This window comes from Spinacia oleracea, chromosome 5 (genome assembly GCF_020520425.1).
Source record: "Spinacia oleracea cultivar Varoflay chromosome 5, BTI_SOV_V1, whole genome shotgun sequence".
NCBI classification, from domain to species: domain Eukaryota; kingdom Viridiplantae; phylum Streptophyta; class Magnoliopsida; order Caryophyllales; family Amaranthaceae; genus Spinacia; species Spinacia oleracea.
The window spans coordinates 2,626,752-2,889,547 of record NC_079491.1 but is presented as its reverse complement, the minus strand read 5'-3'; the positions used below and the strand labels follow the sequence as shown (position 1 = coordinate 2,889,547).

At 34.9% G+C, this 262,796-nt stretch overlaps 32 protein-coding genes, 2 long non-coding RNA genes and 1 pseudogene across 50 annotated transcripts; 18 read left to right on the top strand and 17 right to left on the bottom strand.

The window, feature by feature from the left end:
• Nucleotides 1-2,280: 2,280 nt before the first annotated feature.
• Nucleotides 2,281-11,927, bottom strand: LOC110783948 (uncharacterized CRM domain-containing protein At3g25440, chloroplastic). Of its 3 annotated transcripts, none has more exons than XM_021988349.2 (9): nucleotides 11,500-11,927; nucleotides 10,776-10,913; nucleotides 9,403-9,712; nucleotides 8,175-8,582; nucleotides 6,652-7,199; nucleotides 6,169-6,298; nucleotides 3,554-3,637; nucleotides 2,693-2,751; nucleotides 2,281-2,622 (listed from the first exon to the last, which is right to left on the bottom strand). In XM_021988349.2, exons 2-5 carry the CDS (start codon nucleotides 10,892-10,894, stop codon nucleotides 6,654-6,656), a joined length of 1,383 nt encoding a protein of 460 aa, XP_021844041.1. In that variant the 5' UTR covers nucleotides 10,895-10,913; nucleotides 11,500-11,927; the 3' UTR covers nucleotides 2,281-2,622; nucleotides 2,693-2,751; nucleotides 3,554-3,637; nucleotides 6,169-6,298; nucleotides 6,652-6,653. The 3 variants fall into 3 exon arrangements, with proteins under 3 accessions (XP_021844041.1, XP_021844051.1, XP_021844058.1); XM_021988359.2 differs by having other exon boundaries at nucleotides 9,403-9,703; XM_021988366.2 differs by having other exon boundaries at nucleotides 9,403-9,635.
• Nucleotides 11,928-18,114: 6,187 nt separating this feature from the next.
• LOC110781843 (uncharacterized) lies at nucleotides 18,115-23,329 on the top strand. The gene is made up of 11 exons (XM_056828774.1): nucleotides 18,115-18,375; nucleotides 18,484-18,660; nucleotides 19,173-19,304; nucleotides 19,476-19,615; nucleotides 20,082-20,168; nucleotides 21,641-21,760; nucleotides 21,911-22,063; nucleotides 22,199-22,296; nucleotides 22,614-22,784; nucleotides 22,902-22,981; nucleotides 23,079-23,329. Exons 1-8 carry the CDS (start codon nucleotides 18,324-18,326, stop codon nucleotides 22,271-22,273), a joined length of 936 nt encoding a protein of 311 aa, XP_056684752.1. The 5' UTR covers nucleotides 18,115-18,323; the 3' UTR covers nucleotides 22,274-22,296; nucleotides 22,614-22,784; nucleotides 22,902-22,981; nucleotides 23,079-23,329.
• A 2,557-nt stretch (nucleotides 23,330-25,886) lies between these two features.
• LOC110781852 (putative CCR4-associated factor 1 homolog 8) lies at nucleotides 25,887-27,014 on the top strand. Its single transcript, XM_021985905.2, has one exon. The coding sequence runs from the start codon at nucleotides 25,887-25,889 to the stop codon at nucleotides 27,012-27,014; it is 1,128 nt and encodes a 375-aa protein (XP_021841597.2).
• Nucleotides 27,015-28,545: 1,531 nt separating this feature from the next.
• LOC110775286 (uncharacterized) lies at nucleotides 28,546-33,462 on the bottom strand. The gene is made up of 12 exons (XM_021979890.2): nucleotides 33,313-33,462; nucleotides 33,158-33,220; nucleotides 32,793-32,966; nucleotides 32,024-32,155; nucleotides 31,708-31,847; nucleotides 31,481-31,567; nucleotides 30,968-31,093; nucleotides 30,718-30,870; nucleotides 30,166-30,267; nucleotides 29,910-30,080; nucleotides 29,203-29,282; nucleotides 28,546-28,903 (listed from the first exon to the last, which is right to left on the bottom strand). The coding sequence occupies exons 1-12, from the start codon at nucleotides 33,329-33,331 to the stop codon at nucleotides 28,783-28,785; spliced, it is 1,368 nt and encodes a 455-aa protein (XP_021835582.2). The 5' UTR covers nucleotides 33,332-33,462; the 3' UTR covers nucleotides 28,546-28,782.
• Nucleotides 33,463-35,012: 1,550 nt separating this feature from the next.
• LOC110781862 (uncharacterized) lies at nucleotides 35,013-39,857 on the bottom strand. 4 transcript variants are annotated; one of them, XM_056828560.1, is made up of 11 exons: nucleotides 39,396-39,857; nucleotides 39,109-39,285; nucleotides 38,541-38,597; nucleotides 38,316-38,461; nucleotides 37,893-37,979; nucleotides 36,719-36,844; nucleotides 36,456-36,608; nucleotides 36,243-36,344; nucleotides 35,879-36,049; nucleotides 35,699-35,778; nucleotides 35,013-35,401 (listed from the first exon to the last, which is right to left on the bottom strand). In XM_056828560.1, exons 1-11 carry the CDS (start codon nucleotides 39,517-39,519, stop codon nucleotides 35,362-35,364), a joined length of 1,263 nt encoding a protein of 420 aa, XP_056684538.1. In that variant the 5' UTR covers nucleotides 39,520-39,857; the 3' UTR covers nucleotides 35,013-35,361. The 4 variants fall into 4 exon arrangements, with proteins under 4 accessions (XP_056684538.1, XP_056684537.1, XP_056684539.1 ...); XM_056828559.1 differs by having other exon boundaries at nucleotides 38,541-38,672; nucleotides 39,178-39,285; XM_056828561.1 differs by having other exon boundaries at nucleotides 39,178-39,285.
• A 903-nt stretch (nucleotides 39,858-40,760) lies between these two features.
• LOC110781881 (uncharacterized) lies at nucleotides 40,761-46,304 on the bottom strand. Its single transcript, XM_056830173.1, has 11 exons — nucleotides 46,056-46,304; nucleotides 45,773-45,949; nucleotides 45,180-45,311; nucleotides 44,850-44,992; nucleotides 44,392-44,478; nucleotides 43,800-43,925; nucleotides 43,531-43,683; nucleotides 42,876-42,977; nucleotides 41,394-41,564; nucleotides 41,212-41,291; nucleotides 40,761-41,123 (listed from the first exon to the last, which is right to left on the bottom strand). The coding sequence occupies exons 1-11, from the start codon at nucleotides 46,105-46,107 to the stop codon at nucleotides 41,060-41,062; spliced, it is 1,287 nt and encodes a 428-aa protein (XP_056686151.1). The 5' UTR covers nucleotides 46,108-46,304; the 3' UTR covers nucleotides 40,761-41,059.
• An 8,174-nt stretch (nucleotides 46,305-54,478) lies between these two features.
• LOC110780394 (uncharacterized) lies at nucleotides 54,479-58,092 on the bottom strand. Its single transcript, XM_021984794.2, has 11 exons — nucleotides 57,879-58,092; nucleotides 57,644-57,787; nucleotides 56,979-57,110; nucleotides 56,721-56,863; nucleotides 56,277-56,363; nucleotides 55,948-56,073; nucleotides 55,666-55,818; nucleotides 55,441-55,542; nucleotides 55,055-55,225; nucleotides 54,896-54,975; nucleotides 54,479-54,779 (listed from the first exon to the last, which is right to left on the bottom strand). The coding sequence occupies exons 1-11, from the start codon at nucleotides 57,928-57,930 to the stop codon at nucleotides 54,743-54,745; spliced, it is 1,227 nt and encodes a 408-aa protein (XP_021840486.2). The 5' UTR covers nucleotides 57,931-58,092; the 3' UTR covers nucleotides 54,479-54,742.
• Nucleotides 58,093-60,377: 2,285 nt separating this feature from the next.
• On the bottom strand, nucleotides 60,378-65,366 carry LOC110781895 (uncharacterized). Of its 5 annotated transcripts, none has more exons than XR_008921891.1 (14): nucleotides 65,119-65,366; nucleotides 64,836-65,012; nucleotides 64,123-64,254; nucleotides 63,872-64,014; nucleotides 63,345-63,431; nucleotides 62,732-62,851; nucleotides 62,471-62,623; nucleotides 62,249-62,350; nucleotides 61,943-62,113; nucleotides 61,747-61,826; nucleotides 61,143-61,191; nucleotides 60,999-61,027; nucleotides 60,757-60,863; nucleotides 60,378-60,641 (listed from the first exon to the last, which is right to left on the bottom strand). XR_008921891.1 is itself a non-coding variant. In XM_056830175.1 (12 exons), exons 1-12 carry the CDS (start codon nucleotides 65,168-65,170, stop codon nucleotides 61,600-61,602), a joined length of 1,242 nt encoding a protein of 413 aa, XP_056686153.1. In that variant the 5' UTR covers nucleotides 65,171-65,366; the 3' UTR covers nucleotides 61,278-61,599. The 5 variants fall into 5 exon arrangements, 3 of the variants coding, with proteins under 3 accessions (XP_056686153.1, XP_056686154.1, XP_056686152.1); XR_008921892.1 differs by having other exon boundaries at nucleotides 61,747-61,821; XM_056830175.1 differs by lacking the exons at nucleotides 60,378-60,641; nucleotides 60,757-60,863; nucleotides 60,999-61,027; nucleotides 61,143-61,191 and adding an exon at nucleotides 61,278-61,660 and having other exon boundaries at nucleotides 62,249-62,267; nucleotides 62,304-62,350.
• A 3,890-nt stretch (nucleotides 65,367-69,256) lies between these two features.
• LOC110781904 (uncharacterized) lies at nucleotides 69,257-73,544 on the top strand. 2 transcript variants are annotated; one of them, XM_021985950.2, is made up of 11 exons: nucleotides 69,257-69,432; nucleotides 69,562-69,741; nucleotides 70,264-70,395; nucleotides 70,518-70,660; nucleotides 71,031-71,117; nucleotides 71,412-71,537; nucleotides 71,660-71,812; nucleotides 72,402-72,503; nucleotides 72,734-72,904; nucleotides 72,995-73,074; nucleotides 73,197-73,544. In XM_021985950.2, the coding sequence occupies exons 1-11, from the start codon at nucleotides 69,381-69,383 to the stop codon at nucleotides 73,258-73,260; spliced, it is 1,290 nt and encodes a 429-aa protein (XP_021841642.2). In that variant the 5' UTR covers nucleotides 69,257-69,380; the 3' UTR covers nucleotides 73,261-73,544. The 2 variants fall into 2 exon arrangements, with proteins under 2 accessions (XP_021841642.2, XP_056684770.1); XM_056828792.1 differs by lacking the exon at nucleotides 72,402-72,503.
• A 1,684-nt stretch (nucleotides 73,545-75,228) lies between these two features.
• On the bottom strand, nucleotides 75,229-76,356 carry LOC110781912 (putative CCR4-associated factor 1 homolog 8). Its single transcript, XM_021985958.2, has one exon. It carries the CDS (start codon nucleotides 76,354-76,356, stop codon nucleotides 75,229-75,231), a length of 1,128 nt encoding a protein of 375 aa, XP_021841650.2.
• A 2,093-nt stretch (nucleotides 76,357-78,449) lies between these two features.
• On the bottom strand, nucleotides 78,450-79,449 carry LOC130460797 (trypsin/subtilisin inhibitor-like). The gene is made up of 2 exons (XM_056828355.1): nucleotides 79,321-79,449; nucleotides 78,450-78,828 (listed from the first exon to the last, which is right to left on the bottom strand). The coding sequence occupies exons 1-2, from the start codon at nucleotides 79,343-79,345 to the stop codon at nucleotides 78,533-78,535; spliced, it is 321 nt and encodes a 106-aa protein (XP_056684333.1). The 5' UTR covers nucleotides 79,346-79,449; the 3' UTR covers nucleotides 78,450-78,532.
• A 351-nt stretch (nucleotides 79,450-79,800) lies between these two features.
• On the bottom strand, nucleotides 79,801-80,820 carry LOC110781921 (putative CCR4-associated factor 1 homolog 8). The gene has a single exon (XM_021985969.2). The coding sequence runs from the start codon at nucleotides 80,818-80,820 to the stop codon at nucleotides 79,801-79,803; it is 1,020 nt and encodes a 339-aa protein (XP_021841661.2).
• A 5,266-nt stretch (nucleotides 80,821-86,086) lies between these two features.
• On the bottom strand, nucleotides 86,087-89,203 carry LOC110783967 (plant UBX domain-containing protein 1). Of its 3 annotated transcripts, none has more exons than XM_021988378.2 (2): nucleotides 89,018-89,203; nucleotides 86,087-87,041 (listed from the first exon to the last, which is right to left on the bottom strand). In XM_021988378.2, exon 2 carries the CDS (start codon nucleotides 87,021-87,023, stop codon nucleotides 86,274-86,276), a length of 750 nt encoding a protein of 249 aa, XP_021844070.1. In that variant the 5' UTR covers nucleotides 87,024-87,041; nucleotides 89,018-89,203; the 3' UTR covers nucleotides 86,087-86,273. The 3 variants fall into 3 exon arrangements, with proteins under 3 accessions (XP_021844070.1, XP_021844079.1, XP_056685022.1); XM_021988387.2 differs by having other exon boundaries at nucleotides 86,087-86,988; XM_056829044.1 differs by having other exon boundaries at nucleotides 86,087-86,985.
• A 10,941-nt stretch (nucleotides 89,204-100,144) lies between these two features.
• On the top strand, nucleotides 100,145-104,214 carry LOC110783980 (probable WRKY transcription factor 21). Its single transcript, XM_021988397.2, has 3 exons — nucleotides 100,145-101,676; nucleotides 102,239-102,364; nucleotides 103,765-104,214. The coding sequence occupies exons 1-3, from the start codon at nucleotides 100,802-100,804 to the stop codon at nucleotides 103,907-103,909; spliced, it is 1,146 nt and encodes a 381-aa protein (XP_021844089.2). The 5' UTR covers nucleotides 100,145-100,801; the 3' UTR covers nucleotides 103,910-104,214.
• Nucleotides 104,215-107,324: 3,110 nt separating this feature from the next.
• On the bottom strand, nucleotides 107,325-108,530 carry LOC110781929 (cysteine-rich repeat secretory protein 38-like; annotated as a pseudogene).
• A 1,275-nt stretch (nucleotides 108,531-109,805) lies between these two features.
• On the bottom strand, nucleotides 109,806-111,857 carry LOC110783990 (40S ribosomal protein S15). Its single transcript, XM_021988406.2, has 4 exons — nucleotides 111,705-111,857; nucleotides 111,470-111,627; nucleotides 111,314-111,371; nucleotides 109,806-110,192 (listed from the first exon to the last, which is right to left on the bottom strand). Exons 1-4 carry the CDS (start codon nucleotides 111,705-111,707, stop codon nucleotides 109,944-109,946), a joined length of 468 nt encoding a protein of 155 aa, XP_021844098.1. The 5' UTR covers nucleotides 111,708-111,857; the 3' UTR covers nucleotides 109,806-109,943.
• A 23,324-nt stretch (nucleotides 111,858-135,181) lies between these two features.
• LOC110784008 (histone H1) lies at nucleotides 135,182-136,626 on the top strand. The gene is made up of 2 exons (XM_021988422.2): nucleotides 135,182-135,521; nucleotides 135,646-136,626. Exons 1-2 carry the CDS (start codon nucleotides 135,312-135,314, stop codon nucleotides 136,354-136,356), a joined length of 921 nt encoding a protein of 306 aa, XP_021844114.2. The 5' UTR covers nucleotides 135,182-135,311; the 3' UTR covers nucleotides 136,357-136,626.
• A 3,026-nt stretch (nucleotides 136,627-139,652) lies between these two features.
• Nucleotides 139,653-146,247, bottom strand: LOC110784000 (calmodulin calcium-dependent NAD kinase). 2 transcript variants are annotated; one of them, XM_056829255.1, is made up of 8 exons: nucleotides 146,126-146,247; nucleotides 144,971-145,194; nucleotides 144,711-144,775; nucleotides 144,061-144,294; nucleotides 142,304-142,430; nucleotides 141,307-141,626; nucleotides 140,734-140,878; nucleotides 139,653-140,248 (listed from the first exon to the last, which is right to left on the bottom strand). In XM_056829255.1, the coding sequence occupies exons 1-8, from the start codon at nucleotides 146,172-146,174 to the stop codon at nucleotides 139,976-139,978; spliced, it is 1,437 nt and encodes a 478-aa protein (XP_056685233.1). In that variant the 5' UTR covers nucleotides 146,175-146,247; the 3' UTR covers nucleotides 139,653-139,975. The 2 variants fall into 2 exon arrangements, with proteins under 2 accessions (XP_056685233.1, XP_021844105.1); XM_021988413.2 differs by having other exon boundaries at nucleotides 145,732-146,170.
• On the top strand, nucleotides 139,885-151,220 carry LOC110784024 (uncharacterized). Its single transcript, XR_002532229.2, has 8 exons — nucleotides 139,885-140,009; nucleotides 142,259-142,455; nucleotides 142,798-143,015; nucleotides 144,025-144,240; nucleotides 144,980-145,100; nucleotides 145,692-145,975; nucleotides 146,111-146,264; nucleotides 150,396-151,220. It is a non-coding gene; the product is annotated as an uncharacterized lncRNA (long non-coding RNA).
• A 5,605-nt stretch (nucleotides 151,221-156,825) lies between these two features.
• Nucleotides 156,826-160,241, bottom strand: LOC110784031 (uncharacterized). Of its 2 annotated transcripts, none has more exons than XM_021988435.2 (3): nucleotides 160,072-160,241; nucleotides 159,794-159,906; nucleotides 156,826-159,498 (listed from the first exon to the last, which is right to left on the bottom strand). In XM_021988435.2, the coding sequence occupies exon 3, from the start codon at nucleotides 159,348-159,350 to the stop codon at nucleotides 157,035-157,037; it is 2,316 nt and encodes a 771-aa protein (XP_021844127.1). In that variant the 5' UTR covers nucleotides 159,351-159,498; nucleotides 159,794-159,906; nucleotides 160,072-160,241; the 3' UTR covers nucleotides 156,826-157,034. The 2 variants fall into 2 exon arrangements, with proteins under 2 accessions (XP_021844127.1, XP_021844135.1); XM_021988443.2 differs by having other exon boundaries at nucleotides 156,826-159,552; nucleotides 160,072-160,222.
• Nucleotides 160,242-162,064: 1,823 nt separating this feature from the next.
• LOC110784046 (fructokinase-1) lies at nucleotides 162,065-167,671 on the bottom strand. Its single transcript, XM_021988450.2, has 5 exons — nucleotides 167,130-167,671; nucleotides 165,735-165,985; nucleotides 165,266-165,557; nucleotides 164,858-165,010; nucleotides 162,065-162,869 (listed from the first exon to the last, which is right to left on the bottom strand). Exons 1-5 carry the CDS (start codon nucleotides 167,499-167,501, stop codon nucleotides 162,471-162,473), a joined length of 1,467 nt encoding a protein of 488 aa, XP_021844142.1. The 5' UTR covers nucleotides 167,502-167,671; the 3' UTR covers nucleotides 162,065-162,470.
• Nucleotides 167,672-168,755: 1,084 nt separating this feature from the next.
• On the bottom strand, nucleotides 168,756-174,173 carry LOC110782272 (iron-sulfur protein required for NADH dehydrogenase, mitochondrial). Its single transcript, XM_021986393.2, has 9 exons — nucleotides 174,016-174,173; nucleotides 173,807-173,869; nucleotides 173,562-173,688; nucleotides 172,585-172,707; nucleotides 172,248-172,345; nucleotides 172,029-172,155; nucleotides 171,591-171,676; nucleotides 170,857-170,982; nucleotides 168,756-169,084 (listed from the first exon to the last, which is right to left on the bottom strand). The coding sequence occupies exons 2-9, from the start codon at nucleotides 173,846-173,848 to the stop codon at nucleotides 168,917-168,919; spliced, it is 897 nt and encodes a 298-aa protein (XP_021842085.1). The 5' UTR covers nucleotides 173,849-173,869; nucleotides 174,016-174,173; the 3' UTR covers nucleotides 168,756-168,916.
• A 1,795-nt stretch (nucleotides 174,174-175,968) lies between these two features.
• On the top strand, nucleotides 175,969-189,174 carry LOC110784049 (disease resistance protein RGA2). 2 transcript variants are annotated; one of them, XM_021988457.2, is made up of 4 exons: nucleotides 175,969-176,190; nucleotides 177,952-178,627; nucleotides 179,764-182,135; nucleotides 187,631-189,174. In XM_021988457.2, the coding sequence occupies exons 2-4, from the start codon at nucleotides 177,985-177,987 to the stop codon at nucleotides 187,667-187,669; spliced, it is 3,054 nt and encodes a 1,017-aa protein (XP_021844149.1). In that variant the 5' UTR covers nucleotides 175,969-176,190; nucleotides 177,952-177,984; the 3' UTR covers nucleotides 187,670-189,174. The 2 variants fall into 2 exon arrangements, with proteins under 2 accessions (XP_021844149.1, XP_021844146.1); XM_021988454.2 differs by having other exon boundaries at nucleotides 175,970-176,190; nucleotides 179,653-182,135.
• Nucleotides 189,175-189,570: 396 nt separating this feature from the next.
• Nucleotides 189,571-194,054, bottom strand: LOC110784061 (putative disease resistance protein RGA3). The gene is made up of 3 exons (XM_021988462.2): nucleotides 193,237-194,054; nucleotides 189,965-192,401; nucleotides 189,571-189,789 (listed from the first exon to the last, which is right to left on the bottom strand). The coding sequence occupies exons 1-3, from the start codon at nucleotides 193,865-193,867 to the stop codon at nucleotides 189,690-189,692; spliced, it is 3,168 nt and encodes a 1,055-aa protein (XP_021844154.2). The 5' UTR covers nucleotides 193,868-194,054; the 3' UTR covers nucleotides 189,571-189,689.
• A 6,187-nt stretch (nucleotides 194,055-200,241) lies between these two features.
• On the top strand, nucleotides 200,242-205,871 carry LOC110784069 (probable myosin-binding protein 4). 2 transcript variants are annotated; one of them, XM_021988480.2, is made up of 4 exons: nucleotides 200,242-200,397; nucleotides 200,883-202,224; nucleotides 202,367-204,386; nucleotides 205,406-205,871. In XM_021988480.2, exons 2-3 carry the CDS (start codon nucleotides 201,018-201,020, stop codon nucleotides 204,322-204,324), a joined length of 3,165 nt encoding a protein of 1,054 aa, XP_021844172.2. In that variant the 5' UTR covers nucleotides 200,242-200,397; nucleotides 200,883-201,017; the 3' UTR covers nucleotides 204,325-204,386; nucleotides 205,406-205,871. The 2 variants fall into 2 exon arrangements, with proteins under 2 accessions (XP_021844172.2, XP_021844166.2); XM_021988474.2 differs by having other exon boundaries at nucleotides 200,246-200,397; nucleotides 200,822-202,224.
• A 3,277-nt stretch (nucleotides 205,872-209,148) lies between these two features.
• LOC110784087 (cytochrome P450 94A1) lies at nucleotides 209,149-211,012 on the top strand. Its single transcript, XM_021988492.2, has one exon. It carries the CDS (start codon nucleotides 209,271-209,273, stop codon nucleotides 210,831-210,833), a length of 1,563 nt encoding a protein of 520 aa, XP_021844184.1. The 5' UTR covers nucleotides 209,149-209,270; the 3' UTR covers nucleotides 210,834-211,012.
• A 9,433-nt stretch (nucleotides 211,013-220,445) lies between these two features.
• Nucleotides 220,446-224,191, top strand: LOC110784095 (cytochrome P450 94A2-like). The gene has a single exon (XM_021988503.2). It carries the CDS (start codon nucleotides 222,482-222,484, stop codon nucleotides 224,060-224,062), a length of 1,581 nt encoding a protein of 526 aa, XP_021844195.1. The 5' UTR covers nucleotides 220,446-222,481; the 3' UTR covers nucleotides 224,063-224,191.
• Nucleotides 224,192-225,072: 881 nt separating this feature from the next.
• On the top strand, nucleotides 225,073-225,722 carry LOC110782283 (chymotrypsin inhibitor I, A, B and C subunits-like). Its single transcript, XM_021986404.2, has 2 exons — nucleotides 225,073-225,231; nucleotides 225,342-225,722. The coding sequence occupies exons 1-2, from the start codon at nucleotides 225,195-225,197 to the stop codon at nucleotides 225,536-225,538; spliced, it is 234 nt and encodes a 77-aa protein (XP_021842096.2). The 5' UTR covers nucleotides 225,073-225,194; the 3' UTR covers nucleotides 225,539-225,722.
• Nucleotides 225,723-227,297: 1,575 nt separating this feature from the next.
• LOC110782294 (chymotrypsin inhibitor I, A, B and C subunits) lies at nucleotides 227,298-228,561 on the top strand. The gene is made up of 2 exons (XM_021986416.2): nucleotides 227,298-227,455; nucleotides 228,177-228,561. Exons 1-2 carry the CDS (start codon nucleotides 227,419-227,421, stop codon nucleotides 228,371-228,373), a joined length of 234 nt encoding a protein of 77 aa, XP_021842108.1. The 5' UTR covers nucleotides 227,298-227,418; the 3' UTR covers nucleotides 228,374-228,561.
• A 4,169-nt stretch (nucleotides 228,562-232,730) lies between these two features.
• LOC110782302 (inhibitor of trypsin and hageman factor) lies at nucleotides 232,731-233,385 on the top strand. Its single transcript, XM_021986427.2, has 2 exons — nucleotides 232,731-232,889; nucleotides 233,014-233,385. Exons 1-2 carry the CDS (start codon nucleotides 232,853-232,855, stop codon nucleotides 233,208-233,210), a joined length of 234 nt encoding a protein of 77 aa, XP_021842119.1. The 5' UTR covers nucleotides 232,731-232,852; the 3' UTR covers nucleotides 233,211-233,385.
• A 2,253-nt stretch (nucleotides 233,386-235,638) lies between these two features.
• On the top strand, nucleotides 235,639-236,334 carry LOC110782314 (chymotrypsin inhibitor I, A, B and C subunits). Its single transcript, XM_021986437.2, has 2 exons — nucleotides 235,639-235,797; nucleotides 235,960-236,334. The coding sequence occupies exons 1-2, from the start codon at nucleotides 235,761-235,763 to the stop codon at nucleotides 236,154-236,156; spliced, it is 234 nt and encodes a 77-aa protein (XP_021842129.1). The 5' UTR covers nucleotides 235,639-235,760; the 3' UTR covers nucleotides 236,157-236,334.
• Nucleotides 236,335-239,072: 2,738 nt separating this feature from the next.
• LOC110784102 (chymotrypsin inhibitor I, A, B and C subunits-like) lies at nucleotides 239,073-239,717 on the top strand. Its single transcript, XM_021988515.2, has 2 exons — nucleotides 239,073-239,232; nucleotides 239,357-239,717. Exons 1-2 carry the CDS (start codon nucleotides 239,196-239,198, stop codon nucleotides 239,551-239,553), a joined length of 234 nt encoding a protein of 77 aa, XP_021844207.1. The 5' UTR covers nucleotides 239,073-239,195; the 3' UTR covers nucleotides 239,554-239,717.
• A 3,483-nt stretch (nucleotides 239,718-243,200) lies between these two features.
• LOC110784113 (glu S.griseus protease inhibitor-like) lies at nucleotides 243,201-243,860 on the top strand. Its single transcript, XM_056830140.1, has 2 exons — nucleotides 243,201-243,359; nucleotides 243,473-243,860. The coding sequence occupies exons 1-2, from the start codon at nucleotides 243,326-243,328 to the stop codon at nucleotides 243,667-243,669; spliced, it is 231 nt and encodes a 76-aa protein (XP_056686118.1). The 5' UTR covers nucleotides 243,201-243,325; the 3' UTR covers nucleotides 243,670-243,860.
• Nucleotides 243,861-250,239: 6,379 nt separating this feature from the next.
• LOC110782320 (uncharacterized) lies at nucleotides 250,240-251,157 on the top strand. Its single transcript, XR_008921392.1, has 3 exons — nucleotides 250,240-250,396; nucleotides 250,520-250,808; nucleotides 251,065-251,157. It is a non-coding gene; the product is annotated as an uncharacterized lncRNA (long non-coding RNA).
• Nucleotides 251,158-256,201: 5,044 nt separating this feature from the next.
• LOC110782325 (protease inhibitor HPI-like) lies at nucleotides 256,202-258,007 on the top strand. The gene is made up of 2 exons (XM_021986458.2): nucleotides 256,202-256,359; nucleotides 257,629-258,007. The coding sequence occupies exons 1-2, from the start codon at nucleotides 256,320-256,322 to the stop codon at nucleotides 257,823-257,825; spliced, it is 237 nt and encodes a 78-aa protein (XP_021842150.1). The 5' UTR covers nucleotides 256,202-256,319; the 3' UTR covers nucleotides 257,826-258,007.
• Nucleotides 258,008-262,796: the final 4,789 nt, after the last annotated feature.

The following is a 262,796-nucleotide window of genomic DNA, read 5'->3' as shown; positions in this document are numbered from 1 at the left end:
GCGATCTTACGAAACTCGTACAAGACGTGGAAAAAATCCTCCACGATAAAACCACTGACTCGAAAACGAGACAAGCCGTCGAAAAAATGAACGATTATATTACAAATGTTCTAAGTCATAAAGGTGAGTGGATACTACGACAAGTTATTTTTGGCGATTTTTCGGGTGCTAGCAAAACTATTGATGAAGTTGTTACAAAAGATTTAATAACTTGTAGTTCAACTTTTTCTGCATCTGGAATTACTATACCTCCTTCTGTATTTTCAGGACTTCTAAGTATCGAAACTGATTATAAGCTGACTAAACAGTTGATTAATACGAGGTAAATCAGTTAAGTCTAGCCAAAACGATTTATAGCTTTGCCCGTTGACTTGAACGGACCACATGTTCGATCTCTAGATCTATAAACTTTATAATTTCTAAGGAAAATTTGTCAAATACAATCTAATAAAGTTCTCTATTTGCCAATTACAACATCAAATTTTATTTTTTCCAATTACAACTTTAAACTTATACATCCATTTTAAATTACAACCCGAAATTATTTTCCGGAAAAAATCATCGGAAGATGATGTAATAATGTTATTAAAAAAATAGTTACATATTTTCTATAAAAAATTTAAATCAGTAAATAAGAATTAAAATAAAATAATTGAATTTTTTTTTTTTTTACAGATATTAAGTACTTTATAATTTTTTTTAATAACGTTATGACATTATTTCCCGGTGATTTTTGCCGGAAAATGGTTTAGGGTTGTAATTTAAAATAGGTGTACAAGTTTAAGGTTGTAATTGGCAAAATTTAAAATTTGAGGTTGTAATTGACAAATAGAAAACTTTATTAGGTTGTATTTGACAAATTTGCCTGATTCTAAAAATAAAACTTTTTGATTAGGAAATATAATCTCGGTCTATAAAAAAACAGATTGAGATCACACATTCATAGTTCAATACTTCAAAATTGGATGTAACTATTATGTGACAATAGTCAATATCTTCCTATTTGCGGAACATTACTATTTGTACCATTAGTGTATATTATCAATAATAATTTATCATAGCTTTTATTCATTGCCATGTTTCAAGTTGACATAAACTATTTTGCAAATGTTCTAGATGTTTTTACGTTTCTTTGAATTGGACCTTGTTCTTTTCACCTGATCTGGTCTGATTTCTTTAGCTTATGGTCTGGTCTAATCTACTATGATCTTAATGTTTTATGTGAGTGTTTTTGCTTTCTGACATGATCTGATATGCAATAAGAATAAGGTGAAGGAAACAAAGCTTTGATGTATTAATATTAATCTTAACATGGAATTATATATTAATAATAACATTAACATCAAATATTGAATTAATATTCTGATCTAGATATGATCTGAGCAGATTGGTTATGATCTGGACAGATAGTGGACATACTCCCTCCGTCACTTAATACTTGACCTGTTTTCCTTATCGGGCTGTCCCTTTGACCTGTTTCTAAAAATGGAAATATTTAACAATATTATATTATTTCCAACTCCTCCCTTATTAACCCACCTACACCCTACTCCATACAAAAAATAATAAAATATTCAACTCATACTCTACCCCTTTACACATTTCCCACTAACTACATTAAAATAATACCCCACTATCTATTAAACTAATAAGTCAATTCAAGTCCCTTAAACTCTGTACCGATCAAACCGGGTCGAGTGTTAAGGGACGGAGGAAGTATTGTTTATGATCTATACATAATCCGAACATAGCGTATCTCAATTGGAAAAATCGGTTTTGGCCTGGGGCAAATTTTATCTAAATATACGACAGATCAAACTGATTTCAAGTGTTAATAAAGCAGAAAAAGTGAATATCAGCAACTACAACTTATATATTAACAATTGAACACTACTATAAGAAGAGCATTTAACGATGGAATTTTTCGTCGTTAAATGTCCAAAAGTTCATCGTCGTTAAAACTTTTAACAGCGAAAATTTATCGTCGTTATTGGTTTTAACGACAATGATAGTCGTTATTGGTTTTACTGTCGATAATCGTCATTGAATAATAACGACAAAAAATCTTGTCACTGTTAACAATTAACGACGTATTACTGTTTCGTCGTTTTGTTACTAACGAAGAATTAATTTTTTGGCATTAATAACTAACGACAACACAATATTTCGTCACCAATAGATACTTTAACAACAAACAATTACATAATTACGACCAAATAATCCATCGTAAAATAACATTAATATTTAATTTTGAAGCAATTGTATTTTGTTCAAATGACATAACAATAAAAAGAAATAGAAACTTCATTGCTCAAATTTTTCTTTTGACATCATTTATAAACTTCCAATTCAGGAGAAACCAACAATCACACCCACATCATCTCGTCTTTATGTTCTAATTAAACTTAAAAGATAGTACTCGTAATAAAACACCGACAAATTAAACTAAAATAAAATCTACAACAAATATCATAGAGGTCGAGGTCGAGGTCTTGACCGTCCTGATCTTCTTGTTTCGTGTCCATACGATTGGTAAGTTTGTTTTCTTCATTGAACTTAGATTGAAGTTCTTCTGATATTTCTCAAGTGTTATGAGACATGACTTAAAAACCATTTGTGCTCCTATATAAAGAAGAAAACAAGTTAAATATAAAGTTAAATAAAAGCTTTAAGGATATGGAAGAAAAGTTACCTCAATATGGACATGGGAAATATTATTGGCTGTTCTTCAATTATTTATTGAAATCCATCCTACAACATATATAACCATGGCAAAATTAAAATCATAAATGTAAACCAACGTTAAAGTTTAATCTCCTAATTTAGTTTCATGAAAATAAGCTTAAAAAACAACAGAGGAAGTTCATGACAGATTCCGTATTAGTTAAGTAGTGTTCTAAATTATTCGTATCATGAATTGACAGAAGTTATCATCAGTCACGTACATCATTTTGATTTAAAAACTTGTTGAACCAATATACAAGACAGAAATAAATTCACATTAATAACATGAAAAGTATATTTGTGTGAAGCAAGAAATTATGCAGAGTATTCTATCAATCCAAGAACATACCAAAAAATAGGGCTTTCTGACATTGAGTCTATTGACAAAATGACAAGTGCTACATTTCTGGTTGTTTCAGAGACTCAAATTTAGTTATTCTTTGAGTGTGTGTTGAAAGAGATGGAAGAAGTGTTGCAAAAATTTTGGTTTACAGTTCAGTCTGCTGATCTGGCCCGAAAATAAGTGGGTTTGGGCTGAATATTTAGGCCCGGTTCTGGGCCCGACCTGAATAAAAAATTTGGCGGGGTTTTGGGCAACGTAAAACCACACTTTTAGTTATAAATTTTGTCTGCTCCGAATGGCCCGAAAAGGCGGGTTTTGGGCACACAAAAGCGGCCCAAAGCTTGGCCTGGCCCGACATAATGGGCAGATTTTTAAGGCCTCAGCCCGCCTTTTGATCAGGTCTAAGTTCAGACATGGATTTGGCAAATCTGAAAAAAAAAAATCCCAAAAATAAATTGTGAGAAGAAAATTTCAGAAACAGAATACCTAGTTCAAGAACTTGACACTGCAAATAAGGCAAGAAGCTATACTCTTCTGAAGTTGTATCACATTGAGGTGCCAAATCCGAATCTGCAATCACATTTTTGATAGAAGCATTTTTAAATAAGCAGTTACAAGGCTCGGGATGAACTTTACTGCAAAATTGCTCTTCAACTGTTCAAGAGTTGGGAAACTCTGAACAAGGAAAGGAGCAGATACAAATTCTGATTAACATTGACAGAATACGCATATATTTTGTAATATATTCAGTCAATATTGTATAATTAGTTTCCTGAGATTATGCTAGCGTATAATTAGCTTCCTGATTTCCGGGATAGTCTAAGCGTTCGCGAACCTCCCGCTTCGACTGTGGGGGTGTGATAGAATACGCATATATTTTGTAATAGTATATTACAAAATATATGCGTATTCTATCAAACATAAAGAAGCTATATATGACATCACGTGTCCTTTAATGTCCCTTAACCTATAGGTAAGTTAAAGATCCTAAGGGGTTGTTTGGTTGACATTAAAAAATGGGGGAAGTGGAAATTCATGGGAAATGCATGTCTAATCAAAGCCTTTAAACATAGTTTGAAGCGGACCGTTTAAGAACCTGCATCAATGAACCAACAAAAAATCATGACTTTTTTTGTTGACCAGTTAAAACCAGGCAACCTGGTGTGAACAAATGGCCAATTTCTCTCATAATTTTATTCATAAATAAATATAAGGACAATTTTTTTTTACCACCTAAAATGAGGTTCCTTTAAAGCTAAAGTTTTCACAGGCAAAAACATTTACTGTTTCTCAAAGGCATCGAATATTCAGGGATGCTAAGAAAGACATTATCCATACCAAGAAAAGGATCAACCTTCAATCAAAAGCTAACCAACAGTTCAACATATTCAAACATATCACTGGTCAAATCAAAGTCTATAAGCTAATTATCCTAATCCCTATTATGAAAAAGCTTACAACTACATAAGTCATGGATAAACTTACAACTCTAGCTATAAAGGTTCTTATATAGAAAAACCAATCAATGGATTACTGCATAATGACATTAAGATTTGACTATAAGATAAAAGAGATTGCAACAAGAAATCCAAAATGCAAAGAGGATATATTTAATTTTGACCAACTTACCATTCTACTTTCTACTCAAAGAGAATACCTAAAGTGGTATGCACAGAACACACAGAAACCTCAGTGATAAGTGAAAGAATCGAGCAAGGAGTGCCAAGTAGCCATTATTGAAAGATTTTGAAGCAAAACTGAAGCTTGCTAGCTTTTGTGTCTTACTCAATCTTACAAGCATGTGCAAGTAAACTACTCCCTCCGTCCCAAAATAATAGTCTTGTTTGACAAAAAACACGGGTTTTAAGGAGTGGAATATAGTGTATGGAAAGTGGAAAAGTAGAATATAGTGTATGAGAAAGTGTAAAAAGAGGAATATATTGTATGGAAAGTGAAAAAGAGGAATATAGTGTATGAAAAGTGGGAAAAGTAATGTCCAAATAAGGAAAGAGGACCATAAATCTGGGACCCCCGAAATAGAAAACAGGAATATAATTTGGGACAGAGGGAGTAAATACAAAAGGCTAATTATATACATCACTTGCAGCCTACTCATAGTCAGTAACAAGTGAATGATTATAACAGCTCCAATATGTTAATCAATGATCAGTTTCAAAGGGCTTAAGTAAGCATATGTTCAGTTTTCTATCAAAAATCTGTAATAATAGGCAATCCAGAGTAAAAATTCAAGATATTGTGTAGCTAAACAAAAGTTGGACAAACAAACCTGAAACACAACCATATAGATACAAAATCACTCCGAGGTCTCCAATGGAATTCGATAATATGTAAACCAAGTTTTAGGCATAGAATCTATTACAACCCGATATTTAAATGTTTAAATAGTAACTAGGGGATGGTAAATCAACTCCAAATTGGCTGCTCCATCAATATGAATAAGCAAGAGGAATCAATGTATGTCTAAACCATGTCACTAATTACAAAACTAAAGAACAAAAGGTAAGTCCATAATTAAGATCATAGGAAATTCTGTCCATATAACCAAAGTAACAGAGTTGCTATACACATGTAGTAAGTTCATTAACACTTTTAGTGTTCTTTTTCAATCAATATTGCTGCCTATAGTTGGTGGATGCCAATTGGCATGGATGTTAGCTAGGAGCTCTGACATTAGGAACCAACACTTATATTTTCATATTCCTTCTAGAACTAGTAATTTTTGGGTTAGCAACAATAGTCTTGTGAAAGATCAATTAACTGAAATCCACTGGATTTGAGAAACCATAGTGTTCTATTATCTCTATGTTCGTCTTGCAATTGACCAGAATAAAAATATATAATGGATAAATTGCAAACTGATTTCTATGAGAATGGACTTCAATTGTAAATTTCAATTCATGTAAACAACAATTAGCCATACCGAAATTATTAAAACTAATTGAACTCTGCAAAAGAATAATGGATTAATTGACTAATAATTAACCAATTACACAAAGTACATTCAACAAAAAAAATCTCTATGAACTATTAAGATTGTAACTTGAATAAAGCGAGATTCAAGCAGAAATCGTCTTACTAACCTATTTTCCCCGCCATATAAAGCTACCACCACCGTCGCTCCCATCACCTTCTTCGATGCCGCCACCTTTCCAGATGTAACCCCTAACCAGAAACGACCCCCGCCACCTGGACCTCCGCCTTTAACAAATCCTGAATGGAAAGGTAATTCCATCAGCAAATCTATGATAAGAGAGCCCTCGCTAGTCGCCGCCATGGAACTTAAGAACAGAGAACTAGAGAACCAAAAATTACAAAGAAAATACAAAGGGTTTTTTCATTTAGGTTTTGGAGAGTTTGGTGGAATTTTATTAGCGGCTTTAAACATGCATTAACAACGAAACAAAAGTACAAAAAATCCGTTCTATCTTATTTGTTTAAAAGTTCTGGATAACCCGCGTTACTTTTCTCAACTTTTTGTACTTTCTCGGTTTTAACAACTAGTTTTTTACTTCAGTCGTTAAAGATTCGTCGTTAAAAGAGCCATTTCTAGTTGTGCAACATACCTTCATCGTCTCTTATTCTTCAAAAGTTCAGCTGCTCGCAAAAAGATTTGGTCAACCTCGTCAAAGTCAGCAAGGTCAACACCTTCACTCGACAGCTCGGCCTCCTTTGAGTCTAATGACATCTGACGTAGATCTTCCGCAAAACTTTCTGGGTTTGTATTCTTCGCAGGAAATTTATCAAACTCATGCAAATATAGAGGCTGTTCTACATTTTCCACACTATCTGAATCTGTCTCAAAAATGTCAGATAAATCTTCTGAATCTGAATTCGTGCTGGCATCTGTAAATGAATCATCCTCCACAGTTTTATCATATTGATCCATCAATTTTCTTAGCTTATCCGAAGGGGGTGACTCCAAGCTTGGTAAGGGAGCAGAAGAAATGTTGTGAGTATCAGGTGATACCGTGGCAGCATTTTCAGTTATCTCGGAAGAATTATCCTCTTTGTTTTTAAATTGCGCTATGAGCAACTCAAGTTCCTGTTCAAGCCTCGGAATGTATCTTCTGACAGCCCGCAAGGAATCTCTGTATTGAGATTTGTCCAATGCCTACAACGAAATAAATATCATCTATTGGTGAGCTACGACTACGAGGCATGCTCCTGATCTATTCATGAAATTATGCCCAAAATATACTTCAAATTCTATCAAATTTCCTCAATGTAGGTATAGAGTGATTCTATGTTCAAGAATTGAACAACTAAAATTCCCTTGTGGTATAAAGATACAAAAAGATAATACTTCCAAGTCATTGCTACACAATAGTGCATTAAAATGCCCTTTTGCATTATACACAAAAGAGCAACATGGTATTGGCGCTTTACAAAATACCAAGAGTTTCAAGAAAGCATACAACACGTATTACATCAAACTTTCAGTGGAAAGGAATAAAAGTTATATACACATGTACGGACTACGGAGTATATATGAGAAATTGAGAATAGTTAAAAGATGCTAAACAGTGTTGTGTAAAACTTTGGATGCATTTAACGATGAGGCAAACACTAAAAAAAACAAAGTTCTTAGCAAAATGAAAACTATATAGCAAGTCCAAGCCATTTCTTTATTCCCCTGACCACTTGTAGGGGTGGACTTCACAAAAGATTAACCCAAATACTACATGATTGAAATTAAATTTTCACTTGTATCCCGAGCTTTGGTTAAATCTTTACTACGCATCCTCACCTTTGAATTTTATACTTTAATATACATAAAAATTAGAATAATTACACTAGGTCCTTTGAATTTTTTATACAACCACCAACAATTAAAATCCATGATATGAGGTAAAATTCCCCCCTACGTATAACTGCAAAATAAGATGATTGTTCAAGCAAATAAGTAGAAGATAGACCCCTTAAGAGTACAATTCTCCTATTCATTGAGAAATGATGAATTTACAAGTGACAAGCCCCTTATTAATTTTCAGTTTTTTATGCCCACTCTCCTTCATGATATGTAATGAAAACATGAAAATATAACAATAACATATATCGCCATCGAATAAAGAAAAGCAAATATTACCTTCTTCCTAGGAAGGGTGACACGTGGTGACATAATTTCTGCCGGAGGTTGTGAATAGTTCTTTCCCCTGTACATGATTATCGTATTCTCGTCATGAATATCGAGTACAATGCCACCGGTCAATTTTGCTAATTCAGTAGCTATCTCTTTCACTTCTTGAGGAGTAAATGTCTTAACAATTACTTGTAGTGTTTGGTGTTTCTTCCAATGTAAATGCATGTTGAGGATTACACCTTGGTATATCCCTCTTCTACCAACAGGAACATAATTCTTGCACTTGATGCCCATTTTCAAAAAATAAAAATGCTCTTCCGGCGTCAATACCTCAGGATCATGAGTTGCCTCCGACCACTCTTTCGGCTCTAACTTCTTCAGTGCCTCAATAAGTCTTTCTTCTTTCTTCCGAGCCTGCATGGAAGCTAACTCAGAAACAGCTATTTTCCTAGTTTTTGGTGGGGGGAGGGTACAGGGAGGACAAACATATAAAGATGGATGTGGGCCAGGCCACGCCCACTCTCCATCATGAAGGGCCGGGTCGGACTGAAAAGTTCAAAACAGGGTCCAGGGCCTCCAGGCCCACGGTCTTTCGTGCCGGGCCGTCGTGCCTAAGCTTAATTTTTACTAATTTAGCGTGACTTGTCGTGCTTTTTCCAAACATATATTGTAATGGTTGAGCTAGAATATGAGTAATAAATATTCCTTCAAAAGATTTGACAACGGATGTGTACCAACTAGATGAAAACATAATGTTTGAAGAAAAGTCTGCACATAAGGAAATCAAGCGGCAGCTTCTTTCTCTAAGAAAGACTGAACCCTATCCTCCCCGACTCCCTCCCTCCTTAAGGCCTTGCTCATGATAAGAGGAATGACCAACTGAATGATAGGGCAATTATGTGACAAGTCATACTTAGAAGTCATTACACACACACATTACTAAGCTGCAGCATATTACAATGCTCAGAAAAACAGTATAAAACGGAGTAATTAGGTATTTAGGTAATCGGATGCAAAAGTTGTCAGATGTGACTCTTAAAATAGAGGCACATTTCAGCATCCCATATTTTCCAATCAGATAAACTACGCTCTAAACCTAAGTGAAGCAAGTTGTGACATGATGCAAGAACATTCTTCTAGTTAAACCAGTTTTAATACTTCCTTCGCAAAACATCCTAAGTGGTGACTATGAAAATGTTCAGATGGAGAGGAGTGAGAGAATGCAGCAGCTGACCTTATTCAGCTTGTATAAGATCTTCTCTTCAGCAGTCATCCTTTGATGCTCCTTCTTTTTTTTCCACCTGAAGTGCTTTACCCACCTTACAACTGCTCTCTTTCCCTTTAGTTTTTTCCTCTTTACCTTAGTAGACGTATCCTCCGGAGTAAAGCTCCTCTCAGATTTCTTTAAGGTATCTCCGTCAATATTAGCTCTGTCCAAAAACAGGCTACTGTGGAAGCCCCGATGGCCTGAAATGGAGGAAACTCGAAGGAGTGGCCGAAAATGAGAACCTTGGACGAAATCCTTGGGCAGACCACTAGAGAAACTTGTACAAAATGAAAACATCAGCATAATTACTATAAAATATACAAATAAGAAAGCCACGAAAGCATCCTACAACAAGTTAAAACATATCCCAAACCCACAAAAAGAAAACCTATGGACATAGCAACATAGGGTGCACTATAAGTTAAACAGGTATTTTATAAAACAGCGCCCAACATTTCTGCCCAAGCATAGGGTGATGATATAAACAGCAACAATAGGTGACACCCTAAATCATTCTCCAGAGTCCAGACATATACAATAATGATTCATGACCCTCTAGTATCACATGTCCTCCACCCATGAGTTAAGGTTCGTAATTGTTTCACTATAACACCAATTTTAGTAGTTGGTGAGAACTCGAACTCTGTTTTCATCACTTAATTTAGGCAAAAGTGTATTGGAACAAGCCCAATTGCAAATCATTAGCACTATAGAAAAGGTGACAACTTTTACGAAACGTCTTAAGAAGGTATACATGACTGCGGACCGCATTTTAGGACTGAGGGTATCGGTAACTACACGGGCATCAGAAGAACTCATGTGTCAATAATCCAATAAAAACTCCGCCTTAATAAACATCTCAATCAATTTTCATCCAAAAAATAATTTACCCATTTACAAGACAAGATGATCCAATTTAGCCAATACAATCACCCACCAAAGAAGTTTCATAGTGGAGTAGTATACACACTATACACTATAGTATACACTATAGTACTAGACAGTATAATTTATCTATTTACAAGACAATATGATCTAATTTAGCCAATACAATCACCCACCAATTAAGTTTCATAGTGTAGTAGTATATACTATAGTATATATCAATTTCAAAGATACACAAGCAAATTAGTTTCTGCAAGTCAAGTTATTGGAGTAACTACTTGCATAACATAATTAGAGCCCAAAAAGTCACTGAAACAGCGAAAATTTTGATTAATTTGGGTAATCAAATGCTAATGAAACTTCATAAAAATCAATTAAGAAAAACTGCACCAAACAATAAGAGATTTCATACACAAATACAAGTATACACGAAGAGAGGAAGAGAGAGAGGGTACCAGGGTGTATGAAGAAAGGGAGAGTTGGGGCGAAAAGGGAGAAGACCATTTTGAAAAGAAGTGCTTCGGATGAGGAAGCAGATTGACGATGAAGCGGAGGAAAGCGCCGCCCTCCGCATTTCTCTTGTGGTAGACTTGCTGGCAATGGCGTATCCAGGAATAATCAATATAAAAACACACAATACATATATAAAAGTAAGTAAAAATAAAATTCGTCCCAAAAGTACATATACAAATCAAATATCTACAACATTATTACAATTGTTGTGTACGAGTTTTTATGTTTTGATATCGATCTATAACATCATCCATGGGAAACATCTTTTATTAACTAATGTATACCGGACATTTTTTATCACCAAATTAATCAAACAAAAACCCTTTAGTATTGAATGATAAACCAAATAGTTTCAGTCTAAAACTTATGAGCGGAATATTAAGAGGCATATTCTTCTAAAAATTATGAGCTGAATATTAACAAGATCATGTATAGAATATATGATTCAATGATTGAAAAACTTTTGATTCTGTAATTTTACTCAGCTTGAACCTCTACTCAAAACCTAACAAAGAACTCCAACACACCAGTCATCATTCATTAATGTGTTAGCAACAGATTCAATAATACTAGTCCCACCGAATTAAAACAGGTAAACTAGTCTAACCAAACAATTAATCATGAATTAGAAATTAAAATTCAATTTTAAAACCAATAAAAATGTACCTGGATCGCTGAACCTCTCCTTCTCCTTGTAGAGTAAGACGGCGGCGGAGTTGGTGAGTGGCGGTCCGGCGGATCTTCAGCAGTTCAGCTTATCGTTGACTACGTCATAGTGGACGCGCGGTGAGGTGATCCCCGGAGCTGGTGACGGTGGTGAACCTGTAATCCGGTGACGGTGGTGAACCTGTAATCCGGTGACGGTGGTGGACCTATAAGCCGGTGACGGCGGTGGACCTGTAATCCGGTTACGGTGGTGGACCTGTAATCCGGTTACGGTGGTGGACCTGAGGGCCGGTGACGGTGAACCAGTGACGGCAGATGGCTGGGCAAGTGGCAGCCTGGGCGGCGCTATGGGGAGCAAGAGAGGAGAGGAGTAAGGTGTTACGCGAAATTGGTTTGAATGACGTTTTCACTCTTTCGGGTCTGTACATTGTACATTTTGGGCGATTTTTTTTAAAAAAAAGGTTTAATTACTTCCCCTTTTTTTTTTATTCGTTGGGTCATGTGACCCACCGGACTCTCTATAGTTCCACCATAGGCCCATAGGCCACAGCTTGATTGAGTGTATCTAGAGTTAGACCTGTCAAACGGGCCAGTCGGGTCGAGTTGTAAGAAAAATACTTCGTATTAATTTGGGGTTTGGGTTAATTCGGGTTGGCCTGGTTATAAAAAAAATTAATTTCGGGTTTATAAATGTTTGTTCAAGACTCGAAACTTTCGAGTTCAGGTCGACCCAACGGGGTGAGAGATATCAAGACGAGTATTATATTTTCATTATAGGTAATAATATACAAAATATGGACACAATTAACAAATTTTCTCACACGAGTTTATATTTAGTCAAATTCAACTCTAAAATGGCGTATAATTCAAATTAAAATTATATTACACCCAACAATAGTTATAACAACACGTTTACTATACTTAAAACTCCTCATAATCTCATCTATTACTATAGATACAATTATTTTTAATCGGTCGGGTCAAAAACGGGTTCGATTGAATTTTGACCTATTACTTGAGTTCAAATAAAATCGGGTTACTAGTCACAAAATCAAGATAGAGAAAATAAAAGTACTCAAATCTTGGATCAAACTAACTGAACGACTAGATTACAGTACAACCTATTAGTAATACTATTTGAAGACCTCTATTTCAAGTCATACCAATAATGTTAGCAATTACTCTGTATCTTAATACTACCTCTGTTTTATAATACTTAGATATCTATATCACACTTAGGGAGCAAATGGTCGAGCTGTTAGCTAGGTTCGTGAACTTATCGTGAATAAGTTTGGTCAAAGCTCATATGATAGATTAATAAACAAGTTTGAACAAAAACATCTAAGCTCGTTAAGTAAACGAGTCAAGATCGAACAACTTTATGTTCAACTCGTTAATGTTCATGAACAACTCGCTTAAGTTATTTTGTAAGAATAATATGTTCAAGAATCATTAAAACTCGTTCAAGCTCAATAAGCAAAAAATTCATTTGTTCCTTACATATTGCACCATAGTTAACTTTACGGTCTCTATTCTCTAATACATGAATTTTGAATCTTGATATCTCGAAATATGACATTTAAAGCTATTTTAATTTCTTTCTATATCTTTTAAATGATATCAAAAAATTCGTTACATGTAAAAGTTGGGTTTTAAGGCTCATTTATTTTATCAAGCTCGATTTAAACTCGTCCAAGCTCGAGGAATCGAGGTCAAAATCGAAATGCAAACAAGCGTGTTCGTGGGCAAACCTCAAACAAACCAAATCCTTAATGAGTCAAGCCCGAACAATATTTTTTCAAAGCTGAACACTAACAATTCTTATTAAACTCAGCTAGTACTCGACTCGACTCGTTTACAACCGTAATCACACTAAAACTTGCTTTGCAAAATTGATACGATAAAAAACATATCATTGTTCTTTCAAGATAGAGAAAATAAAAGTGCTCAAATCTTGGATCAAACTAAGTAGACTATATTACAGTACTAACCTAAGGCTACAACTACGTACAAGAGGCACATATTGACTATCAAAAGATCGAGTTTTCTAAATTTGACCCTCCATTTCCCTTAACATCTAAAAGGATGAGTTAGGTTGATCCTCCCTAATGGTTTAACCTGTTTGCAAATGCTAATTTTGGAAGTAAATTTTAATTTAATTACTATTAGGGTTTATTGTTTGATTTTCATGCTTGTTGATCTTCTATGGAAATAATTCTAGGGTTTCGGCTTTTTAGTGTTAGTACTATGGATCAAAATTTGAGAATTGATTGTTCGATTTGTCTAGTTCGATGTAGTGTTTGATTAGGGTTTTATAATGATACATTTCTGGGAAGAAATTCATGTTTAATGGTTTACACAAGATGTTTGCTATGTTATCCTGGATTCAGATACCCATATTATGTGGTACGTGTTCAATTGTTACACAGTTATTTTGTGAAAGTTGCACGATTATGGCCCAAAATGAAGTGTCCAAGTGTGCATACCCATATCAGAGTGTCGAAAATCTGATACGAGTATTTGAGGTAAAATGAAGATCCGTGTAACATAGTATGTTTGTGTGAAATGTATCATCAATATCGATTTGTGAGTAAGATGTCGATTTATCATGAGATACACCATTGCATATTTCTACTTTGGAGGAAGACTCTAATATAGGAGTCAAGACTTGCCAAAGTATGATGATGTAACTGTTTCTGGTCCCTTTCTTCGGGAAGATGTGATGTCTTTAAAGGCCCGGCCCACAATTTTAATTATTTGGTTGGGTTTTGGGCAACTCAAAAGCCCAACATTAGCTATAAATTTGGGCCGGTTCGAAAATCCGTTGTTTTTGGCCCAAAATAGCGGATTCCAGGCAGAATTTTTTGGCCGAAGTTTGGCCAGGTCCGACCTAGTGGGATTTTTTAAAAAAATCCTAAACTTGGCCCGGTTTGGCCCGCTATTTGATAAGGTCAAGATATTTTGATTACAACTCTAAACACTGAGTCGTTGGAGTCCTTCATATTTATGCTTGAGATAGTAAGAATCCCTTGTAACTTAGGCATATGTTATCAATGATTTTAGCTCATCCTTTGAGCCAAGATTGGATTATGGTGGAGATTCATCATACCCCAAGATACATTGGTGGTACTAGGGTACATGATCGGTCCTGACATTTTCGGGGGCCGAGAAAAACCGTCGGTGAAGGGCCCCTTATGCATAATGAAAACTCTTAAAATTTAGTTGGAACTTGCCCTGCGAAAAGGTCTTTCAGGGCTTTGAAGTTTGGTGGGTCCTAACAAAATATTAATACCGTAATTTTATTGTTCAAATAATAGTTTTGTGCACCATTGGAGGTTAGCATGAGTGGTTAAGAGTCTCTTGTTCTTTAATCAAGGTCTCGATTTCGAGCTTTGATTATGGGAAAAACCTCGAATGAGAAGGATGCAACCCATCGAGGTACCCATACAAGCTCACGCGCGATGTTAGTCCACTTGCCGAAAGCAGTGAGAACTCCTCGTAGTAGAACAAAAACTAAGGGTTTTGTTTAGCTTGTATCTAGAAAAAATGATCTATTTTCCTGTTTTCAGGTAGTAAAAACAAGTTTTAATTTTTTTTATACGTGGTAAAAAACAGGTTTTAATTTTTTTATACGTGGTAAAATACAAGTTTTAATTTTTACAAAATTATAAAATACAAATTTTCGATTTTTAAGTGATAAAAAATAATTTATTCCAAATAAAAATAAAAATAGGCAAATGTTTTTTTTAACGGGTTCATGGTATGATCTAGGCCATTTAATTAGTTACTACCCAACGCCACGGTCCAACCATGAATAGAGCCCTTCCATCCACTAGAGGGAAGTTAATTAAAATCGTCACACTTAACCTGCCTTGAAGTGTTACTAATGTGCTAACTAGTTTACGATTGAGCAACGGTTAATAATTACGAATTAGTATTTGGGCTCAGGCGATAACCCGTATTAATTCATGGATAACAGTTTCAAATAAATTCAGAACGCCGTAGTTATTTTTCTCTGTGTATCACCCGGTTCATCCTTAAGGCTAATCCGGATTCGGGTCGAGTTCTGAGTGGATAGGTTTCAGTCCCCTCCCAATTGTTATTGCGGGGGATCGAACACGGGGTCCTTCCTACCAAGTTCAGCCTCAATCACCAATAAACCAACAGGCAATTGGTATACGCCGTAGTTATTAAATGGTCATTTATTATATTTTGTTATGAAAATATGACATGCAATTTGATTCAAATTAGTGGTAAAATAATTGGTTTACAAATTTGAGGTCACGGGTTGAAACTTGTACCACACATATTTATCATTTTTAAATAAATATGTATGACGTGGAACATTGAAGTGAAATTAGTGTAAGTGCCCTTGACACATAGACTTGGAAATTACCGTGTTGAGTGGCAAGAGATATTCACCAATCAAATTAAGTAATACTCCATAGTGAAGATTTAAAAAAGAGATTGTCCAGCTACACAAACTGTGTTCTTAAGTCGATGTGCCAAAATCACTTCTCATAAACAATCATACAACAAATAAATATATTAGGACAAACACGACAGTCCAACGGTTTATAAACAAGTGACGACAATTCTCTTATGCCTCCTCTTGTCTTGCCCTTTGAACCGTCTCCACACTTAAGAGCATGATCGATCAACCCCAAGTTTTAAGATTTGAGTTTTGCTTATGTGCCATATGACTTTTCAGTTTTAAGATCAAACATAGTGAACTGTAGCATTGAAGTGAACGATCTTAACAAAATCTTAAATTGAGTCTTGGAAAACTAAGACTTAACTTAAGACTTAGAGCAAGATCAAGGAGGTCTTGTCTTAAGATTTTCTTTATTTGCCATGTCAGCATTTCATTAATATTAAATAATTAAATTATTGTTAAGACTCCTTAAGATTCAATTAAATTTAGCTCTTCACCCATTAAATCATTTAAGACTTGTAAATTTATGTAAAATATCATTTTTATTATTTTATTTAACTCACATACAAAGTCTTAAGTTGAGTCTTAATTTTTCAAGACTCACTTTAAGACTTTGATAAGACTTGTCTACTTCAATGCTATAATTTCTATATGTCTAATCTTAAGATTGATGAATCATATGCCATGTCAGCACAATTCATGTCTTAAGACTTAGGGCTGATCATGCTCTTAGTGTGTGAGTTGAATAAAATAATAAAATAATATTATACATAAAGTTACAAAGTCTTAAATGAATTTGATGGATGAAGAGCTAAATTTTGATTGAAACTTAAGGAGTCTTAACAACAAATTAATTATTAAATATTGATGGAATGCTTACATGATAATTGAAAAAGTTTTAAAACAAGACCCCCTTGATTTTACTCCAGCAAATATTTTAAACATGCCGAGACTTAGTATAGATTTGTACGTCAAATCACGCACCTATAGACACATATACATAATTTTTCGGAAAATTCAAAACTATCTTATAAAATCGCATTTTTGGAGAAAATTACCTCATACATACATTATTTTTAAAAAATAAATAGGAGTCGTATCTTATAAAAATGTATGGAGTAACTCCTACATTTGGCCGAAATATTAACATTAACTTTATCATATATACTTCTTGCGTGCCATTTAGCTAATCATTTCCCATAAAATATCAGTCATGTCACGTGGGATTCACCCCAATTTAACTTCATTTAAAAAGATTTTAAGGCGACATTTAACTACGGAGTACTCCGTATATTCTTAGGTTACATTTTTATTTTAACTCTAGAAAATTTGCTATAATCTGAGAATATTTTTATTTTATTATTATTATTTATACTAATATATTAAAAGGCGTTTATAAAAATGAGTATGTATCACGTATACTCCTCCTTATTATGCCACAACACCACCAATAAGCATCATGGTATGTTATTGACAACAAAAAAAGCATGCAGCAAGGACCGAACAATAGACTGCATGGATTAAAGTCTCATTTCCTACCATCTTAGCTAGCTATGAGCCCATGACACATGTTATCTTTTACAATTAAAATATAAAATGCAATCTTTTAAAATGGGCACATCTATCTATTACTATATACTAAAAGAGACACCAGGAATGACACATGTCACTTCCTGGTGAAAATTTTTCCCGACAAAAACTCTTTCCTAAAAAGACACATATATATATATATATATATATTTTTAATATTTTCTCTCCTTTTGTATAAATATTTATATATGGAAAAAAATATAGGATTATGGAATATGCCATTATTAGAAAATTTTGGTAATATTTTAGTCAAACCGTCATTCAATAATAGAAAATATTCTTACTCAATATTTTGGTCAAATTAGCATATTAAATATATCAAATATTTTAGTCAGATCATCGTATAAACATACAAAATATATTACGTGTATATTATATGATAAATGAGCACATTCGAGATTACTAATTACGCAATAGATTTAAGATATTAAGGGATAAATAATTCAATTAAATTTTTTATAAAAAATGGTTAAAAAATAGTTTTTCAAATATCCATGCGTGCATGGGACCTAATCTAATTATTATAAAAAGTAAACCTCGACCCATTAAAATCAAAACCCGAAACAACGCTTGGACTACCGACTAGTTACTATTTTAAAGGGAGGCCGTATTGTATTTCCATAAATTACATGGAATTCCCTCTAACCGCCAATTAACAAATAAAACAGACAACGAAAAAAAGGCGCACAAATCAAACCTCTTCGATACATTTATTCGTTTTCGTCTTCTTCCTTTTACGGTTATCAAATCTTTTGTTTGAGTTCTTTGTTTTTGGCGTAGATTTTCTTCAATTTCCACCATGAGTGACATCTTCACAGCAGCTTCTAATGGAGACCTTAAACGCATCAAAGGTAACAGTATTATTATTATTATTACATTTTTGCTTTTTTTTTTATTAAAACTAATACTCGTAATTAATTCATAATGGAATTGAGTTCTTGCCAACTTTTTGTTTGCAGAAATCGTGAAAAATTTGAATGATAAGTTTGGAGAACAGACTGCGAAAGAAATCTTGGGAGCAAAAGATTCGAGCGGGCATACAATTCTTCACGTTGCTGCTTCCGAGGGTCGAACTTTATTCTGCAAATACCTAGTCGACACTATCAAATTTGATATTGATTGCAAAGATCGAATGGGTAAATGATTCTTTCTAGAATTATACATATTGTTTTTGATCGAATTGTGATTTGTGGAATTGTGGGTGGTTTGCATGATAATCGAATTGTGCACTTTTAGGGTTTTTAGTGTTAATGTGTGTTGTTTTAACTTCTAAGCTTTTAATCATATGAATCATGTGAATTATTGGATTAGATTAGGTGATATAAATTGCGATTACTGATCGAATTGTGCCATTATTGGGGTTTTTTAGTGTTATTGTTTGTAGTGATGTTTTTAAATTCCAATGTTAATTCTCGCGTTCTTGAATTTATTTACAATTACTTGATTGTTCTTATATTGTTTCTTTATAAGTAATTGATATCATCCATGCCTAGCATTGTAAAAGATATTTTGTTTATTTTTGTTGTCTTGCTATGAATTGTGATCTTGAAACTTGAATAATACTAGTATTTTGATGTTTCGTGGGTACTATATGCATAAGAATAAGCTTTCTTGGGTTTATTTTGAGTTTATATGGGCTATTTTACAGGTTACACCCCTCTGCATTATGCGGTTTTCGAAGGAAATTTCATGACTTCTTCTTTTCTACTGGATCATGGTGCAGATCCTAATATGACATGCAATGCGGGATTAACTGCATTGCACTATGCTGCTAAAAAAGGTTTCTAAAACTTATTGAGTTACGTTGTTGTATGTATGAGTCTTGTCACATTACTAGTTTAAATTACACGTCTTATGATCCTTGTGGCTAAAAAGGTTCACGGTTCATTTGGGTGAAGCTATAGTTGAAATAAGAATGTTCTGCCCTTTAAACTTGGCTTTACTGTTGCAGGAAGGAAGGACCAGGTGAAACTTTTAATAACAAAAGGTGACGTAGTTAATGCGCCATCGGCTTCTAGAGGCACGCCATTGCGATTTGCTGCCCATGGCAAGAGAGATGCTCTTAAGATTTTGCTTGAACATAAAGCTAATGTATGTGACGACACTTAATTTTCTTAATTATGTATTTGACTGAAATGATATGTTTTGATTATTGTCTTTGTTGTTGATGTATGTGCTTTATGTTACTTGGCCTTGGGTAGTGCTGTAGTGGTATGTTGCCTAGTGTCCACTTCCATGTTTTTGGTCGAAAGTTAAGTGTCAAGTGTCAAATTTCCATACCCAAGTCAGAGCTTAATTTGCGCGCATGTTGATTCCTTGTTGTTGGAATTCAATCATCAATTGACTTGATGTTGGAAATGAATGCTCTTCCTTCTCTACTGTCATGACTCATGAGCTTTGACACGTTACATATTCCTTTTAGTGATATCTTACAATTGATGATTTAATTTATAAAAATGTATATCAAATACATAAGATGAAAAAGATCTTGTAAATTCTGTATGAACGTGATGGTACCTTCTCTGTTTGCAATGAACCTTCTTCTTTCATGGTGCAGCCAAATTATACTAGTCATCCCTTATTGAACCCGTTGATGGTTGCCATCCTAGACAAATCTCTTGATTGCATAAGGCTACTGCTGAAGGTACTGTTATATGCCTTTGTCTCTTTAACCCTCTTTTTTTTTACATTTGTTGTTAGTTTTGGTGGTTGTATTTCTTTACAGAAGAAACCATATTATTGCGAGGGATCTTTGAAACAGATTTACCTCTCTGTTTATTTTTCTTGAGAACAGTTGTGAACCATTGTATATTTATGTTTGATCACTTGCCATTTCGGGTGGACGTACTCCATACTTAATAAATCCGGACTAAAATAATAGTTGTGTATAGATATAAAATAATCTGTGTTATGAACATCAATACCCTGCAAACAATTAGCTGAAGAGCCTAAAAGCTCTTTAAAACCAATCACTTCTTGGATTCCTGGAGCGTCAGAAATCCTATTGCCATGTTTTTCGTGCAAGACGTCTATGCTAGTTGAAACTGACAATCATTCTCCATTTTTTGTAACCTGATGTCACCAGCCTCTCACACAACTGACTTTGAACCAAAATCAAGCTCACTTCTACTTTTTCCTATCCTATCGGAAGCTCCTGCAAACTCCTTTTTATTCAAGTTTTTAAGAGCAGCTTTAGAATCTGTGACTTCTGCCACAACTAATTCATTGCAGTCCCTTGATAATTAGCTGACCACCGCTCAGCTTCTTTATCAACAAAGTTCTCACGATCAACAATATAATTTGATAATCTGATAGGCCTTCCTCCGCTGTTATGCTGAAGATTGCAGCTTAAGGAACAACATTTGAAATAGGACTTTGAACAAAGGTAACCTTTCACAGTGTGTTTGTTCATTGGGATAAGAAAGACCTTATCAAATGCAGCAATAATGTTGTATTACCATCACAGCTTGGCTTTGCTTTCCTGTTGAAGGGACTCCATTATTTCCGCCATTTTCACCTCCAATTTGAGCTTCAATTGCAGCACTCAGAGCTAACTTCATTGCACTCCCTGTCCCCATTAACACATCCGGGAACGATTTAATTGCAGTATGAACTTCTTGGCTTACTGGTCCAGCGCTGGGGTGTGGAGAATTAACATCCCTAGGAATGGATACTGTTGTTTCATTTTCCGCGGCACTGGGTTTCTGAATGATGAGATGATTCTCCTGTTTCGACCTGATAGAAAACTGTATGCTGCTGCTAAGAAAACTGTATGCTGCTTTGAGTAAACGACGGTGCTTTGCTTTTGTTTAACCTTATGTTGCATAACACAAATTATTTTATATCTATACACATATGGTTATAGTCTTAATAGTATTCTGGTAATTATTTGATTTTTTTGTAGTACAAATGTTACATGATTGAAGTTCATATATGTCCTCATTTCAAAGTTCAATCAACTTATGATGACTTTAGGGAGTAGAGTTAGGAATGCAACTAACTCTGTATCATAAAAGCATCTCATATCTTTAATTAGGGTGGCAGAAATATTAAGTATTCTTCTTTTAGCACCTGCTGATTGCTGATAGTCATGTACTCATGTTATACTTGGTGCAGAATGATGCTGACCCGAATCTTGGTTTAGAAAAACCTTTGGTTGTTGCTGTATTTGGAGGCAATAAGGAGATTATCAAATGCTTGCTTCAAGCTGGAGCTGATCCTAATGCTACTAATTTTGTGAGTGAAAGATAACATTTACACGCTTTTAAGAGTTTTGGCCTTAAACTCGTACTCCTGCTCAGAAGATTAACTTGCTTTTATCCTTCATTCTTTTCTACTTTTTTCTGAGTGTATATGCTTGACTTATTACCGTGTCTTCTATTTCAGCGTGATCTTACACCAATTGAAATTGCGGCTATGGAAGGTCATCTTACAGTTGTAGACACCCTCTTTGATATTACTGCTCGTATTCCTCATATTCCGACCTGGAGCTGTTTTGGAATACACGAGTATATCAACTCTCAGGAAGCAAAACATCAGGTTATTTTCCTAGTTCATTATGCAACCTATATTGTACCCTTTTTATAATCTCAAAACCAAAAACAAAAAACTACGTTTGTTAGTTCTTGTAGTTGCATTTGATCCTTGATTGTTCCCACATTCCATAACTTGCAGCGGGAACTCAAAGCTAAAGCAAAATTCTTAGAAGCAAATGAAAATGGAGCACAAGCCATCAGAGCAATTACATGACTGCAGTTTACTGGTATACAGAGGTAAAAGAATTAAAACTGAACTATAACTTGGCTTTAAATTATGCTGCAATCTGAGTATTGTTACTATGCTGCATTCTTTTGATGCTGCAATCTGAGCATTATGCTGCAATTTATTGATGCTGCAATCTGAGTATTGTTAGTATACTGTTAACTTTTGATGCTGCAATATGAGTATTACAGAGGGTAGTATGCTGCAATCTTTTGATGCTGCAATCTGAGTATTACATGCAATTTGCTGGTATACAGAGATAGTATGCTGCAATCTTTTGATGCTGCAGTCTGAATATTGTTGTTCTTTTCATTCTTTAACTGGATAGGCTTTAAGGATGAAGGCAACAGATACGACATCGTTATCCAACAGGAGCCTGTGCTGGTCCTGCATGAACGAGGCCGATCTTGCACTCTCGGATGCATATTACTGCACTAAACTGAGACCAGATTGGTTTGAGGGATATTACCGTACAGGAGTAGCCCAGATGACGCTGAAGGTCGTCTATCTATGTCTATATGATCATGTTTTAATCTTTACTTTTTGGAGTAAGTTCTGATTTTTTCCTACATTGTCTGTCGTCTAAACGGATTGTGATAACTTTGAATTGGTGCAGGACTATAGAAATGCAGTAGCAGCATTTAGCAATGCGTGTAAGTATGATCCTCTCAATAAGGAGCTTCAAGATGCTTACAGGTAATTTTGAATAATGAATGTAAAATACGCGTGAAAAATACTTGGATATATAATTTCTATGAGTGTTATTGATCTATTGTTCGTAAATATTTGGCAGTGAGGCGTTGGCGTTACAAGCACCACTGACGGATGATTTCAGCCAGCTCTCTGTTGATTAGTGTTCATTGCAATCTGTAGTTTTGTGACTGGAATAGAAGAGAAGTGGTGTATATTTTCTGACTAGACTAGAAAAGAACTTGGCACAACATTTGTCTTGGTGATTGATGTAGAAAATGTATATCTTAGAATACGATACAATATGTCTGAGGAATTACAAAACAGTATGGCCGGAGTACTTGTGTATAGACCTGGTTATCGGGCGGGGCGGGTCAGGGTCGGTGCGGGTCAAAAGAGGGTCGGGTATTGAAAGGGTCATTTTTAGCGGGTCGATAATGGGCGGGTCAAAAGCGGGTTGCGGGTCATTAGTGGGCGGGTCAATAAACGAGCAATAAAAAATGAAAAACAAAAGAGCCATGTGCAAGTACAAGTAAATACGAAGCTATACACGTAATTTTTTGTATCATTACTATTTTAATTTTCAAAATAATTGTAGTATAAATTTGACCCTATAATGACCCTGTCCAATAAAGGCCCTGTCCAATAAGAGCCCTGCCCAATAAAAGCCCTATTAACTTGACCCTAATCCTATATTCATTGGACTACCCTGTCCAATAACCAGGTCTACTTGTGTAGTTGTGTGCGACAATTATCATGTTTTCCAAACACGGATTTTGGAATTGAATTCATTCGGGTAAGATAACAAGTTTGGTGTGGAATTGAATTCAACCATGGAAATGGATTCCATGTATGTGTAGTTGCGTACATGAATACATGTGTGAACTCGGTTTCTCTGCTTGTGTCAAAGGTCCATAAGACTTGAATGTCACAAAAAAAAAAAAGGTCCAAAAGACTTTTTATGTTTGGGAACGTACCTTATTAATTTGTTAATCAAGTTATCATTTGGGATATTTTTTTAATGACATTGTGGGAGTTATTTGTATACATTCATTCACTAAGAAATCGTCAAATGAGTGCCTTTGGATTACACTGAATAACTCGGTTTTTCGTCATCAAACGAGAAACCCTGGTATGGTTTTTTTTTTTTCCATATTCAAGTAGCAATTCAACAGTTGCATGTTTATATAGTTAATATTGGTAGAACGGATGATGGGCAAATTGATTACTATTTAAAGGTTGATGGGGGCTTGGAATAGGAATTGTCTTAGAGAAGGTACGGGTTGGGCACTAGCTTGTCCACTTTGGGTCAGGATATTTTTAATACAGGAAGCGCTGCTGTCGGATTGACGATGTCTGCCTCGCATGCTGAGGCACTTGCTTGTTCATATGGAATGGGTTGGCCATGGCTCTCTCGCGTTCAATTTCCTTCATCTCCATACTTACAAATTCTACAGTTTTGGTTAATTTGCAGCAAGGTGGTCACTCGGATGTTGGTCAAGCATGGACGCTCTCCAATATTTTGAGTCAGGGAAAACTTTTTCACAAATGTATCATCAAGAGGAAATATCTCAAGTGCACCAAGCTCATCTGTGTCTAAGTCTGCGATTGTGAAAGACATTGTTTTATTCGGCATTCGCTGGAACCATATTAGATTGCCTCTTTTTTCTTCTGTTTTAGGTTTAGTTCTTGCTTTTATTTATGTTCTTTTAAACTATGTTTTTTTTTTAAAAGAATAAAAAATTAATAAAAAGACCTACATCAAATTAACTTTCTCTACTCCCAAAAAAAAGGCGATTAAATTTATGTAGAAATAAAAGGTTACGTTGAACAAATTAATATATTCTTAGTAACTCATACGTAGTAGTGTAGTACTACATATCTAAACACCCTTAACCAAAATTCCTATATGAACGATTAATTAGAACATCGATTAAAAGAGAAAAAAAAAATATTCGGAACATCGATTACTAACTTAGTGTCCCAAATAGAGATGAGGGGAAAGAAGGGGGAAAAAAAGGTAGTATAATCTTCATCCAAACCATTAAACAATAATAGAAACATAGGCCTTATATACACATTACAATAACTATAACTAGGGTAGCATAATTTCATTACTAACTTGGTTGTCTAAATGCACAAAAACAAACCTATTAACACTATTATATTCATGACTAATCATGTCCCTATAAATCTATAATCAAGGACCACTGACACACTAATTAATTTTAAGCATTACTTTCAACTAGGGAAGGCAGCGGGTCCAGGATCCCACCCGGTTCCCGCACCCTATCTTAGGATTAGAGTATGGGTCTTACTTTTTTAAACCCTATATACATTGGGGCTCTTGAAATGGCTTTTCAAGTAAGGCCAAGGGGCTACTCCCCTTATTGCCATATGGTTTTAAGGTGAAACCTCCTACGGTCTTAAGTGAACTTTCTCTCTTGATGACGGGTGCGGTCCAGACCCGTATTTAAATTAACAGGATTGGAGCTACTATCGTATATAGAGAAATTGAATGTTGTCCCTAGTAAATTAAAAAAAAAAAACGACAAAAGGAACAAACAAAAAGATACGGATAAAGTAATTTACTAGATTTGGATAATCTTGTACTCCAAGTTATTGGGCGTAATTGAAGAGTAAATAGAATTTGAGAGACTTAACCTATAAACTGTAAAACCTAAATTATATACTTCCTAGTCCGTGTAGAATTAGTAATATCTAACCTTGCTATTTCCTATTCCTTATAAGAATAAGAATATCAATATTTATTTTTTCTACTTCCTAAACCTTATAGAATTAGATATATCTATTTTACGTATAAGAATAGGAATATCAATACACAATTTTTCATTCTTATCAAAAACTTTCCTTTTCGATCATTTACCACGTACGAACTCCATTAACCACCATGAAGAACCAGCTTGAAGTAGTTCAAGTATCAACCTCCAATCTCAAAGAGCAAATCGATCATCTTAGTAACAAATTGGAGAATTACCCAAATATATCCATCGATACCGAATTCGGATGGTTCAAACGGGATATAAACATTAATGGTAATGATCTTGAAATCTACGAAGATCTCAAGTACAATCTCATTCATTCCAATTTACGTGAAATCGGAATCACGGTGTCCGATAATGGCGGTGAAGTAGGCAGAACTTGGCGGTTTGATTTTTTTCCATCTAAGAAGGCTGGTATTACGCTACGTGAATGTATTCCTACGAAGAAGTTCATCACAAGATTCAAGAAATTGATGCAAGATTTTCATGGAAAGGTGAAATGGTTTACTTTTGCTGGTTATTTTGATGTTGCACACCTTGTTTCTTTACTTGAAAGAAAACCATTACCGGAGTTGATAAAATCATCACCGGCGACGGCGACAACAACGGCGACGACATACAACATAGACGGTGAAGAAGGGTTTGTGGAAGTAGTACAGAGGTACTTCGGAAAAGTGTATGATCTTAAAGTAATTGCTAAACATTATGAAAATTTATTTGGGAAAAATAAGTATTTAGGGTTACAAAGATTAGCTAATCAGATTGGTGTTAAACGAGTTGGAAGAGAACATGATGGTGCTTCTGATAGTTTGTTAACTGCGAGTATTTTTGCAAAATTTACCGAATTCGGGTGGATTTCGGATTCGGATCAAGGGTTTCTTTCTTTACTTCCTCACCAAGTTTGCTATGATTCTACTAAGATGATGATACAGACGAAGAATGAAGAAGATACGTCAATAACGACTTCAACCAACATGGAACCCGCCCATCAGCCCTATCCTCAGCCCGTTAATGGACCGGTAACCGGGTACCCTATGGGTCATTATCCGGTACCACCATATGATCCAAGATTTCAGCATGGGCCGGTGTACGGGTATGGGCCAAGACCAATGATTGGGCCCGTTCGATTTGGACCGGTTATGAGCCCGGGTCCAGGGATATTACGTACAACTCCATATGGAACTTTGTTCTACCCGGCAGTGAGGGTATTCCATCACCAACCTCCACATATGATATCATTAGTTCCCGGTTATTAGATTTTTCAAGAATTCATTTTGTAAATTGTAATACATTAACTTAGTTCGTTCTCTTCAAATACATAAATGGAGATGAATGTATATTTGTTTTGTTTGTGCAATAATATATCAAGTTTATTTGTTCAACATAAACGTGCAATTGATTATTACTCCCTCCGTCCCGGAATACTCGACCCGGTTTGACCGGCACAGAGTTTAAGGGACTTGAATTGACTTGAAAATTTTCGATTTGTCCTTTAAAATAAAACAATTATCCGTAAAAGACCACTTGACATTTATTTAACTGTCAATATTACATGTTAAGTCAGTGATATCACCAATACCATCTTTAATTAGAGTTGTTAGTATGTTATTATACTCCGTACGTATTTACATAGTATATACTTTCATATAAAAGTTTCCCAAAAGAAATGCAAAAAATTCAAAAGAAAAACAAATCAAATTGTTGGTAGACAAGGCCCAAAAGAACCGAACCCAAGAGCCACAAAGACAAACTTCTTACGTGATGGGCCTCTTAATGGGCTTAATGGGCTAAAAGGTCTAAAAAGTTTGGTAGCCTGAATTTGAGTTTTTGACACAACTAGTTGTTGGATCGTGCGCGCACGATCCCAAGGTATAAAAAATTATGGTAATATAATCTATACATAATCCGGACATATCGGATCTGATCTAGATAGATCCGTTCTGGCCTGGACCGATTTCGATCTGTATTTTATAATTATAAGCAAGCATTCTGTGCATAGAAAACAAGTCATATATGCACGTGTTGCGTGTGTCAATTAAATAATAAATTAATAAGAGAATTCACAATTTTTGGTTGCGTGCGTTAATTAAATAATAAATTAATAGGTGAATTCACAATTTTTGAAGAGTTCCTTGTAAACAATTTTTTTTATAGATAATCAAATATACGGAACATTTTTTTTAATAAAGTCAATTAGTATCAATTTATTGTTTGCAAAATAGAAGGTAGATTTTTAAATTTAAAAGAAAAATTTAAATGAATGACGTAATGGGTAATTCATATTTTTGACGTCTCCTCAAACGTTCCTTGAGATTTGAGGGATTTGTGTGTACGTAACGAGGGAAAGACTTGACTTTGACTCTTAATATCTCGAATTATGACATTTTAAAATTATTTTAATTTCTTTCTATATCTTTAGATGAAATAATTTTTTTTTATTACATATAGAAATTGGGTTTTAAGGCTCATTTGTTTTATCTACCTCAACTTCAGCTCGTCCAAGCTCGAGGTCAAACTCGAAATGCAAACAAGCTTGTTCGTGAACAAACCTCGAACAAACCAAATCCTTAAAGAGTCAAGCTCGTACAAGAAATTTTCAAAGCTCATTCAAGCTCGAGTTAGCTCGAACACTAATATTTCTTATCAAGCTTAGATCGAACTTGACTCGGCTCGTTTGCAGCCCTAATCACGCTAAAACTTGAACTTTTCAAAATCGATACGACGAAAACATATCATTGTTCCTTTTTTCAAGATAGAGAACAAAAGTGCACAAACCTTAGATCAAACTTACAACTACAAGAGGCACATATTCACTACCAAAAGATCGAGTTTTTTAAAATTTTACACCCACATCGATTGCTAAAGTTCGTTTTCATTACATGAAAACACATTTTTTTACCAAAACTAATTAAACCTACAACTACAAGAGACTATCAAAAGATCAAGTTTTCTAAAATTTTACACCCACATCGATTGCTAAAGTTCGTTTTCATTACATGAAAACTTTTCTTTTACCAAAACTAATTAAAGGATGGAGTTAATATATTCTTCATAAAGTTCGTCCTGTGGATCCTCGTCATACCGAGATGGGAGCTCTTGTTTCTTCTTGTACATTTCTACCGCGTGGACATCCAATACGGCCTCCCTGAAATTACAGTTTTACGGAGTAACTTTTAAGTGAAATTTTAGCTTATAAGGAGCGCGTGATTGATGGTAAAAAAAGAAGCATAAACTTGTATTACACTATTACATGAATGTTGTGTTACTTGTATAGATTTGGAAATTTTATTTTAGCTCATCTTTGTTTTAATATAACTCAAAGCATTGGTTGTTTCCCTAAATTTAACATCTATGAACTTTAAAAAAAATGTACAAAGCATTAACATGGAAATTTTCGCATCCTAATAACGCCTCAAGAACTAAAAATCGGGTTGATTGGCTTACCTATATGAATCAAGGAGATCCGTGTTCTCGGGATCTAGCTTGAGAGCAATCTCAAATTCCTTTTTTGCACTTTCATAATCCTGCATTAGCCCAAGCACAATGTTATAAGCTTATAACAAATACTCAACAAAGATGATAATAAATAAATAACAGTGAAAGCATTATTTTGAAATACATAACAAATAGAGTATATTTTTCTAAGGATATTTTGCCATTTAACAATTAACACCTTACAAAAACCAACTTTTTAAATTTAACACCTTACTTAAGTTTTATTATATTTAAATACCTTAAAAAAACAAAACAAAACAAAAAACGACTTCACTTAACGATTTTCGTTAGAAAAAACGTTTGTTTTAACTATGTTGTAGTTCCAAGGCATGAAAACTCCTTCTACCATCAAATAATGACTTGCGAACTTTAGCATAGTTAAAAACCAACGTTTTTCCTAATGAAAATCGTTAAGTGATGTCAATTTCCAATTTATTTTGTTTTTTGAGGTGTTGAAATATAATAACAATAAAGTAAGGTGTTAAATACAAAAAACATGTTTTTTTAAGGTGTTAAATGACAAAAATTCCTTTTTCTAATCATGGGGTTTCAATGTAAATTAGAAGTTCGGCATGGAAAATGAAAACAAAGCTACTCTATAGTCTACTAGTCTGTAACAGGGCTAAAAGATAAGTACTACGACGTTTGATCCATACCCGCAAAAGACCCCAGGCCACCCCAGCCCGGTAATGTGCCTTGGGCCAATCATTCCTCAGCTCGATGCAGGCCAAAGCATCATGAAGGGACCGATCCCCTTCCTTCAAACGGGCCCAGCAAAAACTCCTGTTCGATAACACTGCTGCATCTGTTGGCCTCAAACTTATTGCCTACAAATTTAACAGCAATAATCAGTAATTTACATAATCAGTAAATTACAAGTTTCACAGAAACTAGAAGATTGCATTGTTCTACCTCGCTATACCAGTACGCTGCATCCAGAAAATGTTCCCTTTTAACAGCTTCTGCTCCCTTCGCTTTGGCTTCTAGAAACTTCTTTTCATGTTTGAGTTTTCCCTACAAGTTAAACTAATTCTATTAAACAAGAACCAGAAAGAAAACTCCAAATTTACAACTCCCTCTGTCCCTTTTCGTTCTTTACGTTTGTTATTATGCACGCTATTTAACGAATAGTAAATGTGCATTGAGATTCCTCTATTTTTTTATTTAAACAAGGAAAATTACGTTTATTTATAATGTTTTCACTTTTATAAAAATCTGACATTGGGAAAATGGGAAATATTTAATGCTCCAATGGAAAAGTGTAAGAGATTAAACGCCCATATGAATTTAATTGGTTAAAATAATCTTTTGGCACGAATTTTGTTAGAATATTAGGTGTTTATGTGATAATATAAAAGGAAAGATTCCACAATGTAAAGAACATTTTGGTACACCCAAAAAGGAACACGTAAAGAACATTTAGGGACGGAGGGAGTAGTTTTAAAAATTGAAGACTCCTTGTACCTCTTTTTTGGCTTCAGCAGAATTGACGTACTCGATTATGCCACGCACGCTCCAGTCGGGAATACTCGGGATGGGTGTAGTCACAGGTAAGAGAGCCATAACATCAGCATGATTGCGGAGTTGTGCAGCAATTTGTATTGGTGTAAGATCATACTGAAAGAATAGAATAATACAAGTTATATTTTCAATTAGAAACAATTTTATGGAAGCAACAAAAAAAGGCGTCTGAGTAAGTTACAACAATACTCACAAAGTTGGGAATATCCGGGTCAGCCCCTAGAAGAAGTAAGCATTTGATTATGTCAGTTTGTCCTTCGGAGGCAGCCACGATCAAGGGAGTCAATCCACGCGAAATGACATTTGGATCAGCTCCCCACTACACACACAAACTTTGATGATTAGGTAACTATGGAAAAAGATGAAGAAACAACAATATCGACAACCTATGTTACCCTGACTCGGATAGTCGGATATCCATATCAGACACGGGCCCGACACGTCTATTTTGTAAAATAATTGCATGATTTTTGTCCAAAACGAAGAGTCAGGGTATCAGAGGCAGCAACATAAAAGAACTCAAGTGGAATAACATCAAAAAGGGAAACGAATCAAGCTATTTCCTTTTTGAAATAACATCATTGTAATTTGATCCATCAATGACATTGAATAACATGGGATGATAGCGGAGCATAATAACATCATTGTAATTTGAAGTTCATATGCTAGACATTGAATAACATAGGGTGATAACGGAGCATAATACCTCAATCAATGACTTTACGCAAAGTTTGGACTTTGCGTAAATGGCAGACATCAGTGGTGGTAACGTATTAGGACAAACCAGATTAGGCTGCATATGTATAAGAAAACAGAGGAAATAGTGAGAAACAGGACACAATTTTGAGAAACAGGACACAATTTTAAGACAAATGGACCTAATTGTTGGACTTAAAGCCTCAAATTAGTAACAGAAATAGGACATCTATTTACATTAGCATTGTTATCAAGCAAAAACATGACAGCATCGGTCATGCCATGAACAGCAGCAGCCTGCAGTGGTGTTCCTAAAGGAGATTGTGCATCCACTTTTGCACCTTTTGAGATCAACAAACGCAACAGATTTGCTCGTCCTGCAAAGACAAAACGGTGTATAAATGTCTAAATTTGTGCATATATAGTCGAAAAAAGGCCTGTAAAAAATTCAAGATATTGTTATGTAACTAATAAATACTCTTATTACCAAACATAGGCAACAAATTTTGAAACAAGAACATGAATGAACGACTGCTATTGTTTATCGACTAACCTTTTTGTGCAGCGTAATGTAATGGGGTGAATCCCTTATCCATAGCTATATTAGAGTCTGCTCCATGATCAAGGAGATAAGCAGAAGTTTCATAATCCTCCTCCAAAGTAGAAATATGTAATGGTGTATCTCCTGTTAAATCGACATATTACTCACAAACCGATAGTGATAATACATTTCACACAAAAATACTATGTTACCCGGATCTTCATCTTACCTCAAATACCCGTGCCGGATTTTCGACACTGTGACATGGGTATGGACACTTAGACACTTACATTTTGGACCAAAATCATGCAACTTTCACAAAATAGCTGTGTCAAGACACTTTGGACACGTATCCAAAATCATGCAACTTTCACAAAATAGCCGTATCAGACACTTGGAGACTTATCCAAAATCATGCAACTTTCACAAAATAGCCGTATCAGACACTTGGACACGTCTCCGTGTCGGATATGGGTATCCGAGTCCGGGTAACAACATAGCAAATAAGTACTTTGCTTGTGTAAACCATTAAACATGAAGTTCTTCCCAAAAATATATCATTCTTTCACACAATTCTAAAACCCTAATCAATCACTACATCGAACGAGACAAAATCGAACAATCAATTCTCAATTTCGATCCATATTATAATTGCAATGAACTAATACTAACACTAAAACACAGAAACCCTATAAATTATTTCCATAGAAGATCAACAAGCATGAAAATCAAGCAATAAACCCTAATAAGTAACAAAATTAAAATTTACTTCCAAAATTACCATTTGCATCTTGTTTATTGACATCGAATTGAAGTTCTTCAACAAGATACTTGCACACATCAAGCTTTCCCCTCGACGCCGCGGCATGAAGGGCATTTCTACCAAAAGAGTCATCACAAATTTCCTCCAAATCTTTTCCAATTCCAGTTCCATCATCAAGTTTCTTTCTCAAAACTGTTTTTTCCACCACACAAAAAAAAAAAAAGTAATTTTTTCAGCATTTTTCATGAAATAATCCTAAGGAAAAGAACCCAATTGAGATGGGGTTGAAAAATATAAACCCTTTTGATCATTTAACAAAACTGTTTTGATATTCTTTAACGATTTAATTAGAAAGAAAAGGAATAATGATAAAAAGGAATTACTCTTGAGGTATCGGAGATTTCCTGCAAATGCAGCAGCGGTGAAGCATTGCTTTGTCTCATCAACTGTACGAAAAATTAAAGTAAAATTCAGTAATAATTGACCAAAAATAAAAAGGAAAAAATGAAGACGAAGAAGAAAGATGAAAAGAAGTTACCAGAAAAATGAGAAGCCATTGTTTTGTTTCTGTAGTTGATGAGACTTGACTTGAGAAAATAGTAGTGGGAGGAAAACCCGGAAAATAATACGGAGTATGAATTTATGTCCTTTTTGTCAAATATTTTGCATATTTGTACTTTTTTTGTACAGATTTTGTCCAAAGCTACATATATTTTCTTTACCTTAAAAATAAGTTTTTAGATCTGACTCGAAAAGGTCTCGTCTAACTAATGAGGTATTGGTCTAGTAATTAAGTAGGTAAAGATGGATGTGGGCCGAATTCTGAATTTTAGTTATAAATTAACTTAGTCTAAAATCGCTCAAAAAACCTACTCCCTCCGTCCCGGAATACTTGACCCGGTTTGACCGGCACAGAGTTTAAGGGGCTTGAATTGACTTATTTAATTTAATAGGTAGTAGTTGATAGTGGGGTATTATTTTAATGTAGTTAGTGGGAAATGTGTAAAGGGGTGGGGTTGGGGAGAGTAGGGGTTGAATTTTTAATTATTTTTTGTATGGAGTAGGGGGTAGGTGGGTTAGTAGGGGTGGAGTGAGAAATGATATAATATTGTTAGAATATTTCCATTTTTAGAAACAGGTCAAGTATTAAGGGACGGCCCGATAAGGAAAACAGGTCAAGTATTCCGGGACGGAGGGAGTACATTTTTTACCCTAAATAGCAAATTTTGGCTTGAATTGTTTCGACCCAAAGCCTTGCCTCAAAACAAGCCATTTTTTGGCCATGACCTGCTCGACCCATGTGTATGTAAAGATGGTTGTGGGCCGGGCCGCCCAGAAGCCCGATCTCGAGCCGACACGAAAAGCCCGGTCCGGCCCGAACAAGAAAAAAGCCCCGCACGTGCACGATGTCATGGGCCGTGGGGCGGGCCTGAGCCTTAATTTTTTGGAAAAAGCACGACAAGGCACGACAAGAGTCAGCCCGACACGACAAAACACGCCAAATTTAGTAAATTTAGCCTTAGGCACGACAGGTCGGCCCCGGCCCGGCACGAAAGGCCGTGGGCTCGAGCCTGGGCCTTGTTTTGAACTTTTTGGGCCAACACGACCTAACACGATACAAGGTGGGCCTGCTGTGGCACGACCCAGTTAGGCCCACGGCCTTTGGGCTCGGCCCAAAGCCCGTCCCGGGCCACGGCCATCTTTATGTGTATGTATGCTTAGTAGCACCAATAATTATTTTTCATTTATAGTTTATTACCCCATACTCATCAACACTTATGTAAAATCTATCTTTAATTCTATATTAAAATAGACAGACAGAATGAGACGTGTCATTTCATAGTACGATATTTTTCGGCCAAAAGCTTTCCACTTTTTTGTACCTTTTTAGATCATAGTACCTTCTTTAGATTCCTTAACTTAACTTAGATTCCTTGTAGATCATACCTTTTTAGATCATAGTATGATCTAACAATCGAGTGGTAGAGTTGTAATCAAAATATCTAGACCTGATCAAATTTGCGGGTCGGCCGGGTTCAAGTCGGGACAGCCGGACAGGACTTGAAAATTCTATCCGGGCCTGGCCAAACTTCGGGCCACAAGGGACCAAACATTATGGGCCAAAAATAACGGATTTTCAAACCGGACCAAACTTATAACTAAAGCTGGACTTTTGAGTTGCTCAAAACCCACCCAAATAATAAAAAATTTAAATTTGCTGAGAAACATAAACTGCAATTAACAATAACACCACCTGCAGTCCTGTACTACAGGAAGACTGATGCATAGCAAATTAGCAGTAGACATTTAAAACAGTAGCTACAATCAAACAACAAGCTTAAACATGGAATTCATTTCAATTCCAGACCGAATTTGAAATCTTAAAAGAAGGAATTCAATTCCAAAATCCGCGTTTGGAAACAAAATATACAACTACACAACTACTCCCGCCATACTATTTGTAATTCCTTATACATTTCTACATCAATCACCAAGATAAAAATGTTGTGCCAAGTTCTTTTCAATTCCTGTCACCAAAACTACATATTGCAATGAACACAATCAGTCAACAAAGAGCCAGCTGAAATCATCTGTTCCGTGGTGCTTTTAACTCCGCCAACGCCTCACTGCCAAATATTTATATACAATGGATCAATAACGCTCATAGAAATTATATACTAGACCCTGATCAAATTGCAGGCCAGGCAGCGCCAAACTAATAGTTTAGAAAATCCCATTATGCCGGGTCGGGTCAACCTTTGGGTCGGAAATTTCTGGCCAAAACCCGATATTTTGAGCCAAACATAACGGGCTTTTTAGGCCGGGTCAAATTTATAACTAAGAATGCAATTTTGAGTTGTCCAAATTCCAAAACCCACCCAAAAAAAATCACGCTTAATTTTTCATTCTTTCTTCAAACTTACATGTAAGCATCTCGGAGCTCCGTATTGAGAGGTTCATACGTACACGCATACCCAAATGCTGCTACTGCATTTTGATAGTCCTGCACCAATACGGCAATACAAAGTTATCACAATTCGGAAAAAAAAATCAAAACTTATTCCAGAAAGTAGAAATTAAAACATGATCATATAGACATAGACCTGCAGCATCATATAGGCTGCTCCGGCCCGGTAATATCCCTTAGCCCAATTTTGTCTCAGTCTAATACAAATTTTTGCATCAGAGAGTGCAAGATTGCCCTGGTTCAAGCGGATAAAGCAAAAGCTCCTGTTCGAGAACATTATCCCATCTGTTGGCTTTATCCTGACAGCCTATCCAATTAAAGAATGAAAAGAACAACAATATTCAGATTGCAGCATCAAAAGATTGCAGCATACTAACAATACTCAGATTGCAGCATAAAAAGATTGCAGTATACTACCTCTATACCAGTAAATTGCATGTAATACTCAGATTGCAGCATAATTGAAGGCCAAGTTATAGTTCAGTTTTAATTGTTTTTACCTCTGTATACCAGTAAACTGCAGTCATGTAATCATTTTCTCTGACGGATTGTGCTGCATTTTCATTTGCTTCTAAGAATCTTGTTTCAGCTTTGAGTTCGCGCTGCAAGTTATGAAATGTGGTAACAATAAACCATCAAATGCAACCCCAAGAACTAACATAAGTAGTTTTTTGTTTTTGGTTTTGAGAATATAAAAGGGTTGCATAATGAACCTGATTTTTTACTTCCCGAGAGTTGATATACTCGTGTATTCCAGGAATGCTCCAAGTCGGAATATGAGGAATAGGAGCAGTAAAATCAAAGAGGATGTTTACAATTTCAAGATTACCTTCCACAGCCGCAATTTCAATTGGTGTAAGATCACACTGAAATAGAAGACACGGTAATAAGAATGAAAGCAAGTTAATCTTCTGAGCAGGAGTACGAGGTTAAGGCCAAAACTCTTAAAAGCGTGTGAATGTTATCTTTCACTCACAAAATTAGTAGCATTAGGATTAGCTCCAGCTTTAAGCAAGCATTTCATAATCTCTATAAGGCCTTCTTGTACAGCAGCAATCAAAGGTCTTTCTCCATGAAAACCAAGATTCGGGTCAGCACCATGCTGCACCAAGTATAACAAAATAATCAGCAGATGAAAGACATAGCTTCTAATAACTGATTAATCACAGATGCCAAAAGTCATCATAAGTTGATTGTTACATGATTGAAGTTGAAATAATAATAATACATGTGCACCTAAATGTAATTAAAAACTAGCATTGATTAGGTTGAAAGGTAACTAAGGAATAAACAAGATTGAATCCTACACGTATCCCTTCCTGTTGCACATTCCCAATTATAGACATTGATGCAGTTGTTGGTGCAAATGCCAAGCAAAATGTCCCTTCTGTGTCGACCGGAATGACATAATTTTTTTCCGGCAAGCCCAAACTCTTACCACCAGCAAAGTGAAATTCTACTGCCGGAACCTCCACACTTTCTTGCCCTCTAAGGTCATAACATGTATCAAATATCGCCACCTCATCTGCCATTGGTAGATGACTCGTTCCCTTTCGAAACTCATCTCTCAAGAGCTCATACACCCGTGACTCTAATCGAGTCACTGCCGTCCTTGTCTATTACAAAAGATGTTGTACCTCCTACACTTAGGCCCGTTAGCCCGAGATAGTAGAATGTTTCTGTTGTTGGGTTACTTAGTAATGGGGCTGTGATTAAGGTAGGGTCAGCAGGAAGTATTGATGTGTTTGTGTCGAAGTTTAGGGAGGATGTGTTTCACCTATTAATGGTTGGAACCATACTTTGGCTTATATTATATCTTTACTTGAAGATCCTGGAAAACAATACAGAAAATACTTGGAAAAAGGGCGTGTTCTCAATGACGAAGACTATTCAAGTGATGATAATAGTGAAGATAATACTAGCTCTGTTGAACTTTGGCTTTGGTTGTTTAATGATTGGTTGGAAACCTTGTGAGGAAGCGACAAGAACGTAACAAAGATCAAAAGGATGAATCTTCTGAGATAATACTGACATTGAACTTCAATCATGTAACATTTGTACTACAAAAAAATCAAATAAATACCAGGACATCCTTTACTAGTGTGTTGTAAAAAAAAGAGGGTTAAAGAGACAAAGCCATAAAATAGTACCTTCAGCAGTAGCCTTACGCAATCAACGGATTTCTCTAGGACGGCAACCATCAACGGGTTCAATACGGGATGAGTAGCATAATTTGGCTGCACCATGAAAGAAGAAGGTTCATTGCAAACAGAGAAGGTTACTTGACACTTAACTTTGGACCAAAAAGATGGAAGTGGACACTAGCAAAGCATTCATTTCAAACAAAAAGGAATCAACATGCGCGCAAATTGAGCTCTAACTTGGGTATGGAAATTTGAGGCTTGACACTTAACTTTAGACCAAAAACATGGAAGTGTGAGAATGCAACATACCACTACAGCACTACCCAAGGCCAAGTAACATAAAGTACATACATCAACATCAAAGACAATAATCAAAGCATATCATCTCAGTCAAATACATAATTAAGAAAACTAAGTGTTGTCACATACATTAGCTTTATGCTCAAGCAAAATCTTAACAGCCTCTTTCATGCTATATGCAGTGGCAAATCGCAATGGCGTGCCTTTAGCAGACGATGATGGCGCATCAACTTCAGCACCTTTTGTTATTAACAATTTCACCAAGTCTTTTTTTCCTGCAACAGTAAAGCCAAGTTTAAACTAGTAACGTGACAAGACTCATACATACAACGTAGCTCAATAAGTTTTAGGGACCTATTTTAGCAGCATAGTGCAATGGAGTTAATCCCGCGTTGCTCGTCACATTAGGATCTGCACCATGATCCAGTAGAAAAGAAGAAGTCATGAAATGCCCTTCCACAACCGCATGATGCAGAGGAGTGTAACCTATAAAATAGACCATATAAACTCAAAATAAACCCAAGAAAAGCTCATTCTTTTGCATATAATAATCAATAAAGAAACAATATAAGAACAAACAAGTAATTGCAATAAATTCGACACTTAGTTAGCCGAAAGATGGCAATAAATTCGAGGACGCGAGATTAACATTGGAATTTAACAACATCGATCACTACAAACATTAGTACTAAAAACCCCCCAAAATGGCACAATTAGATCTGTAATCACAATGTATAACACCTAACCTAACCAAATAATTTACATGATTCACATGATTAAAGGCTTAGAAGTTAAAAACAACACACATTAACACTAAAAACCCTAAAAGTGCACAATTCGATTATCACGCAAATCACCCACAATTCCACAAATCACAATTCGATCAAGATTAGTAAGTATAATACTTGAAAGAATCATTTACCCATTAAATCTGTTCTATTAACATCAAATTTGATAGTACCAACTAGGTATTTGCAGATTAGAGTTCGACCCTCGGAAGCAGCAATGTGTAGAATTGTACGCCCCTTCGAGTCTTTTGCTCCCAAGATTTCTTTCGCCTTCTGTTCTCCAAACTTATTATTAAATTTTGTTGCCATTTCTGCAAACAAAAAAGTTGGCAAGAACTCAATTCCAGTATGAATTAATTACAAAAATTACGAGTATTATTTGTAATAAAAAGCAAAAATATAATAATTATAATAATGTTACCTTTGATGAGTTTAAGGTCTCCAGTGAAAACTGCTGTGAAGATGTCACTCATGGTGGAAATTTGAAGAAAATCTACGCAAAAAACAAAGAATTTAAACAAAAGATTTGATAACCAATTAACCATAAAAGGAGGAAGACGAAGACTGAGTGATTTTATTTGTGCGCCTTTTTTGCTGTTTGTTTTATTTGTCAAAGGGAGTCAAATTGGCGGTTAGAGGGAAATAGTGCCATGTAAGTTTTCTACAGTACTTTTTTTTCTCCTTTTTTTTTTCTTTTTTTTTTTTGGTTTTAGGAACTTGATATTTCTCGACCCGGAGACCGGACTAATTGCCTTCGGTCCGATCCGGTCTGGGTCGATAGGTCTAGACCGGTCCATTTTTCCAATCCGGACCAATTTTTGCTCACCCCTACTCTTGGATTTACACGGTTATTTCCTTGTTTTGGCTTAATGCTTGGTTACTTGCTTGATTTATATGTAACTATTAACCATTGCTCAATCACAAACTAGCTAGCACATCTCGTTTTCCCATCATAATCTTGTATTCCTGTCAACAAGTATTAATTTCGGGCACCTTCACTAGCGAACCAAATTCTATACACCACTATTAAGTAAACACCAATTAGTAACACTTTGAAATAGGAATTTCAATGGAAAGTTTGTGATATTAACAGTAAAAAAAAAGTGTGTTGTAAGAAATTCACCGAAAACTTGTGATATTAAGGCTCTGTTCTATTGAATTTATTTTGACTGAATTTATATTAACTGAACTTAACTGAACTTATCTGAACTTGTCTGAACTTGACTAAACTTATCTGGAAAAAAAAACTTATTGTTGAACTTACATGATTTGTACTTATCTTAGCTTAACTGAACTTATCTGAACTTATTTTATCTGGAATAAGTCAAAATAAGTTGAAAAGAACAAAGCCTAAAAGGAAAAAAATACAAATGTGTTATAATCATCTAGCACACAATTAAACGTGTTCGTTTTCACCAAAAAGGAAAAAAACAATTGATTAGTTACCTGAAATTGTTTAAGATTAAATAATGAAGTTTTGAACTTAGAAACTATAATAAAGAAAACCTTAAGGTTAGTCAGCGACAAAAGCTAATGATAAAACTTATACGAAGTATGTCACTCCACAAATTATTAAGGTAAGTTACCAAAATAAAAGTCTTTTGGGCCTTTGACACAAGCAGAGAAACCGAGTTCACACACATGTACATAACAACACACATGGAATTCATTTCAATGGATGAATTCAATTCCAGACCAAACTTTAAATCTTAAAAGAAGGAATTCAATTCCAAAATCCGTGTTTGGGAAACAAAATATACAACTACACAAGTACGTACTCCAGCCATACTATTTTGTAATTCCTAGTTTAGACGTAATTCTAATTCCTAGTTTAGACGTAATTCAATTCCAAAATCCTTGTTTGGGAAACATGATAATTGTCACACAGTGACACAACTACACAACTACTCCAGCCATACTATTGTAATTCCTTAGACATATTGTATCGTATTCTAAGATATACATTTTCTAGATCAATCACCAACACAAAATGTTGTTCCAAGTTCTTTTCTAATCTAATCACAAAATTATACATCACTTTTCTTCTATTCCAGTCACCAAAACTACATATTGCAATGAACACAATCAGTCAACAGAGAGCCGGCTGAAATCATCAGTGGGTGGTGCTTGTATGTACGCCAACGCCATACTGCCAAATATTTACGTACAATTGATCAATAACGCTCATAAAAATTATTAAAAAATCACGTGTAATTTTCATTCTTGTTTGAAATTACCTGTAAGCATCTTTGAGGTCCTGATTGAGAGGAGCACACTTACACGCAGTCCTAAATGCTGCTTCTGCATTTTTATAGTCCTGCACCAATTCAAAGTTATCACAGACAATGTAGGAAAAAATCAGATCTAATTCCAAAAAGTAAAGATTAGAAAACATGATCATATAGACATAGATATAGACCTTGAACATCATATAGGCTACTCCTGCACGGTAATGTCCCATAAACCAATCTGGTCTCAGTCTAATACAGAGATCTGCATCAGAGAGTGCAAGAGTGCGCTTGTGCAAGCGCGACCAGCAAAGGCTCCTGTTGGAGAACGATGTCGCATCTGTTGGCTTCACCCTCATACCCTATCCAGTTAAAGAATGAAAAGAACAACAATACTCAGATTGCAGCATCAAAAGTTTACAGTATACTAACAATACTCAGATTGCAGCATCAAAAGTTTACAGTATACTAACAATACTCAGATTGCAGCATCAAAAAATTGCAGCATAATACTCAGATTGCAGAATCAAAAGAATGCAGCATCAAAAGATTGCAGCATAGTAACAATACTCAGATTGCAGCATAATTGAAGGCCAAGTTATAGTTCAGCCTGTCATTTTCTATACTGGTGCAGATGATCAAAATTTCCAGTCACAGAATCTAGCATTCCCCAAGGACTCCTCTGATCCTTACCTGAAATTGATCCTGTAATTGCTGCAACAGATGGTGATATTGATCCTAGCAACTTAAGAGATCCAACAACTGCTTGGCAAGCGCCTGATGGCACGTGGCAAGTTCTTATTGGTGGAAAGATAGATGGCAGAGGAATGACGTTTCTGTACCACAGTAAAGATTTTGTTAAGTGGACTAGGAGTAAGAACACTCTTCACTCTTCAGCAAGAACTGGAATGTGGGAGTGTCCTGATTTCTATCCTGTGAGCATTGATAGTGAAGATGGAGTTGAGAACTATCTTAAGAGGGAAGATACAAAGTTCGTTCTCAAGGCGAGCTTTCTTGATCATGATCACTATGTACTAGGCTTTTATAAGGCTGAAACGTATGAATTCGAAGTAGACATAACTGACTTTATGGAAGATAATACTGATTGGAGATATGATTATGGAAGTAAGTTTTATGCTTCAAAGACATTTTTTGATGGTGAGAAAAAAAGACGAATATTATGGGCGTGGGTATTGGAGGCTAATGGTGGAGCAAATGACAAGAAAAAGGGATGGTCAGGGCTTCAGGTATACTACTACTGGTTCTCGGTTTAACTCGAAGTTTTCGCTTTGTATTCTTAATTTGCAGTCTTTACCTCGAGAAGTATGGCTTAGTACTAGTGGGAACCAATTAATGCAGTGGCCTATCCAAGAGATTGAAAGTCTTTGCAAAGGTAAAGTAGCAATGCATGGATCGTTTTTGAGGTTGGTGGCATCACAGCAGCTCAGGTTAGTCATATTGCAAATCACCATCTTTTTAGAAATCTTTCTAACAACTATGTAGTTTTACTTTTTCAGTGGAAGGCTGATGTGGAGGTGTCATTCGAATTGACAAACTTAGAAGATGCAGAGGAGATGTAACCTAGTTGGACTGATCCTCAGCTGATATGTACTCAGCATCAAAAGATTGCAGCATAATTGAAGGCCAAGTTATAGTTCAGTTTAATTTTTTACCTCTGTAAACCAGCAAACTGCAGTCATGTAATCATCTGTTCTGATGGCTTGTGCTCCATTTGCTTTTGCTTCTAAGAATTTAATTTCAGATTTGAGTTTCCGCTGCAAGTTATGAAATGTGGTAAAAATAAACCATCAAATTTTTTATAATTACAACATAAACTCCACATAACTAACTCCTTGACTGACTTTTTCCAGATTGCCAACCTTCAATGTGCATTTTAAAACAATTCATATCAGATTGCACCTTTAACTAAAATAGCTCAGTCATGATACATGCCCAGATGCTAGGGAAAGCTTTCAGTGAAATTGTTGTCAACATTCTTACAACCCCATACTTCACCACCAATCAAATATGAGCTACAATAACCGAGTTCACTTCGCTCAAAGTCACACTAGAAGATGAAAGGAAATTTATAATTACAAAAAATGAGGTGGTGTTCCCAGGAATGATAAGGAGTTCTTATGATATTATGGAAAACAAATATCTGAGTTCATGGATGAGCATGAAAATGATTCATCTAGAAAGATGTTCTAAGTAAGCAGGACCTAATAGAAGGGGAAAGGATCTACCCAGATGGAGCTACAGAGGTCCATTAAGCTCATGTAATAGCTAACAGATGTAGGAAGTTGCATAATGAACTAGGAAAATAACCTGATCTTTTGCTCCGTTAGAGTTGACATACTCGTGTATTCCAAGAATGCTCCAAGTCGGAATATGAGGAATACGAGCAGTAACATCAAAGAGGGCGTTTACAATTGCAAGATTACCTTCCACAGCCGCAATTTCAATTGGTGTAAGATCACACTGAAATAGAAGACACAGTAACAAGTTAATCATATACACTCAGAATGAAAGCAAGTTAATCTTCTGAGCTCAACGCCACAACTCTTAAAAGCGTGTGAATGTTGTCTTTCACTCACAAAATTAGTAACATTAGGATCAGCTCCAGCTCTAAGCAAGCATTTCATAATATCTATATGGCCTTCATTTACAGAAACAATCAAAGGTTTTTCTCCAAGAAAACCAAGATTCGGGTCAGCACCATGCTGCACCAAGTATAACAGAATAGTCAGCTTCTAATAACTGAATAATCACAGGTTAATATTTCTGCCATCCTAATTAAAGATATGAGATGCTTTTATGATACAGAGTTAGTTGCATTCCTAACTCTACTCCCTAAAGTCATCATAAGTTGATTGAAGTTTGAAATGAGGACATATATGAACTCCAATCATGTAACATTTGTGCTATAAAAAAATCAAATAATTACCAGGACATCCTTTATTAGTGCGTTGTACTTTGTACATGTAACTATTAAGTATTGGTTTATGAAGTATGGAGTACGTCCATCCGAAATGGCAAGGTATCAAACACAAAATATACAATGGTTCGTAACTGTTCTCAAGAAACATAAACAGAGAGGTAAATCTGTTTGAAAGATCCCTCGCAATAATATGGTGTCTTCTGTAAAAAAAAAAAGAGGGTTAAAGAGACAAAGGTATATAATAGTACCTTCAGCAGTAGCCTTACGCAATCAATAGAATTCTCTAGGATGGCAACTATCAACGGGTTCAATATGGGATGATTAGTATAATTTGGCTGCACCATGAAAGAAGAAGGTTCATTGCAAACAGAGAAGGTAACATCACGTACATACAAAATTTACAAGATCTTTTTCATCTTATGTATTTGATATACACTTTTATAAATTAAATCATCATTTGTATAAATATCACTAATAGGAAAAGCATCTAGCAACGCGTTCATTCCCAACATCAACTTGGTTATGGAAATTTGAGACTTGACACTTAACTTTGGCCCAAAAACATGGAAGTGTGACACTAGGAGACATACCACAGCAGCACTACCCAAGGCCGAGTAACATAAAGTACATCAACATCAAAAACAATAATCAAAACATATCATCTCAGTCAAATACATAATTAAGAAAACTAAGGGTTGTCACATACATTAGCTTTATGCTCAAGCAAAATCTTAACAGCATCTTTCATGCTATATGCAGCGGCAAATCTCAATGGCGTGCCTTTAGAAGACGATGGCACATCAACTTCAGCACCTTTTGTTAATAACAATTTCACCTGCTCTTTTTTTCCTGCCATAGTAAAAGTCAAGTTTAAAGGGCAGAACATTCTTATTTCATCTATAGCATGACAAACCAAATGAACAGGGAACCTTTTTAGCCATAAGCATCAACTACGTACATAAGACATGTAATTTAAACTAGTAATGTGACAAGACTCATACATACAACAACGTAACTCAGAGGCTTTTTTAGATACCATTTTTAGCAGCATAGTGCAATGGAGCTAATCCCGCATTGCATGTCATATTAGGATCTGCACCATGATCCAGTAGAAAAGAAGAAGTCATGAAATGCCCTCCCAAAATCGCATGATGCAGAGGGGTGAAACCTGTAAAATAGCCCATATAAACTCAAAATAAACCCAAGAAAGCTTATTCTTATGCATATAGTACCCAAGAAACATCAAAATACTAGTATTATTCAAGTTTCAAGATCACAATTCATAGCAAGACAACAAAAATAAACAAAATATCTTTACAATGCTAGGCATGGATGATATCAAATACTTATAAAGAAACAATATAAGAACAACCAAGTAATTGCAATGGTTCAAATATAATGGTTCGCCGAAAGATGGACACGAGATTAACATTGGAATTTAAAACCCCTAACCCAATCATTTACACGATTCACATGATTAAAAGCTTAGAAGTTAAATCAACACTATAACATTAACATTAAAAACCCTAAAAGTGCACAATTCGATTATCATGCAAACCACCCACAATTTCACAAATTACAACTCGATCAAGATTAATAAGTACTGTAATTCTTGAAAGAGTCATTTACCCCTTGAATCTTTGATATTAATATCAATTTTGACAGTCTCGACTAGGTATCTGCAGATTGGAGTTCGACCCCCGGAAGCAGCAATGTGTAGAATTGTACGCCCAGTCAAACCCTCTGCTCTCAAGAGTTCTTTCGCCCTCTGTTCTCCAAACTGATCAATAAACTGTTTCACGATTTCTGCAAACAAAATGTTGGCAAGAACTCAATTCCAGTATGAATTAATTACAAAAAGTACGAGTATTAGTTTTAATAAAAAGCAAAAATGTAATAATAATAATGTTACCTTTGATGCGTTTAAGGTCTCCAATAGAAGCTGCTGTAAAGATTTCAGCCATGGTGGAAATTTGAAGAAAATCCACGCAAAAGATTTTAGGGATTCAAATTGACGAAGACGAAGACGAAGACGAAGACGAAGAAGTATGTGTTTGAGTGATTTGATGTGTGCGCCTTTTTTTCGTTTTCTGTTTTATTTGTCAAATTGGCGGTTAGAGGGAAGAGTTATAAAGAGTTTCTGTTGCCCTAAAAAGGAAATGTAATCTAAGAAATGCTTGGAATATAAAGGGTTCGTTAAATCTTTTAAAATATAGTTAAATTGGATTTTTGCGAAAAACCATTTGATTATAGAGTAAAAAAATAGTATTTAAATTGTAATACTCCGTATGAAATACTATTTTTTTTGGAAATTTTATCAGAAATGACATTTTAAAATCTAAAAATTGTGAAAAGTGACATTTAAAAAAAAAAATTGTGGGATAGGACACAATTTTTTTTTGTTGTCATTAAGAACCAAAGCCCAAATTCCGGTGGTCAGAGCAGTTTTCCGGCGTTGACTGTCCATTTTTAACCTACAATTTCTTAAGCGTTTCTGACTCCCGATTCAGCAACCAAATCGCCGATTTTAATTAGCAGGCCGTGGTGGACGAATCCGTCGTCAAACGTTTGCAGTCCGAGACGGTTGTCGAGGAGAAGCTTGTAATCAGACTCTTTGATGAGGTTTAGACCGCGAATTTCGAGTACGATATCATATCGCGGTTGTGGTGGTCGGCTTAGATAATGTATGGCGGAGCATGACCTTGGGTTTCCTCGTTGGTGATGGCTTGATGAGCCAATAAGGGTTGAGACGGTAGCCGTCGGGTGGGGCGAATTGGGGATGAAATACTATTTTTGATCAAAAAGGAAACGGAAATTTGAGTTTGACATTACTAGGTGAATCTCACGTGACATCTCATGGAAATTGGTTATAAAGTCAACATTTATATTTCGGCCAAATATAGGAGTTATCCCATCTATAATAACTATACTAAAAGTGAGGCCCCTAAAAACCTAAAACTTAATATGACACATGTGCGCTCTCACAATAAAAGTTTTCCTGCTCTTTTTACTTCCCCTAAATAAAAGGATTGAATTAATTATCCTTTTTATTTATGAAAACAATATCTTCTTATTATTTTATTTACATTCACATAAGATATTAACTAAACTTCAATATTGTGTGAAAAATCCTACAGAGAACATGCCAGATTCAATCATTATAGATAATAATTTATTTATTTTATTATTTTCACTTAAATGATTAATAGCTAATTGAAAGTTAGTTGGTAGTATAGAACTAAATTAAACCGTGCAAGTGCAATTGAATTATTTGAATAGTAAAATATATATTCATGTTGAATGAAAGATACTTCGTATTTATTTTGGTAGAAATTATATATTGTACTATCTTTGTTCATTAAAGTTCTTTATACTTACTATCTGTACGAATTCTAATGCATTTAGCCACTAATATATCCCATTTGTATGTGAAAAATTATAAAAAGTTAATATTCTAAAAATACATATCGAGATTAATCTAACAAAATCTTACATGACAACGTTTTAATGTACGGAGTATATAATAGTTAGAATTTACGGTAAAAAATTTCATACTTTGGACACATATTCCAAATTTTGCTAAACTTTCGAGGATGGCGGTAGTATATACTCCGTACCTCTTAGGAAATACACTATCCTATTTCTACATGTAATTCCTGTTGTATTAATACTTTTACCTTTTTTTCAAAATTAATTTTGTAAGTTTCATCCACTTAAGAAATACGCTACATACATACTATATGTTTTTTTTTTCCAGTAAATAGCAAATCGATATTATTAACCAAAATGAGATAGTTAATACAAACATTGCAAGAGACGAACCAAAGCCAAAAGGCAGGCAACGGAACAAACAAAGGTTCGCAACAAATTAACAAACAACAGCCTAAACAACAAAGAAAATATAAACTAAGGCACCAGCATTGCAAGCATGTCTACGTACATACTATATTCTCATTTTCTTTCCTAAATTGATAAAGATATAGGGAAAACTACCAATTAATTAATAAACTAAGCTTGAGAGCTATATTTTTTTCATATAAAAATAAAATGTGATCGTACTTAATATAAAGAAATATGGAGTATTAAAGTCTATGATTAGTAAATTTAGGTTTAAGATGAGTTAACAATTTGATATAGAATTATAATTTTTTAAGCTCATTTTTGTGATACTCCGTATGAAAGTGTTACATGTACGTGAGTATTACGGAATAATTATAACACAGAGTTCAGTCTAAATGGGTAATTATTATTTTTTAAATCATAAAATCATATATCATATAAAGGTTAAAAATCACAATGATAAAAGTCATTTCAAGTGCCGCCTTTGTAACTTTGCTATTGTGCGTGCGCGCGTGCACTATATTCACTACTCATATGGTAAATGGAGTTGTATTGAAGTGTTGCATGTTTTAGAGAAATCGTTTGAAAGTTTATACAAATGTATAGTTTTTCTTCTTCTTTATGTATGGTTTAGAGAAATTGTTTGAAAGTTTTTACAAATGTATGGTGTTTTTACAAATGTACAGTTCACCGGCTTAAGTGATTGTTTTCATTGCTAAACTAATCATTTTCATTTCTTAACTAATTGGTTTCACAAATGTCTACAATGGACAGAGGAACTAAATAGCAATATGAAAATGAGACTTGAGTCTTTTGATGTATGTTTGACTTCATTGCCAAAAAACTAAATAGCAATATACGTGGATTAATTATTAATCTCTATATTTAAATGGCAGCATAATTTTAGAGCACATTACATGTAAGAGGGTGCACCTTCGGGTGCAAGGTGCACCTTCGGGTGCAAGGTGCACCCTCTTACATTTTCTCCTTACATGTGAGGAGAAAATGTGGTAGGAACCACCATTGAGCATAAAAATATCCTTGGGTACGGGTGCGCCTAACAATATTCAGCATAATTTATGAATATTAGAGCTTAATTTTAAATTTTTAACTTTATTATTAATAATTTTTTATGATATGTAAATTATGATTTTTTATTGAAAACTTTTTAGATCGTTTAGATATTCAAAATAATACAAATTTAATATTTGAGCTTTTCAAACCATGCAATTACATACACGAGTACTATACTAGTACATTTTATAAGATACTACTCCTATTTATTTCCAATAAAAATTATACGGAATATAAGGTAATTTTCTTCAACAACGCGATTTTATAAGATAGTTTTGAATTTTTTTAACCAAGAGTAATTTCGGGGTTTGGGTGGTAATCATATGAATTACTTGCTTGTTAACAGGGTAATGTGACAATTTCACTTTTTTTTTTGACATACATTAAATGTACAAAACTAAATACATGAAACAAAACGAATCAGGTTCTAGTGAAAAGATGGTGTACGAAATACCTCCGTTGATAGCTTTTTGTGCCAACGCATGTGCATGCATTACTGACTTGTTCTCGATCAACCTTTCGAATGTCACAGTGACAATTTCAGTTTACTAACTTAATTTTCAATCCAAAATGATTTTTTACAGAGGGATGCTTATCTTTGGCTTCATGCATGAGTCTCAACTTGTTTAAAAGTATATGAAGTTATTTTTTTCGACTCTGCATGGTTAAAAGAGCACATTATTGATCCGTATGTTAGTAGTTTGGGTATAGTAGGTGTTTCGGGTGTTTATGGTTACCTCAATGGTGACGTGAGAATCCCGACCTTGTTATGAGTCTGGGCTCTGGATCGTGTACAGTTCTGCAAGATAAACTTCGGGCCCTCGGGGTTTAACCCGAGGAGGAGCCTCCGACGATCAAGTTAGTGTATAAACAATGTGTATTTGAGAATATTTTAGGGAAGAGAGTATGTAGGAAGAATGAGTCTTTTGTGAGAGTTTTGACCTCTCTTTCTCTTACCTCCAAGTAGGGATGGACATGGGCCGGATCGGGGTCGGGTCTGGTGAGACCCAGACCCATATTTTTTAGGCGGACCCAGACCCGCCCCAGATCCATTGGGTCTGAAAATTTCAGACCCATACCCATATACAATAGGTCTAATGGGTCTCGGGTCTAAAATGGGTCTAGTGTTATTTTTTTATTTTTAACTTTTTTGTCTTAGAAAATTTTCCCGCGCCATTAATTTAAGGAAAATTTGTCAGAAAAGACCTTTTAAAACACAAAAATTGTGAGAAAGGACCTTTTAAAAAAAAAGTTGTGAAATGGGGCTCAATTTAAGTTTTTTGTTGTGAATAAGGACCAAATGTGATTTTCCGGTGGTCAACGACTGCTTTCCGGCGTTGACCTGCACTTGTGTCATTTTTTAACCAAAAAATATTATTTTTTAAAGTTCCCTCCAATGTTTTCTGCCACCCCTTTTACTACCCCATCTAACATTTTCAGGTTTAAAAAAAAAAATTCCGACTCTCTCTCCTCGAGCCTCTGCCATTTTCTTCCCCCTTAAGACCACGAATTTCTTCTCTTCAGTTGAAATTAACCAAATTCGCGCAACCCATTTGCTTGTCAAGCATTTTCGTACAAGGTAGCACTAAAAGCCCCCAAAATTTTGCTCAAATTTCTCCAACTTTTTGAATCTTTAAATTAGAAAAATTAAGCTCAAGAACCCTAATTTAAAGATTCCAAAAATTGGAGAAATTTGAGCAAAAAAATTGGGGCTTTTAATGTAACCTCGTACGAAAATTCCCAACAAGAGAATTGGTTGCGCAAATTTGATTGATTTCAACTGAAGAGAATAAATTTGTGGTCTTAAGGAGGAAGAAAATGGTAGAGGCTAGAGGAGAGAGAGCCACATTTTTAAAAAAAAATAAAACCTGGAAAAGTTAGTTGGGGTAGTAAAGGGGTGGGGGAAAATATTGGAGGGAACTTTAAAAATAATAATTTTCTGTTAAAAAATGACACACGTGCGTGTCACGTGCCAGTCAACGCCGGAAAGCATTCGTTGACCATCGGAAAATCACATTTGGTCCTTATTAACAACAAAAAAAAATTGAATTGGGCCTCATTTCACAACTTTTTTTTTAAAAGGTCCTTTCTCACAATTTTTGTGTTTTAAAAGGTCTTTTCTAACAAATTTTCCTTAATTTAACCGTCATTTACCATCACATATTCACATTCGATACCTAAAATATCACAATTCGCAAATTAGTGCCAAAATACTAATGCATGCATATATCTAATTAGACTATTTCTAATTTCTAATAATTGACCGAGTCCATGGGTCGGATCTGGACCGGGTCTGGATCTGAGAATATTGGACCCAAATCCAGACTCGTTTTTAAATACATGGATCCAAATCCGCCCCAGATCCATCGGGTCTCAAATAATTAGACCCAGACCCTTAAAAATGGGCCGGGTCCTGGACCCATGCCCATCCCTACCTCCAAGGAAGGTATATATAGTAGTAGTATGTGGGCCCATAGTGTAAGTGGGCTTGTTTGTGCATATGAGGCTATTTTATGGTCCTATCATTATATTGGACTTATTTGGGATGTGGTTACTTTGGGCCAAAATGAGTAGGTCTATTTTGGCACCCAACAACTTGTCCCCCAGACCCAATTCTATTTGAAAAATGGGTTGGGTTTGATTTGACTTTCAGGTAAGTAGAACTTCCACATAGATAGGTCTGCTTCTCGGGTCAGACTTGGGTTTGTTTGTCGGATTTGGACATGTATTTGCAACTATATTAGCAAACTTGAGTGGGTATGCGAGTTTAGGAAGTATATCAATTTATTTCCCAAATTGTTTTCTTCAGTTTGTATGATGCTTGAGATTACCAAATCCAATTGTTGTAGACTTTTGCCTTTTGATGTCACTTTAAGCTCTTTGATATCTGTCTCGGCTTCAACTTTATGGCCTTTCTGATATGCCGTCATCTTTTCATGTACTTGAGATTCTCTATCACAAAAGAGAATTTGACATTAATTTTAGTTCATTTTGCTATTAAGAAAATTGGCTTGTTACTTTAATGGTGCAGACATCATAAACGTAATGAAATAGGACAGAGCTCCAACCAGTCAATCCCCTTGATCGGCAAGTAAACATATCAAGGGGTATTTTCGTAAATAAATTATCAAAATATACAATCTACATATTTAAGTGTACAATATCTTTTTATATTAAAATTATTTTCTTTTATTTTTAATTTTTTTAAATATCAAATATGTTGTACATTGCAATATCTAGATTGTATATTTGCTTACCTCTAATTACGAAAATGCCACTTGATATGTCAATCAAGGGGATTATTTTGAAATTTCTCCGTTAATTTCAGCTTATAAATAATAAAATCTATTTTTTATTTGCATAAGAAATACTATTCTTTCATACTTTATATTCTCATTACCCCCCACTCATGAGTTAAGTTTAGGTCGGCTCGTTAAGGCGGAAAAAAAGGAATCAGTAACAGACACATAAGTACTCACAACAAAATAAGGATGCCCCAAAAAAGCAGTTGAAACTGATGAAGTATTTTCGGATATCAGATATGTGCTTGCAAATGCATATCATAGCAAAAGACAAAATAGAAAAAAGGACAAAAAAGAAATTAAATGGTACATTTTTAAACAAAAATGGTACATTTTTAAACAAAAATAGGTAAAGGAAGGATGTTTGCTTGGGATTTTCTCCGCATATAAATAACATCAAATTAAATGTATCATGAATTTTTTCATTAATGCTCTGTATTCCCTAATAGCCCAAACTAGTTCTAGTAACAAAGTTGAACTCAAAATCAGACTTGAAAACTCAATGTCCCTCAAGTACAAGCCAAAAAATTACAAGAAAAAAGACACATTTTCAATATGAGCATTTCTCCAGCCAAGTAACTGGCATATTTAACATGCTTGATTGGACAACCTTTTTGCCGGAATTATCGACGAAGAAGACACGATAATCAAGGGTTTCAGGTTGTCCTTGATCTTTAGCAACAACATCTTGAGTAGTATAATGGAAGATGAGAAAATCAAACTACAATGGAAGTAGTAGGGTGACATTGACAGACACACCAAGAAACAAGAAAACCAGTAAAAACATACTTAGACTTGACAAATGAGAAAACTGACTTCAAAGTTGAGAGACTGATTGTCTCAGCCTCTTTCAGTGTTCTTACAGTAACAGAGGAATCTTCAGGCCGGTTTTGGCAGGGGCAGGGCACACTTCTTGTCAGTTTTCTTCAAATTTACAAGGCATTTGGCAGATTTTCTTTCTCGAAACCTCATATGCATGGATTCCTACGGAGAGCTGATTTGATATCTAGAATAGACTCTTTCATTTGAGCTACAGCCTACAGACATCCAACAATCTGACAGTTTTTTTGATCTCCATCAAGACAAGTATCATTTGCCATAACATGATCGAAGAAAATGCTATCTGTTTTTCATGTCTGCAACCCACAACCATATATAGAGACTAACTTCTATATTCCCAATTTGCAGGTTGGGTGACTCAATTTGCATTTTGGTAGGACTATGTATTTCGTGGCTCTTGAGCTCACGATCTCCGACTTTTACATGGTATTTCCAAGACTTATATGTCACTTGGGGTCTGCACCATTCTGAGCCTGCACTCTTTGGCGTATTTGTGTCTGCGCCAATTGGGTCTGCATTACCTCAGGTCTGCACACCTCGGGTCTGCACCATCTCAGACCTCTCAGATCAGACTTGCATCATCTCATACCTCTCAGATCAGACTTGCATCATATCTGATGATTGGAACACATCTGATTTTGGGTTTGCATTGCATTGGTGGTTGCTGGGAAACTTACTGAAAGACAAACATGCATTATGTGAGGCCACAAGTGTACTCCATGAATCCAAGTCTCTCCGATGAAAGAACTCTACCCCATCGACAATATTCATAATGGCTTCACTGAGGACCAAAAGCAGAAAAATCGAATGATTCTTCGTGTACATGTTCATGTTCATGTTCATGTTCTGTTGTTCATGTTCATGTTCTTCCCACAAGTGTACACAATACCACTATCAATAGTAGCAGCAAGCATGTGAATCATAACAGATATCCTAACTCCTACTTGGAATAACTATCAAGTAAAGACAACCCTGGCATTTTCTGAGGCCTTTGGCAAACTTAACAACTCCATGGATTCATCACTCTCCACTGACTCAAGTTGCAGACAATTACCAGTTTGTCCAAGACAACAAACCCCGATAACAGAGAGTTAGAAAAAAATATAATAATACCGTGAAACACTACACAACAAACCCCGATAACAGAGAGTTAGAAACCACAACCATGTCTGAGGAACTATATATCAATCTGAGGACACAACACAATAATGGGGGAAACGTACACTACAACATTAGAGAATAGAGAGTTGTTGCTGTCCTTGTTTTATTTCATTCTAAATGCTTGTCAACAAATGAATTCAATTCCAAAATCCGTGTTTGGGAAACATGATAATTGTCACACAACTACTCTAGCCATACTATTTTCTAATTCCTAAGACATATTTGTATCCTACTCTAAGATATACATTTTCTACATCAATCACCATGACAAAATGTTGTTTTCTAATCTAATTCCAAAATATACATCACTTTTCTTCTATTCCAGTCACCAAAACTACATTATTGCAATCAACACTAATCAGTAGAGAGCTGGCTGAAATCATCAGTTCGGTGGTGCTTGTGAGTACGACAACGCCTCACTGCCAAATATTTACGTACAATTGATCAATAACACTCATAGAAACTATATATCCAAGTGCAAGGGTAGACACGGAAAAAAAATCACGCATACTTTTCATTCTTTCTTCAAAATTACCTGTAAGCATCTTGGAGCTCCTGATTGGGAGGATGACGATTCAAGGCGCTCAAAAATGCTTCTGCTGCATTTTTAAAGTCCTGCACCAGACCTTCAGCATTAGGTATTTAAACGACAATGTAGTTAATTCAAAAATTAGATATTTAAACATGATCAGACCTTCAGCATCATATAGGCTATTCCTGCACGGTAATATCCCATAAACCAATCTGGACTCAGGTTAATACACAACTGTGCATCAAAGAGTGCAGGATCGCCCTCGTTCAAGCAGGAAAAGCAAAGGCTCCTGTTGCAGAACACTGTTGCATCTGTTGCCTTCATCCTTATAGCCTATCCAGTTAAAGAATGAAAAGAAACATAGTATTCAGATTGCAGCATCAAAAGATTGCAGCATACTACCTCTCTATACCAGTAAATTGCATGCAATACTCAGATTGCAGCATACTACCTCTGTATACCAGTAAATTGCATGTAATACTCAGATTGCAGCATACTAAAAATACTCAGATTTGCGTAGTTATAGTTCAGTTTTAATTTTTTTTTACCTCTGTATACCAGTAAACTGCAGTCATGTAATCATTTGATCTGATGGATTGTGTTGCATTTATATTTGCATCTGAGAATTTTATTTCAGCTTTGAGTTCCCGCTGCAAGTTATGAAATGTGGTAACAATAAACCATCAAATGCAACCCCAAGAACTAAGATACGTAGTTTTTTGTTTTTGGTTTTCAGATTAATAAAAGGTTGCATAATGAACTAGGAAAATAACCTGATTTTTTGCTTCCTGAGAGTTGATATACTCGTATATTCCATGACAGCTCCAAATCGGAATATGAGGAATGCGAGAAGTATAATCAAAGAGGATGTTTAAAACTTCAAGATTACCTTCCACAGCCGCAATTTCAATTGGTGTAAGATCACACTGAAATAGAAGACACAGTAATAACTCAGAAAAGGGTATATAAGAATGAAAGCAAGTTAATCTTCTGAGCAGAAGTACGAGTTTAAGGCCAAAACTCTTAAAAGTGTGTGAATGTTATCTTTCACTCACAAAATTAGTAGCATTAGTATAAGCTCCAGCTGTAAGCAAGCATTTGATAATATCTATACGGCCTTTTAGTACAGCAAAAATCAAAGGTTTTTCTCCATAATAACCAAGATTCGGGTCAGCACCATGCTGCACCAAGTATAACAGAATAATCAGCGGATGAATAATAAGTTGAATAATCATAAGTTGATTGAACTTTGAAATGAGGACATATATGAACTTCAATCATGTAACATTTGTACTACAAAAAAATCAAAATAATAACAGGACATCCTTTATTAGGGTGTTGTAAAAAAAGAGGGTTAAAGAGACAAAGGCATATATAATAGTACCTTCAGCAGTAGCCTTACGCAATCAACGGATTTCGTTTGGATGGCAACCATCAACGGGTTCAATACGGGATGACTAGCATAATTTGGCTGCACCATGAAAGAAGAAGGTTCATTGCAAACAGAGAAGGTACCATGACGTTCATACATAATTTACAAGATCATTTTCATCTTATGTATTTGATATACATTTTTATAAATTAAATCATCATTTGTATAAATATCACTAAAAGGAAAATGTAACTGTGACATGTCATAGCTCATGAGTCATGAAGGTAGAGAAGGAAGAGACTTGACACTTAACTTTGGACCAAAAACATGGAAAGGTGACACTAGGCAACATACCACAACAGCACTACCCAAGGCAAGTAACATAAAGTACATCAACATCAAAACATATCATCTCAGTCAAATACGCAATTAAGAAAACTAAGTGTTGTCACATACATTAGCATTATGCTCAAGCAAAATCTTAACAGCATCTTTCATGCTATATGCAGCGGCAAGTAGCAATGGCGTGCCTTTAGTAAACGATAGAGCATCAACTGCAGCACCTTCTGTTATTAACAAATTCACCAGATCTTTTCTTCCTGCCATAGTGAAAGCCAAGTTTAAAGGGCAGAACATTCTTATTTCATCTATAGCTTGACAAACCAAATGAACAGGGAACCTAGTAATGTGACAAGACTCATAAGTTTTAGAAACCTGTTTTAGCAGCATAATGCAATGGAGTTAATCCCGCATTGCATGTCATATTAGGATTTGCACCCTGATCCAGTAGAAAAATAGAAGACATGAAATACCCTCCCAAAACCGCATGATGCAGAGGGGTGTAACCTGTAAAATAAGCCCATATAAACTCAAAATAAACCCAAGAAAGCTCATTCTTATGCATATAATACCCAATAAACATCAAAATACTAGTATTATTTAAGTTTCTAGATCAAAATTGATAGCAAGACAACAAAAATAAAACAAAATATATTTACAATGCTAGGCATGGATGATATCAAATACTTATAAAGAAACAATATATATTGCAATGGTTGGTTCAAATGGTTAGCCGAATGATGGTAATAAATTCAAGGACACGAGATTAACATGATTCACATGATTAAAAGCTAATACTACAAACATTAATACTAAAACCCCCAAAATGGCACAATTCGATCAGTAATCACAATGTATAATACCTAACCTAACCCAATCATTTACATGATTCACATGATTAAAAGCTTAGAAGTTAAAACAACAAACATTAAAAACCCTAAAAGTGCACAATTCGATTATCATGCAAACCACACACAATTTCACAAATCACAACTCGATCAAGATTAATAAGTAGTATAATTCTTGAGATAATCATTTACCATTAAAATCTTTGCTATTAACATCAAAATTGAGAGTAACAAGTAGGTATCTGCAGATTACAGTTCGACCCTTGGAAGCGGCAATGTGTAGAATTGTACGCCCGGTCGAATCTATTGTTCTCGAGATTCCTTTCGCCCTATGTTCTGCAAACAAAAAGTTGGCGAGAATTCAATTCCAGTATGAATTAATTACAAAAATTATAAAAAGCAAAGAAAATATAATAATAAATGTTACCATTGATGAGTTGAAGGTCTCCATAATAAGCTTCTGTGAAGTTGTCACTCATGGTGGAAATTTGAAGAAAATCTACGCAAAAGATTTTAGGGATTCAAATTGGCGAAGACGAAGACGAAGACGAAGAAGTATGTGTTTGAGTGATTTGATGTATGCGCCTTTTTTTTCGTTTTCTGTTTTATTTGTCAAATTGGCGGTTAGAGGGAAGAGTTAAAAAGGAAATGTTGGAAAGAGTTTGTTAAATGTTGTCCTAAAGTCAACGTTAAAGTCAACGCTTATATTTTAGCAAAATGTAGGAGTAACCCCAATATATTTTTATAAGATACAACTCCTATTTATTTCCAGAAAAAATTATACGAAGAATTATGTATATGTGTGTGATTTCACATACAACTCTAAACTAAGTCCCGACATGTATAAAATCTTTGTGAGCAAGATTAAGGAGGTCTCGTCTTAAAAAAAAAAAAAAATCAATTGTCATGACAGTTTTCCATTTATATTTAATAAATAAAAAATTATTGCAAGGAGAGTGAGGAAGTAAAAAATCTTGACGGTTATGTATAAAAATGATATGGAAAATGAAAATAATGGTACGGAGTATAAAATAAGAAATAGTATAAGAAAAAGAACAATGGTATATAAATTATGAACAATTGCGTAGTTATGTGATGCGAAATTACAAGCGTACCCTTGTAATGTGTTTATAAAAACATCAATTGTGTCTCGCCTCTCCATCCTCGAGGAGAGTTGTGGAGTGGTGGCTACACACACATGCGAAGGGTAGGGATATCAGTGGGGCGGGTTTTGTGGGAGACTCGCCCCGCATCTGACCCAAGTAGGCGGGGATGGGGGTAGGTTTGGTAGGTGATGGGGGGGAGATGTGTATAATAATCGTACCCGCCATAGGTGATGGGGCGGGTGTGGATTTTGTGTTGAACCCGCCCATCCCCACTCGCCCTGCTTCATACCCACCCTGGGTGATGGGGCAGATATGGATTTATTTGTTTGTAGGTGATAATATGAATTTAGGTGAGACTTTTATGTTTTTTGGTATGGATTTTTTTTTCTTATGACGGGTAATTTTTTCCAATTATATTGTATATGATGCTTTTAGTCATAAGATGTTTTTCCAAAAGTTAATTTTTAGTTACTCCATATATATGGTAAATGTTTGCTAAACAAGAAATAAATAGGCCGGTATTTGCGCGGGTATGAGGGCGGGAGAGACGGGGATGGATACCTAGATAGGTGGTGGGGCGGTGATGGATTTTAGTTTGTACCTGTTGGGGCGGAGATGGGGATTAAAATTTCAGGCGGAGATGGGGATGGAGGGACCTACATCCGGCCCGCCCCATTGACATCCCTAACGAAGGGCCAACTACCTAAGGAGAATTCCCACAGGTGTGCTTAGGTGCTCCCGTAAATTTTCGTCAGTCATCACTTATTTATGACTGTTGGATTTGTCGTGTTTGTCCTAATATATGTACTTGTTGTATGCTTGTTTATGGGAAGCGATTTTGGCACGTCGACTATGAGAGCACAATTTAGCTCTATTTAGGGACATGTTTATTTTAAGAGCCAGAAAAACCTCATTGATCGAGTAAGCTCATGTACTTAAACTGGTTAAAGTAAGAGAGAGTTTTAAGGTGAATCTTGTAAAGATGGACAATCTCTTTTTTAAATCTTCATTGTGGAGTATTACTTAATTTGATTGGTGGATTATCTCTTGCCACTAGACCTGTTAAAAATCGATTTGATCCGAACCCGACCCAAAAGTAATGGGTCTTGATCAAAATTTTGTGATCCGTAACCCGATTTTATCCAAACTCGAGCAACCCGAAAACTAATTGGTCAAAACCCAACCGAACCCGTTTTGGACCCGACCGATTGAAAATCATTGTAATTATAGTAATAAATGAGATTATGAGAAAAAATTTAGGCATAATAAACACGTTGTTTTTACTATTGTTGTGTGTAATATGATTTTAATTTGAATTATACATTATTTTATGGTTGAATTTGACTAAATATGAACTTGTGTAGGAAAAATTTATTAATTTGTGCCCATATTTTGTATATTTTTCACCTAAATTAATGAAAATATAATACGCGTTTTCAAATCTCTCAATCCGTTGGGTCAACCCGAACCCGAAAGTTCTGAACCTTGAACAAACATTTGTGAACCTGAACCGAAAGTTACCGACCCGATTCAACCCGAACCCGAAAATAATTTTTTACAACCCGAACCCGAAAATAATTTTTTACAACCTGACCAAACCAGGTCTACTTGCCGCTCAACACGGTAATTTCCTTGTTTTGCTTTATGTTGGCTACTTGCTTAATTTATTCGTAATTATTAGCACAAAAGACACCAAATACTATGATAATTAAAATTTGGACCGGGCCAGGCCGGTCCAGAAAAACGAGCCTACAAAATTCTGCCCAAAACCCGCTATTTTTTGTGCCGGGCTCGTGATTGATCAAGTATAAATATTAAAATTTGCTGAGAAACATCTGTAGATAGTTAAATCAGATCAATGACAATCATAAACCCATATCTTACAAAAGGACACCAAAATATTAGTAGTTCCTTAATTGTAATCAACTACAGAAACCAAACAAAAAAGCACAAAGGTATAGATTTTGAGTTTTCATGGAAGAGGAGGCTTTACACCTTCGATAATGAGACAGTTTTATCAGATTCTAGCTTCTTTCTATCAATGATCTTTATTGCTCCATTAGGAAGCATCTCTCCAATATCACCTGCAATATCAAAGGAAAGAAATCAAGGTTTGCTGAAAAAGTTGTCTATAACAGTCATCTGTTCAAGATACATAAAATAGCTAATATTCCAATAACAGCAGTATTAAAATGTTACCTTGTCTTCAAATTGGTCCATAAAAACGTTCATTCCACTTATAAACATCACCATGTTTTCATGTGTTAGAAGTTAGGACAACACCTTTCTGATGGATTTTCCTTGCCCTATTACAACATGAGCAGATGAAAACACATTAAAAACAGCTAACAAGTTATAACACAGGTGAGAAAAACAAGGTTCAATTGTAATCGCTGCAATGTCATATTAAAATCCAACATGTTAGAAGAATGCATCCTCACCTTTCAGATGAACAATCAGGGTTGAGTAACTGTACAGATAAACACAGGCACACACAACAGTTAATCAGGCAACATATGAAACTAGACCTCTAAACAAAAAACAAACACATACCAGTATACTATATAGGAAGAAGATGCACTTACTTCTTTAGAGCTTCAGATATGTCACCTATCACATCTTCAACCACTTTGGCTTCAAGTGAGAAACAAATTAATAAGGTAAGTTACCAAAAGAAAAGTCTTTTGGGCAGAGAAACCGAGTTCACACATAATATCGAATTATACACAACTATACATACACGGAATTCATTTCCATGGATGAATTCAATTCCAGACCGAATTTGAAATCTTAAAACAAATGAATTCAATTCCAAAATCCGTGTTTGGAAAACATGATAATTGTCACACACAACTACACAAGTACTCTAGCCATACTATTTTGTAATTCCTAAGACATATTGTATCGTCTCTAAGATATACATTTTCTACATCAATCACCATGACAAAATGTTGTGCCAAGTTCTTTTCTAATCTAATCACAAAATATACATCACTTTTCTTCTATTCCAGTCACCAAAACTACATATTGCAATGAACACAATCACTCAACAGAGAGCCGGCTGAAATCATCCGTGGGTGGTGCTAGTAACGCCAACGCCTTACTGCCAAATATTTACGTACAATTGATCAATAACACTCATAGAAATTATATATCCAAGTGTATTTTTCATTCTTTCTTCAAACTTACTTGTAAGTATCTCGGAGCTCCTTATTGCGAGGATCACACTTACACGCGTTCCCAAATGCTGCTACTGCATTTTGACTGTCCTGCACCAATACAAAGTTATCATCACAATCAGTTTAGACAACAATGTAGGAAAAAAAATTCAAAACTTATTTCAAAAAGTAGATAATAAAACATGATCATATAAACATGATCAGACCTTCAGCAACATCCGGGCTATTCCTGCACAGTAATGTCCCGTAGCCAATTGTGGATTCAGTCTAATAGAGGAATCTGCATCAGAGAGTGCAAGATCGGCCTCGTTCAAGCCGGACCAGCAAAAGCTCCTGTTGGAGAACATTGTCGCATCTGTTGGCTTCATCGTCGAACACTATCCAGTTAAAGAATGAAAAGAACAACATTACTCAGATTGCTGCATCAAAAGTTTACTGTATACTACCTCTAAAAATACTCAGATTGCAGCATAATTGAAGGCCAAGTTATAGTTCAGTTTTAAATTTTTTACCTCTGTATACCAGTAAGCTGCAGTCAAGTAATCATTTGTTCTCATGGCTTGTGCTCCAATTAGTTTTGCTAAAAAGAATTTTGTTACAGCTTTGAGTTGCCGCTGCAAGTTATGGAATGCAATCCATCAAATGCAATCCCAAGAACTAAACATAAGTATTTATTTGGTTTTGAGATTATAAAAAGGTACAATATAGGTTGCATAATTAACTAGGAAAAGAACCTGATTTTTTGCTTCTTGAGAGTTCATATACTCGCATATTCCATGACAGCTCCAAATCGGAATATGAGGAATAGGAGTAGTAGCATCAAAGAGGGTTTCTACAACTGCAAGATGACCTTCCATAGCCGCAATTTCAATTGGTGTAAGATCAAACTGAAAAGCAATAAGAATGAAGGTCAAAACACATAGCACCGCAGTGAAAAGCAAATATAATGAAAACAAGTTAATCTTCTGAGCGTGTGAATGTTATCTTTCACTCACAAAATTAGTAACATTAGGATCAGCTCCAGCTCGAAGCAAGCATTTGATAATCTCTATATTGCCTCCAAATACAGCAACAACCAAAGGTTTATCTAAACAGAGATTTGGGTCAGCATGACTCTGCACCAAGTATAACATGAGTATATGACTATCAGCAATCAGCAGGTGCTAAAAGAAGAATATACTTAATATTTCTGCCATCCTAATTAAAGATACAGAGTTAGTTGCATTCCTAACTCTACTCCCTAAAGTCATCATAAGTTGATTGAACTTTGAAATGAGGACATATATGAACTTCAATCATGTAACATTTGTACTATAAAAAAATTAAATAATTACCAGGATATCCTTTATTAGTGTGTTGTACGTTGTTCATGTAACTATTAAGTCTGGGTTTATTAAGTATGGAGTATGTCCATCCTAAATGGCAAGTGATCAAACATAAATATACAATGGTTCACAACTGTCCTCAAGAAAAATAAACAGAGAGGTAAATCGGTTTCAAAGATCCCTCGCAATAATATGGTTTCTTCTGTAAAGAAATACAACCACCAAAATTAACAACAAATGTAAAAAAAAAGAGGGTTAAAGAGACAAAGGCATATAATAGTACCTTCAGCAGTAGCCTTACGCAATCAATAGATTGATCTAGGACGGCAACTACCAACGGGTTCAATGCGGGATGACTAGTATAATTTGGCTGCACCATGAAAGAAGAAGGTTCATTGCAAACAGAGAAGGTACCATCACGTACATACAGAATTTACAAGATCTCTTTCATCTTACGTATTTGATATACATTTTATAAATTAAAGCATCATTTGTATAAATATCACTAAAAGGAAAATGTAACGTGTCATAGCTCATGAGTCATGAAGGTAGAGAAGGACGAACATTCATTTCCAACATCAAGCCAATTGATGATTGAATTTCAACAAGGAATCAACATAGGCGCAAATAAAGCTCTGACTTGGGTATGGAAATTTGAGACTTGACATAGAAGTGGACACTAGGAGACATACCACTACAGCACTACCAAGGCCAAGTAACATAAAGGACATACATCAACAACAAAGACAATAATCAAAACATATAATCTCAGTCAATACATAATTAAGAGAACAAAGTGTTGTCACATACATTAGCTTTATGACCAAGCAAAATCTTAACAACATCTTTCATGCCATATGCAGCGGCATTTCGCAATGGTGTGCCTCTAGAAGCCGATAGCGCATCAACTTCAGCACCTTTTGATATTAACAGTTTCACATGGTCTTTTCTTCCTGCCATAGTAAAGCCAAGTTTAAAGGGCAGAACATGAATATTTCATTTCTAGTAATGTGACAAGACTCATACATACAACAACGTAACTCAGAGGCTTTTTTAGATACCATTTTTAGCAGCATAGTGCAATGGAGTTAATCCATTAGGGCTTGTCGCATTAGGATCTGCACCATGATCCAGTAGAAAAGAAGAAGTCATGAAATGCCCTTCCAAAACCGCATGATGCAGAGGAGTGGAACCTGTAAAATAGACTCAAAATAAACCCGAGAAAGCTTACTCTTATGCATATAATACCCAATAAACATCAAAATACTTATAAAGAAACAATATAAAGTTAAAATGAATATCCACCAGGGTGTGAGGTAAATGGGGTTACAGGGAGCCTTCTAGTTTGGATCTTTATCCTTTCTTATTATCAGCCTTCTAGTTTGGATCTTTATCCTTTCTTATTATCATCCAGACTTGCCTGTTAAAATAATGAACTCTGCTTTTTCCTTCTGTGTGTTGTCATTGAAAGGGAGTTTCTGTTATTGCTGAATCTTTTTGCAGGAAACATTCAAAAGCATAATGGAAAGTAAGATTAACACTAAAACCCCCAAAATGGCACAATTCGATCAGTAATCACAATGTATAACACCTAACCTAACCCAATAATTTACATGATTCTCATGATTAAAGGCTTAGAAGTTAAAACAACACACATTAACACTAAAAACCCTAAAAGTGCAGAATTCGATTATCATGCAAACCACATACAATTTCACAAATCACAACTCGATCAAGATTAATAAGTACTGTAATTGTTGAAAGAGTCATTTACCCATTCGATCTTTGCTATTAATATCAAACTTGATAGTGTCGACTAGGTATTTGCAGATTAAAGTTCGACCCTCGGAAGCAGCAATGTGTAGAATTGTACGCCCCTTCGAGTCTTTTCCTCCCAAGATTTCTTTCGCCTTCTGTTCTCCATACTTATCATTCAAACGTTTCACGATTTCTGCAAACAAAAAGTTGGCAAGAACTCAATTCCAGTATGAATTAATTACAAAAATTACGAGTATTAGTTTTAATAAAAAGCAAAAATGTAATAATAATAATGTTACCTTTGATGCGTTTAAGGTCTCCATTAGAAGCTGCTGTGAAGATGTTACTCATGGTGGAAATTTGAAGAAAATCTACGCAAAAGATTTTAGGGATTCAAATTGACGAAGACGAAGACGAAGACGAAGACGAAGAAGTTTGATGATTTGATGTGTGATTCAAAAGTTTTATTTGTCAAATTGGCGGTTAGAGGGAAGAGTTAAAAAGGAAATACAGTACTATTGGACTTGGAAATACTTGGAACATAAAGAGTTCGGTAAGGCTCTATGCTATTGGATTTATTTTGACTGAATTTATATTATCTAAATTTAATTATAATTATCGAAATTTATCTGAACTTATTTCATCTGAAAAGAACTTATTTTATATCAAACGGACTAAATTATTTGTATGTGAAAATGTCTAGAAAAAAAACTTTTTTTTGTGGAACTTATATTAACTAAACTTATCTGAACTTAACTGAACTTATCTAAACTTAACTGAACTTATCTGAGATTATCTGAACTTAACTGAACTTATCTGAAATTATTTTGTCTGAAATTGGATTTTTGCGAAAAACTATTTTTATTATAGAGTAAAAAAAAATTATAATACTCTGTACGAAATACTATTCTTTTTTGGAAATTTTATCGGAAAGGACATTTTAAAGTCTAAAAATTGTGAAAAATGACATTTTAAAAAAAAAAAGTTGTGAGATAGGACCCAATTTCTATTTTTTGTTGTGAATAAGGACCAAAGCCCAAATTCGGGTGGTCAGAGCAGTTTTCCGGCGTTGACCGTCCATTTTCAACCCACAAATTCTTAAGCGCCTCTGACTCCCGTTTCAGCAACCAAATCGTCGATTTTAGCAGGCCATGGTGGACGAATCCGTCGTCGAACATTTGCATTCCGAGGCGGTTGTCGAGGAGAAGCTTGTAATCGGACTCTTTGATGAGGTTTAGACCGCAATTTCGAGTAAGATCTCGCGGTTGTGGTGGTCGGCGTAGATAATGTATGGTGGAGCATGACCTTGGGTTTCCTCGTTGGTGACGCGCTTGATGAGCCAATAAGGGTTGAGACGGTAGCTGCCGGGTGGGGTGAATTGGGGGTTGCGGATATCAGGTTCGTAGACGGCGAGGATGACACAACAGATGCGAGGAACGGGTTTGAATTCTTCTAGGGTCGTGGATGACCATGTGGTGTTGTCGTTTGAGCCGACTTAGGTGCAACGCTTCCATAACCACCGGGAGAAGCCTATGAAGACGATGCACTCGACGCCGCAATAGCAGACTGACATGGTGGCGGGATTCGCTAGTGAAAGCAGTAAGGGAAATTTTGGAGGGAATTCTTTTTTAAAAAAATGTTAAAAACGAGTCATGGTCAACGCCGGATAATTGCTTTGACCACCGGAATTTGGGTTGTGGTCCCTATTCACAACAAAGAACATAAATTGGGTCCTATCTTACTACTTTTTTTTAAAAAGGTCATTTTTCACAATTTTTGGACTTTAAAAGGTCCTTTTTGACAAAATTTCCTTTTTTTTTATCGGGTGAAATACTATTTTTGATCGGAAAGGAAATGAAATTCCGAGTTTGACATTACTAGGTGAATCTCACGTACGTGATATCTCATGGGAAATGGTTATAAAGTCAACGTTTATATTTCGGCCAAATGTAGGAGTTACCCCCATACATTTTTATAAGATATTACTCCTATTTATTTCCATAAAAAATTATACGTGTATAAGGTAATTTTCTTCAAAAACGCAATTTTATAAGATAGTTTTGAATTTTTCAAAAAATGATGTATATGTGTCTGTGGGTGCGTGATTTCACATACAACTCTAAACTAAGTCCCGCATGTATAAAATCTTTGTTAAGACTTCTTAATTAAGATTCAATCAAAATTTAGTTCTTCACCCATCAAATTTATTTAAGACTTTGTAAATTTATGTATAAATATTATTTTATTATTTAATTCAACTCACACACCAAGTCTTAAATTGAATCTTAGTTTTTCAAAAAAAAATAAAAATAATAAGGCTCGTCCACTACAATGCTACAATTCATTGTGTCTTGTCTTAAGACTGATTAGTCAAATGCCACATCAGTAAAACTCAAGTCTTAAGATTTGGGGTTGATCATTAAGTGTGAAGACGGGTTCAAAGGGAAAGACAAGAGGAGGCATAAGAGGTGCGACATCCATAAGCATGATGTCAAGGGAAAAGAGAGTGAGGAAGTAAAAACCCTTGACGGGTATGTATAAAAAATGAAATAATGGGAGTATAAAATAAGAATCTATTACTTTATTACATTATACTAAAACACACACCCAAAAAGACACGTGTCACTTCCTTGTGAAAAAATTACACGATAATTTTTTCTTTTTTTTTATTCATTTATTTTTTTCAATAAATTTTATGAGTTTTCCCCAATTAACCAATTTCCATTAACCCTAAAAGATATATTTGAAAATTGGAATTAATAAAATCAGTGTATAAAAAAGAAAAACTTTAGGATCCATATAAGTTGGCGATTAAACATATGGAATAGAAAACAAATCACACAACAAATTTGAAGAAACAATTTGTACATGATTTCCTTGGGCCGTTATCAATATTGATGTAAAATTCATTCGATACAACAGAATTTGGAAGGAGATAGATAATGAGAAAAAAAAGAGGTTAATTGATTTTTGATTTTGTTACTAGTTTGGGGTGAGTGGAAGAGCAAGATTAGCGATAGTCTGAGCAATAGTATGAGCAATAGTATTATTACAAACTTTTATATAAGGCGGTCTTACACAAAAGACCACATTGATATCATATAAGTTAAGTAATGAAATCATTTAGTTAAACACTTGAACTAATTAGTTAAGCACTGGAACCAATTAGTTAAACAATTAAAATAATTAGTTAAGCACTAGAACTAATTAGTTAACCAATATAACCAATTAGTTAAATAATCAAAGTGGTCTTTCTAGTAAGGCGGTCTTACACAAAAGTTGCCGTAGTCTTATTGAGTATTAACTTAAGTCCTCCCATTTAAGTGGAAGAGTATGACAAAAGTTTGAGCAAGAGTCTTGAAATTCCAAGACTCTACTTAAAACGTTTAAACAGTACATTTAATCTTAATTATTATTATTTAATCTCATATTTTTGTCATACTCTTTCACTTAAATGGGATGTCTTCCGTTAATACTCAATAAGACTATTGCTCAGACTATTGTTCAGATTTGCTCGAAGGGGGAGTCTGACGGTGAACCGACATGAAGGAAAAAAATTGAAAAATAAATACTTCCTCCATTTCGAAAATATCGCACCATGGTTGACTTTTACTCTTCTAATCATTACTTTGACTCTTAATACCTCAAATCATGTGCAATTAAAAATTTCAAAAAATTAATATATTTAGAAAATATATATCGATAAAAATCTAGCATTACCCCACATTACTAAAATTTCCTTGCGTTGACCAAAGTCGTAGTGTGAATAGTGTAAAAAAGCAAATGGTGCGATATTTCCGGAACGGCGAAAATATATAACTTTTAACAAAATGAAAACCAGTTAAGTGCTACATAGCGTTCTGTATTTTCTTTAAATTTCCTTATTAATACCTCTTTCTTTGAAAGGTAAATGAATGCTTATCCTGTGTCGCAATTATCAGGGGCGCGCTCTACCACTGAGCTAATAGGTAAAAAAAAAAGCATCGGTTGAAAGAGGGGCGTACTAGTAAAGGAGCAATAACCGATTTCTATAACATATTAATTTCCTTATTAATAAAATTTTAATTAATTAGTAGAATATAATATATTATTTAATAAAATAATTTCTCGTAAAAAGGAGTAGTTTAACTTTATTGGGTAAAAGTTATCTTGGTGTACAATAAATTTATTGTACACCTAGTGCGCACAAATTCTTATTTACAATGGGTGTACAATAAATATTGTACACTAAAGTAAAAGTTAACTCAAAATGCTTAAAAGTTAAGCTTATATATGTAAAAGTTATGTATTTTTTAGTGATAAATTTTTTAATTTTAGTAAAACTTATTTCTTTAAAATGACAAATAATGTATAAAATTAATCATTTAACCCTTTAAAATGTTTATCTATCAACTTTTTTATTACTAATATAAAAGTTAATCAAAACTAGGTTAAAGTTACAAAAATTGGGTAAAAGTTATCTTGGTGTAAAATCACTCAAATAACTTCTTCGTCTTCGTCTTCGTCTTCGCCAATTTGAATCCCTAAAATCATTTGCGTAGATTTTCTTCGAATTTCCACCATGAGTCAAATCTTCACAGCAGCTTCTCTTGGAGACCTTAAATTCATGAAAGGTAACATTATTATCATTATTATTATTATTATTATTATTATATTTTTGCTTTTTATTAAAATTTAATACTCGTAATTTTTGTGATTAATTCATACTGGAATTCTGTTCTTGCCAACTTTTTTGTTTGCAGAAATCGTGAAACAGGTTACTGATAAGTTTGGAAAACAGATGACGAAGTACGAAATCTTGGGAGAAAAAGACTCGAAGGAGCGTACAATTCTACACGTTGCTGCTTCCGGGGGTCGAACTCCAATCTGCAAATACCTAGTTAATACTATCAAATTTGATGTTAATAGCCAAGATTTAATGGGTAAATGATTCTTTCAAGATTTATACTTATTATTCTTGATCGAATTGTGATTTGTGAAATTTGTGGGTGCTTTGCATGATAATCGATTTGTGCACTTTTAGGGTTTTTAGTGTTAATGTGTGTTGTTTTAACTTCTAAGCCTTTAATCATGTGAATCATGTAAATTGCTGGGTTAGTTTAGGTGTTATACATTGTGATTACTGATCGAATTGTGCCACTTTGGGGGGTTTTTAGTGTTAATCTCGCGTTATTGAATTTATTACCACGTCATTTGGTCGTATTAGCTTCCTGCAATTACTTGGCTAACCATTTGAACCATTGCAATATATATTGTTTCTTTATAAGTATTTGATATCATCCATGCCTAGCATTGTAAAGATATTTTGTTTATTTTTGTTGTCTTGCTATGAATTTTGATCTAGAAACCTAAATAATACTGGTATTTTGATGTTTATTGGGTATTATATGCATAAGAATAAGCTTTCTTGGGTTTATTTTGAGTTTATATGGGCTATTTTACAGGTTACACCCCTCTGCATTTTGCGATTTTGGAAGGGCATTACATGACTTCTTCTTTTCTACTGGGTCATGGTGCAAATCCTAATTTGTCAAGCCTTAATGGATTAACTCCATTGCACCATGCTGCTAAAAATGGTATCTAAAAGAGCCTCTGAGTCACATTACTAGTTTAAATTACACGTCTTATTCATTTGGGTTGTCAAGCTATAGATGAAATAAGAATGTTCTGTCCTTTAAACTTGGCTTTACTGTTGCAGGAAGAAAAGACCTTGTGAAACTGTTAATAAAAAAAGGTGCTGAAGTTGATGCGCCATCGGCTTCTAGAGGCACGCCATTGCGACAGGCCGCTGGATATGGCATGAAAGATGTTGTTAAGATTTTGCTTAGTCATAAAGCTAATGTATGTGACAACACTTTGATTAATGTCTTTGTTGTTGATGTATGTACTTTGTGACTTGATGTTACTTTGCCTTGGGTAGTGCTGTAGTGGTATGTCTCAAACTTCCATGTTTTTGGTCCAAAGTTAAGTGTGATAGCTTTATTTGCGCACATGTTGATTGACTTGCTTTGCTAGAAACTCCTCCTTCTCTACCGTCATGACTCATGAGCTATGACACGTTACATTTTCCTTTTAGTGATATCTTACAAATGATGCTTTAATTTATAAAAATGTACATCAAATACATAAGATGAAAAAGATCTTGTAAATTTTGTATGTATGTGATGTTACCTTCTCTGTTTGCAATGAACCTTCTTCTTTCATGCTGCAGCCAAATTATTCTTGTCATCCCTCATTGAACCCGTTGATAGTTACCATCCTAGAGAACTCTCTTGATTGCGTAAGGATATTGCTGAAGGTACTATTATATGCCTTTCTCTCTGTTTATTTTTCTTGAGGACAGTTGTGAACTTCAATGTATATTTGTGTTTGAGGACAGTTCGGATGGACGTACAAATGTTACATGATTGAAGTTCATATATGTCCTCATTTCAAAGTTCAATCAACTTATGATGACTTTAGGGAGTAGAGTTAGGAATGCAACTAACTCCGTATCACAAAAGCATCTCATATCTTTAATTAGGATGGCAGAAATATTAACCTGTGATTATTCAGTTATTAGAGGCTGATTATTCTGTTATACTTGGTGCAGCATGGTGCTGACCCGAATCTTGGTTTACAAGGAGAAGCACCTTTGATTGTGGCTTTATCTGCTGGCAATATACAGATTATCAAATGCTTGCTTAAAGCTGGAGCTGATCCTAATACTACTAATTTTGTGAGTGAAAGATAACACTCACACACTTTTAAAAGTTTTGGCCTTAAACTCGTATTCTTATCTACCTTTCTGGCTTTCTCTGAGTGTATATGCTTGACTTATTACTGTGTCTTCTATTTCAGTATGATTATACACCTATTGAAATTGCGGTTGGTGAAGGTAATCTTGCAGTTGCAGACACCCTCTTTGATGCTACTGCTCGTATTCCTCATATTCTGACCTGGAGCATTCATGGAATTCACGAGTATCTCAACTCTGAGGAAGAAAAAACTCAGGTTATTTTCCAACATCTGTTAGCTATTACATGAGCTTAATGTACTGATAGTCCATCAGTAGATGTAATCTCTATACTATCACCTCTGTAGCTCCATTTGGGTAGATCCTTTCCCCTTCTATTAGGTCCTGCTTATTTAGAACATCTTTGTAGATGAATCCTTTTCATGCTCTTCCATGAACTCAGATATTTGCTTTCCATAATATCATAAGAACACCACCTCATTTTTTGTAATTATAAATTTCCTTTCATCTTCTAGTGTGACTTTGAGCAAAGGCGCTGGGATGGTTTCTGAAGTGAACTCGGTTATTGTGTCTCATATATGTAGCTCATATTTGATTGGTGGTGAAGTATGGGGTTGTAATTAAGAATGTTGACAACAATTTCACTGAAAGCTTTCCCTAGCATCTGGGCATGTATCATGACTGAGCTATTTTAGTTAAAGGTGCAATCATATATGAATTGTTTTAAAATGCACATTGAAGGTTGGCAATCTGGAAAAAGTCACTCAAGGAGTTAGTTATGTGGAGTTTAATGTTGTAATTATAAAAATTTGATGGTTTATTGTTACCACATTTCATAACTTGCAGCGGCAACTCAAAATGCCAGCAAAATTCTTAGAAGCAAAAGAAAATGCAGCACAAGCCATGATAACAAATGAGTACATGAATGCAGTTTACTGGTATACAGAGGTAAAAAAAAAAAAAAAAAAAAAAAAAAAAAACTGAACTATAATCTGAGTATTGTTTGTATGCTGCAATCTTTTGATGCTGCAATCTGAGTTTTTACATGCAATTTACTGGTATACAGAGGTAGATGCTGCAATTATTTGATGCTGCAATCTGAGTATTGTTAGTATGCTGTAATCTTTTGATGCTGCAATCTGAGTATTGTTGTTTTTTTCATTCTTTAACTGGAATAGGCTACCAGGTTGAACCCAACAGATGAGATAGTGTTATCCAACAGGAGCTTTTGCTGGTCCCGCGTGAACGAGGGCGATCTTGCACTCACGGATGCAGAATGCTGTATTAGACTGAAACCAGAATGGGCTAAGGGATATTACGTTGCAGGAGTAGCCTATATGATGCTGAAGGTCTATCTATGTCCATATATGATCATGTTTTAATATCTGCTTTTTGGAATAAGTTCTGATTTTGTTTGTGATAACTTTGTATTGGTGCAGGACTATAAAAATGCAGTAGTAGAATTTGAGAACGCGTGTAAGTATGATCCTCTCGATATGGAGCTCCGAAATGCTCACAGGTAGTAATTTTGAAGAAAGAATGAAAAATACGCGTGTTTTTTTTTTTTCTGGTCTACCCTTGCACTTGGATATATAATTTCTATGAGTGTTGTTGATCAATTGTATGTAAAATATTTGGCAGTGAGGCGTTGGCGAAGTTACAAGCACCACCGACGGATGATTTCAGCCGGCCCTCTGTTGACTGATTGTGTTGATTGCAATATGTAGTTTTGGTGACAGGAATAGAAGAAAAGTGAGGTATATTTTGTGATTAGATTAGAAAAGAGCTTAACACAGCATTTTTGTCTTGGTGATTGATGTAGAAAATGTATATTCTTAGAAAATATGATACAAAATGTCTAAGGAATTACAATAGTGTGGCTGGAGTAGTTGTGTCACTGTGTGTGACAATTATCATGTTTCCCAAACAGGATTTTGGAATTGAATTACTTGTTTTAAGATTTGAAATTCGATCTGGAATTGAATTCAACCATTGAAATGTGTAACAAAAAGCCTTTGAATTGAGCTGGGTTTAAGTGTTCCTAGAACATGTTATGTTTAAGTGGAGAATGTGTGTCGTATGTATTTAAGTTGAATGGAGATGTTGTTGGTGGTTTAGCTACACCGTCTCGGGGGTTACGGCAGGGTGACCCGATATCACCGTATCTATTTATACTTTGTGCAGAACCTTTCTCATCCCTGTTAAGACGTGCAGCAATTCATAAAGAAATTCATGTGGCGAGAGTAGACCTGGTTATCGGGCGGGGCGGGTCAGGGTCGGTGCGGGTCAAAAGAGGGTCGGGTATTGAAAGGGTCATTTTTAGCGGGTCAATAATGGGCGGGTCAAAAGCGGGTCGCGGGTCAATAGCGGGTCATTAGTGGGCGGGTCAATAAACGAGCAATGAAAAATGAAAAACAAAAGAGCCATGTGCAAGTACAAGTAAATACGAAGCTATACACGTAAGTTTTTGTATCATTACTATTTTAATTTTCAAAATAATTGTAGTATAAGTTTGACCCTATAATGACCCTGTCCAATAAATGCCCTGTCCAATAAGAGCCCTGCCCAATAAATGCCCTATTAACTTGACCCTAACCCTATATCCATTTGACTACCCTGTCCAATAACCAGGTCTAGGCGAGAGTATGTAAGGGGGCTCCTAGAGTTTCTCATCTATTGTTTGCTCAATCCATTCCTACGTATATGATGAGTATCTTCAGGCGACCGGATGGACTCTTGGATGAGATCAACTCCTTGCTGCCCCGTTTCTGGTGGGGTGCGGATGGAGACTTGTTTGCGATACAAAGGCACTGGTCCTTCAAGTCTTTAAAGCGAGATATTTCAAGAATGGAGAATTTTTGGTCATGATCCAAGCTATGTATGGCAGTCTATATGGGGGGGGGCTAGTGTTAAAACAGGGATCTGAATCTGAATCTGATTTCTGTATCGAGAGTGCACTAATTAATGGACATGTACTCTAAATGTGGAAGCATGGGAGATGCCTTGCAGATTTTTAACTCGATGAGGTTTCCATGAACAACCGGATCACACAACCAACAAGGCCTCTCCAACCGTTTCTAATCCCAATCATTTGATCCAACCATAAACCTATACCCAATTCCATATCTGACTTAGGCATCGGAGGGGATCCTCGAATCACCCCCGAGGCTAGTTTACCTGTGCAAGAACCAATTAGAACAACCGGATCACATAACCAATGAACAAGGCCTTTACAACCGTTCCTAATCCATACCGGAACAGAAATCATAGAGATTAGAGTCGTCTAAGCAGTAGATAAACACGATTACTGGTAACAAATCAAGTGTTAGAAATTCAGAAAACAAATCATTAGCATCTCAGTATCTTTGGCATCTCATAGAACAAATTAATCGATAAGTTGCATAGCCAACATTACACAATTTAATTAACAATCTCAGTAACTTAGACATCAGCTCATCGAAACTGCTTATTACTAAAAGTGATAAAATGCAGGAATTGCAATAACCAAATTGTAAAGTAGGGAGTAATAATCAATTGCACGTTTATGTTGAACAAATAAACTTGATATATTATTGCACAAACAAAACAAATATACATTCATCTCCATTTATGTATTTGAAGAGAACGAACTAAGTTAATGTATTACAATTTACAAAAGTAATTCTTGGAAAATCTAATAACCGGGAACTAATGATATCATATGTGGAGGTTGGTGATGGAATACCCTCACTGCCGGGTAGAACAAAGTTCCATATGGAGTTGTACGTAATATCCCTGGACCCGGGCTCATAACCGGTCCAAATCGAACGGGCCCAATCATTGGTCTTGGCCCATACCCGTACACCGGCCCATGCTGAAATCTTGGATCATATTGTGGTACCGGATAATGACCCATAGGGTACCCGGTTACCGGTCCATTAACGGGCCGAGGATAGGGTTGATGGGCGGGTTCCATGTTGGTTGAAGTCGTTATTGACGTATCTTCTTCATTCTTCGTCTGTATCATCATCTTAGTAGAATCATAGCAAACTTGGTGAGGAAGTAAAGAAAGAAACCCTTGATCCGAATCCGAAATCCACCCGAATTCGGTAAATTTTGCAAAAATACTCGCAGTTAACAAACTATCAGAAGCACCATCATGTTCTCTTCCAACTCGTTTAACACCAATCTGATTAGCTAATCTTTGTAACCCTAAATACTTATTTTTCCCAAATAAATTTTCATAATGTTTAGCAATTACTTTAAGATCATACACTTTTCCAAAGTACCTCTGTACTACTTCCACAAACCCTTCTTCACCGTCTACGTTGTATGTCGTCGCCGTTGTCGTCGCCGTCGCCGGTGATGATTTTATCAACTCCGGTAATGGTTTTCTTTCAAGTAAAGAAACAAGGTGTGCAACATCAAAATAACCAGCAAAAGTAAACCATTTCACCTTTCCATGAAAATCTTGCATCAATTTCTTGAATCTTGTGATGAACTTCTTCGTAGGAATACAATCACGTAGCGTAATACCAGCCTTCTTAGATGGAAAAAAATCAAACCGCCAAGTTCCGCCTACTTCACCGCCATTATCGGACACCGTGATTCCGATTTCACGTAGATTGGAATGAATGAGATTGTACTTGAGATCTTCGTATATCTCAAGATCAGTACCGTTAATGTTTATGTCTCGTTTGAACCATCCGAATTCGGTATCGATGGATATATTTGGGTAATGATCTAATTTGTGACTAAGATTATCGATTTGCTCATCGAGATTGGACGTTGATACTTGAACAACTTCAAGCTGGTTCTTCATGGTTAATTTAGTTCGTGGTAAGTGGAAAGAAAAGTTTTTGATTGGAATGAAAAAATGTGTATTGTAAATGTTATTATATAGGGAGTTACGTAAAATAGATGTCACTAATTCTATAGGGTTTAGGAAATTGGGAAAATAGATATTGATATTCCGATTCTTATAAGGAATAGGAAATAGGAAGGTTAGATGTTACTAATCCTACACGGACTAAGAAGTATTTTAGAGTTTACAGAATTTATTGATTATCCAAATCTAGTAAATTACTTTATCCGTCTCTTTTTGTTTGTTCCTTTTGTCGTTTTCTTCCATTCCGGTCTAAAAAATTGTCTGATCTATTACTAAAAATGAACATGAGACCACAACTTTACTTTCACATGAAATGATAAAGAAAAATTTGGTAATATTAATCCAACTTTTGGCTCCCACCTGCGACACATATTTTTATAATAATCTCACATTTACTATCCAACGACTTTTATTGGGCTTAAGTGACCGGTAATTTTTTAATATAACAATTTGTGCCACGTACTCCTTTTCAGTGTTCCGTGTTATCCCTTTTAACTTGTTTTTATCTTTTAATTATCACTTAATTAACTAATTAAGTGATTTAGAGTTTACAAAATTTATTTGTTAGCCCCTCAAATTCACTTTACTCTTTTCTACTACTTAGGCTAAACAATGAACCAAATATAATCGACAACCTCCATATAATCTCACAACTTCAATCCTCATTCTAATTTCATTCATGAATTGAGTAATGTATCCCTCCCAATAGGTACAGGCCCATTTAGAGACAAGTTTGTGGGACAGAAAATTTCGACCCCCTTGATATGAGAATCAAATAATTTGTTAGAATTATACTTGGTATATTTTTTTTTTTGTAAGGTAAGATGAATAGCCCTACCGGGTCGGAAACCTGCACGGGTCAACCCGCCCGATTAGCAGGCTAGACACTTTGAGAGTGGGGGGAGTGAAAAGGGAACCCTCTCTCAAAGTGCCCCTAGTCGTGATTGAACCCCCAACCTTTTGGTTGGAAGGTGAAATCATTTCCACTAGGCCAAGACACACTTGGTTAACTTCGTATATTTATAATGGCTGAATTTATTGCTTTGTCAGGGGTTGTTTATTCGACGTCCTAAATCGCTAAAAACGCTCTAGTATTTGAGGTGAAATGACAATTTTTTACCCTTTTAAAAAAATTACCCCCCATCTCCCTTCGCCCTTCCTTTTCACATTTTTTAAACTTAAACGAAATTAATATATAAACTAATAAAAAATTAAAACTACAATTTTTAAACAAAAATTTCTAACAATTTTATTTGTTTAATTATGAAATTCAGTAATTATTCAATTTTTTTTTGAAACACTTTTTAAATTATTCGAAATTAAAAACGAAATAATAAACTAAAATTTTATTATTATTATTATTGTATTCGTTTTTACATGACGGGAAAAAAATCATTTTTTTAATACACAAGGTGGCGCCCTGAACCGAATAATTACTGAATTTCATAATTAAAATAATTACGGAGTAATATAATTGAAAAAAATAAATTGTAAGAATTTTTTGTTTAAAAAAATTATTTGTTTATATATTATTTTCGATTCAAAAAAAAGTTTAAATATGTGAAGGGGAAGGGTGAAGGGTGAAGGGGGAGGGGGTAATTTTCTTTAAAAGGGTAAAATCGTCCTTTCACTATAAATACGATAGCGTTTTTAGCGATTGTGGACGTCGAATAGCGATACACTTTGCCAAAGCCTATTTATACAAAAGTACAACTTTAAACCATAGGTTAATGACGGATCTTGAACCGTTTTACGAGGGGGCTCAGTAAAAGAATTAAGCAATATACGTAGTATTATGTAATGTATACAATTATATTAATGGTCGAAACTCGGAACTACAAATACACTACGACATTTTTTTACCTGGAGGGGCCGGGCCCATTGGGTCATCAAGAAGATCCGCACCTGCCTTACGTTATACATACCCTAGACCATGTAAATACATGCATTTTCATAATACTTAGACATAATAATATTGGTAATCAAATCATGTAAGACAATTAGGGTACTTCGTACGCACAATCGAGTTCAACATATATAGAGCAAAAACATAAATGTTATTACTCTTTTTATTTTAAATTAAACATTACATAATCGCACTAGCTAGTCACTACATTATGCGAATAGCTAGGCTTAACACATACTGGTACACATATTTATCCATTACTCCGTACTTCAATTTTATGTGTACGCATTTATTACTTGGCTTGCTTAACCGGCCATTGGAGGACGAATGACGATTCCATGCATCAGAATCAACAATGACAAAGACACGGTAGCAGTCGTAGTTGAGTGGGATCCAAGGTTTATCCCAAACAATGGGATTAACACGAGGGTTTTCTTCCTTAATGATTTTTGCTGCTTCTTCTCCCTTCATCCCGTTCAGCTCTGGCCAGCTAAGTTTTCCTGTAAAATTCATTATACGGAGGGGGAGTATAAGTCATCATTGCGTATAACATACTTATAAATTAAAATACTCCGATATTTTAACAATTTAAAAGTACATTTTTACAGTTTATAAGAACATGTATTTTTCAGACCACAATACCCAAGAGGAAAGCAACCAACTACAATTTCCTTCGCGCTCAAAGTTGGGAACTAGAGGTTATTCAAGTAATTATAAGCTTAAAATTCCATAATTACACCCCTTTTGATAATAATTATGTAGCGCATGTACTTTTAAATCGTACGTAAAAATGTGTTTTAAAACTATAAAAATGTGCTTTTAAGATTGTTAAAAATATAAAACGGTGTTGTTTTGACCCAGTTGCATGTAATTATATATGCAATATAGACAACCGGATGTAGAATCTAATTTTCGTCATATTGACAGAAACAATGTGAAAAACTTGAATAAAATTAATGAAAGTGAAGCACTTAAGCCCAGTAAAAACTCACCAGATGGGCATAAATCTGATTCCATCTCTTGGTTTCTCTTTGAATTTAGTGTAACTCAAAGTTGCAAGATTATTTGTAAGTTTTGGTGGTTGGTTATGTTGATGCAACAAAAATTGTGTTCATTTTATAAAAGAATGACTCACTAATACGTCGATGAAATAGCTACCAATCACTGCTTTCAATGACAAAATTGTTTTGGCCCAAAAACGTGGGATAATAATCAATTGCACGTTTATGTTGAACAAATAAACTTGATATATTATTTATTGCACAAACAAAACAAATATACATTCATCTCCATTTATGTATTTGAAGAGAACGAACTAAGTTAATGTATTACAATTTACAAAATGAATTCTTGAAAAATCTAATAACCGGGAACTAATGATATCATATGTGGAGGTTGGTGATGGAATACCCTCACTGCCGGGTAGAACAAAGTTCCATATGGAGTTGTACGTAATATCCCTGGACCCGGGCTCATAACCGAACGGGTCCAAATCGAACGGGCCCAATCATTGGTCTTGGCCCATACCCGTACACCGGCCCATGCTGAAATCTTGGATCATATTGTGGTACCGGATAATGACCCATAGGGTACCCGGTTACCGGTCCATTAACGGGCCGAGGATAGGGTTGATGGGCGGGTTCCATGTTGGTTGAAGTCGTTATTGACGTATCTTCTTCATTCTTCGTCTGTATCATCATCTTAGTAGAATCATAGCAAACTTGGTGAGGAAGTAAAGAAAGAAACCCTTGATCCGAATCCGAAATCCACCCGAATTCGGTAAATTTTGCAAAAATACTCGCAGTTAACAAACTATCAGAAGCACCATCATGTTCTCTTCCAACTCGTTTAACACCAATCTGATTAGCTAATCTTTGTAACCCTAAATACTTATTTTTCCCAAATAAATTTTCATAATGTTTAGCAATTACTTTAAGATCATACACTTTTCCAAAGTACCTCTGTACTACTTCCACAAACCCTTCTTCACCGTCTACGTTGTATGTCGTCGCCGTTGTCGTCGCCGTCGCCGGTGATGATTTTATCAACTCCGGTAATGGTTTTCTTTCAAGTAAAGAAACAAGGTGTGCAACATCAAAATAACCAGCAAAAGTAAACCATTTCACCTTTCCATGAAAATCTTGCATCAATTTCTTGAATCTTGTGATGAACTTCTTCGTAGGAATACAATCACGTAGCGTAATACCAGCCTTCTTAGATGGAAAAAAATCAAACCGCCAAGTTCCGCCTACTTCACCGCCGTTATCGGACACCGTCATTCCGATTTCACGTAGATTGGAATGAGTGAGATTGTACTTGAGATCTTCGTATATCTCAAGATCAGTACCGTTAATGTTTATGTCTCGTTTGAACCATCCGAATTCGGTATCGATGGATATATTTGGGTAATGATCTAATTTGTGACTAAGATTATCGATTTGCTCATCGATATTGGACGTTGATACTTGAACAACTTCAAGCTGGTTCTTCATGGTGGTTAATGGAGTTCGTACGTGGTAAATGATCGAAAAGGAAAGTTTTTGATAAGAATGAAAAATTGTGTGTTGATATTCCTATTCTTATACGTAAAATAGATATATCTAATTCTATAAGGTTTAGGAAGTAGAAAAAATAAATATTGATATTCTTATTCTTATAAGGAATAGGAAATAGCAAGGTTAGATATTACTAATTCTACACGGACTAGGAACTAATTTAGGTTTTACAAGATTATCCATATCTAGTACTTGGAGTAAATTACTTTTTCCGTCTCTTTTTGTTTGTTCTATTTATCGTTTTGGTCCGTTCTGGTCTAAAAAATAATTCCATTACTAATAATGAAATTTGACCCACAACTTTTGTTTTTCTTAATTACACTCGGAACACAATTTTTAATAAAGCAGTTTTAAAACATGGGACAAACGATAAGGGACAAAATATCAGAGGGAGTAGATATTAATTAAATGAAGACAAGAGTATGTAATCCTAGTCTTACAGACTTGAACGGGAGGGCGACACTATGGGTGCGTTGATTACTTGATTTTCACTTATTTTTCCTGAACTTATCTGAACTTATCAAAAAAATTAGTTATAAATTATACTTGGTCAACCATTATTTTTCCTGAACGTATCTTATCTGAACTTAACTAAACTTATTTTTCCTGAAATAAGTGAAAATAAGGTGAACAGAACAGGCCAACAGGGCTTTAACAGATGATTAGGTAGCATACTCGTTGACTCAAATGCAGTATTAGTTAGTAATTCAGTTAGCATGCATGGTAAACCAAGAACTTGATATGAAAAACTATGTGCAGCTATTGGAAAATCGGAGAGTATAACTCGGTACTTCGGTAGGGATGTAGGATCAAAACAAAAGTAACAGGTTTAATTGGATAAAATCTCGTTCCACGATCCGCCCCAGTTTAAGGCTTACCAAATAAGAAAAATTACTCGGTTTTTTTAAGCGGGTTAGCGGGTCGGAGTTTTTTAACACCTACTACATGCGGTAAGAATAAAACCAATCAGAGAATGTAAATAATCAAGTATTATAATTGGTTGTTTATAATAGGGAAAGTAAACTATTGCGTTCTTGTAAAATAATAATTTGACTAACTTACTCCTTTTTAATTTATAATCGAACAAGATAATTAGTAACGTCTTATAGGCCACACATAAATTTTAAATATTGAATTAAATTTTATATTTAATTAGTAATTTTTTTTTTTTGTGCTAATGAGCCACAAGGGTGGGGATGAGAATCGATCCCATGATCACCTGGAATCGGGATGGAAGCTCTAACCAACTGAGCTATCCATCACTCTCATATTTAATTAGTAATGACTATCTATTATTATATACTAAAACAGACACCAGAAATGACACATGTCACTTACTGGTGTAAAATTTTCCAGCCTAAAACATTTTCTAAAATATATATCTTATTTTATTTTATTTTATTCTCTACTCTTTTTATAAACTATCTATGTATTGAAAAAATATTAGTTTATAATTTATGGCAATAATAGATACCACGTAATAATAGTTTTGCTAAATACTTTTTTATAATATTTTAGTCAAATCGGCACATTAATAATGGAAATTATATTCACTCAATATGTCGGTCAAAGTAGCATATTACACATATATAATATGCATATTAGACGAATAAATATAAATGAGTATGTTTAATTTTTTTTATAATTATGCAGTAGTTTGGGGATATTTAGTTAAATATTTTGTAAAAAAAAATTATCATCATCCGTGCGTGCACGGGATCTAATCCAGTACGTTGATATAATTTTCTTCCCTTTCTTCAAATAGCTTTCATCTATATATAATCTATATTCTATAATCTATAATGATATTTTAAAACAAGAATTATTCAATGTCATGATGCCACATGTCCCTTTTGTAATTTTTTAAAACGGAGTAATACATACATAATTAAAATATAAATTTTTTATATTAAATAAAATATCATCGATTTATCATGTACTAGTATTTTCCAGCCTTTTCCCTTGATTTCCACTTGTTTTAAAATCATCGGTTGCTTTTTCCTTTTTTTTTTTTGGGTCGATCCATGCCTTTTCCATATTGCAACTTGTGATTTCTTCTACATTGTAGTAGTTTGTAGAGTTTGTGAAAGAATTTGTTAAAAATATTGATACTGTTGACAGATCGGACAAAGGAACGTACAGCAGCGTGTACAAGGCTCGTGACCTTGGAAAAAAGTGATATCTGTGTATATGGGTGTTGTGGACTTGTGGTCATGTCTGTAGGTCCGAGAATACCGTTGCTCATCTAGCGGCTAGATTACTTCCTTCTAATGGGGTGTAACATAAACTCCGTATTTGTGAATATTTTCCTGCAAGGTATCATAGCCTTGACGGACCTTGACTTGATTATCTAATAAAAGCCAACCTTTAGATTTTGGCGGACATTGACTTAATTATCTAATAAAAGCCACCCTCTTGATCTTTCCCTCAAAAAAAAAAACATCATGCAAAGGAGAGAAATTAGTAGTACTCATGATGTTTTGCTTGTAATAAAAAGCCATTGAATTGAAATTTTTTGTGTGTTTTTGTATTTTATGAAAATGTATGCTTTGTTTTGATTAGTCAAGGTATATATATACTCGTACAAGACTTGTTCCTAAATAGATATGGTATTATTCACCATCCACTATGACCTCCAAATTAATCTATCTATCTATTTATCTATTACTATCTCCGTTTTAAAAAGTTCTTTACGCTTTGGAAAATGTGTCCAAAGTATAAAAACTTTAACTGTAAATTCTCACCATTATATACATCAAAACGTTACATGTAAGATCTTGTTAGATTGGTCTCGGGATGTATTTTCAGAATATCAAATTTTTATAATTTTTTCACATACGAAATTGGATATATTAGTAGTTAAATATTGGAGTGGAGTTCGTGCAAATAGTAACTGTAAAAATCTTTTTGAAACGGAGGTAGTACTATATACTAAAAGACACACTAGAAATGGCACGTGTCACGTCCTTGTGAGTCCTTAGTATTTCTTTTCTTTTTAAAAAAATATATTTTAATTGAAGAATCTTTCAAAGTATCTAATTTCCCAATTTTTGACGAAATAAATAAATTACTCCGAAATGTGTTATTATACGACCATACCCAAAAACAATTTTTTTTTTTTAAATGTAAAACAAGTGTTAAAGAGTGGGTTCAACAAAATTACTTATAAACCCGAAAGCCAGTTATATACCCGGTCAAAAACAAAAACAAAAACTATTTATTTTTTATTTTATGTAAAACAAGTGTTAAAAAGTGGGTTCAACAAAATTACTTATAAATCCGAAAGCCAGTTATATACCCGGCCCGGTCTAGAAAATAGGGTATTAATTATTGATATGGTTATCAAATCAATACCATATCCAAAAACTTGGATAGATCGAGGATACGGGTATGTTTACGGTTACAGATATTATTCAATTTCAGAAGAAAAGGATACCTAATAACTGTCTGATAAGTATTTTTCTTATGTTTTCCCAACTTAAGTATTTTTTTTTATCTAAGGTATTATGTATTTAACTAAAATTATGTTATTTTTTTTATTGTTTTTTATTTAATACAGTTCAAAATCTTAGTCTCGCCCAGACAAGGTACGGACGTAAAAGATGGTTGACAAGGAAATCATCAACAATTTTGTATGAACTCAAAACAATAATCGGAAAAGAGCCGGTTCTATATTGTGTTAAACACGAGAATAATCACGTGAAGACTTGGTTGTTGTACGAGGTTCAATTGCACTGGGACACGACTACAATTTAGCTGTTGGACACCAACCAACCTTGGAATAAAGGCGGGTTCAAACCGGACGATCATATTCTTTTCAGTGTCAAGACAGAGTGACTAAATGGAGTTCCAAGATGAATACATTGATGAAATGGGAGTATATGAAGCTTGTTTTCTTTTATAGCAAACTTGTCAAACTTTACTCGTCTATATTTTCATTGCTGTAGATCACAGTTGACTTGTACCTAAATAGTAAATAGATAATATCTAAACATACACAGGTTGATTAGTATTACAAGTTGCTTTTGTGTTGATATTTGTGCATAGCTAGACTGATTAACCTGTGCTAGGTGTTGGTTCAGTAGCGTCCATTCTTCTTACCTATTAAAAAAGAAATTGTTTTGTGTTGATTATGCATGAGGCATTTTAGTTGTCTACTTGGTTTGCGCTCTTATATTGTTTTGTTTGTGAAGCTGTCAATGTTGTTCCAAACACGGTCTAAAGACAGCATATATCATGCAATCAGGCCATCGATCAACAACTATATTTTTGGTGTTCTTGACACCTAATATTAGAAAAACTTACTCAAACGTAATCAACTGACTAGAAAGCTTATAATTAGATTCAATGTTAAAAAGACCAAAAAACACAGGAGGAGGTATATTAATACTATACGCAGAAAAGGTTTTACTAGAATACTTCAAATCTCCTTATTTTTAGATGTAACTGGTATATCCGTGCGATGCACGATTTATAATCTAAATATAAATTTACATGAAATCTGGTATACAATTATCATCAAAATAGAGTTTATACTCCTTCCATCCCCAAAATATAGTGCCTGATTTCCTAACATGGTGTCCCTAAATGATGTGTCTATTTCTATTACCTTACAAATCGAAATGTAAGGGACAATTTTTTCAATGGCCATTCTTATTTTTTGGTCTATGGTTTTCTTCAGGAAGATGTCATCGCATAAGCACCAAGGGATTCTTACTGGTTGTTTCAAGACATAAATTTCAAGGACTCCAACAACTCAGTGTTCAGAGTATCTTGACCTGATCAAATTACGGGTCGGGTCGCCCTTGACTTAAAATTCTGCCCACTAGGTCGGGCCTAGCCAAAGTTTGGACCGGAAATTCTGTCCAAAACCCGCTATTTCGGGCCAAAGTAGCAGATGTTCGGGTTGGACCAAATTTATAGCTAAAATTGGAATTTTGAGTTGCCCAAAACCCACCCAAATAATTACAAAATTGGGCATGGCCAAGCCCGAAAAACGGGCCTTAAAATTCAGCCAATAACCCGCTATTTTTGGGCCGAGCTCATGATGATCATTGATCAGGTCTAAATATTTAAATTTGCTGAGAAACATTTGTAAATAGTTATATCAGATCAATGACAATCATAAGCTGCGGAAATTAGCAGTAGACAGTTAAAATGATATGAAACAGTAGCTAAAATCAAACAACAACAGCTTATAACATGAGCAACAAAGCCAATTGAATTTAAAATGTTCACTGATTGAAGCTTATAGTTAAAAAAAAAAGTTTAAAAAAAAAGAAAAAAAAAAAGAAAAAAACTTTATATCTTAAATGTTCATTGATTGAAGATCTTGTACCTTCCCAAATTGACCATCTAAGGATTATTTAAACCTTCAGATAAATCACCTATCACATCTTCAACCACTTTGGCTTAATAGCCTTTTTATCAGCCGGTTTACGCTCAGGAACAACGGGAGGATCACTTACAGTTACATCTTCAGAAGTTGATTCGGAACCTTCTTTGACCGGTTCAGCAGGTACAAGGTCCAACCCCTTTAAAGACATCACATCTTCCTGAAGAAAAGGACCAGAAACAGTTTCATCATCATCCTTTGGCAAGTCATAAGAGAAATGCACAATAGCACCTGGAATAAAACCAGCAGCAAAAAAGTCTTGATTCTTGTCCTTGATTTGCTTCTTTGGTGGGGTTGTATATAAGTAATGGGGAAGTTCTGGTTTTGCAAGAACTTTCTTCAAAAGATCGAAAATGGTCTGTAATGGTTCTGATGGATGAAATGTAGCCTCTACTGTATGATTATCAGGAAACCGTATCCTAATTACCGCTTTTGTGATTCTTGACCTACGTGCTGCTGTTTCCGCTTCTCGGATTTTTTTGGTCTTCAAGTATTTGTCTTCTTTCTTGGTTGACAAGAGGAGATGGTAATCTGCTGCAGTAAATTCGAAAAAATCATCTGTTTCCTCGGGATTTGATGCTTCGGGTGGTGAATGAGATGATGCTGTTGAAGTCTCAAAGACGTGAATCTCCCTTCCGTATTTTTCTTTTGCCGCTTCTAGCTTAGCTCTTGCTGCCTCGGCGTCCATGGGGTCAATGTTGGTTAGTCTTCTGCGTTTCCAAGTTAGGGGTGAATCAAAATTCATTTAGCGTATGAGCAAAACCTAGAATTGCAAAATTCAAGAACTTAGCTATACATATTGAAAAAAAACTAAAGATTCCTAGAGCACAAAAATAAAAGTAGGATATATACAACTCCTTAAACTTTCATTGTGAAAAATAATTTGGTGATTACTCACAGGCACAATCACATTACATACCATGTCTAAACATATAAGAAGGCATCCAATCACCTATCTTTAACGTTCATTTCTTTAATCATAATCAAGTTACCATGTATTATGTCCCCACTACTTTTAAGCCACTCATATGAAGACTTTCCAGCCGTCCGTGTGTAGCAAATTCAGTTATTATTGTCCGGGTACAGAGCAGTTGATCTGCCAATTGAGTTTCGCTTGTTTCTTTGAAAAGTTGAACACATTTTTAACCTTGATTTCTCTAATCATAATTAGGTTATCAGCTTATCATGTATACTCTGTCCCTCCCCTTTTAAGCCATCCATAATGAAGACTTTTCAACCTCTAAAGTCTAGCAAATGTAACTACGGTCTGGGTAAGGAGCAGTAGATCTGCCAATTTGAGTTTCCCTTGTTTCTGTGAAGTAGCAGTTATCAGTCTTGTCACGCTTTCCATAGAGTTCAATCAAAGAAGGAGCACTAAGCTAATCAACAATGCCCTTAGTCTTTAGGAATTAGAAAGCTTATTAGAACAAGTGAAGATGAGAATCTGATATCTACCCATAGAGTTCAATATAAGAACGAGTACTAAGCTAACCAACAATGCCCTTAGTCTTTTGGAATTAGAACATTCACTAAACAAATGAAGATTAGAATCTGATATCTACCCATTGAGTTCAGCATGTTCGGTATAACACTTTTCAAGTGTTGGAAATGGAATCAATTAACTAACTCATTACCTATTGTTTGGTATGAGAGATGAGTAACACACTCCAATACTCCATTTCCAAAGGGTAACTGTTAGACTACCGTACATATTAGGAATAAGTCTTATGTACGGTAGTCTAACAGTAACCATTACCAATTTACCACCAATTTGTTACTTTTCCTAAAGTGTTATCCTCCTCAATCCCTAATTTGATACAAGGGATTGCTTTCCTTAGGTATACCAAACAACAAATAATGATAACACTTAACATTACCATTTCTCCTTCTTAAATGTTTCCAATCCATTTCCTTTCCTAGATTCATACCAAACATGCACTAAGAAGGAGCACTAAGCTAACCAACTATGCCCTTAGTCTTTAGAAGTTAGAACGCTCGTTAAAACAAGTGAACATGAGAATCTGATATCCACCCATTCAAGCAAGAAAATCTGAACGAGATATTTCTTTAGGAGTCATTGAAAAGCAACTGGGACGGATGTCAGGTCGATCGGTGCAAGAATGTCAATCAAACAAGACACATTTTGAGCAAATGACAACTTCCTGAATCCTAACACATGCGAACAAGGGATAATGAGCCTAAATGAACTACTCGACGTCAGCTGAGTCAAAGCTCGGTCTTTCTAAGACCTTGATGAATTAAGGTCAACAGGGTTTTAATTAGAGAATTGTGAGAAATTTGATACAGGTGTTACACAGAACTTTAACTCGAGATTAGCTCAAGATTGAGCTCGAGTTCAAGTTGTTTAAAGATTTTCAATGTCCAGTAGCGAAAGCGCATCAATTTTTCAAACCCTCTTCCTCAACCCAGCACCAGAAACATGTAATAATATTAACAGATGGTAATATCTAGCTTTATACATGCCTTCCTCCCTAATTGATCGCCAATTATACAATTATGCATTCAATTACAGAACTAAATCAACAATTCAACAAAAATGTACAAAAACCCTAAAATTTTCAATTCGGCTACCAAATAGAACCCTAAATTCAAATCAACACGACAAATCAAAATCAAATAGTATTATTCACAAATCGAACAGTAACTAACTACATTAATAACTCAAGAAAAGTATCAATAATCAAAACTAACAAAATCAAAAAAAATTAAAGAACTAACCTTTATATTAAGGGAGATCTGAAACGAGCACGGAATCGACAGGGAAAGAGATTGATAGGTGAGACAAAGAATAATCAGAGAATCGAGAGTTGAAGAAAGTTCAAATAATCATCAAAGATTTATGAACACTCTTTCTCTGTCATCGGTTTCCTTAGATAACTCAGAATTTCTTTGGTTGAACGAAATCTTCATCAAATTTCCTTTTTTAACAGGAAATTGGGCCAAAAGGCCTACTCAATTTGGGCCACTCTAGTCAACCCATGTTTGAGTAGACTTATGTTATGAAAGTGGGTGATAATTCGGGTCAATGGGTCGGGTTTGGTTTCGGATCAATTTGGGTTGTGTCAAAAATATCACATATAATGTAAAACTTGATATTAATACATAATGTGATAAATGGGTCGAATTTTCAAGTCTTTTGCATTCGGTTCAGGTCCGGATCGGGCTTCTCTCAATAACTTCAAGTTGGGGTTTGAGTCAGGTTATTGGGCCGGGTCAAACATTGTCAACTCTAGTCTTATTCTACCTTACTTCCATCAAACGATTTCACAATAAATTACCGTAAAATTAAAGCAGGTCTTCAACTTTAAAGATGAATGTTTAGCGGTTTCAGGGATAAGTTAATATGAGACGGTTTCATCAAAGGCTTGCTCAATTGATCCTTCAGCTTAATACTTGATTCTAATTGAAAGTCAATGTGTGAAGTTTGTAAAGAGGTGACCTTTTTTAGTTTTTAGATTATACAAATATTATTTTTGATCTTGTTTGAAGAAAAAAGGATTATGTAAGGAGTATAATATCACAATGACCTCATGTAGCATTGACTTCATGAGGTCATTGTGATATTGAACATTTGAACCTGGTAATGTATGGAGTATTGCTTAATCTGGAAACTGGACTTTGTGGCCCAAAGTCTAACTGTGGGCCTGTAATATTCTGAAAGATTATTGGTGAATAATCCAGAACTCTACAAGGCTTAAGATATTGCCAAATTAAAATACGGAGTATGAAGTAGTTGCTTAGGCTTTGTTTGGTTGAACTGAATTCGACTGAATTAATTATCTTAACTTGTCCGAATTTAGAACTTAACTAAACTTATTTTTTGGTGTAAATTTCCTAGAAAACTAGTTTTTTTTTTTTTTTTGTAAAACTGAACTTATCTTAACTTATTGTATACTTATCTAAACTTATTTTTAATGAGATACGTCAAAATAAGTTGAAACAAACAAAGCCTTAATATTTCTTGCAGATCAAACTTGATGTCCTTGGTATAACAAAAGTGATCAAAGTAACATCGAAAATGAATCAAAATTCATCTTACTAAGGTGATTCCCCTATATCTAGCAAATCCTACCAAACTTTACTCCATATTTAAAAACTCGACCATTATGGAGTTATAGTATAGTTTTTTTAAAAGCCAGTCGCACTTAACTCTTAAAGATCACAAAAGAACATTCTTTTATTCTTTTAACAAAGAAACGAATTATGAAATCTATATACTTATTGCAGACATAAAACTTTTATATAATATGGTGGTATTATTCAACCAAGTATCACATACACAATACACGCAACATTTCACTTGTCTAAAGGTTATCTAAAAGATCTTTAAAAATATCGCTAAAATAACCTTAATAAATACCGATATTGTAACTTATTAATACTCGACCCGCATTGACTTTTTGCACTATTCACATGATTAATTTTGACCCTATTTTATTTCTATTATATATGAAAGCAAATGTTACGGAGTAGTATATAATATATTGTTGGTTTCATCTTAATATATTTTCAAAATATTAATATTTTTATAAGTTTTTATAATACGTGTTAAAGAAATTGGTGGTCAAATTTGTGCATTGGCAAGCGTGTCCGGTCAAAACAGGTCGAGCATTAAGGGACGGAGGAAGTAATATATTCATTTCAAAATTATCTTTACATTTTTCCGTTTTAGTTCATTTAATAATATTATTTACAATTTACTTTGTTCAATTTTTTGACATGCAAATTTACTACTTTACCCTTCTTATCCCACAATATTTACAATTTTCCACTCATTTTATCTTACTTTATCCAATTTTATTATATTCAACCGACTTTTCTACTTTTTTAAAATATTTGTGCAAATAGTAACCGTAAAGATCTTTATTAAACGGAATGTAGTATGCACCTATAATTCCACCAATGAAATATTGACCTACTGTTCAAAACTAGGGATCTGTGTATGTGGGTCTCAGATTTGAATCTCCCACCTCTATATGTAATTTATATTGCTCATTATGGCTCATTTACATTAAAAAAAAAATCTATAATTCCACGGCCATGACATCCTCTTCCAATAATCCAAACCAACTTCAACATAATGCAATAGAATACGTCACTATTGTTTTCTTTTTGTTTTTGCATATACATAAAGTAAAGAGTTTTACACGACTACACACTAGAATACTCCCTCCGTCCTTTAGTACTCGATCTTTTTTTATTTTTTCCACTATTCACATAATTCATTTTGACTCTATTTTATTTCTAGTATATGAAAACAAATGTTAGTATATAATATATTGTTGGCTTCATCTTAATATATATTGTCAAAATATTAATATTTTTATAAGTTTTTATAATATGTAGTTAAAGAATTTAACGATCAAAATTGTGCATTGGCAAGCGTGTCCAGTCAAAACAAGTCGAGTATTAAATGACGGAGGGAGTACGTATATAGATATGATTGTACTACTCCGTACTACTACCTCTGTTTCAAAAAGATCTTTACAGTTACTATTTGCACGTACTCCAATGCAATATTTAACTACTAAAATCTCCAATTTCGTATGTGAAAAAATTGTAAAAATTTGATATTTTGAAAATACATACCGAGACCAATCTAACAAGATCTTACATGTAACGTTTTGATGTATATAATAGTGAGAATTTACAGCCAAAGTTTTTATACTTTAAACACATTTTTCAAAGCGTAAAGAACTTTAAAAAACGGAGGTAGTAATTAGTAGTCTTTAATTAATTGATAATTAAAGATGAATATGATTCCAAAATGGGTCCAATATTAGGGTAATTTCATCTCACTTTCTCTTAAAAAGACAAGAACTCTCCCACTAGGTTAAAAAAAAAAAACGTTGGTGAGTTATTGTTCCTTTTGTGTCTCCCCAGTACGTCCCCAGATCCCTAGGTAGCAAGCACATCATATCCCTCTTTTCTTTTTTGCTTTAATGTGTATTTTTCATAGCCCCATTATATTGAAATAAAGCTAAATAAAGTGATTGTTGCTACTGTTATCATTTGCATGTGCCTCAAAAGCATGCATAAATTCCTCACTTTTCCCTATTTTCAAACACAATTTCAATCGATCACTTTGATATATAGTTTGATCCAACATACTATAAACATACCAGTAAATCCAGCAATAAAACAAGTGTTTAGAGCATTGCAATTGTGTTTTTGTTGATCATTTGGGAAATGTTTGCCTATATATGTGTGCTTAATTAGCTTCTCCAAGTACTCGAGATCTAGGTAATACACTATACTTAGTATAAGTACTAATTAACATCACTAGCTTACGTGCATGTTCCAAGAAGTGAAACTTATTTAATTTAACCAAGTACTCCGTACTCAAGATCTAGGTTATACACTATTCGAAGTATAAGTAGTTAAAATCACTTGCGTGCATGCATGTTTCAAGAAGCGAAACTTTCTGAATGTTGTGACTAGTGAGTTTTTTAAAAAGAGTAATTTTATGTATGTTCAATCAAATAAATATTTGCTCGAATTTTAAAATGATAACCATCTAAAATATAAGCATACAGAAGGAGAGACAGAGGGGTAAGGTTAACTTCTCGTACGAGTATTTTATTTTCGGGTGCATGTTCCAAGAGGGGGAACTTATTTAATTTAATCAAGTACTCAAGATCTAGGTTTTACACTATTCGAAGTATAAGTAGTTAAAATCACTAGCGTGCATGTTTCAAGAAGCGAAATTTTCTGAAGAGTTGTGACTAGTGAGTTTTTAACAAAGGGTAATTTTATGTATGTTCAATCAAACAAATATTTGCTCGAATTTTAAAATGATAACCATCTCGAATATAAGCATACAAAAGGAGAGGGGTAAGGTTAACTTCTCGTATAAGTATTTTATTTTCGGATTATTAAAACTTTTTCTTTTAAACTTGAATTGAACTGAATTAAGATGCATCTGAACTGGACTTATTGCATCTGATGTGCATTATCATTTTGTATACTTGTTAATAGGGATGGAAATATCCAGTGGATGATCCATTAACCCGGTCACCCGCTATAATTAAATGGGTGAAAATCCGAATTAAATGGATGAAAAGCGGGTGATGGGTGAAGCGGGTGATGGATGCGGGTCGGATGCGGGTGATTTGTTTTATCCATCACCCGATCCATCACCCGTTTATCACCCGATCTGTCACCCATTTATTTTAAATTTATTATTTATATTAATATTTAAACATAAAATGTGTATAAATCCATTATGTATTAAAGTTAGTGCTTATTTAATTTTCTTTTTTGGTTATAAGTTATGCGTAATAAGAACTAATTATATGTTTTGGAAATAAGTGAAGGTATGTAACCTTTTTCTTTTCGTTAATTATTATGCATATTAGATGGTGATTTTTTAATAGTTAATAATTTTCACCCGAATATCACCCGATCCACACGGTTCACCCGCGGGTGATGGATGGACGGAATGCGGGTGATGAGTAAAGCGGGTGACGGATAGACCGGGTGGAGCGGATGGAAGCGGGCGATGGATGCGGGTGATGCTCCACCCGACCCAAATCCCACCCATTTCCATCCCTACTTGTTAAATTGAATTGAATTGAGATGAATCTGAACTGGACTTATTGCATCTGATGTGCATTATCTTATCGGACTTTAAATTGAAATGGATTGGACTATACTGAATTTATTTGACCTAAACTAGTAAACTTAAGTGCAAAAGAACAAGGAATTGAAGGTTTTGTTCTAGTGGTTAAAATCAATGGTCGGTTTAGAATACCTCAGTTGTCTTGTAAGTTATTTGTTCTTGTAACTCAATCGCATAAAGTAAAATAAAGAAAATAAAAAAAATGAAAAAAATGCCGGTTGTTATTCTAAAATAGAGATTCGATACACACCCATCATCAAGTGCCTATATAGCAAAAAATCATAGGGCATATCTCATATATTCTCCTATAGTACAACAATCATGATAGTGATAAAGTAATTGCCATAATTACTACTACTACACAATTTCAAAAGGTAGCTGCTAAAACGATCCATCAATTGTAGCTTAATCTTATGTCCCATCTCAATCCCCAACCCTTTTTATTATAAAAATCCTCATCATTATCCTTAATTAAATAATGAATTTACTCCCTTTTTTTTAATTAATTAAATTATTACTCCTTTTGTTTCTTTATAAATCTTCTTGTTTTAACTGTGTAAACTAGTATATTCATTTTGACGAATCAAATAAAAATTATAATCATATACTCCGTATATTGGACATAAACTAGTATATTCATTTTGACGAATCAAATAAAATAACACATATGACTATGTTTTTTTTATTCTCCGTATATTAGACATAAACTAGTATATTCATTCAAATTCTTAATCCCTTTTGAAATATTTTCATATTTGTCAAATATTATCCCTATTATACCCTCATAAATATCCAAATAATTCATTTGTTTACTCTCAAGTAAGCACTTATCCCCATTAAAGTATTAAACCCTTTAATTATTTTTCTCTATCCTTTTTACGTGGGTTATTAGACAAATTTACTTATATTGAATTGTGTAAAATTTTACTCCCTCTGAATCTAAATGTTTTTCCCATTTCACTTTGGCACATTTGCCAATGCGTATTTTACATCGTTAATATCTCTAACCAAGTGTTATTAAAAATTATAAAATTTTCGTATTGTCAAAGTACTTTTTGAAACGAATAAAAAAAGACCTTGTATGACTATATTTTTTTCTTATATATGGGTAATAATTCAAGAGATTCTCTTCCATGGTGAATAGTGTCAAAATTACAAATGGGAAAAACATTTAGATTCAGAGGGAGTAAAAGAAACTAACATTCAAGAATAGAGGAGTATTTCCTCCGTATTTTAAAAAGATATACATTTTGACCGACACGTAGTTTTGGAAGAGTGAACTGAACTAATTAAAATAAAATAAAAGTAGGATAGTGAGTGAATTATTTATTATAGTAAAATGATGATGTGAATAAGTGTAGATACCACAAGAAATAGAGAAATTCGAATAATTGGAAGTGAATACCGAACCATATCAAAAAAAGAAAAGTTTGTCTCTTTTTATAATACGTCCGTTTAAAAAAAGTGCATATCTTTTTAAATTACGGAAAAATTAATAATTATACCGTTACGCTATATAAAATTTCAAATATGAAGAATATTAAGTAGACCTGATCAAGACGAGCCCGGCCCAGTCGAATTTTTTTCGGTTTTGGCAGAAATTTCTGGACCCGGCCCGAAGATTTAATTTTTTTGAACAGGTTTGGAAAACACAAAAATACACTTTTTAGTTATAAATTTGACCCGGGTCGAAAAGCCCGGCATTTTAGGCCCGACTATAACAGGTTTGGGCACAATTTTTTAGCCCAAAAATTGACCCGACGCACCGGGCTGTTTTTTTATACACGGGCCTGGTCCGAACCCAGGCCGACCCGCCGTTTGATGAGGTCTAATATTAAAAACTTCGAGTTTATTTACTCCGTACTTGAGATTAGCGCATGCACGTAATGTGAAACATGACACACTAAACACTAATCCACTCCACTTCACTCCCCCCACCAAGCTGATTTATTACACCCAAAAAGTCAACGGATTTTCTTGACATTGGGACCCACATGTGCAGTCACCGACTTTAAAACTGTGTCACCACCACTCACCCACAGCGTACGTTAGCAACCTGTTCCCACAATACAACAAGATAACCCAGTCAACAAACATAGGGTTACGTGTCATGCTTTTACCCCCCACTTAGTTTTTCCACGCTGTCAATTTCTGATTGGCTGCTTTACCTCCACAACGGCTAAATTAATGTGGGGCCCTCATGTTTACCGGTTATATTTCATTTTTTGGGAGAAAAGTGGGAGGAAAGTAGGGAGAGGTGAGAAAATTGTGTGAACAAAAAAAAAATTCTTTGGATTCAAAAGAAAATTCACGAGACTTTCAAAAGTTGGTTTTGTATTCACAAGTAACACAAGTTTAGCAATGATTTTTTTGGCATATGAAACTTTATAGTCTTGACTAGGTTGTTCTTTTTTCAACAAGGTTAAAACAGTGACGGATCTTGAACAGTTTTACGAGGGGGCCGATAGAAAAAAAAAAATTAAAGGGGGCCGTAATTTATAAAATTTCCCCGCTGGAGGGTCAGGCCCACCCCAACACCAAATCCTTGTTCGCTTCCACCGTCTGGATTGACTAGGTGGTTTTATTTTGAAAAGAATGTCTAATTTACAGTACATATTTGATTATTACGTAGTACTCCATACTCAATTGGAGAGGTGGGGGGGGGGGGTACGGAGTAGCAAAAAGTATATAAGGAGTACTTTGTACGGAGTAATTAAAAATTGTTTGGTTGATTGTATACGGTGAATTATCGTTAATTAAGATATACCTAGTAATTCCTCAATTTTTAAACTACTGCAACATTTGTAGTTTTGCTATGTCAATGTACGAAGAAGGATTTAAATCATTAATATTTATGGTTACTCCCTGGTAAAAAGTATAAAAAAGTAAATAGTTTGAAAATACGGAGTACGGAGTATGTAATTTTGAAAGTATAAAGAAAGGGCGAATGTGGAGCGATTTCTGGCTAAATGCTAGAAGACGTTGAAATTCCTGATGTACACCATTTTCATAAAATTCTCATAATCACGTGGATGGTAAATTGTGAACTTAACAGTGAATTAGTGTATTTCGAAAATTTTGACATATTTTAACATTTTAACAGGAAGTTCGAGGAATGTGTGAATACTACATAAATGTAAATGCCGTGATTATATAACGAAAAAAAGGAAATAGTCTTCATGTTTGCCACAAGTTTTTTTTTTTGTGTGCGTGTGCGCGCGCGTGCGTGCGTGTGTGTGAGATGGTTAAAGAAGGGAATGCACCACATAAGTAACATGTAATGGATGAGTGAATAAAGGGCATTTTCTCAACTCTCAAGTGCACATGACAATGCAAAGAAATCTAAAGTTTTACGTTTATATACTTGTTAGGGTAAATAATCTATAGTGTTACATCTATGTACTTGTGTAGAGTAAATAATATCGATCCAACCAATTGATTGGTTGTTCAGTGGTGAATGATGATTGGGCTGAACTTGGTAGAGAGAACCCCGTGTTCAATCCCCCGCAACAATAATTGGAAGGTGACTGAAACATATCCACCCAGAATTCGTCCTGAATCCGAATTTGCCCTAAGGGTGAACCGGGTACTAACACCCAAAAAAAAAAATTCGATCCAATCAATATAATTAAATACTCTTATATATATATATATATATATATATATATATATATATATATATATATATATATATATATATATATATAAACATTCACTCTTTCATGTGTACAACATACACGAAAATTAGTTGTTTCGCCATCAACAAAGAAACAACACGCCGGCGTAAGAAAAGAATGTCGATCAACTACGGTGATCCACCTTTAGCTAAACAGGACGGATTGGTTCAACCAAAAGTGGATGGTCCACCTTTGCATATAATGGGGATTAAGGAATAAACCAGGGGCCTATAAGTAATTTGGACAAAATTAAAGAATTTGGATTATAGTATAAGCACAATTAAATAATTGTCACAATTAGAATTTGGATGCAACTAGTTTAGTTGGCAAAATCATAAAGGGTAGTAGCCAAGACCTGAAATCAAATCTCGTCTATATCATTTGTTGCCTTGCCGTTTGTGACTCTCTCTATACAAAAAAAAAAACAATTAGATGCAAGGGTGAGAGTATGAGAGGGGTGATGAATCATGTGTCGTATACTTAAATACAAATTATATTACTCAAAGTCTCAAATACGCCGGTCTTTCTATAAATTATCTTATTTTAGGGTACATTTATAAAGACGATTTTTGTTATCTGGTTAGTGTAATTCGTTCTAAAAAACACTATTGAGTATACCAATAACAAACTTAACGTTGTGAGTATATTTTAGAGCAAGATAGAGGCTATAATAAAGATATTTAATTATATACGGAGTTATCTAATTTAATTGCATATCATATTGACAATTGATCAATTTAAAGTGGATCTCTCTTGCTTGTAAAACCTTCTAATATATAGTTTCCATTTATGGATCTTTTTGGGGTTAAAATTAATTGACTTATCACTTGGAAAAGTCATGACAATATCCCGTGTCTATTTTTATTTGTTTTTGACATATGCTTAATTTGAATACTCCATATTTCGATATGGAGAGAAGTGTTCAAGAAAAGTATATCACGACTAATTATAGAAGTAGTAATCAATTATATTTATCCATGATGATTGACGAGTGATGACAACTGTTTAAGAAAAGTCCTATAAAATTTGGTAAAGGCGGGATAATATATATTTTGCAAATCTCATAAATTAGGGATGAAGAATGGAATATAAAGTTAACATTATACTTCAATAGGTCAACTTATCACCACCGTAAATATACGAAATATTTTAATATCTATATTAATTGTCTTAATTATGGTAAATATAGTCGTTAATGCGGATTAGAGTATATTTGATGCTTCACCCGTATCAAAATAATTATCGCTTTAACATTTTCATAGTGATTTATAATTCGGCAATTTTGTGTAAAACCCCTTACCGAAAAGACCACTTTGGTTGTTTAACTAATTAGTTCCATTGCTTAACTAATTGGTTACATTGATTAACTAATTATTTATAATGCTTAACTAATTAGTTCCATTGCTTAACTAATTAGTTCCATTGGTTAACTAATTAGTTATAGTGGTTATCTAATTGGTTACACTGTTTAACTTATATGATACCAATGTGGTGTTTTGGGTAAGACCGACATATATAAAAGTTTGTATTTATAATTTAGGGGGTGGGATGTTTATTTTGTCTTAAATAAAATAATACTCCGAATATTATTATTTACAATCATGGATCCCAAATTCCCAATGCAATATAATTGCTGAAGTGTTGAACTTCATCCGAATGGGTGCTCTAAGTTGTTCGTCTGATTTTCTTTCTCAGTCGAATAAAATAATTGTCGAAAAGTGCTTCTGGAAGTGTTGTTTCTCATAAATTTATTTTGGAAATACTCTAACTTCACTTTTCTCGGTGCAAAATTTTGTAATTCCTACACAATTTCATAATAATGAATAATATAAAAGTCAGGAGTATATCGATAATCCAAAGGATACAGTTTTTTTTAAAAAATAATGGAGGAAGTTAGTTAAATCGACAATTTAAAAACGAACAAAAACAATACTCAACTTGTCAAAAGTCAAGACTATAAGAATATACTACGTACGAAGTATGAACTGCGAATCATATTACTTTACTACCAAGAATAGTTCTCTTGAATGTGAATCGTGTAGTAAAAGCCCGGACCTCTAACGTTAATACAGAACATACATGAAAAGCCCGAACCTTTAACGTTTTATGAAGTAAAATTTATTTTTTATTATTTTTTATTTACCAACCCGTATTTATTGAGGTCACGCTTTTCATTCACAAAAACGGTTCTAGTTCTAGCCTTAATTACAGACAACCTACAAAACAAGTGATTTAATAAAAATAAAAAATAAAATAAAAATAAAGTAATAATTGTAGCTAATAATTCCAAGTGATAAGTCAATCAATTTTAAGCCGTTTTGTTTCAACTATACTAGGGAAACTTAATTATTACACCTACACCTACACCTACACCTACTAATGAGTTTAGGTATACTCCTACAATTTTTTACGTTTTTATTTTTAAAAAAGGAAAAAAATAAAAATAAAAAAGTGGAAAACAAAGGTCTTCACTTGGGACCCACCTGAAAATCTGCAACCAGACTCTGCAGTTTCATTGCCCCTTTTCTTCAACAGCTTCAAAGCTTATTTAAATCACACCCTTTGTTACTTTCTCTCTCTTCTTTCTCCTATTTCCCCTCTTTCTCTCTCTACTCTGTTTTTTCTCTTGATTTATTTTGGGGGTCAAATTAGCTCAAAATGAGTGATTAAAAAATGAAATGGGAAAACCAATTTGTTTTTAATTTTTGGTAGTGTGAACTGTTGTTGTTTATTGTTGAGGAAAGTTGAATTCTTTCCATTTCACACACTCTTCTTCTACAAATCTTGAAGAAGAAATTTCCATGGATTGACAAATCTAGGGTTTGAATTTTCACCAAAGGTCTGTCTTTTTTCTTGACTTTTATTTATTTATTTGCTTGATCTTTGATTTTTTACCATTTCCTACTTAAATCAACTTTTTTTCTTTTCTGGGTCTTAATTTTATTTGAAGAATTAGTCAATTTTCAAGTCTAACTTGTTGAATTCCTACAGAAAAATTGAATTTTGTTCTTGAAAATTGAATCTTTACCCTTAATTCTCAAGCTTAATGGGTACTTAAAGATTCTATCTTTTTGCTGATTTAACGAATAATTTGTGGTAATTATGGTTGAATTTTTTCTGGGTTTTTGGGGGTGGGAGTTTATTAGGGTTTAGAAATTTCAATTTCATTTTCTTTTTGCCCCAATTATTTTTCCTTCATACAAAATGGAGGGAATTGAGGAAGCTAACAAAGCAGCAGTTGAAAGTTGTCATAGAGTTCTAAACATATTATCTCAAACTCAAGATCAAACCCAATTTAGGAATTTAGGTTCTGAAACTCAACAAGCTGTCACAAAGTTCAAGAGAGTTGTTTCTCTTCTTAGCAATGGTTTAGGTCATGGAAGGGCTAGAATAGTTAAGCATAATAGAAAAAACCCTTTTACTCAATCCCTTTTTCTAGAATCTTCTTCTAATGTTGCTGCCAAGTTTGAACAACAACAACAACAACAACAACAACACCAACACCAACAACACCAACAACAAGCTGTTAAGCCTACATTTCAATTGCTGAAACCCAATTTGAATGAGACCTTAATTCAAGAAAATGGATCCACAACTGGGAAGAGTTGTCTGTCAATGGGTGGGAATTTGTCACTTGAGATGAGTTCAGGTGGGAAATCAACCCCAAACTCAACCCCATACCCAAACCCAAACCCGAACCCAAGCCCAAACCCGATTCAGGTTGTTCATCCAAGTTCAACTGCACATTACCAGTTGTTTCAGCAACAACAGAAGCAGCTTCAACAGCAGCAGCTTCTACAGAAGCAGCAGATGTTGTATCGAAGGAGTAATAGTGGGATTAATCTGAATTTTGATAATTCTAGTTGTACACCAACAATGTCATCAACTAGGTCGTTTATTTCTTCATTGAGTGTTGATGGAAGTGTGGCTAAAATGGATGGAAACGGGTTTAATTTGATCGGTGCGAGTCACTCTTCCGACCAGTTACTGAATCAGCATAGGAAGAGGTGTTCTGGCAAAGGGGAAGATGGGAGTTTGAAATGTGGGAGTAGTGGAAGATGCCATTGTTCTAAAAAGAGGTTTGAATCTCACTACATTCTTACTTGCTTATTTTTGCATTTAGGGCTTGTTTGGTTGATCGTGGGAAGTAGAATTTACTAGGAAGAAATGTTGTTTTCCATGTATAAGCATTTCCTAGTAAGGAGGGGATATTGTTTGGTTAACAACTTCAGCATGTTTTTGTCAACCAAACAATCCTACCATCTTACACTTACTAGGAAGTCATACTTTTCCCATGGTTTTTTTCATGTTTTTTTTATGTCAACCAAACATCACCTTAAATTCTTACTGGCTTACTTTTGCATTTAGGGCTCGTTTGGTTAATCATGGGAAGTAGAACTTTACTAGGAAGAAATGTTTCCCATGTATAAGCATTCCTTTCCTAGGGAGTAGTTGATATTGTTTGGTTAAACATGTTAAGCAACTTCAGCATGTTTTTGTTAACCAAACAATCCTACAATCTTTCATGTAGGAAGTCATACTTCCCATGGTTTTTTTTTCATGTCAACCAAACATTACCTTATTCGTAGTTTTATATTTGTGAACTTTGTTGATGATATTTACTTTTATGTGTTGATATAGGAAGAATAGAGTGAAGAGATCAATCAAAGTTCCTGCTATAAGTAACAAGCTGGCTGATATCCCTCCGGACGAGTACTCTTGGAGAAAATACGGGCAGAAACCAATTAAAGGCTCTCCGCATCCTAGGTATACTAATGTTCATGTTCTATTGTTCTGTTTTATGCTCTACATTATGATGTTCATCAAGTAATTTTAGTTTTTTTTTCTTTCCCTAAAATTTGATTGAATAATATGAAATTGCCTATTGTCAAAATGTAAATTAAGGGATGATTTGGTCTAGTTTGGCCTGGTGTTGTCTGTTCTGTTATGTTCTGATTTTTCTGGTCTGATCTAATCAACAATAAGAATAAGGTGAAGAGAACAAAGCCTAAGCATAATTTGATGAATTTTTCATGTGAAATTACTTTAAGAGCTAAACTCTTGAGTGTTCTTGCTATTTTTAGATGAAATTTTTGGTGCTTAAAGTTAAAAAGCATGTTTATTCTGGAATTCAGGTTCAATTTAGGCTGATACTTTATTAAAGGTGGTTAAACCAGTTTCTAGATTGTGCTTCTTACCACATTAACTAACTACACTTGGTAGCTTTATAGAATTAATAGATTGAGCTCCTTTACTTTATCTTTAGAAAAGGTGTCCTGTAGTCTAACTTCCTTCCTGGATGATATCAATCAGAAAAAGGAAAAAAATCGCATAATCATGATTCTAAAACAATGTATACAACATATAACAAGTATGGAGTACTACATGTGCATGCTTCTATGAGTTAAGATGCTTTTGGGCTGAATACATTGTTATGAATGATTGTGACATTTGTTCTATGTAACTAAGCCATTTACTTTATCCGAGTTTGTCATTGCTTGGATTGTCGATAGATCAGTTAATGGCTCCTGTACACAATTTTTAGTCTAGTGTGGTACCTGTAAGAATAAAAAGAGTAGAAAGCAAGGCCTTATTTTTGCCCATTTTCTCTCGGCGAAACAATTCGGCTCCGTTTGGTAGGGTGTAAAACATTTTCATGGAAAACGTTTTTCCCTTTTCATTCATTTTACGTCCTTTGGTTTGGCAAAGGATGAAAAACAAATTTCCTTAACTCCCTAAAAGGTGGAAAAACCTTTTCCATTTGAAAGGGATGTAAACCACTTTTCCACTTTACTTCCCTCTCTCTTCTTCCCTCAATTTTCACCATCTTTTCTCATTTTCTTTTAAAGAACCAAACAAAGGAAAATTAGTGTGGAATTGTGTTTTCCCTTGGAAAATCATTTTGCACTGAATATGTTTTACACCAAACCAAACATAGCCTTTATGGTAACCGGCCTTCCCGTAGAGAAGTATATATGCTCATCAGGATTGAAAATGCGTTGTTGAAATGTCATGAAATTTGCTTATAGAAGCTCACAAGTAGCACAATTTTCTTTTCAAGTAGTGTAGATTACTTGTTCCTTGGATTTGATCATAATATCATGTGCTCAAACATTATCAAGTTATACCAAAGAAAAGTTGTAATTCTTAAAGGATGAATTTTACAGGGGTTACTACAAGTGTAGCAGCATGAGAGGTTGCCCTGCAAGGAAACATGTCGAGAGGTGTTTAGAAGATCCGTCAATGCTTATTGTTACTTATGAAGCCGAGCACAATCACCCTCGCATACCATCACAATCGGCAAACACATGATTCAACGGGTTGCAACGATGAAAGCCTCCTCAAACTTTTGTGGAAAATGATGATAGATTGATCTGAATTGCTCCTGTACATAAGTTCCTTTGACTCAGGCAAGTGCAAAAGTTAGGATTTTAGCCTTTTAAGTAGTATTTTGGGAGCATTTTTTGTGGGGTTTTTTCGAGATATCATTTCCAAGCTTTGTAATGGCATTATAATGAGGGGTTTCAACTTTCAAGGGTTCATTCAAAGTGTAAAAATCTCTTCCATTTGACATTCTAAGTTTATTACAGTTGAGGAGGTGTCTATATGGTTTAGAACATTGTAGCATGTCAAACCCTTTTCAAGTTTTCTATCTCAATCCTCCCTCCACCCCCCTTGACTTATTGTTTAGTGCAATATCAACCGATTTAGTCGTGGGGCCTGTTTGGTAACTTGCTTTTTGCTTGTTTTTCATTATCTTTTGGCTTTTTTATGTGGTCAAACAACCTATAATACATGTTTGGTAAATGACTTTTTCCTTGTCTAAAAATGTGGTTTTTCTACCAAAACTCAAAAGCTAGTAAGATTAGCTTTTTACACCGTTTGTTGGCTTTTCGTTTTGGTAATCACATTTTGTATGGAACCACTAGTAGCTAGCACCCAGTTTGCTGAACACAGTTTTAGAAAATTTATAGAACATTCAAATCGCTGGTCAAACAACCCGTTGTTGCCAAACATGCCCATGAAATCTGTAGTCAAACAGCCAAGACAAACAACGGGTAACAAGCCAAGTGAAATAGCCAACAAACCAGTTGTTATCAAACAGGCCCATGAAATCTACAGTCAAACAGCCAAGACGAACAACCGATCAAACAGATCAAATGAAACAGCCAACAACCAATTGTCGCCAAACAAGCCAAGTGAAATAGCAACAAACCAGTTGTTGTCAAACAAGCCCATGAAATCTACAGTCAAACAGCCAAGACAAACAACCGGTCAAACAAGTCAAGTGAAACAGCCAACAATCAATTGTTGTCAAACAGGCCCAAGTACTATTACCATTTCATAATAGACGACAACGTTTTCTAAATATCTTTAAATAGTATATGTGATTGTTACTAATTCCGAACAGAGGAAGTAGTTTAGTTCCGGATTTTACTTCTCCGAGAAACTTCCAGGTTTTTTCATCGGCGGGTGCGTTCGGTTTGGCCTCTTTTGGCATTATTTTTGGAATATAGGAAGACTTGAAGGGTGGTAGAGGGATGATTGAACATGTATGGAAAATTGGAAGGGTGATATTGTTCAGATTTGCAAAGAGGGGAAGGGGGGGTTGGACTTTTAGTGTTGATAATTCATAATTGATTGATGGGTATTGTTAAACAATTCTGGTATCTTATCTGTTTTTTGACTTTTTTTGTGGATGAGCTGTCTGTTCTTATATTATTCAACTTTGCTTCCAAGATTTAGAGAAAAACTGGGCCATCTTTGAAGCAATCATATATTCATATTGTATATCTTACTATCTTAGTCTTTACTTTGATTCTTTCTCTCTCTTTCTCTTTCATCCTCTAGTTTAGGCCTTTATTCTGTATCAAATTATCAATATATATACTCCTTACTTCTTACACAAGTACTCCTCCGTTTTTTAATGGTTACACTTTGTTTTCGCGGTATCTAATACACATGTTTGACCATCAGTATATCCAATTACAACTCTCTTCCGTTCGACTTATTTTGATTTATTTCAGATAAGTTTAGTTAAGTTATGAAGTTCAGATAATATAAATTTAGAAAAAATAAGTTTTTCACACATTTTCAAACACAAATAAGTTTATTTAGGAAAAAATTAAAAAAAATCATATAAAATAAGGTTATACTCCCTCCGTCCCGGAATACTTGACCCGTTTTCCTTATCGTGCCGTCCTTTAATACTTGACCTGTTTCTAAAAATGGAAATAACCTAACAATATTATATTATTTCTCACTCCACCCCTATTAACCCACCTAGCCCCTACTCCATACAAAAAATAATTAAAAATTCAACCCCTACTCTCCCCCAACCCCACCTCTTAACCCACCTCCCACTAACTACATTAAAATAATACCCCACTATCAACTACTACCTATTAAATTAAATAAGTCAATTTAAGTCCCTTAAACTCTGTGCCGGTCAAACCGGGTCGAGTATTCCGGGACGGAGGGAGTATAAGTTTAGATTTGTGTGTGTGTGTGAATAGAGCTACAAAGACAATATAAATTACAAATGGAAAAGGGGTTCGAACCCGATATTATACACTTATACGAAATTAGTCTTAACTACTTGACCAAATGACCACCTATGATTCTATGAATATATGATACTAAGATTTCCATAATCCTAATTAAGGGATTTGGACATCATGGCATGTGGTATGCCGTGAGTGTGTGACTTGAGTCAATCAAAATCTTTTTGAGTTGTTGCTTGAGGATATCACATGTTGACTTGGGCTTTTTTTTTGGATTTGGCCCATTCTTTTTATGTATCCAACAGACAACAGTACATGAGTACACCAATTTTTATTTCATTAGTACTCTATGGGCACTTTGGTTGTCAATGAACAACCTCGTATTCAGAAATGAAATCACCACCATTAACTCGGTTTTTGTTTTGATAAAGGAAGGGTTGGACAAGCATGGTGCTTTTAGTAGGAAACTCGGTAATCCGCTGCAGTTTCTTCATCCCCCGGAAACTAAGCCACATATATTCCACCAGGTTTTTTTAGGGCGATAAATAGTCATACCTACGTTGAGGGATCAACTGCGATGATTCAAGTGGATGGATCTTAGCACAACGCAACAGCAATGCAGGTATGAACTGGGTGTTGAAAAATCACCAAAGGAGAGATGTAATGGTAATGGTGGGTTTTCTTCAGTAACTACGAAGAGCGCCTTACAAGCTCAAGCAATAACTTGCCTCTTCAGTGTAAAATGAGCGCGACAAGCAAGGATGAAAAATGTTACTTTTCTTGTTGATTCTTAGCAACTAGTGCAATTGCTTTTAAACAAAAAAATTCTGAAAAATGTTACTTTTCTTGTTGATTCTTAGCAAGGATGAAGCTTCACAAGATTTAATTTATTTTTCTACTTTTCCATAATGTTGTTTAGTTAGCTTCACAACATACTTGTTTATTGTTTTTGTTCTTCTTTAATGATCCAACTTTTCTTTGTTATTGGGTTGGCACTTGGACAAACACTATATATTTGGGGTGGCACAGGGACAAAGCACACTGCATAGTATTGAGTAGGAAAGAATGCCTTCTTATTACCAAAACCAACACAAATTTAAGCATAAATTACATAATCAATGAGTTAAAAAATATCATTAATCTCTCTCAAAACAAACCCACAACAATCACAACATCATTATCCAAGTACAATATAAAGTATAACTAGTATTTGGGCCCGGGCGATGCCTCGGATTATTATGTGAAAAACAATAATTATTATATTCTTTAATGAAACTATGTTTGAATTTATTCCACAAAATAATCATTCTATATTATATCAATATTAATTTTGCAAAGATAACATGTAAAAGGTTATAGCTCAATTGGCTAATATTCAAGTGTTTGAAATAGGAAGTTGCAGGTTCGAATCTTATGCTAACCATATTTCTTATTGTTTTAAATGAAAGTTTATTAATAGTATAGATTTATGTATTGAGGGAGAGCTCCACGTGGCGTGTAGATGTTTGTAAAAACGTCTTTTAATATATAATATAGATTTATTGTATGTAAAGATATCAAACCTAAAATTCTAGTATTTTTATTCTAAAAAAAAAAAAAAAAACATATGTATAAATAATTATAACAACATATCTTCAAATTTGCATGATAATCTTCCTTAAACCCTTTTCAGACCTTAATTCAGAAAAGGGTAAACCTCATACCTAACATTACAACTCCCACCAAGAACTCTCCCCCCAATCTTCCCCTCACAACAATACATTAAACCACCCCTAATTTGATCATCAACACATTTCTTACAATCATCTCTTGAAAGATCCCTTGTACATTGAGCTAACCCGTAAATCGTACTATTACGTACGTGCCCGATTTCACCTCTTGCATAACGCTTTAAACTAACAGAAGCGTCTTCTGATAATTTACTCCATAACTCACTCTTTCTGAAGTTAAAAGCATTCAGATTGTTTGTTACATTATTGACATTCAATAGGGAAAACGACGTAGTTTCGTCGATCTGACCGAAGAAGTTCCGGTCAAGGTACTTAACCATGCAATGGTCATACCATATTATGGCCCCTTTGTTACCTGGGCAGAGTTTTCGGGCCGAGATACCCGCTTCGGAAATGCAGGTCAGACAGTCGAAGGATGAGACATCGCCTCGACAGAGGCCAAGCCCACGGAAGCCTGAGCGTAGCCTGAGGGTTGGGTTAAGTACCCGAGAAGGCCCGTGACTTTGTTGAGGTTGTGCTCATAGGGATGTGTTGAAGGTTTGCTGGTTGATGCAAGAATGGCTTAGTGGACTAGCTGCAACTGTGAATGATGTTTGGAGGAAGAAAGTAAAGGTGAAGAAAGAAAGAACACAAATAATAAATTTAGAGGAAGAAGGCATATTGGTAGATTGGTTTTATGAGTTGTGTAATTGATTTTTGGTTGAGAGTGGTAAAAGATTGTTTACAGTTTGATGTATATATAATTGCAGAAGTACGAAAATTAATAGACTGTTTCCTTGTAGAAGAGGTGATTAGTCAAACAAGTACTTGAGCATACATTTGTTAATTGTTAAGAGAAGAGGTAAAAATAATTAAATGCTAGCTTCTAAAGACTTGTTCTACATAAACCAAGTCTTGTTACTTTCAGTAGAAAGTTGGTTCAGATGGTTAATACCAAATCAATAACAATGGAAGTTACAAGCAAAAACAGATGAGATGGTTAATCTTACTAATCCTTTAAAAAATACTCATTTGCTTCTCACTATTATTAAGGAGGCAAATGCATATTGATGAAATGGGAGGCAACATTAACAACGATAAAGATACATGACCAATATATCTACAAATACATGACAATCAACAAAACGACAAAATAAGGAAAAAACGAAGTATGATTCCTGTTAAAAGAAGCACCATTCTGTTCAAAAAAAAAGTACTCCCTTAAATTGGACACAAGGGAGTATCATTCAATTTTTTTGTGTTTTGTTGATTGTCATTTGCTATGATATGCATTTGCAACCATATACAGAGAGATAATTCCTTCCCTTAACTTGGCCACAAGGGTTCAAGTAGCCATTTGTTCGCAACTTCCAATAACTAAGGCATCCATTAACAAACTACCATCGGCAAATCCATAATATCCTCATTATTAGACTTGATCAACACTACCGGAAAAATGCAGGTGGGCATATCCCGAAATAATTTCTTTTAGACCAAAGCACAAAACCAGCACAAAAAGGCATGTTTCAGCCCAAATAAGCCCACGCCAAATTTATAGATTTGGACATGACTTTTTACGTAAAAGACCGGCCACCTCAAAATTTAGATCACGTCTACTCTTTATCCACAGCATGAAGCCAGTCTACGATATTGAACATTAAGCATATTAAAATCCGTGCGTGCACGGGATCTAATCTAGTTTTAACTAAGACATGCTAATACTATCATTCATGTGATTAAAGGACTTTGAAATTTTATCAGGTACAAATGGCACCCTCTACACATTCCCTTGTTGGTAACAAGATCAAAGAGCATTTTAAAATCAATAGCATGGATAAACAAGGAATCCACAAGCTTAAAACCTAGTAGTTTAAGCCAAGAATATATATAGTACACCAAAATAAACAGCTTTGGTAGTAAAACGAAGAAAAGATTGTGCATAATGTGGAGATTCTGCTCGATTAGAAACTGGTACCATAATGTGCAACAACCGAATGCAACAAAACTCAATTCATAGGCATAATCAAAGTATATTCGAACACATTAAAACCCTTGCAAAAATAATAGTACTTAAAAGTCTAACAAGACATAATGGCAAACAAAAAACCTGAGTTCTAGATAAGGATTTCTTCTTCACTTAAGAGGAATAAACCGTGAAGAGTGAGTAGCACCAATACCGGGTCTACCGTGCTTCACGGGCTTGTATGAGATGGAGAACTCAGCCAAGTAGTGGGCAATCATTTCAGGCTTGATTTCGACCTGGTTGAAGGTCTTTCCGTTGTAGACACCGATGATGCTACCGATCATCTCAGGAACGATGATCATGTTACGTAGGTGAGTCCTTACTGGCTCGGGCTTCTCGCCGGGTGGGGCCTCACGTTTCTGTGGAAAACAATTACAGTGGGTTAAGTTTACAAAATTTCTAATATTGCTTACAGGACGAAGAGAAAACTCAATTTAAGAAATGTGAGATCTTGCCAAGAGAGGATCACAATCATCATATTGAATTACAACCATAAACAAACATAAAAGAAAGAGACATGCTTACAGAAGTTTCCCAGATTTAAACTAAGTAGGAATTATAGGGATAAAAAATGCTGTTGAGAAGAAATATTCAAGAACAAACAATAAGAGTCCCCACAAATACAAATTTCAATGCAATCTGCATAAGATCAAACACACTAGGCCAGCAATGCATCACTTGCTAAAAGTGATGTATAAAAAGGAGTCTTGGAAGCTAATATTGTGAATACATGAGAGATTGAACAATTGGCATGAAAAAATAAGCATCACACAATGCATTTGAAGCTTTTTAACAGAGGCAGGTAATAAATCTACAACCAGCACAAGTAATTTATACCAGAATTGAAGGTCACAGTTTCCAGACACCAACAGAGAATTGATGACACAACATCATATACCATACAGGAATCTTATTGTAAGACATTATCGGCACATCAGGATCACTAACAAACTTATAATACAATCACTGAACATGCACCAGTGTAGTTCTGATCAGAACTTTCAATATCTACCTACTAACAGAAATTGCATATGTTGTGTAGCTCCCAAAAAAATAGCATTAATCCACAAATAGGTTTATTGCTAAAGGAATTACTTTGCCACTTTCCTAACAATTGTCATTCTATTGTGTTGAAGTGTCCATCATTCACACATAAATCCATAGTTCAACGCAAAAACTCAGTTTGCAATTACATAGTTAATCAATAGATCCAATTCCAGAAATCAATCATTCAAGCTAATAGAGAAATAATCATCCAAACTCCTAAAACTGACAAAAAAATCATAATAATTCTATTTGTATCCGAATCACTATATCCTAATTTAAAGCATACACATTCAATCCAACAAAATAACCTGTTAGGCATAATCAAGCCCCTTCAATTTATAAAAATTTACACCTCAAATTAATAAATAAGAATATGCTAAAAATTATCACACCAACCGCATAAATCAGAAATTAAAAAGAGAAAAAGGTATACCGCTTTCCTGAGCTTCTTGATGAGAGCCATGGGCTTGCGCTTCAAACCTCTCTCGAGTCTGAAAATCAATTCAATTTCAACACAATCAAAACCCTAATTTTCGAAAAACGATATTAATTAAATCGGAAAACCAAAACAATAAAAAATCAATTTCACCTTCTGCGAATACGAGCAGGGAAATGCTTGACAAGCTCATCAGTAGAGAGGTCAAGAAGAGCATCAAGGTCGATTCCACGGTAGCTAAACTTCCTGAACGTCCTCTTCTTTGGCGCGGCGGCTCCGGCAGCGGCTGCGACATCTCCTTCAACATCCGCCTGTTAACAAAAAATTCGTAAATTTACAGAAGATTTAAATGCGAGAGGAGAGAGAAAGGGAGATGATGATGAATTACCATGGTTGGTTGATGATGCGGTTTCTACAAAGCGAGAGAGCGCGATGGAGTTGAGAGAGAGATAGTGTGCGCTGAAGAGGAATTTCTAGGGTTTCGAATGGGAGTCTGGGGTTTAAATTGGGGGTAGAAATTTGTAGGGTTGAGAGTGGGATGGGTTTGCCATTGGGCTTGCATTATGTGGGTTAGTGGCCCATGGATTATAGTGTTGGTTTGATTTGTTGGGTTGGACTTGTATATACTTACAATGGGTCGAGTGGTGTGGTTCGAATTGAATGGGTCGAGTGTTGGTCCGAATTGAATGGGTCGACTGTTTTTGACATGGGAAAATATTTCAGACCATTAATATTTTGACGCGCATTCGCTTCAAATAGGTGGGGATGGTATAGATGGACATGGGTCTAAAACTCGGTCCAGACTCAGTTGGACCTGACCCATTTTTAAGGGTATGGATCTAATTATTTGAGACTCAATTGATCTGAGGCGGATCTGGATCCATGTGTTTAAAAAGAAGTCTAGGTCTTATATTCTCAGACCCAGAACCGGTCCAGATCCGGCCCATGGACCGGTCAATTATTAAAAATTAGAAATAGTCTAATTAGATACATGTCTGGATTAGTATTTTGGCACTAATTTGCTAATTGTGATATTTTATGTGTCGAATGTGAATATGTGATGGTAAATGACAGTTAAATTAATGGCGCGGGAAAATTTTCTAAGACAAAAAAAAAATAAAATAAAATAAAAAAAATAAAATAAAATAAAAAACTAGATCCATTTTTTACCCAGACCCATTAGACCCATTGGATCTGGATATGGGTCTGAAGTTTTTAGACCCAATGGATGTGAGGCGAGTCTGGGTCTGCCTAAAAAATATAGGTCGGGTCTGTGTCTCACCAGATCCGGCTCATGCCCATCCATAGGGATGGTAATAAAAATTGTACCCGTTATGGGTGGGCATGTGCGGAATTTGTGTTGGACCCGCCCCATCCCCGCCCGCCACCCACCCAGCCACACCACATTCCCAACTCATCCATGCTCGCCCCACACATGTTCGTCAATTTGATCTGAGTACCTTTTGTACGTGAATTAAAAACTTTTAAAGAAGATCTAAAATTGAACAATTTTTTTAAGGTGTTTGGATTTATTTTTTGTTGTGATTTTTTTGAAAAAAATATTTTTTCATTATATATATGGTCAGGTGTTTGCTAAATAAGAAAAATTAATCGTGTATTGGCGCGGATATAGGTGGGGATGAGAAGGGGATGGATACTCAGACGGGTGATGCGGCGGAGATGAATTTTAGTTTGTACCCACTAGGGCAGGGATGATGATGAATTTTGTAACCGTCATGGATGATGGGGTGGGATGGGGATAGGAATTTAAGGTGGGATATGGGGATGAAGGGACGTGACCTACTTTTGTATCTGCGCCGCCCCATTGGCATCCCTAATATCGTGAACTCATCATATAGCTCAAATAATCTAACAAATCAAATGATCGACATATAGTCAATTATGACGGTCCCTTTTATGACCAGCTTGTGACGGACAATCATGTCATAATTGTTCTTTCACGTTGGAAAATCCAGTCGTTAATAATGATTTTCTAATATTTAATATGGGTAAGATGTGTACAAGTTTTAGGTTGGATTAGGGTCAAACCCAGGTTCATTTTCATCAATCTTTTTGTTTTCCTAACTTTTTATATTACGAAGTAAATGATTATTCTTGTTTACATTTATAACTACTTTGTATTATTATAAAGAAAAAATCGTCTTCATTATGAGCCATATACAAGTTTATGAATAACTTTAATCAATATTTTTGTTTTTCTATTTCTTCGTAGTTAATGAGTATAATACGACAATCAAGAAAATTTGTTTCAACAAAATGTTAAAAGTTAGATTAGACAAATGTTTTCATCACCATAACGTCGAGCAGATCTTGCAACGTGGTGCCTCTCTCACACATATCGTTGTAATACACTTTTTTCGGAGAGACAATCTAATGTTTTTTTGTTGTGGTTGTGATGATGATTTTTATCTGAGCGCATTCAAAAAAGTTGATACATGTTGCTATCCAATATAAATTTTACCAACAAACCAATTTCACGGGAATCATTCAGATTGGTGATCTTAGACATTAAAAAACAAAATAAAAAGTCTTTTGCAAGGAGAGAAGAAGAATCGTTGTCTTTCAAGAGAAACTTTCCTCGCACACAAAAATAAACACAAACTTTAAATTTGGGGTTTTTCACCGATATAAGTTGATGCAAGCCCCACAAATTTAATTGATGGGGGGACAGGGTACGTTAGAGAGAGGAGGGGGGGGAGGAGGAGGAGGAGGAGGAGGAGACAAATACATGAATTAATGCTTTCCCTAAATATGAGTTGAAGTTGATGGTTCATGATTCAGTTTGGAAAAGGCTCTAGTTGAACATAAAAAGCTCGACTCATGAGCGAGAAAATAACTTAACAATGTGTTTAATATTGTATATTTGTTGCATGTTATCTTCACCTTACAACTAATTTACAGGTCCAATAAGTTTACATCATGTCTAAATGTATAATAATATAAGTTTCGATCAATCTGTTAGGAAATTATGCAACTTTCCTAATGAAACAGATTAGTAGGAATAGCAATTATAATTAAAATAACACACACACAAAAAAATGACTATCCGACAAGTGTTATAATCTCCAAATACGCTGCAAAAAATTTACTAAAAAAATCTCTTAAAGCTTCTTTCTCTCTCTGCTTTTGTGTTTTCTTTTTATCTGGGATGATTATTACAAACAATCTCCCACTTGAAGACCGATTTTAATCTGTCTTCACACCTTACTCCATGGAGTACAACTTTCTCGTATGTTACTCATACATGCCAACTAAAGTGGAACACAACTTTAGTTTGTCAATAGTCACCGTCTTTGTTAACATATTTGTCACATTCTTAGTTCCTTAAACTTTTTCCAATTTTAGCACTTCATCCTCTATTAAAGATCGAATAAAAATATTCTTTGTTCGAGAATGGAATACTGAATTCTTTGCCAAGTGTATCGCACTTTGACTATCACTATATGGAATATTATTCTCCTACTAGAACCCCAACTCAGTTAACAAACCTTGAAGCCATATCATCACTTTATTGGCTTCAGTTACTGTTATATATTCAGCCTTTGTAGTGGATAAAGCAACAATCTGATGTAACTGGGACATCCAACTAACCGTTGTATTTCCAACTATGAATATATAGCTGGTGGCGCTCTTTCTATGGTCGACTTCACCTCCAAAGTTTGCATCTACATAACCTTGTACTTTTAATTCAACTTTACCAAAGTACAAACACTTCTTTGTGGTACCTCGTAGACACCTCAAAATCCATTACACTACTTCCCAATGAAATTTTCCTGGATTTGACATAAACCTGCTAACAACTCCCACTACATGTCCAATATCTAGCCTTATACAAACCATTGAGTACATCAAACTGCCAATGACTGAGTCATAAGGAACCTTAGACATATAATCTTTACCTTCCTCCGTTTGAGGGCACTAATCCTTGGATAATCGAAAGTGACTTGCCAAGGGTGTACTAAATGGCTTGGAGTCACTCATATTGAATATATGTACAACACGTTTGATGTACTCTGATTGAGATAATTGAAAAGTACCTTTATGCTTATCATTTGTAATTTGCATTCCAAGAATCTTCTTTGTTGGACCTAAGTCCTTCATGTCAAACTCCTTTGACAATTGCTGCTTCAACCTTTTAATATCATCCATATTGGGACCTGTTACTAACATATCATCGACATAAAGTAGCAAGATGATATAACTGGACTGCTATCTTTTAATGTAGCAAAAGTGGTCAGCGTTACACTTCTGGAAATATTCCTTGTGCATAAAGCTATCAAACTTTTTATACCACTGTTTCGGGGATTGTTTTAGGCCATACCAACTTTTCTTAAGTTTGCACACCATATTTTCTTTCCTACACTCTAAGAAATATACTAGTTGATGCATATATATCTTTTCGTCCAGATCTCCATGAAGAAATGCAGTTTTCACATCTAATTGCTCAAAATAAAGATCTTCAATGGCAACAATACTCATCATTGTTCTGATGGTATTGAGTTTAACAACAGATGCGAAAATCTCATTATAGTCAACTCCTTCATGTTGGAATCCTTTGACTACTAATCGAGCTTTGTATCTCTGGAACCATCATGCTCCTTTTTCACTCGATATACCCATTTATAGTGAAAGGATTTCTTACATATTGGTAACTCAACTAGTTTCCATGTCTGATTTGAGATTAAGATTGTGTCTCATCTTTCATTGCAAGCTCCCACTGGCTAGCATTAATGGTCTCACATATTTTGTGCAAATAAAGATAATGGTCGGCCCATATTTTGGAGGCCCAAAAATATGGGTTGATGCAGTAAATTTTTTTTGTGGTGCACCAAAAGATTTCAGAATGCTCCGGAGGAGTCTTGGACATTCTAGCTTGGTTTTGTATAGAAGGTTCTAGCATGAGAAGCATCTGGAAGGCTAAAACGTATCCTTTATACATATTTTAAGAAAAATTTAGAAGTATCCTTGTACTTAGAGGTCCCTTCTAGAGAGGAGAATGCATAGAGCTTTCCTAGTTAAAGTAGGTTATAGAATATTATAGGGATTAAAGAGCTTATAAATAGACATCTCAATTTGTTTGTACAAACTAGCCTAGCTAACACATTGTTATTTCTCTCAAATATTATATATAAATAATATTTTTAAACAATTTTACTTAATTAGATACTTTTATAACACACTCCTCTTGCAGATTAATGGGTAGTTTGGACTAGTGATCTAACTGAATTATAACGTTAGTAGGCACTGTCCATAGTTTTTCATAAACATATACAATCTCCTAAAAATAACCCCACAACAGTTCACACTTAAAAATAAGACTAGTTGAATTAATGATTTTATATACCCCTAAGTTTCTTTATTTAATTTTAAAAAAAGTTTCAGAATTAGAATTTGAAAACAGTCATATGGTCGGTTAAGACCTAACATGTCTGCTCATGTTTTTTTGCCAGTTAATTAACCCTTTACCTAAACCATCAAACAAAATGTTTTATATGGTGAGGTTAAACCATTTAAGTAGAATATGAGTAATTATCTGAACAATTCATCTTAACAAAAATGAGAATAAAAAACTAGATTTGGTAAAAGTAAATCACTAATAATAGCTCTTATTGTTTTAAATCTTTAGAGTAAGACTCAAAAAGATTACAGTACTTCGTACAAGAATCAATTGTTTTATGTCGGTGTATGATTACTGTAGTATTCCTGTTGTTCTTCCTTTCATTGCATACCTTTCATTACTTATCATCCTACAAAACAATTACCGACCATATGGTTGCTAATGAGGTTTATGCGAAGCGATAGAAAGGGTGATGGAGTTGAGAGAGAGAGTGTGCGCTCAAAGAGGGTAATTTCTAAGGTTTGGAAGTGAGGCTGGGGTTTAAATTGGTGTATAAGGTTGAGAGTGGAGATGGGTTTGCCAGTGGGCTTAATTTATGTTAGTTAGTGGCCCATGAAAATATATAGTGGTGGTGTTATTTGTTTGGTTGGACTTGGACGTGGACATACTCATGGTGGGTTGAGTGGTGGTTCGAATTAAATTGGTCGAATTGTTTTGGGTCGGGGAAATATTTTAGACCATTTATTACAGGCTCAAATTCCGTCGCTTTTATTACAAAAATACAACTATGAAATGGCATTTGGAGCGTCATATAGCTCAAAGAATCAAACAAATCAAACAAATCAAACGATCGACATAATATGTGATACGGGATAGTTAATTATGACGGGCCCCTTTCACGATGGGACTATGACGGGCAATCTCGTCGTAATTGTTATTTACGTTGGATAATTCAGTCGTTTACAATGTTTTTTTCCAGTATTCTACAAGGGTGAGATGTCTACGGGTTTGAATCAAGAAATGTTTTCTTCATCACATCTATGATCGTCGAGCATATCTTGCAACGTGGTGCATCACTCACACATATCCTTTACTACACAATTTTTGGAAAGACAATCTAACGATTTGTTGTTGTAGTTGTGAGAACGATTTTCATCTGATTCAAAAAAACGATACACATTGCTGTCATGTATACATTTTTCCCAACGAACCAATTTTACGATAGTCTTTTAGATCGGAGATCTTGGACATTGACAAACAAAAAGAAAAGACTCTTGCAATGAGAGGAGGGAATCATTGTCTTTCGAGTGAGAAACTTTTCTCGCACGAAAAATAAACACGAACTTATATTTTGGGGATTTCCACCTATATTAATTGATGGAAGTCCCTCAAATTTAATTGTTGGAGGGATAGAGTTTGAGAGAGGAGGATAAAAGGAAAGGGGAAGACACGAATGGTCAGTTTGGTATGGTGTAAAATATTTTTATGGAAAACGATTTTCCCCGATTTTGTCATTTTCAATCATTTTACATTGTTTGGTTTGACAGGTATTAATTTTTCATAACTCCGTCAAATGTGAAAAAATATTTTCTATAAAGGAAGGGAAACCTCTTTTCCGTATTTCCTCCTTACCTCCATCTTCCTTCTTTCCATCAATCTTTACCCATTTTTCCTTTCTTATTATTTTTCTCGCAAAGAAACAAACAAAGGAAAAATAGTTTGAATTTGTGTTTTTCCTTGAAAAAAATTTCAATTAAAATTATTTTTCATTGAAAACGTTTCACGCCAAACCACATACATGAATTAATGCATTCCCTAAATATCAGTTGAAGTTGATGGTTCATGATTCGTTTTGGAAAAAGCTCTAGTTGAACATAAAAAGGTTGGTTTCTAGGCATGAGTGAGAAAAGAACTTTAACAACGTGATTTAATATCGTATATTTACTGCATGTTATCTTCACCTTATAACTAATTTACAATAATATCATATCCAATAATATAATTTTTTCAATTATCATATCCAATAATATAATTTTTTCAATTATCAGTTCTAGTAAGTTTCAATTATATCCAATTGAATCCAATAAAATTATTCTCATAAGTTTACTCTCTTCCAACCGGATCAAAGTAATTGTACAAGTTAAACATTTTTTTTACTAATAGTTGGTCTCTTGATACTCTGTATTACATAATTCCCCTCAAAAATAACGCATATTGTCTTTGTTACATAATTTCGCAATATATTACGAAAGAGTGCAATTTGTCTAAGTTACATAATTTCGCAATTTAATTGACTCTCAAATACATTATGGTTCACAAAGTCACAAGATGACAAGACCAAACTTGACAAACTCATTACATACTCTTAATTTACCATTTATCAAAAGGATAGTAATGCTTTGATGACTAAAATAATGCTAATGAAAAATTATTCGCAAATTTATCAATGACATGGATGATCAATATTTAGCTCATTAGGGGGGAATTACCTACCCATATAGGAGGTTTTACATTTTAAGTTTTTTATATTACTAAAGAAAATTTATTAACAGACAATTTGAGGCATAATTAATGGCCTCCTAAAATTATTTTTAGCCTTAGTTATTTATAGTTGTATCTAAAAGATACTTTTTTAGTTGTCTCTAAAAGTATCTTATAGCATTACTGGAATTATGATTGCGTTTTTGGAAAAAGAAAAAAATAATTTTCCTTAGTGAAATTTAAGTTGCATGGTTGCTAAGGCTTTGCTAGGAGAGAGGAAGAATGAGCGGTCGCGTACACAGGAAAAAGTGTAGAAATGAGGGACTTTTAGGGTTTGAGATGGAGGAGGGTTTTATATAAAGGGCAAATAAGGTTTGAGAATAAATGAGTTGTCACTTGTTGAACTGAAAGTGTTTAGTGGCCATGAAACATGGAGAATTTGAGATACATCGAAACTAACTTCATTTATATGCAATGAGTGCTCAAAATTTTAAAATACATTACTCGAATTTTTAATACATGCACTCACTTCAATTTAAAAAGACATTAGAAGAAGTAAATAGTTTTGCATTACCCTTCACAAAAAAAATCTTACGTTATACTTCATGCATTCCTCTTCAGTTGGCACGTTGATGTTTTTTCTCTTTAATTGTTATTTTTAGTTGGACACACTTTGTTCTTCTTTTCCCTTGAAGTTGACAAGTATGTAATAAGAATTATGAATAAATAGAATAATTATATAATTGTTTATGTATTTGAGTGATATAGTTAGTCCTCTAAAACCATGTACACTCGTGTAATTTAACTAAGTCAAGCATGAAGACAATTGTTCCACCATGAGAAATACTTAGAGGATGATTAATTATAGTCTCTCAAACACACATAAGAGTGGAGTGTACGACAAAAGTGATGTTAGCAAAGTTTTGTTTAACTTAAGGGAACACCAAAATGTTGTTGACCTTGATTTTTGAAAATCTTGTGTATATATGTGTTTGACATTATGGCTTGGTTGTTGCTATTTTATTTTGCATATTGGTTGTGGTTGGAGAGTTATTTTGAAAAGTGGTGACCTTATTTATTAGAAGTGTTTCTCCTCTATCTTGATGCATAATGATATTGCTCCATACCTTGATTGTTAGTCTATCCTACCAATTAAAGGGGACCTTGGACATGAAGTTGATGGTTAATCTCTATGGAAACCCTCACAAGAGGCAACTCGTCCACTAGAGAGATCTAGGGGTTTAAAGTGTTTGTTGCACATACTAAGTGCAATCGCGATTCCTAAGACACTGAGTTAGGTTTTATTGCTTTCTTATGTTTGTAGTTTTGTTTTGTTTACTCGAGCACAAGTAGAGGTTTAGCTTGGGGAGTTTGATGAGTGGTTTTTTACACCTATTTTAGTCCCCCAATTTCCTTCCACCTTACTTAATTTTCATCTTCATTTTGCATGTTACTCCGTATATCTAAGTTTTTTCCTAGTTTCTCTTATTTGTAATGTTTGTATTTCTTTTGTGTGTTTTTGTTTCTTTTGTTATATTTTTAGGACTTTGGTACTTCTCCTACTTCTAGTTTTGTAAGTATATCCTAAGAGGTCTTGAAACCCATGGATAAGTATCTTAAATAGTTAAAGTCGTTGAGGAAAGATTCGGGAGAGTACTTGCATAAGGGTCAACTTTAACTTCTCATAACTTACGATATACTCTCCTTTTTAAGGTGATTCAAGTTGGAGGGGATATCTTATCTCAATAGATTTTCAACGAGTGGTCACAAACCCTTTTTAATGAGTATAAATTGAGTTATGACGTTTTTAAAAGAAGTAGTACAACGCAGGCCGCAGCACGAACCGTGCAGCTTTACCAGGGGTCGTACAGGCAGTAGCAAATGAGAAAATCTCAGCAGGGGTCGTGCAACTTCTGCTCGGATAATACAACTTCCAGGCCCAATTCCAACGATTATTTTTACTTTTTTTTAGCTTTTATTTAACTTGTAATCACTATAGTATATATACTATCAAATGTCAAATTATTCATTAACTTTTCCCACCATGTAGCCTCCATGGGAGGATCTTAGAGAGATAAAAGGGAGTTATAGTGAAAGGGGGAGTTATAATTTAAAGAGGGAAAGTCAGAGTTTCTTGTTTTTGCTTGGATTTTGATGGTGAAACTCAACACTTGAAACTTTCATGTCAATCTAAATTAGTTTTTTTTTCTTACTGTCTCCTCAATATATCTTTACTTGTTGCTTTATTTATTGTCATCTTTAATTTCTTTCTTTATTTTCATGTCTTGCTTATTTTTCTTGCTTATTTATGTTGTTTGTTCTTGATTAATTTCATGATGGGTGATCCCTAGTAGAATTATGGAATGAAAAATCCTTATCCCTTTACTTGTATGTAATTTTGGTGTCTGTTGGGCTTTGCTAGTTGTTGTGGTATTATGTCATTGCTTGAGATAGGTATATGACCATGTTATATGACATGTGTTGGTCTTGCTTGTTTGTTGCCTTGTTCCAATCCCTAAGGAAATGTGCGATTCATGCGCTATAGTTGTTCTCCTAGATAACCATTGAGCACAAAGCCGCTAACACCATAAACACTCTCTTTGACACGGAAAACACTCATTATTCGTGTTGACCCTAGGAGCATGATTATAGTGGGTGTTGAGCCTCATTTATATTAATCTAGTTGTCACCGTGACCATCGGGAACCTGGGTAGGAAATTAGAAACTTAATGTTAGACTCTTGAACCACACTGTGACCATAGGGTGAACATGGTTTGTAGTAGTGCGCAATGCTCCCTATACTAACTTGTAATTTACCTTATATTTATGTATGAGTGGAGTAGGAGAGACTTTCATATTGTCATGATAATGTTAGGTACTGACATTTGTTGTAACACTGCATAAACCTTTATCAATATATCAATTTTTCTTGTGAAATTAAAAATATATCCATAAGTTCTCACAATGAGAGAGAGAAAGCCCAATAAATAGGTAAATAAACTCTTCAATAGACAGAGAATGGTGTTTTGATTATGAACACAAAATCAAAAGGCAGAAGGAAAAAAAATATAGACTTACCATCAACCTAATGGTGGTGGTAGCCCTTACAGAATTACGATTTTGAAGGAAGAAGGGAGAGAAGAAGTTACGCACTATTATGTGTAGTCAAAGTTTGAAACCTCGACCTCAAACAGATGTAAGAGCAACATCAAGGGGGTCTTATCTTAAGACTTTCTTCATATGCCATGTCATCTTTCCACTAATATTTAATTAATTAAATTTTGTTAAGACTTCTTAAGACTCATTCAAATTTAGTTCTTCACCCCTCAAACTCATTTCAAGCATATCAAATAATATAGTATTTTAATTAATTTATTTTATTTAACTCACATATTGAGTCTTAAGTTGAGTCTTAGTTTTTCAAAACTCGATTTAAGACTTTATTAAGACTAACCCACTTCAATGCTTCAAATTGATATGTCTGATCTTAAGACTACGTGAGTCATATGTCATGTCAGGAAAATTCAAATCTTAAAACTTAGCGCTGATGTTGCTCTAAAAATAAAAGTAAACCAATATGGGGAGTATTTCCTTGTAAAGTTTGTTATGACTAATTTTGAATATACCAATGTTTATTAAAACCATAACTATTTTTGGCCAGTGCAACATCTGGGGTTTAACTAATAAAGAACTAGTATATGTGCATGAGATGTGTCATGCGTGCATAATATTTTATATAAAACTTTCTATATGTTCTTGATGTTTTGATGATTAATATCTCTTTTTAATGATTGAGAATTTTTATGACGAGTTCTTAATTTCTTATATAAAAGATTTTAATTTTTAAGGTTTGAAATGTTTTTTTCTTAAAATAAAACTTAACTTACTGGCACGGTAGGAATTTCTAAAGGAGGACACAGAATAGTCAAGAGTTTCTTTATAGAATCGAGATACTAGTTTTGAACAGCGACTACTTTTTAAGATTTGCAAGATCACTAACTTTTGGGTGTTGCAAATAAGAACCTCGAAGTGAAAATCCAATTTATGTTTCTTGCTAATAAGATCATTATTGTCTTGAACTCTTGCGTAATCTTATTTCAAAATATGAACATTGTAGGATATGGAACTTATAAACATTGAGAGATATGGTGTATTATTAATTATAATTTCAAATAAGGTAAAAACTTTTAACAATGACGACAACATATGTTTTTGGCATTCCATTTGTATTTAGATATGACATACTATTAATTTTAATTTTAAGTGAAGGTAACTTTTTTTAACAATGACGTCAAGTTATGTTTATGGCATTCCATTTGCACTAATTGATAAATATTATGAGTACAAACTAAATAGCCATTGGGTAATTAATTATACAACAAATTAAATTGGCAATCTCAAACAAAATAAGAAACTTAATAAACTTAAAACTTGTGTCAACCCATGAGTAAATAGAATTGTACATATAAACCGCAAAAAAACTACTTCGGATTAGAGTAAAACTAGTATAGCACCCGTGTGATGCACGATTTACATCTACTACACAAAATACTCCCTATTAAATTGACATGAAATCTAAACTATATCCATAGACAATTAACCAAAATAAAGCTTGTAGATATTCTTCTAAATTAAAATGAATCGTGGATAGTTTTTACTTTCATTCTCATTCATTACCCGTGTCAAACATAAAGTAATTCTCATATACCCTTTATTTCTATAGAGCTTGTAGAACTAATACACAAAATATACTCACATAATACTCGCCCCGCATTTATCTCATTACCCGATCACTTATCACTTAGACACATCATGTACATTATTCCGCTAGAGATAACTTTTAGTCAAGGAAAGGCGGGCGCGGAGGATTGTCCCTCCGCACCCGTACTCACATTAAAATATCATCCTTATCCCCGCCACCGACGATATATATGTACGTTACCGACCTACAAAATAAAATTCATTCCCGCTCCATCACCCACCCATTTATCAAAATTCATCTCAAACCAACCATATACCCTTTTTTTGGTAGTTTTCAATTTAATTTAAAACCCTATTTAGAGTATTTTCCAATTTGGTTGTCTTATTAGAGTAATTGAATAAATAAATAAAATGTTGTAATATGTAGGTTAGTTGTTAAAAATGTTATTCATAATCAATTAGATGAAGGGTATGTGAGGTGAGAGGGTTAAATCTAAAATTCAACATTGCCTTGTCACTCGAGGCAGATACATTTTCTATCCGCATCACCCACCAAATTAAAGTTTTCCACCAACCCTTCCAACTTGGGGCGTTGCATAAGGATCTCCTCAAAACCCGCCCCACTTGACAATTTGACATTCCTATATTTGGTTAATAATTCATGTTACCTTCAGTTAACTTTCTAATAAACTTACTCCGACCCTTTTGATTGCGCCATGGCCAAAAATCAGTTTATTAAGAATTGAGTATAAAATGTGAACATGAGTTGATAAAGTAGTCACATGAGAGAAGAGATAGAGAGAGAGCAAGTGGGAAAAATTTTCGTTTAATGTATGGATTAATCTCAAACGGACACACCAAAGATGAATATGAGGAAAATAAAGGGACATAAGAACTATTGAATAAAATATTTGTGAAAGAGTAAAGAAGTGATATTTTTGATATAACTTCCTCCGTTTCTATATAGTTGGAACATACACATTATCACACTTTAAGAAAAAAGAATCAAAATTCTTTAATATAAGGTTATAAGTGAAAATGAGTTATGTTATTTTATTTGGTGTTTGAGAGGTTATAGTTAATAAAGAGAGTAAAGTGAGGTAGAAATGTCAAATTATACAAAATAGTTTTGCATTTATGGTGTGTTGCAACTTTTCTGTTTTAGAAAAGTGTTGCAATTTTTTCGTTTAGGGAAGTGTTGTAAATAAAAAAAAATAGAGAAAATACTATTTAATACATTTACTAAAATAATTGTTGAGACTCTTATAATAGTATAAGTACTATGTTGTAAGAGTACGTACAATTTTGTAATAGTCATATTTTAAATACTACGAAGTCGGAGTACATATGATTGAATAATAGTCATATCGTAATTTCACCAATATTATATTACGCAGTGTATATAGAATGCATGCATATATACCCATTTGGATAAAACATACATTTTAGTACATTTATATATATGTTAATAATAAAAACATACATTTTGGTCATAACTTTATGTTAAGAAAAAATAAAAAATATACTTCCTCCGTTCTTAAATACTCGCAAAGTTTGTCACTTTCACGATGCCAATGCATAATTTAGATCGTCAATATCTTTAATTCTATTCAAGAAAAAATTATAAAAATTTGATGTTTTAAAAATACGTATTGAGACAAATCTAACAAAATCCCACATGGCTATGTTTTATTTGACATATAAATCACCAATAATAGTCAAAGTGGAATATGTGAATAGTGTAAAAATATCAAACGTTGCGAGTATTTATGAACATAGAAAATATAGTTTTTGAGCAACCTAATAAACATACATTCTAGTACGGAGTATATATATTTCAATTTGATCAAAGTTTTTGTTTAATATCTTTTTAGTTAACGTATAAAAAATGTTAAATAATGATTATATTGTTTTGGTATTGTTCATATACTTTGTCTCTAATATTTTCCATAATATCTTTGTGATAGACAATAGAAGTCAATAACATCTTTAAATTAAATAGTTTTTTGAATTTAGTATATAGATATTATTTTATACCGTATATTCAATAATATAGATTGTATTATCTATATACTTCGAAGTAATGTAAATGATATGCTTTTAAGCAATAAAAAGTAAAAGTAAAATTAAAAATGACATGTGTCAACACCACATTGAGATACCCTCTCTTTTAGTATAGTATATAAATAGATAGAAACATCATAGTGTCTTGTACTCTGTAGAATATACCAATTTTTAGATTAATAATAAAAAAATTACATGATATGTGTCAGCTTAAGGTAGTGTCTGACAACTTACGTAGTACTCGTATATTTATGCTATATATATTTCGCAGAATATTCATTATAAATGGTAATTTACTTAGTGCACCATATTTACCTAACGTTTACATAAGCCGATTGGGAATAGAATAATATGCATATTTACATCTTCTATTTTTATTTAGTATTAAAAATAATCAAAAAATTTATTTCCATAAGTAAATAAGTATTTCATAGTGTAATTGATTTATTACCAAAGCAATTAGAAGGTTTAAGTAAAAACATATACGAAGTTTATTATCACATTTATTGCCATATTAAATATTTGAAGTAGATTATTGTTTATTAAAGAGATTATACTTGCAGTAAATGATATGGGTATTACATTTGTATTATGTAAGTATTTAGACAAATCCAACAAAATGATACGGAGTACATGACTATATTCATCATCTATATTAATAGTCACCAAATAACATTAAAATTACATAGATGTGTGAATATAATAGTTAGTGTAAAAATAAAAGAGTTGCGTCTAAAAAAATGAGGAGTTACATAATAGAGTAGTACATAGATTAGGTTACGCAAGCTTTTCTCGTGTTTAAGGAAGTTACATACTCCGTACTTTATTTTTTAAAGTAATAGTAAAATATTACTTATAATTATCGAATTTAGTTGTAAAATTATTGTACAATATTATAGTAACCTTTTTTATACTATATTAATACTTCGTTGATTTTCTAATTTATTTGTATTCTAATTATGTAAGTACAAACTCGGTAGATTACATTAATTATTTTTTGTAAATATCCTACTACATAATCAGTATAATGGATATTTTTTAAAATAAAAATATAATCATATATTGTTATATTTGTTCCCAAAATATAAAAACAGATTTTATAAAGTATTCCTCATATATAGAATCACATCTTTTTTTTAGGAAAATAGAATCAAATACTTTATTAGTTTATTGGGTAAAAAGGTAACAAAATAATTTACAATCAAGTATTTTATTTTTTATTTTTTTATATCTAAAAGAGAGGCCAATCAATTAGTGACATTTGTCATCACCACATTGATTTCTATAAGTAAATAAGTAATTCATAGTGTAATTGATTTATTACCAAAGCAATTAGAAGGTTTAAGTAAAAACATATACGAAGTTTATTATCACATTTATTGCCATATTAAATATTTGAAGTAGATTATTGTTTATTAAAGAGATTATACTTGCAGTAAATGATATGTGTATTACATTTGTATTATGTAAGTATTTAGACAAATCCAACAAAATGATACGGAGTACATGACTATATTCATCATCTATATTAATAGTCACCAAATAACATTAAAATTACATAGATGTGTGAATATAATAGTTAGTGTAAAAATAAAAGAGTTGCGTCTAAAAAAATGAGGAGTTACATAATAGAGTAGTACATAGATTAGGTTACGCAAGCTTTTCTCGTGTTTAAGGAAGTTACATACTCCGTACTTTATTTTTTAAAGTAATAGTAAAATATTACTTATAATTATCGAATTTAGTTGTAAAATTATTATACAATATTATAGTAACCTTTTTTATACTATATTAATACTTCGTTGATTTTCTAATTTATTTGTATTCTAATTATTTAAGTACAACTCGGTAGATTACATTAATTATTTTTTGTAAATATCCTATTACATAATCAGTATAATGGATATTTTTTAAAATAAAAATATAATCATATATTGTTATATTTGTTCCCAAAATATAAAAACAGATTTTATAAAGTATTCCTCATATATAGAATCACATCTTTTTTTTAGGAAAATAGAATCAAATACTTTATTAGTTTATTGGGTAAAAAGGTAACAAAATAATTTACAATCAAGTATTTTATTTTTTATTTTTTTATATCTAAAAGAGAGGCCAATCAATTAGTGACATTTGTCATCACCACTTTGATTTCCTCTCTTTTAGTATAATATATAGATTGTTGAGAAGTTGAAAGGTGATGATAAGTTCACTTCCACTTTTATTTGGTTATATTGGTTTTCAATTGATAACTCGTAAATTTTTAATTTAAAATGTTACCTTTTTAAGTTGACACATTTGCTTGTACCATGGACACATGATAGTGAAAATGTACAACTACAAAGTCTAAACTTATCTACCACCAATTTTCCATTCTACCTTTGAGTTGATGTTGTACTTTTCAACGACCAACTTTAATTTTTATTCTACCTTTGAGTTAAACTCTTGCTGATTCAATTACTATGAGTGTTTTTTATTCTATATCCATTAAAATGTTCATGAAAAATTCAAAGTACATACTATGTTTAGAAATGTGTGATTTCTTTGAAATTTTCATGAATATAGAATAAAAAAAAAAAATTATAGTAATTGAATAAGCAAGAGTTTAACTCAAAGGTAGTGAAAATTCTATATACATTATGTGAAAATTAGAATAAAATGTGTCAAAATTTTCAAAGAAATCACACATTGATTTCATCTGTAAATTTAAATCGTATAACATGTTTTCTTATAGAGTTTAGCATTTTACTCTAATATTTATAATATTTTTTCTTTTAGAGTTTATCATTTTACTATAATATGTATAATATGTTTTATTTTAGAGTTTAGCATTTTACTCTAATATTTATAAGATTCTTGCCTTTTTTCTTTCCAATTCAGTTATGAAATTTGAAAATACTAGTGATAATAGAATATTTATGAGGAAATAATTGATATTATTTCATCCGTAAATTTAAATCGACAATTACAAAAATACGGATTTTCTAAGGTGAATGTTAATGTGGAATGATATTGAACTAAAAAAATAAACTAAAAACCTGTTTTAAAAGAAATATGTTTAATGGCTTCAATTTTGATTGTTATGAAGATGAAAATGGAGGTTGGAAAATGATATTCTATAGATTAATGTGGAACTATATTGAACTAACAAAAAGGCTAATAACCTATTTTAAAAAGAAATGTGTTTAATGGCTTCAATTTTGGATGTTATGAAGATGAAAAATGTTGGAAATTGATATTATAAAAGATAATTTATACTTAAACAATCATATGGTGAGTCAAATATAGTTATTCACTTGATCTTAAGTTCAACTCTCAATATCGTTCTTTAGCACTATGGGTAAAATGATGTCAAGTCACAACGTTATAACTCACGTGGCTTTCATGGCTTAGTGGCATGCCTTACCTTTAATTTTTTTTAATAGAAGTAGAGATGACAAATGTGTTAGATGTGTAACATTGATTGAAATAAATATGTAGAAATTTAAGCTCTTTAAGAAGCTATAGAAGTATATTGTTAAATTACATTACTAGAAAATTAAATGGATCTTTCAAATATACTTCGTATATAATTGGTTAGTAATAGCATTTTCATGATAAACATATTTATTAAATGGTTTTTTCATGAAATGCACCCGAGGTTTGCAAAAACGCACCAAATACCCTCGCGTCTTTTGAATCACATAATATACCCCTATTTTTCCGTACTGTTCATGAGATGCACCTTCCATTAACGGACGTTAGTCTGCCGTTAGTGGCGTTTTACTATTTTGCCCTTAATACATGTTTTCGACATAAATTCCAAAAAAAGAAAAAATTATCTTTCTCTCTCCTCTCAGATGTTCTTGCTCCTGCTCTCTGATCGCCGGCGGCGTCCGATCTCCGCTCTCTGGTCGTCGACGGAGGCCGATCTCTGGTCGGCGACAGTGATCCGGTGTTACGCACTTCCCTCTTCTCCCGATTCGACTCGGTCACCAAGCTCGCCCTTCGGTGTGACCGTCGATCTGTCAGCATAGGCGACAACGCCCTCGTTCTCATTTCCCTCCGGTGCCGTAACCTCATGCGCCTCAAACTCCGGGGATTCCGTGAACTCACCGACCTAGGAATCGCCGCCTTCGCTCAGAGCTGTAAGTCCCTCAAAAAACTGAGTTTTTGGTGCCAAGGGCCTCAATGTTGTCATTGAACACTGAGTTTTGCTCAAAGAAATGTCAATTAAGCGCCTCCGTGGTATTAACAACGACGGCGATTCAGAGGCTGCAGCTGAGTCCCAGAAATCGACTTAATTGTCGGCGCCGGCGATTTACAATATTTTCAATTTGGGTTTTGCGTGCTTCTAAATTTCAAGAATTCCTTTATGGGTTTTGTTCTTCTGTTAAATTCCTCATATGGGTTTATCTTAATTTACGTAAACATTGTTTATTTCACTTGAATCAATACAAGCAAAAAAGTGCAAAAAATGGGAGATGATTATATGACTTTTGTGCCACCACCAGCAATGAATGAAGCACGGAAGGTGGCACCTGCTCAACAAGTCTACTACTGTTGTTTGTTTTAGCCTCCTAATTATCTCAGTAATGCCCTTTGTTTCGAATTTGCAAGTCTAGTGATTGGTGTTATTAATTTGTTTAATAGCTAAGATTGTGATTTTACTTGGTTTAAAATGCCAATTGGTACCGTTTTCCACCTTTTGGGCGGAAGAATTTGGAAAATGATGGAATGAAATTTGAATAACCGCAGCCAACCATCTCCGACCAGGCCTGAAAAAGCATCCCCCACTGTAAAATTTGAATTTGAGGAACAAATTGCGATTAACCAATCCCCTCAATTTGTTTCTGATCCATCCTTAGACGGCTATGCAGTACACAAACTCTTCCCTTCATAGGTGGAAAGGTGGGCTGTTTTGTCAACCTCAAGCTCTTCCTTGGCAGCCTCAAGCAGTTTAAAAGCAGTTTCAGTATTTGGTGCAACTTAGTTTCAAAATAGGTGTATATTGTGCAATAAGTTTATAAATAGGGGTATTCTGTGAATTATAAACACGACTTAACGGAGGACTAACGGAAGGTCGGTTTAGGGGTATTTGGTGCAAACTTGGGAAAAAATAGGGGTAAATTATGTAATTCAAAAGACGCGAGGGTATTTGGTGCGTTTTTGCAAACCTCAGGGGTATTTCATGAAAAACCCGTTTATTAAACATTTAAACTAATTGTTTGTTGATTCAGTGGTGATTGGGGTTGAATTTGGTAGGAAGACCGTGTGTTCGATCCCTACAACAACAATTATAAGGGGACCGAAACCTATTTACCCAGACCTCGCCCCGAATTCGGATTAACCTAAGGGTGAACAGGATAGTAACAACAACAAAAATTGATAAACATAACTATTTTTAGGGAAGAAGTGTATCTTCTTACGTCTAAACGAGTAACAAGTGTCAAAATAAGACGAATAAACTAGGAAGGTCTCCATTTATGCAAGAGTTGTGGAATATAATTATAATTTTGGAAATATTGACCAAATGTTCATTTTAAGATATGAATAAGTGTGTCAGAAATTAATGATTGATTTTTTATATATAAGTTAAGAAGAATAGTACATTAGGAACTTTTTTACGCGAGGGTTACTTATACGTAATCACTGTTTACAACGGAAAGTAAATGAGGACTATTACAAGATTTGATACTCATGGTGTTGCTAATTAAATAACCAACATTTACAATTCGGTTAGCTTCTCGATATATGTGCTTGATATCCCAATCGTCAAATAAGGTGAGAATATCCTTGATGAAATGGATGTTTCATGTGGTTTTCCAAGTTCCTTTTACTGCGTTGATAATCATCAAATTGTCTTCATCAATACTTAAATGCTTGATGTAGAGACGTTTTGCTTCATGGAGTCCTTTGTTTAAAACACAGGCTTCTGCTATGAAAGATTGTATAATGACCAGATTGCAGGTGTGGGCACTGATAGAGGTGCTATTACTGATGTGAATAATAAACCCAACTATTGTTGAAGAAATTTTGCATGAACCATCAAAATTGAGCTTGAACGCACCCAGTGGAGGGGGGGTGATTGTAGTGTGTGTTTGTGTGAAGTGAAAGGGAACACTTAAGTTTATGCAAGTCAAAATTATTTCGAAGCTGTCAATCTTTATGGGCTAAACTAGCCTTAAAGAATACTCGGAACGCATTAAAATTAACATTGTTAAAATGCAGTCACTTCTCTCTTTCTATATGGCCTGAACAGTAAATAGAAATTTACAAAGGGTTGTTTGAAAGTCTTTTAGATACCAAATGGTATAAAAAAAAGTCATGGTGAGGGTTGGAGAAATATAACAAAGTTTTAGTATGGTCAAGTGTCCAAACTTGTTTTGTAGTCGGACACTGAATAAAAAAGTTGATTAATGATTTTAATGTAAGTGCCACAAAGAGGAAAAACATCAAAAGGAAAAATATTTCTTTTAAAGAGAATGTCCAGAGTAGGGATACTTTTGTGGTAAATTTTCCAGACAAAATATGGATCTTTTATGGGAGATCTAGCTTCCAAGTCCACTGATATTCCCATCAGGGTTGGTGATTCGGGATCTCGTGGGATAGTCATGTTGCTGATTTTACATAGAAATCACCTGCAGTTGTGGGGGCCCATATGGGACTATGGGAGTGTCGTTTATGTCAAGTCGAGGGATAGGTATTCATTTAATCTTTGGTACCATACTTAGAGGGATGACATTAAGGAGTTTGGGGACGTCCCATTCCTTTGATTGGAGAATAAAATCAACTATTACGAGATTTGTGTTTTCGTTATTGATGTTTCTGTTGAGAAAAGTCAGGAGAATAGTTTGAATATCCCAATTACTATGCATTTGTTTCTCCATACCTTTTAGGAGATGGTGTGAAAATTATATTATATTTTGTTGTCAAAAGCAGTTGGAGATATAACCATACCAATAGTAACTCACAAAACAAAACAAAAATTAGTTACTTTAGCATACTCCTATCAAATGTGTTTCACCAATAAAACCAATAAAATGTGTGGGATTGTCAAATCCTCATGTGGTTTACTCATGTATCATTCAATTTGTAGTCCTAATTTTGCATTTAGAATGTCACACGTGTCAAAAAACCAATATTGATGTTATTGACTTTGTTTGAACACTATTTCTTATCATGTGTTACTTATTTATGTGCATTCTTAAATTTTCGTGGTTGGGAAATATATTGTAATAGTATGATGTGTCCATGATAATATAAGTTAGATGACACTATACATTGAAATGTAACATAATTTTTTAAAAATACCATGTTTACTTGAATTTTTCATTTAAATGTATATAATGAGATTTTAGGTTCAAAAGTTATTGAATTGATTGATCAAATTACATCCCAGTATAAAATACTTTGTCAATTCAATATTTCCTACACTATATATCTTAGGTATATTGATGACTTAACAGGATGATAATACAAACATAACAACTTCGGTCATAACAACTTTCTCATTCCTTTTATTGAAGAACAAAATCAGCTACTACGAGATTTGTGTCTTTGTTATTGATTTTTTTGTTGAGAAACGTCGGGAGATTAGTTTGAATATCTCAATTATCATGCAATTGTTTCTATATTCCTTTTAGGAGATGGTGTAAAAAAAAATACTTTGTATTGTATTTTGTTTTCAACAGCAGTTGGAGATATAATCATGCACCAATAGTAACTAATTTTTTTTTTTTTTACTTTAGCATACTCCTTTAGGTATTTCAACAATAAAACCAAGTAAATGTGTTAATTGTCAAATCCTCATGTGGTTTACTCTTGTACCATTCAACTTGTAGTCCTAATTTTGCATTTAGAATGTCAAACATGTCAAACAACCAATATATATTCAGGTTCTTGACTTTGTTTGAACACTATTTCTTATCATGTGTCACTTTTTATGTGCATTCTTGAATTTTTGTGGTTGTGAAATATATTGTAATAGTATGATGTGTTCATGAAAATCTAAGTTAGATGACACTATACATTGAAATGAAACACATTTTTTTGTACAATACCATGTAAACTTGATTTTTTCATTTAAATGAAACTTTAGGTTCAAAAGTTATTGAATTGATTGATCAAATAACATCAAAGTATAAAAGACTTTGCCAATTCAATATTTTGTGCACTATATATCTCTGGTATATGAATGACCTGACAAGATGATAATAGAAACACAACAACATCGGTCATATAATATCAACATGCCAATTTGGTACTACATATCTTGCAAAACATGTTCTAAATCTAAGCTTGTGCATATCATGTATAGTATGTACACGATTTTTCGAATTTCAAAAGTGTATTAATATTGATAATCATATTATAAATGAAATCAATTTTCAATGTTTTACGTTACTCCAATAAATGAAATGAGTGATAACACAGTATATTTGTGTTAAACGTGTCAATCGGAGAATCCAATATAACTAGTCCACGTGAAAATGTATTATTTACTAAACCGTTGTAGCATACATGATACTTTGTATAGAAGTTCAATTAAAAGTCCGTGCTTACAGAATAACGAGTACTTTTAAAGTTGAACATTAAATTTTCATTAATACATTCGATCACTTTTAATAACAAAATGATAATCACACTTGTAACGCTCAATCCAACACTTCTATTACGCGTGTTCATCTTCATCGGTCTTCCAACAGACATTTCACCCCCCAAAACACATCCATTTTCCCCGATTCTCGATCTGTTACGCTCCCCAGTTATCCTACAACACATCCAAGCAAAAAAAACCATGTTTGCTTCCAAACATTTCTGTAAAATCCATCAGAAGTGCGACAAACTCTATCAAAACCTCAATCATGACCACCGTTGATTCCGACACAGATATCTCCATAACCGCTCCACATCAAGACGCGAGTAGCCACTCATATGAAAGCTGAGATAATTCCCTACCCAAAAAACCAAACATCACAAGAATTCATCAATAATAACTCAAGATACACCCACATAATTCAGAGTAAGAAACACACTCTTGAAACCCTCATTTGGTAAGCAACCCATCAAAAATTCCCACTAGCTTCCCCCCCTCAATCCTTCACAATACACCGCTGATAGTTATAAACCGTTGATAAAATACCATCCAACGATTAATAATTAAAATTAAAAAAAGAGACAGCGATCCGTGTGAGGGTCCTCTCGACCAATCAGAGCTCACCTTTTGGGATTTTGTTCACGTACATTTCTGACTATTTAAATGCCCTGAGATTAACGTTCATCTTCGCTCATAACCAACACCACCCTCCTCCTAGATCTTAACCGTCGACCCTTCAATTCCGACAGATAGTTTTCTCTCTCTTTCCTTGATTTTCGAACCCTAGATTTCAGCTTCGATTTGTTGTAGTAATGGCGGCGACTGAGGAACCAATTGTTGCAGCACCGGTGGAGCAAGAGGTTGCTTCTGTTCCGGCAGTGGAGGAAGCTCCGGTGGAGACGACTCCCGCCGCTGAAGAGGTCGCCGGAAAGGCGAAGAAAGTGAAGGAGACTAAGCCGAAGAAAGCTGTGACTGGTCCTAAGAAGGCGAGGAAAGCTTCTACTCATCCTACTTACTACGAGGTACGATAATCTGAGAAATGCTGCTGAAATGCTGAATGTTTGAATTCTACACTGATAATTTTTAGATTTTTTAGGTTTTTCGATTGGTTGATTGATTGAATTGAATTTTCTATTTGGAATTCAGATGATGAGTGAGGCGATTTCCACGTTGAAGGAGAGGAACGGTTCAAGTCAGAAGGCGATTCAGAAATTCATTGAGGAGAAACATAAGAATCTTCCACCGACGTTCAGGAAGCTTCTTCTTGTTAACTTGAGGAAATTCGTTGCTTCTGGTCGTTTTGTTAAGGTCAAGGGATCCTACAAGCTTCCTCCTACTCGTTCTGCAGCTCCCAAAGCTGAGGCTGCTCCAGCCAAGAAGTCAAAGACCGCTGCTGTTAAGTCAAAGGCCCCTGCTGCGAAGAAGAAAGCCCCTGCTGCTGCGAAGAAGAAAGCCCCTGCTGCTAAGCCGAAAGCTGTAGCTGCCAAGCCGAAAGCTAAGGCAAAAGCTGTTGTTGCTAAGCCTAAAGCAGCTGAAGCCAAGCCGAAGCCTAAGGCCAAAGCTAAGCCAGCTGCCAAAGCCAAGGCAGTGGTGGCTGCTGCTCCTTCTAGATCAAGAGCTGGTTCTAAGAGGAAAGCTGTGGCTGCTGTGAAGCCGAAGGAGAAGCCGGCTAAGGTTGCGAAGACAGCAGCGAAATCAACTCCATCTAAGAAGGCGGCTCCTGCTCCTGCTAAGAAGGCTACTCCTGCAAAGAAGGCCGCTGCTCCGGCTAAGAAGGCTGCCGCAGTGAAGAGTGTTAAGCCGAAGAGTGTGAAGTCTCCGGCGAAGAGAACAATGCCCAAGAGAGGGAAGAAATGATGATTTTTGATTGTGTTTTTAGATAGTTTTGGGATGTGGTGGGTTGTCTGTAGGGTTTGATTGGGATGAATAGTTTCTGTATATGTTCCGATGTTTTAGTGGGTGTAATGTTGAGACGAGTTATTAGCGCCCATATATACATGGAAGTTGGAGTTCCTCTTTCTTTAATTTTACCTTTTTAGATGTTTTTATTTAAATCTGAGAATGTTATTTAGCTGTAGTGTTTAAGATAATCATTTATGAAATATGAGATGAAAATTTTAGATTCAATTCCGTGTTTATCTCTAATGGTTGTCGCTGATATCTCTTTGTTGGTGAATTGCGCAATTGATTGATCGAAAATCTGTAGTTCCAAGCTCAATGGTATGTTAATTGTCTTCTGTTTTGGTTAATTTATGAACTGTAATGTTTATAATTGATTTGGAAGTTGTTCAATTTAATTCAATTGTAGTATCTGAGTTGAATTTGTTCTCTATGATTTTCAGAGATGAGCTGTCTTCAAGGGGGAGTTTGATAAGCTTGAAGCACACACATGTTCATTTGAAATATGCAGTAAGTCATTATGCAGTTCTGTATATTTAGTTCAATTTTGTTGGAATTGCAATTGAATGCAGTAAGTGATTATGCAGTTCTGTATATATAGTTCAATTTTGTTGGAGCAATTGAAATTGGGTTTCTTGTGATGTTGAATCCTTTTTGCAATTGTCATTGGAAGAACATGGATTAGATTAAGTGACCATTTGAATTGTGTTTAGCCTTTGTGTTTAGTTGTTTGTCATCAGAGTATATGAAAACAATGATGCTGTGAATCTGTGTGTTGTGCAATGTGCATTGTATTCTCTTACTCATTGTTATAGCCGAGAACAACTGAACATTGTGCGATTATTTGTTGGCGCGATATGTGAGGTGATCTCAATCAAGATCATCAATGATGCTGTGAAATTTTATAAGGATCTAACAAAAAGTAGTATAACGGGTGGTGAGGGTTTGAAGTTCCTGAGATATTGGAGAAATTATATTTCAGGATGGTCAATTAGTAATGGTAACTTGGTGAGCTATCTGGTATTCTGGTTACATGAGTTCCTCTTACTTGAGTTGTATTTCTATGTGCCTTTGGGTCAAGTACCATAGCTTACAGAGTTGCAGAGAAGAGTGTAGACTGTAGAATAGATTCTGCTTGTAGGGAGAGTGCTCATCATGTTCCTCTAGTTTCTTCCTGTTCCAGTGAACTTTTATGAACTGATCCATCTATGTTATTGTATGGTGAATACTGAAGAAGATACTTTTCTTTTTCTTTTTATAACCCTTTTCTTTTGCTTCTTATAACCTGTCTTTTCGCTCGACTTTGAAAACTCCGTGCTCAACTAAATTCTTCATCTTTTGTTTGTTACTCTATACCAATCATCTGCATTAATACTGTTTCTGTTGGTTCCATGTCTCTGATCTGTACGTTAAGGGGTGTTAACTGGGTGATATGACATTACCGTTCGTCTGTTCTACTTCAGTTATGGAAGTGAAGCAAATAAACTTATAATCATCACAGTTTTTTGTTTGTATTTTCTGATTAAGTGAGTGTGACCTAAAGTTTTCATGCTTGTTCTCGAACTGTCCGTGCATAATGGCTGGTTATGTTTTCGAACTTATAATGTGCATATTCTTCTCTTACTCATTGTTATATGCTGAGAACAACTCAACAATGTGGGATTATTTGTTGGCGCGATATGTGAGGTGATCTCAATCAAGATCATTCAATGATGCTGTAAAACTTATAAGGATCGAACAAAAAAAATTTGTATAACGGGTGCTGAGGGTTTGAAGTTCCTGAGGTATTTGAGAAATTATATTTCAGGATGGTCAATTGGTAACGGTGACTTGGTGAGCTATCTGGTTGTATGAGTTGAGCTTCCTTGACTTGTGTTTTTATGTGCCTTTGGATCAAGAACCATAGGCCATAGCTTACAGAGAAGAGTGTAGTGGAATAGATTCTGCTTGTATGGAGAGTGCTCATCATGTTCCTCTGGTTTCTTCCTGTTTCAGTGATGAACTGATCTGTCTATGTTGATTGCATGGTGAATACTGAAGAAGATTCTTTTCTTTTGCTTCTTATAACCTGTCTTTTCTCTCGACTTTGAAAACTTCGAGCTAACCAAAAATTTTCACCTTTTGTTCATGCTTGTTCTCTACGGTAGAACTGTCCATGCATAACCCCCTGTTCTTCAACTGATTTGAACTGCTTCTATTCTCCTCCCTTGAAATAATGGCTGGTTATGTTTGGTATTACCCGACATTAGGTAGGTATTAGGACGAATGGAGCCGGTTAGCTTTGTTATTACCCAACATTAGGTTGGTTTAAAGATGAATTGAACTGGTCACTGCAAGTAGAGATGTCTGATTCTGATGAACAATTATGAGAGAAATAGGAATCTATAAGAACAATTATGAGAGTTATTCTGGTTCGGAAGCATACTATGGTTGTGTAATGTGTATGCATTGATGCAGATGCCAAGTCTCATATTGGACTTTTGTTGGACTACATAGCTTTGTTAGTGAACTTGTAAAAAGATGATAAACAATAAAAAAGAAGCTTTCTTTGTGTTGATAGTATCCATCTCATCAACACGCTTTTATAGCCTCAAGCCCTCAACTGCTCTTCTTTAAAAGGATTGAATAACACTAAAGTAGGGATGGCTTTTACTCTTGCCTTCCTCGTGTCATGTAAAACTTCCTATTTTCAATGTATATTATGATGTTGCATATGCTAATTTAGGGGATACTCAGTTAATGAAGAATGAAATCATGGAATATTGTCTGCTCGTCTGAGAGATGCCTGCAGTTGGTGTACCTGCATTCAGTTCTCGTGTGGATGATGGATTTGGAATTTGGAAGTTTTTTAGGCTGTTCCTTGATTAGAATTTTGGTCCTGACTGTTACTGGACTTCGTTGCTGCCCTCATTCTCATTGATTACTCTTCTCTTTCTGCCTCTTGGTCATATGTGCACAGTACATTTGTTTTGCGTTGGAGCTGTTATTAAATATTAGGTGTGCTATTCTTGTTTCTCTAACCAGGAAATAGACTCCTTTTATGCCTAGTATTCGACAATTGTTACAAAATGACTTCTCAAAATTATTCTATTATCAGAAGACATTCTTCAGGACACATGCTAGATGTAAACAAAGAATGCAACAAAGCTAAGATGTTTAATTTGAAATTATCAAAAGCTAGAAGAAAATGTTGTTTTATGAGATAAGCTATGTGAATATTGTGTTGTACCGGTGAATTTGCTGATATTCATGAATGAGAACTGAAGACCAAAAGGTTGTTTTAGGGTTGGCATTAGGACTTGAATATGTCATGGTGGTTGTTTGGTTGTCAGCGTGATACAACTTAATGGAATCACATTGTGGAAAGCACACTGCTACTTGTGCTTTATTGATCCCAAAATGATGCTGCAGCTGTAAAATCTAAATTGATATTTGCAAGTTAGATGTGCTTGGACCTACTATGAACCTTTAACTTTGTTTTAGCAGAACTTCTATGGAATTCAGGATTGCTGAACGAGAAGCTGGAGATGGTGGCAGATTTCAGCTTGCAGCCTTTTGGAATTCCGGCATATAGCTCTTATGGATTCTGGAAGCTTGTCTTGTTATTTTTGGTATCTATCAACCCTTCAACTCTTTGAATTGAGTACTTTAGTTCCTGTTGCACATTTAACCTTGAAGGTGATGATACTATGTCTTTCCAAATAGAACCGTCTTGACATGCTGGGTTTGGGTCCTTGTAAAGCTCATAAATGTTGTCTGCTTTCTCATTCAACTCTGCAATTATCTTCAGACACTTAAATTCCTCTGGATCAACTAGTAGGGTCTTGTCTCTGTCCTTCCATCCTATCAACTGTATACAATAATGTTCTATAGTGTGTTAGTTTTATAAATGGCCCTAAAGTATTCTGGCTGGCTGTGTGCAGGCTTCATGTGGGTGATAATGCTTTGTGCATAGTGTATTTGTGATATTACCCTCAAACATGCACACAAATTAATATAACGAGTAGTGGCTGTAGAAAATCATTTTTTTTAGATGGATGAATGCTCTTATGCCTAGCTTAACCATGGCTGTGAAGCTTGTTCTATTTCTGCATATATAATTTGCAAGTAGTGCATATGCACACACAGTCAGATAAGCACAAAAACATAACATGAAGAAGATGCTGATATTTTTGTGTGGCAAATCCTGATTTGTGTTGCCTGTTATCGCAATGTTGAGGGTGATGGGATTTGTTTAGGCAATCATTGTTAGTGATGCTATTCTTTGGTTAGTTTAGTTGGTTACAATGGTAATCTGAAACCATAGAAAGTGAACTAGAAGGTAAGAAAGAGTACCTTTGGTGGGCCTTCCAAAGCATTTGTACTAAATAATCTGGCCTGGTCTACTAGTTGGCAATATGCTGGAAATGCATTTGCAAATCTTTTGTGAGACTTCAGCTGCGAACTCACCCTTACACCTCTTCCGCACAAGATAGCCCTCCTGTATAACAGGAAATTGTTTCATTATACTTTTACTTGACTAAGACCCTGCGTACATATGGACCCTTTATTTCTGTGGAGAGAAGTTTTGTAGGGTGAACGTGAAAGGCAGATCAGAAGTCATTCGGAATGCTGATTTTCAGTTCCGTAAGTTTTTCAGTACAATCGATTTTGTAGGGTTAATATAGGCTCATGTTTGACCGAGAAATAGAATGCAGGTTTTTATGACCTGAACCCCTTTCTCACGTTCATTTCCAGTGGTTTGTATTTGGACTAATTCAAACCACTTGAAATGACATCTCTCATGGTCATGCATAAGTAACTCACTTTAGCAGAATACATATTAGATGAGCAGAGCTGATAGGAGCTCCATACGTGAGTTTATGACTGATGGTTGTTGTTTTAAAGAGCATTGTGGTACATGTTTACCTTATGCCTCTAATCACTGCTAAATAGGCATCACATACGACACCAACCAACTCTATCCGGTATGGCCTTTTTTTAGTGGTTGTTTGTTCTTCCTCTTCATCGTCTAATTGTTCCCAGTAGTTTTCTGTCACAGTTCCATCTTTAGCCACATGATATCCCGGTCCCATACGGTATCGTTTACGGTGGACATTTCTGGCCATAGTTATTGTCTGCACCACAAAGGGCAGCCAAGATAGGGTGCCATCCATGATAACATCCCGACCCTCATTCAGTGCTGTCACAAGTACTGAAGCTGCTGCGTCTGCAGATGATTGGTGAACCTGTTTGAGATAAAAAACCGTATGACCCAAATTATCATGATAATGTAACATACTGTAACACAAGAATCAGGAAAGAGTGAAGTTGATTGGTGCTGGCCTAGGAACTTAGAATCTTTCAATGTTTACCCTGTGAGATTTGGACATGCTATGTCAAATCTCAAGCTGTGATTCAATCACTTTAGAACATTCAGGAAATGGAGTGTTGTCTTTGTGATGAAGAGACAAAGGTTCGAGAAGATTAATAATTTGGAGTTTCACAATGTGCTGAAATTAGGAGCAATTTCAGTTCACCTTTGTCTTAACACACTTCTTACCTTTGGTATTGGATGAACAGCAAGCTCCCTGGATGTGAATTTCTCTCTCATTTTTTATTTTATAATTATATTACTGCATGCATTTTCTGATCATTGTTTAGTGTCAGAAATTTTATGTCAAAGTTCATTTCTGACAACATATGAGGAATTATGTATCAAATCATACAATCATCTCTGGTTACTTCTGTTCCAAAAAAAGGTATGGGTTGAATTTTTTCACCCTTACTCCTGCAGTATAAAAAGGTTTTTCTAAATAAAGCAACTTAACTTTTAGTATGATGATGATTATTGGTGTTAATCGATCTACATGCAATTCAGGCCTAGATCATTTACTCAGAGGAGAGGAGAAGAGAAGACAATCACCAGTTCTGCTGTGTGGACTGCATCGTGATGACCTCGTGAGCTAAGGGCCCTGTAATATAGATCTGTTTCTTTGAAAGCATCTGCTTCTATGACTACCGCTTGCCCTGATGCTTCTTGCCAAAATGGTCTGCATGGATGATTGAGATCACAAGGTTAGTTTCTAGAGGTTTCAGTACTTTTTTGGGCTTAAGTAATTGTAGCATTGTCTCTGTATCTAAGCATGAGCAAATTGCATAAAGAATCCTAAATAATATTGTTGTAATTGGAGCATCATCGTGGACAGAGATATCATATAGAGTCAGTTGCTAAAGCAGTAATGCTCAGTTTTAAACTTAATAATCATTGTCTAGCATCAAAATGAAGGAAGAACATCATTATGGTGATTTTTCTAGGGAAAACCACTTATTTTTATGCCAATGACCTATTTAAGAATTTGAATGAATGTTCTGGAATTAATTGCTTATTGTTTTCTCCTATCTATGTTTGCTCTCTAGTCTCTTCAGTCTGCATCTGTATCATACAGCCCTATCAGAACAGTACATTGAATCAGCGACTCAGCTAGGCACTGAAATGCGCAATGCAAGAAAGCTCCCTCATGCCCCTTGGCCCATTAATGTAAACAAATGATGCAATTAGTGGAAATAACGAGCCTAGTTAATCCTACAAGCTTGGCTCGATTAAGCTTGCTACTTGATTCACTCCAAGTTATAAGGTGCGTAGAGTCTGTCAAATACTACTTCAAGTTACAATATTCACACTATGTTTTACCTAATATAGTCCCTCCGTCCCTAAAATATTGCTCCATTTGACTTTTCACGGTCTCTAAAACACGATTAAAATCTTTTAGGTACGGAGGGAGTATATCTTTATATCCTAGTTAGCATATTTTATGCTCATGTACATTCGATCTGGCTCATTAAGGTATTGAATTTGATCTCAAGCCAAGCTCACATGAGTAAAGCTTTTATGAAGCTAATCTGTGTAGCTGCGAGCAGGTTTCACTCTTATCAACCCTAGATAGGCGATAGTTTCTGCGGGAGTTTTTGCAGGAATTGGACAGATTAACAATGCTAGACAGGAAACAGTTCCCTACTTCTGTTTCACATACATGAAAAATAGACAATTAAGTGAACTCCCCTGTCTCTTGTACTTTATACTTTATATTTTTAGGGGACTACATTGAGAATGTTGAACAGTAAGGCTCTGTTTGGTTTAGTGTAAAACGTTTTTAGTTCAAAATGATTTTCAATGGAAAACATTTTCCAAGGAAAAACACAATTGCAACCTAGTTTTCCTTTGTTTGATTCCTTAAGAGAAAATGGGAGAAGATGGTGAAGATTGAGGGGAAGAAAGGAGTAAAGGTGGAAAAGTGGTTTCCCTACCTTTTAAATGGAAAATGTTTTTCACCTTTGAGGAAATTATGGAAAATCGTTTTTCAGCTATTGCCAAACTAAACAACGTACAATGATTAAAAAGGTGAAAATCGTTTTCCATGAAAATGTTTTACACCCTACCAAACGGAGCCTAAGTGAATCCCCCTGTCTTTTGTACTTTATTTTAGATTTTTAGGGGACTTGCATTGAAAATATTTTAACAGTAAGAATCATCTTAATTTCCTATAGCAGATACATTTTCTTTGCTTGAATTTCTCAACTTTGTAAAACATTGTTAATCCATTAAACCCTTTATTGTTTAGTTTAACTTTCTCAATCTGGTTGCAGGGTTCATGCATAAAACATTAGATGTGTATTCCTTACTCAATAAGTATGTCTTTAAGAACAGTACTTTTCCCAGCTCCCATTCCACCACCCATAAGGAGAAGAACTGGACTTCTATCTTTGAATGCTACTGGCGCCATCACATCTGTACATTCAGACTCATCAATCTCTGGTTTCGGCTGCGCGAGTCCAATTGCTTTCATTTCTTGTACCAATGTGGTAAATACTCTTGCTACCTTCAAGTCTTTGGTCACCTTCTCAATTATCTTCTCCCTGAACTCATTACATAGTATGAAAATGAATGAATATTTGTTTTCTTTATTGACACATTTCTCAAATTCTCTCATGTATGCTACTTCCTCCATTCTTATTTTCATCACACAATTGGGTTTTGGACATTATTTACACTAGCTCCTTTAACTTTCTTTTGTGATTTAAACTTAAGAAAAAACATAGTCGAGTTGGGTTTTGTTAGATTGTCTCAATACATGTTTTCTAAATATCAACTTTTTATAATTTTTTCTTATCCATAGTTGAAGATATTGATGTTTGAAATTGTGCTTTAGAAAACGTGACTAAATAATTGTGTCATGTAAATAAGAACAGAGGAAGTATTTTTTATTCATTGCAGGAAAATAATGTTCTTTTCTCATGATTCACCAAAAGCTAGATTTTTTTTTCTGACTGACCTTGAGGCAGCAAGCAAAATATTCTTGAGCCTCTTTTTTGGCTCTGGGTCTGGTCCTTGCATCACCTGAAATTCATACCAGCCTAGAATAAGATTCTCTCATGTAATTGGATACTAATTAAGATTACAATAAAATTATGTCATTTTTTCTGCAAGGCCTTACTCCTTAGGCTAAAGTTACAATTATCTTTAAATTTTCAGCATGGTAAAAATATTTTGGTGCTAATTTGATTACATTCTGAGTTTTTTTTGATTGATTACCTGTTTCAGGGAAGTTTCGGCATAACTCCAATGAAAGGCGAAGTAACTGAGAATGCATCGTTCAAATTCTTCGACTAGTTTGATGAATAGCGAATCACAATCTGGATCACGGGCGAAAAAGGAGTAAACGGTATCCTCCCAACCTTCTCTCTTTTGTATATAATCAGATGCCAATCTGCTGAGTTGTGGACATAGCCTTCGGTCAGGGAATCCTAATTGCCTTGCTGCCCATATGATCACAAGATAGATACATTCACAATATCATGAGACATATCTATGATTTCTATATGCAGTTATTAATTTGGATTTTTTTGTCATTTAACACCTTACTTCATTTTAATTACATTTAAACACCTAAAAAACAATTTCTTTTTAGAAATCGACACCAAATAACGATTTTCGTTAGAAAAAACATTGAGTTTTAACTATTCTATATCTCCGAAGGCATGATTTGATGGTAGATAACTCCTTCTACCATCAAATCATGAAACCAACATTTTTCCTAATGCAAATCGTTAAGTGGTATCGATTTCTAATTTTGTTTGTTTTTTAAGGTGTTTAATTATAATAAAAAATTAAGTAAGGTGTTAAATTACAAAAACTGTTTTTTTAGGTGTTAAATGACAAAAAAAACTTTTAATTTAGGTGGAAGAAGATATAGCACAAGATACATTCACATATAATGTTAAGTTTGTAATCAATCTATAATTTCTATATGCAGTTATTAATTAATTTAGGTGGAAGAAGATAGAGATAATTACCTACATAATGGGAAAAACGTTCGAGCTTTGCAACCCTTTTAGAGCTATCAAATTTGATACCAGGAACAAGTTTATGGTTTTTAAGGGTGCGTTGATGGTAAAAAGCAATAACGGCAGCAATCATTATTCCTAAAGAAGACGCAGCGAGGAAGGTAAAACTGGATTTGTTACCATAGCCATTTGATGATGATGATGATGTGTGACATTGATAATGGTTAGAAGGTGTGGAAATGATATCATCAAGGTAGGTAGTTATGAAGGTTAATGTTTCCATTGTAAAAGAAAGGATGATGCATTGCCAAAATTAGCATAAATATTAGGTGGTAAAACAATGTTTAATGATGGATTAATTAGTTATGTTTTGTTTGTTTTTTGGCAGGAAAATGATATTTACCTTGTTGCATTTCTCTTGAATGAATGGGCTGAGGAGAGAGAAAATTCATCAAAGTTTGTGTTGAGATGGCAGATAAGAGGGGGATGATTAGTGGAAGAGATCACTCTTTGCCATGCAATTCGTTGTGATTTGTTTTGGGGTATGAATTTAAACTCTTTTAATTGTGACAAGTGGGTTGTGTTTGTTTACTTTGTTATGAGAATTCTCTTCTCTTTATGTTGCTTTCTTTAATTTAATTCTTTTTAACTTTCTTTTTTTAAAATAAAGAAAATAAAAAATAATTAATAATAGTTTCATCTATTTTCCATTTCCAGGTGGTAAAAAATAAATTTAAATTTTTTTTAGGTGTTAAAATATAAGTTTTATTTTTTTTAGGTGGTAAAACACATTTTTTCGAACTTTTTAGGTGGTAAAAAATAATTTATCATTTTTTCTCCTTTTAATTTTATTTTTAAAATTTAGGCGAATAATTATTTAAAAAGAAAATATATAAGCAAATCGTTTATTATATATATATAAAAATAAGCGGATCGTTTATTATGTAACATAAGTATAAGCGGTTCGGTAACCTTTTGCTTTTAGTTATACTGATAACAACAAAATGTAAATATATCATATATGCAACGTATGTATGTCATTCACCTTGATTTTCCATTTACCCTCACTTTAAATAATTAATTAGAAAAAGTGAGGATATGAATAGTAAATGTGGATAGGTGATGAAAGTAAGTGAGGGTATATTGGTGAAATTGGTAGAAAAATTAGAAAAAGAAAGGCTGAAACTAATAAAAAACGAAAAAAAAAAAAACCCATTGCAACTAAAAGTAAACAAAGGAAATACAGAGTATAACTTTTAGAAACGTCCTAAACAATAGTAAGTGAGTAGAAAAATAAAGACGAAAAATATGGGGTGATAATGTGATATAATACGAGTATAGGACATTTGGACAGACAACTACGAATGATACACGTAACACCGCATCTTCCCGTGGCTTCAGTGACCAAAAAAAATTGAACCATTCAGTCTAAGAATACATGATTTCTTTTCAAAATTAAGTCCAATAATGTTGTGATTTCAATCACCAAAAAAGGCAAACACTCCACTTTTGTCTTAATGACTTTCACTCTAACAAAGACTTCAATTCAACCATTTATCTTACGTTGTACAATAACAATTGTCTATTATTACAACTTATTTGCGATTAAAGTATGTAAAACTTTATTATTTGATTTTTCTTTCATGAAGAAATTTAGGGTCTTTATTGGTCATTGATATATGAGAATAAAAAAATAGAGCCGACAAACGTGTCGTGTCGGGTTGTGTTCGTGTCAAATATAAACGGGTTGGAAAACCTCAACACTAACTCGACCCGTTTAACTAATCGTGTCGGAAACTTTTGAAACTACTGTTCGAATAAAGATATTTAATTTCTAACCAAACGAAACCACTAAATATACGGTTTGATGCCGTTTAACCAGATTTTGAACGGTGATAGAATTATTGAAGCATGTTAGCAATAGTGACCAAAAAGCTAACCCACCCTAGCTACGCCCCTAATCCATGATGCATGTTAGCAATAATAATGACCAAAAAGCTAACGTACTCCCCTAACCCACGATGCATGTTGGCAATTAATACTTAATAGTGACCAAACTAAGAGGACACTGTTTCCATCACTTAAGTACAATCTGATTACATTCAATTCCTCAGTACTTGGTAGAAATTTAGAGGATATATATAAGAGTGGCTGATTGTATTTCACCATTCATAAGTGCAAAATGTAGGAAATAATAATGCAAACTCCAAATTTGGTTAAGTAAATGTGGGCCGAATAATATTCGTGCACAGTTGTGCCACCGTTGGCGCACTCCATAGCTGCCGGCAACTTAACCCGAAGCAGCTGTTTAAGCACATCTATTTTACCCTTTATGGCTGCAATATGAACCGGGTTCCTTCTATTCGAAGCCAACCCGGTTCATATTGCAGCCATAAATGGTAAAATTGATGTGCTTAAAAAGCTTCTCGGGTCAAGTTTCCGGCAGCTATGGGTGCGCAAACTGTGGCACAACACGAAGTTTTTCAGATGCAACATCAATGGCGGCAGCTTCTTCAGTAATTAGGTAACAAGATTTCATCTTTAATTCATCATATATAACCATCTTAAGTAACTAACCCACAAAACTCCTACACCATTTTTAATTATCCAACAAAAAGGCAATGCCCAATTTCTTCAATACTTAACTACTACTTGGGAATCAGGCAATCTGAGTATAGAAGAAGCTCAATTTTTTTGTTTCATCATATGGTTCATTTAAATCCCATCCCACCAATTTCGTCTGCCAATTTTTTGTTGTGTGCTAGGTTAAAATTAACCAATATCATCATGTTTATTTGCTATTATAAGAGGTTGAATTTAAGTGGGTTGAATCCCAATTTTATATCCTTGAACATTGTGTTGAATGGTTATTGTAGTATGAAGCGTAGTAGTGCGGGTTTTCGGTTTTAGGGTTGATGTTAAAGAAGGGTTTTGAGGCGAATGTGATTACATTTAACTTTTTGGTTAGAGGGTTGTGTTTGGAGGGCAAAATTGTTGAAGCTGCAGGGTTATTTAGGATGATGGGGCGATTGGGTTGTGAGCCATATATGGCTACTTGTGTGACTTTGATTAATGGGTTGTGTAGGACAGGGAATGCCAAAGCTGCATTGCGGTTGCATCGAGAATTGGATAAGGGTAAACTTGGTTTTTGTGTTAAGCCTAATTTGCTGTCATATACTACTCTTATTGATGGTCTTTGTTAGACCTGATCAGCTGATTATCACGAGCCCGGACCGCTGGTCCGACCCTAAAAATTGTGGGGTCTGGACAGATTTTCAGGCCTAGCCCGAAGTTTTATTTCTTGGGGTTGCAATTTTAGTTATAATTTTGGCCCGAAAACCCGCTATTTTGGTCCAAAATAGCGGGTTTCGGGCAGAAATGTCAACAGAGGCCATGGGCATTTGGGCATAAACACTTGCAGGCCTGAGCAGCCGTGTCACTGAGCCTATTTTCAATAGATGGTCTTGGTGACAAAAACTGTAAAATGATCATATATGTGGTTGTATACACATTCACACTCACAAGTCACAACACTCGCGCTCATGCTCAATCTGAGCAGAGCTGGTAGGGTGGTACTTGGTAGTAGAACCTGTCACCTATTGTAGTACATAACTGGCATCTCAGTCGGTTTAACATTGTTGCTGTTTTTCTCATAGACCCGATCCGAAACCGATCCAAACAACCCCTTTGCCATGTCTAAAGATGGCCGTGGGCCGGGTCGGGCTTCATGCCGAGCCTACTGGCCGTGGGCCTAACCGGGCCGGGTCCAATCTAGGCCATTGTATCGTGCCGGGCCGAAAAGTTCGAAATAAGGCCCGGCTCGTCGTGTCTGAGGCTAATTTTACAAAATTTTGCGTGCCTTGTCGTGCTTCTTCCAAAAAATTAAGGCACAGGCACAGGCCCGGCCCACGGCTTCGTGCCAGTGCAGGGGTCGGGCTTTTTTCGTGGCGGACCGGGCTTCGGGCCGGGCCGGACCACAGCCATCTTTAGCCATGTCTAAGCAGCACCCCACACCTGAGAGCAGCCTGCATCTGCACCTGATGAGCCCTTAGGTGAGGGGGAGGCTGACATTAGCAGGTGAATCCCACCACTTGTGCAACTCCTATGCAGGACAAGCAACACCACTAACATAGTCGATGACGTCCCTTCTCTGCACTATGTCAATCGTTTAGGCTGAAACAACCTAGCTTGCTGGAATTTGGGAACCATTTGAGCTGCTTGGGAAGTTATTTAAGCTGTTGTGACTTACTGAGTGGTTACAGTACTAACGGCATGAGTTCTAGAACTTGAAGATATTCAGAAATTGAACTTGGGTGCCTTGTGTTGTAACTGGTAAAAGATTTCAGTAAAAGATTGAAAGTGTTTGTTATGACCTCAAGCCTCAAGGTACTTTTGTCAAGGTTTGTTAAAGCTTAATATCTGTAATTGCTAATTAAGTACATTATGCATTTTACCAATTTTATCTAAAGTGAAGTATTATTTAAATATGCAGGTGTTGTTAGTTTCGCACTTTTTTCAAAATTTTCTATGACCAGCTCTTGATAGTATAGCTCTTTGTTGATAGTCTTGAGACTATTATTTTGCGTCAAATTTGATAACACAATAAAATACGCATTCATAATTTATTGTCATATTTATATGAATTTGATGTATATCTTGTTATTCATCCACAGCTCAGTGAACTGATCAGTGATCACCATCATCAATTAAGAGCAGAAGATCACCATCTACTCTGTGGTGCAGTTGTAAACAACCACTGCCATTGAAATGGAACTTCCAAGTTATCATCACCAAAGTCGGTGACTAAGAATATACCTGTAAGCCAAGGCTGTAACAACTTCGCATCAAAGTGTTGTGAATGCCTTGTGCTATACTTTAGTGGCCAAAGCCCAAAGGGCCTATGTCATGTCACCAAAGGTTGTAAAAGTAATCCTTTGGCCACTTAAGGGTTCTGTTTACATGGAGGATGGCCCGCTAATTTAACGTCCCATCTTCCACGTATGCAGGGGTGTCAAAGCGGGTCATCGGTTGGTTACGGTTCGAGTATAATCGGATAATGTAGTTAAATGGGCCATTATGCTTACACGGATTGAATGTGTGAATTTTATTTTTCAGGTCACTTCTGTTTCTATCCAAAATCGGTTTGATCGGGTCCGTTTTTGACAGCCCTAGACAGTACGCTGAAGTGTTGAACCCTTGAGTAGCCAAACGATATTTCTACAACGTCGGGTGACATGACATATGCCGATATGCCTAATCTTTCCTTTTATATTATCACATAACTATTAATCTGTATCTTTGTTCGCATTTTGTTCTTATTTACCGAGTAATATTTTTCGTGAGTTGTTTTTACTGTTTTTGACTTTGAGTCCTAGTACTGCTGTACTAGTAACTAATAAGTGTTTACAAACCGTCAACTCTTGGCAAGTGTTTACACTGTAATTACACATTTAAGACCTACAAGTTTCAACGTACGAATACATTCTAATTTGGACTGATATTCTTGTTGTATCGAAACATTTCGAAACTCTGCAAGTTTATGTGAAGTTACTGTCAGTTTGTGACATTGCATCCCTGATACCAATTGAGGTTGGCATGAGTGGTTAAGGGCCTCTTGCTCCTTAACCAAGGTCTCGGGTTCGAGCCTTGGGAATGGAAAAAATCTCAACTGGGAGGGATGCTGCCCATCGAGGTACCCATGCAAACTCCCGCGGGAGATTAGTCCACTCGCCGAAGGTGGTGGGGACTCCTCGTAGTAGAACCAAAAAACATTGCATCCCTGATTGCCTGTGTTATCTTCCTATGGAGTACGGTGTATGATACATATCACATATGTAATGTCACGTTCGTGCACTTGATGATTTTTGTATAACATCAATTTCCTCCATCTGACAAAATTAATTTAATTGCTACAAAACGAAATAAATCAAGTTTTCTTCTTTTTGGTACCAAGTATCAACTTCCCCTGAACAATCTGAAATAACTAAAGATGGTTGTGGGCCAGGTCGGGATCTGGGTCATGCTCATGGGTGTAATTGGGCCTGTCCGACGCCAAGCGACCCAAGCCCACTCTATATTGTGTCGGGTCGAGCACATGTGTGTATCCGGGCCCATCCAACGCCAAGCAACCCAAGCCCACTCTGTATTGTGTCGGGTCGAGGCGAAAAGTACAAAACATGGTCTAGGCCCACGGATTGGGCCGTTGTGTCTAAGCATAATTTTACTAAATTTGACGTATTTTGTCGTATCAAGTCGAGTCGTGCCTTTCCCAAAAGAAATATGCTGCCCAAGTCCATACCCTTGGGCCCTGTCCACAACTTTGTGCTCGTGCTGGGCCGGACATTTTTCATACCGGCCCAGTCCACAACCATCTTCAGACCCAACCTTCCTTGTATCATTCCAGAATGTTGAGAGGAATTCATCATACTATCTCCCATTCATATTATTCATTCTCAATTTCTCATTAACAACATTAATCTTTATTACTTGTGATGACGAATCAACTCGATTTAGTAATCTCCAATCACTCCAAAGAGCTTTGAAGATGCTGAATTAAACTTTTACTAAGACGAGACTAACCTCGTGATCGATTCTTGAAATAATTACAAGAATGAATCAAAATGCTCAGTTCACATTAATTTACGTTGTAATTAGCCAACAATTATCGTATAACATAAACGTATATACCTCATTATCAGTAATCCTGAAAATGAAATTGCTATTTTTGAGTAAAAACAAAAACTTAAGTGCGAGTTCCTTCAACTGAAAACTGTAATTCAAAATCTCAGTCTCAACCTTTGTTCACATCAACTTGAGAACCCAATTCAAACAAATCTTAATGAAAACACCACACATAAATACAATGTTGTTAATTTTGTATTTATGTGTGGAATTTAATATTCACCAAGTCATATATTCACACCTTAACCTAAGACCAAAGCTTTGACAAACTAAAAATCAATGAAAAAACAATCTCAAACTTTCAAGTTTCAAATATCATTATAATGACATGAACAAAGAAAACACAATTTGGTTAGTAATGTAAGAAACTAAGAATCGAACCTTGGTATGGTTAAATACTCACTTTGTTTAATTTGCTCGCTAGTTGTATCTTCTTACACTGATTAGGAGTAAAGTTGTGTACATCTGAACCTTCCTTGAACTAGCCAATTCATATTGGAATTCGTAATGAATTGTTGTTATAGTTGTTTTTGTATATGAACTTTACTTTCAACGAGCTGAGGTTCAAACAACATATGTGAATTAACCTGCATGTGTATGTTGAGGGGAATGAAGCCTGGTCCGAAACCATTCATATAAATAAGAAATGATATATGAACGATTTCGTGCCAAACAACATTCCCCTCAACCATGATTCACAATGAGGAAGAGATTCACAATGAGAAAGAGAGTTTGAGTTTGAGTGTGAGAGAGAAATGGAATGAGGATGAGAATAAGGTCTTTTAATTTATTCCCATGCATTGTAAATTTGTAATCGAATTATGAAGTTGTAAAGGGAAAGGGGACCCCTCTATATATATGTAAGAATAGGTTCTCTCTTAATTTTACTTGTGACACATAAAAACATATGAAGTATTTAAGTCCACTTTCTACACCACCTCAAAAAAAGCCTTGTTCACACACATTGCTATTTGGGTTCTTTTAGATACCTTAGATTATTTTATTGTTTTGTTTTTTGCACAAATGAGCTATAAGGGAGACGCAATTAAAAATGTGGCAGGGGAATTCAAATTTGTGACCTATTATACCAGACACTCAATTTTAACCATTAGCCTAATATTTCACTAGTTAGATATCTTATAGATAAATCAGTTGAACTTTTCTGCATGAGTTTTTTTTTTTTCACAAATGAGCCACAAGAAAAATTTATAAAAGGCTACAATTGATCAAGTGACATGGAGGATGACCCAAAAAAAGAAAAATTAGAAGGTTAACAAAAGTGTTTTAGACAAAGAGGAATAGTTTGGATGAACTATATGAGATTCTATCAAGAGGAATGAGGTCAACTTTGTTGCTATTTTCAATTCAATTATGTTTTGACTAGATTTCTATCTTTTTAAGGGAAGGGAATATGTATTAGGTAGGATTTAGAAACCTTTTGCTTGATGACCAAATCTTATATACATATGTTTCACACCTTTTTACTTCTTAATCCATTTAAAGTCAAAGTATTCTTCTTTAGAAATAATTGTTAGGCAAAAGCTTGTATAGACAAATTTCGTCACCCTAATTCACATAAAACTCAACTTCGAAAAAGAGCGATTAATTAAGTTTATTATATACAATACACATGTTATGTACACGACCTACTTTAACGAGTACGTAATGACCATGATACGAGAAAGGAGGGGGTTTTGTTTCGATCATCACCTCTATTAATTGCCCTCTTTAGGCTACAATTGATGTTGTTGTCTTTGATTCCTTCCTTTTTTTGTTCAAACTTTTATGTTATAGGCCTTACAAAATAAAAAGGGGTTTTGAAAGGGTTAAGCTTGGAACTCAAGCTTGGCATCAAAATTATCACTATCCTATTTTTGAAGGTTCTTCATCTCCACCTCTTTCTTTACTCTAGTGGGAAGCAAAGGATATATTCTTGTTATGAAGAATCAAATTAATTATTTATTAGTATTATATTGTAAACCTGTAAATGATGTAGGCAAAGACAATCATAACGACTATAATATAATAAGTGAAAAGTGAAAACATTAATAAAACTAATCAACACGTAATTTTGACATGCATTCATAAATTGATTTCATTTTAGGAAACGTATCAAAAGCTTATTTGCATCATTACCCTTGTTTTATTAATTGTCAAATTCCAAAGCTTAAAAAATGAAAGGAAAAGTCAACCCTTCATAATTGACTTTAATTTTTGTTGTGCTTGTTTCAAGGAATTTATTCAATTCAAAATCCACTAATCTAGGTTCCAATGACATGAAGAATTTTGTTCGAAACAGACAAATGGATTGAGTTTTCCATGCAAATAAGTAATAATAAAAAAATAAAAAAATAAAAAATAAAAATAAAACTACTACTTGACCCTTGTTGAGGTGAAACTGACCTAACTTATTAAGTTCACCATCACTTAAAATATGGTTACTTAAACCAATGATGTCTTGGCCTAGTGGTTAAGACTGAGGGCCTGTGTACAATAGGTCTCAGGTTCGAATCCCCCACCCCATTTGTAATTTATATTGCCCTTGTGGCTCATTGGAATCAAAAAAAAAAAAATATGGTTACTTAACTTAATCATAATCACAATCTAATACGGAGTATTTTATGATGTAAAAATGTTGTTACTTTTAGTAATGGTTTATAATTGGATTACAAGACGATCTACTACAAGTGGTTTATTAGGTTTTTGAGTATTGTTATGTCATATCCTTAGCTTAAGAAAATAAGACAAAATAATTAATAGGATTATACATTTATACTTTACAATATAAGTATGTACGGAGTACACACTACATAGTATTAGAGAAGTATATAGCTAGATCAACAAGCATAGTATTAGAGAAGTATATAGCTAGATCAACAAGTCTTGTACTCGATGAACGTTTCATATACAACATATTTAGTCATCTTAAATCACATAAAAGTCACCCCTTTATAAAACCGACTCAATTTTACACGCGTAAAATGGTAAAATTTAGAAACCTAATTTCCACTGTCATCATTCTATTTCATCCATAATTACCCAAAACCATTATTTGAACACTTTGATAACCATGAGTTTCATGCTTTGATGGGAAACTTCAACTTTGAAGCCCATACATGCATGTAGATTGTAGCACAAGGAATAATCAATTAATAGTTTCCTTTTACTAAGATTAGTAGAACATTTTGCTTTAGGTGTAGAGGTCATTTTGAACCAATCTGGTTTGGATTTGGACTCGACTTTTCAAATTTTGGATTATTCAGATTGAAGACAGTCTGATGGATTTTTGTTTGTTAGACCATATATTAGTTAAATAAAAATATAGGTTCTGTTCTGTTCGACTTATTTTGACTTATTTCAGACAAAATAAGTTCAGTTAAGTTCAAATTTTTTTTTTTTTTTTGGGTGTTAGCACCCGATTCACCCCTTAGGGCTAATCCGGATTTGGGGCGAGTTCTGGGTGGTTAGGTTCCAGTCCCCTTCCAATTGTTGTTGCGGGGGATCGAACACGGGTCCTCCCTACTAAGTTCAGCCCCAATCACCACTGAACAACAGACAATTAATTAAGTTCTGATAATATAAGTTAATACAAGTTTTTTTCAGATATTTTCACACACAAATAAGTTTATTTCAGACAAAATAAGTTCAGATAAATTCAGATCATATAAGTTCAGTCAAAATAAGTCGAATAAAACGGAGCGGTAATCGATAAAGATAAAATCCAATTGGTACGAGATCCTATGAGTTATGATCATAATATTTGATCAGACCCCACGACAGAAGACCTACCCTTGAATCAAATGGTTAAAAAATGAAGGTAAATTAATTTTATCTATGCCATTGTTATAGAAAAAAAGGTTAAACAATAAATAAGGCCCTAATATGGACTAATAAAAAAGCAGGCCCAAAAATTCTATTGGACCCAATATTACAAGTTTTATTTGGTTTTACAAGTTCAATATTACGACATTGAAGTTAGATCTAAATTCCAAAAACTGTCGGTTTGGATGATTTTGGGAATTGTCCAAACTCCAAAAGTCCAAAGTGGTCCAATACTCCAATTCACACCTTTGTCTGTAATTTCTGATGATCAATATTTATACATCATGCAGAGTTTGTGAATGCTATGCTAAAGATAGCAGTGGGCTGGGCTGGGCCGACCCAGCCTGATGCCCAGCCCGTGAAAAAAGCTCGGTATGCTACAGGCAACGAAGTCGCGGGCCGTGAGTTGCAATTTTTTTAAAAAAAGCACGGCATGGCCCGACATGACAAAACACGCTAGATTTAGCAAAATAAGACTTGGATACGACGGCCCAGCCCTGACCCATGGGCTCAGGCCGAAACCCGACCAAGTCTAATTTCTCGAAAAATGAGCTTCATATCCATATCTGAAATGGTAGCTATACAAATAGCATGAGGAGATGATAAAACTTTCCAAGATAAGCAACTTCAATGAACATTACAATGATATTTGCCCAAATATAGATTCGGTTCACTCACAAAGAACTGATCTCAGCTCGTATTATGACTAGGAATGTTATACAAGAATTACTGAACTCTAATGCAACTATAGAAAACCATTGCAAGAAAAACAAAGAAAGACAGAATTATGAATATTACCTAATTATCATCTATATAGGAGCTGCACAAGTAGTTCTAAAATGACCCGTTTGATTACAACGGCTACAGTGCACAACCCGCTTCACTACTAGGGCCCCACGATCTTCAGCCCGAACCCGCTTTTTCCTCGGACGTGGTGGTGGCCGGAGCGATTTAGGCGGGTTCAAGACAATAGCAGCAAGATTACCGGTATTAGTATTACCCTCGTTCCACAGTGTCTTATCAGGAATAGGGTGAATGGTCTGAGAATAGGCCTTTCTATAAGTAGCAACTGTGAAACAACTCTCAGTAAACCGGTGAACATTCTGCCTACAAGAAAGTAGAGCCGCCACAGCGTGCGCACACGGCAACCCGTATGCCTGCCACCCGTGACAGAGACAACAACGGTTTCTGATATCAACGATGTTTGTCCCCTCGTGGGAGATAACTTCGAATTCAGCTTCATTGGCCCGTAAAACTTGGTAAGATCGGGCCTGTTCTATAGCTTCTGCAACCTGTCTTTCTGCATTCGGTACCAGTGTACTTGTCCATTGCATACTCAACTCACGCCGTTCGTTGAACCACGTCATTAACTGCCTTCTTATGTTCTCCATCATCTGAACCATTGGAAGAGTAGAAGCTTCTAGAATCCACGGGCTGACCGATTCGGCCATAGAAGCCGTCAAATGGCCGAACCTCGTTCCTTCGAAATAGGAAGTCGCCCATAACCGGGGTGGAAGCCGTCTTATCCAATACGCCGCATCTGATGATATCTCTTCGATTTCTAGAACTTTGGTCTCGTACCCGATTACCGTAAGGGCCCGAGCGGCTTCCCAAAATAGATTCACGAGCATCGTGTTGTTGAACTCTTTACGGAAGCTCTCGCTAAGATGCCGCATACAAAACCCGTGAAACGCCGTCGGGAAATTCGCTTCAACCCCGTCGACTATACCCTTTTGCCTATCGGACAAAATGGTGAGCCTCGGCATATTCTCGGTGTTCATCTCGAGAAGACTATGTAACTCAGAAAGAAACCACATCCAATTATCATCACTTTCTTCATCAATCACACCAAAAGCTAAAGGGAAAAGAGCTCCATCACCATCATAACCAGCAGCAAGAAGCAAGTTCCCTAAATATTTGCTCTTTAAAGTAATCCTATCAAGTCCAAGAAGAGGGCGGCATCCATTGAGAAACCCGTAAATTGATGCTTGAAATGAAACAAACAACCTATGAAAACAGTTATCTTCTGGATTTGCATAAACTGCTGCAATACTTCCTGGATTTGTTCTCTCAATCTGCTCAACATATTGAGGAAGAAGTTTATATCCTTCCTCGAATGATCCACGAAGAGTAGCCATGATTCTTTCTTTCCCTCTCCAAGCTTGCTTGTATGATAAAGCAATCCCATGAACACGGTGAATCTCTTCTAATATCTCCTTCGGTTTGCAATTCGGGTTTTCCATAAGTTGTTGCTCAACCGAATGAGCAACCCATTCAACCGTGGCTTGTTGATGACCAAGATGAGTTAAACCTTGACATGTATGGTTATTGTTTAGGGTTCGGATTGAGAATGTAGGAACACCGGGAAGTTTAGCAGCATGGATCCTCCACGGGCATCCCTCGTTGACACATTTGGCAGTGAACCGGGTTTTATCAGATTTGACGGTTTGTATTTCAAAGTGAAGGGCGATTGCTGAGTTTCTTAGTGCCCTACGACAGCTCTGCACATCGGGAAATTCTTGACCCACATGTAGTTCATGGTCAGGTACGGGAACAAGACAACGGGACTGCACAATAGGTGGACCCGGATAAATCAATTCAGGCACATCAACTTCAAACTCTGAATTAGAAACACCATCTGTTAATTCCATGTTTCCATCAAAATCATGAGAATCAGATACATCTAACTTGTGATGATTCTCGTCTGTAACACCCAATTGATGATCATGATCATGATCAGGGTCCTCAAAATTCTGTTTATCTACCACCTGTTCAGTAGAACCTGAACCTACATTTGATTCAGCTTCGTTTTCATGACTATATCCATCCCCTTGATCATCATAATCTCGAGTAACTAGTTGCAACGGACTCATATTCTCTTCATCAATCTGGCTAATAGTCAAATGGTGGTGGGTTTGATCATGTGATAAGCCCAAATCATGCCCGTTGTGGTCATGTTGTTGAACACCTAATCCAAGGTCATTCTCTTCGAGAGGTAAAGGACTCGCGAGCCCCAAATCGTGATTTTGATTTGGAATAAATTGGCGATTATTGAAGAATCCACGTTCTTGTTTCACATGTGGAAAATTATGACTTGATTCAATAATCAAATCGCGGTCCTCCATTAACCCGTATCACGCAATGACAATTGACAATGACAATGACTCACAGCAGGCAGAAAATTGCTCCTCCTTATCACTCTCCCAGGTGAACTTTCATGAAAAACAAGCTAACCTTCTTCAATGGGCAACTACCTTAGACTTTACCAAACAACTGTCAAGCAAATTCAGATATTCAGCTTCAGCAACAAGATTCCAGCAAATAACACTGAAAAAAACCCAATTACAGTCCAATTACAAACACTAATTCTAGGAGAACCAAATACTCAGTTAAAACATTATAACCTATGATCTAAATGAGGTAATGGTAAAAAATAATCACAATTCCAGAAACCCCAAATGCGCAATTAAACATCAATTGGTGAGCTCCAAAATCAGGAAATTAACACACACATAAAAAAACCTAGGAAAAAACAAAAAATCAATTGAGGGGGTAATGAGGAAATTACCAGAAAAGGTGAATTCCAAAATCAGAAATTGGAGAATCACCAAATTCGTGATCTGGGTATGTTGCAGATTGTAGAAAGATTCGATTTTTATAAAAACCCACCTCAGAAAACACCTGCAAAATCGAGAAACAAACAGAATGAGACATTGATCCAACAAAAAATCACAGATCTAAGAAATAAAATTGAAAACTGGGTAAGAAAATAAAGTTAGAAGAGGGTATGGAATTGGTTTTTTGGCGGGCACAAAAAAGATTGGTAAGAAGGGGAAAAGAAAGAACCTTATAGAAGGGTATTGGATGGGAAGAGATAAATTTGCAGGGGCAAAAGGGCAGCTAAGATTTGAGCAACATTCTTGGCGTTTCAAAGAGGGATTTTTTTAGGGCAATTGATTTTGAAGAGGGTATTTTTGGGTACACCCACCTACTTCGTTTATTCTTGATTTGTGCTTTTCCTTTATTGCCCTCGCCTATTATTTATGAGATTCAGATATTTTTTAAGATCGGTCTAATCAATCAAATGTCTTCATCATACATAATCCATCCTAATCACAAATTCTTAATTAATTATATCCCGTGTACAATAAATATTAATATTAAGGTGGATATACTTTTACCTTAATATACTTAAAATTACTCTGGTTAATTAAAAGTTATTTATTTTTTAATGATAAACTTTTATTTTAAATAAAAATTATCCCTTTAAAATCACTCATAATGTATAAGATAGTAATTTAATCATTTTATCCCGATGTACAGTAAAATTGTGCCAACTTATTGTGTCCCAATTTGTTTTTGTTTAACTAGTTAATCCTTGGCATGGCGAAAAAGAATCCATTATATCGTTTTTATAAGAATTTGCCTAGAGGAAATTTTCGTTTTTCCCCTTCATTTTTCAAACAATGATTATGACTAATAGTATGTCAGCTAAGTAAGAAATAAATGACACGACATGTGATCTGATAATTAGTTTACTGTTAACAGTGTTTTACAAGAATTTTATGAAAATGAAGTGTCTACCGTATTATTTGAAAATCGATTTGTGGTTGTGTTTTTGTTTTGACATAGGCTTAATATTGCAGAAAATAAACAGTCGTTACACAATTACATACCACAAACTAAAACTACGATAAGGCTTGAGACCATTACACAAACAAAAATAACAAAACCCACACGATTACATAACGAAAGGACAATGTACTCCTCTTGTTTGGTCCGCGATTGTTGGATATGTCTTTCGTACACCATCTACGCGATGACATTTTACCAAGGCAATTTGTGGCTAAGTTTCCTTTATAGAAGATGGCACTGATGTTGGGCCAATTACCACTATGGGTCTCCTTGAAGTACTTGTAGAGAAGCACGGAAATGAGAATAAGAGAAACAAGGTTACGGGGTAGGTTAATAGACGTTGTGTATGGCACACAAGCGTCTAACACAAGACTTGTTTGGCATGCTATGAAACCCCATAAAATGAGGAGCAGCGATCAGATAACTGTTTTGAAAACGCTAAGTACACCTCTCAACGTTAACCTAAAATGAGGGATAACAAAAGTTACCTTTCGCGGCCAACGAACAACACAAACCCGAGGACGCCAAACTTTCCCATTAACCGTTACTCCATCCCTAACCAAACACCTAAGACACCTGCTCCCTAGTCCACACTCAAACCCAACGGAGATACACTCCAATGTTACAACATCAGCTTCGGTGGTGGAGAGCGTAAACTGAACATACTTTAATCCTCCCCACCCCACCACAACAATCCCCAATTTTTGAACTACCTCTATGGGGTAAGACCACCTCCAAAATGAACATACCCTTAAGATAAATCCAATTAAATAAAAAAAAAACTAATTGGACACCACAATTAACAATCTCATACGAACAACTAACAAAGTCAAGAAGAAACCAACACATCACTACCCAGAACAAAGAAAGAAATAACTGGAAACATATTAAAAGCTAACCAAAAGATCAGCACAAGACAAAGCAGGAGGTACAAGCACACACTTAATTGACAAATCAAACCCAAAACCTGAAGCCATAAGAACCTTTACCTTTACCGTCAAGGTCGGGGTGGGTCAACACGGAATGCCTTTACCATCCAGATCGAGGTGGTCCGACTCAAAACAAGAACCTTTACCTTTACCGTCAAGGTCGGGGTGGGTCAACACGGAATGCCTTTACCATCCAGATCGAGGTGGTCCGACTCAAAACAAGATGGCGGCAATTAAAAGGGCACGGGAATAACAAGCCCAACTCAAAGAGCCTATTGAGTACATTATAACATATTAACATTGTTAAAAAAAATATGCTTGGGCAAATAAGATACATATACGATACACTCCAAAATACATTGCCATAATTTATACACCAATATGCCAATCACCAATGTGGCAAAGACCCCTAATTTTAGGAATACTGTAGTAATTCATTCAAGCAACATAATTTACAATTTCTTTTGCAAATAGTTACAAAAATTTCAGTAACTCCGCTAAAATGCTCCCTCTGCTATCATCTCTATCAAGGAACCAATTTCACGGTAATCCATTAGATCACGAACAATGAACCAAAATTCAACCGGCCTCTCCTCGACTACAAAAGATGGAGAGAAGAAGGGTGAAGAATGGGGGCAATGCCAACCAACAACCAAAATGGTATGTACTAGAGAATAATAACTATGGTTCAGAAGAGAAGACATTAGTAGTAATCAACTTTGCTAATTCAAGTTTACTTGTTAATTCGGGAATTATCGTTTCTAATGGCACGCAATTCAATGCACTATCTATTTCGTTTACTACGTTCCTTGAGAGCAAAGTAAATTCCTGAACCTCTGTAATTTTATCAAGAAGATCCCTCCAAAACTTGTCATCTTCATTTAGGTCACCGGCTTTGATGAGTTCCATTGCTTTTGTGAAGGTTGCAACGTTCCTGCCGGCCCCACAGCCCATAGCCGTGGCAGCGCCAACTGCGTTAGCTATAGCTAATGTGTGGATCATCGGCATTTTGTGCACGAAACCAAATGCCACCGCAGCTACAAAACTATCCCCACACCCAACAGTGTCAATGATCGTCACCTGCAACATTCAGGGGCAGTAATTTAGTTTTATACCTAAAGTATTTAAGGGTAGCATAGTAAAACTATATGCAAGCACTAAAATGTTCACAACACAAGGGTTGATATGTTTTAGCCCAATTTTGCATCATTCAGGGGTAGTAATTTAGTTTCATATCTAAAGTATTTGAAGGCTAGCAAAGTAAAACTATATGCAAGCACTAAAAATGTCCACAACACAGGGGTTGATATCATTTAGCCCAATTTTGCATCATAAATGGGAAAAAGGTACAGTACAAAATAGGCGGCAGCAACCCAAAATGTAGGAAACCTAAACATCTAGAAATCTGCTAAACAATATTCGTATAAGTCTTGTAAGTTCATTCAATGACGTTTTTGCTTTGAATTAACGTTTTTGCTTTGAATTAAAAAAAAATGACGTTTTTGCTACTAGGTGACGATGGAAGCTTCAAGAAACGATTTTTTTTTTGAAAGGTCATTAGTCGAAAAAAGAGGTACCTAGATATCTTAGGGGTCGTTTGGTTCACAGAGGGCAAACGGAATGAACTCAACAAACGGAAAGAGGAGGAATGGAATCAATTCCCTTTGATATAAAGTTTTGTTTGGGTAGCATTTGTTCATTTTCACATCTCTTTCATCTTCTCTCCCCTCTACTCAGTCATGGCATCCACAGTAACCCGCTCTCTCTTCTCCCTCCGCCCAACCAGCCACCCACAAACCACCTTCAAACGCCTCCTCTCCACCCTACCCATCACAACAACTACCAGCATTACCACCACAAACAGCAGCAACATTAGCGAGCAATCGCCGCTCGTTACCAGAAAAGGGAAGCTATTAAAGGCAGTCAGGGGGGGGGGGGGGTGCAGCTACTCCAAATGCTACTATTAGCGGCCTGCTTCCTCAATGGCAACACCCTCCTTCTAGGCTTGACTCCATTGAAATTCCACCAGTGACCATTACCAACCCTAACTCCTCGCCCCTCCGTCCAAGTCGTCTCTTCCACCTCCCAATCTCTTGTTTTCTCACAGTTTCATGGTCAAATTTGTTGTTTTAATGTTCAAATTCGACCATGGAAACTCCAGATCATTTAAAACCATTACTAATGACGGAGGCGTGATTTCAAGTGATTGTGGGGTGGTTTGGGTTGTTTTAGGTGGCTGTGGGGGCGGTTTCGAATGGTTGTGGGTGGTTGTGGAGGTGTTTCAGATGGTTGTTGTTGTCGTTGAAGATCTAGGGTGGTTGTGGAGGTGTGTCAGATTGTTGTGGATGTGTTTCGAATGGTTGTTGTTGTTGAAGACCCCGTCATTGTTGTTGAAGATCGAGGGTTAGAGGAGAGAGAGAAGGGGTGGAGAAATGAAGAGGGGAAAGAGAATGGAAAAGTTTGGGGGGGTGGGGAATCACTGTAGAACGTAGAGGGATTCGGGGTGAACTAAAAAATGAAATAGGGTAAAGGGAATGATAAAATAGGCCTAACAAACAACAACGGGAATGATATAATGATATCAGCCCATTCTCTTTCCCTTTGATGAATACCCCAAACTAAACTCCCCCTTAACACAATTTATTTGGGATCCCTCACTACTAAGCTATGTTGGACAGATGCACATGTAATGGAGTACAAAAATGTAAAAGAAGAGGCAAACTAAATTGGTGGAAGGAACTTCTACATCTGAATATCAATATATGGCACAGTTTTTTGAGACGAGAATTTTCCTGGAGCTCAAGATGAATTGTGGGAAATTGCAGCCAAAGACTTGCTCTAGATTTCACTTTCATTTGACCTCGCTTAATGAAAATAAATGTTTAGCACATAAAAAGAGCAGAAGGTGAAGACAATTTTCTACTCCCTTAAGGCTCCTCCTTTTTTAAGCCAACTATTTTAAGGGACCTCAAGGTCTAGGTGGAAAATTGATGATCCTACCAATGGTAAATTCTAGGGTAATCAGGATGTAAACAACCTTCTATAAAACCTCAAGTTTCAAATGTTACCTTATACGATGGGGCATAAGATGTTCCAGACAAAGTGATGAGTATTGAACCCTTCGATCCCATTTTGATGATGACCCATTTGGTCCTTGATCCCCTTTTGAGCAACTCTTGCCCAGCTAATACCGGATTCCCAATGCCAGTCAATGACTCAGCCTAAAAAGTCATTTGCGTACACACATCAAAAACAGGCAGACATTATAAAATACAGCAGCATCATGGTGTAAAGCATATATAGAAAGCAAACAAATCCATGGAAAAAGCCTTCAACAAGTCCACTCATGTCATAAACAAGCAAATAAAGATATGAATTTTAGCACAGAAACCACTGCATTCAGAATGAGGGAAAATAATAATAATAAAAATAATAATAATGCATAACTTAGATTATAGGCAAGTTATGAGTTAAACCTCATCAGAAGTTAGAAGAAGAACATCGCTCATCTTCAAAAGCTCATTAAGTGCCATTTGTTCTTCAGGAGTTCCGGTAGATAGAGATTTTCCCTTTGGTCCAGGATCAAAGAAAACAGAAGTTCCAACTTCTATAGCATACTTCAAAGAAGACACTATAAAACCAGGGGAGAGCTCATCAAATCCATACCCATTAACCACCAAAATCTTTGACTGTTTGATAGCCAATCTTACATCCCTTGACAGGTCATTTATCCAACTAAAAGCAGGCTCGTCACTGAAATCTGCTCGGCTGGTAGCGAAAACACATACATTTAACAAGAATAGTCAAAGACAAAAAAACAAATAAAAATATCACCTAGTATCTTTTCATTTTCCTTAATTTTTAACACAACAGATAATTTACTTTCTAGTATGTGGAATAAATTGTAATGAACTTTAACCAGAACAACACTTAAGTTACACAAACCTGCAAAATCCATGCCTATGCAAAGGATCCACCAGAACCCAGCAAAGGAGGGTTTGATATGCTTCTGTTTCACTCCTAACTGCTTGGAGATCATCAACCATTTCCACAAAACTGACTCCCTCATCTTGTAGCACATCTTGAAGAAAACTGCCGTAGATTTCATTACCCACATGACCAATTGCAAGGCATCGCAGTCCCAGTCTGGCTGCTGCAATAGCTGTATTACAGTGACCACCAGCTTCCCAATATTGCTACGGGAAACCATATGATCACCGACGGAAGAATGCACATTCAGAAAAACAACTACAAAGAAATATGTGAAATAATTAGGCATTCAGCAAAATAATCATAATAAGACAAGGAAGTTTACACAATCCTCTGAATTCACATTTATGTCATCTTCTCAACTCCTGGCATCTTTGAAAACTCAACCTCCATGGAAGTAAAGGTTGAAACTAGCAAGGTTAAATACATAGGACTGAAGAAGAAAGGAAGGCCCTAATTTTCTAATAATAGGTTTTTCTAATAATCTAACGCGGCTCACAATTTCTCTACAATACATGAACATGTTTTCCGGATACTACTATAACTATTCTATTAAGCAAAGTAGCAAAACCTTCTATCTTCATAATGGGGAAACCTACCTCAGTCCAAAAATGGGGAAAACCTACCTCAGTCCAAAAATGGGGAAACCTACCTCAGTCAAAAATTGAGAAACCTACCTCAGTCAAAAATTGAGAAGTTTGAATGCTGTTAACCCTCAGTGAAAACCCCTGTCCCAATACAAAAACTTGTCTATGACAACAATTTATACATCAGTTATCAATCCATTACAATAGAGAATCAAGACAACAAGTAGAAATACAACACTTAAACGCACCAATCATGTGTGTTATTCTGGGTGTTAGATCATAACCAACTACAATGAGCACCATGATCAGGCCATTGCATGAAATCAAAGAAGCTCAACTTAGCCTTTAATTTTTCATTTCTTCTCTTATCCTCAAAGTTCTTTCCTTTTTGGGTAAAAAAAACCCCCTCAATCCAGCAACCAATCTTTGATTTTCATACTATCAGCCTATCACTACAAACTCACAGTTAGAAGCAGCTCATTAGCTCAATAATTAGACAAACATTTAAGGATAAAAGAAGTCTCCCCCCCCCCTTATTTTTCATCCTTTTTTTTTTTTGGAATAATTGGCATCACTAAGCTACACAAATATTTGTTATCCAAACATTAATTGCTATAATTATCCATATAAATACACTCAAAAAAAAAAAAAAACCTAACTAATCAAAGGAGAAAAATTAAGAAAAATATTCATAAATCACAAGATTTAAGCTTATTATTAACTTAACATTAAAAAATTAAACGAGAAAATGTCAGCAAAAAACCTTATCAGGAGGAGAAGAAGACAGGGAGTCCATGTAATCTTTCCTCTCAGGCAAAGGCTTCGGGGGAAGCTGAGGAACATTCAAAACAATATCGACGCAAAGGTTTCCAAGCGTCGCAATATCGACATCTTTAACACCTACGTTTCTCAACTTGTCATTAGTACTGGAAGAATTGAGCGAATTGGGGAGATTATTTAGGACTGAAACTTCGATCCCTTTGCAATTAACTATCGAATTTCTGAGGGTTTTAGACGAATTTGATGGAAATGAAGGAATGGTGGAATTAGGGTTTGTGGGAGGGAGGAGAGAGATTGAGGGGAAGAAGACATTGGAAGAAATTAGGGATTTGGGAGATAAGATATGGTGATGCATTCAGACTTCTGCAGATTTGGGGAAGAAATTCAACAATGGAGAAGAAGATGAAGCAAATTGGAAGTTTTGAAATTTGTTAAGGGTGGTACTAAATGCATGGAGTTGCAAACTTGACCAAATTGTGTGGAAAATTTGTAGTGAAAATGCTCTTTTTGGGTTGGCTTTTTATTCGATACGAGTATTATTCTCACAAACACGATTTTAATGATTTGTTTTTTTGGCTAATTGCTATGAATTTTTTATTTTTTTTTTGGGTTTTATTACCTTTTCCTATCTTCTTGGCCTCTGGCTAGACTATAGGAGTCTAAAGGCTAGAGGTGACCCGAGTCGAGTTGAGTCGTGCCGGATCGGGTTGGGTTGAGTTTTAAAACTTTATGCTCAAATTCTCAAGTTTGTTGTGGATTTTCGGGCCAACATGATTTTTTTTTGACAGATTAGGGTTTTAGGGTTGCCCAAACCCTCAAATTTTTGGGTTGGGCTGAATCGCTCTAACGGGTCGGGCCATTGTTGACTATCTCTACTATATTCTAGTTGGAGTGTTCAAAAGTCGGATTAGGTTGGACATTGATATAAAAAGACTTATGCCCAAATCTGCAAATTAAGGGTCAATTTTTCGAGCTTTTCTGACCAAACCAACACATTTTCACGCTAAGACATTGTTGATTGGCTCTACTTTATAGCCAAGTGTATGGAAGTCAAAAGTCTTTGGTGTATGAGGTACTTGATTATACGTATACTAAGCTTTGGTTACAACATACCGTAGAGTAAATTACAAGCTTTGGTAACCAACATAAGTTGGTGGGGAACTCGCCTTATCAACTGCGAAATGCGTAGAAATGACTCAATCGAAGACCTTAGTAGCTGGGCGGTTAACCTGTTGATAGGTGCTGGTTCAGTAGGGTCATTTCTTCTTACCTAATAAAAAAATTATAAGCTTTGATTATACAACTATGGAGAAGAGCATGCCACCACCATCCCTCATTATTTGAACTGAAACCTACGAGACATGTTTGTCATCAATCATACCGTTGACAACACCAACCAGCAAATGCAGCCACCCTTTAAGAGAACGGAAGTGACTGAGAAAGACCGGCAAACTGAAATCGTTATTTAATTTGTTAAACTATATACCAGCTATCTCGATTCCATATTTTCTCAACACTTGGCTAATGTTAATATCCCATACTATACAAGTATATCACCTGCAATTCTATAAACATGGCCTATTTGAAGGTTCAAACAAGAGCTGACATAAGCAGGATGAACATCAGTAACAAGGTAGCATAAAAGGAAATTGAGGAAAGACCAATCTTTTGAACAATTATGGTTGAAAATATTAAAACTCAAGGTAGATCTAAGAGGCTTTTCAACAAAATTTGATAATGTTAATACAGACTCAAGTTAAAACTGAAAAATCAGAGTGAAATTTCAGGGCTAAATTGCTTATGTGAAATTTCTTCAATTCGTTTCATAACTTTCTGAGCCACGTCAGTGTATTTCATGGCACTGGTTGAATCTGGTGATGACAATACAATAGGGACACCTTCATCACAACAAGTTCTAATGTCCATCTCTATGGGAATCTGCATCAGTTAGAACATAAACTTGTAAGAACATTTTCAAAAGAGGTTACTGAACCAGAAAGGTAATAAGATGCTCAACTAGGAAAATAGTAAGTTAAGATGATGTGATTAAATTTTAATCAAGGCACTTTCGTTACTGTTAATCTTCTTTCGTGAACATTCCTAAGCAAGCCAGCATAGCCTTCAAAACAATGTAAATCAACATGCAAACACATTGACTCCTGAAACCTATTCTTGACAGAGTACATGTTTGTTGTGGCTTTATATCGCGTTGTTATTTAATACAGAGTACATGTTTGTTAATTGTTATGGCCTTATATTGTGTTGTTATGTAATACAGAGTACATGTTTGTTATATCTTTATATTGGGTTGTTATTTAATACAGAGTACATGTTTGTTATGGCTTTGTATTACAAATAAGAAAATTTACACCCCCTCCCAACTAACTCCCCTATGATTCAAGAACTAATAATACACCAAAGCAGATGCAATGGACTAAAATTCCATCTAAATATAATGATGACAATGTCAGACCAATTGTCACAGTCAGGCATGGTCATATTTGGGTGATTGTGAAGTGGCACACCAGATTCCGGAAACTGATTTTGTCACACCTCATTTGTAGTGTGCAAAAACATTTCCCCGGATTCCTTTAGGCTAAGGGCGTAAGATAGTTCATATTCTCATATTCTACCATTACTTAAACTGTTCTTTTCAACAAGTTTGGAGAATCATTCAATGGTCCATTACAATACTTGCTGAAGGTCAATTGCAACATGGATTCTTTATACCTAGATGATAATGACAGATTCTCATAAGAACCAACTTTATGTTAGGTTTATGAAGTCGTTTCAGCGAAACTAAAACCTTTTAAGTTATAAGGATCTCATGTACATAATTAGTATGAACCTAATTCACATAACGTAATACCATTGTTGTGTGTTTCCCGTATCTAACTCGATCAATCGAGAAACGAATAACTTCAAGCGTAGTCCTCTACCGGTATCCACACGGCCAATAGAATCACAATATATTGATATCTATGATCAATGCAGGAGCAAGAACTTATTTTCTCTCTCTTTTGAGCGTGGAGTATGAATGTCAAGCAACATGTTTTACGTGATACTTTATGCGCCTCCCGTAGGAAATGTGATAATATCCTAAATTCCTAAGTAACAACCTAGATAATATCACTAACCAATTAGGCATAATATTAGAAAGGTTGGAATAAGTCATACTTACCTATTCTCCTCTCTTCCTCATGTTTAACAACCATCCACAGTAAGTCAAGTATGGCTTATTCCAACCTTCTTAATTATGCCTAATTGGTTAGTGTCTTAGTGATACTACCTAGGTCGTAACTTGGGATATTATCACACTTCCTGTAACAGGGGCATAAAGTATCACATAGAACATGCTGCTTGACATTCGAATATTTAACTCCAAGTCCGCGACCCAATTCACACCTAAGTGAATGACCCTATAGGATCAGTGACAGTTAAGTTGCAAGCTCGATATTGACTGGCTATAGAGGTTCCTAGCTAAACATATTGATTAACGATAAATTAGTTAAATTAATCACCTTCTCACAGTTTATAGAAGACATCAACTGACAGGCAATGCAAACAAATATGAAGCCAGACAATTTCTATCTTCGCGTTTGATTGGAGAAATGAACTTGAGGCTTTAGCAGTAGAAATCGGTTCTTTGTGATTCCAAAAATAAACTATAGGAAACATTGAATTCTTCAAAAAAAAGTTGAGCCACTTACATCACCAAGATAGTCAAGAGACATTTCAGTTGCTGTCCTCTTTGCTCCTCCTTCCCCAAAAATAAATGAAGGCTGGCTACAGTGTGGACACATAAAGCAGCTCATGTTTTCTATGATTCCTATAATCTGCAGAGAAAACCAAAGCCCACACTTCAATGTACTATTATTAAAAAGACAGCCAACAAGCAACAAGGTAACTCATCAGCAAACTTCTAAGGCTCCGTTCTATTGGTCTTATTATCTGAACTTATCTGAACTTAACTGAACTTAACTGAACTTATTTGAACTTAACTGAACTTATCCAACTTATTTTATCTTAAATAAACTTATTTGTGCGTGAAAATGTATGGAAAATAACTTATTTTTCTGAACTTATATTATCTAAACTTAACTGAACTTATTTTGTCTAAAATAAGCCAAAATAAGTCGAACAGAACAAAGCCTAATTCTCCTTGGTCCTAACTCCCAGGTGGCGTATTCTGAGGTACAAATGCTTAGTGGCTAACTTACTAGGGTAAAGCGGCCATTCAAGACAATGGTCAAACAGTTAGAAGGTGATTATTTTGTTTTTTTTAATCATGGCTTCTATTTGACAAGAAGACCAAAAAGCACACAAATGGTTGTACATAATGAGAGCTAGAGTCCAATAACATCATATTTCACTATCTGTTCCAACATTATCATATCAAACAATTCAGGAGTGCGATCAATAGTTTCAATAGTGTTAATCATACCGGAACGTTGACTTTGGAGAACATGTGAGCACCTCTTCGAGCATCAAGTAATGCAATATCTTGAGGAGTGGAGACAATTATCGCACCTTCATATACAGGAAAACCAGAAAAGTTACATTTCAGGGGAAAGATAATTAAAGCTAGAGCCAAGAGAAGCAAAACAGATCAGTTCACTGGACTCCGTAGAAATGGACATCTACAATCAATACATAACCGTGGTAAATAGATCAGAATGAATGTTGAGAAGAGAAATAATTGTTGAGTGGGATACATAAGCATTACACTCGAGAAAAACAAGATAACTGACATCACAATTCACAGTTCACACTGCACTTTACATAGTTTGAAGAGATGATGCTATACATAAGTCTCTAATGATTATTGGCTTTCACACTAGGCTATCAACAATAAAAAAAATAAAAATAAAAAGTTAGCTACCTGATAATTGCAGCCGCTGAGAGATAGTAAGCTGCGCATCACCAGTTCCAGGTGGCATGTCCACTACTAGAATGTCAAGCTTCCCCCACTCAACGCCTTTTGCCATTTTCTCCAAAGCACTCATTACCTAAAAGACTAGAGTCAAGCCAAGATGAAACCCAGAGCTTGATAAAAAAAAGTTATAAAGATAATGCAAGCATATGATATGAGATTGTGTACCATGGGACCTCTCCAAACAATAGGCGCATCCTTTTCCACAAGCAATCCCATCGACATGCACTTTACTCCATAATTTTCCTTTGGAATCATCTTCAAATCTAAAAAAATGGCAAAAAAAAAAAGGAAGCCATTAACGGACTAATTCAAGTGATGGGAAAATATGACATAGCAGAAAGAGCCTCTCAACCAGAAAATGGCAAGGAGGTGTTATAAAATTTCTTCTTTTTATGTATTACACAGTGACAGGAGAAAAGAATCAACATTGCCATGTACATTGGAAGAAGAATCTCCAATATATTACGAAGAACAAAATATCGTCATGAAGGATTCTCCTCACCCTCAGTAGCTTCTGGCTTTCCATGAAGCTTCATCATTGTAGGGATAGAAGGTCCGTAGACATCAGCATCAAGCAGACCAACAGCAAGTTGACATCTATTAGCAAGTGCAACAGCCAAATTAACTGCAAATAGAATAATAAAAAAACACACATCAGCTTCATTAGCAAAGTCCTTAATTCGACTCTATTCGCATCCTTAACAACAACAACAACAACAACAACAACAACTAGTTACAACTAAAGTGCAAAGGATACCACATCCAACATGTGAAGACCTAGCAAAGTGATATGCCGTATTCTTAAATATGCTAAATTCACACCAATCTACTTCATGAAACTGAAATTCTTTGCTAAGAAGTCTGAAACTAGAGTTCAAAATTAATAAATCAGAAAGATCACTGGATCAGTCAAACCTAATGCTAGTGTGGGACGAGAATTCAACCTACTGTGCTTATTTTACTCAGTCATCATAGGAAGCCATTAGCTAATTATACTGACGATACATAATTAGAGTTTGTGGAGCTCATACTGAATAACTACTATGTAAATACTGAAAAAGATAGCAAACTTCTGCAGTGACATCAATGGACAACTTGTTAAACACCACGTCAAATTCATCATCAACAACAAAACCAACAACCAATAATCTGATCAACTTCTTTAATACTGTTTCAAGAAACAAACATTTCTCCTTTAGAGTACCATCAATGGTTGACACACGTTACAAAGGCGGAAAATGCTAAGTTCATCGTGTTACTCTCAATAAAATCACTTTCCTTGCCACGATTCATGTATTCATATTTCCTTACCACGAAAACGAACTCTAATCCGCTGTTCGACATCTAAAATACCAGTCCAAATTCGAGACTCGAGATCATCAATTGGGAATCAAAGTATACTTCAATCTCAACTTCAGCTAGCTCATTCTATATAATGAACAACCCTAAAAGTTCTTAATAATTTGAAGAGAGTATTACCTGCAGTAGTAGACTTCCCAACTCCACCTTTACCAGAAGCCACAGCTATAATATCCTTAACCCCAGAAATTTGTAGCCCTTTTGCCTTTCCAGCCATAGCTGATAAACCCCTAATACCCACATTTCTCTGCAAACAATCAATTCATTTTACCAATAACCCCCCAAACGAAAAAATAGATTAATCAATACCCAGAATTTCAAAGCTTCGAAAGAGTAACAAATAACCCAGAATTTATAGTAGTTACCAAATTGTTAAAAACAGTATTGATCTTGAATGCCCCTTTCATGGATTTTCGTTTCCTTTCTTCCTGAAACCCAATATTTTAACAATCGATAAATAACATAGATTTATTTCAATTCAAAGGTTCAAACCTCTAAAACAAAAGCTGAAAGTATTACTCCATGAAAATTGCAAAAAGGAATAGGATATTGGTATCATAAATCGAGAAAATACCTTATATATTCAGAATTCTGCACTTCTGTTCGTCTATGGTAAAGAGGTAGAGTGGTAGTTGGGTTTCTTTCGAAAATCAATGGAAGAATGAAAATAATTGCTAAGCACAACAATGGAGCAACTACCAAGACGACAGGAAGAAACGGACCGATTAGTGATTACTGGGCTAGTCAAGGGTAAAGATGGCAGTGGGTCGGGCTTCGGGTCGAGCACATGGGCCGTGGGCCTCACTGGGCCGGGTCCACGCCAGGCCCATGTTGTTTCGTGTCGTGTCGTGTCGAGCCAAAAAGTTTTTAAAAAAGGCGCAGGCCCGGTCCAAGCCCACTGGCTTTCGTGCCGGTCCGTCGTGCCTAAGGCTAATTTTACTAAATTTAGCGTGCTTTGTCGTGTCGGGTCGAGTCGTGTCGTGCCTTATCGTGCTTTTTCCAAAAAATTAAGGCCCATGCCCGGGCCACGGCCCACGACTTGGTGCTCGTGTCGGGCCGTGCTTTTTTCTGCCCGTGCCGGGTCGGGCTTCGGGCCGGCCCGGCCCACAGCCATCTTTAGTCAAGGGCACACACAAGCCTGTTAAATCTATACAACACTAACAAGAGGCTTAGAGGCCTATGGAACTGATCTAATAGGAAAAAACCCAAATCTATTTGCCGGGTTAAAGGCGTTAAAAAAACTGACCCGATTCGACTGTAATTGAATTTTAGTTTATTTGGAAAAATTAGAAGCAACTTGCTTGTTTTGTGCATGACTATTCATTGTGATGCAGAGTAAAGATGCCCATGGGTCGGGTCGGGTTTCGGGTCGAGTTCACTGGTCTAATGCCTAATCGGGTCGAGTCCATGACATACCCATATTGTGTCGTGTCGGGTCGAGAATTTCAAACAGGGCAAGCCCGACCCGAACCCACGGGCTTTTGTGTCGGTCCGTCGTGCCTAAGGCTAATTTTACTAAATTTAGCATGTTTTGTCATATCGAGTCGAGTCGTACCGTGTCTTGTCGTGTTTTTTCCAAAAAAATTAAGGCCCAAGCCTGGCCCCCGACCCACGACTTCGTGCCCGTGAGGGGCCGAGCTTTTTTCGTGCTCGGGTCGGGTCATGCTTTTTCATGCCGAGTCGGGTGTTTATTTATTGCAATAGAAAAAAGTAAGGGATATGGATAAGGGTGTAGGGATAAAGGAAATATGTATGTTTATTTAGGACGATCAGTGAGTGACATAAGGATAAATATGTTTGTTTAAATGTTTTGTTGTGCATTGCCCTGACATCGATAACTAGTTCGACAATAGTCAATATGACTTGATTTTTAACGCATTCGATATTTACGAAGACATGGACCGTGCATAAACCATTATCAAATTTAGCATTCACCAATTGAACTTGATCTACAATCGACCGCATATTCAATTCAACAATCAACACCTTTGGTTTTGTTTAGTTCGTCTAGCTTTTATTCTGTGTATTGGATTGTGGACTTGTATACTTCATGACACAGACTTGTGGAAGTTGTGGTACATATGAACTTGTAAATTTTTAACAATGCATAGTTAGAGATTTTGATATTTAAAATATGTGTTGAAAACTGTACAAATTAAACAGCAAATAATACCATCTTTTATGAAGCAAGAGAGTGATTTTTTGACATAAATCATTGGCACGTTGGTGTCCATATAAAATACGTGTGATATACTTACTTGGAATTATAATTGTTAAAAAACATTATATAAAGTGTTTGACCATATTTGCATATAAAACCAAATGTATTTAATATTCGCACAATCATGCACCAAAAGCTAGTAACTGTACTCCTTCAATCCATTTTTATTTTTTAAGTATTCTTTTATTTAAACCTTGTTCATAACTTTCTAACCCGGTTCTACCCCATCCACGGATCCACCTAACCCATTATTTTTTCATGAACCTAATCGACCACAATAATTGTACCTTCAATTTTCAAATTATCCAAGGGCCGTTTGATTCACAAAAACAGAAAATTGCAAAATCAAATTGGTTTGTCGTCTTCAACCAGTCAACCCTCTCAAGCCACCATCATCAAGTCTTCAACCAGTCAACCTCCGAAACAAAAAAGAAATTTCGAATGGCAACCCTTCTCCTTCTTCCACCGTCAATTCCAGACCCCAGTTATCGATTCTTTGGGGGTTCGTTTCAAACTTCTCAAGTTGTTGTAAGTTATTCTCTCTCTCTTTCTCTCCATAATCTGAGTTGTATTATGGTGGGTAGTTGTTCAAACTAATAATGCTCAATTGCTCAAAATTACTGGATTAATGTTCCTTTTTTTGTTGATTAATTACAATCATGATTGATTTATGCGTTTTGTCAATGGATATTAGTAGGTATTAATGGGTTAGTGTGCTGTTCCGCTTTCTAATTGCGGTGCTAATTTTTTTTAGTGATTGTGTTTCATGAGCCTGTACAAAGCTATGATGTAGTATTTGATTATTTTAGAATGAAATAGTTATGAGATTGTTTTTATTGCAAATGATTACTCCGTATTAGTTCAACAATTGTCAATTGTGTCTTAATTTGGGCTAAAAGATTAGTTTGGAGCTGTCTGAGTTAATCTCATTGATTGGGCGAATTTGCGAAGGTACCAATCAAGTCGTTCCGCTATACCCATAGTGGCTTGAGTCCATTTTGGACGCAAGTAACGTCGCTTGGTACAAAGAAGTATATGTTGTTTGTTGGTGATAGAGTTATGAGAAAGAAGTTGGTACCAAGTACGGACTAGTGCTTATTTGGTAGAACTAACTGAAGTAAGTACTATTAGAGAAACTCCAATGGTTGTAGCTAGGGACTTGCTTGTAATTTTTAGAAATCTCAAGCTATTAGCTTGACCATTGGAGTTGAAATAGGAAATTAGCTTGGCCAAGCAAATTGACCAATGAAAGAATATTAAAATTGGCCAATGAAAGTATTAAATAAAATTAAATTTAAAACAATGATTACGAGTATGACTAAATTAAATATCAAGATGATAGCTAACCGTTGGAGTATTAACTAACTAGGAAAAAAAAAGATTGAAATATTATGTGGCATGAAGCTAATTCAGTAATTAGCTTACCGTTGGAGATGTTCTTACATTTCTCTACTGGCATCAATTAGACTTTGAGCATTATACATGTACCATTAAAAAACTAATCCATATCAATAAGAGTTAAGCCACTATTGTTCATGAGTCATGACTTCCCTGCGAATCATATCAAGTGGAGTAACTGTAAATATTTGTGTAAATAGTTGACTAGAATTATATAATAGTTCTTGATCGTATAGTAATACGACTTATACGAATAGTTATTTATTGTATAATTATGGAGTTTATATTAGTAGTTGTCACCATATATGTAGTGCTATATGGTTGTAATTTTATTACGAAAATGCAATGCTTACAGTACATAAGAGCAACTTTAATGGTTAGCTACAAGATGGTGTAGCTAAATTTGCCACATCAAATTTCTAGCTACAATGTTTCCCATTGGTTGGCTACAATACTTTGTAGCTCCTTTTAATATTTTATTTAATATACAATTTAATTTATTTTACCTTTTCCACACTTTTGTGAGCTACCTGCTCATATGAGCTACAATATTTTGGATAGCTGCTTACGTAATTCATGTACCAACGGTGATTACCTGCTCATATATTTTTATTTTTTGAGAGCAAGTCCTTTTTATGACCATCGGAGTTAATAAGACCAGATTTAATGAGTACTTTGTTGATCTTACAATGAAAATGCCATGCATCTCAGCCAAAAATTTACAATATTGTCACTTGATTGACAAAAAATGACAATCATGGAGATTGTATTGTCACTTGATTGACAAAAAATGACAATCATGGAGATTGTTTGGGAATTTCTCATATGTTTTGTGCTCTTGAGTCTTGGCTCTTGCCCTTGTTTGAATCTTTTTTTCTTTTTTTTGTTTAGTTATAGGTTTATATCTGAGGCCGGCAAAGCAAGATGAGCGCGATTTTGGAGAACGCAGTGGGAGGTCTGTTAGCCGCCGAAGCTCATGGAATGCTTGCATTATTGCTGTCACGAATCGGTGAAGAAATCAAACTCGGATGGGGTTTTAGGAAAGAGTTAGAGGAGCTCCAAAGTCAGTTCACTACATTGAGTGTGATGTTAGATGGCACCTGCACCTCTTCTCAATCCAACAACAACAACAACAAACTGATAGATGATTGGCTAAAGAAGGTAAATGATGCAGCATATGATGCAGACGATTTGCTGGACGAGTGTGCGTATGAAGCTGTGAAGCGGAGATGCAGAACTAGAAAGAGAAGGGACAAGTTCAGAGACGAAGTCTCCTTTCCTTTATTCCGCTACCATATGGCTCGCAGAGTGAGGGATTTGAGGAAGTTGATAGCTAGCATCTATGGTGATGCTAAGGACCTTGGCCTTAAACCCATAAAATTAGCTGCTGGCGGTAATAATAGTCATGATTGGATAGAAGACAGGACACAGCAAAACCGGCGACAGTGGGTGGATGATCAATACCTTATAGGAAGGGACGAGGATGTAACTCAGCTTGTTAAGTTGTTATGCGATTCCAGTAACATTACTAGAGATCTCACTGTCATTGGAGTAGTGGGCTTGGCTGGTATACTTCATCCTTCTCTTTTTAACTTTTACATGTTTCTTTATTAACTGTCCTAAATTATTACTACCTCCGTACGTTAAAATTCTTTACAATTACTATTTGCACGGATTTCAATGCAATATTTAACCACTAATATATCCAATTCCGTATTTCAAAAAATTATAAAAAGTTGATATTCTGAAAATACATATTGAGACCAATCATGTATGTAATTGTGAAAATTTACGGTCAAAGTTTTCATAATCTGGACACATATTCAAAGACTTAAAGAACTTTCAGGAACGGAGGTAGTAGTACGTATCATGTGTGTCTTATTTTGTTAAAGGAATTAAGGAAATTCATAAAGATAATAACCTATAAGCCCGAGGAGCTACTTCCATTGTCAATTGGTTTTGAGACGAAACCTTTTATCTCGTAAAGCTGTAGGTTATTCACACTCTCATGTTTTGATTACAATATCTGTTAAAATTTACAGTACCAGCATGTGGTGTTGCTGTGCCCTCTGGTTAGATGCAGATATTTGATACAAATTGCCTATACTTTGAGTAAGATACAGCCATGAGCAACCTACTACACAATATTGTATTTGTTCATTGAAATTACTGAATTTTTCTAACTGAACTTATTTTTTGCTGAACTTAACTTATTTAATTTTGCTGAACTTAAATTATTTCTACAGAACTTCAAATTTTTTTATTTATTGAACTTGACTTATCTTCTGAACATTTTTTTAAGGTGAAAAGAACATGGCCATAGTATAAGCTATTCTGTCATATACTTTTGCTGCCTTTTCAATTGTTTTTCTTCTCATTACACATTTTCAAATTATTCCATTAATGAAAAATGATGCTACCTTTTGACGGATAATAGTATAGTTGTTAGTGCCATATTCTTGCTAGAGCAGCTTTAGACCGTAGTTATTAACTGAAGTACCTTTCTAATCATCCTATGAAGTGTTCCATCTATGTCTAGTAAAAAAATGGAATTGAACAATGGAGATATAACCTTCTATATGTTCATAATAGGCCTAGGAAAGACAGCATTGAGCAAACGTGTTTGTAAGGCCCAAGAAGTGATGGAATGCTTCAATTCTCAGGTTATTTGGCTTGTGGTCTCTCATAACTTTAATCAAACAGATATTTTGAAGAGAATGGTTGAGTTGCTTTACAAAGAAGCTTCAAATCTGTCCGAAAGTCAAGTAATAGTAGAAAAGCTTCGGGAGAAGCTGAACGGGAAGAGGTATTTACTTGTACTAGATGATGTGTGGGATACGATTGATTGGGAACCATTTAGATGCGCTTTGCAAGAAATTGGTGGCTCAAAGGGTTCTAGCCTTTTAGTGACTTCTCGGGGTAGGAATGTGGTGGCCAAGATGGATACATATGGTTGTGACAACAATGGTGAAAGAACTATGCAGAGGGCATCTGTATATCAGTTACAGGGGCTAAATGAAGAAGATAGTTGGTCTTTATTCATGACAAGAATGAGTGGTGGCAATTTATCATTGGCCAGTGAAAAATATGTGATAGCAAGGAGGATTATAAAGAAATGTGGTGGTGTTCCTCTAGCTATAAGAGCACTTGGAGACTTACTAAGGGAACATGATATAGAAAGGTGGATGGAAGTTGAGAAAAGTGATGTATGGGAGATAGAAGATAAATATGGCATTTTGCCTTCCTTAAAATTGAGTTTCCATTACTTGCCAAACACAGCTTTAAAAAAATGCTTTTCCTATTGTGCCATTTTTGGGGAAGATGAGGTCATTGAAAAGGATAAATTAATTCAAATGTGGATGGCGCAAGGCTTCTTGCAACCGTGCGATAAAATGGAGTTAATAGGGGAAGAGTATTTGTACGTCCTGTTAAATAGCTCCCTGTTTCAAGAAGCTGAATTGAACGAGCTTGGAAATGTGGAGACGTTCAAGATACACGATCTTGTATTATCTCTGGCACGTGTTGTTTCAAGAGAGGTGGAGTTCGTGAGTTCGAAAGGAAAGATTAAGGTCAATGATACTTCAAGTGAGTTTCGACACCTATCAGTTACGCTCTTTGGAGAAGAGCTTCCCACCACATTTTGTAAGAAGTTGCGTACATACTACTATAACCCACTTCATCGAATGGTCTACATGCGTTTGAATTTTTTGATGCATTCTAAGAATCTAAGGGTGTTGTGTTTGTGTAATCTTGCTCAGAAGAAGTTACCAGATTCGGTTGGTAGTTTGAAACATTTGAGATACCTGGATATATCTGGAAATGAGTTTGAGACACTTCCAAAAGTGATCACAAAACTCCACCAATTGCAAACGTTGCAGATTGAGTTTAATGGTACGTTCTATGAAAAGAAACACTTCCCCGTTCTCTCAGAAGAAGTTGGTAATCTGGTAAATCTGAGGCACATTTGTGGTGGACACCAAGAAATTGGTATACCTTTAGGCTTGTGTCATTTGACTGCTCTACAAACTATACCAATCATCGATCTAAGAGAAGATTGGGGTGGGAGATTATGTGAGCTAGGTTCATTGAATAACCTTAAGGGAAAACTGGAAATCCGAGGTTTAGAACACATAAACAGTGTAGAGGAAGCTAGAAGCCTAAACTTGGGAAGCAAGTTGAATGTTGATAGGTTAATCCTGATATGGACTTCGTTCGTCGTCACAGCCTCGTCTCCAATTCGAGTACAGTCGCCCCAGATGAATGAAATCCTAGAAGCCCTGCAACCCCGTGATAAATTGGTGATGCTTAAGGTTAAAAATTACGCCGGCACCAGACTACCGCAGTGGTTGATAGGGACGACTGCCATCGGGTGTTCCCTGCTGAACAACCTCGTTTCCCTAAAGTTAATGTTTTTACACGCCGAGGGAAATCTCAACATGGAGAATCTCAAATCTGTTCGGTTCTTGTCAGTAAAACATTGTTACGGTTTGACTATTTCATTTCCGGATCAAGGATTCCAATGCTGCAAATTGCTTGAAGTACTTAATTTACAAAGTACTTCTATTAAAAATCTTCCAGATGTGTCGCCACTGATCAAGCTTAGTACTCTAAGCATTATAAGATGTCATTGGAATATGATCAGAACGAAGCTAGTAGGGCTGGCCAATCTCCCTTGTTTAAAAGAACTGCGAACTGATGCAATACTACCTAGAGACTTGAGCGAAGATAGTCCCGTTTGCCAATCCCTCTGTAAACTAGAATTGGTAAATGATTATAGCAGAAGCCTTCCTGTTCAGGTTCAACATTTTGCGGCACTGCAAGTTTTGAAGATTCGAGAGTTTGAGAATCTAGTAACGTTACCAGATTGGCTCGTAAAATTGACATCTCTTAGAGAATTGGAACTTGTTTCCATTCCCAACCTGATGCATCTACCTACTGGAGACGGTATGAGAAGACTCTCCAACTTGCAAACTTTTCGGGTGAAACATTGTCCCCGGCTGGAGGAAGAATTTAGTGAAGGGAGAGGGGAGTGGTTCAAAGTTGCCCATATCATAGAATGCAAACAGTATTGCCAGGTATGGTCTCTGTTTCTCTAATTTTATTTATTTGTCATTAAACTTGTTTTTTAAATTTCAACTTTTTTTAAGAGAATTGAGTTATAGGAGTATTATAAATCCTAGGGGTTGTCAAGTCTGAATCTTTTGTCCCACAAACTGCGTACTAAATTGCGGGTTAGAGAATTTAAAGCGTTTCAGACTTTCAGCCTTTCAGGTGTGAATGAACTGAAAACATAAGAGAAGAGAGGGGAAATAGAATAGCAAAAAATAGAAATTAGTTGTATTCATTCCACTTTGAACGTATATAAGAAGAAGAAGCTATATATAACAACAACAACAACAACAACAACAACAACAACAACAACAACAACAACAACAACAACAACAACAACAACAATGCCTTAGTCCCAAAATTATTTGGGGTCGGCTAACATGAATCGTCATAGAAGATCGTCATTGTGACAAATCAAATAAGAAAGGAGCGAGAAGTTAAAAGGATAAACAAGGAAGCGGGAGAAAGTGAAATTAATGAAAGTAAAGCAGGAAAAAAAATATTAAAGAAAAATAATATAAGGGATAAGAAAAATAAGTGAAGTTAAAAAAAAAAATTATATATAAGGACCGATAAATAAAATAAGTACATTTTAAAATATCATATAAAGGGAGCCAAGAAAAAACGGAGAGGAAAAAAAGTTTTGTGGGGGAAACTAATGAAAAGGTTAGAGGGGAAAAAATGTAAAGAAAGTTCAACGAAAAAGGTTTGCAAAACGCAAGAAGTAAACTAAGAGGGTCAAAATGGCAGATATATAAGTCAAATCAAGTCATCAACGTATTTTCTCTCCCTCCACTCTATCCTATCCAACGCCATATTTTCCATCCTTTTAGATAATGGATCCTAAATAGCGGAAGATTTCAGAACTTTTGGACTATCTTCCCTTCTAAGGTAATCGCCCCTGTCTCTCTGTTTTGGACTCCATTAAATTTACACTCCATATATTCCGTCTTGTTTCTAGTCAGCCTAAAACCTCGAGATTCCAAAGTTTTAATTCCAACTTACTTTCCACTTCTTCTTTTGTTTCATTAATCAACACAATATCATCTGCAAACATCTTGCACCAGGGTATACCGTCTTGAATTGACCTCGTCAATTCGTCCATGTAACGGGCTAAGTTGCAGAACCTTGATGTACTCCACTCGTAATGGGGAACTCTTCGGTCTTACCAACACTAGTTCGCATACTCGTGCTAACTCCCTCATACATGTCCTTGATGATATCAATATACTTCAGCGAAATTCCTTTCCTACTTAAAACCCACCAAATAATTTCTCTAAGTACCTTATCATACGCCCTCTCCAAATCAATGGAAATCATATGTAAATCCTTCTTCTTATCTCGATAATTCTCCATTGGTTGTCTTGTAAGATGAATGACTTTCATAGTAGATCTCCCGGGTATAAATCCAAACTGGTTCTTTGATATCTTCACACTTCTCCTTAGTCTTTGCTCCATAATTCGCTCCCAAAGTTTCATAGTATGGCTTATTAGTTTGATTCCTCGATAGTTGGCACATTCTTGGACATCACCCTTGTTCTTGTACAAGGGGATGATAGTACTTTTCCTCCACTCTAATGACATCCTATTACTTCCCTAAGATCTTGTTGAAAAGAGTTGTTAACCATTCAACCCCTCTCTCTCCAAAGAATCTCCAGACTTCGATAGGTATGCCGTCGGGCCCCTGCCTCTCGAGTCCCATATTTCAATGTCATTTCAACTTCTCTCTTTTGAATTCTTCGCCTAAACTCTCGGTTAACCATATCCCGAGGGATATTTGTATCTCCAATCTCGCGTCCTTGATCCCTGTTGAATAGATTATCAAAGTAGAACCTCCATCTATCCTTTATTTCCTTAGCTCTCACCAAAACTTTTTGATCAACATCTTTCACACATTTAATCCTTCTGATGTCTCGCGTCTTTCTATTTCTCATTCAAGCAAGTCTATAGATGTCCTTTTGCCCTTCATTTGTATCCAATCTTGCTTAAGGATCCTAATTCACCTTTGCTCTAGCCTCTCTTACGACCTTCTTTGCTTCCCTTTCAGCCTCCTTATACTTCTCGTAGTTCGCAGCACTTCTACATTTACTCAACTCTCTTATAGCATTCTCCTTTGCTCTTTATAGCTAGTCACACATCTTCGTTCCACCAAGAGGTGTCTTTACTTGGCGGCATGCTTCCTTTATATTGTCCTAGGATTTCTTTCGCCACTTCCTTTATGGTATGCTCCATTTTTGTCCATAATGAGTCTATATCCAAATCTATATCATCGGCCCAAATACCTTCACTCGCCATCTTTTCTACGAATTTTAGTTGGTGCTCCCCTTGAAGTTTACACCACTTGATCCTATGCTCCACTAGTGGTCTTCTCTTCCTTGTATAATTTTTACCTCGAAAATTGAGAATCACAAGTCTAAGTCTATGTTGGGTTGATGTACTCTCACGGATCACCTTATAATCAATGTAGCACTTTCTCAAAGCATTCCTTACTAAAAAGAAGTCGATTTGACTCGCTTACCTCCACTCCTATAGGTTACTAGGTGAGAGTGTCTTTTCTCGAACCAAGTGTTCATTATACCTAAGTCGTATGCCAATGCAAAATCCAAAATAGTATTTTCCGCTTCATTCATATCCCCATAACCAAAACCCCCATGAATTCTTTCAAATCCATCGCGACTCGAGCCTACATGTCCTTTGAGATCCCCACCAATGATTAGTTTCTCACTTCTAGGGACGTGTTGCACCACTTCCTCCAAATCCTCCCAAAATTCTTGTCTAGTTGAAGTATCTAGTTCTACTTGTGGTACATAGACACTGACAATAGTTACAACTTTATCCCCTATCACAAGCTTAATACTCATAATTCGACCACTCTTTCGGGACACATCCACTACATAATTAATATTCTCAGTCATAGGATACCGACCCCATTCCTACCCCTAGCTTTTCACGAGTACCAACGCTTATAACCTCATGGAGCTATTTCTCTTGCCTTGTTTCAACCCACTTGGTCTCATGCAAACATAATATGTTAATTCTCCTCCTCTTCATAACCTCTACAAATTTGACTGATTTTCCAGTCAAAGAGCCAAGTTCAAAGTCCCAAAATGCATCCTACTATCCTTGCCCTTACCATGAAACCTTGGATAGTTAACACCACCCTCGGGTGGCGCGCCGTTTCCGGACGACGACCTAGCAACCCTCTCATATTTTCCACTACGCCAGGCCTAGGAAGTGTAACGCATCCTTGCATATTTAACACCATCCTTAGGGGTGGCGCACTGTTTCTGGGCGACGACCTAGCAACCCTTAGCCCCTTGCACATTTTACACTACACCCGGGCTTAAGAGGTGTAGCGCGTCGCTGAGAAGGGGACCCCCTCCCCCCCCGATATTCATGTCATGGTGACCTAGTTTTTACGTTGGCCACCACCAACGTACCGCGACCCTCCTTTATCCGGGTTTGTGACCGGCAATGAATGCCACATATCCGACACTCACAGTTAAGAAGCTATATATAACTAACAAGGCAAAATAACTACTTACTATAAAATAGGAACAAACGGTCTTGCATGCACAAGGTGTACAATAAATTTATTGTACACTAAATTAACTTTTATCCAGATTTTTTGTAACTTTTACCTAGTTTTTTGTAACTTTTATTATGTTTTGGTTAACCTTTATATTATGGAAAAAAATTTGATAGATAAACATGTTAAAAGGTTAAATGATTAATTTTATGCATTATTCGCGAGTTTGAAAAATACTTTTTAAATGAAAAATTTTATCACTAAAATGTAGATAACTTTTACCTATATAAGTGTAACTTTTAAGTGTTTCGAGTTAACTTTTACTTCGGTGTACAATATTTATTGTACACTCCTTATAAATAAGAATTTGTGAAATCGGAAAAATAATCCAATGATCATATTTATTGGAGAACCACACTAACACAAACTAACTCATGTTCCTTAACAATAGTAACTAATTAAACACAAATTTGAAGCAATATTCCAACACACTCCCTTGCTTCCAATTTGGTTACAATGATTCTTCCATTTGCCGACAACTAATTATCCATTTTTCCATATATGGACTCATGCCTAAGGTTGTACACTTACACAAATCAATATTTAATCTCGATTGTTGAATTGTCAAGATCAACAAATACCATGATCGAAGAGTTTGCTCTTCTCTTCCATATTTGAAGCAAAAACTCAATTTGTTTGCTCCTACTTGTCATCCTCGAAAATTTCCTTTGCCATGACCACACTCACCTCCAATTTCGTGAGACACATTATCACCGGTTACGCAATTTTGTTGATACACGTTATCTCCAACACCATATTTTTGGAGCACCTCTCTCCCGCACTACCTTGTGAAGAAGCACTTCTCTTCACCATGATGCACATAATCATCATCAACATTTTCTTTTTTTAATAATCTTTCCACCATTTTGTGAAAAATATTCATCATCCACTGCCGATTGGATGAAATGACCCTTTGCATCCTTCATTACACCATTGTAACTTATTGTAAGCCATTAATTTGACTTGTGTTTCCTCGGGCATTTTCTCATTGCTTCACATTATTCTAAGCGGGACTCTTTTTATCTCCACTTTCCTCTCCCCTACTAGTGAAGAAACAATTGACTACAAGGCTGATGGTGTCTTATCTCTTACCTTACCTTTTTTCATAATTTTTTTTTGGTTTAATCTTTGTTTTTTGGTTTACTTCCTCAGGATCTACCTGGATTTTGCTCCGATACCATGTTGAACTAAAAAATTAAAGAAGAGAGGGGAAATAGAATAGCAAAAAATAGAAACTAGTTGCTATATTCATTCCACTTTGAATGTATATAAGAAGAAGCTATATATAACTAACAAGACAATATAACTACTTACTACTATAAAAATAGGAAAAACAATCCCATGATCATATTTAGTGAGAACCACACTAACACTAACACAAACTAAAGCATGTTCCTAAACACTAGGAACTAGTTAACTACAAATTTGAAGCAATATTCCAACAGGGTGTGGTAATGGTAAACACATTCTCCCATAGCCTCCGCCCTCCGGTTTTGATTAGTTTGACATAACATGCCACTGGATTTTAAAACCCCCCGTTTAACCTTTAAATCTCAGTGTGGTGTTTATAACTTTCTCTCTGTATAAAAACATTTCCTTTCGTTCTTAATACTCGTAACATTTAGACTTTTACGTTTGTCAAAACACAACTTTGACTTTGTCAGTTTGTCCTTTAATCTTTGCTACTCCTATGTTGCAAATTTTAAAGAAAGGAAATACAAAGCATATGTTCTGACTTCTGAGTAACATCACATAATAAACAAAGTTATTCAGGTGAAACTGGATTATGAGACAGTTAGTAATTTTGGTCAAAATGGACATTTTTCAGGTTTTAGCATTTTAAGGCTAATGACACATTATTTTGGAATGTAGGTTCAAGAAATAAACCCAGATGCTTGCGTCATCTGCTGATGAACCATATCCTTTGTTTTTGTTTTTTTTTGGGTGCAAAAGAGGGAAAGCCCGTACATAAATTAAGTGGCAGTTGGTAATGGTCGTAACACCTTGTTTTGGGATCACTGTTGGGCTACTGATGTGTGTCTCCGAGCTCGCAACAATGCAGATACCAGAGGACTTAGACGGGGCAACTGTAGAAGAAATGTGGGCAGTTGGGTCTGGTTGGATGTGGGATACATTTGCAAACCTGCTTCCTGCACATACTCTTAAACAGATTGCAGCTCATCAACTGGTAGAGAACTCAGACAGTGGGGATCTTAGGTACTGGAAGGGCTCTACTAAAGGGGGTTTCTCTATCAAATATGCACTACGTATTATGAGAGAAGATGAAGCAATCCCTTCACATCCCCAATGGGATTTAGCTTGGAAGGTACCTGCTCAACAAAGAGTGCGTACCTTCTTATGGCTAGCCTTGCACAACCGTATCCTCTGCAATACTAATAGAGTGCATCGCCACCTTGCTGATGACCCACGCTGCACTCATGACCAGGACGAGACCTTATTCACCTCCTTCGTGACTGCAGGGCAGCTCGAAGCATTTGGGCTAGCGTTGGTGAACCTGCCAGTCACACTGCCTTCTTCACTGGGAATCTACAGAACTGGATAGTGACAAATCTCAAGGCTGAAGGAACGAATTATTCAGAAAAATGGCCAACTTACTTTGCTTTAACTCTATGGTGGAATTGGCAATGGAGAATTGCATAGTTTTTGGTCGTCACAATGAAGTTCCAACTGACACAGGGGCCTTCATTCAGGCGAGACTAAAAGAAACTTGGAACTCCCTAATGGAATGTAACAATGCAAACATGAGCACTCTAAATGGCACAAGGAGAGAAGCATACATTCGTTGGTTAGCACCCCCTCTGGGATGGGTCACTTTGAACACAGATGGAGCATCTAGAGGCACTCTCAATCTAGCAGGTGGGGGGGGGGGGGGGGGGGGGGATTACTTCGTGACTGCAGTGGCACTTTCATTCGAGCTTTCTCAGCTAACTTTGGAGCATGTACTGCCTTCCGTGCAGAGCTGGCAGCTGCAGCTATAGGCATTGAAATGGCAAATAATTGGGGAGTGCAAAAGCTAGAGCTACAGATGGATAACCAAGCATGTGTTGAAGTGCTACAGAATGCAGACCACCAAGGTGGAGAATGTTTCCACATTCTGATTTTTTGCAGGATTTTCGTATTATTCATTGTTATAGGGAAGGAAATAAAGTAGCGGATAGATTAGCTAATATAGGTGTTGGCCAAGAGGAGAGAGTGGTGTATTTTAATTCGCCTCCGCGGGAAATCTCTACTCTTACCATATCCTTTGTACCAGTCTTTGATTGCTTTGCTTTTACTAAATTTTTGCTTCTTGTAAAAGTTGTATATGGAAATGTTATTATTTGTTGTAAAATAATCGAATTGAAACCAACTTTCTCACATTGAAGAAATAGAGGGAGGATGAAATTCTGCTTGAATTGTACTCCGTATGTGGTCAGACGGATATGGGCTTGTGTTTGGCCCGATGTAATTTATCATAATCGTTTTCCTCTTTCTTCATATCGTTTATTATCGGAGTAATTTTATTGAGGCAAACATGAATTTTGTAACATTTCTTACTTTTTAAGTTTTCACCAATCAAGACAGCCTTTGACCAGGTTATTACCATGTTTTGAATCTGTGTTGCATAAGAGAACTCCTTGACATCATATTAGTAAGTAATCTTTTGGTGTCCCTTTATAGAATAGTCTATAGTATCTCCTTCACAATTTAAATGAACCAAATTGTATTAAATATATCACTAATGCCAAGATTTATGTAAAGTCTAATGCAAATTTGTAATCTATACTATTTTTCATAGTGAAACAATCTGGTTGAAAAAAGTCAAAACAAGATTATTTAGTGACTAAAATCATTTAGAACGGAGTGCGGAGTATAATGTAAACTTTCTCATGTGTTTCGTCTTATACAAGTTCAAATTCGTTTATATAAATTATATTGAGAATCTGATATTGTTTTCAGATATTACGTTAAATATACCCTGCACAAATGATCGTTCAACTGATGATGACGCCTCCCTCTGTGTATTCAACCTACATGCCCAAAAATACATCAGTACTCTTTCCATCTTGCAATTAAGAAACATAAAAGAGAAACTCAAATATTTTGTAAAAGATGGTCAAATAATAATTTTAAAATATCAGTGCGTGCACGAGACGTAATCTAGTAAAAAATAAATAAAGCTGGTACTAGAATAGGAGAACATACCAGTTAACATCTAGCAAACGGGTAGTTTTGAACAACTCTCCATTCTTTGAGCTAAGTTGTTCCTCCAACAATGGACATCCTCTAACCTGTAAATACTGCAAACTACGCAGACGTTGCATAACATCTTGACAAGGAAGACGCTTCAATTTCGGCAACGAAACAAGCCTCAACGTCTTAAGACACGTTAATTTCCCTAACCAGTCCGGTAACAATTCGAGACACTCAAATTCACTTATTCCCAGACTCTGCAATCCTACTAAATGTTGAATCTGCTGAGGAAGAGACGAGCAAAGAGAACTGTCATCACACAAAAACTCCGTACATGCCAAATCCATTCGAAGAAGAGACGAGCAAACAGGACTGTTTTTACACAAGTCTGCTGGTAATAATTCATCAGTATATAAAGTTGTTAAACGTGTCAGACTAGCTAACCCTGTTAGCTCAATCCTGTTGTTCCTTCTTCTGTTGCTTCCGCCCTGACATGATGCAAGAACTAGAACACGAAGGTGTGTTAATGGCGAAAGATCTGGAAGATTATCAATGTTGCTACCATCTATTATCAGTTCTTCAAGGTGTCTGCAGTAGGAGTTGAACCCGTGTATTGGAAATGTAATACTCAACCAGTAACAATTTTTTACTGACAGAAACCTCAAACTGGGGAGGTTTTCCAGGGTGAGATTTCCCTCGGCGTGTGTAAAGTGATTCAGTTTCAAAGATACGAGATTGTATAGTGTAAACCAGAAAGGGAGAATCGTGCCACCGTAAAATGAAACTTCAAGAGTTGATAGATTCTCATGGGGTTGTAACACTTCCAGGATTTCATTCATATGGTATGATGATGATGATGATTTACCTAGAGTTATTGACCATTTTAGGATTAACCTATCAACACTCAACAACCTTCTTAAGTTAAGAGTTTGTGCTTCTTCAACGCCATTTACACATTCTAAACCTTGGATTTTCAATGTACCCTTAAGTTTACTCAATGAACCTAACTCACTTAATCTACCACCCCAATCTTCTCTCAAATCGATTGTTGGTATAGTTTGTAGGGCACTCAAACGACCTAAACCAACCGGGATCCCGATTTCTTGGTACTTTCCTGCACAAATGTGCCTTAGATTTACTAAATTACCAACTTCTTTTGTAACAATAGGGAAGTGTTTGCTTCCATATAATGTACCATTAGACAAAACCCTCAATGTTTGTAAGTGGTAAAGTTTAGTGATCACCTTTGGAAGTGTCACGAATTCGTTCCCGGAGATATCTAGGTACCTCAAATGCTTTAAACAACTCACCGACTCTGGTAACTCTTTAAGTCCTAGGTTACACAAACATAACACCCTTAAGTTCTTAGACAGACTTATGAATTTTAAGCTTTTATACAGCCGCTGATAAAAGGACTGTTGACTGTAATAGTATGTACGGAACTTCTTACAGAATGTGGCAGTAGTAGAACGATCATCATGTATCTTCTTCTCTCCCAAATTCAACAACTCGAGATCAGTAGCAACAACACGAGCAAGAGACAATACAAGATCATGTATCTTAAACGTTTCAACACTCCCAAACTCATCAAATTCAGCTTCTTGGAAGAAAGAACTATTTAACAAAATGTACAAGTACTCTTTCCCAATAAGCTCCATTTTATCACTATGTTGCAAAAACCCTTGAGCCATCCACAACTGAATCAACTTCTCCCCTTCAATCACCTCATCTTCCTTGAAAATGGCACAATAGGAAAAACATCTTTTCAAACCCATGTTTGGCAAGTAATGGAAACTTAGTTTCAATGAAGGCAAAATCCCAAGTTTATCTTCCTTACCCCAAACATCACTTTCCTCAATTTCTCTCCACTTCTTTATACTTTGATCCCTTAACAAGTCCCCAAGTGCTCTAATAGCTAAAGGAACACCACCACATTTCTTCATCATCCTCTTTGCTATAACATATCCCTCACCACTCGCGGCTACTAGGTTGTCATCACCCCTCATTCTGGCCACCAATAATGACCAACTATCGTACTCATTCAACCCTTTTATTTGATAGATGGCCGCCTTTTGTAAGGCTATTTCACCATATGTATCCATCTTTGCCACCACATTTTTGGCTCGCGAAGTCACTAACATGCTAGTACCTTTTGATCCACCTATCTCTTGCAAAGCACACCTAAATGGTTCCCAATCAAATGTATCCCAAACATCATCTAGTACAAGTAAGTACCTCTTTCCGTTTAGCTTTTCTTGAAGTTTTTTAACTATTGCTAGACTATCTGACAAATTTGAAGCTTCTTTGTAAAGGAGTTGAACCATTTTCTTCAAAATGTCTGTTTGATCAAAGGTGTAAGAAACAACTAGCCAAATAACATGGGAATTGAAGCATTCCATCACTTGTTTTGCCTTGGAAACTCGTTTGCTCAATGCCGTCTTTCCTAAGCCTATATATCATTAACATATAGAGTGTGTAAATAATCCATTATTATTTATTTTAACAAAAGTATTTCCATTTTCATTTTTTTAAAACAAAAGTTTCAATTTGTAGAACAATAGAACATGCCATTTTATTTGGAAAATGTTACATGTACGCCACCATTAATTTGTTGACACATCATTCAAACCCACCAAAAAATGAGAATGAAAGTCAATAAATATGTCATTTAAACCAATAGAAAAGCATGGTGCACATATAGTAACAACCACTTTATTTTGTCTTAAATCTTGAGAGATTTTCTTTTGTAGAACAACTAATTGGGCATTTGATATAAAATTTTAAAAAATACTCCCTCTATAGTTTTCTGGAGTCACATCTACGGTTTCTAGCCGTATTTGTCTAGAAGTCTTACTTTTACGCCCACTCCTCAATTGTTTATTATTTTTATGATCCCACTTAAATCATAAATAATTCCATTCTTTTTGTAACTTTTACACCCCACTTGTGTATTTTTATTTTTCTTTACTGTCAACTATTTCACTTACATCATTATTATATCAAATTCAACTATTTTTCCTTAATAGTCGTACCGATCAACATGTCATATAACTCCTAAAAACATACGGAATGAGTAAGCTAATTAAGGTGATCATATGCAGGGGTGCACAATAATTCAGGGTACCCTAAATCGAAACCAAAACCTGTTACGGTTCTGGAATCGAAACCTATTGTTACCCCTAAATCCCTAATCATATGTTTTGTTCATATAATATAATTTAACCAAAGTATGAAAAAAATTATGAGTAAGCAAAAAAAAATGTAATATTGAGTAGTGAAATTACCAGCCAAGCCAACAATTCCAACGACAGTAAGATCTCTTGTATTATTACTTGGATGACATAGCAACTCCATAATCCGAGTTATATCATCATCCCTTCCAACAAGAAACTGATCATCCACCCATTTTCGCCGATTTTGTTGTATCTTCCCATCTTCAATCTCAGAACTATTATCACCATTAACAACCTTAATAGGTTTAACTCCAAGTTTCTTAGCATCACAATACACACTTTCTATCAATTTCCTCATCTCTCTTACTCTTCGTGCCATAAAATGGCGCGAAAAGGGAAAACTAACTCGATCTTTAAGCTTGTGTTTAGCTTTTCTGGTTAGAGTACTCTGTTTTAGAGCTTCATATGAACACTCGTCGAGTAAATCGTCTGCATCATAGGCTATGTTGTTAACTTTGTTGAGCCAATTAACCAGTAAAAGGTTGTTGTTGTTGGATTGAAAGGAAGTAGATTGTAATAATAAACTTAATGTTGTGAGTTGAGTTTCAAGTTGTTGTAATTCTCTGTTAAAACTCAACCCCAGTTTGATTTCTTCGCTAATTCGTGACAGTAATCTTGCGAGTATACCGTGAGTTTCTGATGCGATTAGACCGCCTACTGCATTTTCCATAATTCCACTCATTTTTTCCCTTTTCAGATTGTCAGACTCTACAAAGTTCAAGATCAGAAGTTTAGTGTTTTTTTTTTGGTTTTTGGTTTTTGGTTTGCTTAATTGAATTGAATTGAAAGTAACAAAGAGAAGATTGAGTGTTTTTGAGAAAGTGAAGGTGGTGTGAAAGGGAGAAGAAAACAGGGGAGGACATTTTGAGTCAAATGTGATCGCATCATATATTCATGGAAAATTTATCAAATACAACCTAATAAAGTTCTCTATTTGTCAATTACAACCTTAAATTTCTAATTTTGTCAATTACAACCTTAAATTTATAAATCTATTTTAAATTACAACCCAAAATCATTTTCCGACAAAAATTACCGGAAGATGATGTCATAACGTTATTAAAAAAAATACGAAGTATATAATATCTATATATAAAAAAAAAGTTCGATTTATTCTTTTTGGTTTTAATTCTTATTTATCGATTTTTTTTAATAGAAATTATGTAATTATTATTTTTAATAACATTATGACATCATCTTACGGTGAATTTTTCCGGCAAATAACTCCGGATTGTAATTTAAAATGCATGTATAAGTTTAAGGTTGTAATTGGCAAAATTAGAAATTTGAGTTTGTAATTGATAAATTGAAAACTTTATTAGGTTGTATTTGGCAAATTTTTTTATTCATATTTGATTTATGGATCATTGAATAATTGGTGGTTGAAGACCTTGAAGTCATAGTTGGGTAGTTTGGTGGGCCAGGTTGTGTTACGTTTAGTCGTACAAGTTACAAGTTACAAGTCCCACTTGACTTGAATTTAGATAGCTACCGGCCTACCCCCCAACTAGAGATGTCAAAACAGATCATCGGGTTGAGTTCGGATTGAGTCATCTCGAGTTTCGGATTGTGTCGGGTTAGTTTATCACTTGGATGCAGGTTGGGTTTGGTTGGCTTAATTTCCGAGCAGGTCATATCGAGAATTTTTCATTCGGGTGGAAGTTGGGTTCGGGTCCAGTCATGTTGGATCTTATATAGTCAGGTTTGTAGCAGCTAATCTCGGGTTTGAGGACAAGTTCGAATCGGATAATTTTCGAGTTGGTTAAAATTCAGATTGTGTTCACTCTCAAACACAGGTTAAGACCGAGTCAATAACTGATTGGTCATCTCAAAATACTCAAGCGTAAAATATTTACTCCACAGGTCGAGTCACTAACATGTTATGTGGTAAAAGTCGGGTTAAGGTCATTGGCAGGTCGGGTATTGAATCGGGTTCGGATCATTGTTCGGTCGGATCAGTTCGGTTATCGATCATCTTCCGGTCGGGTGTAGGGTGTCGTGCTAGGGTCATACAACACCGGGTTAAAGTCGGTTATCGATTTTTTCGGGTCGGAAACATGTCGGGTTTTGGATTACCTGTTTTACCAAAATTTTGGGTCATGGTCGGTTATGGGTTCAGTCGGTTCAGATCGGATTTTCGGATCGGGTCAGTTTTTTACAGCTCTACCCCCAACACCCGTAAAAAGTCAATACAATTACAAATACGGAAATAGAATTCGAACGTGACCTGTCATATAACGTTTTCAATCTTAAGTTTTAACCATTAAGTCAATATCTAATTTGTTTTATTTCTCAATGTAAGAAACATATTGACTAGTAGTCTAGTACCACTACAAGAATTTGTATCTTCAACGACAACCTAATTACGACGGGTCAAAAATCCTGTCGCAAAATCCTTTTGCGACGGGGCAAACAATCAAACAATGACGGGAATAACCGTCGCAGATGTCTTTTATGACGGGTTTACGACGAATTTACGACGGGATTTTCTATTAACGACGCCCCCCTTTTATGACGGGTTCGCGGCAGGAAATCCCGTCGTTAATCAACGATTATTGGCCTTTCGCGACGGGATGTCCCGTCGTTAATAGTACAATTTCTTGTAGTGTACTCCTCAATGTAACCGTTAAATATTATATGCACGTTTTCTAGAAAAGGTAAGAAAGTTGACATATCAAAACCTGTAGTGGAGATTAGGAATCTTCATCTCCATCTCCATCTCCATCTCCAGAGTAATCTGACTAGAGCTAGCTAACTCCAAATGCAAAGTTAACCATTAAATTAATGTCACTTAAAATTTTAAGCTAATTAACTTTCTTGCTAGTTTGTTCAATGGTAAGTTGTACTTCATACTAAACTAGCTTGATATTTAAATGCTTCCCCCACTTTGGGCCCATTTACGTTGAGGCCTGAACAAGCTGGAAGCCCAAGTCGCAAAAGGAATCCAAAAAACGCGACTCCAAGGCTAAATACAAAGATGGCGCTATGGCCCAATTCGCTAGGCCCAGAAGCCGCACAGCCCAAATGCTAAGAGTTAAAAGCTACTATAAATACGTGATATTCTCCATTATGACAAGGTACTTGACATTTATTTATTATACTCGGATATCTTAGTAATCTTACTGAGAATTATTATCATCTCCGTGCACTTGCTAACTTAGGCATCGAAGAAGATTTTCTCGAAAAATCCCAGGGCAAGTTCATGTTTCGCAGGTGCTCACCTGTCAGTCAGGCCCAAATTCGCTTCAACACAGACATATGGTCATGTTCGGCAAAATTAGCGGTAGCGGGTAGCGGTTAGCGGTTGAGTAGCGGGTAGCGGTTAAAGTAGCGAGTAGCGGTGAATAGTAGCGGGTAACGGTTAGCTGTCAAAGTAGCGGTAACTAATATGAGTGTTCGGTAAAAGTAGCGGTTGATATTATAAAAATATAAATAAAAGCAAGAATATTATTTATAACTTTATTATAAATTTGTCAAACGCTACCCGCTACCTTAAACGCTACTAATTTTAACGTTTGACAAAAGCTACCCAACCGCTACCTCAACCGCTAACCGTTACCTAAATCGCTACTTTACCAAACACTTACAAATTTTACAAGTAGCGTCTTGACTAGGTCAAAACGCTACCCGCTACCTCAAACGCTACCGCCGAACACGCCCATATCATATCTTTTTAGGAATTATTTACACTCGAAACAAGATGAAAATAAAAGTGAGTAGAACCCAAAAAAAAAAAAAAAAAAACACGAAAGAAGTATTGTGATGATACCAAGTACTCCGTACTTAATTGGATGTATCTTGCAAAAGTTGATAATTTTAAAATGAAATATTGGACAACATTTCAGAATATTGATTATGGGTACAACTACAAGTACACTTGCCATCATCATTAATCGGTAAGATAAACATAAGGATTAGATGTTTGATAACATAATTACTGTTCTTGAACCATCACTACACATGATTGTGTCCTCACCATCTTAATCTACATCCTATACATATATAATTAGTCGTATTAAAGATGGAGTATTATATCCGTTATTGTTTAATATTATTGACCCGTCAGTTGTTACTTTTAGTAGGCAAGGAAAAGATGTTTTATCAGGTCGAATCCGCACATAGGTTAACCCAACTCGTGTTGGAGACTTGAAGGGCAAAACTCCTTGAAAGTGGGGTAAACCTAATCAGCTATGGCTTGGCCCGTTGGCCCAATTCGACCCGGCCCAAAAAAGTTCTGTTTGGGGACCCCAAAATATGCGTTTTAAACCAAAATTCCAGCCCAGTTCGAAAAGCCCGCACCAATTTTATTGATCTAGGCATGATTTTTTGCGTTAAAGCCCGCCTCGACCCGAATTTAACCTCTAAAGTGAGGGATGAGCCGGGTCAAGGAATCACCACTCCAGTGCCCCAAGTGAAGATTAATTCTACAACCTCTTGGTTTCGAGATACAATCATTTTCACTAGATTAAATAGTAAATAGTAATAATCTGTCCCATTAATTGTAATTAAATAGTCATACGTGCTATAAAGTTTTCATTCATAGCATTTGGTGAGATGTGGGTAGAATCATGGCCTATAGTTGTGTTAATAAAATTATGTGACCTTTTATTTATTTATTCTATTTATTAAATTATGGAAAATAAATCAAATTAGAGAAGATAACTACGTCAATGGATTTATTTTATACATTTTATAGAGCCATGTGAGAAGGACAAAGTACAAGTCTAATTAAAGCCATGAGAAACCATGTTCAATTCTAACAATATTAATCATATGACCAACTCTAAATTCTTTAACCATGTGCAATGTGCTAGACAACCTTAAACATATCATGCATTCACACTTCTTATGTTTCAATTTATATTTGTCTTTATTTTATAAAAGAAGAGTGCTAAGATGCCTTATACAGTTATACGTGATTTAAAGCGAGTATAGATATTAAATTTTCAATGGCACTACTCACTAGGCAGATTTCTTACCCATAAATCTATTATAGGTAGTTGAATCTGAAGTTCATCGATCTTGTATAACGCAACGGACTATCATATTACATCATGAATCAGGATGACATTTTTCATATGAAGTATATGGTCCTCCATATTATAACTTCTGCTTGTAATAGTCCAAGGATTATTCTTGCATGGACCTGGTCCACAATAATATTAGTGTGGACCCAAAATCAATAATTTTCTCTAGCACCATTTTTACATTCATAGTGACCTTTATTGTTCGTATAGTAACTATAATAAATTAAACACCAAAATTCTCAGACATAGTAACCATCTTTTGAAGCATAGTAACCCTATGTTTTTAAAAGCGGATTGTGACTTAAAATCACATTATCCAAGTACAACATGTATCAACGACACTAATTTAATATATTTTTTCATAATAATCTTAATAAAATGTCAAAATAAATTAGGAACAAGTTGTTGACTTTATTTTAAGGCATGGTCCACAATAAATTTAGTGTGAACCAAGTCCATCTAAGAATTGATGATAGTCCAATGACCGAGCTAACTATAAGTTCATAACAAAATTAATTATCTATCAATATTATATTAGGCAAATTTGCCAAAAACAACCTTTTATAATCCATTTTTTGCGAGAAACAACCTTTTAAATATTTTTTTGCGAAAAAGGACCTTAAACTAAAAAAACTTGCGAGAGACAATCTTTTTGTCTTTTCCGGCGTTGACTACTCATTTCCGGCATTGACTTTGCCGGTTTTGCTAACTTCACCCTTTTCCCCTCAAAATCAAAAGACAAATTTGCCAAAAACAACCTTTTATAACCTACTATTTTGCGAGAAACAACCTTTTAAAAAAAATTGCGAATAAGGACCTTAAACTAAAAAAAAACTTGCGAAAGACAACCATTATGGGTTTTCTGACGTTGACCACTAATTTCCGGCCTTGACTTTCCATTTGCAGTTCAAATGTTTTCGTTTTTTTCTTATTTACACCCATTTCCCTCCATATTCTCTCATATAAAAGTAGTTGATTAAAACCTAAAAAACAAATTACAATTGATTAATGGTATACTTAGATATCTCCTTATTTCGAAACCCTTACCTTTATAAACTTCATGCATATAGTAGAGATAATCTCAAGCTAATTGCCTCTCCGCAACACAAAAATACATTACCTAGCATATACAAGAAAAAACACCTAATTTCACCACCCTTTTCCAGTCAAATTAACAATATCCTTGATGTTTTTAGTAGAGTAAAAAAAATCTTAATTCCATGCACTCACTAGTTAAGGCTTAATTCGATGTTCATGGGTGACGGATGATGAGGAGTAAAAGATGCTATGGAACATGATTCGGGTTGTAGTTTGATTCAATTCAAACAATTAGGAATTAATTCAATACTGTTTTCATCCAGAAATTCGATTCAATTTAAACAATTGGGATAAATTATAACTTTCATGCATTGCAATTACACAAAATTTATTAACCAATCTTACCAAATTGTAGATGAAGAGAGTCGAGAATGATTGAAATGAGACAAAAAGGTTGTCTCTCGTAAGTTTTTTTTTTTTTTATTTAAGGTCCTTTTTCGCAATTTTTTTTTAAAGGTTGTTTATCGCAAAAATTGGTTATAAAAGGTTGTTTTTGGCAAATTTGCCTTTGATTTTTACGGGAAAAAAGATGGGGTAGCAAAACCGGCAAAGTCAATGCCGGAAATGAGTAGTCAACACCGGAAAATACAAAAAGGTTGTCTCTCGCAAATTTTTTTTAGTTTAAGGTCTTTTTTCGCAAAAAAATATTTAAAAGGTTGTTTCTCGCAAAAAATAGGTTATAAAAGGTTGTTTTTGGCAAATTTGCCATTATATTACCATATTAGTGATTTATTAGTATTTTCACTTTTAACTTCTTATTTGAAAGACCTAAAAGATGCATTTATCCTTTTCAATTTTTATTTCCTTTAATGGATTTATGAATGGTTTTTGGAAATAAGAAAAATTGAAAACCAAGCAAATATTATTTTAATCTTATTTTTGGGCCAATAAGTTTGATGTTGGTTGAGGTTTAACGGTCAATCGATTTCCCATAGCCCAAACTACAAAGGACGTCTTTGTCATTCCACCCCACCAACAAATTTCTTCAATTTTAATCATCAAAATTAAAATCTTCCATTTTTTTTGTTTGCCTTCTTCCTTGTATTTCGCTTCATCTCCTCCGATCCATCTTCAACCTCCATTCAAGGTACCCTCTTTTTCTCTCTCCTCCTCTTCCTTCTTTCTTATCTCTCCTGAATTTTAGCTTCCATTGAATTTTTATTTCATTTTATTGTTTTGAGTTATCAGGATTCTTACCTTTTCCCTCACTCCTGATGTATGAAATTTCTGGGCATTTGAAGTTAATCACCTTCCATTTTTGGTTTTCTTTGATGTTCTAGAAATTTCATCATCTGGGTTTCATACGAAATTGGCAATTCTGTAATGGGTATTTCTTTTTTGGGGGGAAATTGAAGGAATTGGGCATTGTTATATTGACTTTTAGTATTTGGGACGAATTGCATTTTTGTTAATTTGTTGTTTTTATATGATTGAGCTGGGATTTATCGCATTTGGGTGTCATATGTGAAAATTTAATATTTGATTAGGTGATTGATTATATGTTATTGTAGGTGGATGTTGATTGTGAGCTGGTTTATGGATTGTGAATTGTGACATTTTTGGTGTTTTTAGGGTCTGAATTTGGGATGGGACTATCATTATCGATCTCGAAACGCTGGAATTCAAGTTGTTTGCATAAGCTGGATTTCCATTTATGCCCAATTGGAGTGTTTGGTTCATTGTAAGAACCCTTGTAAGAAAGAATATATGGCAACAAAAGGAGCCTTCCCAATTAAAGTGGATAGTAATTTACACGGTTTTGCACGCGTGTTAAAATCAGCCGCGTGTGAGTGGTTGTTGCTGTTTCTCTTACTACTTGATGCAGCATTTTCATATTTCCTTACAAAATTTGCTCAGTATTGTGAGCTACAGTTGCCTTGCATATTATGTTCTAGGCTTGATCATATCTTAGGAAAAGAAAATCCGGAATTCTATATAAATCTTCTTTGTAAAAACCACAAATCAGAGATATCATCTTTAGTTTCTTGTCATAACCATGGCAAACTTGTCGATGTTCATGGAATGTGTGAAGAATGTCTTTTGTCGTTTGCAAAGAACGAGTCAAGTGAAGAAACATACAAAATCTTGGTGGGTAAATTAGGATCAGAGTGTATTCAGAAACCACTAGTAAATTTGGATTCTGGTTCTGGTTCTTCTTTGACTACAAAGTTCTGTTCTTGTTGTTCTAAGCCGTGGAGATCTAGACCAAATGTGCAGAAGTTTGTCCGGTCAAAACTACCATCAACACCTATTTCTAATCCTGAGATTTCCCTACCAAATAGTCAAGAGGGGTTGAAGAACAGAAGGGATAGGTTTTCTGTGTCAACTAAACCTCTCATTATAGGAAGTACAGATTTTGATTCCTTGTCTCATGTGGGGTACACTGAAGTAAAGATCAGTTCAGATTCTGACTCGGATTTCCCGTTTTCCGATGATGAGGAACTGATCACTGTGCCTCAAACTCGGAAAAAGGACGAATTTCTATCACGATCCGGTTCCAACTTCACCCCGAAGAATCAGTATGATTTTGTTTTGCCACCCGTCCAACGTCAGAAATCAACTCCTGTCACTAGCAATCTTATGTTTCCGTATCTTGAACCTGAAAAAGGCGAAACAACAACTCCAAGGTTTCTTGTATCTGATGGTGATTTAAGGCAGAAGGGAATTGGAGAGCTAAATTGGCAACAGCTTATCAAGAAAACAAGTCCTGTAACACCTGAGCTAGTTATGCTTGATGATATTCCTCTATCATCTAGTGCTCCAAAGGTTTCACCAGCTGTTTCAGCAGATGAGGGTGACAGAGTTTCACTCTCGAAGAATTTGGATGTTTCTGGTTATTCAGATTTTATTTCTCATAAAACTGCTTCACCATTCGAAAACATGCAATTGTCTGCTAGATTATCAAAAGAGAACTGTAAGTTCATATTTCCTGTAATCTCACTCTTTTTGGTTTTAGTCTGTTTATGTATTGCGATTTCATTTGGTTTATAAAGTTTTTACTGTTCATCCAAACCCCTTGTTTCTTGATTACTGTATTCTTGTATAACTACTTCCAGGTATTGAAACTAAGGTAAATGGTGACAAGGGACACAGTTCTGCCATGAATAATTGGGAATCTATTGATCTGCATAGCACCTCAACTGTTTCTTCTATAAAGAAAGATGTTGCATTTGTGCTCAATAGTAGTTATGTCATTGATGCAAGAGAACTTACCCCTGTCCCTGTTAAGGGCGTTAAAGCTTCATGCCTTTTGTCAGAAGAAATCGATATAAGAGCTTGCAATGGTATTGAATCAGGTGAGGAATTGTCTGTTTCAAAAGTATCAGACCCACAAACAGATTCATCATCAAGCAATAGTAGTTCTTCCATTGGTGCAACAGAACTTACCCCTGTCACTATTAAGGACGTTAAAGCTACATGCCTTTTGTCTGAAGAAATAGGCGTAAGAGCATGCAGTAGTATTGGATCAATTGGATCAGGTGAGGAATCATCGGTTTCAAAAGTATCAGATCCACGAACGGATTCATTTTCAAGCAATAGTAGTTATGCCATTGGTGCAAAGGAACTTACGCCTGTCACTATTAAGGACGTTAAAGCTACATGCCTTTTGTCAGAAGAAATTGGCGTAAGAGAATGCAGTGGTATTGGATCAGGTGAAGAATCATCTGTTTCAAAAGTATCAGATTCATTTTCAAGCAATAGTAGTTATGCCATTGGTGCAACAGAACCTACCCCTGTCACTGTTAAGGGCGTTAAAGCTTCACGCCTTTTGTCAGAAGAAATTGGCGTAAGAGAATGCAGTGGTATTGGATCAGGTGAAGAATTGTCTGTTTCAAAAGTATCAGACTCACAAACAGATTCATCATCAAGCAATATGTATCCTTCGATGAATGGTCACTCAGATGAGCCACAGAAGACTGAAAGTTCTAGTTCTAATGAATCCCTGATGCCTCCAAAATCACCAAGTATGGAGAGGTCTCAGTCCCTTGAATCTCTAGAAGAAAGTGTAAGTGTAAGTGAAATTGAAGGTGAAAGTCTTGTTGACAAGTTGAGAAGACAGGTTGATTATGACAAGAAATGCATCAAAAACTTGCACAAGGAGCTAGAAGAAGAGAGAAATGCACAGAGTATAGAGAGGTCTCAATCTCTAGAAGAAAGTGTAAGTGAAATTGAAGGTGAAAGTCTTGTTAACAAGTTGAGACGGCAGGCTGATTTTGATAAGAAATGCATCAGAAATTTGCACAAGGAGCTAGAAGAAGAGAGAAATGCACCACGTATAGAGAGGTCTCAATCCCTTGAATTTGTAGAAGAAAGTGTAAGTGAAATTGAAGGTCAAAGTCTTGTCGACAAGTTGAGACGGCAGGCTGAATTTGATAAGAAATGCATCAAAAATTTGCACAAGGAGCTAGAAGAAGAGAGAAATGCAGAATTTGTAGAAGAAAGTGTAAGTGAAATTGAAGGTGAAAGTCTTGTTGACAAGTTGAGACGGCAGGTTGATTATGATAAGAAATGCATTAAAAACTTGCACAAGGAGCTAGAAGAAGAGAGAAATGCACCAAATATAGAGAGGTCTCAATCCCTTGAATTTCTTGAAGAAAGTGTTAGTGAAATTGAAGGTGAAAGTCTTGTTGATAAATTGAGACGGCAAGTTGATTATGACAAGAAATGCATCAACAATTTGCACAAGGAGCTAGAAGAAGAGAGAAATGCAGCTGCAATTGCTGCAAATCAAGCTATGGCAATGATAACTAAGTTGCAAGAAGATAAGGCGGCACTTAACATGGAGGCTCTTCAATATCTGAGGATGATGGAAGAACAAGCAGAGTACGATGTGGATGCCCTAGAAAAGGCTAATGACATGATTGCTGAAAAGGAGAAAGAAATACAGGAATTGGAGGCAGAGCTTGACTTTTTTAGAATAAAGTATCCTGAAGATTTTCCGGAAATGAACGAGGATGTTTCGTCTACAGAGGATGCACAAGGTTCTGAAAGTATTGTAAATGAGAGGTCGTAGGATTGAATATGGTTTTGCACTGCACATCCTTGAATGTCCTACAACATCTCAAAGCTTGCAGGGTATGTTTTTTCCTGGCACCTTTTTTCTTATTCCTTGCTTTTTCTGGATTTTAAGTGATGTTTGGTTGCACTTGGGAATTTATATTTCCCTTGTATTTGCAATTCCTATGTGTTTTAGCTTCCTAGGAATTGAGTATTCTTGTTTGGTTGAGCATAGGAATGTTAGAATTCCCATTGGAAGTTCTACTTACCAAAGTTCCTATGCTCATGTCAACCAAACAACCTCTTAGCTCTTCACTTCCTAGGAAATGAAACTTCCCATGCATCATAATGTCAACCAAACTAGCCCTTATAATGCAATACAGGACAAATTCTTATGGAGTAGATGTTTTCTGACTCTGGAAGGACCCAATTATGAAACTGGCTTAATCTCTTTTGTTTACTATCTACCAAAACGACTTTCCTTATATGTATTTTGGTATACTTCTAATTAGATGGCAAACAAACTAAGAGCATGTCTGGTATACATTTAGGAAAGGAAATGGAAAGGAAATAAATAAGAAGGGGAAAGGGTAATGTTCATTTTAGGAATATAGGTTGTTTGATATACCTCGGGATATGAATCACTTGTAACAAATAGGGATTGATGAGGGTAATGGTATTTTGACCATAGGGTTGGGAGAGCTAACAAATGGTGGTAATGGTTACCCTTAGGAAAAGGATTGTGTTACCACACTTTTCATACCAAACATTAGGTAATGGAAATAGTTAAGTGATTCCATTTCCATCACTTACAAACCCACTATACCAAACATTCTCTAAGTTAATTTCAGCAAATACGTAGTTTATTATCCAAACTATTACCACTATTGAATTGTTTAACCTGAATACATACATATTTGAGTTTGCTCAAATGTTTAACCTGAATACACTGAAGTTTATACAGGCTTCTGTGTGTTGACGTTTGGAATTGCAATGCCAATAGTTTGTACTCCGTGTAACCTTTATACCCCAATTTTTTTTTATATTGGACCAAACTTAAGATCTTGTGAATTGACCTTTAGTTTTCCTGAAAACAGATTTGCGCTGGAAGCGAAAGGACAAAAGGATTGAATGCATCAGCCTGTGGTGAGTGATTTCAAGAGAGGAGAGGCCATGCTAACTTTCAGCAGCTGCTTAGATGTTATCATGAAGAAAGTTTTTATTAAGGTATCTGCTCAATACTTCTATAAAAAAAATGATCAGTGAAGTCTGCCAAAATGTGTGCATCCCTCATTTTTTGCCCAGGGTGCATCTCTTGTAGATATTCTCAGAACTGGATGATTATTGATTAGTATGTATATCGGTGTGCGTGCGCTTATATGATATGTTTTCAATTGTTTTCTAGAGGTTGAATCCAATCAGCCAACCCTGCACCTGGTTGCATCTGAACTATGTAAAGCTTTTGATCCCCAGTTGAGTTGATTTGATTTTTCTTGTAATCCTCACAGCTTAGGAATACCACTGTTTTTGCAACTACAGACATACTTGGTGTCTTATGATTCTTATATTCTATTGATGCTCATCACTCATGCTGGCATATGCATATATGATTAAAGATGGTTGTGGCCCGGCCCAAGGTCCAACCCTCACGAGCACGAAAAAGCCACCGGGCCAAGGCCCAACTCGTTAGGACCATAGGAAAAGCCCGACCCGGCCCAGCCCGAGCACAAAGTCGTGGATGGGGCTTGGCCGCTTGGGCCGCATATTATTTGAAAAAAACACGACAAGGCACGGCGCGACAAAGCACACTAAATTTAGTAAAATAAGGCTTAAACACGACGGTGTTTTGATATTCTCGGCCCGACCCGGCCTGCGGCCATCTTTATATATGATCTCATGACTCAGTTTATTTCTTTGTTGCTATGAGAAGTTTCAGTTCTGTAGTCAAAATGTGTCGTGAATTATATTATCAAGGGGTGAATCAGTTGTTTACCCAGAATAATAGGTTTACAGAACATCATAAGTTGCAGAATACTTTGAAAGTGTCAAGATGTTTGTCCAGTTACCAAAACTTGGAAACTCAGAATCTCAGGAAAATTGTTTCTTTTTACTGAGTACAGAACCAACAAGTTCCAAGATGACAACTTGTGTAAATCTTAATTAATGTACCAGACTAACTTTAATACCCTTTTCATGGTTATTACGGAGTATAGATTATAGATTTCTGACTGAAAACATTGATCTAATTATATGAAAATTGTACTTTTACGTTTCCGTTTCCTGTTGTCTGTTGTAGTTTTCTTGTAGTTCCGTTTTTTTTATTCTTAACATAATTTCTTGTAGTTCTTTAATGAGGATTCTACAACCTGTAATATGGAGGACGGAATTTTGCCATAGTTTCGGCTTTTGTCTAAACAATTTGCTTGACTTGACTAGATGTGTGAAACCTAACTTCCTCGCCACGAGGGCAATATAAATTACAAATGGGGGATGAGAGATTCGAACTTGAGACCTATTGTACATAGACCCTCACTCTTAATCACTAGGTCAAGACATCATTGGTAGTCAAAACGCTACTGAGTACTTGTTAAGCCGAACATAGCCTTTACGTATTCCGTTTTGGGCGTTTCTTTTTTATCTTGACGTTTGTAATAATTTTTTTATATTGTAACATAAATAGAAATTTCAACCAATTGAGGTTGGCATGAGTGGTTAACCAAGGTCTCGGGTTCGAGTCTTGGGAATGGAGGAGGGATGCTGCCCATCGAGGTACCCATGCAAACTCCCATGAGAGATTAGTCCATTCGACGAAGGCGGTGGGAACTTCTCGCAATAGAGCCAAAGAAAAAAAAACAAAAAAATCCGCCCCTGCCAAAATTTATGCTAATTGATTGTTTTAATAAGTCAAATTTCATTTCGTAATAAATCCCCCACACTTTCTCCTATCTAGTGGAAAAGTAAAAAAAAATATCTTATTGATTTTTAGATTAAATTATTCAATTTTTTTTGCTTTTTTAATAAAGAATAAAATCAGTTTAACTTCATCCAAAAAGCCATTAAGTATCAGATTTTTGATAAAAGTGAAAACATTATTAATTAACGTAATTTACATTATTTAAATAAAATAAATAATCTTTACTTACATTAATTTGTTGTTAAGTCACCTACATGATATCAAATGTAAAAATTAAATAAGGACCAAGAGAGTTGTTTTGAATAGGAGGTCTCCGAAAAAACATAATCTACAAAGTACGTAGTATGTCTTTTTTTTTTTTTTACAGTGTTTAAAATTTTTAATTGGCAACATTAAATGAGATTAGTGGGAAGTTCAATAGTGCATGTGCCGTAACTTAACCAAATTGCCATCAAATAATCGTATTACTATTCTTTTCCAACATGGTTTAGGACTTGGGAGTTGGACATTAATTAGGAGTATTGCTATATTTTTTCAAATCGGTTTAGGATATTTAAGTGTATAAATTAAACTGTCTAATACATCCTTAATTAAACTCGTTCACAAACCTTAAACAAAGCTAAGAATTACAAAGATGAGTAATACTATTACTAGCAACGACGAACCTCGACTTACAAGCCTACGGATTTTCCGATGGAAAGAACCATCTGTTCCTCTCACGCGCGGTTTATTCCTCCTTAATCTCAGCCTTAAACAACACCACAAAGATCATCAAAGAGTTCTTATTGAGAGATCTCAAGATGTAATAAGTTTCAGCAATTCTTACCTCTATTATGGTCAATTATATGATTTGGCACTCAAAACTCTTGCTAACTCTACCTTGTTTAACAACCAAACCAAAGCTATTAAACAAAATCTTGCTCAACAACTATGTGATTATATTAGGAGTTGTTTTAAATTCGACTTCAACTACGTCAGATATAGTACGAAATCCAGGGTTGTTTTTGTCGCAGATATTACTCTTGTTCAAGAAGTTGACGAATCATACAAGTCATCTTCTTCATCATCTGATGAAGAAGATGATGAAGAAGAGGACTTGTATGATAGCGATGATGATATGACTTGGGGTGGTGGCTACGATAATATTGATGATCTGAAGGCGGCCGCAATCAACTTCAGTGAGGAACAAAATACTTTGATTGAAGTTAAACCTACGTTAGAGCTATCGTATGCAAGAGATAATGCGCGGGATTATGAAGAAGAAGAAAATCCGTGTTCTATTTGCCTTGAGAAAATACACAACGAAGAACGATTAGCCAAGTTAATACGTTGTTGTCATACTTTCCATGCTCATTGCTTATTCGAGTGGCTTTCCGAGGAACATTCATGTCCATATTGTCGATCGAGTTGCTCGACTAAAATAGGCATGTGAGTTTACAAAAGTTCGAATCCCCCTCCCCTATCTATAATTTGTAATGCACTTCTGGTTTATTCGGACGAAAAGATTAATATAAGATTATTTTCATATGTTGTAGCAAATTGGTTTTTGTTTCTTGGTACAGTTACCAAATCAGTATTACTTCTCTTATTGGAACATCTTTAGACGTGCTATTTTATGTTAATTGAACCAATCGTCGAGCATGCATATTAATTAGTAGAACTATAATTTATTTATTTATGATTTTTTTTAAGAGATAGTAGAATGTGAATTTGTAATACTGGTCGTAAGTACTCAGTTTTAACCACTAGGTCAAGATCTCATTGGTAATGTTTCCAATTCAATACTGTAATTACTAGTACAAGTCAAGCAAGTTGAAATTTTTAAATCAACATCTTACAACTGTAGATGTGCTATTTCACAGTAATTGAACCAATCATCCAACATGCATATTAATTAATAGAAGTATGAAATTTTTAGCATTAATATATGCATCAAAAAGAGATGATCTTCAAAGTTCAAACCACCATCTTTCTTCTTCAGATTTAGCAGCAAACTAGGCTAGATTTTCACCGAAAACTCGAAAACTGCCAAAAAAAAACCAGAAATTATGTTTGAGATTAGCAAGTTGTTAACCCCATTTCTGCTAATCTTCCCATTGATTCTGTTTTTCTCAATCAAGAAGTTTTTCTCCACCCAAACAGAAAAAACTACCCAGTTCCCAAAAGCTTACCCTGTCATAGGCCATTTACTCGCAGTCTTGAAAATAAAGAAAGAGGAAAGATTCCGATGGCTTACCAGTCTCATAGTCAACTCACCGGCCGCCACCTTCGTCATCCGCCGCCCATTTGGGCGGCAGAGCATCCTTACAGGAAACCCCGCCACGGTGGAGCACATTCTCAAGAACCAGTTTCCAGTTTACCAGAAAGGTCCTTTCCAGAAAACCATTCTCAAGGACCTTTTAGGGGATGGCATATTCAATGTTGATGGTGAGATTTGGAAGTTTCAAAGACGAGTTGCGAGTTACGAATTCAGCACAAAGTCGTTGCGAAAGTTTGTTGAAACGGTTGTCGATACCGAGCTTTCTGATAGGTTGATACCATTGTTGTCTGATTCAGCAAAGAACAGAACAGTTCTTGATTTACAGGATATACTTCAAAGGTTTGCATTTGATAATATTTGCAGGATTTCATTCGGGTATGACCCGGAATACTTGTCACCTTCTTTGCCACAAGCTAAATTTGCTGTTGCTTTTGAGGATGCTGTTACAGTTAGTAGTCAGAGATTCAAAACTTTTTTCCCAATCCTCTGGAAAATCAGCAGATTTCTCAATATTGGGTCTGAGAAAAAGCTGAAAGAAGCTGTTTTTGAGATTCGAAACTTCGCGAAAACCATTGTTACTCAGAAAAAACAGGGGATTTTGAATAATAATTCAGAACCAGAGGATTTACTGTCAAGGTTTCTTGCATCAGGTCATACAGATGAGAGTTTTGTCACTGACATTGTTATAAGTTTTATTCTTGCAGGAAGAGATACCACATCAGCTGCTTTAACATGGTTTTATTGGCTAATATATAAGAACAAACATGTAGAAGAAGAGATCGTACGTGAGATAAGAGAACACAAGGGAAAACAGAAGAATAAAACAGGACATTTCTCTGTTTTTGAAGAAGTTAAAGTTATGGTTTATACTCATGCTGCATTATGTGAGAGTATGAGGTTGTACCCACCAGTTGGGTTAGACACAAAGGAGGCCGTAACCAACGACGTGTTACCGGATGGTACGAAAGTGAGTAAGGGTACTTGGGTAACTTATAACCCGTATGCTATGGGTAGAATGGAAAGTATATGGGGGCTTGATTGGGCTGAATACCGGCCCGAGCGGTGGTTAGAAGTTGAGGATACAGAAAAGATAGGAGGGGAAAGTAAGTGGAAGTTTGTGGAGCAGGACCCGTATTCTTACCCGGTTTTTCAAGCCGGGCCGAGGGTTTGTCTTGGTAAGGAGATGGCATTCTTGCAAATGAAGAGAGTGGTTGCTGGTATTTTGGAGAGGTTTCGGGTTGTTCCGGTGGTGGAAGACGGGTTCGAGCCGGTTTATGTTCCGAATTTAACCGCTAAGATGCAAGATGGTTTTCCAGTGAGGTTTGAAGAAAGGTCGGAATTTCAAGAATGAAGATTTAGGCTCTTTATTCTACGAGAGTAATTTATTGGACAAAATTTTATGCCATTTTCTTTCATGCTGCTTTGAAAATATTCTGATTTAGTAGTATGACTAAGTTGTATGAAGCTTCAAAGCGAATTTAATTTCAGCACAATCAGTTTTTAATTGTCAAGATTAGACCAGTTGATTCAGTATAGTTTCAGTTAAGTGTTTTAGCAATTTTCTTTTCGGATGTACAAGTAAAAACACAAATTTTCTGCGCAAGATTTACATAAACTTTTTTGTTATGCAAAAGAAACTAATATCAGAGGAAGAAAATTGTCACTAACATTGTGATAAATGATTCTGGCCTGGTTTTTGCGCGTTGGCTGGGAAACATCAGTTGTGTTGACATGGTTCTTCTGCCTCCTTCATAAGAAAAAAAAAGGCACATGAGATAAATAAGAAGAGAAAAAAGGATTTGGCAAAAAAGTGTTAGCACCATATGAGGTTAAACAAGCACTAAAACAGGCTATAAACCAGTGAAATTCACATGTATGAAGTTTAGCATAGGCTTTTGCTAATCTTTGTGGCCTACAGAAGTTGTGTAATATCCCACCCACTCGTTTCGTGGAATCCCTTCCCATCACACCCGATAAAAAGCTAAACTCCATAACCTTTTCCTCAACATTCATAATCATAGATCGGTCTATTTCAGATAACAGTGATTTGATTTGGTGCACTCTTGATGATTCTTTCAGTGGAAAAGCTTCAAAGGAAAATTGCCAGCCTTGAATTTTAGTACCAAATCATTGTGGAAATTTGTTGACACAGTTGTCGATGCTGAGGTTTCGGAGAGGTTGACCCCAATCCTATTCGAAGCTACCAAGAATCTGATAGTCACCCACTTCGCCACAATCTAATTTGCAGTCGCCTTTGAGGATGTTGTGATGATTAGTACCCAAAGATTCAAATTATTTTTCCCAGTTTTATGGAAAATCCGTAGGTTTCTCAACATTGGGTCAGAGAAAAAGCTTAAACAAACAATTATAGAGATCCGAGAATTTGCCAATTACCTTGTAAGGCAGAAAAAACAGGAGATGACGAAGAATTCAGAAGCAGCAAGGTTTCTTAAATCTGGTCAATCGGATGAGAAATTTGTCGCAGACATTGTCATTAGCTTTATTCTTGCTGGCCGAGACACCACCTCCTCCGCTTTAACATGGTTTTCCTGGCTACTATGCAAAATAAACAAGTAGAAGAAGAGATATTGAGAGAGTTACGAAGAAACAGGACAATTAAGCAGAAAATTCCTGTGCTTTCGAAGAAGTAAAAACATGGACTACACACATGCTGCAATGTGTGAGAGCATGAGGCTATAGCCGCTATACCCACCAGTGCCTGCAGACACCAAGGTGGCTTCCACCAACGATGTGTTGCCAGATGGTACGCCAGTGAAAAAGGGTACGTCAGTAACTTAACACACTTATGCAATGGGGAGATTGGAGAGGCTGTCGGTATACTCATGCGTTCATACAATGAAAAGATTACAATTACTCATTCCTGGACGTCATAGACAAAAGGACAAAATATTTCTAACAATAGCTTTAACAAGAAGCTCCCTCAATCTGCATAGAGGCTAGTAGATAATCAGACTACATTAATGTTACTAAGCAGTAAGCAGATAAAGTTTTTCAATTAAAATGCATGGCGCTTAATTGCGTTATATTCAATGGAAATTTTCAATTAGGTGTTTCATTACAACTTGATTTTCTCAAAACTTAAGCCGTGTCTTCCATCCCCCTGCTCTTCTGCACCTTTCCAGTTCCCGGTTCCCGAAGCTTAATGTGGAGATAATCTAGTGAACAAGCTTTACCCTACATAGAGCCTCAACCTACACTTAAAGCATTCAGAAATCCATCGGCAATTCTGAAAAATTCTACATTCCATAAATGTGCTACTGTTTAGATTGCCACCAATAGGTATATCATTTTGTTCTTCCGATTCCCCGGTCACACAATTTCTCTCCTCTTTCATCCATCCATATAAGTTCCTTCAGCTCCAATGTAGTTAATTATTCATCCGTATGTACCCAATAACTTCAAGTCTCACCTCATCCTCAACCTCAACCTCCAACACCGATTTTGCCTTCAAGGAATCATCTACATCTTACTTCAGCCAGGTGTGGAGCGTGTGTAATCCTTATATTACAAAATTTTCTTTTCCTCTAACCAACATAAACTTCATCTAATCAAATCAATGTCTCATAGAAACCTTCTACAACCTCCCAAAAAAAGTCTTCCTCTACAGTCTACACTAGCTATCGCAACAGTTCGAGCAGTCTTTGAATGTTTCTTAATCTCATCATAGAAGAAGCAAACAAGGTCACATCATAGGCACTTATAGACTAATAGGGCCACCACTACTTCCTAGTCTCAGTTGGATCACTACTTTGATCTCTAAAATCCTTATCGATCTTGCGAGATGAAGAACGGGTATCAAATTTGATCTAGCAAAGGTTACAGCTTCATGAAATCGTTCCCTTAAGCTCTTAATATTCAACCAACGCTTTCGGGTTATTAGAAATTACAATCAAAGCTCTGGATTAAGATTTAATCAGTGTTAACATACCTAAATCCCATTAGGGTTTCAGTAATTCAATCAACCCAAATTAAGTAATTGAACTAAAGTTAATCAGTGCTAAACAAAAATCCTAATTCCTGTTTGGGTTTCCATTCTTTTATCAACCCCAATTAAATTTTTACAATAACAATCAACCAATGAAACAATTGCAATTATCCCCTTTCATCAAATTAAGGGTTAATCGTGAAGATTAATTCACAATGAACCTCAGAAATGAATTTGAAGATGGTTAATTTGGAACCCAAATATAAAAAACCATAGTCTGTAGCAGAAGTTGGCGCATTAAAATCAATTAAAAGTAAAATTAATTGCAATTAAATACTAAGATTATGAAGAAATTGAGACATACTTTGAGAATAAAGTTGATTCTTCCAATTGAAGATACGCGGAATTAGCAGGATTTAGGGTTTCAGTCCACTGGAGTTGATTCGTCAGCTTGGTGGCGCAGCAGAATACCCTGTCAACTTGTCTCTTCTTCTTCCCCATCGATTCGTCTCACCCTAATCCAAAGAAATATAAAAATTGCCAATGTTTTTTGAGAAGAAGAAGTAACCAGTTGACAAGGTATTCTGCTACTACCGCTCTCTTTTCTGTGTTGTTGTTTGTTTGATTGTTTGTTCAATTGAATCAAATCGATGAAATTGCAAAAATCTGGAAATTTTGATCAGAGATGAAGAGGTAACCGATAAAACCGGGAAATTTTGATCCAACTTGATCCGGACCTAACCCGAAAATAACAAGTTGGTAACCCAATTAAGTTAAATGGGTCGACATTTGCATTAAAAAAAAAATTAAATGGATTGACACAACTACGCAAGTATAAGCAACCCGTTTAGTTTTTTTTTTTGGTGTAAAGCAACCCGTTTAGTTAAATGGATTAGATTAAGGTTCACATTTTCAATCCGAAAGTAATATGCTTTGACACATCTATTAATACTTCCTCTATTTCGATTAAATAGTTACGCTTTGTATTTTTACAATTGTCAATGTAAATATCTCTAATTTTGTATTCGTAAAAACTATAAAAGTTGATATTCCGAAGGTACGTAGCGAGACGAATCAAACAACATCACATCTGTAGCACCATTATATCGCAGCATAGAAAATATACCTTAATTTAGTTAAGTTATAATGAGTTCATATAATATAAGTTCAGAAAGAATAAAGAAAATCAGGTGAACACAAACTTTAGGTGAATTCAATTCGTGTGTATTTAATTGTTGAAAATAATTCATTTCAAAAGAAATAATACTAAGAAATACCTAGATGTGTTTAGATGAGTTCCCATTAAATAAACAAGTCGGGTTAAGGTGTCTGTTAGTAATCGTTTTTTTTTTCAGTTTTTTTTTTTTTTAACTAAATAAAAGTATAAAAATCACCTAAAGTAGTTTCCAATTTTTCATTTTTCAGTTTTCAAGACCAAAAAGATTATTGTCTCTTTACCTGACCTGATTGATAGAGAATGCAAGTCTTTACGAAGTATAAACCACATAGTCGGTTATATAAAATTATTTACGAACTACACCGTAACAAATAACACAAATTATTTACGAATGACAAAATTAAATAACGACTTATATAAAAATTTAATTGAATACTAAATAACATCAAATGCATTTCACTTGTTTTATTAATTTTAATTTTAAATATAAATCATTTTTTTGAAGTTGACTAAACATACTGACATTGAAATTTTCTAGGTTGATTTTAGTTTGAACCCATAAAATTAATTGTATACTTTTGTCATGACTTTATATTGACTTTTATAAAAATAAATGACTAATGAAGTAAGTTGATGGAGTAGTGAGAAAACTCTTGAGGAAGATGATTGTCGTGGTGATGAAATAACATATAATACGAATATACGATCCGAGAAAATTGATTGTTGTGGTGATGAAATAACCTACAGCATTCTGATCGATCTTGGGATTCCTTATTGTTGTGGTGATGAAAGAAACTTCAACCTAATGATCGATTTTTGGATTCTTTATTGTTGTCGTGATGAAATTACCTACAACATATCATGATCGATCATGGGATTCCTTCTCAATAAGGATTTATCGAAAAATTTCGACTATAATACGAAGTATAAATTAATTTAATTAGGATGAGATGCACTGGTTACATGAAAAACTATTACCTTTGTTTCTTTTGTGTTACATGAAAAACTATTACCTTTGTTTCTTTTGTGTTGCCACTTTCTACCTTTATTATTCAAATTTAACTAATATTATATACCATATTTTAAAATAATATTATTTTCCTCTTTGTCTATCATTTCATATTTTCCATTACATTAACGAGTTAGTAGCTTGGGTGATGCCCGAGTATTATGTACAATTTGATTTTTTTGTTATTCATTTCAAATTTACTTACGAAGTATAAATTACTTTATATATGCAATTTGAGAATGATATGAATTTCATTGTATATGCAGTTTTAGAATAAAATTGATTACCAACAATTAGTAAACTAAAATTTTGATTAATTCTATATTTGTGTAAAACTTTATTTTTTGTACTACAATTTATAAGAAACTTTATAAGTTACAAATTTATATTGAGTTACAAAATCGAAAGACATTTTAGAGGGAGAAAAACACATTTGTTTCGCTAAAAGAAAGTGCAACATTTTTTTTTCTATATTAATTTCATGGTTTTATGTTTAATGTAAATAAATTTCTAGAAATATCGCACCATTTATTTTTTACACTATTCACACTACGACTTTGGCCATTTTTTTGTGGTTTGTACGTAAGGAAATTTTAGTCATATGGAGTCTTGTTAGATTCGTATAAATATATATTTTCTAAATATTATTTTTTTATGATTTTTACTTGCATACGATTTGGTATATTAAGAGTCAATTTAATGATTAAATGGGTAAAAGTCAACCATGGTGCGATATTTCCGGAACGGAAGAAGTATATGATTTGAGTAAAAGGAAAAAATTAAGAAAAAAGTTTGTTATCATAAAATTGAGCATTGAATTTTTATACATTCAAAAGAACGATTTTTCTGCTTTTACATTGTTCTAGAGTACGTCACAACTCACAACTTTGGGGGTAAGGTATCATTGTAGAGGGATTTGGGGTAAGTGAAAAAGAGAAGAGGGTAAGGGCATGACAACATCCACAAAACAAACAACAACAAATAGAATGAAAGTATGAACCCCCTCATTCCCTTTCCCTTTCCTGAAAACCCCAACCAATCACCCCCTTAGCACTAACCTATAACAGGGTTATGGGTTCAAGGATAGGTAGCAACATTTTTTTTTTGTAAGGACACAATAAACAATCATGTGTGCGCATGACATGGCGCGACGATGTCATATCACTTACTAAGTAATCATGACACTTAGATAGATGTTATAGTTTGCTTTGGAGATTTAATAATATATATAGATATGGAGTACTAGAAATAATTCTATATATTTTAAAAAAAATAAGGAATGCCATGCATACTCACCTGATTGATCATTATATTAATTTTTTCTCCCCTCCATCCATTTTCTCTTTCCTACTTCTACTTCTATTTTCTCCATATTTTTATTTATATAAGAAAAAAATTATTTAGAATTGTATTTTCCCTTTAAAATTATTTTACATGGAAACTCATTTACTTTAAAAATATCAAAATAAACAGGGCCTCGGTTTAGTGATTCATACTACGTACATAAGAAAAAACATTATAGTGTCATGCTTCCTCCATTCTTATTTATATGACACAATAGGATTTTGGATAATATTCACACAAACTCCTTTGACTTCCTTTTGTGGTTTATACTTAAGTAAAAACATAATCGTGTGGGGTTTTGTTAGATTCGTCTCAATAAATATTTTTTAAATATCAATTTTTTATAATTTTTTCTCATCCAAAACTGAAGATATTAATGTTTGAAATCGTGCATTGACAAACGTGACTAAATAATTGTATCATTTACTCCGTAAATAAGAACAAATGAAGTACTCCGTATATTTTTTTCTTTACTTGTTACGTAATTGGTTTTGAAAGTATGAATTTTTCATAAGTTCTACTCATTCATCATTAAATACGGAGTACATTAATAGTCAAATACGTATATTAAATCTATAAAAAAGCAAGCCAAAACATCAATGTGCTACTAATGCATACTCTATTATAGAGTTGACAAACATGGAGTGTCGAGCTAAGTCATGTTCGTGTTGAATAATAAATGGCTTGAAAAATCTAAACACTAATTTGACTCGTTTAATTAAATGTGTTATGTCGTGCTGACTCGTTTAATTAAACAGGTCGAAAATCCTAGACATTAACCCATTTTTTCATGCCCACTTTGTTTGTTTTATTTTGTTTGTTCAATAAAGTTAACCTCTAAAGGTTTATCACCAATATATTAAATTATTGGTTGTTTTTCTTAGGTGGGTTGAGTCATGTAAGTTTCATGCTAGAAAGCTCAACACTATCACTACTCGTTTAATAAACGTGTCGTATCGTGTTGACCCATTTAATTAAACGTGTGTGTCGTGAATCCTTGATATTAATCAACTTTTTTGTTTTCAGTTCATGTCGTGTCAAATTTTACCGACTCTACTCGGTTTTGTATTATCAAAATGGTGAAATAATACCACATACCCAAGAATTAGGGTGGTCTCGGCATCCGCAAAACCGATGCGGTAAATTGCGCTTTCTTGGCCAAACTATGATGGAAAATAAATTATGATCATAATAACCTATGGGTCCAAATTATCCATGCAAAATATTTACAATTTTTTTGCATGCAGTCCTCAACTAAAATATTCCTGGATATGGAAGAAGATTTTACAAATTCGTCATCTCCTTCAAGGTATACAATCGAAAATAGGATCATGATCTAATGTCCTTTTATGGCTGGATAATTGGTGTTATTCCGTTAATTTACTCTCAGTTTAAAACTTGGATACTTCTTCTATCCAAAACTTGGATATTACAGTGGATCACTTTATTACTCTAGCTCATACGGAATGAAAATTCTCTTGCTTGAGTGGTTCCTCAATCAGTAGTGCAAGTTAACAAAGGTATTCCATTACTAGCTAGTCACTAATGTGTTTGATGAACCATGTTGGGGATATTTCAGTAACGGACAATTCACAGTTAAACCTGCCATCTGATTAGCTCATAAAGCTATCTCTTTTATTAAATGGGAATTTCACTGGATTTGAAAATTGGATATTTTCTCAAAGTTAAACTTTTCTATGACAACTTTTACATAATAGTCTTTTAACTAGGGACAACTTAATTTACTGTAACATCGGTATTCCTAGTCACAATGAAACACAAGATCATCTGTTTCTAAATTGTGCCATCACTAAAGAATATTGGGATTACAATGCATCAATTTGGTGGCTTGGTACCTATCTCCGAGCAAATTCAATTTTCAATTTGTTTCGCAATATACGAAATAATGTGGGATTACCTACTAAAAAAAATTATAACTTCATTCTGGAGGATTAGGAAGACGAGAAACACAACTATTTTTATACAAACCTCATTCTCTGTCGTTGACTTTACACTATAGCTTTAAAAGTTTGCAACGAAGGGAATATGCGTAGTAGGTTAGACTCTCTTGACATGCATACATTTATGAATACTCCTAAAGAGATACATCGGTTTATTCAGGTTGGTTGGAAGCCCCCGATCCCTAACACCATAAAACTAATTTTTTTGATGATTATGTTCGACATAATTATGGTCACGAGCAGCTTGAGATCTTTTAGAGAATAATGTTATTAGTCGCTCCTATAATTTGGGAGCCACACCCCCCCCCCCTTCTTGCAAAGGCTATAGCCTTCCGAAACAAATTATATATTATTAGCAATTGAAAAATAATATTGAACATATTTTTTATTGAAGGAGATAATCCATAATTATTAAGGTTTTGCAGGGACACACTAAATGTCCGTGAAAAATACAGTTTCGTATGAATAACATTAGACAACTACTTACACAATTTGACAGTTACACTTCGAGTCATGTCTATCATGAAGTCAACCGGGCATCAAACAATATGTAGCAACCTTTGGTCATTACATTACCACAAGCCAAAATTTTAATCTTTAATTCACTTTGCTCCCTTTTCCGTCCTTTCATCAAGCTACCATCTTTTTGGCTCTATTTGGTTCAATATTAGTAAAGGAAGAGAAGGGATAAGAAAGGAAGGGAAAAGAAAACAAAAGAAATAAAATATATTTTTCCATGTTTGATATGATAAAAGGAAATGATGGAATCCCATGTTTGTTACAACATTAGTAAAGGAAGGGATGAGAAAGGAAGAGAAAACATGGATTTAACATTTAATATTTTGTTTGACAGATTTTAATTTTCTTTTTCCTGGAACTTTTACACAGTGAGCTTTCCTTTTCTTTCACTTTCCATACAATTTTTGGAACCAAACACAAAAATAATATTTTTCCTTTTTTTTCTTTTCCTTTTCCTTCCGAATCCTCCGAACCAAACAGAGGAGGAAGTCTTTGTCACAAGTGACTTGTGTCCATATTGGACACAAGTGAGTACCAATACAGAATTTGGAGTACCAATACAGAATATGTTAGTACCAATACAAATTATGTGAATACCAATAATAACACATATGACTTATATTGGTGGTATTTCTAAGCAATTTTGCATTTTGTTACTGACATATTATGTGTTGGTACTCAAGATGATTGTATTTGGATCATGGACACAAGTCACTTGAGGTTTAGAAACTCTCCAGAGGACCTTTATCTTTATTCTATTTTCTTCCCCTACCAATTTTCTATACCCTCAAATCATGAAAATAAAAATAAAAATCAGCAATTTAAGTCATATCCTATTTGAATTGCTTCAAATCTTGTGAAAGTGTTGGGTACTGGGTATCACTTGCCCAGAATCCAGATGATAAAGAACTCGAATTTTACTGGGGTCTAAACCATGCTTCAGGATTTTGCCGCTTTCTGAAGGTGCATCATATCTCATTCTCCCTCTTTCTTCATTTCTGGTATTGTACAATTCTCTTCTCAATTGAATCCAATACTTCTATTTTTGGAATAGTTCTTTCAATGATTGCTTTTGCTATATACAAATTGCACATGTATGATGTATTTCGTGTTGCTAAAATCACAATTTCTAGTTTATAAATGTGGATTTAGGTTTTTTTGGTTTGTGTAAGGAGGTAGCAAAATAATTGACCTATGTATACTAGAAGTACTGTTTGAGGTGAACTTACAATAATTTGATTTTTTTGTTATTGTTACCTCCATTTTGGTAATTTAACAAATGAAGAGGGTTGTGGCTGGTATTTAAGTATTTTGGAGAAGGTTGGGTGGTGGAGGAAGGGTTTTAAGCTAGTTTATATAGTCCACTTGGCGGCGAAGAATCGAAGATTTAAGATGGGTTGCCTCTAAAGGGTTGAAGAAAGGATGTTTATAGAGTGATCAAGTTTGGTTTATGGAAAATATGTGCAACTTCCAATATGTCCTGTTGTTTCTTTGCTTGTTTGATGTGAATGTACTGATATGCTTATTTGGGTAGGAAAGATGATTCACTAGGATAAAGTTGAAGAAGAAATATTCAAGAATCATTGGTTTCTGCTTAGGTTTTTGTGTATGAGAAGTAATATATAATTGCTTCTTGCATTTCTTACTACGTATTAGACGATAAGTTGATGTACAAAGAATGAAATAATGTACACTGAGCCTCTACGGAAAGGAAATCTAGCTTCAAGGGGCGTTCTTTTACCGGTAGGCCGTGTTTGCCTTGTTCTGGCAGCAGAGCAAGTGCATCACCTAGTCTAAGGGCATGTTTGGTATAAACTTAGGAAAGGAAATGGAAAGAGATAAATAAGAAGGGGAAAGGGTGGTGTTAGTTATTACCAATATTAGTTGTTTGGTTTACATTAGGAAATGAATCACTTGTAACAAATTGAGGATGGTAACAATGTTGTTACCATAGGGTAGGGAGAGGTAACGAATGGTGGTAATGGTTACCCTTAGGAAATGGATTGTGTTACCACTCCTCAGTCCTCTCATAACAAACATTAGATAATGTAAATAGTTAATTGATTCTATTTCCATCACTTAAAAACTCTACACCAAACATGCTCTAATTCTTTATATGATGGAGAACGTGCAGAGTAGAGTAGGTTTTTCGGAAAGATTGAAGAAAGAATGATTATAAAATGATCAAAATCCTCTTTACATATAAGGATCTTCAATCTACTAGCTAGGAAATCTGCAAGTTTTAGCATATGAAGAAGAAAGGAGGGTTTAAAGGATGGAGAAACTCTTATACCTTATTTAAGTGGTTTCTGGGACATCAAAATCATGTTGTGCTTGGTTCTAAGTGAGGCATAGTGAATACAATTTTGTTGCGTACTTACTACATACTACATTATACTTTTCTCTTTAGTGGGATATTTCCATATATTCCAACAACTTCCTGTCAAAATCATCATATTTGAACTACTTTCTCTTAAGTTTTAGAACAAACCAGGCTTATATTTTAAATGGTCATATACAGATGTAACGAGGAGCGTGGAACCAAAACATCTAGTCTTACGTACCCCGTGCTAATTTAATCGAGCATGTGCTTGGAAATTACTGATTTTTTTTTTTCTGAACTTCATGCATCAATGAACTGTAGAGAAATCCGAGGTTCATTATAATGCATGTGAAAGTTTGTCATAATAATATGATGCAAAAGAGGAGAAAGGGAATTAAGTTCATGTGTAACCGGAGAAGGAAGTAGGACAGAGATATATGTAGGTGGCTGGAAATTTTACAACTTGCATATATTATGCTGTTTCAAACTTTTACCAAACATTAATCAAGCACATGGAAAAGAGTAGGTCATCCATGAACTCTAACATGAACCAATCTGACCTTTCCCACTAGTAGGTCAACTATTATTATTATTAGTCCCACTACTCCATTACCCTATAAGTTTTCATTAAACAAATGTTAATCTTGATTATTTTTACATGGCTGATAAGTTTTTCTCTTTTGCTTTTTGTGCCATTCGAATTTGGTCAGTTTAGAAGCCATGTTTGATCTTGGTCAGTTTTTACTTTCATTACTACTCATCCTTCTATCTTATATTGTTTTACTCTATATCCACAAATTCTTTACCCCGAGTAATAATAATAATAATCTCCCTAAATCCTACCCTATAATTGGTCATTTATTTGCTGCGAGCCAGCAAAAGGATCGATTCCAATGGATCACAAAACTCCTCATTTCTTCCCCGACTTCCACCTTCATTCTCCACCGTCCGTTCGGTGTTAAGAGTATCCAAACCGCTGATCCAACGGTCGTTGAACACATCCTCAAAACACGTTTCGCTATTTACCAAAAGGGCCCTTTTCAAAAGGGTGTTTTAAAGGACCTTTTAGGTGATGGAATATTCAATGCTGATAATGAAACTTGGAAGTTTCAAAGACAAGTTGCTAGCTATGAATTCAACACCAAATCTTTGCGAAAATTCGTGGAGAATGTCGTTGAATCCGAGCTCTCGAACCGGCTTTTGCCTATGTTATCGGAGGCTGCAAAAAATGGGACAGTTCTTGATCTCCAAAACATACTTCAGAGGTTTGCTTTTGACAATATTTGCAAGATAGCTTTTGGGTATGACCCTGAATATTTACTACCTTCTTTACCAGAAGCTAAATTTGCAGTAGCATTTGAAGAAGCTGTAACAATCAGTACAAAAAGATTCCAAGCTTTTTTCCCTATTCTGTCAAAAATTGGTAAATTTCTGAATATTGGGTCTGAAAAAAGGCTCAAAAAAGCTGTTTTGGAGATCCGGGAATTCGCTAATTCCCTTGTTAGGAAGAAGAAACAGGAAATGATGAAAAATTCAGAGGATACTTCACAAGAAACAGAGGATTTGTTATCAAGGTTCTTAAAATCTGGACTTTCGGATGAGAAATTTGTGACTGACATTGTTATCAGCTTCATTCTTGCAGGAAGAGACACCACATCAGCAGCTTTAACATGGTTTTTCTGGCTTTTGCATAAGAACAAATCAGTTGAAGAAGAGATACTAAAAGAGATAAAACACAAGGGAAAACAGAGGAAACAGAGGAAAGAAAAATCATCTGTGTTTGAAGAAGTTAAAGACATGGTTTATATCCATGCTGCTTTGTGTGAGAGCATGCGGCTGTACCCACCGGTAGCGGTTGACCTCAAAGAAGCTGCGGCCAATGACGTGTTGCCAGGTGGAATACCGGTGAAAAAGGGTACGAGGGTGAGTTACCACCCTTATGCTATGGGGAGGTTGGAGAAGCTGTGGGGCCCGCATTGGGCCGAGTATCGGCCCGAGCGGTGGCTGGAATTGGAGGGGAAAAGAAGTGTAGTAGTAGGAGAAGGAGATAGGAAATGGAGGTTTGTGGCCCGTGACCCGTATTCTTACCCGGTATTTCAAGCCGGGCCACGGGTTTGCCTTGGTAAGGAGATGGCGTTCTTGCAGATGAAGAGGGTGGTAGCTGGTGTGTTGGAGAGGTTTCGGGTGGTTCCGGTGGTGGAAGACGGGTTTGAGCCGGTTTATGTTCCTCAATTGACGGCGAAGATGCGTGGTGGTTTGCCGGTAAGGATTGAAGAAAGAACGGGGAATTCGAGTGATTAAACTGATAAGGTTTCAATTGTGTAAAAATATGTGCAACTTTTTAGCAAGAATCTGGGTTAATTAAATTGTAAAGTACAAATTGCATGAAGTTTAGTTATGGAAATGCAAATTTTGTGTCATTCTGAATAATGCACTTGTATGTTTAAAAGTCATGTTTGATTTAAGTCTTGACTCCGGGCATTACCTACAGCCAAATATCCAGTGTTGTCACGCCGATAAGGCACAACTGTATAGGACCCTAAACCCGATGGCCTGACCCGGCCCGACTTTATTTTTTTGGGCCACTCAAAAGTGCAAGCTTAGTTATAAATTTGGTCCGCCTCGAAAATAACCTGAAAGACCTCTATCATGGCTGGAATTAGTGGGTTTCGAGCATAATAAATTGACCTGGAGTTTGGCCCGGACCGACCTAATGGACAAAAATTTCAAGGTGTGGCTCGGTCCGAAACCTGCCCGCAATTTGATCAGTTCTATCCGAGCGTTAGACCTATAGTACACAGGGCCACTAGGCCCAAAACATTATTGGTTTCAATCAACCCAATGGAGGAAGTCAAAATCGCAGGCTTACAAAAACATAACAGCAAAAAAAATATCAATGAAGTGGTACATGCTTTAATCGAAATGGTACTCTGTTTTTTATGAAATGATACTCTTTTTAACGAAATGGTACATGTGTTTTATCGAAATGGTGCTTTTTTTTTAATGAAATTGTACATGTTTGTCGTTGTGATGTTTTTGCTCACACATCACAACATGCCGCCTCGCCGACCTGCAACCCAATGTGGCATAATACTTTGAAACTTTACCCGTCTACCCGTCAATGGAAAGGAGAGTTGAACTATTTGCAAATTCGAAAGAGGATTTATCTCATTTTCCTCACGTGTATTTTAGTTTGATGTGATATATACGAATAACTTTCACTAGAATATATGTTTTGTTTTCCACTTAGAGTAAATCATTTGGAGATGAAGAACCTTCAAAAACAAGGCTTAAATCCCAAGCTGAGTTTATTCCTTTTGATAGAATCTATAGCAATTGTCTATATAAACTCGCTTTTTAAAACCAAGAACTACCAAAGCAAACGTACGTACTTCTCATTGTTAATTAAACTCCATACTACATAAACAGAAAGATGTCATCCTGCCAAGAAAATATATCCATGTGCCAAGGTAATTACTCTAATTCGCAATACTTTATAATTATTTCTATTAATCTGAATTCGAGCATGGTTTGTGTATACTATTGTTGATTGACAATGTTGTGAACGTTTTGATTATAGGGAAGAAATCATGGCCAGAACTAGTTGGAAAAGATGGGAACAAGGCAGCAGAAATAATCAAATCCGAAAACTGTTTCGTGAAGCAGACTCCCGTCCTACCAGAGGGGAGTAAGGTTACTATGGATTACAGGTGTGACCGTGTTCGAGTTTTTGTTGATGCCTGTGGGAAGGTGGTCCAAACTCCCAACATCGGTTAAGCTAAAATATGATATGGAGTATGGGCAACGTTCAAGAATGTACACTACTTAATTTTATGTTGTAGTAAATAAAGTGTACTCGAAATATTGATGTATGTTGCTTTGTCCATGTATTTATGTAACTACCATTAGGTAGTGATATCATGAAGAATCGATAACATCAATGATAATGTTTGTTTCTATATATTGTGTTATTTGTGTACGTACTCATACAGTTGAGCTGGTTTAGTTCTACGTCTATATGAACTCAGAAAATATAGTGGCCCCACTTATTTCTTTGAACATGAACGTTACAAACGTTACAACATATACCAACTTAATCATAAGAGAATAAAAATTAAGAAAATAAGTTGATAGATAAGCAAGTGACTCAAGATCGATCAGCCAATTCCAAAACAAAATTGTGAGAGTAACGATCATGACGTACTATCTTTAAGGGACTCAAGAATTCAAGATCATCCAACAATTTTAGTTTCTCATCTTCCTGTTTAATACAATTAATTAATTAGCTATTTACTATGAAAAGTAGTTTATTTATAGTTCGAAACTTAGTTTTCATTTTCTTGCATGAGTAATTATCGCTTAGGTAGCCTGAGGTATTAAGAAACTATAGAAAGGCGGTGGGAAATGATAAATCCAAGGAAGAATTTCACTTCTTCCAAGGAAATCACCTTTAAAAAAATGTGGATTTCCTTGGAAGAAGTAAAATTTTCCTTGGATTTATCACTTCCCAAAGGCGGTGGTTGAACGTTTTGATAATTACACCAAGCCAGATGACGTATGATTTAAAAAATCATATGAAGTACTCCGTATTTTTTAATTTTTCGATCACCGAGCATTAAAAATAATTCTTTTTGACATAAATTAAATATAAGATAGATTTTATTTTAAAATAATAAACATATATTATTTTACGGAGTTGATTTACCCTTAAATCTCTGTTATATAAGGGACTCTTGAGGTTATTTTTGTAAATGCACTTATGGTGTCCCTTATAACATAGTCTAAAATACCCTCTATAACTTCATATTAAATTTAATTAATTAAAAAATTGATTGTTTTATGACATTGAATTTAATTAATTTAAAAACTTATTATATATTTAATGCAAATCACCAATTAAGAAAGTCTAATAGTCAATAAATTTTAATACTACTTACAAATTTATATTAACATTAATTGAAAAATAAATATAAAAGGATTAAAGAAAAATAGTTAGTCAATCAGATTTAATCACAATAGACAATAAATTAAAAGTAAAAGAAGAAGTCACAATCAAGCGGGCGGAATACTTAATCACGGTCAAATATGCTACTTATTAATTACAGATAGCTTTTGATAAAATTATAATAACTCGACTCGAGTTATTATAATAACTACAGATAGCTTTTGATAAAATTATAATAACTCGACTCGAGTCGAGTTGAGCCAGGTAATCACATATTCGAGCTAAACTACTGTATATTTTTTTTTTTTTGACATAAGCTAGTACAATCAACTAAGGAAAATTAGCTAAACTATTGTAGTTTCAGTCTATAAAGATATTCTAATCAAGTCAATGGAAAGGAGAGTTGAACTATTCTCAAATTCGAAAGAGGTTTTATCTCATTTTCCTCACGTGTATTATAGTTTGATGTGCTACATACGAATAACTTTCATTAGAATATATGTTCTTTTTCCCACTTAGAGTAAAGATCCGAGATGAAGAACTTTAAAAAACAAGGCTTAAGTCTCAAGCTGAGTTTATTCCTCTAGATAGAATCTACAACAATTGTCTATATAAACTCGCTTAGAATGTCTTATTTAGAACCAAGAATTACCAAAGAAAACATACGTACTTCTCATTGTTAATTTAAACTCCATACTACAGAAACAGAAAGATGTCATCTTGCCAAGCACCCATGCCCGGCTGCCAAGGTAACTAGCTTTTGAGCCCGTTCAAATAATTTTGTCTTTTAAAGTGTTAATTTTATTGAAAGTTTGTGATTTTTGTGGGAAATATATGATTTATATAGAAGTGAAAGTTGGAAAATATATAAATTAAATGGTGAATTAATATTGAGGGTTAAAGAGGGATATGAAATGGAACTGTGGAGGAGGTGGTGAAGATGTAAAAACTTAATTCGTATAACAAACAACAAAAGAAAAAATTGAAAAAAAAAATATACAAATATATGGATGTAAGATGGGGGTGACACATGTCATTAAACTATCTATGGTTTTCCTTTTTAAATATTAGATATAGATTAGTAATTACTACTCTAATTATAAGCAATAGTTTGCAATTTCGATTAATCTGAATTTGAGCATAATTGGGTACGTAGTACTCCCTCCGTTCCTTAATGTTGTTCTTCCCATTTGGAATCTTGACACTATTCATAATGTAAGAAAATCTTTTGAATTATTTTCAATATATAAGAAAAAAACATAGTCATACGGGGTTTTGTTTGATTAGTCTCAATAAGAACTTTAACAATATGAAATTTTATAATTTTGAATAACACATAAGTAGATATATTAACGATGTAAAATGTGCACTGACAAGTGTACCAAAGGGAAATGTGCAAAACATTTAGGAACAGAGGGAGTGTATATTTATTTTGTTGATTGACAATGTTGTGAAACTTTTTGGTTATAGGGAAGAAATCATGGCCTGAACTAGTTGGAAAAGATGGGAACGAGGCAGCAGAAATAATCAAATCTGAAAACTGTTTCGTGAAGCAGACTCCCGTCCTACCAGAGGGTAGCCCTGTTACTATGGACTACAGGTGTGACCGTGTTCGAGTTTTTGTTGATGCTTGTGGGAAGGTGGTCCAAACTCCCAGCATCGCATAAGCTAAAATATGCTATGGACAACGTATACAAAAATGTGCACTACTTAATTTTATATTGTAGTAAATAAAGTGTACTCGAAAAATTGATATACGTTGCTTTGTCCATGTATTTATGTACTATCTACCGTTAGGTAGTGATCATTTGATGAATCGATAACATCAATATATGATAATATATGTTTGTTTCTATTCTGTTATTTGTGTACGTTACTATCGTAGTACATGGATTTCGCCCTTCCATTCAACTAACGTTCTCATTTAGTTGAGCTGATTAATTATTTATAATCAAAAGAGAATACAAAGAAAATAAGTTGACAGATGATAAATCAAGTGACTCAAGAATCAAGATCGATCAGCCAATTCGAAAACAAAATTTGGGGAGTAACGATGACTTTCATAATCTATTTATTAATTCTTTTACGACGCATGAATTTAGTAATAATAGTATCTTTAAAGACTTTTATAACCAATTTGTTGATTTTTTGTTTTACCACACATGAATTTAGTAATAATATATAGTATCTTTAAAGACGTTTATAACCTATTTGTTGATTTTTTCAACGACCCATGAACTCAGTAATAATAGTATTTTTAAAGATTTTTATAACCTATTTGTTGATTTTTTTACGAAGCATGAATTTAGTAATAATATAGTATCCTTAAAGACTTTTATAACATATTTGTTGATTTTTTACGACGCATGAATTTAGTAATAATAGTATCGACTTTATAACCAATTTGTTAATTTTTTTTACCACACATGAATTTAATAATAATATATAGTATCTTTAAGGACGTTTATAACCTATTTGTTGATTTTTTAACGACACATAAACTTAGCAATAATAGTATTTTAAAATACTTTTATAACCTATTTGTTGATTTTTTTAACGACGCATGAATTTAGTAATAATAGTATCTTTAAAGACTTTTATAACCTATTTGTTAATTTTTTTTTTTAGGACGCATGAATTTAGTAATAAAAGTATCCTCTCAGCAATCAACTATGGATATTTTAAAATCTAGTGTATGTATAATATTAGATAAAATTATTCCGTATTAAACATCCTAAAAACCCCTATATAAATTGAGTACACTCAATTATTGTAATACTCTTGATAAGTTGATAGAATCTAAAACATTATCCTAAACAGTGAACATTATCCCAAACATTATCTTTAATAGTCTATATATAAAGAAGCTAACACCATTTCACTAAGCACCAGGGAAGAGCCAAAGCAAAAGTAATTCCCATTCTTAAACTCCATACTACAAGAAGAGAGATATGTCTTGCAAAGGTAATTACTACTCTTATTAGCAATATAATAGTTTGTGATTTATTGACACAAGCTTTGTGCTCTTCACCTGTATGGTCCGATTTTTCTAGTTTTTGGTTTGATTTGGTATGGTCTGAATGTTTTCTATGGTTGTTTTTTTGTTCTTTTTTAATCTTTTCTGTTGTGGTGTGATTTTTTGGGTCTGATCTAATATGTAATACTACATCCGTTTCACAATACATGCAACATTTCTTTTTGCACGTATTCCAACACATTTTTTTGGACATTAATATCTCTAGATGCATATGAGTAAAAATTATATAAAAAAAATTGATATTTGGAATCCTTGTATTGATCCAAATTTAACAAGATCGATCTCACTTGATATGTTTTTTCTTACATAATGATGTAAGAAAAATTGTCAAAATTGATTGATGAATAGTGTTCAAATGAGAAATGATACATATATTGTGGAACGGTGTTAGTAAGAATAAGGTGAATAGAATAAAACACAGTATACTGTTTTTTAAGTGTAAATCAACTCCAATTAATCTGAATTCGAGCTGGATTTTACCCAATCGGGTATATATCAAGTATATACTATTGTTGATTTACAATTAAAATTGTGATAATTTTGAATTTGAATGTAGGGAAACAAAGATGGCCAGAACTAGTTGGGAATGATGGGAAAACAGCAGCACTAAAAATCGAATCCGAGAACTCTTCAGTTCACATTTTCATCCTACAAGAGGGTAGTCCTGTTACTTCTGACTTCAGGTGTGACCGTGTTCGGGTTTTTATTAATACCCGTGGAATAGTGGTCAAAACTCCCGTCGTTGGATAAAGCTAAAACATGCTATGTGCAACCTACAAAAATGTGCACATTATTTTTAAGTGTATTCAATATTCGTACTAGTTTCTGCTCTTGAACTGCCTAGCATATTAGCAGGCCCGTTCCTGACAATTTATGGGCTCTAAGCAAATAAGAAATCAGGACTACTTATAATAAAATACTTCATTCCTTTCGGAAATATCGCATAATGGTTGACTTTTGATCATCTAACCATTATTTTGACTCTTAATATCTCAAATTATGTGCAAGTAAAATTATAAAAAAACAATATTTAGAAAATATATATCGATGCGACTCTAACACGACCCCACATGACTAAAATTTCCTTATGTACGAATGATAAAAAAAGGGCCAAAGTCGTAGTGTGAATAGTTCAAAAAACAAATAGTGCGATATTCTCGGAACGGAGGAAGTAACTAGTTTTGGGCTCGAGCAATGCCCCGGGTTACTACATTAATAGCATTTGTATTTTTTTCCGCAATGATAACATAAAACTGGTTATGTCTTAGTTGTAAAAAGATTTATTATTTAAACGCACAGGTGGGGTTCAAACCTACAAATTATATTTGACTTTCTTTTATGTATGTGAAAATCACATGAAGTAAATGACCTCATAAACGGAGCGGTAGGTAACACATAAACTTTTTTTAAAAACGTTTTAGTTATAAGAGTAAAAGGAAACGACGAAAAATGTTTGGTACAATAGTATATATCGATTGAACATTTGAAGCTAGCCAAAAAGGGCAAAAAAGTTTAATGATTTTGTTGAATTATTGAACCTTTCATTTTTATGGTAGGGTTAATAAATGAATGGCTTTTGTGGCTTGGTGCTCCACTAACTAGTAATGATGCATGTATCACATGCCAAATGTTTGTGGACTTTTGGTTAAGGATTTGGATGCCTTCTCTAGTAGTTTTACTGCCCTTCTCTAGTAGTTTTACTTCTATGGTAATTTGGTAACTTATCGCCCTTTAGTAATTCTAATCATCCATAAAACGATTACGGATCGGAGTAGGGACGGAACCAGAAATTATACATAGGGGGTCAAAACTTAACATTTAATTTTTATAACTATGATAAACAAAAATAAAGAAAAAAATAAAGTATTCAAGTAAAGAAGGTAATATTCGAACCTTATACCTCCAACAACATCTAAATTTTAAGGTTAAATAACCATTTGAGCTATATTAGACATGTGTGTTTATAGTGTATATTTAATTTTTACGCATATCATGGGGTCCATGGCCCCTGCCAGCCCCCCTAATTCCGTGATGGATCAGAGTATAAAATAGCCATAGTGAGATTGTTATAGAGTCATGGGGATGGTAACTCATAACATGTGACCGAATTAGTCCGGAATTAGTATGTTTAAACCTTTCCCTCAAAATTTTGCGAAATTTAATTTACAATAAAATATCCAGTTAATTTTCCTTAAAAATGTGGTAATCATGAATAGTCAAATATTTTGTTTAAAGGATGATGAATTATATGATTTCAAAATATAAAAACTTGTCGAGGGTCAATTGTAATATATATATATATATATTTTAATGTTATTATAATGCACATATGCACCACCCAATTAATTTTATTGTAATTGGATTGTGGATTATTTACTATGTGTAATGGTGGATATTGGCTAAAATATTAAAAGGGACCACTGTTAAATCTTCAACATCTCATTGAATAAAAACGCGCCCAATTAATTAGTCACCAACATTTTATAGTATATTTTAAATTGAACGACTAATAATTTCAAAAGACTTGTCATTGGGTCCCGATCGAATGGCTCCGATGGAGAATCTCCTCTGACTATATGTGTCTGAAAGTATCAAACCCTTAAGAAAAGAATCTTAGCATCGTCATTGTACGTTGGTGGGAAACTCATAACCCCCCTCAACTAATTTATGCTTGTGGGTAGATATTCACTTATCCTCTGCTCTTCAGTATTGACCTGTTTAGGATTATTTTCCTTACCAATTAAACAAAAAAATTGGGGAGTTGAACTATCCACAAATTTATAAAGAAATTCGGTTTGTCTATCCTAAATCAAATGTCAATATAGTTTATTATTAATTTCTCCTCACGTGTATTTTATTATATTTGTGATAATATACGAATAATTTTTAGAAGAATTTTTTTTTTCCCCCACTTAGAGTAAAGATGTGGTGATGAAGAACCTTAAAAAACAAGGCTTAAGTCTTAAGCTGAATTTATTCCTCTAGATAGAATCTACAACAATTGTCTGTATAAACTCTCTTGCAATGTCTCACTTAGAACCAAGAATTGCCAAAGCAAACATACGTACTTCTCATTGTTAATTAAACTCCATACTACAAAAACAGAAAGATGTCATCCTGCCAAGGAACCATGCCCGGTTGCAAAGGTAATTAGTAATTACTACTCTAATTATAAGCAATAATTTGCAATTAACTTCGATTAATCTTATTTCGAGCATGGTTTGGGTATACTATTGTTGATTGACAATGTTGTGAACCTTTTGGTTATAGGGAAGAAATCATGGCCAGAACTAGTTGGAAAAGATGGGAACGAGGCAGCAGAAATAATCAAATCCGAAAACTGTTTCGTGAAGCTGACCGTCGTCCTATTAGAGGGTACCCCTGTTACTAAGGACTTCAGGTGTGACCGTGTTAGGGTTTTTGTTGATGCCTGTGGAAAGGTGGTTGAAACTCCCGTCATTACTTAAGCTAAAACATGTTATGGGCAACGTAGAAAAATTGTACACTACTTAATTTCATATTGTAGTAAATAAAGTGTACTAAAAAATATGACATATGTTACTTTGTCCATGTATTTATGTGCTACCATTAGGTAGTGATCATGATGAATCGATAACATCAATGATAATGTTTGTTTACGTATGTTTGTAATGTATACGTTCTATATTGATTAATCCCTTCAATTTCATTTCATGTAATCCGTAGTTGAGTTGATTTAGACACATAAGACCCTTTTTTCCGCGCCTTTCGGGTGGGATTTTTCATCATATATCCTACCACATCGATACTAAAACCAAATGGTAATCTCTAAGATGACTCTCGAGAAAGTGTCAAAAATGACTCAATGAGGTAAAAGTAAAATATAGGAAGCACCAATTTGAAATGAATAAATCCAAATTCTATTTTATGATCAATTTTCAAAATTTGGACCCGATTACACAAAGAAAACTTTAACATTTTTGAAGCAATCAAGACTTCATTTAACATATGTTAACGCACGATTACTACTAAAATAATTTATTATTTCAATAGTAACTAAATAAAAACTTTTCCCTCAAAAGAAAACAAAAACTAAATAAAAGACTTAACAAAAGTGTAAAACGTAAAAGTAAATAGAATATATGAAAAAGAAAAAATTTAAAAAGTTGCAAAAATATATTTAAATGAACTAAATTTGCATATTACAATACAAAGTTAAGGATAATAGTTGTGTGCTTGTATGTAGACCAACCTAACAAAGTTAACCAAACCTGGATGACTGACCTAAGACTAATTTTCGAAAAGACTCGGGCATAATCGAGTTGGTCAAATGCAACATACTTTGAGTTGAGTATAATAATGATACATAGACCTCTAATGTTAGTCTATTTACCATGTATTATTATTTGAATCAGCATTCGTACTAACTATATATGTATTATATATATAATTAACAGCAAATTAACATAGAATTGAAGTTCATTCATCAATATTATTTAAATTTTTTATCAGATTAAAAAGTTACTCCATCCGTATTTTTTTAAGAGATACACTTGGTTGGACACGGGTCTTAAGAAGAATAAAAGAAGTGGAGTTGGGGTAGATATTTTAATAAATAAGTACATTGGGGACCATGTCCTTTTGAACAAGTGGAGGTGGGGGTGGGGTGGGTGTAGTTGTAAAATTATTTTTTAATTGGATGGTGGGTCATAAAGTGTAGTAGATATATTATTTAATTAGGTGGTGGGGTTGATAAGTTACCAAAAATGGCAAGTCTATCTCTTAAAAAAATACGGCCGGAAAAGGCAAGTGTATCTCTTAAAAAAATACGGAGGGAGTATAATAATACATAAATAAAGTCATATCATAAAGAAAAAAAATAAATATTGATTCAACATTCCTTCAATAATATATTTTGTAATAACATTTATGGTAATTGAATTATATTTTTATTTCACTTTTATTTTAGTTTCCTGAAAATGGTAATGTAATTATTTTTAAAGTAAAAAAAACTAAAAAATATTTTGGCGAGAAAAATTACACCAGGAAGTGACACGTATCATTCCTGGTGTCTGTTTTAGTGTAATGTAATAGATAATCTAAATATTGAATTATTAACGGAAAATCATCGAAAGATTGGATTATTTAAAGTAATTTTTCCTTAATTTTTATGGTAGGGTTAATAAAATGAATGGCTTCCGTGGCTTGGTGCTCCACTGGCTAGTAATGTTGCATGTATCACATGCCAAATGTTTGTGGACTTCTGGTTAAGAATTTTACTGCCCTTCTCTAGTAGTTTTACTTCTATGGTAATTAGGTAACTTATCGTCCTTTAGTAATTTTATTCTAATCTTCCATAAAACGAGTACGGATCGGTTTGTTGTTCCATCGCGTTTTTGTTGTTCAATGAACAAGCTAAGGAGAGTTGAAGTATCTACAAATTCATAAAGAAATTCAGTTTGTCTATCCTAAATCAAATGACAATATAGTTTATGGTTTATTTTTCCTCACGTGTATTTTATTATAATACCTCCGTTTCAGAAAGTTCTTTTACGCTTTGGAAAATGTGTCCAAATTATGAAAACTTTGACCATAAATTCCCCTATCATATACATCAAAATGTTACATGTAAGATCTTGTTAGATTGATCTCGTTATTCATTTTCAGAATATTAACTTTTTATAATTTTTTTTCCATATAAAATTGGATATATTAACGGACAAACATTGCACCGGAGTCCGTGCAAATAGTAAGTGTAAAGATCTTTTTGAAACGGAGGAAATATGTGATAATATACGAATAACTTTTAGTAGAATATTTATTTTTTTCCCACTTAGAGTAAAGATGTGGAGATGAAGAACTTTCAAAAACAAGCTAGGCTTAAGTCTCAAGCTGAATTTATTCCTCTTGATATATAGATTCTACTACAATAGTCTATATAAACTAGCTTACAATATCTCACTTAGAACCAAGAATTGCCAAAGCAAACATACGTACTTCTCATTGTTAATTAAACTCCATTCTACAGAAACAAAAAAATGTCATCCTGCCAAGGAACCATGCCCGGCTGCCAAGGTAATTACGACTAGCTAGTAATTAGTAATTAGTAATTAGTAATTACTACTCTAACTATAAGCAATACTTTGCAATTTCGATTAATTTGAATTCGAGCATAATTGAGTTCGTAGTATATATTTATTTTGATGATTGACAATGTTGTGAACGTTTTGGTTGTAGGGAAGAAATCATGGCCAGAACTAGTTGGAAAAGATGGGAATGAGGCAGCAGAAATAATCAAATCCGAAAATTGTTTCGTGAAGCAGACTCCCGTCCTACCAGAGGGTAGCCCTGTTACTTTGGACTTCAGGTGTGACCGTGTTCGGGTTTTTGTTGATGCATGTGGAAAGGTGGTTCAGACTCCCGTCATCACATAAGCAAACACGTGCTATGAGCAACGTATACAAATGTGCACTACTTAATTTCATGTTTTAGTAAATAAAGTGTACCCGGAAAATTGATATATATGTTGCTCTGTATTATGTATTTATGTACTACCACTAGGTAGTGATCATGATGAATCGACATGATAATGTTTGTTTGCCTTTGTTTTTATTGTTTATGTTCTTAAACCAATTGGTAATCTTATAAGGTAACTCCCTAGAAAGTGTTAAAAAAGTGATTCATTAGGTAAAAATAAAATATAGGAAGAACCACCTTGAAAAAAATGAATCCAGTTTCAATTTTTATGACCAATTTTCAAAATTTAGACCCAATTACACTGAAAACTTTGAAAATTTTGAAGCAATCACGACTTCTTTTGGGAATGATGGGAAAACGACAACAGTAATAATCAAATCCGAAAACTATTTCGTTCACATCGTCATCCTACCAAAGGGTAGTCCTGTTACTTCAGATTTCAGGTGTTCCGTGTTCGGATTTTTATTAACTATAGTGGAATAGTGATCCGAACTTCCGTCGCTGGATAAAGCTAAAACATGCATTTTGCAACCTACAAATATGTGCACATTTTTTAAGTGTATTCATAATCCGTACTAGTTTATGCTATTAAACTATGTAGCGTACTAGCAGGCCCGTTCCTAATAATTTATGGGCTCTAAGCGAAATAAGAAATTAGGACTCCTTGTAATAAAATAATTAATGGTTTACTATAAAACTTGTTTGTATTTATATTTCAAATTAAATCACTTACTACTGTGTATGTCATAAGAAAGAAAGGAACGACGAGAAATGTTGATACAATAGTATATTTAGATTGAACCTAGCCACCCGTCAAAAAAAAAAGAAAAAAGGATTGAACCTAGCCAAAAAAGAAAAATAAAAATAAACGTTTAAACGTTGAATTATTGAACCTTTCATTTTTATGGTAGGGTTAATAAATAAATGGCTTAATTTCGTGGCTTGGTACTCCACTGGCTAATAATATTGCATGTATCACATGCCAAATGTTTGTGGTCTTTTGGTTAAGAATTTTACTGCCCTTCTCTAGTAGTTTTACTTCTATGGTAATTACTAATTAGGTAAATTATCGTCCTTTAGTAATTCTATTCATAAAACGATACGGGTCGGAGTATAATTAAAATAGCTATAGTGAGATCGTTATAGAGTCATGGGGATGGTAAGTTGGTAACTCATAAAATGCGACAAAATTAGTTTGTAATCAATATGTTTAAATCTTACCAATTACATGTTGGTTTAGTGGTAATTGAGGCTTAATTTGGTAGGGAGACCCCGTGTTCGATCCCCCGCAACAACAATTGGGAGGGTACTAGAACACATTCACTCAGAACTCGCATCAAATCTGGATTAGCCCTAAGGATGAATCGGGTGGTACACCACATAAAAAAAAATTGATTAAACCTTCCCCTTAAAATTTAGGAGAGCTTGATGTACAATAAAAAAACTCCAGTTAACTTTCCCTAAAAATGTGATAATCATGAATAGTTAGTTTTATTTTTTAAAGGATGATGATGTAAAATGCTTTCAAAATATGAAAACTTGTGGATACTCAATTGTAATATTCTACTGTTATTATAGTAACACATGGTCTACCACCAAATGTACGTAGTTATAATTGGATTTTGGATTAATTTATTATATGTATCTAAAAGTTCCGAACCCTTAGGGAAAGAATCATGACACCAACGCCACTCGTTGATGGCCTTTGAAACTCGCAGCCCCATCAACTACTTTATGCTTGATAGTGATGATCTTTAAACCATCTCCTGCTTTCAAGCCATTACAAAAAATTGTATTATTAACGACGGGAAATTCCGTCGCTAAAGGTCAATAATCGTTGATTAATGACGAGATTTTCTGTCGTGAACCCGTTATAAAAGGGGGCCGTCGTTAATGGAAAATCCTGTCGTTAACCCGTCGTAAAAGACATTTGCGACGGTTGTTCCCGTCTTTGTTTGGTTGCTAGCTCTGTCGCAAAAGGCTTTTGCGATGGGATTTTTGACCCGTCGTAATTAGGTTGTCGTTAAAGATACAAATTCTTGTAGTGAGTAGTGGGTGAATCAATAAGGTTATATTTTTCTTACCAATCAAACAAAAAAAATAAGTGTATCCCATTGCGTTTAGACCACGTGCATCCTTAACCTTCGTATGTTGTAGGATGGTCTTTTGTGTAAGACCGCCTTATAGAAAAGTTTGTAATATTTCAATGTTATTATAATAGCAAATATGCACCACTCAATGTAGTTGTAATTAGATTCTAAATTATTTTACAAAATGCAGCGGTGGATCTTGGCCAAAATTATGAGGCTCCAATGATTAATCTTCAACATCTCACTGAATAAAAACACACCCAATCAATGAGCCAACAACATTTTATATGTATACTTTAACTTGAACGATTAATAATTTAAAAAGACTTGTCAGTGGGTCCCGAATGGCTCCGATGGAGAATCTCCTCTGAAACTATGTGTAGAAAATCCTTAAGCAAAGAATCTTAGAACCATCATTGTACGTTGGTGGGGAACTCATAACCCCCCTCAACTAATTTATGCTTGTGAGTAGAAATTTTCTTTTCATCTGCTCTTTAGCATTGACCTGTTTAGGGTTATTTTTCTTACCGATTAAACAAAAAAATGGAGAGTTGAACTATCCACAAATTCAAAAAGAAATTCTATTCGTCTATCCTAAATCATGACAATATAGTTTGTGGTTTATTTTTCCTCACGTGTATTTTATTATATAATTTGTGATACTATACGAATAACTTTTAGTAGAATATATATATTTTTTCCCACTTAGAGTAAAGATGTGGAGATGAAGAACCTTCCAAAACAAGGTTAAGTCTCAAGCTGAATTTATTCCCCTAGATAGAATTTACAACAATAGTCTATATAAACTCACTTACTATATCTCACTTAGAACCAAGAATAGCCAAAGAAAACGTACGTACTTCAATTCTCATTGTTGATTAAACTCCATACTACAAAAACAGAAAGATGTCATCCTGCCAAGGAACCATGCCCGGCTGTAAAGGTAATTTGTAATTAATACTCTAATTATAAGCAATAGTTTGCAATTAACTTCGACTAATCTGATTTCGAGTGTGGTTTGGGTACGCTATTGTTGATTGACAATGTTGTGAACGTTTTGGTTACAGGGAAGAAATCATGGCCAGAACTAGTTGGAAAAGATGGGAATGAGGCAGCAGAAATAATCAAATCCGAAAACTGTTTCGTGAAGCAGACTCCCGTCCTACCAGAGGGTAGCCCTGTTACTTTGGACTTCAGGTGTGACCGTGTTCGGGTTTTTGTTGATGCCTGTGGAAAGGTGGTTCAGACTCCCGTCATCACATAAGCGAACACATGCTATGGGCAACGTATACAAATGTGCACTACTTAATTTCATGTTTTAGTAAATAAAGTGTACCCGGAAAATTGATATATGTTGCTCTGTATTATGTATTTATGTACTACCACTAGGTAGTGATCATGATGAATCGACATGATAATGTTTGTTTCCGTTTGTTTTTATTGTTTATTTTCTTAAACCAATTGGTAATCTATAAGGTAACTCCCTAGAAAGTGTCAAAAAAATTGATTCCATAAGTAAAAATAAAATATAGGAAGAACCAATTTTAAAAAAATTAATCCAGTTTCTATTTTATGACCAATTTTCAAATTTTAGACCCAATTACACTGAAAACTTTGAAAATTTTGAAGCAATCACGACTTCATTGCGAATGATGGGAAAACGATAGCAGTACTAATCGAATCCGAAAACTCTTCCGTTCATATTGTCATCCTATCAGAGGATAGTCATGTTACTAAAGACTTCAGGTGTGACCGTGTTCGGGTTTTTATTAATTCCCGTGGAATAGTGGTCAGAACTTCCGTCGTTGGATAAAGCTAAAACATGCATTGTCAACCCGTTCCTGACAATTTATGGGCTCTAAACTAAATAATAAATCAGGACTCCTTGTAATAAAATAATTAATAGTTACTATAAAACTCGTTTGTATTTATATTTCAAATTAAATCACATATACTACGTAGTACCTCCGTTTCATAAAGTTATTTACAGTTACTATTTGCACGGACTCCAATGCAATATTTAACTACTAATATATCCAATTTCGTATGTGAAAATATTATAAAAAGTTGACATTCTGAAAATACATACCGAGACCAATCTAACTAGATCTTGCATGTAACGTTTTGATGTATATAATAGTGAGAATTTATGGTCAAAGTTTTCATATTTTGGACATGTATTCCAAAACGTAAAGAACTTTCAGAAATGGAGGAAGTATATATTATACTATATACGTACTTTGTATGTCATAAGAAAGAAAGGAACGACGAGAAATGTTGATACAATAGTATATTTCGAATGAACCTAGCCAAAAAAAGGAAAAAACAAAATACATTTAATTGTTTTGTTGAATTGTACCTTTCATTTTTTAGTTTGTTTGGCTTCAAGCTGCCTGGCGGATGGTTAATGTTTATATTACTAACTTGGCATTAGCTTCTTTTGGATATTGCTGTCTTTCTAATAGCTGTGTTGTAATTTCAAAACTCTATGCACGTCTAATTCTCAGCCATAGCCTTGATTACGGGTTTTTGAGTTCGACTATGGGCTGCTTTTGGTTTAATTGTAAAACTCTTATGTTGCACTATAAGATCTTAGTTACCTCCTATAATATATTTCCTATTTCTGCATTAAAAAAAGAATGAACCTAGCCAAAAAAAAGACAAATTAAACAAAATACATTTAATTGTTTTGTTGAATTGTACCTTTCATTTTTGAGGAAGTCCAAATACATGCCTGGCATGTATTTGCAAAAACATGCCAACCCCAAATAAAAAGGTAAATGTAAATGTTAAATATTTTGGGGGGAAATGTATAACGGAATTGTAAATTTGTAAAACGGGGTGGTGATTTGGCATTGCTGAGTTGGTATTGGTATTACAAAAATGGTATTGGTATTACAAAAATGGTACTAAACATTTTTTAAATGAAATTCATTTTCCTTAAATGGTACTCGTTTTATACTAAATTTTATAAAGTGATATTAATATCACAAAAATGGTGCTAAATATTTTTAAATGGTATTCATATTACAAAATTGGTACTCAATTTTTCTATATGGGATCCAAGTTGGCAAACGGGATTGACTAGTCAACAATTTCAAAATGGCTGAGAAATTACAAACAAACCCATGACATGTGTTCCGGTGTTGTAAAGATGGAAACAATGGGCCTCGAATGAAGGCCCTTTTGTATGTGTTGAAGATCTTGCTTGTTTGAATGAGTGGAGTCCGAATTCACCTGCACAAGAGCAAAGTCACTAGCCTCGGGGGTGTTTCCGAGGAAAGCCCCTCCGATGCTTAAGTAAGAATGATGCTCGGATTCTAGAGAGAAGTTCTCTAGAAGAGTAGTCTTAAGGTGGTAAATTGGACGTACCTTGAGGTGTGAGCCTTGGCGGCCTATTTATAGTGTTTGCATAATAAATGCCCATAGGTCATTTATTGCTTTTGGGCCTTGGGCCTTGATGGATGGCTGACTAGCCATTGGTGGGTTTGATGCTGTTTGTTTAAAGCCATTGGGCTTTGGACTTAGTGGCCCAATTGAGAATCAATTGGGAGCCCAAACAACATGTATTTCATAATACATGTCTGACTGCGATTTTGACGCCCTCTTCATTTTTATGGTAGGGTTAATAAATGAATGGCTTCCATGGCTTGGTGCTCCACTGGCTAGTAATATTGCATGTATCACATGCCAAATGTTTTTGGACTTTTGGTTAAAGATTTGGATACCCTCTCTAGTGGTTTTACTGCCCTTTTCTAATTGTACCCTTCTCTAGTAGTTTTAGTGCATACAAGACCTTTTGATTTAGTAATTCTAATCATCCATAAAACAAATACAGATTGGAGTACGTATAAAATAGCCATAGTGAGATCGTTATACAGTCATGGGGATGGTAACTCATAACATACGGCCAAATTAGTTTGGAATCAATATGTTTAAACCTTTCCCTTAAAATTTAGCGGAACTTGATGTACAATAAAAACCTCGAGTTAGTTTTACCTAAAATTGTGATAATCATGAATAGTCAGTTTTATTTTTTAAAGGATGATGATGTAATATGTTTTCAAAATATGAAAACTCGTGGAGGTTTAATTGTAATATTTTAATGTTATTATAATAACACATGTGTACCACCGAATATAGTTATAAAATAGTTTTTGGATTAATTTATTATATGTATCTAAAAGTTTTGAACCCTTAGGAAAAGAATCTGACACTGCCACTCATTGGTAGCCTGTGAAACTCGGAGACCCATCAACTGCTTCATGCTTGAGAGTGGTGATTTCCTTACCATTCTCTGCTTTCAAACATTGGGTTTACTACAAGAAATTGTACTATTAACGACGGGAAATCCCGTCACTAAAGGCCAATAATTGTTGATTAACGACGGGATTTTCCGTTGCGAACCCGTCATAAAAGGGGGCCGTCTTTAATGGAAAATCCCGTCGTTAACCTGTCGTAAAAGATATTTGCGACGGTTGTTCCCGTCTTTGTGGGCTGTTATCCCCGTCGCAAAAGTCCTATTACGACAGGATTTTTACCCGTCGTTATTAGGTTGTCATAAAAGATACAATTTTTTGTAGTGGTTGATTCAATAAGCTAGGTTATGTTTCTTACCAATCAAACAAAAAAGTTAGTGTATCCCATTGCATGCGTTTAGGAGAGTTGAACCATTTACAAATTCAAAAGAAACTCTATCCTAATTCAAATGACAAATTGACAAGTATGGTTTATTCTTCTCATTTCCTCACGTGTATTTTATTTAATGTGATACGTACGAATAACTTTTACTAGAATATATATATGTTTTGTTTCCCACTTAGATTAAAGAAGTGAAGATGATCGAAGAACCTTCAAAAACAGGCTTAAGTCTCAAGCTGGCCTTATTTATATTCCTCTTGATAGAATCTACAATAATATCCTAAATAGTCTATATAAACTCGCTTACAATGTCTCATTTAGCACCACGAATTTGCCAAAGAAAACGTACGTACTTCTCATTGTTGATTTAAACTCCATACTACAGAAACAGAAAGATGTCATCCTGCCAAGCAAACATGTCCTGCCAAGGTAATTACTACTCTAATTAACAATATATACTTTGCGATTCCGATTAATCTAAATTCGAGCAGGGTTTAGTATACTATTGTTGACTTACAAAATTGTGAAAATTTTGAATTCAGGGAAGAAATCATGGCCAGAACTAGTTGGAAAAGATGGGAATGAGGCAGCAGAAATAATCAAATCCGAAAACTGTTTCGTGAAGCAGACTCCCGTCCTACCAGAGGGTAGTATAGTTACTGCAGACTTCAGGTGTGACCGTGTTAGGGTTTTTGTTGATTCATGTGGAAAGGTGGTCAAAACTCCCGTCATTACTTAAGCTAAATTAAACATGCTATGGGCAACCTACATAAATGTGCACTACTTAATATCATATTATAGTAAATAAAATGTGCACGTTAATAGTTGTTGCTCTTGAACTGCCTAGCCTACTAGCTAGGTAGCACTCAGTATGTACTATGTACTACCTCCGTTCCTAAATGATCTTTACGGTTACTATTTGCACGGTAATTAAGGAATTTTGGTGAACATGTGATGGTGGGGTAACAAATGAAAAATGAGTGGCTATAAATTGTCCAACAATGTGAGTGGGTGGAAACTAATATTAAAGTATTGTGAGTGGGTAATTTATGGTGGGCCAAATAGGAGTAAAAATGGAATAAAGTAGGAGCGTAAAGAACTTTCAGGAACGGACTAAAACGGAAAGCGTAAAGAACTTTTAGGAACGGAGGTAGTAGTTATGTACTACCACTAGGTAGTGATCATGCATGATGATCCATAACATCAATGATAATGTTTGTTTCAATTCTATTGTTTACGTGCTACTCCGTACATCGATTTCGCCCTTCCATTCCACTAAATACGTTCTCATATACGTACAATAGTGAGGATGATTTCCATTTGAACGTGTTCGCGCGTACGTGGAATTGAAACTCGTTGTGATCTCATACAAATTTTTACCAAAGAACAAAGTTTACGTTTGTCCTTTAGATATGCGATCCTGATTCCTGAATGTTAGAAAACAAAAAGAAAAGTTTCTCGCAACGAGAGGAATTCCTGTCTATAATTTTCAAGGGAGAAATGTTATATGTTCCTCGTACGTACGGGAATGAATCATTATTATATATCTAAAAAACAAAAAGCAATGCAAGCAAAATAAACACAAAAATGTAATGGGTTTTGCACCGGCCGGTATAAACCGATGGATCGGAAGCCCCTTTAGAATCCGTTGATGGAAGGCTAGGGTTTGAGAGAGGGGGAGGAGGGAGAGAGAGAAAATCCATTAGTTGCTACTCACCCTGTAATGGAGTTAGTTTTAGTATATTTGGTTTCTCGTTCCTAGCTTCTTATTGGATTTATCTAGCTGGAATTGGTTTGTTGATGAAATTTAAACGGGATTGCAACATATGTTACTTTTTGAGTACACTCAGATGAATAAAGTGGCCATGGACATCATCATCGCGGTACAATATATCGTTAGACCCTTCTCTGAAAAAGGTTGCATATTCCAATGTAACGTTACGTATATGAGAGGTTATGCAATGCAAGATTTAGTTAACGATCACAGTTTTGACGAAGAAAACTTTTATTTGATTCAATTTGTTATGTATATTTGTTAGATACATATCTGTCTTATGAATATCGTATGGCTCTTTATTAATGAATTAATTTTACTTTAAAAAGAATAAAAAAATTTAAGATAAATCTTACCGAGTACCATATTTAATTTCCTCCAATGTTTTTTTTTTGAAATCTTACCATATTTGATATATATCTAATTTAGGATCATGGATATGTTAAAAGATAATGCCCCAAAGAAAAAATTAATCAATAACCAAAAAAAAAAAAACTTATCTTAACTTACCTTTACTTATCTGAACTTAATTAACTGAACTTATTTTTCCGGAAATAAATGAAAATAAGGTGAACTTATGTGAACTTAACTAAATTTAACTGGACTTAACTAAACTTATCTGAACATAACTAAACTTAAGAACAACTCCAATGGTTGTAGCTAGAGACTATTTTTAAATTTATAAAAGTTTAAAGCTAATAGCTAGACTATTGGAGTGAAAATAGTAAATTAGCTTGGCCAAACAAATCAACTTAAACAAACTAATTTGCTTGATAACTAACTTCCAAAAGTTGTCATATAATTAATTGACAAGTGTGTCCAATTTAAATAACAAGCTATTTCGTAATTGCTAGACATGGATCACAAATTAGCTAGAAAATAAAATAGCTTAAAATCTTATATGGCATAACTAGTTAATTGTCAAATTAGTTTGCCGATGAATTGAAATTGCTCTAACCGAACTTATCTCAACTTATTTTTAATGAAATAAGTCAAAATAAAAAGTCGAACCGAACATAGTCGTACCTTATGGTTTATTTTTCTCAATTTCCTCGCGTGTATTTTATTTTAATGTGATATATACGAATAACTTAAGTCTCAAGCTTAGTTTATTCCTCTTGATAGAATCTATACCACTATCCTAATAGTCTTTAATCTATATAAACTTGCTAACAATCTCTCACTTAGCACCAGGAATTACCAAATCAAACGTATGTAACGTAGTTTCCATTGTTAAACTCCAAACTACAGAAAGAGAAAAGATAAGATGTCTGGCCATGGTAATTACTACTCTAGTTAGCAATAGTTTAATCTCTATATACGCAGACTCTGTTCTATTCACCTTATTTCAATTATCTAAGGAAAAATCAGTTCAGATAAGTTCACAAAAAAAGGATAAGTCAAATACAATTTATGAATAAAATAAGTTTTGATAAATTCTAATAAGTTAATATAATTAAGTTCATGGTAAGTTCCGAAAAAATGTGAAAACAAAGTGAATAGAACACGCGCACCCGTAGTGTACCGATCTTTAAGGGTAATTCAATTTCAATTAATCTTCATATGTTGTGAAAACTTTGCAAACAACGAAGCAATCATGGCCAGAACTAGTTGGGAAAGATGGGAAGGAGGCAGCATGAATAATCAAATCCGAAAACTGTGCCGTGAAGAACGTCATCGTCCTTCCAGAGGGTAGTCCCGTTACTCTAGACTTAAGGTATGACCGTGTTCGGGTTTTTGTTGATGCCTGTGGACTAGTGGTCGAAACTCCCATAATTGGATAAGCTAAAACCTGTTATGGGCAACCTACAAAAACGTGCACTACTTAATATCGATTGTACTCTAGTAAATAAAATGTGCACATTATTAGTTGCTGCCCTTGAACTGTCTAGTTTACTACTAAGGCAGTATGTAGTTATGTTCTATGTATTTATGTACTACTACTAGGTAGTAATCATGATGATCCATAACATCTATAATAATGCTTGTTTCAATTCTATTGTTTATGTTCTACATCGATTTTGCCCTTTGGTTCTACTAAGGTTCTCATTAACTATTTGTTAAATCACGTGCATAACACCAAACGTAAAAAATAAAAAGGAACGGAGGGTGTTAAACTAAAGGGAATAATATTGATTGACGATAATATAACTGAACTGGTTATGGTTAATTACATCATTGGTTTATATAGGAACCATAACATAACTCTGTTAGGTATATGATTCTATTAGATTCCTAAACTAACACAACTCTAGTTTCCTAAACATACTAGAACCCACTACAAGAATTTGTATCTTTAACGACAACCTAATTACGACGGGTCAAAAATCCCGTCGCAAAAGCCTTTTGCGACGGGGCTTACAACCAAAAATGACGGGAATAACCGTCGCAAATGTCTTTTACGACGGGTTTACGACGGATTTACGACGGGATTTCTATTAACGACGGCCCCCTTTTATGACGGGTTCGCGACATGAAATCCCGTCGTTATTCAACGATTATGGGCCTTTCGTGACGGGATTTCCCGTCGTTAATAGTACAATTTCTTATAGTGACCCTAGATATATCATAACTCTAACACTCCCCCGCAATCGTAACGGCAGTAACACGAACGGACGATTGAAGTGTAAAATTTTAATATACTTTATCAGAGGGAATATTAAATACTTACATTCAAAAAATTAAACATATATTCACATAAAATATTGTTAATATTGATATTAATGAACAAAATGGACAAATGACCGAAAATTTACCTATATTTGAGTCTAGCTAGCGAGAAGTTCGACCTCCATTGCGCTCCATACGCTCTTTAATGCATGTTCTACGCACATTTTGTTATGATTTAACGTGATCTGGACATATATATTATGATCTAGAAATATGGGTCATGATATTGACATGAACTGGACAAATTAGTTCTAATATGGACATATTGGTTTGATGTGGACATGATTTGTAAATATCGGTTTTGATCTGGACATAATTTGAATAAATCGGTTCAGATCTGAAAATGGTCTAAGTAGATATGGAAATCACTCGAGTAGATTGATTATGCTATAGATGATCTGGACATATTGATTATGTTATGGGCGTACGTACATGATCTGAATAGATCGGCTATAATCTAGACATATTAGTTTTGATTTGGACATACATGATCTGGATAGATCGGTACTGATCTATACTTGTTGTTTTTTTTAGATAAATCGCTTCTGATCTAGACAAGATTGAAACAAATTAATTATAATCTGGACAAATTGGTTCTCGGTCATTTGAACATGATCTAGATAAATCAATTATGATCTGGATAGATTCGTTTGATCTAAACATATTGGTTCAAATATGAACATGAGTTGAATAAATAAGTTTTGTTAAGAACGTGTATATATGTCTAAAAATTCTAGACGTATCGATTCTTATATGAACAAATTGGTTATGTGAATCGAATTTGAGTATGTTGTTGAAGTACCTCCTATTCTCCTAATGACCCATGGAAGCAGGTAATAATATTTAACTAGTGTATTTTCCGGGCGATGCCTCGGATTTCTACTTAAAATAATATAATTTGATTTTAGTATGAATAATTGTTACTTTGCCTTAAAATTTATTTGGTATCCAACTAAAATGTTTTTTCCATCACGATCTAGTGAAAGTATAAAATAGTTGCAAGAGTTATTACATAGTACTCGTAATAAACATTCATTATTTCAAGTTATATGTATTTATTTGGAGTAAAAATCATATCAAGTAGTTGGCTAAGATGGTAAGATTTCTACCTTACATCTTGGTGGTCTTGTATTCTAGCCTTGCCATGTGAAATTTTTGTATGCATATTCCTTGCTCAATTGATAACGTGTCATAGAGTTCCACGTGTCATATATACTTTGTTAGAAACGCCTTTTAATATATAGTATAGATAGATTTCGAAACAAACTGGATTTAAGGAACTAGAAAACGTTTGTTGATGCTTGTTAACTATGTTTTTTTTTTTAAAATGAGAACTACTACGTAGGTTTTACTGGATTAGTGATGCTCAATGTAAAACAAATACTTCCTTCATTCTTATTTATATAACACAATTGAGTTTTTGACACTATTCATACAAGCTCTTTTGACTTCATTTTTTGATTTACACATTAGAAAAAATATAGTCGTGTGGAGTCTTATTAGATTCGTCTTAATAAATATTTTTTAAATATCAACTTTTTATAATTTTTAAACGTTTGAAACACTACAAAAATTTGTATCTTTTACGACAACCTAATAACGACGGGTAAAAATCCCGTCGTAAAAGGGCTTTTACGACGGGGATAACAACGTACCCAACAAAGACGGGAACAACCGTCGCAAATGTCTTTTACGACGGGTTAACGACGAGATTTTCCATTAACGACGACCCCCTTTTATGACGGGTTCACCACGGAAAATCATGTCGTTAATCAACAATTATTGACCTTTAGCACTATTTTAACCACTAATATCTCTCATTATAAATTTTAAAAAATTATAAAAGTTTGATAATTTGAAAGTATATTTTGAGACGAATCTAACAAGATCCCACGTGAATATATTTTTCCTTACATATAAATCACAAAAATAACTATATAAGAATATGGGAATAGTACGTGCTAAAACCAAGATGGTGCAATTATTAAAAAATAGAGGAAGTATATTCATATCAAGATCGAAAAACTTGTCGATTACTTGGCGATCAACTTCTCAATCAAACAAAAAAAATAGTCTATTCCATCGCATTTTTGTTGTTCAATGAACAAGCTGAGAGTTGAACTATACATATCTAATTATCTACAAATTCATAAGGAAATTCGGTTCGTCTAGCCTAAATCAAATGACAATATAGTATAGTTCTCTCGGCTCTCCCATCCTCTCTCCCTCTCTTATTTTCTAGGGTTTATTTTCTTAGTCGCCGTAGGCCGAAAATTGTCTAATTTCTTCGGAAATTAGACTATTTTTGACCCTTTTCCTTCATTTAATTCAGTTATTTTCTCTTAAATTCAATAAGTTTTCACCATATGGGCGGAGTTCGTCCTTATTCGTTAGTCTCCCTATGGTGGAGTGAGTATTAGTATGTTTGGTTTGTCGTTCAGTTGGTTTATGTATAATTGGTTCGTTGGTAAAGTTTTATGCGGGATCGCAAAAGATATCAATTTTTCGACTACATTCAGTTGAATCAAGTGCAAATCATCCTCGCGGCTACAACAAATCGTTATACCCTCTCTCTGAAAAGGCTGCACGTTCCAGCGTTATATACGAGAGACGTTCTACAGTGCAAGAATCAGTCAACGACCGTAGTTGTCGTATGACTCTTTATTAATGAATTAATTTTCCTTTCAAAAATAAAAAAATAAAAAATGACAATATAGTTTATGGTTTGTTTTTCTAATTTTCCCTCACGTGTATATATTTTATTATATGTGACAATATACGAATAACTTTGACTACGTATAAGAATATATCTTTTGCTTCCCACTTAGATCAAAGAAGTGAGGAGGAAGAACCTTATTCCACTTGATAGAATCTACAACAATATCCTAAATTGTCTATATAAACTCGCTTACAATGTCTCACTTATCCTAAATTCGATCTCATTGTTAAGTAAACATTTAAACTCCATACTACAGAAACAGAAAGATGTCATCCTGTCAAGAAAAGATGCCTGGCTGCCAAGGTAATTATGACACTAATTATAATCAATATAATTTGCAACTTCGATTAATCTGAATTCGAGCAGGGTTTGGGCATACTACTAATTAATTGTTGATATACAATATTGTGAAAATTTTGGTTATAGGGAAGAAATCATGGCCGGAACTAGTTGGAAAAGATGGGGAAGAGGCAGCAGAAATAATCAAATCCGAAAACTGTTTCGTGAAGCTGACTGTCGTCGTACCAGAGGGTAGCCTAACAATTTTTGACTTTAGGTGTGACCGTGTTTTTATTTTTGTTGATTCCTGTAAAAAGGTGGTCCATACTCCCTCCATTGGATAAGTTAAAACATGTTATGTGATGTGCACTACTTAATATCATATTGTAGTAAATGAAATGTGCACTACTCGATCTTGAACTGCCTATGTAGTTATGTACTACTACCTCCGTTTCAGAAAGTTCTTTACGCTTTGAAAAATGTGTCTAAAGTATGAAAACTTTGACCGTAAATTCCCACTATTATATACATCAAAATGTTACATGTAAGATTTTGTTAGATTGGTCTCGTTATTCATTTTGAGAATATTAAATTTTTATAATTTTTTTCCTACAAAATTGGATATATTAACGGTCAAAAATTGCACCGGAGTCCGTGCAAATAATAAGTGTAAAGATCTTTTTTAAACGGAGGAAGTATGTACTTATGTACTACCACTAGGTAGTGATCATGATGATCCATATATAACATCAATGATAATGTTTGTTTCCATTGTTTACGTACTATATCGATTTCTCCCTTCCATTCCACTAACGTTCTTGTGAGAAAACTCATGACACCTACTTAATACGTACTCTAAAAAAGAATAATGAAACATCAACAAATATATACGTAGGCAGCTTTGGAAATCATCTGAACAGATCGATTCTGATGTACTGATCTGGACATATTGGTTCTAATCTAGACATAATGGATTGATGTTGACATGATTTGAACATATCAGTTTTGATTTGGACATGGTCTGAACATATCGGTTCTGATGTGGAAATGATATGTGAAGCTTTGGAAATCATCTGACCATATCGGTTTTGCTGTACATGATCTGGACATATTGGTTCTCATATGAACGTACAAGATCTGAATAGACCCGTTCTAATCTGGACATATTAGTTTTGATTTGGACGTACATGATTTGTATATATAGATTAATTCCGATCTGTAAATATTAGTTCTTAAATGGATATGGTCTGGATAGATCGCGTCTGATCTAGACAAGATCAAACAAATTAATTATGACCTGGGCATGGTTTGGACAAACTAGTTCTCATTTGGACATTAGATAAATCAGTTCTGATCTGGATATATAGATTTATTTTGATCTAAACAAATTGGTTTAGATATGAACATGAGCTGAACAAATAAGTTTTGATAAGTACAAGATCTGGACATATCATATTGGTTCTAATTTGTAGATAATCTGGACATATTGGTTCTAATTTGTAGATAATCTAGACATATCGATTCTGATATGAACAATTTGGTTATTTGAATTTGTTGAATACATATATTATAATTTAATTTATTAATGGTGCAAAAATTGGCTAAAGATAACAATTGTACTGTGAGTTTTAATGGTTTACATGTTTCTGTAAATGACAATTAGTCGGGGGGAGCTGCTTCTCAAAACTTCTAGTCAAGGGAGTGTATATCCCATCATCCTTTATTACTCAAGCATGTTATTATATTTTCGACCAAAACTGGATTTAAGGAACTAGAAAACGTTTATGGATGCTTGCTAGCTAGGTGCATAACATTGTAATTTTGTAACAAGCACCTTTCTCATCTATGACTGGATTAGTGAGGCTTTCCGAGGTCATCAGTTTGTACGTATTACAAATTTTCGATAGATTAATATAAGAGGTTATCTAGGGCTTTCCTTCAAAAAAAAATATAAGAGGTTACAGATACAACTAGTTAGTGTCTCGGGCGATGCCCCCGATAGTATAAAAATCGGATTTTTCATGAAATGCCCCTGAGGTTTGACTTAATGCACCAAATACCCCTAAACTTTCCAGAATGCACCAAATACCCCCGAGGTTTGAAAAAATAACACAAAATACCCTTAATGAGCATTTTCCGTCCATTCCGTTATGTCTCCGTTAACATTAAATTTTAACCCTTAATTAAAGCAATTAACCCCCCAAAAAAAAATCAATTAACCCCAAAATAAATCAATTATCCCCAAAAAAAATAAAATCAATTAACCCTTCTTCTTCCCTTCTATTCGCCACCTTCACAATTCCACCTTCACAATTCCAACACCCGCAATTCGCCAAGAAACTCAACTTTTACTCCCTCCAAAAATGAATGATTAGTGGAGAAGTATATAATTAATCCAACACCCAAAACCTACATAAGTTCATATGGAAAATTGGACCCATTAATGGAGTTGTACCTTTCTATTTTGTTGTTCAAACACCTGCCGACTTCCCAGATATTAAGCGTTAATTTCTCGAATTTGGAAGTTTTCGTCGCTAATTGACGGAAATGTATACGATCTGTTTGTTTCTTTGACAAAATTCGTGCTTGCTTTATCGATTTTGTGTGATTGTTGATAATTTTGTGTGTTTTTTGGATTTTTGGGTCTTTTTCTGGGTGAATTTTTTCTGGGTTTTGGGAGAAAGAGGAGAGACAAGGAAGGGCAATGGCGTTGTTTTGGTAGCTGGGCGGCGATTTCCATGGCAGAGGGAAGAAGGAACATGGGCGGTGGTAGCTGGGTGTTCTTTTCTCTCTCCTCCCAGGCTCCCAGCCAAGCTCCACCACCACTACCCTCTCTCCTCTCAGCCATGTTTTTCGTCGTACGTACGCAGTCCACCCATAGCCACCACCGCCCAACAATCCCGGTGGCTATGGGTGGATTGTGTCCCGGTGGTGCACCAAGGAAGGAGATCGAGAGGTGGGCTTCGTTCCAGGCAGAAAGGGGGGAGCAATGTTGGCTTCCAAATCATCATCTTAGCCTACAACGAAGCAATTAATGGTGGCGGAAGAGAAGAAAAAGAAGATGATAATGATGATGAATTGATGATTGATGGCGTGAAAGAAGAGAGTAGTATAAGTGAAAGAAAGCCCAAAGTTTTGATTTGTTTAAAAAATAATAGTTAATTAAATTTTTTTAGTTTTAATTGATATAATTAAGTGTTAATATTAGGATTAGTAGAGAAAATGGTTGAGAAAGGGCAAAAAAGTAAATTCACGCTAACGGAGACTTAACGGAATGGACGGAAAATGCTCATTAAGGGTATTTTGTGTTATTTTTTAAAACCTCGGGGGTATTTGGTGCATTCTGGAAAGTTTAGGGGTATTTGGTGCATTAAGGCAAACCTCGGGGGCATTTCATGAAAAATCCGTATAAAAATGGATCAATTAGATTATTATATATAACTTGTTTTAAGTCTAATTAATTTGTTAGATTACTATGTATCTTGCTTTGAGTATGCTTTAATAAATTTTATCATATAAGGATTAGTAACTCGAAAAATTAATAACTAATTTTTGTGCAAGACTATTAAGAAATTATTTAGATCACTTTCTAATTATATTGCTTTAATATAATTTTGAACGTATAAGAACAACAAAATGAGTCGTGGACTCGTGGCATAGTGGTTAAAAGGTGTTATTAATAAATGAGAAGTCACAGGTTCAAAACAACGATATGACATTCTTTGTCTTGGAGTTTTAATTAATAATAGTATACATTAATTTGTTTAGTAGTTTTAAATATGCTTATCATGATCAAGGACAAGGACGTACAAGCTATTCAGCCTTGGTTATATCAAAGGAATGGAATGCCATACTTTCCGATCTTTGATTTATGTAAGATAAAAAAACTCGCCGATTACTCGGCAATCAACGTACTGTTTTATGCTTGAGAGTGAAGATTCTCTTCCTTACTATCCCCTGCTTTCTAGGGATGGAAATGGGTGGGATTTGGATCGGGTGGAGCATCACTCGCATCCATCCGCTCCACCCGGTCCATCCGTCACCCGCTTTACTCATCACCCACATTTCGTTCATCCATCACCCGTGGGTGAACCAGGTGGATCGGGTGATATTTGGGTAAAAATGATAAATCATTAAAAAATCACCACCTAATAATATGCATAATAATTAACCAAAAGAAAAAAAATTATATACCTGCATTCATCTCAAAAAATATAATTATTGCTTATTACGCATAAATTATAACTTTAAAAAATAAAACAAGCACTTAGGGATGTCAATGAGCCGATACACTTGCGAACAACTCGTGAACAAGCTCGGTCAAAGCTCGGTCATTAGTAAACAAACGAGCTTGAACAAAAATTTGAAGCTCGTTTAATAAACGATACTAGCTCGAACAACCTAATGTTCTACTCGTTTAGGCTCGCGAACAACTCGTTCATATCCGTTTCCAAGCTCGTTCGTGTTCGTTTATAAGCTCATTTAAAAGCTCGTTTATATTAAATTTCTACAAAAATGTTTCTATAGTAAATATAATAAAATATTAACAAATAATATATTATGATATTATTCATATAATTTTGCTAAAATTAAGGGTAAGAAATTAACTAAATACTAGTACCCAAACTACCAAAACTGTATATGTTTACTATTCTTATTTCTTCAATCAAGGATATATTAATATTCTTGAAGGTCAAAACCCTTAAGTTTATGTTTTTATGTTTTATAATTTTTGAAAATGATATTTCTCTTATTAATATGATCGTTTAAATTCAATCTTGTTTGTTTATTAAAGCTCGTTTGTTAAAAGCTCGTTTATTAAGGCTCGTTTGCTAATAGCTCGGTTCGACTCGAGCTTGAACTTAAACAAGCTACTCGTGAGCTAAGCTCGAACAACAAAAAACTTAAATGAGCCAAGCTCGAATAGGAAAAATGAAAGCTTGGTTAAGCTCGGCTCGAGCTCGAGCTCGAAAATTTCTTATCAAGCCTAGCTCGAACAGGCAAATACTCGGCTCGGCTCGGCTCGTTGACATCCCTACAAGCGCGCACTAACTTTAATAAGTAATGGATTTATCAACACATTTTATGTTTAAATATAAATATAAATAATATATTTAAAATAAACAGGTAACGGATTGGGTGGTAAACGAGTGATGGATAAAAAAACATCACCCGCAGTGGCGGAGCCAGGAATTCAACGTAGGGTGGGCGAGAAAAAAAATGGAACTAAAACTAAGGGGGGGGCGAGGGAAAAAAATAAAACTAAAAAAAGAAAGGGTATAGTATTAGGATTCAAACCCTAGTTCAAGGAGTATAAATGAATTATTAAACTCAAAATAACCATTAAGACAAGTAGCATTTAGTGACATATTTTAGTATTTATTACTATATATTAGTGTTTTTTAAAATTGTTGGGGGGCGGCCGCTCCCACCCGCCCCCCTATCTCCGCCACTGATCACCCGCTTCACCCATCACCCGCTTCACCCATCACCCGCTCTTCATCCATTTAATTCGGGTTTTTATCCGTTTAATTACAGCGGGTGACCGGATTAATGGATCATTTACTGGATATTTCCATCCCTATTGCTTTCAAACGCTGGACTGATTCAAAAGAAACTCTATCCTAATTCAAATGACAAAAGAAACTTTATCCTAATTCAAATGACAAATATGGTTTATTTTTCCCATTTTAGTCACGTACATACGAATAACTTTTACTTTTAATAGAATATATGTTTTGTTTCCCACTTATAGTAAAGATGTGGGGGTGAAGAACCTTCAAAAACAAGGCTTAAGTCTCAAGCTGAATTTATTCTTCTAGATAGAATCTACAACAATTTTCTATATAAACTCCCTTACAATGTCTTACTTAGAACCAGGAATTGCCAAAGAAAACGTTCGTACTTCTCATTGTTAAATTAAACTCCATACTACAAAAACAGAAAGATGTCGTCCTGCCAAGAAAAGATGTCCATGTCCTGCCAAGGTAATTACTACTCTGATTCGAAATAGTTTACGCGCAATTTTTCGATATAATTATTTAATTCTTATATATACGTAGGGATTGTTATGTTCAAGTTATTTTAACTTATTTCAATGAAAAACTTATTTTATAGAAAATAAGTTAATTATAAGTCGGCAAAATAAGTTTTTCCAATCAATTGTACACAAAATAAGTTTATTTCAAACAAAATTAGTTTATTTCAGATAAAATAAATTAACATAAGTTCAATTAACATAAGTTCAAATAATATAAGTTCAGCTAAAATAAGTCGAATAGAACAGAGTCGTAGTGTACTAATTTACTTTAAGGGTAACTCAATTTCGATTTATCTGAATTCGAGCAGGGTATGTCCCCAATAATTGGGTATATATGTATTACTTCCTCCGTTCCGCAATAGATGCATCGTTTCTCTTTTGGACACTATTCATTAACTAACTTTGACAATTATTATTTCACATTATGTAAAAACAAGGCAAATTTGCTAAAAAGGACCTTTTATAACCCAAATTTTGCGAGAAAGGACCTTATATAATTTTTTTTTGTAAAATCACACCTTAATGTAAATTTTTTTGCGAGAAAGGACCTTATATAATTTATTTGTGTAGAATCACACCTTAATGTAATTTTTTTTTTGCAAAAGACAACCAAAAGTAAGTTTCCGGCATTGACTGAATTTTTCCGGCCATTGACTTGCACGTGAGAAGCACGTGTGGCTTTATTTTTGCTAACAACACCCAATTTTCCTCCAAAATTCTAAGATTTAAAACCTAAAGTTGAAAAAAAAATCGAATAAAATCAAGTTTGAAAATTTAAGACTCGGGAAAATCAGTGTCTTTAGCCAACTTAAGCCACACATGTTGCTCACGTGCAAGTCAGTGGCTGGAAAAGCTTAGTCAATGCCGGAAACTTCCCTAAGGTCCTTTCTCGCAAAAAAATTTACATTAAGGTGTGATTTCACAAAAAAAATTATATAAGGTCCTTTCTCGCAAAATTTGAGTTATAAAAGGTCCTTTTTGGCAAATTTGCCTAAAAACAAACATAGTCAAGTGAGATCTTGTTAAATTCGTATCAATGTGAGGATTTCAAATATCATTTTTTTATAATTTTTACTTACACGCAATTAAAGATATTAATGCACAAAGAAGCATGTTGGGATACGTGAAAAAAGAAATGATGCATCTATTGCGAAACGGAGAGGTACATATATATTTATTTTGTTGATTGACAATATTGTGAAAAAATGTTATACAGGGAAGAAATCATGGCCTGAACTAGTTGGAAAAGATGGAAATGAGGCAGCAGGAATAATCAAATCCGAAAACTGTTCAGTGAAGAACGTCGTCGTTCTACCAGAAGGTAGCCCTGTTACTAAAGACTACAGGACTGATCGTGTTAGGGTTTTTGTTGACACCTGTGGAAAAGTGTCCAGTACTCCCTACATTGGATAAGCTAAAACAGGCTAAGGCAACATACAAAAATGTACGCTACTTAAAATCATATTGTAATAAATAAAGTGTATTTGCAAAGTTGATATATGTTGCTTTGTCCATGTATTATGTATTTATGTACTACCATTAGGTAGTTGTGATCCATAATCATGATAATCGATAACATCAATTTCGCCCTTCCATTCCACTAACGTAATTGAGTTGATCGATTTAGGCCCTATTTAGTTCACCTTATTGCTCCTGATCTGATCTGAACTTATTTTTTCTGATCTGATCTGATCTGATCTATGTTTATATTAACTACAAGAAAATGTAGTGGTCGCGCTTATTTATTTTACCGTGAACGTTACACCATTACAATTAATCAAATCGAAAGAGACTACTACAAAGGAAAGTAGTTGATAGATAATATAAGCAATTTCAATTATGAATCTTAAAACATTCCAATTAATTAAATAATTATCGGATTTTTCATGAAATACCCCTGAGGTTTGTCTTAATGCACCAAATACCCCTAAACTTTCCAGAATGCACCAAATACCCCTGAGGTTTAGTATAAATACACAAAATGCCCATAAGGTTAACGGACGTTAAGTCCCCGTTAGCGTATGTTTACATTTTTGCCCTTAATAAACCGTTTTCTTTATTTATCCTAACATTAACCATTAATTATATTAATTAACCCGTAATTACCCCTTAATTAAATTAATTAACCCTTAATTAAATGAAAGAACCAATTACCCAAAAAAATTTGGATTCTTCATTCCCACCTTATACCTTTGGTCTGTCTCCTCAAGTCCACCACCACCATGTCAACCCCCTAATTCCTCTCTCCATTATCAACACCAACCATAGCATCCTCGCAACCACCTCCATCCACACAGGACCAATTAATTAGAGGAGATAGAACGCAACCATGCTGCCACCACCAAACCCCACCACCGACATGCTGCCACCATCAAACCCCACTCCCCCCTTCCTCACCGGCGGCGTTTCCCTCCCCTCCCCCACCTTACCCACTGCTCCCCACTACTGTCGCCACCACCAAACCCGCGTTTCCCTCCCCCTCACTTCCCCCACCTTCCTCATTCCCCACTGCCGCCGCCACCAAACCCCACTTCGCCTTCCTCGTTGGCGTCGTTGCCCTCCCCCGCACATCCCCCTCCGTTACGGTCAAGGCAACTAGCAGCAATGGTTGATTGAAATCCCCCATTGCTGATTTGGGAATCAATTTTTTGGGGATCTGGATTTTGAGAGAGGAAAATCGATCTGTTTCGCCGGTGGCGGTGGCGGTGTGGGGTGGTGGTGAGGAAGAGAAGGGGTTAGCATGGCGGTGTGTGGTGGTGGTGAGGAAGAGAAGGGCTGCCATGGTGCTTCCAACTCAGGAAAATGGCTGCCATTTTTAACAGGGAAGAAGGAAGGGGAGAGAAAGAAAAATGAATGAAAAATAAAAGAAATTAAAAGGAAAAGAGAAAAATAAAAATTAAATTAAATTAAAGTTAAGTTAACGGATAAGTTAACGGAGTTAACGAAAAATAGTCAATTTGGGCATTTTGTGTATTTATACTAAACCTCAGGGGTATTTGGTGCATTCTGGAAAGTTTAGGGGTATTTGGTGCATTAAGACAAACCTCAGGGGCATTTCATGAAAAATCCGAATAATTATTTATTGACTATGAAGATTAATTAATTTATTTTATTTATGGAGCCGTGGGGGAACTAGGGCTGGCTGGTTGTGGCTACGTCACCCTATGTAGAACTATAATTCCTCCATTTTTTTAATTGCACAATCTTAGATTTTAACACTATTCACACATTCTTATATAGTTATTTTTTGTGATTTATATGTAAAGAAAAATATATTCATGTGGGATCTTGTTAGGTTCGTCTCGAAATATACTTTCACATTATCAAACTTTTATAATTTTTTCAAATGTATAATGAGAGATATTAATAATTAAAATAGTACATTGGCAAGCGTGAAATCTAAGATGGTGTAATTTAAAAAAAATGTAGGAAATAACAAGTTTAAAATGTATCACAAACCAACTTTAGCTGAGCTAGTTTTGCCTGAATTATGAATACTAATACTTCGTATTTACCGTGGTGCAAGGATCGAATTAATTCCTCTATTTCCTCCCCCTCTTTTTCTATTTTATGAACTTTATCTTGTCTTGGTTTTCCTTGCCATTACACGTTTCATTTCATTTTTAAACAGAATTTCGAATTTTCATATTTTTTTGTACAGAAACACAACTTTGTAATTGATCAAAATTGTCTTTTTTAGTGTTTTCTTTTATGAAATCAATTAATTACTAAAGAAATCATGTTTCCACGAATTAACACTACAAGAAATTGTACTATTAACGATGGGAAATCCCGTCGTGAAAGGCCAATAATCGTTGATTAACGACGGGATTTCCTGTCGCGAACCCGTCATAAAAAAGGGTCGTCGTTAATTGAAAATTCCGTCGTAAATCCGTCTTAAACCCGTCGTAAAAGATATTTGCGACGGTTATTCCCGTCATTGTTGGGTTGTTAGCCCCGTCGCAAAAGGCTTTTAGGTTGTCGTTAAAGATACAAATTCTTGTAGTGTAAGTATTGAAAGAAAGGTTCGGATTATGTAAATGTTACCCCCCATAAAAAAATTCTGATTCCGCCACTGGTTTAAAAGACACTCTATCCTACTTCAAATGACAAATATGGTTTATTTTTCTCATTTATATTTTATTTTAATGTGATACATACGAATAACTTTTACTTTTAGTAAAATACATGTTTTGTTTCCCACTTAATTACGATTAAAGAAGTGGAGATGAAGAACCTTAAAAAATAGGCTTAATTCTCAAGCTGAATTTATTCCACTTGATATATAGAATATAATCTACAACAATAGTCTATATAAACTCGCTTACAATGTCTCACTTAGAACCTGAATTCTCATTGTTAATTAAACTCTAAACTACAGAAACATAAAGATGTCGTCCTGTCAAAGTGTCAAGAAAAGATGCTCTGCGAAGCATTGATGTCCTGCCAACCAAGTAATTACTACTCTAAGGCCTTATTTGGTTGGGAAGAATTGGAAGGAAAAGAAAAGAAAGGAAAGTTAAAATAAGATTTCCTGTATTTGGTACAAATAATTATATGGGAAGTGAAAGGAAAGGAAGGGAATTGGAAGGAAAGCTCCTTTATAAAATTTTCACTTTCCTTTCCTCCCAAAATTGGAGGAATTCGGAATGAAAGAGAAAATTAAAAGCTGTCATTTATATTTCTTTTTCCTTCTCTTCCTTTCTTTCCTTTAAACCAAACACAGGAAAATTAAATCACTTTCCCTTCCATTCTTTTCATTTCCTTTCCCTTCCTTTCTTTTCTCTTCCTTTCCTTTACTAATAATGAACCAAATAGGGCCTAAGGCCCTGCCTGGAATGGGTGTAATAGGGTGCAAAAATTACAGGAGTAATAATTATGGGCTTGTAACAAATGCCTGGATTGGGGTAGATTTTATGGGCCTGGAACTTTTGCCCTCCAAATGAGGGTAACCTATTACTCAGCCTCCCCCTAGGATAACAATTACTCGGGTAACATTTCACCCAAACCCATCAGTCATTAACCATCTATGGACACATCTCTTCCGATTGTTGTTATTTCAAATGCCAGAAATTATCACCCCTTCTCTCCCTTCCATGAATCCATGGCCATGGACTTCGATTATCCATGTAATTCAATCGTCAATTATTTGATTCCAGGTTTCTACTTCTTTCAATTTTTTATTTTGATTACTTGTATTACCAATTTAACTATACTCCGTAATTTTTTTTATTCAACAACTGGTTGATATTCAACAAAATCTTGATCTATCTCACCAATCTTCTTTTGATTATCCATGAACTGAAAATATAATAGAGCTAAATTTACTTGCATGTTCAATTTTGAGATTGAAGGATTATTTTTTTTTTCTTTTTTGTTCGATGTAAAGAGCTCAAATGGATATCAAATGCTAATGTCCAGTAATTGGAATAATAACTAATAATCAGGAGCTGGATAAATAATTTAATATCAAACACCATTGTAGAAGCAATAATTACTCTGGTAATTATAACCCAATATCAAACACCATTGTAGAAGCAATAATTACTCTGGTAATTATAACCCCTGATATGTCAAACCTAGATCAAATGAAAACTTACCCCCTAAATTGGTCCCCTGGTAAAGATTGCTCCCAGAAAAATCCCCCTCAAACCACTAACCCCAATCCAGGCAATTCGCAATAGTTTGCAATTTTTCAATATAATTATTTAATCATTATACATGTATACATGTAGCTAAGGTCTGTTCTTTTTGACTTATTTTAACTTATTTTATAGAATATAAGTTAAGATGAGTTCAGGTAAGATGAGTTCAGTTTATAAAAAAAATAAGTTTTTATTCAATCAATTTTACACACAAATAGGTTTATTTTTCAGATAAAATATTTTTTTTATCCAGATAAAATAATTTAAGGTAATTTCAGTTAAGATAAGTTCAAATAATATAAATCTGGAAAAAATAAGTCAAATAGAACAGAGTCGTAGTGTACTAATTTTTAAGGGTAACTCAATTTCGATTTATCTGAATTCGAGCAGGGTCTGGCCCCAATAATTGGGTATGTACTATGTATTTATTTTGTTGATCGACAATATTGCGAAAAAATGATATAGGAAAGAAATACTGGCCAGGACTAGTTGGAAAAGATGGGAATAAGGCAGCAGGAATAATCAAATCCGAAAACTGTTCAGTGAAGAACGTCTTCGTCTTATCAAAATTTAGCCTTGTTACTAAAGACTACAGGACTGATCGTGTTAGGATTTTTGTTGATGACTGTGGAAGAGTGTTGAGTACTCCCTACATTGGATAAGCTAAAACAGGTTAAGGGCAACGTGCAAAAATGTGCACTACTTAATATCATACTCTAGTAAATAAAGTGTACTCGAA

Coding starts and splice junctions, on each gene's coding strand:
- LOC110783948 (XM_021988349.2), bottom strand. CDS start 10,894: ATGCGGAGGGCGGCGCTTTCCTCCGCTTCATCGTCAATCTGCTTCCTC. Junction 9,713..10,775: donor CCCTTTCTTCATACACCCTG/GTACCCTCTCTC, acceptor ATTTTGTACAAG/TTTCTCTAGTGGTCTGCCCA. Junction 7,200..8,174: donor TCACCCTTCCTAGGAAGAAG/GTAATATTTGCT, acceptor ATTTCGTTGTAG/GCATTGGACAAATCTCAATA.
- LOC110781843 (XM_056828774.1), top strand. CDS start 18,324: ATGAGTGACATCTTCACAGCAGCTTCTAATGGAGACCTTAAACGCATC. Junction 18,376..18,483: donor AGACCTTAAACGCATCAAAG/GTAACAGTATTA, acceptor TTTTGTTTGCAG/AAATCGTGAAAAATTTGAAT. Junction 18,661..19,172: donor TGATTGCAAAGATCGAATGG/GTAAATGATTCT, acceptor GCTATTTTACAG/GTTACACCCCTCTGCATTAT.
- LOC110781852 (XM_021985905.2), top strand. CDS start 25,887: ATGAAGAACCAGCTTGAAGTAGTTCAAGTATCAACCTCCAATCTCAAA.
- LOC110775286 (XM_021979890.2), bottom strand. Junction 31,568..31,707: donor TGCTTGATAACAATGCTAAT/GTAAATAGATGT, acceptor ATACATATGCAG/CCTAATCTGGTTTGTCCTAA. Junction 28,904..29,202: donor GATCTCCTTGATTCATATAG/GTAAGCCAATCA, acceptor CTGTAATTTCAG/GGAGGCCGTATTGGATGTCC.
- LOC110781862 (XM_056828558.1), bottom strand. CDS start 39,519: ATGGTTAATTGGTTATCAAATCTTTTGTTTAAATTCTTTGTTTTTTGC. Junction 39,286..39,395: donor AGACCTTAAACTCATCAAAG/GTAACATTATTA, acceptor TTTTGTTTGCAG/AAATGGCAACAAAATTTAAT. Junction 36,845..37,892: donor GCGTAAGGCTACTGCTGAAG/GTACTATTTTAT, acceptor TACTTGGTGCAG/CATGGTGCTGACCCGAATCT.
- LOC110781881 (XM_056830173.1), bottom strand. CDS start 46,107: ATGGCTGAAATCTTTACAGCAGCTTCTATTGGAGACCTTAAACGCATC. Junction 45,950..46,055: donor AGACCTTAAACGCATCAAAG/GTAACATTATTA, acceptor TTTTGTTTGCAG/AAATCGTGAAACAGTTTATT. Junction 42,978..43,530: donor CTAACGGAGCAAAAGATCAG/GTTATTTTCCTA, acceptor CATAACTTGCAG/CGGAAACTCAAATCTGAAAT.
- LOC110780394 (XM_021984794.2), bottom strand. CDS start 57,930: ATGAGTGACAACTTCACAGAAGCTTATTATGGAGACCTTCAACTCATC. Junction 56,074..56,276: donor GCGTAAGGCTACTGCTGAAG/GTACTATTATAT, acceptor TACTTGGTGCAG/CATGGTGCTGACCCGAATCT. Junction 54,780..54,895: donor GAGCTCCAAGATGCTTACAG/GTAATTTTGAAG, acceptor AATATTTGGCAG/TGAGGCGTTGTCGTACTCAC.
- LOC110781895 (XM_056830174.1), bottom strand. CDS start 65,170: ATGAGTAACATCTTCACAGCAGCTTCTAATGGAGACCTTAAACGCATC. Junction 62,351..62,470: donor CTCAAGAAGCAAAAAATCAG/GTTCTTTTCCTA, acceptor CATAACTTGCAG/CGGCAACTCAAAGCTGTAAC. Junction 61,661..61,746: donor GAGCTCCGAGATACTTACAA/GTAAGTTTGAAG, acceptor AATATTTGGCAG/TAAGGCGTTGGCGTTACTAG.
- LOC110781904 (XM_021985950.2), top strand. CDS start 69,381: ATGAGTCAAATCTTCACAGCAGCTTCTCTTGGAGACCTTAAATTCATG. Junction 69,742..70,263: donor TAATAGCCAAGATTTAATGG/GTAAATGATTCT, acceptor GCTATTTTACAG/GTTACACCCCTCTGCATTTT. Junction 70,396..70,517: donor GCACCATGCTGCTAAAAATG/GTATCTAAAAGA, acceptor TTACTGTTGCAG/GAAGAAAAGACCTTGTGAAA.
- LOC110781912 (XM_021985958.2), bottom strand. CDS start 76,356: ATGAAGAACCAGCTTGAAGTTGTTCAAGTATCAACGTCCAATCTCGAT.
- LOC130460797 (XM_056828355.1), bottom strand. CDS start 79,345: ATGGAATCAGATTTATGCCCATCTG. Junction 78,829..79,320: donor ATCAGATTTATGCCCATCTG/GTGAGTTTTTAC, acceptor TGAATTTTACAG/GAAAACTTAGCTGGCCAGAG.
- LOC110781921 (XM_021985969.2), bottom strand. CDS start 80,820: ATGAAGAACCAGCTTGAAGTTGTTCAAGTATCAACGTCCAATATCGAT.
- LOC110783967 (XM_021988378.2), bottom strand. CDS start 87,023: ATGAATTTTGATTCACCCCTAACTTGGAAACGCAGAAGACTAACCAAC.
- LOC110783980 (XM_021988397.2), top strand. CDS start 100,802: ATGGAGGGAATTGAGGAAGCTAACAAAGCAGCAGTTGAAAGTTGTCAT. Junction 101,677..102,238: donor TGCCATTGTTCTAAAAAGAG/GTTTGAATCTCA, acceptor GTGTTGATATAG/GAAGAATAGAGTGAAGAGAT. Junction 102,365..103,764: donor AAAGGCTCTCCGCATCCTAG/GTATACTAATGT, acceptor TGAATTTTACAG/GGGTTACTACAAGTGTAGCA.
- LOC110783990 (XM_021988406.2), bottom strand. Junction 111,372..111,469: donor CCTGCTCGTATTCGCAGAAG/GTGAAATTGATT, acceptor ATTGATTTTCAG/ACTCGAGAGAGGTTTGAAGC. Junction 110,193..111,313: donor TCAAGAAGCTCAGGAAAGCG/GTATACCTTTTT, acceptor TGTTTTCCACAG/AAACGTGAGGCCCCACCCGG.
- LOC110784008 (XM_021988422.2), top strand. CDS start 135,312: ATGGCGGCGACTGAGGAACCAATTGTTGCAGCACCGGTGGAGCAAGAG. Junction 135,522..135,645: donor CTCATCCTACTTACTACGAG/GTACGATAATCT, acceptor TTTGGAATTCAG/ATGATGAGTGAGGCGATTTC.
- LOC110784000 (XM_021988413.2), bottom strand. CDS start 146,005: ATGGAAACATTAACCTTCATAACTACCTACCTTGATGATATCATTTCC. Junction 142,431..144,060: donor CTTAAAGACATACTTATTGA/GTAAGGAATACA, acceptor TCATCCATGCAG/ACCATTTTGGCAAGAAGCAT. Junction 140,879..141,306: donor GCAGTGATTAGAGGCATAAG/GTAAACATGTAC, acceptor CCTGTTATACAG/GAGGGCTATCTTGTGCGGAA.
- LOC110784031 (XM_021988435.2), bottom strand. CDS start 159,350: ATGGAGGACCGCGATTTGATTATTGAATCAAGTCATAATTTTCCACAT.
- LOC110784046 (XM_021988450.2), bottom strand. CDS start 167,501: ATGCATCACCATATCTTATCTCCCAAATCCCTAATTTCTTCCAATGTC. Junction 165,558..165,734: donor CATAGGCATGGATTTTGCAG/GTTTGTGTAACT, acceptor TTTCGCTACCAG/CCGAGCAGATTTCAGTGACG. Junction 165,011..165,265: donor TTCTTCTAACTTCTGATGAG/GTTTAACTCATA, acceptor ATGACTTTTTAG/GCTGAGTCATTGACTGGCAT.
- LOC110782272 (XM_021986393.2), bottom strand. CDS start 173,848: ATGAAAGGGGCATTCAAGATCAATACTGTTTTTAACAATTTG. Junction 171,677..172,028: donor TCAGCGGCTGCAATTATCAG/GTAGCTAACTTT, acceptor CTGTATATGAAG/GTGCGATAATTGTCTCCACT. Junction 169,085..170,856: donor CTCTTGACTATCTTGGTGAT/GTAAGTGGCTCA, acceptor TAACTGATGCAG/ATTCCCATAGAGATGGACAT.
- LOC110784049 (XM_021988454.2), top strand. CDS start 177,985: ATGAGCGCGATTTTGGAGAACGCAGTGGGAGGTCTGTTAGCCGCCGAA. Junction 178,628..179,652: donor TGGAGTAGTGGGCTTGGCTG/GTATACTTCATC, acceptor TGTTCATAATAG/GCCTAGGAAAGACAGCATTG. Junction 182,136..187,630: donor AATGCAAACAGTATTGCCAG/GTATGGTCTCTG, acceptor TTTGGAATGTAG/GTTCAAGAAATAAACCCAGA.
- LOC110784061 (XM_021988462.2), bottom strand. CDS start 193,867: ATGAGTGGAATTATGGAAAATGCAGTAGGCGGTCTAATCGCATCAGAA. Junction 192,402..193,236: donor TGGAATTGTTGGCTTGGCTG/GTAATTTCACTA, acceptor AATGATATATAG/GCTTAGGAAAGACGGCATTG. Junction 189,790..189,964: donor CGTTTGCTAGATGTTAACTG/GTATGTTCTCCT, acceptor TTGGGCATGTAG/GTTGAATACACAGAGGGAGG.
- LOC110784069 (XM_021988480.2), top strand. CDS start 201,018: ATGGCAACAAAAGGAGCCTTCCCAATTAAAGTGGATAGTAATTTACAC. Junction 202,225..202,366: donor TAGATTATCAAAAGAGAACT/GTAAGTTCATAT, acceptor AACTACTTCCAG/GTATTGAAACTAAGGTAAAT.
- LOC110784087 (XM_021988492.2), top strand. CDS start 209,271: ATGTTTGAGATTAGCAAGTTGTTAACCCCATTTCTGCTAATCTTCCCA.
- LOC110784095 (XM_021988503.2), top strand. CDS start 222,482: ATGTTTGATCTTGGTCAGTTTTTACTTTCATTACTACTCATCCTTCTA.
- LOC110782283 (XM_021986404.2), top strand. CDS start 225,195: ATGTCATCCTGCCAAGAAAATATATCCATGTGCCAAG. Junction 225,232..225,341: donor AAATATATCCATGTGCCAAG/GTAATTACTCTA, acceptor TTTTGATTATAG/GGAAGAAATCATGGCCAGAA.
- LOC110782294 (XM_021986416.2), top strand. CDS start 227,419: ATGTCATCTTGCCAAGCACCCATGCCCGGCTGCCAAG. Junction 227,456..228,176: donor ACCCATGCCCGGCTGCCAAG/GTAACTAGCTTT, acceptor TTTTGGTTATAG/GGAAGAAATCATGGCCTGAA.
- LOC110782302 (XM_021986427.2), top strand. CDS start 232,853: ATGTCATCCTGCCAAGGAACCATGCCCGGTTGCAAAG. Junction 232,890..233,013: donor AACCATGCCCGGTTGCAAAG/GTAATTAGTAAT, acceptor TTTTGGTTATAG/GGAAGAAATCATGGCCAGAA.
- LOC110782314 (XM_021986437.2), top strand. CDS start 235,761: ATGTCATCCTGCCAAGGAACCATGCCCGGCTGCCAAG. Junction 235,798..235,959: donor AACCATGCCCGGCTGCCAAG/GTAATTACGACT, acceptor TTTTGGTTGTAG/GGAAGAAATCATGGCCAGAA.
- LOC110784102 (XM_021988515.2), top strand. CDS start 239,196: ATGTCATCCTGCCAAGGAACCATGCCCGGCTGTAAAG. Junction 239,233..239,356: donor AACCATGCCCGGCTGTAAAG/GTAATTTGTAAT, acceptor TTTTGGTTACAG/GGAAGAAATCATGGCCAGAA.
- LOC110784113 (XM_056830140.1), top strand. CDS start 243,326: ATGTCATCCTGCCAAGCAAACATGTCCTGCCAAG. Junction 243,360..243,472: donor AGCAAACATGTCCTGCCAAG/GTAATTACTACT, acceptor TTTTGAATTCAG/GGAAGAAATCATGGCCAGAA.
- LOC110782325 (XM_021986458.2), top strand. CDS start 256,320: ATGTCGTCCTGCCAAGAAAAGATGTCCATGTCCTGCCAAG. Junction 256,360..257,628: donor GATGTCCATGTCCTGCCAAG/GTAATTACTACT, acceptor AATGTTATACAG/GGAAGAAATCATGGCCTGAA.